Source organism: Symphalangus syndactylus, chromosome 6 (assembly GCF_028878055.3).
Source record: "Symphalangus syndactylus isolate Jambi chromosome 6, NHGRI_mSymSyn1-v2.1_pri, whole genome shotgun sequence".
Lineage (NCBI taxonomy): Eukaryota > Metazoa > Chordata > Mammalia > Primates > Hylobatidae > Symphalangus > Symphalangus syndactylus.
The window spans coordinates 79,838,035-80,126,392 of NC_072428.2; the positions used below are offsets into that span (position 1 = coordinate 79,838,035).

The 288,358-nt window shown below is 41.3% G+C and overlaps 5 protein-coding genes, 11 non-coding genes and 2 pseudogenes across 37 annotated transcripts; 7 read left to right on the plus strand and 11 right to left on the minus strand.

Moving 5' to 3' along the window:
• The first annotated feature begins 9,787 nt into the window (after positions 1-9,787).
• On the plus strand, positions 9,788-79,361 carry CEP295 (centrosomal protein 295). 7 transcript variants are annotated; one of them, XM_055283263.2, is made up of 30 exons: positions 9,788-10,035; positions 14,958-15,088; positions 15,870-16,070; positions 17,182-17,306; positions 18,051-18,144; positions 24,236-24,331; positions 28,384-28,524; positions 32,354-32,537; positions 32,759-32,926; positions 36,319-36,540; positions 40,353-40,445; positions 40,596-40,699; positions 44,135-44,311; positions 44,953-45,050; positions 45,315-48,810; positions 51,104-51,281; positions 51,420-51,563; positions 54,865-55,017; positions 70,027-70,121; positions 70,674-70,770; positions 71,764-72,012; positions 72,938-73,077; positions 74,343-74,520; positions 75,625-76,295; positions 77,351-77,491; positions 78,425-78,521; positions 78,606-78,773; positions 78,865-78,964; positions 79,039-79,138; positions 79,223-79,361. In XM_055283263.2, exons 1-30 carry the CDS (start codon positions 9,900-9,902, stop codon positions 79,259-79,261), a joined length of 8,016 nt encoding a protein of 2,671 aa, XP_055139238.2. In that variant the 5' UTR covers positions 9,788-9,899; the 3' UTR covers positions 79,262-79,361. The 7 variants fall into 7 exon arrangements, with proteins under 7 accessions (XP_055139238.2, XP_055139239.2, XP_055139240.2 ...); XM_055283264.2 differs by having other exon boundaries at positions 44,135-44,272; XM_055283265.2 differs by having other exon boundaries at positions 44,135-44,272; positions 72,956-73,077.
• LOC129485587 (small nucleolar RNA U2-19) lies at positions 70,250-70,329 on the plus strand. Its single transcript, XR_008658725.1, has one exon. It is a non-coding gene; the product is annotated as a small nucleolar RNA U2-19 (small nucleolar RNA).
• On the plus strand, positions 70,517-70,586 carry LOC129485586 (small nucleolar RNA U2-30). Its single transcript, XR_008658724.1, has one exon. It is a non-coding gene; the product is annotated as a small nucleolar RNA U2-30 (small nucleolar RNA).
• TAF1D (TATA-box binding protein associated factor, RNA polymerase I subunit D) lies at positions 79,192-90,109 on the minus strand. 6 transcript variants are annotated; one of them, XM_055283287.2, is made up of 14 exons: positions 89,888-90,096; positions 87,849-87,941; positions 86,691-87,081; positions 85,657-85,832; positions 85,284-85,341; positions 84,739-84,902; positions 83,229-83,264; positions 82,347-82,394; positions 82,086-82,120; positions 81,233-81,280; positions 80,735-80,781; positions 80,128-80,194; positions 79,679-79,714; positions 79,192-79,450 (listed from the first exon to the last, which is right to left on the minus strand). In XM_055283287.2, the coding sequence occupies exons 2-6, from the start codon at positions 87,914-87,916 to the stop codon at positions 84,759-84,761; spliced, it is 837 nt and encodes a 278-aa protein (XP_055139262.1). In that variant the 5' UTR covers positions 87,917-87,941; positions 89,888-90,096; the 3' UTR covers positions 79,192-79,450; positions 79,679-79,714; positions 80,128-80,194; positions 80,735-80,781; positions 81,233-81,280; positions 82,086-82,120; positions 82,347-82,394; positions 83,229-83,264; positions 84,739-84,758. The 6 variants fall into 6 exon arrangements, with proteins under 6 accessions (XP_055139262.1, XP_063498117.1, XP_063498118.1 ...); XM_063642047.1 differs by adding an exon at positions 89,103-89,178 and having other exon boundaries at positions 83,229-84,902; positions 89,888-90,067; XM_063642048.1 differs by having other exon boundaries at positions 83,229-84,902; positions 87,849-89,568; positions 89,888-90,109.
• Positions 79,516-79,648, minus strand: LOC129485576 (small nucleolar RNA SNORA25). The gene has a single exon (XR_008658714.1). It is a non-coding gene; the product is annotated as a small nucleolar RNA SNORA25 (small nucleolar RNA).
• LOC129485582 (small nucleolar RNA SNORA32) lies at positions 79,954-80,074 on the minus strand. The gene has a single exon (XR_008658720.1). It is a non-coding gene; the product is annotated as a small nucleolar RNA SNORA32 (small nucleolar RNA).
• On the minus strand, positions 80,481-80,553 carry LOC129485574 (small nucleolar RNA Z40). Its single transcript, XR_008658712.1, has one exon. It is a non-coding gene; the product is annotated as a small nucleolar RNA Z40 (small nucleolar RNA).
• LOC129485578 (small nucleolar RNA SNORA1) lies at positions 80,995-81,124 on the minus strand. The gene has a single exon (XR_008658716.1). It is a non-coding gene; the product is annotated as a small nucleolar RNA SNORA1 (small nucleolar RNA).
• LOC129485575 (small nucleolar RNA SNORA8) lies at positions 81,350-81,488 on the minus strand. Its single transcript, XR_008658713.1, has one exon. It is a non-coding gene; the product is annotated as a small nucleolar RNA SNORA8 (small nucleolar RNA).
• Positions 82,227-82,298, minus strand: LOC129485595 (small nucleolar RNA SNORD5). Its single transcript, XR_008658732.1, has one exon. It is a non-coding gene; the product is annotated as a small nucleolar RNA SNORD5 (small nucleolar RNA).
• Positions 82,496-82,627, minus strand: LOC129485584 (small nucleolar RNA SNORA18). Its single transcript, XR_008658722.1, has one exon. It is a non-coding gene; the product is annotated as a small nucleolar RNA SNORA18 (small nucleolar RNA).
• Positions 83,718-83,843, minus strand: LOC129485588 (small nucleolar RNA SNORA40). Its single transcript, XR_008658726.1, has one exon. It is a non-coding gene; the product is annotated as a small nucleolar RNA SNORA40 (small nucleolar RNA).
• Positions 90,110-90,158: 49 nt separating the features above from the next.
• On the plus strand, positions 90,159-126,679 carry C6H11orf54 (chromosome 6 C11orf54 homolog). 11 transcript variants are annotated; one of them, XM_063642039.1, is made up of 10 exons: positions 90,166-90,302; positions 95,887-96,033; positions 98,917-99,015; positions 102,567-102,640; positions 102,821-102,922; positions 104,104-104,280; positions 106,206-106,355; positions 108,618-108,734; positions 118,544-118,633; positions 126,504-126,677. In XM_063642039.1, the coding sequence occupies exons 2-10, from the start codon at positions 95,979-95,981 to the stop codon at positions 126,627-126,629; spliced, it is 990 nt and encodes a 329-aa protein (XP_063498109.1). In that variant the 5' UTR covers positions 90,166-90,302; positions 95,887-95,978; the 3' UTR covers positions 126,630-126,677. The 11 variants fall into 11 exon arrangements, with proteins under 11 accessions (XP_063498111.1, XP_063498114.1, XP_055139254.1 ...); XM_063642040.1 differs by lacking the exons at positions 90,166-90,302; positions 118,544-118,633; positions 126,504-126,677 and adding exons at positions 90,346-90,484; positions 110,693-110,903; positions 115,987-116,712 and having other exon boundaries at positions 95,882-96,033; XM_063642041.1 differs by lacking the exon at positions 95,887-96,033 and having other exon boundaries at positions 90,159-90,302; positions 126,504-126,679.
• Positions 126,680-133,743: 7,064 nt separating this feature from the next.
• On the plus strand, positions 133,744-162,623 carry MED17 (mediator complex subunit 17). The gene is made up of 12 exons (XM_055283272.2): positions 133,744-136,404; positions 139,617-139,783; positions 142,181-142,400; positions 145,639-145,775; positions 145,862-145,946; positions 146,832-146,984; positions 148,316-148,446; positions 149,446-149,630; positions 150,975-151,112; positions 156,588-156,705; positions 158,769-158,928; positions 160,867-162,623. The coding sequence occupies exons 1-12, from the start codon at positions 136,155-136,157 to the stop codon at positions 161,076-161,078; spliced, it is 1,956 nt and encodes a 651-aa protein (XP_055139247.1). The 5' UTR covers positions 133,744-136,154; the 3' UTR covers positions 161,079-162,623.
• On the plus strand, positions 146,499-146,697 carry LOC129485634 (uncharacterized; annotated as a pseudogene).
• LOC129485604 (small nucleolar RNA U13) lies at positions 149,115-149,218 on the plus strand. Its single transcript, XR_008658740.1, has one exon. It is a non-coding gene; the product is annotated as a small nucleolar RNA U13 (small nucleolar RNA).
• A 3,790-nt stretch (positions 162,624-166,413) lies between the features above and the next one.
• VSTM5 (V-set and transmembrane domain containing 5) lies at positions 166,414-199,863 on the minus strand. Its single transcript, XM_055283289.2, has 4 exons — positions 199,657-199,863; positions 170,389-170,715; positions 170,135-170,275; positions 166,414-170,004 (listed from the first exon to the last, which is right to left on the minus strand). The coding sequence occupies exons 1-4, from the start codon at positions 199,745-199,747 to the stop codon at positions 169,961-169,963; spliced, it is 603 nt and encodes a 200-aa protein (XP_055139264.1). The 5' UTR covers positions 199,748-199,863; the 3' UTR covers positions 166,414-169,960.
• Positions 199,864-217,137: 17,274 nt separating this feature from the next.
• Positions 217,138-219,488, minus strand: LOC134736954 (transcription factor NF-E4-like; annotated as a pseudogene).
• Positions 219,489-288,358: the final 68,870 nt, after the last annotated feature.

Here is a 288,358-nt window from a genome sequence, read left to right on the forward strand (position 1 = left end):
CTCTTTTCTCTCCTTACAGCCACTGCCTAAGACAGGCGGTGCTTCTCGCTGAAGCTCTGTTAGAGGCTTTGAATGGTGACTTAACATCAATCCCTTTCAAGACTTCGTCCTTAACCCATCTACCACTCCCCACAAATAGCAATACAAATCCCAACTCTGCCACGTATTAGCTGCTTGCTTTCGAGCAATGTATTTAACCTTCACGAGCCTGTTCCTTCACTGGTAAAATAATGATTTGAAAAATCTGCCTCAGAAGATTGCTGTGTGGATCAAGGAAGACAATGTAGGTAAAGTGCCTAGCACAGTGCCTGACACGTAACAGGTACTGAATACCAGGCTGTTGTTACCCGGGTGTGCTACCCTCGTGCGCTAACACATTTCGAGAGGATGACAATGGGGCACCCTGCTCTTGCCAGTAGCAATGCTGCTGCCTTTGCTTTTTCCTATTTCTGGTGATGCTGGTCTCCTCTTGTCTGATGCAGGGGAATTTGTGAGAATAGGAAAAGAAAAAATTTCTGAGTCTTCTCACTCGCCCACAAATATTCCAAAATTTGGCTAATCCGCCCCCTAGTGGCAGACATTATAATTTCTGTCACTTTTTTTCCAACTGGAATTGCAAGAAAATACCCATAAAGGATTCATCTGAGGTATTTGCCGCATCTCCTACTACCGGCCTTGTCACTACCATGTAAAGGCAGGACAGTGCCTAAACTGGCCCGTTGCTTGCTTCCTTATATTAAGGCTTTGAATGGCTTTCTTAAAACGCAAACATGCACCTAGGAAGAGTAGTCTAACTGAATCCTTCAGCCTGAACTAGCTAGCCTGAGGGATGAGACTCAGAGTAGATGAGGGTCAGGAGAGGCCATGAGAGGCTAGCCATATCATCAAGGGGGCCCGTGGCTATCTCAGGGGTGAGGAGCAGAAGGAACAGATTCCAAAAATGCTCCCCCTGCTCCCTCAGAAATCATAAATGTTTATCTAGGAGTCATACTTTAGAACAGAGGTGGATGTCATAAAACTAGAACATAGCTTTTTTTTTTTTTTGAGACAGGGTCTCAAAAACTTGGAGTGCAGTGGCATGATCACAGCTCACTGCAGCCTCTACCTACTGGGCTCCAGCGATCCTTCCGTCTCAGCCTCTTAAGTAATTGGGACCACAGGCACATGCCACCACACCCAGCTAATTCTTTTTTTATTGTTAGTAGAGATAAGGTTTCACTATGTTGCCCAGGCTGGTCTCAAACTCCTGAGCTCAAGTGATCTGCCTGCCTTGGCCTCCCAAAGTGCTGGAATTACAGATGTGAGCCACTGTGCCTGGCCTGGAACCTACTGTTCTTGAAGGAAAGGAATGCAAAATTTCCTAGCCCAAAAGGTGACTCTTTTTAACATGTTAATATGCATTTGTGCTGGCAAAAAGACCCTTAGATTTTGAGTCAAAAGACCAGGGATTGAGTGCTCCTCTTGTGGTTGACAAGATGAGTAATAACAGGCAACCTATTTAGTCTTTTTGAGCGTGAATTTTGTCATCTGTAGAATGGGCATGATGGTGATAACTCTGCTCTCAGCAAAATGTGTATGGTTTTGTTTGTTATTTAGGTCTTCCTGAGAATGGTGTGCCGTGACTAGGGTTGAAGGTGAAAGAGGGACATTTACTGAAAAGGTACACTCCTCTTCTGACCTGGGCCTGGTGGCTTGATGACATTAGATTGTGAAGTCCTTAGCTCTTTAATAAAGCTGAGGAGAGAATGTGCAGGATGCATAGATCCCTATCAGAGAGCTTGGGGAAAATCCCAAAAGTGAAATCCCAATAGCGAAGTCTTCGGAGCAAAGATAGGAGGGGAGAGAAAAAGAAAGTGGGTGAAGAGGCAGGGGCAGAATAGAAGCTTGAAACTTGGTAAGTATTACTGGAGATGAGATTTCAACTAACAGAAGTAGGATAAGGGCTTTATCTAATGGAGAAAGGTCAACATGAACCCAAATATGGAACCCACAGACATGGTGTGAGGGAGACGGAACATGCTGGAGAGGCCTCCAGGAGCTCCAGAAAAGGTGATTCTGTAACGGGTGGTGCATGACTGAAATGGTGATAAGACCATATGCAACTGATCTGACTTCAAAATTGGGTCATCAGGTGCCACTCAATAGGAACAAGTCAAGTAAAAGAGGGTACACCAGGCACAAAGTTTAATCACACCAGACATATAGTGGAAAAGGCCTCCCTACTAGCCAATGAATTAAAGCCCAGAATTATTTTTTAAGCTAGATCATACTACAATAATCAGGACATGGATCTGAAAAACAGTCTATTATTTGTGAGTACATACATTCTTTCATTTGTTCATCAGATATTTACTGAGGACTACCTATTGTTCTAGCCCCGTAGAGATGCGATTTCCTTCAAGCTAGAAGGTGTGATTAAAGTTTAGCAGAGAAAGTTCAGGATACATACAGATCACAGCTGGCTAGAAGAGAAACACATATAGCATAGACCACTGTTCACACAAGAACTCACTAAATACTTATTGAGTGATATGCTTTGGCTCTGCATCCCCACCCAAATCTCACCTCGAATTGTAATCCCCACATGTTGAGGGAGGGACCTGCAATTCCCATGTGTCAAAGGAGGGACGTGACTGGATCATGGGGGTGGTTTTTCCCATGCTGTGCTTGTGATAGTGAGTGAGTTATGGTTTTATAAATGTTTGGAAGCTCCTCCTTCGTGCTTCTCTCTCTGTTCTGCTACCCATGTAAGACTTACCTGCTTCCCCTTCCACCATGATTATAAGTTTACTGAGGCCTCCCCAGCCATGCAGACTGTGAATCAATTAAACCTCTTTTCCTTATAAATTACCCCATCTTGGGTATTTCTTTAGAGCAGTGCAAAAAAAGGAATAGTACATTGAGTGATTGGGGTGGAGTCAAATACAGCGGGGTGAGCAGAAAGGAATGGGAAGGGTATGGACTTTACTGTTAGAAATGTCTGGGTAAAAACCCCAGCTCTGTCACTTGAGCCATGTAATACCAAGCTACTTAAGGACTCAATAAAATGGTAGACATTGGAATTCATAAGACAACATTAGCCTTGAAAGATGGATAGCTTTTAGATTTGCGGCTATGAAGGGAAGGGCATTTTTATCTCACTACTTATCAGTGCATACTTAGCTTGATGCTCTCAGGAATCATTCTTTCCATAGACAAGCTCACATTATAAGCCAGCAGCACAGCAGGCATGCTAGGAAGATGTGGGCAACACTTGGAGTCACACAACAGTAATTCCACACTAATAAGAAGCAAATATTCCCACCTACTTTGCCCATGCGAAATATTATGATTTTATACTGCGAAATCCTGAGTTGGGAGTTATATGAACAAACGGAGTTGTTTCAAGTACTTCACAATCCTTGTACTAGCTTCAAGAGGAAGTGTTAGGAGTTAACTGTGTTCCTCAGGAAACCATATGTTGAAATCTCAAGCCCCAACACCTCTGCATGTGACTTTGTTTGGAAATAGGATCACTGCAGATGTAATTAAAGATGAGATTATACTAGAGTAGAGTGGGCCCCAAACCTAGTATGACTGGTGTCCTTAGAAAAAGGGGAAATTTGGACACACACACACACACACACACACACAGGGAGAACGCCATCTGAAGCTGAAGGCAGATATTGGGATGACGCATCTGCAAGTCAAGGAACTACCAGAAGCTAGGAGGTTTAGAACAGACCCTTCCCTAACATCTTCAGAGGGAATATGGCCCTGCCAACAGACACTTTGATCTCATACTTCTAGCCTCCAGATTTGTGAGATAATTAATATTTGTTGTTTAAGTTACTCAGTTTGCAGGACTTTGTTATGGCAGCCATAGCAAACTATTAAAGGAAGTCTTTACAGTTTTTAAGAAAGGAGAGAGAATGTTTGGGGTAGAAACAAGATACCCTGCCCGAGGAGGGAAAAGCAAAAACGCAAGGAGACAGCTGAAGAAAACTACCCCCAGAGATGAGTGTCTAAGGCTGGAGCAGATGTGTAGATAATACTGAGAGTGAGGAAGTTGAAGAGACAAAATTTCCTTTGAACAACAATACATCATAGTGACTCTAAGAGATAAGATCTGTACATAGGAGACTCATACTGAGGGGTCTGCTATAATGCAATGAGAAAACTAAGCTTGTGGTTAGGAAATATCACCAATTCACCTGTTGATTCCAAAATGTCCAGTATAGCATCAAGCTTATTTACCTCATATAGGGCTTTGTGTAGAACAGTGTTTCTCAAACTTTAATGTGTATACAAATTGCCTGCAGATCTAGTTAAAACACAGATTCTGGTTCAGCAGGTTTGGGGAGAAGCCTCAGAGTCTGCATTCTTAACAAGCTCCCAGGCGATGCCAACACTGCTGGTCCTTGGACCACCCTTTGGGTAGCAAGGGTGTAGGGTTACAGTTATGTTCACAGGTAAATGAAAATAATTTTGGACAAAGAGAATGCTAAGTAAACAGAACTGATTGATGTTCTTGTTCTCTGTAAGCTGGATCAGTTCAAGTGAGTCAAATGGCAGTAACAAAGAAATGGTGGTGTGGCAGTGACCCGCCCTGAGTCTGGACCAGTGGCTAAATCATAGGAGGATCTTTTATAGTTATTTATATGCTTCTATGTAAGATATTTACAAATTTCCTATTTGATCTTTACAATGCAAAATTTTAAAATGTAATCTTTACAACTGCTCTATGAGATAGGGTAGGTATTAATATTTCTGGCACACATGGTGCATAATAAATGTTTGGTATTTTTAATCCCTATTTTATAAATAGACATTGAGCTTCGGAGGTTAACTGTTGGTCAAGTAGATGTTCAAACACACATCTTCAAAACTCTTCCCCACCCTACCCAAGCCCCCTCAATGGCTATGTACTTTTTTGGGTTGTATATGATTTCCTTTTTTTTTTCTTTTTATCTAGACTTCTCTCTCTCTCTCTAAGCATGAAACTCAAACTCTACACACTTATGTCTTAACAGGTATTCATATTTTTGATACGCATCATATTAGCAATGTGCTGGGAAAGATTTAAAAGATAGAACAAAACCAGTGAATTTCCCTATTATCTCCTCTTTGTTTCTTACTGTCTTTAAGTAAGTGGCTCAATTGCTTGGCTCAACTCCTACCCTATACCTTTAAAAAATATTTACAGCTTTTAAAAGTTTTTCTCAGCCTATCCTTCCTTTCCTGCCTGGCACTCTTAATTTCACTCCTGGTAGTAGCTCTAAATTATTCTACTGAGACACTGACACTTGTTAAGCTCCTGTGGTGTGTATATTAGGGAGAAAGAGGGCAGTTAGCAGATGGTCAGATGGAAGTTCTTTGATTACTTTTGTTCTTGCAGAGATCCCCCTTTTTTCTGGCTTTTATATGTAAGAATTATTGAGGGTTCCTCCCCACTTAAGTATCATTTGCTTATATTGGATGTGGATAAAGATGAAACAGTGAAACCCTTGCCATCAGAGAAACATCTTAAACTGTTCGAATCTTAAATGGCTTCAGTTGCATTTTGAAGAGTGGCAGCATTATAAACCAGTGACACTAATGTCATTACTGCTGAGGACAATTCTTCCTCTTGATCACTGGTTACTGATGTTCATCCTCAATAGGTTAACAATACTAGAAACTAAATACACATACCTCTCCCTAGGCCTAAACTCTACAAAAAGACTGAATTAAAACTCAAACCAGGCCAGGTGTGGTGGCTCATGCCTGTAATCACAGCACTTTGGGAGGCCAAGGTGGGAGAATCACTTGAGTCCAGGAGTTGAAACCAACGTGGGCAACAAAGCAACAGCCCATCTCTACCAAAAAAAAAAAAAAAAAAAAAAAATCAAATCCAAAACACCAATAAGCACATTTAAGAGTTTGGGTTTTTTTCCCTCTCTTGTATTCTAAAATGAATGTATTAAAATAAAAGCCAAAAAAGATAACATTTATTGCACATGTTGTGCCAGACATTGTTTCAAGAGCTTTAAACCTCACAAGAACCTTTTGAGTACGTTTACTACATCTCTTTAAGAGATGAGGAAACAGACTTTTAAAGAAGTCCAGTAACTAGCTCAAAGTCACAGAGTTAGCCAGAAGTTTAAATCCAATTGGAAGAAATCTATGTAACATTTTTATTTTTCAGACAGGGTCTCACTCAGTTGCCCAAACTTTACTTACTGCAGTGGCACAATCATAGCTCACTGCAGCCTTGACCTCCTGGGCTCAAGCTATCCTCCCACCTCAGTCTCCCAAGTAGCTAGGACTACAGGTGCACACCACCATACCTGGCTAATTTTTAAATATTTTTGTAGAGATTGAGTCTCCCTATGTTTCCCAGGTTGGTCTCAAACTCCTGGGCTCAAGCAATCCTCCTGCCTCAGCCTTCTAAAGTGCTGGGATTATAGGTGTGAGCCACTGCGCTCAGCTAAGATCTTAAACATTATTCTATACTATCTCCCAAGACATCCAGATTTGTCTATGAGAATTTAAATCAAAATCTACAGCCCTTTTTAATTTGCAAAAAAATAGAAATTCCCATTCAAAGCAGCTTCAGTAAAATATTGAATGGCTACTACCAGTTTGCTGCAGAATAGGCAGGCATATTGACCTCAGGTATGGCTAGATCCAGGGACTTGAACACTATCCGAATTCTGTCTCTGCGCTCCTTGCTGTCACACTCATTCTTTCAGACCAGCTTGTGGGGGACCACCTGGGAAAGCTCCAGGTTTACATCCTAACATGAGCCCAGAGTGGAAAATATTTGTTTCTGCTGTCTCCAGTGCCAATTCCTGTGAAAGACTCTGATTGCCCCAATTAGGTCATATACCCATACCTCGGTTGGTCACAATGGCAATGGAAACAAGAACTGTGATTTGTCCAGTCTGGGTCACAGGCCTACCCCTGTGGCCTAGAGGTCTGGGTCTGTACCAGAGGAGGAGAGAAAGGTGCTGGACAGAAAAAAAAATAAAATAACTGCAAAACTACCTAGTATGTGTATACCCCTCTAGAGTATACAAAGTGCTCTCACATGATTCATGCCTTTTGAGTCTCACAACCATCCTATAGAGAGGGGAGATGAAGTATTACTAAGAAATAGTGGTGGATTAAGATGGCTACAAATTCTTTGTTACTGCCTCCATTGAGAGATGGAGTTCATTTCCCTTTCACTTGAATCTGGGCTGGCTCCATGTTACTTAACCAATAAAACGTGGTACAACTTACTACAACTCGTTCTCTGCCTCACCTTTTAAAGGACTTGCAGCTTCCACTTTCTTTCTCTGTGAATGCTCGCTCTTAAGATGCTCCCTCTCCAAACCAGCCACAATGGAGTGAGATGTCCAATCTACATGGACTGGTCATGAGTGGACACTCCAGTCAGCAGTTCCAGGTGAGCTCTCAGCTGCCAGCCAACATCAGCTGCCAGCCATAGTAAGTGACCCATATTGGACATTCCAGGGTGGTTTGGTTGGCAGCAACTGATCGAGGTCCCATGGCTAGAAAGTATCTGTAGTAATGCTAAGCCAGATGCTCTCACTCTAAGCCCACTTGGGCTTTGATTCCTCACGGTCTTCTATTAAAAACAGAACAAGCCTCGATTCAAAATCTCCAAGTGTAGAATTTCTACTCAGGATGCAGGTTGAGGAAGTGAAGCATATAATTTGTTCATTTATTCAGCTTTGTTCATTTATGACAGGCAACTGAACAAAGTGCACTCCTGGTTCTCCAGGAACTTAGAATGTAATCAATAGAGAGCCCTATAAACAGCTCATTTCAACAAGAATTCCTAAGTGCCATGGGACAGCATGTGCAGGAACCCATGTCCAGGTACTAAACCTAGCCCAAGGCATGAAATAATATGCACATGTTTTATTGGGTATGGAAGAGTATCTCTGCATCTGTATGGAGGATGCTGAAAAATGTTTAAAATGAATACAATTATTCTTCAAGATAAATGTGACAGGAAATGGGGAGACAGGCTGAGTTGAACCGTAATATTTGGGAGGGAAACGTGAATTCTAGTCCTGGTTCACCCTTGACTTCAATGTGCCCTTGGCCAAGTTGCTAAACCTCTCTGTAACTCAGTATCCTGATCTGTAAATCTGAGGTGGAATCACACTCTTTCTGTACTTGACAGTTCCTTCCTCCAACTCCATCCCTTTAAGTTTTGGTGTTCCTCGGAGTTTGGTTCTTTGCTCATTGCTCTTCTCAGTCTGCAAATTCTCCCTAAGTGATCTCATCCATTCCGCTGGCTTTTGTTATTACTCATATAACAAGGAAATCCCTTTATGCTTAGCCTAGTTCTTTCTGTGGGCTATCTACCAATGTATTCATCTGCTTATAGTACATCACTGGATGTTCTACAGGCACATGAAGTTCAATATACACAGAGCTTGGCTCATCACCTTGCCCACTTAACTCCCATCTTTGATTTCTCCCTTTACAATCAAGAATCAACACTGCTACCCAAGCTAGTGGCCTATGAAATTAACTTCACTTTCCCTTTTCTCTCAATCTCACAAGCAATTGTTTGTCAAGTACTGCTAATTTTGTGTCCTAAATTTCTGAAATGCATCCCTTTGTCTAGATATCTCATAAACAGCTCAAATTCAAAATATTCAAAGCTTAGCTCATTACTTCTACCTCCTGGTTCTCTTCCTGTGTGTTCCAGGAGAATGTTATCACTATCTACCCAAGTGTTAGGTATCTGGGACCTGGGCATCACCCTTGTTTTCTCCTCTTTTGCCTCCCATAACCAGGCAACCACCAATTCCTGATGTTTGGTTTCCTATTCAATCTACCCACTTCTCTCCATTCTCATGGCTATTATCTTTCACTTCCTGCAGTAGTATCCGGCCTTCTGTCTTCACTCTCTCTGACCTTTTCTCCACAGTGCAGCCAGATCTGATCGGGTCAGCAACTTCCCATCCCTACCCCCCATTTTTAATCCTTTGATTCCTGATATTTTTAACCCCCATGACCCAGACTGCAAAATCTAATACAGGCATCATAATCCATTCACCCTTGTCTCCCCTGCACCTAACATAATGTACTCGGCACATAACAGATACTCAATAAGTATTAACCTGTGCTCACCGCCTGACTATTGGTTATTTACAGCAGATAAATCCGTGAGGTGCTCTCCGTGCATTGGACCTCTGGAGACACAGGGTAACATACGGCTCATTGTTGTTATGAGCTGGAGGCCTTAAATGAAAGCTATAAGATATTAACTGCGCATAATAGTACCAATGAATTCCGTAGTCAGTACAGAAAAGGATGCATATCCCAAGATATGTTCATGATGGGGCCTTAAAACAAAAGTCACCCTCATGGCTCTGCAATCTTTTTTTTTTTTTTTTTTTTTTAGACAGGCTTTGGCTCTGTCGCCCAGGCTGGAGTGCAGTATTGGCGAGATCTCGGCTCACTGCAACCTCCGCCTCCTCAGTTCAAGCGATTCTCCTGCCTCAGCCTCCCGAGTAGCTGGGATTACAGGCGCCCACCACCACGCACGGCTAATTTTTGTTGTTGTTGTTGTTGTATTTTTTGTAAAGATGAGGTTTTACCATGTTTTTAAAAGGACTTGGTCTTGAACTCATAACCTCGAACTCTTGGGCTCAAGTGATCCCCCCGCCTCGGCCTCCCAAAGTGCTGGGATTACAGGCGCGAGGCTCCGAGCGCGGCCCATAAGGTTAAAGGTCAAAGCCTGACAAGGTGTGACAAATAATGGGCCCCTACGCAGGCTGGGGCTGGCGCGTGCCTGTGCGCGTGCGCGGGGCGCGGGGTTTTAACACAGCGCGGCCTTCCCGGCGGCCCCCGAGGAAGGCGGGACCGGGCCTATTCCCGCGGTTTGGTCCCGCCATTGGCGGGCGGTTTGAATGACGGAAGTGACGGCGGCTCGGCGATGGCTTTCCCGCAGGCGCAGAAACGGCTGCTGGGCAGCTGATGGGCAGGAGCTTACCAGGTCGACTTACTCTGAGCTGCGGCTACTGTGTCCAGGCTCCAGGTTCTCAGGTGAGTGATGGACGCACTGGCTTCCCAGTCGCCCCGTAGGAGCATGACTCCCCGAAGCCCAAGAGCTGAAATTGTACTCCGAAGGAAAGGGATCGTAGGAAGGCGCCTAGTTGCGAACGCAGGTACGGCCCGCGTTTCTCAGGCTCCGCAGGCCGTGGGCCCTGCCCGCGGTCGGGCCGGCGGCTGTAAGGAGTGTCCGGACCAGACCCAGACCCGGCAGCTCAGTGCGAGAGGCTTTGCGCCCTCTCCTGGGGTCGGGTCGCGCGAGCTTCCCCCGCAGCCTCCCCTGTCCCGGAGCTTCCGTGCCGGGGGAGGGGCGCTGCCCAGAGCTGCCGCGGACATGGCCTGCCACCTGGTAGCTGTTAAAAGAGCCTTACCTGGAATCGTTTCATACAAAGAGCACGCTCTCTTTTGGTGTCTGCCACCTTAATCTCACAGTTATTCAATCCTGTCACAAACTCAGCTTTTAAAGCAATGGTGAACTTTTGAGTCCTTAATACTTAAGAGTGCATTTGAAGACTTCACGCTAAGTCACATAGTCGTCAGAACAAATCTTTTGGGGTAGAGATTATTATTGCCTTTATACAGTTTAAGAAAACGAGACCAAAGTGACTTAAATGACTTGGCCAGTATCTTCCTGCTAATAAGTGGCAGTTGGGTCTTGAACCCAAATCTTCCAAGTTTAGTGTTAATTTTGTGATTACTATGTACCAGGAGCCATTTAATCCTCAGGATGAAATCTTGCAAGATAAGTAGTATCATCTCCAATACTGGATAGTAATAAAATGTAGAATTTAAAAATCCATATTACTAAGAATAAATAATTAATAAACAAATAAATGGGGCAGCAGGGAAAACTTCCTTACAGCAGGACTCCGATTGATAATTGTAGAAGGAATAATGGAAATAGAAAATACTGTTTGGTAAACACCACAGTAGTTGTTTCAGACAACAGTCATCAATGGATACTAAAGTCAATGGGCAAAAGTATGATGAAAAGCATATTTCTGTAGCCTCCACTCTGTCTTCATGAGATATTTATAAAGGAAAAGTAGTAACTATAGAGGAGAAACCTGGTGGACATCATCTTAACCAAGTGACCAAAATTCAGCATCATTTACCTCTTGATAACAATGCACTGAGAAAGGTGCCTAATCAATTCTGTGGTGTTCTTGCCAAAAATACATAACCTCAGTTTGATCACATAAGTTTAGACAAATCTAAATGGAGGGACATTCAACAAAGTACTTGGCCAGTATTTTCGAAAATGACAGGGTCTTGAAAAGACAGACTGAGAAACCGTCCCAGATTAAGGGAGACATGACAACTTTGGCATTATGAGAATGTAACTCACATATCTTAATCTGCGTTCTGAAATCTCCATTTGCACTGAGGCCATGCTTCCCATGGGCTGCTCCTAGCCACTGACAGTGGCAGGCCTGTTCCTGAGAATCTCCCCACAGGTCTTGCTGAACATTTCTTACACTGCATGGCTGTCTAAGAGGGGTCTACCCATTGTTACTTCCCTCCATTCAATGTCAGACTTACATTGAAGTCTGAGGTGCTTGTAACTTTTATCAGCTCCCTCCCATTTTCCCTCACACACGCATTTCTCCTAATAATATATTTGCAGGTTTACTCCCATCTTAGCATCTGCTTTTTAGATGACCCACAGTTACACAGCAGCAAATGCAATGTGTTATATCCTTGGATTGGCGTCTGGTCCAGAAAATAGACATTAGTGTGATAATTGACAAAAATTGAATACTGCCTGTAGATTAGTAAAAAATATTGTGCCAGTGTTAATATTCAGATTTTCATCATTGTACCGTGGTTATGCACAAGACGTTGACATTTGGAGAAGGTGGGGAAAGGGCAAATGGGAATTCTAAGCCTGAAATTTCCAAATAAAAAGTTTAAAAAATTTAAAAATTATACACAAGAAGAAACAGTTATTCTATCACATTTTAGGAGCTTAAAAATAATGTATATGTGTTTTTCGATAATCCTCTGAGATGAAGTAATAGATACTTAAAATCTGAAATATTAGATTTTTTTCCCTTAAAGATATAAGGGTTTTTTTCCCCTTAAAGTATAAGAATAAAACACAAATCTAGGTATACCATTTGAGGAGTTTTTACATATGTATACACCTGTGTAAACCATCATACAGATCAAAATACCGAATATTTTCAGTACCCCAGCAAACTTCTTTGTGCCATCTCTGAGTCAGTAACCTCCAGTAAGGTAACTTTATTTTTACCTCTCATGGATTAGTACTGCTTGTTTTTGAACTTTATATAAATCAATTTTATTGTACTCTTTTGTGTCTGGCTTTTTAAAAATTCAGTGATATTATGTCTATGAGATTCCTCAGGAATTAGTCTTAATTATTTAAATATGAGTGAATTCTTAGACCTTCAGACAAAATAATAAAGATACATTGTGAAGATTAATCTTTTTTCTTCTTTGTTAAATTCTTTTCTGTTTTTTAAATTCTCACTCTCAAAAAATAACAGCTTAAATAAAATTTTCGCCACTCCACATGTTTTTGTGTGTTGGAAAGTTAGGAGCCATTTGGAATAAGGAAACCAGATTCTTCCCTTGCCTCCGCCACTAGATGTTGTCACTCAGGGAAAGTCCTTTAACCCAAGAGGCCTTGTTTCTTCATGTATAGCATGAAAAATATAATCAGTACTTTAGTTACCCTTACCAAAGCCGTGTGAATATTAGATGAGTAGGATGCATTAAAAGATTTTTTAATGCAAGCAGTTACTCCTTTTTGGCATTAGAGTCTTATTGAAGGTAGTGATGATTGCGTATAGCTCTGTAGCACTTTACATGAATTAACTCATTGAGTCATTCATTCAGTCAACACACTTACTGAAGTAACTACCTATGAGCGAGACACTGTTTTCAGGCTATGGACATAAAATGGCGAATAAGTCCATTCTGCCCTGATGAGCTTACATTCTGATGGAGAAGTCACTGGAAAGGTATTAGTCCCTGTTAGGTAATACCACAGTCTCCTAGCCCCTATTGTGTTTACACCTGGTTGAAAACATTGTCCATCCATAGTATGTGAAATATTACCTGGTAGTTATTTACTAAATTTAATTGAATATTAAAATTTTTATTAAAAAACCCATAGCCACTGTCCTTTAATTGTTAGGAATCTAACTAGAAAGAGCAAACTGTAATTGATGAAAAACTACAGGAGGTAATACCAAGACAACATAAAATTAGTCCCCATCTGAATGTATAGGTAATAATGTATTAGAGTTGGGCAAATCAGGAGTGGGAAATTGGAACAGGAATTATCAGAGGACAGCTTCGTAGAGGAAGGAGGGCTTAAGCCAGCTTCAGAAAGATGTAAATATTCAGTAACTGAGATTGCCTGCCTGGTCATTGTGAGGGAGACCTGAGAAATGTTGACTTGTCTCAGATAAAATGGTCGCGTACTGATGTAAAGTGTCTAATCTTTTGGAAATGGCAGTAATGGGAGCCAGTTAATATCAGAATTACCTGAAGAGGGTATTTAAATTATAGAACTATAGATTCTTATATTTATTCCATTTCTTTCTGCCTCGTTCCCCCAAGTAGGAGCATGTTATAATCTAGGGAGGAGAGAGAGAATACAGTGTGAACAGTAGCAACAGAAGAATAGATCTGGGCCGGGCGTGGTGGCTCACACCTGTAATCCCAGCAATTGGAGAGGACGAGGCAGGCGGATCACTTGAGGTCAGGAGTTCGAGGCCAGTCTGGCCAACATGGTGAACCCCTGTCTCTACTAAAAATACAAAAATTAGCCGGGTGTGATGGCGAATGCGTGTAATCCCAGCTACTCAGGAGGCTGAGGCAGGAGAATCACTTGAACTCAGGAGACGGAGGTTGCGGTAAGCCGAGATCGTGTCATTGCACTCCAACCTGGGCGACAGAACGAGACTCTGTCTCAAAAAAAAAAAAAGAAGAATAGATCTGGAAACCTAAACACTTGATACAGCCGAGCAGGTCATTCATGTAAAAATTGCGTCACTATAATTATTGAAGAATTGTTTACTCTAGAGTATAGAACATGGGATTGATGTGATTTCATGAGGTAACAATGACACTTGGTGGTCAAGTTATATACAGTAGCCTGGGAGTTGAATCTAGGAACAAGGAACCCTTGAAATTACAGCAGCCTTGCTAGTTATGAACAAGTTATGAAAGTTCTAAAGTGTCAGATTATAGTTTTGAAAACATTTATGCTATTCTAACATCTTTTTAGGTCTTTGTGCTTTTTCACATTTAAGCTCAGTAAACTCTGGAAATGCTAACCAGGAATAAGTCAGGTCCAGATACTCGAGGTAGACAATCTGCTATAGATGGAAGAAAACTTTTCTGAGTAATTCTGATTCAGTCTTCATTTCCACTTTCCCACCCTTCTGAGTATCACTGATCTAAGTGTGAATTTATAATTGCTAATAAGTTGGACTTTGTTTACTCAATTTTTCCTTGCACGTATATAACCCTTTAAATATCAAAAGTATTAACACGAATTTTAAAAATTATTCTGACCAGGCGTGGTGGCTCATGCCTGTAATCCCAGCACTTTGGAAAGCTGAAGCAGGTGGATCACTTGAGGCCAGGAGTTCGAGACCAGCCTGGCCAACATGGTGAAACCCCATCTCTACTAAAAATACAAAAGTTAGCCGGGCGTGGTGGCGTGCACCTGTAATCCCAGCTACCCTGGAGGCTGAGGCATGAGAATCGCTTGAACACGGGAAGCGGAGGTTACAGTAAGCTGAGATTGCGCCACTGCACTCCAGCCTGGGTGACAGCAAGACTGTCTCAAAACAAACAAACAAAATTATTCTGATCTTTGCTGCCCTATTTTAATGTTACATTATTTTTATAGACATTTTCCTTTTTGAATTCAGAACTGTCATACATAAAGTACACAGAAATGAAAAGAAAAGTGAATGCTCACAAGCTGAGATTGAGTCCTAATGAGGAAGCCTTCATTTTGAAGGAAGATTATGAAAGAAGGCGAAAACTAAGATTGCTACAGGTATGACTTATTTGTAATAAAGTTTTAAATTCCTTTCTTCCTCAAATTACTTGTATTCTTTTACATTAGAATGTTCTAAATGTTGTATTTAAAAACCTTCTGGGTATACAAGAGCCCTGATTCTTCGGTATTAATTGGAACACTTGAAAAATAGGCTGAGATGGTAAGTAGATTGTAAAAGAGTTGGAAGATAGGTATTATTTGACTCAAATACTGAAAATAGCTCTTTATCTTTTTAAAAAATGGTCTGTAATTGGTAACAGGAAGCTTAGATGACTTTGAAGAATGCTAATTGGAAAGATTATTAGCTGCTGAAACAAATTTATCAGGAAATTGTAGATAACCTTTTTCTAGAAGTGTTTTTAAAGTAAGTCTTTGTGAAGTATGTTTCAGGCACCATTCTGTCTAGAATCAGAAATGATGTACAACAGAAATGGAGTTCTCATCTGGCTCTGTCTATACTCTGGGCTATAGATTTTGTTGCATCATATTTATTGCTTTAGCTTTTATAGGTTATAAGAGTGATAATGGCCGTCCTTTTGGGAGTGGGCGCTGAATAAAAGCTATCAGTTCGGAGACATTAGATATAGTCTTGAGATTTTTACTTTTTGTACATTCACTCAGATTTTCTGCTTTAAATAGTCCTTATCTAATAAAGATGAGTATCAGAGAGAGTTGACAGACTTAAGAGAATTCATTTGAGTTCCTGTTTCCAAATAGCTTTTCAAAAAAGTTTAAGGAAACCTCCTTTCATATAACCTGTTAAATATGCATTCTTTAGGTTCGAGAACAAGAAAGAGATATCGCCTTACAGATAAGAGAAGACATAAAACAGAGGAGGAATCAACAATTTACACGTTTGGCAGAAGAGCTAAGGGCAGAATGGGAAGAATCACAAACTCAGAAAATACAGAACTTGGAAAAACTGTATTTGGCAAGTTTAAGAAGTATGGGAGAGGGACATCGACAGGCCAAAGAAAATGTGAGTGAGATCTTACTTGACTACCCAGTTGTGGCAGTAATATTAGTAAAAAGTAAATTATAGTTGTTGAATGCTTTTCTGATAACATTTTCATGCATTGAATTTCTTTGGGGCAGCTTGAACTTTTTTATAAATTTAATGTAATTTGTGAATAATAGGCTCATTTCTTACTAAGAGTTATTTCAAGTAAAATCCATGTCAAATAAAATTGGTCTTCCTATGATATTCAAATTAGCATTATTCTCTTCCAGTACTCCTCTATCTGGGGAAATAATAATCTTCTGAATCAGAAGTTGTTGTCCATCTCAGGCATTTTAGACAGATTTGGTGTGGCGAATTCAGATTTCTCATTTCAGTGTATTTCCCTTAAACATTTGGTTTGAATGTATATACATTTGGATTTCATTTACAAATAACAAACATTTTTTGATGACTTTCAGAAAATCGTGGTAAGTCTGCCCCATTATTTTGATTTATTGTGATTTATGATGTGGAAATACTGCAGTCCCAGAATCAGTCACATACAATAAACAAGCTAGTTACAAAGCAGGTAAATCTTTGATAACAACTAGTGAGAAAGAAAATATCTTAAAGACTATGGCAATCTGTTTCATGGTCCGTGGTTTTAGTCTGTGTTTTTAGTAATAGCCGTCAGTTCTGACTCCGATTTTTGTGGTTTTATGTGTGCCACATTAACTTTGTGCCTTAATGCAATGTTTCCCAAACCTCTGTTATTTGAATACCATGTTCACAATTTTTGCCCTGACTGGGAAACTACCCATATCACTATATATTTGACATTTTAATTTAGATGGACTCTTTTATTACTTACTTTAACCATGTCCTAAGTAGTTCAATATCCTGAAGAAATATCCTATTTATATTTTTGTAATAACATGTTAATTGATTGCATTAACTTTACGTTAAAATGTTTGTGTTTATCCCACCTAATATGGCATATCATCAGTGGTGCTGTTATCATGCTCTGGGAAACACTGCTATAGTATGTAGAAAGAAGATGACAAAATTGATAAATCACTTCTGATGTCATATGAGATACATTTCTCTTATTCTTGTTTAACACGACATTTTAAGTAATGTATATTTTTAGGAACCTGATTTGGATGCTTTGGCACAGCAGGCAGCAGAAAGGAAAAGAAAAGCAGATTTGAGGCATAAGGAAGCCCTGCAAGTACAGAAAAATCAAAAAGAAATATTAATGAAACAAAAAACCTGGTAAAGTAATAATTTTTACTATAATCTCAACTGAAACTAACATGGTTGAAAGTAGAGGATACATAGGATACTGTGTAAGCAAATATTAAATAAACATCATAGTAGCATATTCATTGCATTTGTTAAACTTGATTTAAAAATAATGTTGGGGACGGAGTGATTTGCTTAGGTGAACATAGTAACTAATGAGCTTTCTTTTCTAGTTGTAGTTTGAGTTGAGTTTAGCAGCAGTTACTAAGTTTCTGAAAAAATGTATGGCTAGTTCAGAATGCATGTCAACCAATGTCTGTTTCTGATGTAAACATGAAATAAAAATTGATGTGATTAAGAACATTAAAAAGGTTGTAGACTCTGGAAGTCATTAGTATTTTTTGCATGTTGTAAAATTAAAGGGCCATTCACAGGAAACATGAGTGAAGCAAAGTAAAAAATTAAGGGCCCTGTTACTAGTTAGCAATAGCCATTTTTAACATTTCTGTTTTTTTTTTTTCCACTCTAAAAAACATTATGAGTTTCTTGGGTTGGTCCCCACCATAGAGCTTTCTGTCTTTAGACAGGCCTCTCTCAATTTGTAAACATTTTCTTAACATGTGTATAGATTCTTTACACATGTAAAGCTTACTGAGCCTGTGGAATCAGACTAGAGGATTTCTTGAGCCTATGACTTACATATTTTTAACCCTGAGAGTTGTACTGTAATATTATCACTGAGAGATTAATTAATCACATCTCTTGTTTCTTAAGGCATATAAAAGCTCGAAAGGAAGCACTGCTTGTGGAAAAAGAGAGATCAGCCAAAATCACAAGTCTGCCACCTCCTCCTCCAACTCTTTTTGAGGTGAGTTTGAGTATTAAGAGGAACTAGGTCATAATTCTTCTTTACTATTATAATTCAGTGGAGGTCAGAATGACTATCACTTAATTGTACAAGTTTTCTTGTACAATTAAAAACTGTACAGGAGTATATCTGGTGTATGTTAAAATAATTCTAGATATCATTTCACCTGTAAATACTTTAGTATGTATCTCTGATGTATAAGGACTTTTTTCTTAGTATAATACTAATATTGTTTCCAATATTATTTAATACCCAGTATTTGTTCAGCCTTCCTCAATGATGTCAAAAAAATTTTGTTGTTTGGAAAACTATAATGGTTTTGGTTTTGAAAAAACTTTTAATAATTCTGCCTTTTGAAAAAAATACCCTTTATTTATTTATTGGGGGGAAAAAAACTAAACTCTTTGTCCTTTAGACTTTCCCACACTCTGAATTTGGCTTATTTTAAGTGTCAACATTTTACAGATAAGTTTCAGTTAAGTTAATAAATTTGCATAAGATTATAAAGTATCCAAGTGTGATTTTTAAAAAGAAAAGAGGAAAAGAAATTATAAAATAATAAGAAGGATCTATTTTTCATGGGAGTAAAATGTGTGCTTTTGTGATTTGAAGCTTATTTAAAAAAAATGTAATTAAAGCAGAAATTTTTTAAAATACTTGTTCTCCACATTAGCTTGTTATAGTTATTGAAATGGCTATTTGGATGATTGTCAAAATTACCTAGTTATTTTTACCTGAAAAATGAAGTAGAAGTAAACACACAAATACATAGTTGTACATACAGGTATATTCTGCATAAGCATAAGTACCATATATTCGCTTCTTAGGCCTTTCAGTTTGTCAGCCTTCCTGCTTTTACATTGAGCCATCTACCATATAACGTTTGATCCAACAAAATTCAGATGGAAAAGTTGTATTTCAATCACTCCCTCAGTTCAAAGTGACACGATAAAAGCCAGGCAATATATTATCCATGATGCCTTTTGATTATTTTTGTCTTAATTCTTAGTATTTATAACAAGCCAAAGTCAAAAATTTATAAAAAGCAAACAAAACTCTGTAAGTGCTTTGACAAGCATGAATTATATCAGTGGGCATGAACTATTTAGTTCTTTTTTTGTTTTGAGACAGAGTCTCGCTCTGTCACCCAGGCTGGAGTGCAGTGGTGCAGTCTTGGCTCACTGCAGCCTCCACCTCCTGGGTTCCAGCGATCCTCCCACCTCAGCCTCCTAGGTAGCTGGGATTATAGGCACCTGCCACCATGCCCAGCTAATTTTTGTGTTTTTAGTAGAGACGGGGTTTCACCATGTTGGCCAGGCTGGTCTCGAACTCCTGACCTCAGATGATCCACCCACCTCTGCTTCCCAAAGTGTTAGGATTACAGATGTGAGCCACTGCACCCAGCCTAGTTCCTTTTAAGAAAACAGGATATATTCCTTGTTTTTCCCTCTGCCAGTTTTCGGAGTAAAGGGTTGGGGTAATAATGCCATTGGTGGTAAATGGGGTTTTTTTTCCTTTCTCTTTTGTTACTATCACTGTTAACTTGTGGGGGTTTTTTACTCAATATTACATAGTCAATTATAGTCATTATTCTTTTTCTTCTCACTGATGTTCGTAATATCTGAAATTTGGTCAGCAGGAGACTTGAAGTTGTTTCTTGCGTCCCCGTGACTCCATGAGCATTTCCTTGCTCTGTGGCCCAGCAAATGACCTAGGCTTATTTTACTCTGTCCTGTATCTGGTATCTCCAAAGACCCCTGATTCTTTTTAGTGGAGAAACGGTACTTATAAACTAAGATCTGGGTGATTATATATTCCTGTTTCACTAAAAGGCATTATTTTAGAAAAATACATTACCCAAGCCAATAAAGGTGTTTGGGATAAGGCAGTGTTTCTGAATGTCTTGAGACGGTTGTGAATTTATGGCATAGAAGGGAGGGACAGGATTTTGGTTTGGGAAAAGCTAGGTTGTGGGGTATTTGGGGGCCAGGGAAATGCACCATATAAGAACATTGTGTCACATAAACAGGATATAGATGCATCTGTATCACTGTTTCTCCAAGCAGATAAAAATATAAATGCTGAAAAGCCTGGGGAAATAAACCTAGACTGTTTAGTCTTCTCAAACCAAGGTCTTTCCTTAATTTAAGAAAATATTATTTTTTGAGAGAGCTGTTTACATGGTGAAGAGAATTGATACTTCTTGTGTACCTAAGATTTTAGTTATGTCAGGTTTTTTTATTCATATCTAATTTAATCACATTAGTCCCACATATTAGATATTTCCATGTAACAAATGAAGAAAATTGAAGGTCAGAGGTTAAGTAACGTAACCAAAGTCCTTTAATAGGTAAGTGCGACAACCAGAGTTTATGTCAAGGTCAAATTCTATAAAGCTCATGATCTTTTTACTGTGACACTTAGCTTCCCATGAATATACTTCTTCAGAGTTCATGCTAACTGTTCAAGTTAACTACTTATATATTAAAGTCTAGGAATGTAAACAACCATAATCTTTTCATAGGTCTGTTAAAGAATGAAGTTTGTATTGAAAACCCTGAGATGCTGTGAAGACTTCTCATGTATCTATACCAGATGCAAGAGAAAAATGAGCTTTGTTTTACTTCTTCCCTTGCTTATACCTTTTTGTTTTTTTGAGACGGGATCTCACTATGTTGCCCAGGCTAGAGTGCAGTGGCTCTTCACCAGCACCATCATAGCTCACTGCAGCCTTGACCTCTGGGGCTAAAGCAATCCTCCTGCCTCCGCTTCCTGAGTAGCTGTGACTACAGGCATGTGCCACAGTGCCTGGTGTTTTTTTTCTTCTTTTCCATTGCTGCATGAGCCAGTGTCAGGTACTCCAGAGTAGAAAGCTGGTTTTGTCCTGTACTTGGGTAAATAAGGCTAGAAATAGTTACTGTGGAGCAAAACTAAGGCTGGAAGATAGAACACAGGAAGTAAATTGAGTGATTTTAAATTATTAACAGATCATCCTAATTCTGCCAGGCTAAGGACTGATTTCACTAAAAACTTAGGTGCAATTCACTGGAAATCCTGTTATAATCAATAAGGATTCATAGTAATCGAAATCTCAAATTATCCCAATTTTGGGAGGATTCCAAATTCAATCTATACATAATTGTCTTTACTCTGGAAGTACTGGTACTTTAAAATGTGTAAGCTGAATCCCATTTGTATATCAAATTACATAATTTTAGAGACTAGTTTTCTTCAGAGTTCTTCCTTGTCAAGAAGCCTATGGTTTATTTTTTCAAGGCATTGATTTAAAGGCTACTAAGATTCTTTGTAGAGTGAAGCATTCTAATGTGTACTACCATCTGTGAATTTTTGTTTTGTGACTTCAGTTTCTTACTGAACTTTAATATTAACTAGTTAAAGCTGGGTGTGGTGGCACCTGCCTTTGATCCCAGCTACTTAGGAGGCTGAGTTGGGAGGATTCCTTGAGCCCAGGAGTTCAAGACCAGCCTGGGCAACATAGTAAGACCCTGTCTCAAATATATATATGTATATGTGTATACGTATGCTAGTTAATGTTTTCATTAGTGGTCAGTTTAATCCTTTACCTAAATGATAAGACCCTGAATAAGGTCCTCTATTGTACATATCTGGATGTATATCCAGGTATTTGCCAATTAGTTATCTTCTGACTGGTCTAGGTAATTCTCAACTTTGGCTGTACATTTATCACCTGTGCAGCTTTTTTTTATTTTTTGAGACAGATTCTTACTCTGTCGCCCAGGCTGGAGTGCAGTGGTGTGATCTCGGCTCCCTGCAACCTCTGCCTCCTGGGTTCAAGCTATTCTCCTGCTTCAGCCTCCCAAGTAGCTGGGATTACAAGTGTGTGCCACAATGCCCAGCTAATTTTTTATTTTTAGTAGAGAAGGGGTTTCTCCATGTTGGCTAGGCTGGTCTCAAACTCCTGACATCAAGTGATCTGCCTGCCTCCGCCTCCCAAAGTGCTGGGATTACAGGTGTGAGCCGTAATGCCTGGCCTCAGCTTTTTAACAATGCTAATACTGGGCTCTGTTCCATGGATTCTGATTTAATTCATTTGGTGTGGGGCCAAGACATGAGAAGTTCTTAAAAACTACTCAGATAATTCTGCTCACATCAGACTGTACATTTTTACTTGGATTTTCTTAATCCCCTCCTTCTTTTTTTTTTTTTTTTTTTTCTTTCTTGAGAGGGAGTCTCGCTCTGTCGCCCAGGCTGGAGTGTAGTGGCGCAATCTCGGCTCACTGTAAGCTCCGCCTCCCAGGTTCACGCCATTCTTCTGCCTCAGCCTTTCCGAGTAGCTGGGACTACAGGCGCCCGCCACCACGCCTGGCTAATTTTTTTGTATTTTTAGTAGAGACGGGGTTTCACCGTGGTCTCGATCTCCTGACCTCGTGATCCGCCCGCCTCCGCCTCCCAAAGTGCTGGGATTACAAGCGTGAGCCACCGCGCCCGGCCTTTTTTTTTTTCTTTTTGAGACAGAGTCTTGCTCTGTCGCCCAGGTTGGAGTGCATGGCACAATCTTGGCTCATTTTGCATCATTGCAACCTCCAACCCCTAGGTTCAAGCAGTTATCTTGCCTCAGCCTCCCTAGCAGCAGGGATTACAGGTGTGTGCTACCACACCCATCTAATTTTTGTATTTTTAGTAGAAACGGAGTTTTACCACGTTGGCTAGGCTGGTCTCAAACTCCTTACCTCAAGTGATCCACCTGCCTCGGCCTCCCAAAGTGCTGAGATTACAGGCATGAGCCACCGCGCCCAGCCCCTTCTTGTCTTTTATATCGTTTCTTTTCACTTGAGTCCTCCTCATCATTCCACACTCATATATGTTATAGCTAAAACTTTGGTTAATTCTCAACCTATTCTTATTTAAACTTTTCTCCCTCCCAACCTGTGTTGCATTCGTGATGTCATTGAATTAGCCAGGCATGGTGGTACATGCCTGTAGTCCTAGCTATGGTAGGCTGAAGCGTAAGGATCACTTGAGCTCAGGGATTGCAGTGAGCTATGGTCATGCCACTGTACTCTGGCCTTGTCAACAGGCCTTAAAAAAATTAAAAGTGCTTTTTATACATTAATTGATTCTTACAGTAATTGTCACAGTGATCATATGGTATAGCAATAGCTATAAACCCACTTTTCTTGAGAAAGCTGAGGGACAGAAAAGTTGAGGGACTTTGCTAAGTTTTCACCACTAGGATATAATACAGAAGACATCCAGCAGAAGTGTTAGCATTTCTTTGTGGATATTTTTTTCATCATGTTATCTGTAAAATGCATGGTTTATTATTTAATTTATGTGTGAATGTTAGAACTTCTAGTTAAAACTGTTACTGTGAGCTCCTTGAAGCCAGGGGCCATTATTTTATTTTACTTCTCGTTGTCGTTCACAGTGCCTTGTGTAATGTTTAACACATAGTAGGCACTTAATATTCTTTGTCAGTTTAGTTAATTAATTAAACATCTGTATGATAGGTTGTGATGGACTGAATCTGCCTTTACTACAAAATACAGGAAAGGGAAGGGGGAAAGTAGTTTACTTTCATTCTTCTGAGAGTTGTTTTGTTCTAGAATAAGTGTAATTTAAATATATTGGCAAGTGTTTCAGGACCAAAACTCAAAATACGTCATTAAACATTGAGAAAATAAGACTAATGTGAACTACAGTAGAATTTTTGTGATTAGATATGGAAGAGGACATAATGGTGCATGTTGTTTTCTTATAAATATAATGAAGTGCTTTTCATTTCATTTGATATGGCCTGTAAACCCTTCTATATTCAGGAGATTTAAAGATGAAATTTCTCTATAAATAACTTAAAAATTGAGATGAATAAAACACATTGATTAGTTAGCGACACCTTGAAGATGATTTGAAATACTGATGAATCTGGTACTTTTATTAAAATTTGAAGTAATTTAACTCTAAAAATTTGATTTCATTATGAGCAGATTTTTAGCATGTTTTGGATGCAGAGAACTCATTAAAATACAAAATTACTTTTTTTACATTGGATTCAGCTTTAACTGAAAATTAATGCTTTTAACCTATTTTTTTATGTTCTCTTTTCCAGAACATTGAAGTAAAAAGAATTTCTGCAGTCAAAACCAATAGTTCTACCTACCATCATCTTCACACTTTTGTGAACAGAGAGACAGACACAAAACAGGTGATTGACTTATTGTTTCTTCACGCCCTCGCTTTATTATTTCTGTGTGCATTGAATTGAATTATATCTTAGCTATAGATATGGTGTTCCCAGATTTCAAAACTTGGACAATTGGTAATAATAATCAAAAACCTTTTAAATGCTTTGAATTTTCATGTCAGGCATATGATGGTTTAATATGAATTAAAGAAACTAGTTGGCTATTTAAATGGTTATATTTTAAAATAGCAGATTTTAAAGCTTTTTTTATCATAAAATATTACATGCTATTTGTGAAAAATTTGGAACTATACACATAAGTGTAAACTACTGGGAAAACACCAATTCTGTCACCAAAGTGGAATATGGTTAATATTTTAATAAATTCATTATAACATTTATTTAAATATAAACATATACACACTTTTCAAAACATGATTTTTAGTGGCCACTTAATATTTCATCGTAGCATTTATTTAACCATTATTTTATTTTTTGCTTCTGTAAGTAATGTAAGCATTATCTTGCACATTTTTATCCACATCTCTGATTATATAAAATTCCTGAAAGAGAAAGTATTGGCTCCAAACTGTGTAACATTTGATACAGATCATTAAATTGCTTTTTAAAAGCATCAGCAACATAGGAGAATGGCCACCTTACCATAACCTTGTCTGCACCAAATATTATGTTTTAAAAATTATTGCCAGTCTTAAGAGTAACAAATGATATATTGTTATTATAATTACTATTTCTCTGTGTCAGTGGGGGTTTTAATTTTTTTCATGTTGAATATATTTGGCCACTAGGAAAATAAATTTTATAGCATTCCTGTGGCATTTAGAATGCAACAAATATATATTTTGGTTGACTGCCTAATAGCAGGTATTAAAAGCAATATTCAGTTAAGAACTAAAATGAATATCATCACAGAATGAACTTCTATGATGCAAGAGTAAATCTGAGATTTATTTAAAATTGTAAAGTATTATTACAATTTCGATATTATAATGTAGGAACAATAACTTCAATTTATTGCTAACTGCTTTACTGTTTACTGCATTTTTGTGATATTAAAAAGATGTTACCTTTTAAGTAAGATTGATGATGAATTTTTTTTTACCTAACTCCATCAGCATAGGGTGCTGCTGATGGTATTAAATTAATATCCATAAGCTTTCTTTTTTGATAGTTACCAGAAGGCCTACCTCCTTTTCAATTTTTGGACTTAAAAATTAGATCAGTAGTTATAATGATAAAGAGTTAGAAAAAAGTTAGGGACCACAAACAAATTTTGTTTCTAACAGTTTTATGAAAGTAGTCCCACAAACTAAAGCTTTGTGTACTGAATGAAGATACGATTTCTGAATATTTTCAGAAATGGTTTTATTACTGAACACATTTTTATTCGAATGTTTTCTTTTATTTGCTGCTTTACTCTATCACTTTAGGAAAAATCTGTCCTTAAACTTTGGATTTAAAATGTGATGACCAATGTGCTTGGCTTTCAAGATAAAATTACCTCTGAATTTTTATCTGCACTCAACTTATATCACATGCACAATAATTTTAGCATCTTCCCTGGAGGAGAACAATATGATCTTTACAGCAGGTATCATATAAAAATATTTGCACTCTTGGCATATATGTTTGGATATTTTTCTTTAGCAGCTTTCTGCAAATAAACTACTTTCATTTGTTCAGTCAGCCTTTTTAGCACATAAGAGCTGCTATTGTGTGTGTGTTTTTAATATCCTGATAAAGTAATTCCAAAATCTCTTATATGTCATAATATATATCTTTGGCTGAAGAAGATTTATGAAAGTGGCCTGCTGTAGTCCTACTTACAGCCAGTAATTTCTCTACATTTTGTTTTGCTTCATTCGCTACCTCTACACACGACTGAACAAAACATCATATGCTTGAAAGTCCTACATTACTTATTCATGGGCTTCATCATGTCTATTCTTTGTCAGTGACAGTTACGTAGCATTTTTTTCAAATGAACTTTGCATTCTGAAAATATTCAGTCAGATTAACTATATCGTTTGTGGTGGGACCCAGAAATCTCTGCAGAAAAGTGAAGCTGAATCAGTTAAATTCATCTTCAATTTTCCATGCTCTATTATATCTAAAAAGATTTCTCTCCAAATATCTCATGTACAAGATTCAGAAATGTATTTAATAATAGCATTTATCATTCATATATCTTCGATCTTCACATACTGAAAATAGAATCTAACATTATTTCAACCAGATTTGTGGTTATGTTTTTAATTGCATTGACACAAATCTGTAGGGGATTGTCTTCCTAAAGCTGTATTATAAATCTTGTTTTGAAGTATGATCAATAAGAACAAAATTCGTTTGCAGTCCCTAACTTTTTCTCTAACCCTTTATTCATATCCTTTATATGCTTTTTTATATCTGGACTGGTATTTATCCTTCATGTTGTATGCTATTTTGAAATTTTTCCTTTCTTTAAAATTTTGGTTTACCAAAATTGACATACTGCTTTTAATTTATCTTCAAGAGATGTGAAGAATTCATAAACAACTTTTTTCTTGAAAACCTCATGGCTGAAATGGATTGAAATATTGTTCTCAGAGGTTATTTTATTTAATATCATACATATTGATATACTAAATACTTCTACAGATTATAATTTTGATTTAATCTAACTTTTTTGTCTTGCCTGATGTTATTTAGTTTTGCATGAATATTTAGTGGCTCAAAGGGGATATATTTTTGATAAATTTGTTTGGCCAGTGTACTCTTTGTTAATTTAACAACCGTCAATCTCTCTACCTATTTATCTCACCATGTGAGAATTTTTAATAATCTTACACTTGAAGTTAACAGCTTTCTTGGTCATCATTAATTGTTTCAACTGGCTGGCAAAATTTCAACATACAAAAGACAGAAAAAGACTTTCACTGCTGGTTACATTTAGAATATTTACCTATACTTGAAAGTGAATGTTCAGATAATAAAAGTAAATCCAGGCTGGATATGGTAGCTTACGCCTGTAATCTCAGCACTTTGGGAGGCTGAGATGGGAGGATTGCTTGAGACCAGCCTGGTCAACATAGCAAGACCCCCATCTCTTTAAAAAAAAAAAAAAAAAAAAAAAAAGGCCGGGCGCGGTGGCTCACGCTTGTAATCCCAGCACTTTGGGAGGCCGAGGCGGGCGGATCACGAGGTCAGGAGATCGAGACCACGGTGAAACCCCGTCTCTACTAAAAATACAAAAAATTAGCCGGGCGTGGTGGCGGGCGCCTGTAGTCCCAGCTACTCGGAGGGGCTGAGGCAGGAGAATGGCGTGAACCCGGGAGGCGGAGCTTGCAGTGAGCCGAGATTGCGCCACTGCACTCCAGCCTGGGTGAAAGAGCGAGACTCCGTCTCAAAAAAAAAAAAAAAAAGTAAATCCAGACTCTGTGCCTCCCTTTTTTGTGTTATTTATGTTAATGAGATTTGTGGGTATTTACCTTTCAAAACTGTCATTTTAATGAAGTTTCCTTTTTTTTTTTATTTTTGAGATGGAGTCTTGTTCTGTCACCCAGGCTGGAGTGCAGTGGCACAGTCTTAGCTTACTGCAACCTCTGCCTCCCAGGCTCAAGCGATTTTCCTGCTTCAGCCTCCCGAGTAGCTGGGATTATAGGTGCCCGCCACCATGCCTGGCTAATTTTTATATTTTTAGTAGAGACAGAGTTTCACCGTGTTGGACAGGCTGACCTCAGGTGATCCACCCACCTCGGCCTCCCAAAGTGCTGGAATTACAGGCATGAGCCACCACGCCCAGCAAGAGATTTCTTTACTTACAAAGTGATGAAGAAATGTGTTTGGAGGAGTATAACCTCATCTGGTTTAAAATGAGTAACTCGTAAAACTTTATACTAACAATTTGATCCCTTTCATAGATACATGCTGTTGATAATTGTGAACATTTTAAAATATAACTCTTCTTATATTTTACATATGTAGAAAACATGATTTTAAGGTTGTTTTGTTTTTTAGTTACTGCTTGTCTCACACTTAAAAAATTTTGCCTAAAATTTTTGATTGACTGCTAGCCAGATGCTCGTTTGGCTGCTGAAGAGGAAGCTAAACGATTGGAAGAACTACAAAAACAGGCAGCACAAGAGAGAATGGAACGGTTTGAAAAGGCACATGTACGGGGATTCCAAGCAATGAAGAAGATCCATTTGGCTCAAGTAAGACTTATATTCTACCCGTGACCATTACTGATGAACTTACTAATAGCATTGCAGGACTGATTAGTGAATGAGCTCAAAGAAAGGTAGGAAGGGTGAGTGTTCAATATAGTCTCTGATTCATATGATTTCAAGTTTCCCAACCTTCTTCGCCCTCCCATTTCAAGTTCTGATTGGGTTAAGCTATTCTCCCAGTGTATTGCTGTTCTAAAAATTTTACTAATGAATTTATTAAAAGTTTAATATTTTAATATGTCCAAAAACAGCCTGAGAAAAAAAATCACTTTCCTGATTTAATTATTTCAATAGCATATGTGCTCTATAAATTTGAGGATTCAGTTCATGAAATATGTATTGAGCAAAGCACTTGTTGGTTTTGCAGAATGTTGTTTCAAAAATAAAGTCATGATCCTTGCTACTGGAGCTTTTAAAAAGTGACAGTCAATAGGCCAGGCATGGTGGCTCATGCCTGTAATCCCAGCACTCTGGGAGGCCAAGGCTGGCAGATCACGTAGGCCCAGGAGTTTAAGACCAGCTTGGAAAACATGGAGAAACCAAGTCTTTGCTTAAAACAGAAAAATTAGCCAGGCATGGTGGTGTGCAGCTGTAGTCCCAGCTACTCAGGAGGCCAAGGTGGGAGGATCGCCTGAGCCCGGGACAAGGAGGTTGCGTTCAGCTGAGATCACACCACACCACTGCACACCAGCCTGGGCCACAGAGCGAGACCCTGTCTCAAAAAAAAATTAAATAAAAAGTGACTGTCAAGTCCAGTCGAGGTAGCTCAGGCCTGTCATCCCAACACTTTGGGAGGCCAAAGCGAGCAGATCGCTTGAGCCCAAGAGTTCGAGAGCAGGCTGGGCAACATGGCGAAACCCTGTCTTTACCAGAAATCCAAAAATTAGCCAGGTGTAGTGGCCTGGGACTATACAGTCAGTCCCAGTTTGGGACTGTGTTATGGCCTGGGACCTCATTTCCCAAGAAGGCTGAGGTGGAGGATTGCTTGAGCCTAGGAGGTAGAAGCTGCCATGAGCTGAGATTGCACTGTTGCACTCCACCCTGGTGACAGAGTGAGATTCTGTCAGTCAGTCAATAAATAGTGACTGTCATAAATGTGTAAAATATTATAATGAAAGCTGGCTTTATAGTTTTAGCTTTACTTCTGTCATGCTTATTGTTCATTTAGTACTTAGTCTTAAAACATAGCATGAAAATGATTCATCTTACTGGAAGTCTGAGTTTATTTTCTGAATTTGACTAATGCATTTGGATGTTTTAAATACCCATCTTAGGAATGAGTTTTAAGTACTTCTTAAAAATGCATTGGAAATTAAATTTTCTTATGAAAGGTTATTTTTATAGTTTGAACTAAATCATGAGCTTCTTTTTCCCTTAAATTTTTAGCTTTTATAAACTAGGAGTGAATTATGACTAAAATAACTGAAAGTCTGAATTATTATCAGTAATTCTCCCCATCTAAAGTTTAAACCTATAGTAAAACAGACACAAAAAGCAGTCATAAATTGAACAGATTCTTCCATAAAAGCAGTAGTGTTTAGTAGTTAAGCAAGTGGGCTCCACAGTCATTGTGCCAGGATTTATCTCTCTTCACCACTCAGCTGTTTGATCTCAGGCAGATTAGTTAACCTCTGAGTTCTGTTTCATGTGTTGTTGTTGTTTTTTTTTTTTTTTTTTGAGACGGAGTCTCACTCTGTCGCCCAGGCTGGAGTGCAGTGCTGGGATCTTGGCTCACTGCAACCTCCACCTCCCGGATTCTAGCAATTCTCCTGCCTCAGCCTCCTGAGTAGCTGAGACTACAGGCTCGTGTCACCACACCACACGGGCACATACCACCACGCTTGGCTAATTTTTGTATTTTTAGTAGAGACAGGGTTTCACCATGTTAGCCAGGATAGTCTCGATTTCCTGACCTCATGATCCGCCTGCCTCAGCCTCCCAAATTGCTGGGATTATAGGCGTGAGCCACCGTGTCCAGCCCAATTTTTTTGTATCTTTAGTAGAGATGGGCTTTCACCATATTGGTCAGGCTGGAACTCCTGACCTCAAACAATCTGCCCGCCTCAGCTTCCCAAAGTGCTGCGATTACAGGTGTGGGCCTCCAAGCCTGGCTGGTTTTTGTTTTTTTTTTTTAACCTCCCCTGCCACACCTGTCCTGATCATCTGTTTTGTGAGGATTAAATGAGTTTAGTAAAGCCCTTGGAAATGTGCCTGGAATTTCATAAGCTCAGTAAATGTTAGTGGTAGTGGTCATTGTTATAAATAATCCAAAAGGAAGAATATACTAGTTTGCAGGGAGCTAGAATAGTACACTTAATCAAATAACTTTAGATAATTAGAATCTTAGTATAAATGAAATAAGTTCATTTATAATTTTATTCCTTTTCAGGCCATGGCAAAAAAAATTCATCCTTAAAAGACAAAATAGTTAAAATTTTACAAAAGAATAAGTAATGTATATATGTTATCACTTTTTAATTTATTTTTATTTATTTTTTATTTTTTGAGACAGTGTCTCACTCTGTTGCCCAGGGTAGAGTTCAATGGCGTGATCTTGGCTCACTGCAACCTTTGCCTCCTGGGTTCAAGCGATTCTCCCGCCCCAGCCTCCCTAGTAGCTGGCATTTCAGGCGCGTGCCATCACGTCCTGCTACTTTTTGTATTTTTAGTAGAGACAGGATTTCGCCATATTGGCCAGGCTGGTCTCGAACTCCTGACCTCAGGTGATCTGCCTGCCTTGACCTCCCAAAGTGCTGGGATTACAGGCATGAGCCACTGTGCCCGGCCCATTACCACTTTTTTAATGCAGGATTTCTCTACGTTATAGTAGACTTAATGTTCCTTATATAAGAAGGTTGTTAAAAAACCGTGCAATCTCACTGCTAATAGAGGATTTCATTTTTCCTGTCTGAACCTTTTTGCTGCATACTGTATTGTGGCCTGGGACCTTATTTCCTTCTAGCGTCTGTATTAACTAATATTTGACTTCCACCTGCTTCTCCAGTTTTATCTTCTTTCCCTAATCATCCTTGCCTTCCATGCCCTAGCTATAATGAACAGTGTGCTATTTTCTGAATATCCCATGCCTTCATCTCCATATGCCGTTGTGCTGCAGTTTTTTTCTTACATGTACTCATTCTCTTTCACCCACTTTTGTCTGGCTAAATCCTTATCCCAAGGAACGAGAAGTCTTGCCTTGTTCTCCCTCCTTGCCTTCTACCACCAAAATTCCATTCGATAACCTCATTAAAACACTGATTAAACTTTCATATTAGCCACACTCTTTAAGCTTAAAGAAATACAGTCAGATCTCCTTTAATAATGGAAATTCATAAGAGTGTGAAGTAACAAGAAATATTCTATGTTAAGCCACAGTCACCCTGGGTCTTGGTGCTTACCTGAGATAGGTATATGGAGAAGTGGAACAAAGTACATCACAGGAGCCATGGCAACTTATATAGACATTAACTTCATGACTTTCCTCAGAAAGGAAAACTGTAGCTGGCAGACACTTTTTGCAGCTTTATGGCCTAACCAGTACCACTCTTTCATAGTACTTACTGACATAACACTACTTATTTGTTGGTCTTAGTACTAGGATAGGGTTGAGATTCTGTCCCTAGCACTTAATGTGGTATCTGGTATTCAGCAAATAATTGTTGAATGAATAAATGTCTGTCTTTTGGCTGAACAAATAATAGAGGAGAGGAGAGAAGCTTAGACCCTGATTCTCATTTCCCCTACCTGCAACACTGTTAATATTACCATACAAAGTTTGTGACTCCGTTTTTGTTAATTCTCTTTATTCTTGAAGAATCAGAAGAAACTAATGAAAGAACTCAAACAGCTACAGCAAGAGGACCTGGCACGTAGGAGACAGACTGTAGCACAAATGCCACCACAGCTAGTTGAACTTCCATACAAACGCAGTGAAATGAGAGAAGACTGGCAGAGAGAATTGGAATTTGCCTTCGAAGATATGTACAATGCAGACAGGAGTAAGATATTTTCAGTAGGGCTTTCAATAGTGGTTTTAAACATTTTGGTGGGAAAATATGTTTGTAATGATAAAGCAGTTTTTATCTTGAAATGAGTTCTCAGTTTGAAGGAGGTCCCCCATACTTTAGATTGAGACATTACCGTGGCCTTTGCATTTTTTTGATCCAGTTATTTTTAATCATTTTGGAATGGAAACATGTCTCTATTTTTCTTTTTTAAGAGGTGAAAGGGAATCTGATTCTGCACCTTGAACCAGAGCCCTTGCCCACTGTGACTGATCAGATCCAAGATGAAGAGCTGGACCTTTCAGTGGAACAAGAAAATTCGGGTGCAGCCGAAGACCTTCCAGTGACAGAAGCTAAAATAATATGTTCTAGTGAAACAGATGGTAAAAACCCTTCTGAGCTAAATATTACAGTAGTTCACAGAAAAAAAAATGCTAACCATTAACCAGCAGTTAGGAAAATCTGGTCTGATTTAATTGCAAGCAATGAGTAATACTGATGGGAGCAGGAGCTAAAGGATACAGTGTTTTTATATTTCCATCATTGACAATCCTTTTTCATATGTGTAGGAGGAAAGTTTATTCAGACGTACAGATGATCTGAAGATTTTCAGGTTATTTGAGTTAGGTGCTCAATTCTGAATTCATTTGAAAGGTTGCATGGTAAACATACCTGATAGCAATAACTTGAGCATACCCTGAGAATGACCCTGTGTGGCATACACACCTGAATGTGTGTTCTGAGCTAGGGAATCTGGGAGTAGCCAACCTGGAGGTTCATTTCTTGTCTATGAGGAACATCTGAGCCCCTGTCCCATCCCGTGGAACATGAGCCATACAGAGGATCAAGGTGTCAAGTTTTGGGTTGAATGAAAGTTGTCAGGTGGAGATCGTTAGGAAAAGGGTACTAAGTGACAGTGCTATTTAAACTGCATGCTTTTTGCAAGCGGTTGCAGTTCTTTTGTCCAGCCTGTTGCCACTGGACTCTCCCTTATATGTATGCCCTCAGTGAAACCCCAAATCTCATTGGCTAGCTTTGGATCTCTTATTGGGCCTCTTGAACCTGGTGCCATCCCCATTTGAGTGAGTAGAGGTTCAGCACAACAAAGATCAGCATAGACTTGTCAGATCATCGGAGATCCTACTGGTATTCAGTTATTTCTAGGTACTTCATGTGTAATGATGGATAGCACAAATTTTGATCTCTCAAACATCTCTATCCAACATTCTGAACTTTTTTACTTGGCTGTCCCATAGTTAAAACTCCATGTCTAGCAATAAATTTATGATCTTCTCTTGCCTACTGAAACTATCTCTACCTATCTTTTCTATCTTAGTGAATGGTATCACAGTCTGCAGTTACCCAAGCCAGACCACTGGGAGTTACCTTTAACACTTTCCTTTTACCTGCATGTCTCCTTAAAGACCAAGTCCTCTTTATGGAATTAAGCTATTTTTGCCCTGTATCTACTGGTATTTCCTTTGTTTAAAACCATTCAGGCTTTCTTATCATCTTCACCCTACACTGTGAACGTAGCCTTTTGGGATTCCAACTTTATGTAGGCCTCCCATTAGACTCCTCAAGTGAGGGCTCTAGGCCTTATTCATGTCTCCTATGCATACATTGTTGTCCAAACAGAAGCCTAAGGTTACTACCAGCAACTGGGGAAAAAAAAGCAGCAGCAGCTAAAGGTTACTATGTTTTGACTTTGGCATAAGCTTGGCAGAAGATGGTTTCAGGACTGACTTGCTTTCCCTCCAAGCTTTCCACTTAAATTGCATTTCTGTCCTCTGCAGAACCTTTTCGTTTCATGCCAGGTCAGCAGTGTCTTTGTTTGTTTGTTTGTTTGTTTTGAGATGGAGTCTTGTTCTGTTGCCCAGGCTGGAGTGCAGTGGCACGATCTCAGCTCACCACAACCTCCGTCTCCTGGGTTCAAGCGATTCTCCTGTCTTAGCCTGCCGAGTAGCTGGGACTACAGCTACACACCACCATGCCTGGCTAATTTTTGTATTTTTAGCAGAGACGGGGTTTCACTATGTTGGCCCAGGCTGATCTCGAACTCCTGACCTCGTGATCCACCTGCCTCTGCCTCCCGAAGTGCTGGGATTACAGGCATGAGCCACCATGCCTGGCCAGCAGTCTTTAAAAAGATATTCTTATGGCCAGGCGCGGTGACTCATGCCTGTAATCTCAGCACTTTGGGAGGCTGAGGTGGGAGGATCATTTGAGTTCAGGAGTTCGAGACCACCCTGGCCAACACGGTGAAACCCTGTCTCTACCAAAAATACAAAAATTAGCCGGGTGTAGTGGCGCTCACCTGTAATCCCAACTACACGGGAGGCTGAGGCAGGAGAATCACTTGAACCTGGGAGACAGAGGCTGCAGTGAGCCAAGATCGTACCACTGCACTCCAGCCTGGGCAACAAGAGTGAAACTCCATCTTCAAAAAAAAAAAAAAAAAAAAAAAAGATATTTTTACTCTTTATGCAGCTTTTTCAGTTATTTTCATTGGGAGTATCATTCAATATCTAGTTTGTCACAGTGGAAGTCTTGCCTAATCTAAAGGGACAGTTACACTTTAGCTCCTGCTGATCTCATTTGGTCTTATTGGCTTGGTGTTGCCAAGTTGTTTGTTTGAAGCTAGGAATCTCATTGTTTTTAAAAATCCTTCGTTTTAAATATTGGCAATGAATTTACTTCTTAAAAATGAGTAGGTTGTGGACTAATGGTAAATGAAAGAAGCCAGGCAGAAAATAGTACCTAAATATATGATTCCATGTTTATATGAAGGTTTAAAAAAAATAGGCAAAACTAATCTGTGATTTTGGGGTTAAAGTAGTGGCTGTTTTTAGGGGTGTATTGACTGGGAAGGGACATGAAGGAACCTTAGTCCTGGTAATTTTCCACATAATCTGAAAGGTGCTACATCGACATATGTAAAATTCAACAAGCTATATACTTAGGTTTTTGTGCACCTTGTTCTTTGTAAATTATAACTCAATTGGAATTTTTTTTAATGTAAGTTAGACAAAACTACAATCTGCCTATTTTCAACCTCTTAAAGATATTCTTAAATTTTATTCCTTGACTAAGCCAGAGAAATATGTGCTTGCATCACATTTTTGTCCTCTTAGAGAACTGTTTGTATTATACTGAGTTTTGGCATTAAACTATCAGCCCACATGGGAAAATGTTTGAAGAAATACGCATGTTGTTTTTTTGTTTATTTTTGTTTTTAACTGAAGGGATCTCTCTATGAAGATGGGTGGGAGACATTTTTCCCAGATAGTGCCAAGAATAATTTGGGAGCAGCTGATTTGCTTTTATGGCTATGATGTTTTACTCTGTAGCTCACTAAGAAATGTAGAGCCATATTTGGGACCATTCTCTAGTGTAGACTGTAGAACCTCACAGCATATATTTTCAATACTAATCTTACCAGCAAATTAATTAGAAGTTACACATTCAGTTATCATTTAGTGAGCAAAATAAACATCTTCCTGATAAGTTTTTTAGGCTTGATATTTGTGTTGTATACGTGTTTTTGGAAAATACTTGAATTTTGGCACTTCTACTATTTTCAGTTGAAAAAATTATTTCTAGTTATAATGATTGGAGTCAGATAGCATTGTTGTATATACTGTTAAATTGTAAATATGAGGAAAATAAAATTGTGCTTTTAACCAGTGGTTATAGCAGTAACCGAATATAAGATGGAACAATTTGCCTGGCAATACAATAGATGCTAAATAAGTTTTTTCCCTTTTTCTTTTAGTTCCCTTGGTAATGAAGACCCAACAGATTCCTTCAAAAGTTCTTTTTAAAAAATTATTAAATAAGATCCGAAACCAAAAATCTCTCTGGACAATTAAATCTATGTCTGAGGATGAAAGTGAAATGATTACGACTATTAGTGAAATTGAGAGTAAAGTACCAACAGTTGAGTCAGGAACAATTGCCAGCGAAGAGAGAACGTTATCCTCTGGGCAGGAACAAGGTATTTCTCTCCAAGAGTCTCATTTTATATAAATCCTTTTAAGTTGTTCAAAAGTAGGTTCATTTCTGAAAAATCAAAGAATAGAGGTTAAAAGGAACAAAACATAATCCTGCTAATTAAAAGCAACAAAGAAACATTATAAAAGCCTTAGTGAATCTTCTTCCAGACCACTTTTAATCTAGTATAGTTATTTATATATATTAATTCCAAAGTAATCAATGAATCAAAATTAACCAGTTCCTTATTGAGATGTTCAGGCTGTTTTCTAATTTTTCTTGGCATTTTTGTGCTACAGTGGGCATCCTTTTAGTGAAGTCTTTGCCTACATCTTTATTTCCTTAGGAAGGACTCTTTAAAGAATAACTCCTGATCAAAGGATATATGAACATGTTAATGGCTTTTGAGCATGTTGTATTCCCACCAGATATTTGGTTTCTTATTTGCTAATTTTAAATAATTTTCTGATTGGAAAAATAGGCTATTAACTATATTTCCAAAAGTTATAAAGTATATTTTCACATATAATTGAAGTATCTCCTTGATTGGGATTATTTAAAAAATGTGATTGGATTTGTATAGATAGAAATGTTTTGCTTCTGTGCTTTTTGATAAGAGTGACTTGTGGTCTATATTTGGGTTTTGGATTTTATCCTGAGTCCCACAGGAAGCCTTCCTGAAGTATTTTCTTCCCTTGGCCCCTTGACAGTACCTTCCCTTGGTTTTCCTACTTTACTATTTTCTGTTGTATTTTCTTCGCTGTTTATCCACATCCCCACAATGACTAACCATTGTTAGTCATTGGTTAGTCTAGAGCTCATTCCGCAAGTCCCTTCTCTTTCTATCAAAACTCCCTAGTTGATCTCAAATGTCACACTTTACATTATCATCTATATACTGATGTCTCCCAAGTGTGCATGTCTATTTTTGGCCTCCTGTTTGAACTCACCTTACTTAACTGTTTCCTTCTCTTGTATATCTAATAATATCTTAAATTTGTTCAAAAGTGACCTGTTGATACCCCCTCCCACCACATACCTGCTTTTCCTACAGTATTCCACATTTCAGTATCTGGCAATATGTTAATTCCCTTGCTCAAGCCAAAAAGCTTATAGCCATTCTGCTTCCCTCTTTTCGTATCTTATGTATCTTACGTCCAAACTGTTAGCTGATCCAGTTGGTCCTACCCTCAAAATACATCCATAGTCCAACCATTTCTTTCCACCTACATCCTAGCTTAAGCCGTGTTCATTTTCTAGGGTAGATTCTTGTAGTAGCCTGCTATCGTCAGCCGTTGCACCTCCCTGTTGTCGTCTGTTAACATAGTGGTCCTCTTAAAAACAAGTAATCTCATGTCATTTCTTTGGATGAAGCCCTCCAGTAACTGTCAGTTTCACTCAGTAAAAACCAGAGAGTTTATAGTGGTTTCAAAGCCTTATATGACCTGCACACATACACCCCCACCACCACTACTCTCATACTCACTACCTCTCTGACTTCATTTGCCTGCCACACCTCCCTCCCCATCTTCTGCACTGTAGATGCCAGCTGGCTCGCTGTTTCTCAAACAGCAAGCATGGGACTCGTGGTCTTAGCAATTGCTAATCTTTTTGACGAGACTTCTCTTTTTCTTGGGTATTTCCTTGACTCACTCCCTCACTTCCTTCACATGTTTACTCAACTATCCCTTTCTCAGTAAGGCCTTTTCTGACTATATAAAATGGCACACTTCTACCACTCCCCACCTCTACCCCGACCTCCACACCTTTTACTTCCTATCCCCTTTACCCTGCTTTCCCCCCATAGCTCTTATGAATATCTGATGGGCCCAGTAAAGTGACTTTGGTGCTTATTTTGCTTATTGTCTTAATGCCTACCCCACCCATCCATAAGGACAGGAGCTTTGATTTTGTACATTGCTATGTCCTCAGAGTCTAGACTACTGCCTTGTACAAAACAGGTGCTCAGTTAACATTTGTTGAATTAATCGAATAATTTAAAGCAAGAGAGGTAAATTTGTAATCTAGACATATATATGATATTTAAAGCCATGGGCATAGAAAACCACTTGGAGGGGAAATAATTTAGTGAAAAGAGGGCTTGTAAGACCATCTGAGGGATTCCAACATCTAGAAGATGGCTAGAGGAAGGGCAGATAGCAAAGTCAGTAAAAGGAGTGGCCAGAGAAGTAGCAGAGAATATGGAGTTGAAATCCAAAAAAAGGGGACTCTCATAGTCAATCCATGACCAAGTTCTTTTGATAAAGGGCCTGGCCGGGCGCGGTAGCTCACACCTGTAATCCCAGCACTTTGGGAGGCCCAGGCGGGCGGATCACGAGGTCAGGAGATCGAGACCATCCTGGCTAACACGGTGAAACCCCGTCTCCACTAAAAATACAAAAAATTAGCCGTGCATGGGCTGGGTGCGGTGGCTCACGCCTGTAATCCCAGCACTTTGGGAGGCTGGGGCGGGCGGATCACGAGGTCAGGAGATTGAGACCATCCTGGCTAACATGGTGAAACCCCGTCTCTACTAAAAATACTAAAAAGTAGCTGGGCATGGTGGTTGTGGGCACCTGTAGTCCCAGCTACTTGGGATGCTGAGGCAGGAGAATGGCGTGAACCCGGCAGGTGGAGCTTGCAGTGAGCCGAGATCACGCCACTGCATTCCAGCCTGGGCGACAGAGTGAGACTCCATCTCACAAAAAAAGAAAAAAAAAAGAGCCAGGCGTGGTGGCAGGCACCTGTAGTCCCAGCTACTCGGGAGCATGAGGCAGGAGAATGGTGTAAACCGGAGGCAGAGCTTGCAGTGAGCTGAGATCGCGCCACTGCATTCCAGCGTGGGAGGCAAAATGAGACTCTGTCTCAAAAAAAAAAAAAAAACAAAACATAAAGGGCCAATATGAGCAGGCTTTCACCATTCTCGTCTTGCTTTATTCTCCCCCTTACCTGACTAAAACCATGCACACTGATCTCTCAGTTCCTTGAATGGGCCAAGGTTTGTTTCTTTATCCTCATGGGGCCTTTTATACCCGTTGGTCTGTCTGGAAAGGTCTCCTATACATCTTCACGTTGTTTACCTAGCTGGTTCTTCCTTACCTTGCAAGTGTCTGCTTAAATGTCGTTTCCTCAGAGAAATTTCATCTTGCCCAGATTTATTATACTCTATTGTATAACCATTCATTTTTCTTATATAGTACTTATTACAATTTCTAATTTTATAATTTTTTCTGGGATAATTATATGATGGTTCTGCCACCTACTCTGTAAAGCCTCCTTGAGGCATTTTCTCATTCACTGTGGTGTCCCCAGCATCTGCCACATAAGTAGGTGCCAAATGAATTAATGAGTGAATGAACAGATAGCTCCATGCAGACTATCTGGCTACCCAAATATGATCAGAACAAATTGCTTTAACTTCCTTCTCTGCTCTGGTTTCACAAATTATTTTTTAAAAACCTAGTATCCAAATATATCAAAGATACATTGACATTTTGTTAGCTTCTCTTTTTTAACTTCGATACCTTGTTGTTTCCACTCTTTTTATGCTTTTCTCCTGTGTTTGAAACCCTATCAGCGTATCTTTTAAATCAGTTCTTCACGTTTTCACAATTTCATTCTTTCATCTCTGTTGTTATTATTAGGCTTGGGTTTAATGAGAAATATATCTGATCATCAGGAAGGTGACTGGATCTTAACTAGATGTGACATTCAGATGGCCCTAGATTGAATCTGTTAATACCAGAATTTTGTTATTTCACTTTAAGTTTGACAATGATTATATATTCATAATAACAGTGGTATTATCTATTACAGTTGTTGAAAGTGATACACTAACAATTGAGTCTGGACCACTTGCTAGTGAAGATAAACCACTTTCGTGTGGTACAAACTCTGGAAAAGAACAAGGTATTTCTTTTTATCACATCCTCAAATTAAATTTGACTCCTTGCATCTTTTTTTAAATAAAATTACATGTGATATATTAAGAAAGGGCATTATAGTGGTGTCAAAATTCTAAATTATTGAAACTAATTTTTGTTTGGGGCATTCCCCTAGAAATAAATGAGACTCTGCCTATCACAACTGTAGCTCAGAGTTCAGTTCTACTTCATCCTCAAGAAGAAGCAGCCAGGATTAGAATGTCAGCAAGGCAGAAACAGGTAATTTGAAATTTTATTTTTAAAGGTTTATTTTTCCCCTAGGTACTATTATATAATTTTGTTTGGCCAATGAAATTTGTCTTAATGTCTGGCTAATTTTGATATGTTTTTGACATTGTCTTACACAAACATTCAGCTGATAAAATGCGTGTTGTCTTTGCTCATACTGCTCATTCAACCCTTGTTGTGTCTGCTTTATATTTTATATATTTGTATAGATCTTCCCTATAAAATTTATTAGCTTTTAAAAAGCAGAGACTATCTTCTTTAAAAAATTCAATTTATCCTACACAGTTTCTGATACAATGCTTTGTACATAGCAAGTATACAATAAATAGTTGTTGAATTAACAAGTCCTTGTCATAGTATTAGACACTCAGATGGGCTTTGTAATCCCACAAGGTTTTTGAAAAATAATACTTCAGAGGAAAAACTTTTAATAAACAACCCCCTTTTTTTGCTCCGTCGCCCAGGCTGGAGTACAGTGACATGATCATCGCTCACTACAGCCTTGACCTCCTCAGTTCAATCCTCTGACCTCAGCTTCCTGAGTAGCTAGGACTACAGGTATAGGCCACCATGCCCAGCTAATTTTTTTTTTTTTTCCTAGTAGAGATGAGCTCTTGCTATGTTGCCCAAGCTAAACTATAACTTCTTTAGGCCAGGCATGGTGACTTATGCCTGAAATCCCAGCACTTTGGGAGGCTGAGGTGGGCCGATCTCTTGAGTCCAGGAGTTTGAGACCAACCTGGTGAAACCCTGTCTCTACTAAAAATACAAAAATCAGCCGAGTGTGGTGACAAACATCTGTAGTCCCAGCTACCCAGGATGCTAAGGTGGGAGGATTGCTTGAACCCAGGAGGTGGAGGTTGCAGTGAGTCAAGATCACACCACTGCACTCCAACCTGGATGACAGAGTGAGACTCTATCTCAAAAAAAAAAAAAAGGCCAGGCCCAATGGCTCACGCCTGTAATCCCAGCACTTTGGGAGGCTGAGGCAGGTGGATAATGAGGTCAAGAGATTGAGACCATCGTGGCTAACACGGTGAAACCCCGTCTCTACTAAAAATACAAAAAATTAGCCGGGCGTGGTGGCGGGCACCTGTAGTCCCAGCCACACAGGAGTCTGAGGCAGGAGAATGGCATGAACCCAGGAGGCGGAGCTTGCAGTGAGCCGAGATTGCGCCACTGCACTCCAGCCTGGGCGACAGAGTGAGACTCTGTCTCAAAACAAAACAAAACAAAAAAAACTTCCTTAACTTATAACTTTGGTCTCATCTACTTTTAATAAAATATTTTTTTAACCCAACTTACCTTGAAGGAGGCTAATTATTACTAAGCAGGCCAGTTTATAGTCCTAGTTAGTTTTTTCAAAAATACGTCTGGGAAATGATAGTTCCGTGAGCCAGTATTTCTTCTCAGATAAATATATTCTCAGGCCGGGCGCAGTGGCTCATACCTGTCATCCCAGTACTTTGGGAGGCTTAGGCGGGCGGATCACCTGAGGAGTTTGAGACCAGCCTGGCCAACATGGTGAAATCCCATCTCTACTAAAAATACAAAAATTATCTGGGCGTGGTGGTGCGCACCTACAATTCCAGCTACTCAGAAAGCTGAGGCAGGAGAATCGCTTGAACTCAAGAGGCGGAGGTTGCAATCAGCCAAGATTGTGCCAATGCATTCAGCCTGGGCGACGAGCGAAACTATCTCAAAAAAAAAGAAAAATTTCTCATCAATAGTCTAGAACAGTATTGTTCAGTAGCACTTTCTGTGATGATGGAAATGTTCTATATCTATGTACAGTATGTACCTGTTAGCCACATGGGCTGTTGAATAAAATATTGTTAGCGTAACTGAGGAACTGAATTTTAAGTTTTATTTAATTAAATTTAAGTGGTCACATAAAGCCAGTAACCACTGTATGGATAGTACAGTTGTAGATGTACTACAGAAGTGTAAACAGTCTAAATTCAGGGGCTCCTATGAGTAAGGGAAAGTAAGGAAGAGGAACTGTCTGGGAACTCAGTTGAAGCCACTGTTGCCTAACTAGGAATAGGTAAAGAATCAGGTCAAAACATTTTTTATTTTGAAAACAAGATCATTGTTCATTATCTCTAGTAGAAGTGCTGCTCTTTATATAATAAAACAACGTGCATTCCTTTTTTTACTTATTCAGTAAATATTTGTCTGTCTATCAGGGACTGTAGAGTAGTCCCTGCTTATCCACAGTTTATATGTTCCAAGACCCCTCGTGGATGCTTGATAGTACCAAACTGCGGATAATATTGATTCCTGTATATACTATGGGTGAATTTACTTTTCCTACTTTATAATTCCACTGATAGAAGATTTACTTTTACCATAGATCTTAGCAATCAGCATATAATTTTTTTTCTTTCCTTATTGAGAACTTTCAGCTTTTCACTAAAAGGAAGCACTTTACAGCCTCTCTTTGACATATCAAAATTGCCAGCATTACTATTCTTATGCTGTGGAGCCATTATGAAATAAAATAAGGGTTATTTGAACACAAGCACTGTGATGCTGCAACAGGCAAGTTTTTGTAACCAAGATGGCTACTAAGTAACAAATGGCCTGGTCCAGTTTACAGCATGGATATGCTGGACAAAGGGATTATTCATGTTTTCAGCAGTACAGAGCAGGACAATGCAAGATTTCATCACACTACTTAGATTAGTGCATAATTTAAAACTTATGAATTATTTCTGGAATTTTCTATTTAAGATTTTCTGGCTGCTGTTGACCCTGAATAATTAAACCACAAAAGCTAAACTGCAGATAGGAGAGGACTAAGGTGCTGGATTTGGCAGGCTAGTTTTGTCCTCATGAAACTCACAGTTACTTGAACATGTTCATATTAGAGTGTGAGTGTGCTTGTATGGTATTAGAGTTTATGTGTTATCTTTCTGCCATTTTCTTCTGTTCCATGCCTGACAAAAAAGACATAGAATGTTGTTCATTGTTTCTAGATAACTATCCCTCTTAATGAGTATGGTTAAGAAGTCAAAGTATTTTAGGAGGCCTTGGTATGTAATTTCTTTAGTCATTATTTATACTATTAAATGTGTGAACATAGAATTTGGCTGTACGTCATTTGCTACTTCAAGGTAGTTCTTCAGTGGTGATCAGGGTTTCCCTGTGCTCTCAGAAAGTAGAAATAGTTAATGTATTTATTCTTTCTTTTCCTTCTGCCTTTTTTTACTTCTATCCCTTTTTCTCTTTTTCCCATTTCCCATCTTTTACTCCCATCCTCAGTCTGTCAGTGACAACAACAGAGATAAAGCATCACCACTTACTTCTTTGAAAATTGGTACCCTTGGTGAAGAAACCTAATTTCTTTTAAATGGAATGTGTGTTAGCTTTGCCTCTGTATGAGTTTGTTGTTAATAGATCAGTAGTATTTTTGTTACCTAGATAATGGAAATAGAAGAGCAGAAGCAAAAGCAATTGGAATTACTTGAACAAATTGAACAGCAGAAATTAAAATTAGAAACTGACTGCTTCAGGGCTCAGCTGGAAGAAGAAAAAAGAAAAAAAACTCAACCGACTGGGGTAGGATGCAGAAAATCTCATCACTACATAAATCATTTGGTGAGGGGGAGCAAGCAAATATGAACACTTGTAGCATTTAGAAAAGTAAAATGGATGGCTGGTCACGGTGGCTCATGCCTGTAATCTCAGCACTTTGGGTGGCCGAGACGGGCAGATCACTTCAGGTCAGGAGTTCGAGGCCAGCCTGGCCAATGTGGTGAAACCCCATCTCTACTAAAAATACAAAAATTAGCTGGGCGTGGTGGCACATGCCTGTAATCCCAGCTACTCCGGAGGCTGAGGCAGGAGAATCACTTGAACCTGGGAGGTGGAGGTTGCAGAGCAAGACTCCATCTCAAAAAAATAATAAGAGTAAAATGCCTTTGTAATTCTTTTTTGGTCTTTTTTTGATATAATGTATGTATATATGAATAAATTTGCATCAGTTACGGCTTTCATCTTTCAGTTTCTATAAGATACTAATAGATATGACCATGGTTTGTAGGTAATGCGTACGTTGAGCTTTTGGACCTGTGCTAAAGGAGAATGACAGATTAGTTCATTTCTTACTAATGGAAATGCCAGTCATTTTCTAAAAAATAAAGCTGTATAGAAGTTTACAATTATAGAACTGTATGTAAAAATATTTCAATACTTATTTCTAAATTTGCTTTTTAATTAGTAACTTTGTCTTTTATTAGGTTGGCATTGCTCCAGCATCATGCACTGTAATTTCTGATGAAGATAGTCATAGGCAGATGATTCGTAACTATCAACATCAGCTTTTACAACAAAACAGGTATTGGCTAGGGTATAATTTATATGTGATTGTATGTGACTACATTTTTAGGATTTATTATTTCGTTTATATGAGGATCTAATTTGGATTTCCTTAGAACTATGGCATTTAGAATTGCCATTCTTAAAGGACAATGTGGGCGTAATTTCTCTTCACCATGAGTATTGCCAACCCTAGATTGCTGTTTGTTAAATTTGATGTATAGACATGGGGCTTTTTATTTTTCATTAAAAAAGAATAATTGTTTGCTTTTGTTTTTGGTAGGTTACACAGGCAGTCTGTTGAAACAGCCAAGAAACGATTACTTGAATATCAAACTATGTTAAAAGGAAGGTGCCCATCGATGTCAGCTGTATCATTGATAACTGATTCTGTTATATCAGTGCCATCATGGAAATCTGAGAGACCAACTGCTATATCAGAGCATTGGGATCGAGGTCAGAGACTCAAGTTGAGTCCTAACAAATACCAATGCATACAACCTATACAGACCTCCAAATTAGAACAAGATCATTTTCAGGTAGCGAGACAAAATCACTTTCCACAAAGACAGGTGGAAACAACAGAAACATTAGGCGCTTCAGATATTTTAACCAATCAAGCTTTAGAATCACAAGAACATCTAAGGCAATTCTCTCAGACTGAAACACAACAGAGAGACTATAAATTGGTCCCCAAAGATTCTGAGACACTTTCAAGGGCTTTGTCACGTGACAGGCGGCTAATATCACAGGATGCTAGAAAAATATCTGAAACATTCAGGGCAACAACTTTTCAAAGTTTAGAATCCCAACAATTGTTCTCAGAGAATAGTGAAAATATATCTTCCCATCTAACTGAACCTTCTTCATTTGTACCACTGGTACCTCAGCGTTCTTTTAGTTCTCTGCCTGTTAAAGTTGAATCAGGAAAAATTCAAGAACCCTTTTCAGCCATGAGCAAAAGTACAGTTTCCACAAGCCATTCTATAATCAGCCAAATGCATGATAGGCCTTTGCTGCTGTCAGAGAATATCACAGCCCAGCAAGGTAATATGAAGGCCCTCCAAGAACAGTTAGACCTACAGAAGAAAGTTCTTCAGGCAAGACAGGAAGCTCAGGAACAGTTGCTTCTGTGCAAACAGAAAGAATTGGAACAGCAAACTGGCCTCTCGGTATTCCTTCCCTTGGTAACTCCAGATTCATCTGCTTTATTGCCTTCTGCCAAAGCAGATTTGGGGAGAATCCAGGAATCTTCACCAACCAAGAATAATACTGCAGTTTCCTCAGACCATCATGTGATCTCACAACTTCAGGATAGGTTTTTGAGCCTTTCACAGCCTATCCTATCACAGCAAAATAATTTTAAATTTCTCCAAGAGCAGTTGAATATTCAGAAGGATAGCCTTCAGGCTAGGCGAGAAGCCCAGGAAGTATTGTATGTACATAAACAGAGTGAATTGGATAGAAGAGTATGTTCTGAACAGGCTGAGCCCTCTTTTCCATTTCAGGTAGCTCAGCATACATTTACTTCACTACCATCTGCTGATACAAAATCTGGAAAAATACAGGAGCAACATTTATCTAAGAGCGAGAAAGGACTTGTTTCATGCCAATCTGACATCCCCAAATCTCAGGATGGGTCTTTGAGTTTCCTACAGCAGTTCCTACCTCTACATGATAGTTTGAAGTTGCACCAAGAACAGTTGACTAAACAGAGGGATACTCTTCAGGCTAGGCATGAAGCTCAGGTAGAATTACATAGACATAGAGATTTGGGGGACAGTAAGTCTGGGGTCGTGAGCTCTTCATCCTCACCAGTGGTTGTTCAGCGTTCAGTTGCTTCACAAGCTTCTGCTAAAGCTGAGCCTAGAATTCAGGAGCTTTATTTATCTGAGAAGGAGAATGTAGTTCCCTCCAGTCATTCGATAATCCCAACATTTCAGGATAAGTCTCTTAGTTTTCCACAGCATAGCCTGCCACAGCAAGAAAACTTGACAAGACTCCAAGAACAGTCACAAATACAAAGGGTAATACTTAGTGCTAAAGAAGGAACTCAGGAATTTGTACACACAGAAAGTGAATTGGAGAAAAGAATTTCTTCTGAACAGACTGGCACCTCCTCATCTCTTTCCCAGGTAGATGAATCTGAGAGATTCCAGGAATGTATATCAATCAAGAGTGACGGTACCATTCCCTTAAGCCATCCTAAGATCCCAAGATGTCAGGAAAGACTTTTGAGACTTTCACAACATATACTACCTCTACAAGGTAATTTGGAGGAACACCAAGCACGGCTAGACCCTGAGAAAGAAGCCTTTCATTTCAGCCAGAAAACCCAAGAAAATACATCTTCAGAACAAACTGGCTCATCTTCATTCATACCCCAGTTGGTACAGCTTTCATTTACTTCGTTAGCTTCAGCTGAGTCTGGCACAATCCTGGAACCTCTTTTTACAGAGAGTGAAAGTAAAATTTTTTCAAGCCACCTTCAGATCCCACAATTGCAGGATAGACTTTTGAGGATATCGCAACTTATCCAGCCTCAACAAGATAATTTGAAGGCACTTCAAGAACAGTTAGCTACACAGAGAGAAGCCATCATTCTAGCTAGACAAGAAGCTCGGGAAGAATTACTTTTACGTCAGAGTGAATGGGAGGGAAGAATATCTCCCGAGCAGGTTGACACCTCTTTCTTACCCCTAGTACCACAGCATTCATTCGCCTCATTAACTCTTACTGAATCTGAAAGAAACCAAGAACCATGTTCAATTAACAGTGATAATATGGTATCCTCAGGTCACTCAGAGATATCAACATTGCCTGATGGGCTATTGGGTTTATCACATCTTGTTTTACCTCAACAAGATAATTTGATTGCACTTGAAGAACACTTGCATACACAGACAGATTTCCTTCCTTCTATTGAGAAAACCCAGAAAGAATTGGTTTTGTCAAAACCATGTAAATTTGAGGAAAAGATATCTTCTGAGCATTTTATCCAGTCTCACTATGGTGATTTGCAGGCACTTCAACAGCAGTTAGATACACAGAAGAAAGCCATTCGATCTATACAGGAAGTCCAAGAAGAATTGCTTTTGCAAAGATTAAGTGAATTGGAGAAAAGGGTATCATCTGAACAAGTTAGCTCCTCTTCATTCGTATCCCAGGTGCCTGTTGCTGCCTCTGAAAGAACCCAGAAGTCTTTCCCAACCAAAAGTAATGATACTGTTCCCTCAAGTCATCGTGAGATTCCAAGATTACAGGATAGACTTTTGAGTTTATCACAGCCTATTCTGCCTCAGCAAGATAGTATGACAGCACAATTGGATGCACAAAGGGAAGTGATGTATTCTTATGAGAAACCCCAGGAAGAACTGTCTTTAAACAAAGAAAGAAAGTTGAACAAAAGTGAATCTGCTGAGCATACTATCCCCTCTTTGTTTCTACCCAAGGAAACAGAGCATTCGTTTATTCTACTACCTTTTGCAGAAGCTAAACCTAAAAGCACCTGTGAATTGTATTCATCCCAGAATGAACATGCAGCCCCCCCAGGTGATCCTGTGATCCCAGGGTTTCAAGATGGACTTTTGAGTTTTTCACAGCCTGTCTTAACTCAGCAAGATAACTTGGGACTTCAGAAGCAGTTGGATCTACAAAGAGAAGTTCTGCATTATAGCCAGAAAGCCCAAGAAAAATTGCTTGTACAGAGACAAACAGCATTGCAGCAGCAGATACAGAAACATGAAGAGACTTTGAAGGATTTCTTTAAAGACAGTCAGGTATGTTTTAAACCTGAATAATAATGAAACAATAGAAGTTTAAACGCAAATCAGTTTTTAATACTAAGATTGCAAGTTTTCAGTTATTGAGAAAAAGTAGTTTGACCTTAACTGTGCTTTGATTTTTCACCCTAAATGATGTGGAAGTTAAAACAAAAATCGATCCACCCACATGGTGTTTATGAGGTTAATAGTTACGTGAAGCCCAATTAATTTTATTTTTTAAATTTTCTTTTGTTTTCGCTTCTTTTTTTTTTTTTTTTTTTTTTAGACAAGGTCTCGCTCTGTTGTCCAGGCTGGAGTGCAGTGGCACCATGTTGGCTCACTGCAACCCCTACCTCCTGGGTTTAAGTGGTTCTTGTGTCTCAGTCTCCCAAGTAGCTGGGATTACAGACGTGTACCACCATGCCTGGCTAAATTTTGTGCTTTTTTTTAATAGAGACAGGGTTTTGCCATGTTGGCGAGGTTGGTCTCAAACCAACCTCAGCCTCCCAAAGTGCTGGGATTACAGGTGTGAGCCACTGCACCTGGCCCAAAGCTCAATTAATTTCACCTGCAAACACACCACAAAACAATGTAGATTCTTATTTTGGAGTTTTGTTTTAATGGATTTTAAGCTTACCATAAGATTAAAATTGTAAAAATAACTGGTTAGCAGAATTTCTCTTATGTAGCAACAGGCATTGTGCTCTTTGTTGACATTTATATACAAATCAAAATCAGTACCATCTTTTTTCTCAAGTGACACTATTATGGTTTGTTGTAAAACTGGCACGATTTTACGCTGATGTAGAGCTGGACCTGCTGCTTTTATCTGAATTGTTCATAAGACTCTGGCCCAGTGACTCATTCATAGTTGCCCTATCTGGGAGACAAGAGTTTGTTCTAAATTTGAATGTATCCATTTTATTTTAAAAGGCCGGTTCCGCTGGGCATGGTGACTCAGGCCTATAATCCCAACACTTTGAGAGGCCGTGGCAGGTGGATCTCCTGAGCCCAGGAGTTCAAGACCAGCCTGGGCAACATGGTGAAACCCTGTCTCTACAAAAAGTACAAAAATTAGCCAGGCATGGTAGCATGTACCTCTAGTCCTAGCAACTCTGGAGGCTTAGGTGGGAGGATGACTTGAGCCCAGGAGGTTGAGACTGCAGTGAGCTGTATTATGCCACTATACTCCAGCCAGGGCGATGAGGGAGACCCTATCTCAAAAAAAAAAATAAATGGAAGGCTACTTCCTAAATTTATTATTTAGTCTAAATAGAATTCTACAAATCCTTTGATGTCAAGAAGAAGCTTGAGTTGGGTTCAGGAAGAGTTAACGTCTAGAGATTTACTGGTCATTTAAAGGAAAAGTAATGGCAAAAGAAAAGCAGAGGGAAATACTCAAATATAATCTCTTATGGAAAGATGCAATGGAGGCTAAGTTTTTTTTGTTTGTTTTTTGTTTGTTTGTTTGTTTGTTTTTGAGACGGAGTCTTGCTCTGTCACCAGGCTGGAGTGTAGTGGCATCATCTCAGCTCACTGCAACCTCTGATTCCCTGGTTCAAGCGATTCTCCTGCTTCAGCCTTCCGGGTAGCTGGGATTACAGGCATGCACCACCATGCCCAGCTAATTTTTGTATTTTTTGTAGAGACAGGGTTTTGCCATGTTGCCTAGGCTGGTCTCAATATCCTGAAATCATGATCTGCCTGCCTTGGCCTCCCAAAGTGCTGGGATTACAGGCGTGAGCCACTGCACCTGGCTGTAGGCTAAGTTTTTAAGTCCAAGGCTGTGAATGGCTGTTTTTTTTTTTTTTCTTTGAGACGAAATCTTGCTCTATTGCCCACGCTGCAGGCTGGAGTGCAATGGCACAATCTTGGCTCACTGCAACCTCTGCCTCCCAGGTTCAAGTGATTCTCCTGCCTCAGCCTCCTAAGTGGCCGGGATTACAGGCATGCTCTACCACGCCCAGCCAATTTTTCTATTTTTAGTAGAGACGGGGTTTCAGCATGTTGGCCAGGCTGGTCTTGAACTCCTGACTTCAGGTGTCCTGCCCACCTTGGCTTCCCAAAGTGCTGGGATTACAGGCGTGAGCCACCGTGCCCGACCGAGTGGTTGTATTTTCAATGGAAACATTATCCTTTTGGCATTAGAAGCATATCTTATTTTTTATATATAGATAAAACTGTGTGATTGATGGAACTATTTATTTGGTTGACGTTCTAATTTAAGAAGGGAGATATAAGTCTAATGAATAATTCTTCACACGATCCCCCAACTTGTGTTTCTCCACCCTCATCTCGACTTTTTCAGATAAGTAAGCCCACAGTTGAAAATGATTTAAAAACCCAGAAGATGGGGCAGCTCAGAGAGTGGTTTCCTAATACACAAGACCTAGCAGGAAATGATCAAGAAAATATTAGGCATGCAGATAGGAACAACTCTGATGATAATCATTTGGCTTCAGAAGATACTAGTGCCAAGCAAAGTGGTAAGATAATTGTGTTTGATTGTAATTATTTCACTGATTATTCCTTGTTTTCCTCCCCTGTAGCTTGCTAGTTGAAGAAAAGTTAGAAGTATGTTAATAGATTTTGTATTGTATCCAACTTTGTCATTGACTTAATAGGTGAGCATCTGGAAAAAGATCTGGGGAGAAGATCCTCAAAGCCACCTGTAGCAAAAGCCAGATGTGGTTTGGACTTAAATCAGCATGAACTTAGTGCTATACCAGAAGTAGAGTCACCAGCAAGTGGCAGAACTTCTATCCCAGGTAAATAGATGCTTTGATAAAACAAGATTTTTAAATAATTTGCCAGTTTTCTTTTTCTTTTTTTTTTTTTTTTTATTATACTTTAGGTTTTAGGGTACATGTGCACAATGTGCAGGTTTGTTACATATGTATCCATGTGCCATGTTGATTTCCTGCACCCATTAACTCGTCATTTAGCATTAGGTATATCTCCTAATACTGTCCCTCCCCCCTCCCCCCACCCCACAACAGTCCCCGGAGTGTGATGTTCCCCTTCCTGTGTCCATGAGTTCTCATTGTTCAATTCCCACCTATGAGTGAGAACATGCGGTGTTTGGTTTTGTTTTGTTTTGAGACGGAGTCTTGCTCTGTTGCACAGGCTGGAGTGCAGTGGCGCAATCTCAGCTCACTGCTAGCTCCGCCTCCCAGGTTCACTCCATTCTCCTGCCTCAGCCTCCCCAGTAGCTGGGACTAGAGGTGCCCGCCTCCATGCCTGGCTAATTTTTTTGTATTTTTAGTAGAGACGGGGTTTCATCATGTTCGCCAGGATGGTCTTGATCTCCTGACCTTGTGATCTGCCGCCTCAGCCTCCCAAAGTGCTGGGATTATAGTCGTGAGCCACTGCGCCTGGCCCCATCTCTGTAATTCTTAATAGTCTTATGTGAATTTCATAATTGTTTTTAGAATTCAGATTCACTAAATAATTTTCTCAAATTTATCAAAATAAATTATTTTTAAAGGGGAAAATTAGCTTTGTCAATAGGTACTTAGAAGTTGTATCCTTCTTAGTATAGTAGTTGAAAAAAAAGCTGTAATGTTAATATTAACTGTTTTGATCTTCAGCTATAAAATAATGTACCTGTGTTTCTGAGCATTTGAAAGAATTAAGGGAGGTATGCCAGGTGCAGTGACTCACCTGTAATCCCAGCACTTTGGGAGGCTGAGATGGGAGGATGGAGACCAGCCTGGTGTGACACAGGGAAACCCCATCTGGTGGCGCTTGCCTGTAGTGTTCAGCTACTTGGGAGGCTGAGGTGGGAGGCTCACTTGAGCCCAGGGGGTTGAGACTGCAGTGGTTTCTTTTAAGTCTAGGAGTAACTCTAAATAAGTCAGGAGCCCTAGGTAGGTGAACTAAAATCCCTACCAAAACCCCTGGTAGGTGAACTACCAGGCCCTCATGATCTTTCTCTTCCTCCCTTCAAGACTTAGTAAGTATCATTTGTTTGGTAAACTTATTCAGATTTCCTTCACATGAAGTCTTGGTCTCATCATAGCCTTTACCATACTTCTTAGTGTAATACTTCTATCATCATATTACATGCAAGTAATTTAAAAAGGGAAATAGCGCTCAAAGGTATAACACAAAACAGCAGTTCTTCCTGCCCCCTACACACCCTTTAATACCACTTACCAGAGGCAGTTGCTTTTCAAGTATTTTAAGTATTTCTTCTTGTATTTACTTCCATAGTTGCAGTGGGTTTAAGCAAAAATTAAGCTAAATTATCATTATGGTGATACATAGACCTTTTTCGCTGCTAAGTCCATTAGTATGTTATTATATTTTATTTTTCTAAACTTTTTTTCGTGTAGTAAATTCTTATTTAATTTGCTTAAAGTTTTTAGAGTGTCTGTCTTTCGACTCTACTACTTCAGTTAAATACCTCTCAATATAATGTAGTTTGCACTATTTTCTCTTTTTGTGGAACACCTTTTAGTTGGAAGTTGTATGGGCCATGCAATGCATTCTTAACAAGGGTGTTTTTTCCCCCAAAGGGATAAAAATTGGTTCTTGGGGAGGTGAAAAAAAACTTTTACTATTTGTATGTACAAAGGACAAATATGCATAAACAGATATACAGTATATTTGTGGTTATTAAAACTGAATGGGGGTAGAGGCAATTTGAAAAGGAAAAGTCTAAAAAGACTCCTTAAGGGATGATAAAAATAAGGTTGAGAAATACTGATCTATATTGATCTTTCCATTTTTTCTTCTCTTTCTTTTTCTTTGGGTTTTGTTTTCTGGGCTAATTTTCTTAATTTTGTGTTCTGACTTTTCTTTTGAACTTTTGATGATCAAATTGTAGTTTCTAAAAGGTTACTCTTTTTCTCTGATTATTTTCCTTTTTTATAGCATCCTGCTTTGTTTCATGGATGCAGAATATTGTCTACTTTAAATATTTATAGTGGATTTTCTGGTTTGGGTTTTTATATTTTTGAGTTCTTTCATTTTTTCATTGTCTCTGTCCTATACTTTAGAACCTTTCCTCTAATATCTTCATATTTGAACGGGATGCTAAAAGGCCAGTTGGAGCTTCTCTCGAGGTGAGGGGCCATATGTGCTGTTGGACTTTATTGGAAAAAGTATGGCTTTGTAGTGAGGACGTTCACTGTAGTATCTGTAGTTCCATTCCTTGAGAGAAGTTTAGTTTCTTCAAAGAAATACCTTCTAAGCTTGATACAAGCCTGGCTGTTGATATTATCGAGCCAGACCTAGGAGATCTGGATTGAGGATGCAGACTTTATTTTAACACCCTCTGATTTCCTTATGGCATTCTGTCACCCCCTTCCACTCTTGCCTCCTTTCTGTGCCTGATCCCCAGGACTCCAGAGTGTATCAGATTCGGTTTCTCCAGAGAATAAACCTTTAGTTTCCTCTGGGGATGATGTTGATGGACAGGGATCTCAGGAGAGGGATATAACTCTTCCAAGTACACAGTCTTAAACGTTCTGCTTTTAGTTTCCTGCTGCATGTATTCCTTTTGTAGTGGTGCCTAGCGCCCTTAATTCCCAATTTTTGGGGGGATGCTTTATCAAAATATAACCTTCAAAGAGGTGCACAAATCATGTTTGTTTCAGTGGTTTATCACTGTAATAATCACACCCATGTAAACACCACCAGGTCAAGAAGTGGAACATTAGAGAACCCAGTAAACACTTCTCTTTTACCTTCCCAATTATCATCCCCTCTCTTCTAAACCATATATTGATTCTTATACCACAAATTAGTTGTGGTTATTTTTGAACTTTATATATAAATTATGAATGCATGTTATAATGGCTGGTAAATTCTCCATGAATTTTCTTTGTGATTAGTCAATACTGAGACATAATCTGATGTGGTGAGGTAGCAGCATCATTAAAAGCTTAGTAAAATTAAATACAAATAACAGAAAAGCTTGACTGTGAAAGATAAGGAATTATTTTCTTGCTATATACAATAAGTCTTTAAGAGTTTAGATTTCTACCCATAATCTAAATTGGCACTTTAGTTCTAGCTATTAATAGTTCCAGAAACTGAAGTGGAAATATTTTTTTCCCCCAGGTAAACCAGGTATTTATCAAGACAGAGACCCCCTGAGAGTCTCAGTAAGCCGAGAACAAAGTTTCTTTGGGAGCCCACTGGCCCGTGATCCGTTTAGTTGTCTTCAGCCAGTTGGCCAAGAGAATGTCTGTGGTGATAACTCTGATGAAGCAGGTGAGAAATAAATGGAAAGTGGAATTGTGTGCACAAGGATATGTGGACAAAAGATATTTATTATTTTGTTATTTGTAATGGTGAAAAATGGTAAATAACGTTAGTTACTGCTGTTAATGGAATCGTTATGAGGCACTCTTACTATATTGTTCTATGCAGTTGTTAAATGAGTAATTTTGCTTTTAAATTGTTTTATTAAATACCAGTAAGAAGTTTATCAAGGTATGAGTTTTATACAGTTGGCAGCATCCATAAATTTTATGTTTAAGCCTATTTGTAACAATCCATATCTAATTGAATACCATTAATTATTTTAAAAATTCTATCTGTGGACATTCTAAATAAGCCATTTTATGTTTATTTTTAAATATTTGGAAAATAAAGATAATTACAAGGAAAAATATTTAAATCACTTAATCCTAAAACCCAAAGACAGCCAATGTTAATCTTCTCACTTCTGAATTTATATATGTATATATAGCACAGGATATTTTATGTATAATTTGTGTACTGATCCTACAAAGCATAGTTGTAGTACTATTTTATTAGTTGTAAGGCATCTTTTTTTTTTTTTTTTTTTTTTTTTTTGAGGCGGAGTCTCGCTCTGCCGCCCAGGCTGGAGTGCAGTGGCACAATCTCGGCTCACTGCAAGCTCCGCCTCCCGGGTTCATGCCATTCTCCTGCCTCAGCCTCTCCGAGTAGCTGGGACTACAGGCGCCCGCCACCACGCCCAGCTGATTTTTTTTTTTATATTTTTAGTAGAGACAGAGTTTCACCGTGGTCTCGATCTCCTGACCTCGTGATCCGCCCGTCTCGGCCTCCCAAAGTGCTGGGATTACAAGCGTGAGCCACCGCGCCCGGCCAAGGCATCTTTTAAGAAGTTACATTTTGGCTGGGTGTGGTGGCTCACACCTGTAATCCCAGCACTTTGGGAGGCCAAGGCTGGTGGATCATGAGGTCAGGAGATTGAGACCATCCTGGCTAATACCATGAAACCCTGTCTCTACTAAAAATACAAAAAATTGGCCGGGTGTAGTGGTGGGCGCGTGTAGTCCCAGCAAGGCAGGAGAATGGCGTGAACCCGGGAGGTAGAGCTTGCAGTGAGCCGAGATCGAGCCACTGCACTCCAGCCTGGGCGACAGAGCAAGACTCCGTCTCAAAAAAAAAAAAAAAGTTACAGTTTTTAGCCAGATTTATTTTTATTTTAGCTGTACATCTACTAAGATAATTGATTTTAGTTGAGTAGAATGAGAGATGAAGGAAAGGGATATTCTTTTGAGGGTTTATAAAAAATTTGACTTTAACATCTCCTCTTTAAGTTGTGGATTAAAATAACTATAAAGGATATAATTTTCAGTGAACTATAATTTTTGACATTTTAAAAAATTATTTTTTTAATTTTTAATTTTTATGGCTACATAGTAGGTGTATCTGTGGGGTATATGGGATAGTTTGATACTGGTATACAACGTGTAATATTCACATCATGGTAAATGGGGTATCCATTACTTCAAGCATTTATACTTTATTACAAACAATTCAATTATAGTTTTAGTTATTGCAAAATGTACAATGAAATTATTCACTATAGTCACCCTGTTTTGCTATCAAATACTAGATTTTATTCTATCTAACTGCTTATTTGTGCCCATTAACCATCCCCACTCCCCCAACGACCCCCAACTACGCTTCCCAGCCTCCAATAACCATTGTTCTACTCTCTGTCTCCGTGAGTTCAGTTGTCTTAATTTTGAGTTCCCACAAATAAGTGAGAACATGTGAAGTTTGTCTTTCTGTGCCTGGCTTATTTCACTTAACATAATAACCTCCAGTTCCATCCATGTTATTGCAAATGACATGATCTTGTTCCTTTTTTATGGCTGAATTGTACTCCATTGTGATAATGTGCCACATTTTTTTTATCCATTTGTTTGTTGATGGACACTTAGGTTGCTTCCAAATCTTGGCTATTGTGAACAGTGCTGCAGTCAATACTGATTTCCTTTCTTTTGGGTATATACCTAGCAGCAGGATTGCCAAATCATATGGTAGCAATATTTTTAGTTTTTTGAGGAACCTCCAAACTGCTCTTCATAGTGGTTGTACTGATTTACATTCCCACCAATGGTGTTCCCTTCTCACCACATCTTTGCAAAACATTCATTATTACCTGTCTTAGATAAAAGCCATTTTAACTGGACTGGGAGGATGTGTCAAAGTAGTTTTGATTAGCATTTCTCTAGTGATCATTGGTGTTGATTGAGCACCTTTTCATATGCCCGTTTGCCATTTGTATTTCTTCTGAGAAATGTCTGTTCAGATTTTTTGCCCATTTTTTAATCAGGTAATTAGATTTTTTCCTACAGAGTTGTTTGAGCTCCTTATATATTCTGGTTATGAATCCCTTGTCAGATGGGTAATTACAAACATTTTCTCCCATCCTATTGGTCGTCTCTTCACTTTATTGATTGTTTCATTTGCTGTGCAAAAGCTTTTTAATTTGATGTGATTCCATTTGTCCATTTTTGCTTTGGTTTCCTGTGCTTGTGGGGTATTGCTCAAGAAATCCTTTGCCCAGACCAGTGACCTGGAGGGTTTCCCCAATGTTTTCTTTTAGTAGTTTCAAATTTGAGGTCTTAGATTTAAATCTTTAATCCATTTTGGTTTGATTTTTTATATGGTGAGGGATAGGGGTCTAGTTTTATTCTTCCATATGTGGATATCCAGTTTTCCCCGCACCATTTACTGAAGAGACTCTCATTCCCCCATGTATGTTCTTGGCACCTTTCTCAAAACTGAGTACACAGTAAATGTATGAAATTGTTCCTGGGTTCTCTATTCTGTTCCATTGATCTGTGTGTGTCTATTTTTAGGCTAGTACCATGCTGTTTTGATTACTGTTGCTCTGTAGTATAATTTGAAGTTAGGTATATTCCTCCAGTTTTGTTCTTTTTTGTGCAGGATAGCTTTGGCTATTCTGGGTCTTTTGTGGTTCTGTATAAATTTTTAAGATTTTTTTTCTATTTCTATGAAGAATGTCATTGGTATTTTGATAGGGATTGCATTGAATCTGCAGATTGCTTTGGGTAGTATGGACATTTTAATAATATTGAGATTCTTCCAATCCAGGAACATGGAATATCTTTCCATTTTTTGTGTGTCCTCTTTAATTTCTTCCATCAATCTTTTACAGTTTTCATTGTAGAAATCTTTGACTTCTTTGCTTAATTCCTAGGTATTTAATTTTCTTTGTAGCTGTTGTAAATGGGATTACTTTCTTGATTTCTTTTTCAGGTGATTTGCTTTTGGCATATAGAAATGCTAGTGGTTTTTGTATGTTGATTTTGTATCCTGAAACTGTACTGAATTTATCGTGTATAGTAGTTTTCTTGTGGAGTCTTTAGGTTTTTTCCAGATATAAGCTCGTATCATCTGCAAACAAGAATAATTTGACTTCTTCCTTTCCAACTTGGATGCTCTTTATTTCCTTGTCTTATGTGATTGCTCTAGCTAGGACTTCCAGTACCATTAATATTTTGAGTAACAGTGGTGAAAGTGGGCATCCTTGTGTTTCAGATCTTAGAGGAAAGGCTTTCAGGTTTTTCCCCATTTGGTATGATACTAGCTGTGGGTCTGTCATATATGGCTTTTATTGTGTTATGTTCCTTCTGTACCCAGTTTTTTAAGGTTTTTATCATGAAGGAATGTTGAATTTTATCAAATGCTTTTCCAGCATCAATTGAAATGATCATGTCGTTTTTGTCCTTCATTCTGTTGATAGGATGTATCACATTGTTTGTTTTGCATACATTGAACCATCCTTGCATCCCTGGGATAAATTCTACTTGGTCATAATGAATGATCTTTTTAATGTGTTGTTGAATTCGATTTGCTAGTATTTTATTGAGGATTTTTGCATTGGTATTCATCAGAGATACTGACTTGTAAATTTTATTTTATTGCATCTTTGGTTTTGGGATTAGGGCAATACTGGCCTTGTGAAATGAGTTTGGAAGTATTTCTTCCTCTTCTGTTTTTCAGAATAGTTTGAGTGGGATTGGTATTAGTTTGCCTTTAAGTGTTCGGTAAAATTCAGCAGTGAAGCGATAGTGTCCTGAGCTTTTGTTTGCTGGGAGACTTTATTTCAGCTTTGATCTCATTACTTGTTATTGGTCTACTTAGGTTTTGGATTTCTTCATGGTTCAACCTTAATAGATTGTGTGTGTCTAGGAATTTATTCATTTCTTCTGGTTTTCCAATTTTGGCCTATAGTTGCTAATGGTAGTCTCTAATGATCCTTTAAATTTCTGCAGTATCTGTTGTAATGTCTCCTTTTTCATTTCTGATTTTATTTGTTTGGATCTTTTTTTTGTAATTAGTCTGGCTAAAGATTTGTCAATTTTTAAAATCTTTTTCGTAAAACCAATTTTTGGTTTCTTGATCTTTTGCATTATTTTATTCATTTCCCTTTCATTTATTTCTCCTCTGATCTTTATTATTTCTTTTCTTCCACCAACCATAGGTTTGATTTGCTCTTGCTTTCTTAGTTTTTTAAGATGCATTTTTAGGTTGTTCATTTGAAGTTTTTCTTCTTTTTTTATGTAGATACTTAAATAGCTATAAACTTCCCTCTTAGTACGGCTTTTGCTGTATTTCATAAGTTTAGGTATGTTGTGTCTCCATTATTTGTTTCAAGAAATTTTCAGTTTCTTTATTAGTCTTTTCACTGACCCACTGGTCATTCAGAAGCATACTGTTTAACTTCCATGTGTTTGTATAGTTTCCAAAATTTATCTTGTTACTGATTTCTAGTTTTATTCCACTGTGGTCAGAGAAGATAAGTGTTATTATTTCAGTTTTGTTTTTGTTTTGAGACAGAGTCTAGCTCTGTCATCCAGGCTGGAGTGCAGTGGCACGATCTTGGCCCACTGCAGCCTCCACCTCCTGGGCTCAAGCAGTTCTTCTGCCTCAGCCTCCCGAATAGCTGGACTGCAGGCATGTGCCACCATGCTTAGCTAATTTTTGTATTTTTAGTATAGATGGAATTTCACCATATTGGCCAGGCTGGTCTCAAACTCCTGACTGCCCAGGAACAAGTGATCCACCCACCTCAGCCTCCCAAAGTGCTGGGATTACAGGTGTGAGCCACCACCCCTGGGCTATTTGAGTCTTTTTTTTAATGTTTTAAGCCTTGTTTTGTGACCTAACATGTGGTCTGTCTCTGACAATGATCCATGTGCTGAGGAGAAGAATATGTATTCTGTAGCCATTAGATGAAATGTTCTGTAAGTATCTATTAGGTCCATTTGGTCTATGGTGAAGATTAAGTCCAATGTTTCTTTGTTGATTTTCTGTCTGGAAGATCTGTCCAATGCTGAAAGTGGGATGTTGAGGTCTCCAGCCATTATTTTATTGGGGTCTAGCTATCTCTTTTGCTGTAATAATACTTGCCTTATATATCTGGATGCTCCAGTGTTGGGTGCATATATGTTTATAATTTTTTTTTTTTGAGACGGAGTCTTGCTCTGTTGCCCAGGCTGGAGTGCAGTGGCGCAGTCTCGGCTCACTGCAAGCTCCGCCTCCCAGGTTCACGCCATTCTCCTGCCTCAGCCTCTCCGAGTAGCTGGGACTACAGGCACCCGCCACCACGCCCAGCTAATTTTTTTTTTTTTTTTGTATTTTTAGTAGAGACGGAGTTTCACTGTAGTCTCGATCTCCTGACCTCGTGATCCACCCGCCTCGGCCTCCCAAAGTGCTGGGATTACAAGCGTGAGCCACCGCGCCCGGCCTATAATTGTTATATCCTCTTGCTGAATTAACCCCTTATCATTATATAATGATCTGCTTTTTCTCTTTCCATAGTTTTTGTCTTGAAATCTGTTTTGTTTTGTTTTGTTTTGTTTTGTTTTAAGACAGTGTCACTCTGTCACCTAGGCTGGAGTTTAGAGTACGGTGGTGGGATCTTGGCTCACTGCAGCCTCCGCCTCCTGGGTTCAAGCGATTCTCCTGCTTCAGCCTCCCAAGTAGCTTGGATTACAGGCATGCGCCCCCATACCTGGCTAATTTTTGTATTTTTAGTAGAGACGGGGTTTCACCATGTTGGCCAGGCTGGCCTCGAACTCCTGACCTCAGGTGATCCACCTACCTAGACCTCTCAAAATGCTAGGATTACAGGCGTAAGCCACCACACCTGGCCAAAGTCTATTTTTTCTGATATAAGTGTAGCTACTCTTGCTGTTTTTTGGTTTCCATTTGCATCTTTTTCCATGTTTTTGTTTTCAGTCTGTGTTTCTTTATAGGTGAAGTGTATTTCTTGTAGGTAACAGATCATTGGATCTTGTTTTTTTTTATCCATTCAGCCACACTATGTCTTTTGCTTGGAGAGTTTAGTCCATTTACATTGAATGTTATTATTGATAAGTAATGATTTACTCTTGTCATTTTGTTATTTGTTTTCTGGTTATTTTGTGGTCTTCTCTTCCTACTTTTCTTTCTTGTGTTTTTTGTTGTTGTTGTTGTTGTTGTTGTTATTTTAATGAAGGTGATTTTCTCTGGTGGTATGTTTTGATTTCTTGCTTTTTATTTTTTGTGTATCTGTTGTATGTTTTTAAATTTGAGGTTACCCTGAAGCTTGCAGATATCTTATAACCCATTATTTAAAACTGATGACAACTTAACAATGATTGCATAAACAAGCAAAGAGAAAACTAATAAAAGCCCTGTACTTCAACTTTGTGTCCCTGCTGTTCAACTTTTTGTTGTTTCTATTTATGTCTTATTGTACTGTCTATGTCTTGAAAAGTTGTACTATTATTTTTGATCTGTTCATCTTTTTGTCTTTCTGTTCTAAGTATGAGTAGTTTACACAAAAGAAAGTTTTATAATATTCTGTGTATTTCTGTGTACTTACTATTACCAGTGATTTTTGTACCTTCAGATCATTTTTTATTGTTTACTAATGTTGTTTTCTTTCCAGCTGAAGAACTCCCTTGATTATCCCTTGTAGGACAGGTCTGGTTTTGATTAAATCCCTCAGCTTTTGTCTAGGAAAGTCTTTGTTTCTCCTTTACTTTTAAAGGATATTTTTGCCAGATAAACTATTCTAGGGTAAAAGTTTTTTTCCTTCCACACTTGTAATGTGTCATGCCACTCTCCTGGCCTGTGAGATTTCCACTGAAAAGTCTGCTGCCAGATGTATTGGAGCTCCATTGTATATTATTTGTTTATTTTTTCTTGCTGCTTTTAGGAGTCTTTCTTTATCCTTCACCTTTTGGAATTTGATTATGAAATGCCTTGAGGTAGTCTTCTTTGGGTTAAATCTGCTTGGTGTTCTCTATTCCTCTTGTACTTGAATATTGATATTTTTCGCTAGGTTTGGGAAGTTCTCTGTTATTATCCCTTTGAACAAACTCTATTCCTGTCTCTCTGCTTTCTCTTTAAGGCCAATAACTCGTAGATTTACCCTTTTAAAGCTATTTTCTAGATCTTGTAGGCGTGCTTCATTCTTTATAATTATCTTATTTTTTGTCTCCTCTGCATTTTCAAATAACCTGTCTTCGAGTTCACTAATTCATTCTTGTGCTTGATCAGTTCTACTATTAAGAGAGTGATCCATTCTTCAGTATGTCGATTGCATTTTTCAGCTTCAGAATTTCTGCTCGATTCTTTGTAACTATTTCACTGTCTTCATTTTATTTATCTGATAGGATTCTGAATTCCTTCTCTGTGTTATCTTGAGTTTCTTTGTTTCCTCAAAACAGCTACCTTTGAATTCTCTGTCTGAAATGTCACATATCTGTGTCTCAGGGATTGGCCCCTGGTCCCTTACTTAGTTTGATGAAGTCATGTTTTCCTGTATGGTCTTGATGCTTGTGGATGTTCATTGGTACCAGGGCATTAAAGAGTTAGGTATTTTTTTTCTTTTTTTCAGACGGAGTCTTGTTCTGTTGCCAGGCTGGAGTGCAGTGGCATGATCTCAGCTCACTGCAACTTCTGCCTCCTAGGTTCAGGTGATTCTCCTGCCTCAGCCACCCAGATAGCTGGGACTACAGGCGCGTGCCACCTCTCCCAGATAATTTTTGTATTTTTAGTAGAGACGGGGTTTCACCATGTTGGCCAGGATGGTTTCGATCTCTTGACCTCATGTTCCCCCCGCCTTGGCCTCCCAAAGTGCTGGGATTGCAGGCATGACCCACCATGCCCTGCCAAGAGTTAGGTATTTCTTACAGTCTTTGCAGTCTGGGTTTGCTTGTACCCATCCTTTTTGGGACAGCTTTCTGAGTATTCCAAGGGACTTCAGTGTTGTGATCTAAGTTTTTGGTCACTGCAGCCATGTCTTCATTAGGGGATACCCCAAGCTCAGTAACACTGTAGTTCTTGCAGACTCATAGAGGTACTGACTTGGTGGTCTTGGATAACATCCAGAAGAATTCTCTGGACTACCCAGCAGAGACTCTTATTCTTTACCTTCCTGTCTCCCAAACAAATACAGTCTGTCTCTCTCTCTCTCTCTCTCTCTCTCTCTCTGTGCTGAGCTGCCTGGAGCTAGGGGAAGGGATGACACAAGCACCCCTGTGGCCATCACCTCTGGGACTGTGCTGTGTCAGACCTGAGCCAGCACAGTACTGGGTCTTGCCCCAGGCCCACTGTAACCACTACCTGCCTACCATCTTTGTTCATTCAAGGCCCTAGGGCTCTACAGTCAGCAGGTGGTTAAGCCAGCTAGTCTTATGTCCTTCCCTTCAGGGTGGCAAGTGGCCCTGGGCAAATCCAGAGATGTTGTCCGGGAGCCAGTGCCTGGAATCGGAATCTTTAGAACTCTACCGGGTACTCTACTGTGGCTAAGCAGGCACCAAAATCACAAACAGTCCTTTCCACTCTTCCCTCCCCTTCCCTAGGCAAAGAAGTCTCTCGTCTTGTCCGCCACCACCACAGGCCTATGGAGAGTACTGTCATGGTACCACTGATAATCACTTAAGGCCCAGTGGCTCTTCAGTTAGCTTGTTGTGAATGCTGCCAGGCATGGGACTTCCTTCAGGGCAGTGGGCTTCCTCCTTTCTGACCCAGGGTAGGTTCAGAGATGCCATCCAAGAGCCAAGGCCTGGAATCCCCAAGATCCCACTTGGTGCTATTTCCCACTGTGGCCAAGCTGGTACCTAAGCTGCAAGGCAAAGTCCCCTTTATTCTTCCTCTGCTTTTCTCAAGCAGAAGAGGTCTCTTCTCATAGCCATCACAGCTATGAATATGCTGGGTCACACATGAAGCCATCATGTCTCAGAGTCTCACCTAAGGCTCATGGCATATACTACCTGGCTACCACTGCTAGGACCCAAGGGCTCTTTAGTCAGCAGGTGACAAATCCTGCCAGGACTGGGTCCTTCCCTTCAAGGCAGCAGGTTCTCTTCTAGCCCACGATGTGTCCATAAATGTCATCCAACAGCTAGGTCCTAGTATGGGGACCTCATAAATCCACCCAGTGCCTTATTCTTCTGTGACTGAGTGGCTATTCAATTTGCAAAACAAAGTCCTCTTTATTCTTCCCCTTCTCTCCTCAAGCAGAAGGAAGGGGTCTCTTTTGGAGCTGTGAGCTGTGCTGCCTGGGATTAGGGGAGGGATGGCACAAGCACTCCCTTCACCACCCTATCTGGTTTTCACTAGGTCGTGTGACCCCTCCAAGTCTACAGGCTCTGAGCCCAGCACAGCACTAGGACTTGCCGTCTTTGTGGCCTAAACAGCCTTTCAAGTTTATTTAGGACTCCAGAGCACTAAATTTAGCCCGCAGTGACAAGACTTGCCAAAACTCAACTTCCAACTGCTAGAGTGGGTACTTCCCCTCTGGCTAGGGCTGGTCTCAATGCTCCCATCATGGGCATTGGGTGAGTTCTACCTGGTGCTGGCCGCACTGAGTTCCAATGCAAAGTCCCAGAATGGCTGAGCTCTCCTTCCCCCAAGTATACAGATTCTCTCTCCGCACCATGTGGCCACTGCCTGGAGATGAGGGAAGGGTGGTGTTGGCATTTCAAGACTGTCTTTGCTATCCTCTTCAGTGCCTCTGTCAGTGATACGAAGTTAAAACCAGGTACTGTGATTGCTCCCCTGATTTTTGGTTCGTATGAAGGTACTTTTTTATATAGTTGCTGTTGTGGAATCAGGAGGACCAGAGAGAGACCTTGGGGTGTATACAGGAGGATATCTTTATTATTGAGTGCACTGAGACCCAGCAGACTCAACATTCAAAGACTGGGCGCAGAACAAAGACAGTACTTGGCTTTTATACACACTTCACAAAAGGGGGTGGGCTAGCTTGAAGCAAGCTTACAGTGGTGTGAAAGCAGGGATACAGAGGCAGGACAAAGACAGTTAATCAAATTGTAACAAGTTCATAACTCAGGATTGCACAAGACCATCGCTATGCAACCCAGATGTCCATTATCTAGATTTTGCTCTAAAGAGCCTTGCACTGGTTTATCTCATAACCTTTGCTGTGGTGCCTAGACAGCTGTAGTTCAGGCCTGCTTAGGCTTCTCATGACCTTCGTTGTACTTCTTAGATAAAACAGAATACTTGAAGTTACTAGTTACGGAGAACAAGAATCTGTAAACTCATACCACAAAACAAAGGAAAATTTGTTTTTCTTCTCCCTATGTTGAGGGAGTGCTGGGAGTGTCTACAGAGCACATTAGATAGTATTATTAAGACTTTTCCTGGGTCTGGGCTGTGCCTGTTGCTGCCTCTGGGACAAGTCAGCCTAATACAGGAAAGCTTATTTCTCTTTCTTTTTAATTTTATTTTTCTTTAATCTCCCGCCTCAGTTGCCAACTTTGAAGTTCCTGTGGTGAGGACAGTTGGTGGAAGTTTCTATTCATCTCTCTTGCTTCACCCCTCCCCGCTGCATCACTCTTTTTTATTTACACAGTGGATATTTGCATTTTCTTTTTATTCTATTTGTTGATATCCTCTAGCTAAAGACTACGAGGAACACACCTATAGTTGAACAAAGCTGAGTGTCTGACCTGTTGCAATGAGGGGGAATGCGTACCACAGGCAACCACGAGGCATCTCAGTAAATGGCTACTTAGAAAGGACTTACAGGATTTGGGCTTGTTTTAGGGGATTAGGAGAAGGGTTCAAGGAAACAGGGCTTTTTGGTTATTAGTATTGGATGTTGTCAGGAAGCAGGAGTAATTCTGTTTCAGTACCTGAAAAGTTTTTATCTAGGAGGTGGTATGAATGGAAGTGAAGCTAAAGTTGTAACTGGTAAAACAGCAGCAGTTACTCCTATTAGCCAGGATGAGAGAATGCTTGGTCATTCTTGTGGTTTAGATAATATTCATGGTTTTGTCTGTATTCAGATGTGGTTACAAGGGGCCTCATTTTTTTTTTCTTTATCATGGTCACAGAGTGGCCATTTCTGAGCTTGGCATTCCATGGAATTGTTGATGTATAACAGAACACCAGGGCCTACCTCAGTGCCGGGTCAGCTCCTGGATACCAGAGACGGCTTTTCTCTTTCTCAGAATCATTCCCAGATTCAGATTGTTTCAATTTTATTTTATTCTATTTTGAGACGGGGTCTTGCTCTGTCACCTAGGCTAGAGTGCAGTGGCGCAACCACAGCTCATTGCTGCCTTGACCTCCTAGGCTCAGTTGATCCTCCCACCTCAACCTCCCAAGTAGCTAGGACTACAGGCATGCACCACCCCACCCGGCTAATTTTGTAATTTTTTGTAGAGACAAGGTCTCACTGTGTTGTCCAGACTGGTCTTGAACTCCTAGGCTTGATCAGTCCTCTCACCTTGGCCTCCCAAAGTGTTGGGATTATAGGCGTGAGCCACCACGCCTGGCCCAGATTGTTTCTATTTTAGAAAGGTCTGTCTTGTTACTACTATTCCATTGTTTCCGCCCCACACCTTGATTTAATAGATTTTTAAGATGGAGCCACTAACTGCAAGCTTTGTACTGTCTGCCTTTGTAGGAAAACAGGAAATGGTGCCTTCCTGCATGGCATAAAAAGGTAGCAGTAAGGTGTTCCTTTCATTATGTCACTTCTCCTTTTTAGGAACTATTATCAGTGAACCACATCCCAAATGATGACAGTTATTTCGCTTCCAGCTTTCAGGGACCTATCCACTGAATCTTTGAACATCTTCAGTGGCTCTGATCTTGCTCCTTTCTCTCACTTTTATTTTTCACTTCTTACTACTACGCAAATGCTGCCTTATTTATTCATACCTCCACTGAGGGAGTCTTCTAGGTATATTACAGATAACAGTAAATAATTGTAATTATTATTATTGAATTGAACAACCCAGATTAACTTCTCATTTCCCAATTAGCTTTTAAAATGAGCTGCTTAAGAATAGAAGAAAAAATAAAAACTCACTATAAAATTTCACTAGCCAACTGGCCGACAGAGCAAGACCCTGTCATCCAAAAAATTATTGTATTTAAAGACAAATGTCAGCCAGGCGCGGTGGTTCATGCCTGTAATCCCAGCACTTAGGGAGGCCGAGGTGGGCGGATCACAAGGTCAGGAGTTCGAGACCAGCCTGGCCAATATGGTGAAACCCCGTCTCTACTAAAAATACAAAAATTAGCCAGGCTTGGTGGTGCGCACCTGTAGTCCCAGCTACTCGGGAGGCTGAGGCAGAAGAATCTCTTGAACCCGGGAGGCGGAGGTTGCAGTGAGCCAAGATCGTCCCTCTGCATTCCAGCCTGGGTGACAGAATGAGACTCTGTCTCAAAAAAAAAAAGACAAAGATTTGCTATTAGCTTTGTTTCTACTTCATTAACCATAATATATATTATTTTATGAATAAATATCTGTACTTACATATAGATAGATGGATACGTGTGTGGGGGGGGGGTTTTATTTTTATTTTATTTTTATTTTTTCCTGTTTTGTTTTGTTTTGTTTTGTTTTGTTTTGTTTTGTTTCAAGGCACGGTTGTTCACACTGTTGCCCAGGCTGGAGTGTGGTGGTGCTATTTTAGCTCATTCAAAATCCAAAATCCTGGGCTCAAACCATCCACCTGCCTCAGCCTCCGAGGTAGGTAGGACTACAGGAGCATGCCACCATGCCCAGCTAATTTTTTATTTTTTTGTAGAGATGAGGTCTCGCTAGGTTGCACAGACTGGTCTGAAACTACCAGCCTTAAGCAATCCTCCCACCTCAACCTCCTGAGTTGCTGAGACTAGAGGGGTGAGCCATCATGCCTGCCTGTTTGTTTACTAGGTCTACATTTGAAAAATAATTCTCCTGGTCCGAATATAATGAGTTGTCTCAATTGATTATTTACAGACAGTTACAGATCGAACTCTTTGTTCTGTTCTTTTCCCTTTTCTCACTACTACACTTGACTAGTCTTAAAAATAATAATAAAATTAATAATTAATAATTCTTACATAAACATTTAAGAAATATACCTTTAATGTGCATACCTTCTAATATCATTGAGATTATGAAGCAGAATTTTGTTTATATTCAGTAAAGCAGTTCTAATTGTATTTTTCAGAGCCATAGACTACAATATGTCTTGGTGAGCTTTCTCACAAGTGTCGGTTGGTCACTTGGAATAAGAAGGAAAATAAGCTCAGAATACATGAGTTGTTAATATGAGACAGAAAGTATAATTTTAATGTTTTAATATATCAAATATAATTAGGAATGATAATTCATCATAAAAGTAATATATGCTCATTGTGAATTTAGAAAGCTGTAAAAAAAAGGCTGGGCATAGTGGCTCATGCCTATAATCCCAGCTACTCAGGAGGCTAAGGCAGGAGGATCACTTCAGGCTAACAGTTCAAGACCAGCCTGGGAAACATAACAAGACTCTGTCTCGCCAGGCATGGTGGCTCACACCTGTAATCCCAGCACTTTGGGAGGCCGAGGCGGGCAGATCACCTGAGGTCAGGAGTTCGAGACCAGCATGGTGGCCAACATGGTGAAACTCCGTCTCAACTAAAAATAGAAAAATTAGCCAGGCATGGTGGTGTGTGCCTGTAATCCCAGCTACTCGGGAGGCTGAGGCAGGGAGAATTGCTTGAACCTGGGAGGTGGAGATTGCACTGAGCCGAGATTGCGCCACTGCACTCCAGCCTGGGTAACAGAGTGAGAGTCTGCCCCCCGAAAAAAAAAAAAAGCCTTTTTTTTTTTACAGCTTTCAAAAAAAAAAAAGACTGTCTCTAAAAAAATGAAATAAAATAATAGAAGGCAGTAAAAGATACAGTACAAGTAAAAATTACTCCTTGTGCTACCATTCATAAACAACCACTGACTACATTTTGGTGTGGTTTTTTGAGACAGGGTCTGGCTCTGTTGCAGAGGCTGGAGTGCAGTGGCACATTCTCAGTTCATTACAACCTCCACCTCCCAGGCTCAAGCAAGCCACCCTCCCACCCCAGTCTCCTGAGTAGCTGGGACTACAGGTGCCTGCCACCGCGCCAGGCTCACTTTTGTAACTTTTGTAATTTTTGTAGAGACGCGGTTTCACTGTTGCCTAGGCTGGTCTCGAACTCCTGCACTCAAGCGATCCACCAGCCTCAGCCTCCCAAAGTGCTGGGATTACAGGTGTAAGCCACCACACCTGACCCTGGTGTTTTCTTTATTGTCTCTTTTATATGCATGTTTTCCCATCTTTAGGACCATACTGTGTTTATGATTTAATATTCTTGCTTTTCCACTTAAAATAGTGACAAAAGCATTTCTCATCACACTGGTTCTTTTCTAGCTTTTAGACCTAATATTCAAATTTCTTAAAGCATTTTATTCATAAAATAACAATAGCTACAGTTTTCCAGGAAAAAGTATATTGTGCTGACTAGTGAATGTTTTTAACAAATAAAGTGAATTGTTTCTTTGATCTAAGACAAGACAATTTTAAGAAGCAAAATGAGAAAGTAGATTGTAGGAAAGCAGGGAATGGTGTCCTGTGGTGCTAAGAATTTGATTTGTCTTATCCCAACTATGTTTTTCTCCCATCTTGAGTTCCAAAATCAATTTTTCAGTTAAGGTAAAGGAATCTGTTGCTGAAAATCATGCAGTGTTAAGTTATGCTGTGGAGGAAGAACATACATATTTGGCTGTGAAGCCAGATGATAAGGTTAGTAATGTCTTAATGTTCACTCAATTTTTAGAGCTGTTTGGCTTCATATTCTCTTTTGTTTAGTTTACAGAAGCTGTGTTATAACATTGAAGTCAGTGTCTCTGAGATCTGCTTTTACTGAAGTGGATCAATGATGAAACTGGCCAAATCTGAGCATCAGAAGGCTTTCCAGTCTACCTGATGCATGATCTCTATAGTTCTGAGAAGCAAAACTATAAAACAATGTAAAACCATAAGGGCATATGTCTGGGGTGTGTGTGTGTGTGTGTATGTGGGTTTGTGTGTGCGTGTGTGTGTGTGTGTGTGTGTGTATAAAGATAACAGCTGTAGGAATGAATGAGATTGAGGGTCAGGGGGTGCGTATGTATGTCTATGAAAGCCTAATCATTTCTGGGCAATGATGAAAAGGTTTTACTACCGATCTTTGTAACTATGAAGGTTTCTACACTTGACCTGAGCTCAGAAATGACAACTGCTGGGGTTGGTGATTTGGGGTTTTCTTACATACTACTTGCTACATTGTGGTCTGATATTCCCCTTAATTTCTAGGCTAAAACACTTTCTCATGAGCCATTATCTTCAGTAACCGTTTCCACTGGGAGCCTTTTAAGTTATGAAAACACAGATTTGAGCCTTACAGATCCAGGTAATAAGGTCAAAATGTTATAAGTTGAAAGACCAGCACCGGTTGAGTTGCAATACAGTGATGGAAGGAAGCATTGGTTTTTCATAATACACCATGGGGAACTGTTTCTCTAAATCTCAAAAGTAAAGTATGGCCTGGCGTGGTGCCTCACTCCTGTAATCCCAGCAGCACTTTGAGGTGGGAGGATCGCTTGAGCCCAGAAGTTTGAGACCATCCTGGGCAACATGGTAGAACCCCATCGCTACAAAAAATACAAAAGTTAGCCAGGTGTGGTGGTATGTGCCTGAAGTCCCAGCTACTCAGGAGGCTGAGGTGAGAGGATCGCTTGAGCCTGGGAGGTCAAGGCTGCAATGAGCCACAATCATGCCACTGTACTCCAGCCTGAGCAACATAGTGAAACCGTCTCAAAAATAAAAAGTAAAATATTCACACCCAGCAAAACATTGGAGCCTGTGGTGTTCTAAACATTACTGGAAGTAACAAGGATGCTCTGTGGATCCCCAGCAACAATTTTGAGAAGCAGTTGCTAATACATTTTTCCATTCAGTGGAAACCTATCCAAGCAAATTTCATGGTTGCACTGATCTCTTAGCAATATGTATTACCATGCCTCTCCACTAAAATATGTCTGTAAGGAAGTACCCAGTACAGTATGTCTGTAAGGAATATTCCATTAAAAGGAATATAGTGTCACTGTCATTACATTTTTTTTCTTTTGAGACGGAGTCTTGCTCTGTCGCCAGGCTGGAGTGCAATGGTGCGATCTCGGCTCTCCTACCTCAGCCTCCCGAGTAGCTGGGACTACAGGTGTGTGCCACCACCCCAGCTGATTTTTGTATTTTTAGTAGAGATGGGGTTTCACCATGTTGGTGAGACGGTCTGCATCTCTTGACCTCGTGATCCACCCACCTCAGCCTCCCAAAGTGCTGGTATTACAGGAGTGAGCCATCACGCCCGGCCTATTTACATATTTTCATTAAACTCAATTTTCAGAGTCGTTTTCAGAGCACATGGATGATGGCAAGCAAGATTCTACCACTGGTAAAGAAGAGGAAACAAATATTATAAGTTCCATAGTTCCTTCAACAGAAGATATTTATCAGCGGCAGAACTCTTCAGACTTTCATAAATCTCTGTTGCCTATAGTGGATGAAACTACATGTGGTCACACACACTTTCAGCAAATGATAGACAAGTACATTAATGAAGCAAATTTGATACCTGAAAAAACAGATTTGCAGGGTAAAATTATTTTAGAGCAATATTTTTATGTAAATTAAGTTTTAAATTTTCACCTTTCATCATTTTTAATTTTATGCAGTGATTGTTTGAGTTTCATGTTCTTATGGCCTGCTACAACACCATTATACCACAGAAAATATTGAGGGCATTTAGTGAGAAAGGGGACCTGGAACCAATTAGACTCACTGAGGCACATGTACAGGAGATTAATTAGCAAATCTTCCTTTACCATTGCAGAGTTAGCTATTACGGCTGAGGCAGTATTACTGATAAATAAGAGCAGGAGCTCAGAAATCAGACAGTTCTGGATTTGAGTCATAGCCTGACCATTTCCTAGCTGTAAAACCATGGGCAAGTTACTTTTTCACCTTTTATAAAAGAGGAATGTTAGAGATTAAAGGAGATAGTGCACATAAAGCACAATGTCTGGCCCATAGTAACACTGAATACAGTGAGCCTTTTTCCTTTTTTAAGCGTATACTGAAGCAGTGGTTACATATGTCCTATTGATCCTAATTAGCCTCAAAAGGCTGTAGAAATGGAAATTTGTATTTGTCAAAAGTTTGTTCATACCTGTAACCGTAGCATTTTGGGAGGCCAAGGCAGGAGGACTGTTTGAGCCCAAGATTTCAAGACCAGCCTGGGACACACTGAGACCCCATGTCTATTTAAAAAAAAAATTAAATTTCTCTAAAAATAAAACTTAAGTTTTGGTCACTGAGAGGATCCATATTTTGGACCTTTGAAATAATCATGATAGGACTTAACTTTAAAGCATCTGCTGATCATGGGGGAAGAACTGAAGTTTTTGTTACACTGGAGTTACCTGAAAATAAGCGTTTATGAATATGTTCTTAATACTCCTTTTCTGGTGTTTACCTTAAAAATAAATTTATGGTTTTTTTTCCCTCAAAAATTCCAACAGTTGACCTTGACTTTCCAGAATTGGAACACATTTTTCCTAATTTGCATCATCAGCTGTTTAAACCCTTAGAACCACATCCAGATTTTGACTTATCATCATCATCCTGTGGGATTTCTCCAGACAACAGAGACTTTTACCAGGTATATTAAAGTAGATGTCCCATTGCAGTGAATATCTAAAAATAGTTTTAAGCCATTTCTTCTACTGGAACAAAAGTTCTTCTAAACCTTAACCTAGAATCACATGGAAAGCCAGGCACAGTGGCTCACACCTGTAATCCCAGCACTTTTGAGAGCCCAAGGCGGGCAGATCACTTGAGGCCAAGAGTTTGAGACTAGCCTGGCCAACATGGCAAAACCCTGTCTCTACTAAAAATACAAAAATTAGCCAGGTGTGGTGGTGCATACCTGTAGTCCCAGCTACTCAGGAGGCTGAGGTGGGAGGACTGCTTGAGCCCAGGATGTGGAGGCTGCAGTGAGCTGAGATCATGCCACTACACTCCAGTCTGGGTGACAGAACTAGACCCTGTCTTTAAAAAAAGAAACAAAAAAATAATCACATGGAAAACTTAAATAAAAAATAAAAATAAATCCTATTGCCCAGACTACACCCTAGACCAATTAAAGCAGAGTCTCTGGGAGTGCTCAGATAGTGCTAATTATTATTATTATTTTTTTTTAAGCTCCTCAAGTGATTCTAATGTGGAACCAAGTTTGAAAACAGCTGCATTGGGCCGGGTGCAGTGGCTCACGCCTGTAATCCCAGCACTTTGGGAGTCTGAGGCGGGTGGATTGCTTGAGGCCAGGAGTTTGAGATCAGCCTGGCCAACATGGTGAAACCCCGTCTCTACTAAAAAACACAAAAGTTAGCTGGGTGTTATGGCATGCCTGTAGTCCCAGGTACTCGGGAGGCTGAGAACCGCTTGAACCTGGGAGGCAGAGGTTGCAGTGAGCCGAGATCGCACCACTGCACTTCAGCCTGGACAACATAGTAAGACCCCGTCTCAAAAAAAAAAAAAAAAAAAGAAAACAGCTGCATTAAAATTTTGTTTGTCCCATCCATCTATCTCCACCTAGGGAGTATGATGCCATAAAAGGCTTGATAACAACTTTTAATTGTGGAACATATTTAAACAGTAAGGTAAATACAATTTTGCAAAATTTAAAGTATGTTCCTACACAGTCAAAGGAGCTGAGATTTAAACCTGAGTCTTTTTGCTTCCACTTCCTGATAGCCTGACATTTTAAAGTCTCTTTCATATTGATTGAAAAGAACTGGATTTGAAAAAGCAAATCATCACTGTCATAGTAAAGTGGTAATTAAGGAAGAGTAATACTAAAGGAACACAGTGATTACTGGTAATACCTAATCAGTATTTCAGCCTTTCCCTTTTGTTTCCTGCCAGAGATCAGATTCTTCATCTGAAAGCCACCGTGCTACTGGATCATCCAAAAGTACAGTTTATTTCACAGCACTGAGGAGGACCAGCATGCATTCTTCTCTTAACACAAGCCCAAATCAACAACCTGACACTAACTTGGCTCATGTTGGAGCTCAGAGTTTTGCTACAGAAAATATTGGGGGTATGTATGACTAAGTTAGAAAAAGTTAATTTTTTCATGATTTTTTACATCCATTTCCTTAGAAATTAAGCCTAGCACCTCTTGGTTTATCTTTACCCCTGTTCTCACCCCTATCCTGGGTGTTAAAAAATATTTGAATTACAGAAGTAATATATGCATTTTTTTAAACAATACTGAATGTTATCAAATAAAAGGAAAAGTGTTGCCTCTTGTTTCTCAATTTCCCTACCTCAATCATTATATGACAGTTAACAGTTTAAGTATTCTTTTTTTTTTTTTGGAGACTGAGTTTCATTCTTGTTGCCCAGGCTGGAGTGCAATGGCGTGATCTTGGCTCACTGCCACCTCCACCTCTAGGTTCAAGCAATTCTCCTGCCTCAGCCCTCCAAGTAGCTGGAATTACAGGCATGCACCACCACACTCAGCTAATTTTCTATTTTTAGTAGAGACAGGGTTTCACTATGTTGGTCAGGCTGGGCTAGAACTCCCAACCTCAGATGATCCACTCGTCTTGGCCTCCCAAAGTGCTGGGATTACAGGCGTGAGCCACCACGCCCAGCCGGTTTAAGCATTCTTCTTAGGCCAAGTATAGTGGCTCACGCCTGTAATCCTAGCACTTTGGGAGGCTGAGGCAGGAGGATCCCTGGAACCCAGGAGTTCAAGACCAGCCTGGACAACATAGAAAACAAGTATTCTTCTTGAGCCTTTTGTACAAATTATTATATATACACACATACATACATAATTGAGATACACAAGGATGTACAAATTATATATACACATAGATAATTGAGATACACATGGATGCTTTATTCTTTATTAAAATCATATTCAGTTCTTATAGATGAAAAACATCCTCAGTTTATAGCCATATTGTCCTTATTAAATATTAATAGAAAAAGAAAAAATACTTGGTGTGAGCTGTAGAGTAGTTTGAGAAATCACTGTGACCATCCTTATCTTTGTATTCATGTTTATATACATCAACTTTTATGCCTAAAATTGTAGGTTACTTGCAATTGGATGATAAACTATTAGAGACTCAGTATCCAAGTTTTACAACATGTGACAATGATTAACTGATTTTTAAATTTCTTAATGCAGGATCTGAACAATGTTTTGAACAGCTTCAATGTTTTGAACAGCCAGAATATTCTTCACAGGAGAGCCAGCATGCTGATCTACCAAGTATTTTTAGCATTGAAGCAAGAGATTCTTCCCAAGGCATGAAAAATCAGAACTATCCCTCTGAAGAACATACTGAAATATTACAAAACCAGAAAAAAAGTGTTCATTTCCAGCTTTCTGTGGGAAACTTAAGTTCAGTCTACAGTTCATCTGATGAAGCTAATGTATTTGATCAGTTAAATGTACAACATAGCACTCCATGTGGTTCTAACTCTAGTGAGTGCTCAATAAAATACCAACTAGAAAGCAGAAAGGAAAGGATGGGCTTTGAAGAACTATCAAAAAGAGGGGTTGTTACAATGCCACAAAGTCAAGGACTCACTGAAGATAATAAAAATGAAACCTGTAGGGTTTTAGACATACATCCACAGGTAGAGGAAATTGACTCTCACTTATGTTTAAGAACAGTGGAGATGGGAACTTCAGTGCAGGCACCATATTCCTTAACTACTCAAAATAAAAAATATTTTGAGAATTCAGCTGAAACAGACATTCCAAAAATCACCAAAAAACTACCTCAACTAGGACAATCAGAGCTTTTTGCAAGTTCTGGATCATTTTCATTACAGAGCTCTATACCAGTCTGGGTAAGTGAAATCAGTGTTGTATAATTAACATTTAAGTTCCTTTTTGGGAAAAAATTTTTTTCTTTTAATATTAGAGATGAAGATCTCACTGTGTTACCCAGGCTGAACTCAAACTCCTAGGATCAAGGGATCCTCCTGCCTCAACTTCCCAAGTAGCTTGGACACACCACAATGCCTGGCAGGAAAAACTTGAAACAAAATACAAGCAAAACTGCTTGTTAATATTCCTATTAAGCTTGTGATCACTGGAAATATCCAGCATAATGAAGAAACTTAAAAATTTGAAAACTGTCTTCTGAGAGTATTTTACAAAAGATCTTTTTTCTCCCAATTCAGATATCCTTTCTCCACCTTCCCTGAAAAATGGTGGTTCTGCCTGTGCTTCAGCACTTTCAGTGTTGAGCCTCATTGCAGTGCACCGAATTCATCCATTATTGGAATAAGTATTGGAACCCTGCTACTCATACTAAGCAACTTATAATCTGCATGCTTTCACCACCAGTCAACTGGTGACTGGTTTTCATCTAGCAGTATGTGCAGTTTATCCTTCCACACATAAACATAACAGATTGAAAATAAGAATTACAACTAAACCACGTTTTATTTGGCTACTTTTGTTCTTGTTGTGTTTAGATACTTCTTTTGAAACATTTATAATCTGTTAGCAGTCAGTGGCCCACATTTGGTAGCCCAGTCAACCCCTGCTCCCTTTAGAGAGGATACAATTCTGCACAGCCCCAGCCAAACTGCATTTATATTTTTTGCCCAACACTACAAGCATCTAGATTTGTAATCATTGTGGTAGATACTTTCAGTTCATTGTCACACTATGTCATCCCCTCCCCAAAGTGGACTCCAGTATTTCTACAACTGAATGCTGGAGTTACAGAAGCCTAAGGAAATCTGATCTGTTGGTCTTTCCCAATTATTGCTTTTCTTCCTCCATTTTCACATTTATATACACTTGCAAAAAATGTGCATTATATACAAAATGTTTTTTTTTTTCAAGTGTTTTAGGGCTATTTTGACATGTTCCTTTTAATTGTGGTTCACAGGAAACAGAAACTGGCCATGGTATAATGGAAGAACCAGAACTTACTTTAGTAAGCACCAGTGATAACAGTATTGCTGAAATGGATTTTGCAAATTTAACCCTAGAAGAGAAGAGCGAGAATGAAGCAAAAAGCTGCTTTCAGGTGAATTTAAGCATGCCTTCTATTTTATTCCATTACGAGCAAACTAGCTGATTGTCTCTTACAACTTATCAGAAGGTACTCATTGGAGGGAATTATGCTATGGATTTAACTAACCCGACACCCCCACCAGCTCTCAATTTGTCTTAAACCTTCACAATTTTGTCAACCACTGTGCATTTTCTTTTAATCCCCACTTCAATTTATGCCCGTCTCCAAGACTCTGGTAGAACTAATCTTATTATACAGCTAGTGTTAGGGGTGCCAAGTTGAAAGTTTTACCTAAACTTATTCCAGATATTGAAAAATGACTTCAGAACAACTGGTAATTTTACTACGGTAGTAGGGAGGCAGTAAGAATAAAACTATCTGAACAGAGGCCTAGAGGTGTGAGGGCAGTGGAGCCTGAGTCCAGAAGTTCAAGACCAGCCTGGGCAACAAGGCAAAACCCAATCCCTACAAGACACAAAAATTAGGCATGGTGGCGGGTCTCTAGACCCAGCTAAGATTGAGGCTGCAGTGAGCTGTGATCATGCTGCTGCACTCTGACAACAGAGCAAGACCCCTTCTTAAAAAAAAAAAAAAAATTTTTTTTTTTTTTTGAGTTGGAGTCTCGCTCTTTCACCCAGGCTGGAGTGCAGTGGCGTGATCTCGGCTCACTGCAGGCTCCGCCCCCCGGGGTTCACGCCATCCTCCTGCCTCAGCCTCCCGCGTAGCTGGGACTACAGGCGCCCACCACCTCGCCCAGCTAATTTTTTGTATTTTTAGTAGAGACGGGGTTTCACCATGTTAGCCAGGATGGTCTCGATCTCCTGACCTCGTGATCCGCCCACCTCGGCCTCCCAAAGTGCTGGGATTACAGGCGTGAGCCACCGCGCCCGGCCTAAAAAAAAAAATTTTTAAGGTGAATAAAACATGCAACTTTCTTGCCATTAGGTGAGTGAGTTTCTGCCTCTTGTATCAGGAACAGAAGCCTCAGATTATCCAGCTGTATCAGAACTTTCCATAGAAAAACCAAGGACAGCATCTACAGGTAAGCCTTGGATGGCCTCCACACTTCTAATGGAAAGTAGATACTTTGCCTATTTCTGTCATAAATTTATTTTCCCCCCAACAGAAACCCCTCGATGGTTTACACCTATACCAGGGAGCTTACAAGAAGCATTTATAAAGAGAAAAAAATCATTTATGGAGAGATCCCACCAGAGGCAGAAAGAAATAAGGAATAAAATTCGTGTCTCTGAAAATTCTAAAATCAAAACAGTTAAAGAGAAACCATCTCTAAGTATGTTGAATTTTTAAAATCTTCACCAACCAACTCCCTTAAATGTTTAAAGCCTTGTGATTATAACTTGATTTCACTTTTCTTTCCTCAGGTTCATCTGTGAGTCGTCTAAAGGGTGTGATTAAAGTCAGAGCATCTTTTCCTGAAGACAGACAGACTACACAGGCTCTAAGGCACCAAAGGGGTCTAAGGTAGGGTTTTGTTTTTTTCTTAGTGATTTACTTTTTACAATGTTTATCTCTAATTCTATATAAATTCTTTACAGGTTATACAATCAACTAGCTGAAGTGAAACAACAAAAGGAAGAAAAAGCAAAACAAGAAGCTTATGCCCAAAACAGAGCAAGGGCAAAAGAATTCCATAAGGTGAGTGTAACTGAGGGGGAAGGACCTAATTTTTCAAGCATGAAGTACACAACTGAAATTGCTAAATTTTTATTCCTTCCACAGAAAACACTAGAGAAACTTCGAGCCAAAAATACATGCTGACTTTCCAGAAACAGTGTAAAGAAAGAGGTTTTTTTTTTTAATTGTGTTTATGTAGCATTAGACAAAATTATTTAAAGTCAATAAATTTTTATTCAAAGAATTCCATGTTGTGATTTCTTCCACTGTCCATCAAGGTCACTTTTGATCCTCTAAAGAGCTGGAGTCAAAAGATGTATCTTCAAGTTTGCCCTGAAAAAGAGAAATTTTAATTAACCTTTAAAACTCTCACATGGCAACAATCATGGATTATTAAGTTTTATATCTCCTCGGGAAAACATAGCACCAAACATAGGAGTGCTATGGCATCCTATAGAGAACTTCCATCTTTGGTCACAGCGTTAAGAGCTCTGGGTTTCACAGCCTCATGAGCCCTCTTTGAAATGACCTATACAAATGTCTTTTCTAATGCATACATACCTTTTCAATGAAACTGATCCAGCTGTCCTGTCAGCCCTACATAACAATAATATAAAAGTAAATTTTACATTTCCAGAGATGATTGTACAGTTAGTAAACATGAATGAGTCCTAGAACGAGCCTGAGTTAACTCTACTTCAAACTGCTTGGTTATTAGCAACCCACAAGGGTTACAATACAAAGGCAAAGCACATTTGCATGATTCAAGAGATCTACAAGAATTTTAAAATCTCATTGATTTTAAAGAAAAATAATATGTGGTTCACATTATAATCAACTGTTCCCAATAAGCTGATTGCTAGCAAAGTAGCAGAGAGAAAACCTACTGGGAAATTTTTTTATGGTCATGTCCACAGCAAATGAGAAACTGCATTCTAAAAGCCTTGGTAATGACCATTATTATACCCTTGAGCAAATAACTTATGGTTAAGATAAAAACCATTACTTGCCATAATTACTTTGGCTTCTGTCATCTCCTTTTAATATGGATATACTGATGAAGACTTCAAAATTCACCTATGGAAAAATGTGTATTTCAAATTTATATTTACTATTAAGTACAGAAATCAATCTTTCAGAATGAGGTTGCTTTGGTTCCAAATTATCCTAAAACCCGGCACCCCAACTAAGGTATTGAAAATTCCATGCTTAAAATAGCTATTTAAACTAATAGGTATTTTTAAAAAAATCAATGATCCCATGCCCATTCACATCTGAATTTGCTCTATGATCAGGTTTCTGGTAACTTTTACCTTTGAGCTTTTATAATCTTCTGAAATACAATGAAATATTTAATGTAAATGGATGTTCAGAAAGGCCATTTTCATTCAGCCGATTCAGAGCAGTTGAACATTTCGCCCATCATCATAACATCATTAATAATGAAGTTTAAACACATAATAACATAAGTCTAGTCTTTTTTTACTCCTAAGTGGTGATAAATGTTGCAATAGCATTACTAGATAAATAAATGTAATAACCTAAAATAACATTTGGAGAAAAGCTAGTATTCAGCAAAACAACCTGCATGGCCTTTTAAGTAATGAATTAACTTACCAAGAATTTTTGGGATCTAATTTCTTCAACCAATTTACTTTAGGGTCCTAGAAGATGAATTGTACAAAGTACACTTATATTTTGACACCTGATCCAAGACACAGTCATGTACCACATTACAATGTTTCAGTCAATATATAGCATACAAAAACAACAGTGGTCCTATAAGAGCTGAAAATTCCTTATTACTTAAATGTTATTGTTTCTAATATTGAAAAGTCAACATTTTTCTCCTACATATTTTACTCATAAGCATGGCAAAATGTTACAGGTCTCATTGTCACCACTGCAATATGCATACTGTGATGGAAGCATAACCTGTCTCAATTTAGCCACATTAACTATTTTTGGACACCATGATCAACAGTGCCCATTCTCTAGAATGAGGCATTGTAAGTCTTTAAAGCTTAGTAGTGTATTTGTACAAAGTTCTTGTTATGCTGGCAATGCCACCAATAGAGGGAAACAAGCAGAATCAGTAGAAACAGAGAATCTTACCTTTTTACTGTAGGTGGTGGGGATCTGCCTGGTTCTCAATTTGACACCCTGGAAAAAGAAAAGCATTGCTTACTATTTTAGAGTATATCAAACTGAACACTGAGAAACCTACACAAATACTGTATCAATAGAAATACCAGGTTTAACAAGCACAAAGCCAAGAAAACCAACGATGCCAGATACTGAATTTCTATAGCACTGACCTTTGAACACCCTAGCAGGTATAAACTGCTGAGTGCAGATACCATGCAGTGCAATTATGACTGAACTGTACAACTCGTATTCCCAAATTTGCAATATTGCTGAGAAATGCTTTCACAAACCTCTCAAATTCAAGTTCCTTTAACAAGTACAATAATTTGACCTTTTTTCCTAATTGTCACTGTAATAAGGAAGCTACATTAACTGCATTTTAAGCTGCAACTCTAGTCTTTGCCTAATCTTTGCCCAGTCTCTCTATAAAACTTACAGATGGTATACATGTAACTTAACAGATCAAGCAGACTACAAACGTCAAGCTCATTGTTGCTCAAACTGCCAGTTACGCAAAATTCTTTTAATGTAATTCATATCCCTATTGATTCAACATATCTACACAGGTTTACATGACTTTAGGATGAAATATGTGTAACTGCCAGTTGAATAACGATGCAAAGAATATAGGTGGTTTCATTTGGTAGGTATAGACATGCAGTCTCTTCATTTTCCTTCTCTATACGAATATATATATTGTAATATTTTTGCCAGTATCATACTAATTCTGTGTTATACCTGAAATACTGGGATGGTGTACTTAATTTCTATTTCTCATCTTTTGAGTCCTTGATTATTGTAAGTTAAATATTTTACTTACCTCTCAACACGAATGAGTTCAAATCACATTCATTCCTACAGAAAGTACCAATTAAAGATTTAGAAAGGATACATTTCCAGTTATTAAAACTAAAACCCAAGTATAAATTTAAGATCCAGTTTATTATATAGCCATATCCAGCTCTGTCAGAATTAAGTTTTAGTTCATGCCCGTATCACTCAGCAGTTGAACAGTTAAATTCATCATCTGAACTGTAATCCTATTTCCCAAAAAATTATACTGTCACCAATTAAAACTTACCTAAGCAATCACTCAAGAATGGTACAGATGTGTGGAGTATGCCAATACCTAAGGTAAAATAGATTATCTGGTTTTTCATAACGTTTAGTAACTGTCTTTTTTCAAACTTAGCAACTATCTTAGTAACTGTCTTTTTTCAAACTTTTAGCAACTGTCTTGTAGTTCCTGCCCACAGATCTAACAATAGTCCTGTGAGTAAGGTAAAACCACAGAGTTACTCTATGAGGCGTTTCCAACGATGTGCAGGCTACAGGAAAAGCCCCATCGGGATAGACCTCAACCACTATTTACAAGGTTTTGATTTTTTTTTAAGACACAGGATCTGCTGTGTCTTTTAAAAATCGTGTGATTCTTGCTGAATCGCTTGAGCCCAGGGGTTTGAGACTAATTTTAATTCTTGGCTCAAAATTAGTTGTCATCCATGATAAAATACAGGAATATAATGTGCCTGTAAGTTATGACTTTGGCATTATATAACTTTTAATCAAACTCTACATCATTCAAATTTATGAATTCTTACAACCTGTGTAATCATTTCTTTTATTATACTCTATCTTGCATTAAACCATAAAATCCTCTACCTCATTTTAGATTGTGCATTAATCCAAAATAATGCCGTAGGCTTCAAGTAGGAAATCCAAAGTTCTGATTATTGCTACAAACTAACAAATTCGGGACCCTCTAATGCTTGCAACTAAAATGAATCTGACACACCACTATAAAATGTGTGAATCTAGGATTCTTCTTTTCAGAAATCAGTATAAGTGGGAATTAAAAGCATGGCAGAAATGTCTCTGAATAAAATGAAACTTGCTTGCTCTGACAACATACTATTTCCTACACATGAACAAATATGATGTGAAAACTCATATTGAGACATACCTTTAACTCCAGACACCATGTTCTCAAGATAAAAGCCTTCAAAACAAAAAGCCATTGTATATATTGTCAACATGAAATTGGAATACAAAATACTGCTGAGGATTTCCCTCATATCCCATGCTGTTTATCTATTCTAGTTCTAGAATCAACCTTTTTTTCTTGAGACAGGGTCTGTCTTTGTTACTCAGGCTGTAGTACAGTGGTGCCATCAAAGCTCAGTGCAGCCTCCAACTCTTGGGCTCAATCCTTTTGCCTCAGCCTCCCCTTTCTGAGTAAACTCCAACGACGGGCACATGCCCCAGTACCCAGCTACTTTTTGTGGAGATGAGGTGTTTCTTTCTTTCTTGCCCAAGCTGGTCTTGAACTCCTGGTTTCAAGCAATACTCCCAACCTTGGTGTGGGGATTGTAGGCTTGACCCATTGCACCTGGCCTGGAACCAACCTTTATGGCTATCAATACTCCCATCAATCAACTGTCTCAGGTATCATAATATCCCTTCTTATATGTATCAAAACTCATACTGAACAATGAGTTCTGGGTTGCAAAAGAGGATTTATTTTTTGCACCTATCCATAAGTCTTTGTCCACGTTAAACAAAAACATACATAAGTGCAGTCCCAAAATGCACTACATAGCAGAGTAGTCAGCTCTATTGTGATCAAAATAATGAACATCGGGGTAATCACTGGTTCCCCATGTGTACATGTTAAATAAATGTGTATGCCTTTCCTTGAACTAAAAAAAAAGTGAAAATGGTAGTTAAAAGTATTATTAGGCCGGGTGCCATGGCTCAACACCTATAATCCCAGCACTTTGGGAGGCCAAGGCAGGCGGATCGCCTGAGGTCAGGAGTTCGAGACCATGGTGAAAGCCTATCTCTATTAAAAATATAAAAACTAGCTGGGTGTGCTGGCTAACGCCTGTAATCCCAGCTACTAGGGAGGCTGAGGCAGAATCGCTTGAACCCGGGAGATGGAGGTTGCAGTAAGCCAAGATTGCACCATTGCACTACAACCTGGGTGACAGATCGAGACTCTGTCTAAAAAAGAATAGTATTAAAGATACTCAAAATTTGGGAAGGGAAATGAGGTTATTACAATACTAAGCATCTGACAGGTCACCTTTGTCATGGCTGAACTAAGCTGAGATAAAATTAGAGCATTTCAAATACCCTCTTCAAGATGGTTGGGTGTCAAGTTACTTAATCTTTAAGATTTTCTTTTCAAAATTAAAATCACTACACTTCATTGTTTCAATACTCACAGGACACCTGTAAGCTCTTATTCAGAAATCAAATGACAATTTCTCAAATTTTTCTATGTATTTTCTCTGGTGTTTTAATGGTTTTTTTCTAATTATTACTACTTCACAAACTTCTTCACAGGGTTAAAATTTTTTTTTCTTGTTATAAAGTCCTGGGTTTCAGAATTTCTTCATCACCAGACTGGTACATATATCCACATTTATCTTCATTCATTTCTATGAAGTCGTTTTTTCTATATGCTTCACCTTTGACATTCATGATCCTGTCACATTTTCAGGCCTCTCTGTCCAGTATTTTTGGGTTTTGTAGCTCTCTTTTTAGACAAAGCAGCTTCTTCAGTAATATCCTCTTCTTCTAAGTATACACTCAGTCTTACAGGGAATTCAGAACTTACTATGAAACTATCCCCCTGCATAAAACAAACAAAAATCATGGATTAAGCAATAACTCAAATGGTTTAGTAATTACATATAGCTGAATGCCCTGGATTACTTCAGATAACCTGGAGACTACACGTAGATGTTAAAAATCCAAATTAACATCTGCTTATTTTTTCATTTGATAACCTAACTAGCAATAATACGTATCAGAATGCTATTTATTATAGTACTGAAAACCCCATGTTATCAAGTCTCTAAAAAATTATTTTCCTTCTTGCATTTCCTGCAGTAAACTTATAGAGCTTTTCAAAAGTTAAATGAAGTGTAAGAGAAAAACTAAATACAATTCCTTCTGTAGCAACCAACTCCAGCCTTCCCAAAATGGAACAGGAAAAAAATAAGTCGCTTACTGCCAATTTGATATCACATTCGTTATCTTCAAGATGTGTTGCATCCTCATCCTCTGCTCTGTAATATTAAAATTTATCATCACTGAGATGACAGAATCTTCTATGACCTAATTAGTTGTATATTCCACTCTGAAATATAACTGTAACTGCAATGCTAGTCAAAGCAAACACAAAATTTGAGAATTTTGTGTTCTAGAGAATTCTAGATGTATTGTGTGCCAAGCTTGGCTCAACTGTAATAATCCCAATTGTCATACTCTGTATCTTTGTTCATTATTTAAGTATAACTATATTAAAGGCAAAATATGAAGCAATTAACATAAAAATTTAATTTATAACCTATTACCAAAGTATTCCATATGATTCCACTTACGCTGACTCCTCAATAGGAGAAATGGATCCATCATCATCCAAAAATTTATATCTACGACTGTCAAAATCTTCATTTTCTAAATCTTCACCAACATTCATTTGTTTCAATGATTCTTTCAGGTGGTGTTCATACTTCAGTTTTTCAATATAGTTAAAAAATCCTCTTGCAACAGCTTGCTATATATTAAAAACACCGTAAGTATGTCAAGATTTTTCTTTCACGACCCAGCAGGTGCTTGTGTTCAAAAAGGGCAATGCCCCCCCTTAACAAAGACTCTGAATTTGCTATCTTAACTACTCCCCACTTGTGGACGTATCAAATACTGATTATTAAAATTCACATTACAATTATAAATTTACCTAAGCTGGTACCAAGGAAAAGTGAAGTACATATCTTGTCATTTCTGGGACTTACTAAAGGCATTTTAAAATGTAAAAACAGGAATAAGATTTCTAATGTTTACTATAATCACCTTAAAGAGATTAACTGAAGAGATTAACATGTATTAATCCTCCCAAATAAAATTTCAGGTTTTGGCAAGGGATCATAAATTCTGCATTCATTCAACATACGACTCTCAAATATTTAAAAAAGTCTACTCCTAAGTATTAGTGTATTTTTCAGATAATTGGCTTAGAAACATCCAGGCCTTAAGAATATATCCACTGAACATAAGGCATGTGTGGTTTTCGTTTAGGTTACTGCAAAAGTAATTTCAAGTTATGTGAGCTTTTATTATCCCCACTGAGTTTTAGGGTTGTGTTTAAAGACCTGAGATGGGATGAGATCAAAGGATTTTATACAAAGAGCGTTGGAGCACTATCTTTTAAATCTGGCAAAAGTGTAGTTATGTAAGAGATACAAGTCAAGATTCAGTTGAAGGATAGGGTGGACTTTAGGGGTAAGTCAGTATAGAAAAGTATCAAAATTGCAGACAGTCTGTTCCCAGTATATCTGAGACAATTCTAAATTGGCCAACAAATCATTTTGGCATCTCAGTTATGTGTAGCCATGTATGTAAAATGCTGACTCACCTCAAACGTTAAAATTTTTCTCCAAGGCGGGTTTTTTTCATTCTCTGATTCTAAAAATGGGAAGCCAGATCCTCTGCTTCTAAATTGTTTCTTCTTATCTATTAGTGAGTATATAGGATTTCTCCTTCCTTCTGGTCTTCCCCTTGGTCTTCCTGTTGGCTGGTACCTCCTCTTTTTCTTTTTTTTATATCTCTTTTTCCTGTTCTTGAATCTTTCAAAAATAGCTTTTATAGTCAATGGTATTGGTTCAAAAGATGAGTCACTTGATGAATCACTTGCGTGAACACTTTCAGGTGTACGAACAAATTTTCGAATGGGGTTTCTTTTCTCCCGTTTAGGTGAGTAAGGGATACACTGAGTTTTAAATAAGCTGCTATCAGAAGAGTTATCACTAGAAAAATGGGAAAAAAAATTAATTTCATCTTCCTTTCTTACTGCTTATTACCATTAATACCCAGTCCCAAATGTACATTTCTTCCAAAACCAACTCAGAAAACATGCCCAGAATTAAAAATTTTTTAAAGGATGGGCTCGGAACCAGCCAGCCTTTCTGCTGACCATCCTATTTAAATAGCCCATAAAGCTACAGCTCTTATTAAAGAGTTTTGTAGACATCATCTTGCTGTCACCCAGACTGGAGTGCAGTGTTGCAATCACAGCTCACTGCAATCTCAAACTCCTGGAAACTCCAGGGATGCTCCTGCCTCAGCCTCCCAAGTAGCTAGCTAGGACTAATAGCATGCACCACTATGCTCAACTTACAAAAAAAACTATGTATCTTTCAAGACAATGTATGAGCTCCAAAAGGCTGTATGGTTCGGTTCACTGCTAAGAGCGTCTGAGTAAAACAAACACAGCCTACCGAACCGGAGGATGTAGTCTGGAAAAGATGCTAATATGACCCAAAGAATACATTTTTTCTCGAAGAATGTGTCCCTTTATAATATATTCACATTTTCAATTTAAAGTATTTGCAATGCTATTATATCAATCTATATAACTAGATAAACTTGGAAGGTCAGTGAAATCTAGTTTTCCTTCTTTCCCAATTCCTGAAAATTATCTTTACTGTCACTCATTATATACAATAGTTTCTCGTAATTCAGATACAATAAACATGATTGAATCCACTCAGTTCTCCAGTAAAAACCCACTCACCTTCGATTTGCAAGTTCCACAGCATCAGATGTCACATGGTCAAGAGAATCTATTCCTGATTTATCCATCAATTGCTTTGTTTTAAACAGTTTTCTGAAATTATGAAATTTAGCAAATATGACAAAGCTTCCCTAAATATTGACACATTATCTACTACAGTGTTGAACATGGTCAGACTATGCCAATGATTTTAGGCAAAATCATTTACCAAGGTTAAGCTTCTTATCCATTTCAGATCAGTTTCTTTAAAAAGAAATCCAGAAATTTTATTCACAGGTTCTTTCAGTTTTTACCCTCTAAATGTATCCAATGCAACAAGATTCCAAAAAAGTACTGTCACTTCCAACAAAAGCATCTTTCAATATAAGTAAAAAATGTAGTTTTATCATTAGCCACATATTTTAACGTACAATTACCAATACAGTATTAATGTACAATTAAAAGCCATTTTCCAAGATCAAAGGGGGAATTCCTAAGGCAAAGTGTGCCCTATATAAACCAGGAAAAGGATCTCCAATCAATAAACCATTTTAAACTCCTAATCACCTCTCCATTATAATTCCTAGATTCTTCATTCCTAGATTCATTTAAGTAACTGAACTTTGTCATACTGCATCTTTGCCATTATTGGTGGAAACTGACAAGTTCTGAATTCTCAACCTTTTTCAATAACTATCATAATTCTTGTGTCTTCATCCCCATGGTAGAGAGTATACAACATACCAAAAAAAAGAAAAAGATTCCTTCTTCTGAGCTAAAAGAAAAAAGAAAGGTTGGTCTAGGTGGCTCAGGCCTGTGTAACACAAAACTTTGGGAGGTCCAGGCGGGCGGATCGCTTGAGCCCAGGAGCTCAAGACCAACCTGGGCAACGTGGTGAAACGCCGTCTCTACAAAAAATACAGAAATTAGCCAGAATAGTGGCGCACGCCTGTTGTCAGGAGGCTGAGGTAGGTGGAATACCTGAGCCTGGGAGGTGGAGGTTGTATGTAGTGAGCCTCAGCAACACAAGGAGATCCTTGTCTCCACAAAAAATTCTTAAAATCCTGGCTAGGTGTGGTGGCCCGTGCCTTTGCTCCCAGCCACTCGGGAGGATCGCATGAGCCGCGGTGGAGGTTGCTGTGAGCCGAGATTGCACCACTACACTCCAGCCTGGACGACAGAGCAAGACCCTGTCTCAGAAAAAAAAAAAAAAAAAAAAAAATAGCCATGGCAACAAAAATTAAAGATAACTACTTATTTCACTATTGTACTTGCCTTAGTCAATCTCTTGTCTCATTCTGTAGCTTCTTGGGAACTGACATGAGTCATTACATATAAATCCTAGGATGAACTAGCAAAATATTTAAATGTAAATACTTAAAATATAAAACGATAAGGTCACCAAGAGCTCAGATTTGTTAAATGCCCCCTGTGGTAATTTCCTGGTAGAACGTCTTACTAGCTTTTTTAAGTACAAGATTCTACAAAGTCATTAAATATCGAACGCTCAAAAACGGAACTCAACAAAAATTCGCCCCCATGCTTTAATGGTTATACCTGTGGTTAAGTAGGGATTATCAAAATAAAGCTAGCTCAATAATCACTTTTTCGAAGTGTTTACTTGGGTGTCGATGCCTCCGCCGGGATTCTGCAATTCTTAGAGGCCACGTGGGCAGAGAGCGGCGCTTTACCCGGAGCTAACGCTGTGACCACCAGCGCCTCTCACCCGGCAGCGCCTAACCTGCAGAAAACCGGCGCTAGTAATGGGTACCTCACATATGAAGGTTAAATCACGTAATAAAGTTAAACTTGTCCGCAACACATTTTAACACCTCCATCGCAAGATATAATGAAGCCCGTCCACACTACAACCACGTTTGTGTGGGACTCATACCAGCCGCGTGGCGCGGACTGGCCTGCAGCCGTGATCCCTTCACCCTCTCGGCCCGACTTCGGAGGCTCGATCCTCCGGACCAAGGCAGGGTCCCCGGGAAACCCCAGATATGCAACGCCTCCCCCACCCGCCAGGCCCGGATGGCCTCGCCCTCTTAGCAACCTACCTAAAACGGCCTCACAGTGGGTGCAACCGCGCACTTGCTGCTCGTAACCCAGGCCTCCTCGGCCCAAAACCCGCGACTGGCGTGGTGCGTCAGTCCTACAGATCTGCACACACCACCCTCCCGACCTCAGCCCTCCAACTCCCGATAACCAGCCGACCTCCTCCAACCGTGCGGAAGAAAAGGATGGACTATTTCCGCGGCCCAAGTAATAGTCAGGCCGAAATCTCGCGATACAACTTAGCTTCCGGGAAGAAGGCGAGCGGTGGGAGGAGACGCGACGCGCGGGCGCCATTTTTCTCGCCGCGCAGGGAGTACCGACTGACGTGGGCGGAGCTCTAGCTCGTGTATTCTGAGGAGGCGGGGTCGGCCTACGCGAAGATCCGGACTCCGGTGTTTTGCTTCCGTGAGCAATTAGGTGAGTGGAATAGCCAAGAACATTTCGGCATATAACAAAAACAAAACGTGCGGTCACTTGTGAGTGGATGAGAACTGTGAGGAAACAGCCTCTCAGCCCGGTTCGTTTCCGGTGGTCTCGCGTTTGCTGAGCTGTCGCCTGGCTTTCTAAACCTGGTCCCGGGTGTGTGGCGAGGGTGACAGGTGGGATGTGTGCCTGAGTGTTTTGTCATCCTTTGTCTACTTCTGCCTTCAAAAACCCTTGTGTGTTAAAATATTGGGGAAGGCTCATCCTTTGACCATGACTCGAAGTGTGTATGTAACCTTTGTGCTGGACGCCAGTGTTATTCCGTAGCACGCCCAGGTCTCCTCCCCACTTTTGCACCTGTTTCGTAAGCTCACCCTTTCTGCCTCCCAGGAGTTGGCTAACATGTCACAAGTGAAACCTGTGGAGGATTTCTTTTTCCTAAGTTTCCTCCTACATCCCCCCTGCCCCACACCATTAGTTCCTTGACCGGTTCCTGAGTTAAGATTAAACAATGTAAACTAGTTTAGTTTTGGTGGGGTTTTTTTCTCCCAAAGTAATTTTTTTTTTATTTTTTGAGACCGAGTTTCGCTCGTTTCCCAGGCTGGAGTGCAATGGTGCGATCTTGGCTCACCGCAACATCTGCTTCCCGGGTTCAAGTGATTCTCCTGCCTCAGCCTCCCCAGTAGCTGAGATTACAGGCGTGCGCCACCATGCCCGGCTAATTTTTGTATTTTTAGTAGAGGCGGGGTTTCTCCATGTTGGTCAGGCTGGTCTGGAACTCCCGACCTCAGGTGATCCGCCCGCCTCGGCCTCCCAAAGGGCTGGGATTACAGGCGTGAGCCACCGCGCCCAGCCTCCCAAAGTAATTTTAAAAAGGAATGAACTGGTTTGATTTTTCCGCTTTCAGAATTCTGTTTTCATATGATAAACCACAAAAAACCAGTAAAGCTGTGTAGTCTTATTTTATAGTTCACATCATTTTAGGATTGAACAGGCCTTAAAAGTAATCTGGTCTCTTTACCTGCTTTGCTCCATAGATTAGACAATTCCGGGGATAAAGAGTCTGATCCTTTAGGCAGCCCACTGCATTTGATCCACAGGGTCTGGGCAATGACTAAGCTCCAGGACTGGTATGGCATGTCCCCCACTGCCATATTCAGCAGCAAGCCTAGCCGTGTCATTTGTGAGGCTCAATGCAAAATGAAAATGCAGCATCCCTTGTTCAAAAAGAAGGGGAAAAGTGCTATTAAAGGGAAGGAACATTTTAACTCCTAATGCAGAATCACTGAAATTTCACATTTCATTTTGTATTTTTTCTTTCTTTTTTATTTTTAGAGACAGAGTCTCACTCTGTCGCCCAGGCTGGAGTGCAGCGTGGCCCGATCTCAGCTCCACCTCCCGGGCTCAAGAAATCCACTCACCTCAGCTTCCCAAGTAGCTGGGACTGCACGTGCCCGCCACCACACCCAGCTAATTTTTGTACTTTTAGTAGAGACCAGGTTTCACCATGTTGGCCAGGCAGGTCTCGAACTCCTGACCTCAAGTGATCCACCTGCCTCGGCTTCCCAAAGTGCTGGGAGTACAGGCGTGAATGACCGCGCCCGGCCACATTTGGTGTTTGTTTGTTTTGTAGAGACAGGGTCTTGCTCTGCCACCCAGGCTGGAGTGCAGTTGAAGCAGGATATTTCTCTGACCCCTTCGCGAGTCTTGCGGGCTGCTGTGCCTCACTCAGCCCGCAGCTCCCAACTCCTCGCGGGAGGGGGCGCGCGAGTGAATGAGGCGGGATCTAGAGTGCCAGAAGCCACGAACTCCACTCACCCAGGCCTGCTGCGTTCCACCCTTTATGGGAGGGTGCGTGGGGGTGAGCAGATGCTGGAGCCGGAGCGAGCGCTTTTGGTCGCCGGCAGGAGCGAACTCCATGCAGGCTCTGCGGCTGTGTCTGGGGGATGCCCGCGACCCCTGAAGATCCACAACCTGTCTTACAACCTGTCATGGTTGTGAAAAGTTTTCAGAGAATGTCTGCACAGTGTCTAACGGTGTCTGGTACATAGTGTGCACTCAAATGGTAACCAGTTTAGTTGCGATAGTTGGTCTACCCCTTCAGGTGTTAACCTCTGCAGCTCCGTTTCCCTTCCACACTCTATTTCTGGGCCATCAACTCCCACCAATTAGGCAGGAAAATATTGTTTGCCTCCATCTGGCCCAAGGCTGTATTCCTGGAGTTTATGTAAGAACCTAACTCCTTTCTCAGCTCCAACTCTAACCCTCTGCCCACCTCCAACACACAAACACTCACATACACATGCTACCACACTGCCTGCTTTGCCATCAGCCTGCCTGAAGTTCACATCATTTTAGGATTGAACGGGCCTTCATAATTTAGATTTTATTATGAAAAAGTGATAGTCTAAGGAACTCATTTAATTTTTTGTCTAAATGTCAAATATAGAGTAGAAAGCACAAGTATCTGTTATAGAAATACTTGAGAGTCTTATATGCACTGTTATCCACAACCATTTAAACACTTACCCACTAATCCCTAATAAGTACCCCTAATAAGTACATTTCTAAACCAGTTATTCAAGCTACATCCTCCCAAGATTGAACTTTGTTTCTACTTTGGTAGGGACATAAATAAACGGAAACAACTGACCTAACTTTTTACTAAAGAGATAGTAAAGGGAATAAAATTAAGATTACATTTGGATTTTAACTTGTGTTCTTATTCCCACTGCCACCAAAAATATCTAAAGTGCTTTTATTATCATTATAAATGAATATACTATTCATTGTGCAGATTTTGACATGTTCATAAATAAGTTAGTACCCAATGTTTGCTTAATAAAGAATGTGATAAAATGTTAACATTTGGGAAATCTGGGTGAAGAATATGCAGGAATTATTTGTATGTAATATCTGTCAATCTGAAATTATTTGAAAGAAAAAGTTAAACTGTCTCATTCCTGAACAATTATAAATTATTCAACCCAAAACTGAAGGGGGCCTGCCCCTCCACACCTGTGGTATTTCTCGTCAGGTGGGAAGAGAGACTGAGAAAAGAAGTAAGACACAAAGTATAGAGAAAGAACAGTGGGCCCAGAGGACGGGCACACTCAGTATGCGAGGACCTGCACCGGCACTGGTCTCTGAGTTTCCTCAGTATTTATTGATTACTATTTTCACTATCTCGGCAAGGGGAGTGCAGCGGGAGAACAGGGTGATGGTGGGGAGAAGGTCAGCAGGAAAACGTGAGTAAAGGAATCTGTGTCATAAATAAGTTCAAGGGAAGGTACTGTGCCCGGATGTGTAAGTAGGCTAGATTTATGTTTCTCTTTACCCAAACATCTCAGTGTGGCAAAGAGTAACAGAGCAGTATTGCTGCCAGCGTATCTCCCCTCCAGCCACAGGGTGGTTTTCTCCTATCTCGGAATAGAACTAATAGCTTTACACGGAGACATTCTGTTCCCAGGGATATGCGAGAAACAGAGGCCTTCCTCTTACACTAATCCTCCTCAGCACAGACCCTTTATGGGTGTCTAGCTGGGGGACGGTTAGGTCTTTCCCTTCCCATGAGGCCATATCTCAGGCTGTCTCAGTGGGGGGAATCTTGGACAATACCCACGCTTTCTCGGGCAGAGGTCCCTGCAGCTTTCCGCAGTGCATTGTGTCCCTGGTTAATAGAGAATGGAGAATGGCGATGACTTTTACCAAGCATACTGTCTGCAAACATATTGTTAACAAGGCACATCCTGCACAGCCCTAAATCCCTTAAACCTTGATTCAATACGTGTTTCTGTGAGCACAGGGTTGGGGCTAAAGTTACAGATTAACAGCATCTCAAAGCAAAACAATTTTTCTTTGTACAGATCAAAATGGAGTTTGTTTTGTCTTCCTTTTCCACATAGACACAGTAACAGTCTGATCTTTCTTTTCCCCACACAAAACTATGTTTAAAATAATTTGAGTGTGATTACATAAGATTTGGGGGCCAGGTGCAGTGGCTCACGCCTGTAATCCAAGCACTTTGGGAGGCCGAGGCAAGTGGATTGCTTGAGCTCAGGAGTTTGAGACCAACCTGGGCAACATGGTGAAACCCCGTCTCTACTAAAATACAAAAAATTAGCCGAGCGTGATGGCACATGCCTGTAATCCTAGCTACTAGGGAGGCTGAGACAGGAGAATTGCTTGAACCTGGGAGGCAGAGGTTGCAGTGAGCTGAGATCGTGCACTCCAGCCTGGGTGACAGAGCGAGACTCCGTCTCAAAAAAAAAAAAAAAAAAAGATTTGGGACCCCTAATAAACAGTTATATATATTTGGGAGATTAGATTACATGTATTAAATCAAGAACAATAAAAGCTGGTATTTGATAAAGTACTAAAGTAAATGTAACATCCTAAATGTTTGCAATAGAATGGTTATAGAGGATATGTTGTCGGAAAGTACCAGAACTAGAAACCCAGTTTCTAAGCAACCTATGAATCTTCGGAAAATTAGAAAAAAAAATTTGGAAGAATATTTCAAATGGCTGAGGATCACCTCCACTTGCTAAATAGGCATGTTAAGGGCAGAGGCCACTCAGATTAATGAGGTGTTCTATTAACAATTTTAACGAGAACTCCTGCAGTACTCTTAGAAACACCCTTGAGAGTCTTGTCTGTGTTCCCTGTTGTGATTGGCCTGGAGTAGGATACCTGTCTACCTCATATTACTTATATTTTTCCCTGCCTTCATTTTATCTCCCTCTGGTTGCATACTTCATCACTGAACACTTAAGGTAAGATACTAATCTCTGTGTATGTGCACTTATTTGTTACAAAGTATTTGGCATATATTTTATTTTTTAGTTGCAATGATGGAAAAGCATATATTTAAATATCAAATTATAATTGGATAGATTATCATAATTGAAGTATGTTTATTTGTAAATGAAAATAAAAATTTGAATTTCAAAGGCTAATCATTCCATAAAAGTTTCCATTTCTATTTGTAATTTAAATTTTATTTTGAAAAAGTGATAGTCTAAGGAACTCATTTAATTTTTGACCTAAATGTGAAATATGGAATAGAAAACACACATATCTATTACAGAAATACTTGAGATCCTATATGTACTATACAAATCCTATATGTACTGTTATCTACAACCATTTAAACACTTATTCATAAACTCCTAATAAGTACCTTTTGCTTCAAGACCTATATTCCTTAGACCAACCATTAGAAAATTGGATGTTCACTCCAGCTATATGATATTTTTTAAAAAAATGAATCGGCTGGGAGCAGTGACTCACACTTGTAATCCCAGCATTTTGGGTGGCAGAGGTGGGAGGATCGCTTGAGGCCAGGAATTCAAGACCAGACTGGGCAACATAGTAACACCTTGTTTCTATTAAAAAAGTAGTTTAAAATTTTAAATTACAATAAAATAAAGTGTAAGTATTAAAAGGCCACTTGTCTATTTCTCACTTGGAACATTAAATGCTGGAAGCTGTGTTTGCCTTTTTATGAAGATAGAAACCTGAATGCCCTTTTGTTCTGTTTATATGTTTGAATGCTAAATGTTCATTTCCAGAACAGAAGCTGTTCATACTTGGTGCACTGTGGACTCTTGTGATAATTAACCAAGAGTAGCTCTATTTGTCCAACCTCACGCCTAAAGAAGAAAGAAAATGGCTTGTGCTGAGTTTTCTTTTCATGTACCAAGTCTTGAAGAGCTTGCTGGAGGTAAAAACAATATTAACTTTGGATTTTTAAAAATTATCCCAAGAGAAAATTCTTTTAAAAATATTCTAAGATCTATCTATAGCTTACTACTTATCTATATCTATATCTTACTTATCAAAATAGTACTTTTGGTACAGAATTCATTTTCCATTTCAGTATCTGTTCTGTCCCATTTTTATTGAGAAAGTCCAAATTCTGTCCGTCCAAAAAAACTAAAATTATAATTTATAAATTCTTTTTTCTTTCACTTATAGATTATTGATGATACCAACTTTACAGGATGTAAATGATTAGTAATCCAAGACTTAAGCATGTGTGATGCCCAAAGAGTTGCACAATTTTGCTTTAACTTTTTTCACTTACATTATTCTTTAAATGTATACTCTACTGTTGTATGTTAATCATATCCCAATATAATTCCCCCCCACCACTGATAATAACAGACTGCCAGTGAACTTGCTTTGATTTAAGGCAGTTTCCCAGGATAAATTAGGAGGGAAGATAGTCAAAAAAAGGAAAACAAAAACGAGTACAAAAATGAAGCCAGGAATAGTTGTTATCCAAAACTGTAAAGTCTGTCAGAATACTAACCTTTATTTGACAACCTCTAGGTTCTGTTCTAATGGTAACGATAGAACCTTCGCTTGTTTCTCAAAATGCAGTGTTCGGGTAGTTCATTTGTCATCCTGATAAGATTGAAGTTAAGAAATAGACTCATTTTTGCTTTGTTGTAACTTTCCTCTTACAATCTTTTTTTTTTTTGCCTAATTGAATGGTAGCTAGTAAACAATCTGTATTGTTTGGCCTGTATTTCTTTTTCATCAGTCTGTCTTCCCTAATATGACAGGGCAATTAGGAATTTTTTCTTTTTCTTTTTTCTTTTTGTAGACATAGGATCTTGCTCTATTGCCTAGGATGCTCTTGAACTCCTGGCCTCACTTGATCCTCCTGCCTCGGCCACCCAAAGTGTTGGGATTACAGGCATGAGCCACCATGCTTGGCCAGATTTTTTCTTTGATTGCTTTTCTAGAACCTGTTTTCACTTTTGTGTTTGTTTCTATTTTCCTTCTATATGTGCAGGGTATATTCAGAAAAAGTAGAAATTTTATGGCCTGGCACAGTGGCTCATGCCTGTAATCTCAATACTTTAGGAGGCCAAGGTGGATAGATCACTTGAGGTCAGGAGTTCAAGACCAGCCTGGCCAACATGGCAAAACCCCATCTCTACTAAAAATACAAAAATTAGCTGAGTGTGGTGGTGTGTGCCAGTAATTCCTGCTATTCGGGAGTCTGAGCCACAAGAATCACTTGAACCTGGGAGGCAGAAGTTACGTTGAGCCAAATTCGCGCCACTGCACTTCGACCTAGGCAACAACGCGAGACTCAGCCTCAAAAAAAAAAAAAAAAGAAAAGAAATTGGCCAGGTGCGGTGGCTCATGCATAATCCTAGCACTTTGAGAGGCTGAGGCGGGCGGATCACAAGGTCAGGAGTTCAAGACCAGCCTGGCCAACATGGTGAAACCCCGTCTCTACTAAAAATAGAAAAAATAGCTGGGTGTGGTGGCGGGCGCCAGTAACCCCAGCTACTCGGGAGGCTGAGGCAGGAGAATGGCGTGAACCTGGGAAGCGGAGGTTGCAGTAAGCCGAGATCGCACCATTGCACTCCAGCCTGGGTGACAGGGTGAGACTCCATCTCAAAAAAAAAAAAAAAGAAATTTTGTAAGAACTTTTGATCCTTAAAAGTACATAGGCTGATGCAGTGGCTCATGCCTATAATTCCAGCATTTTGGGAGGCCAAGGTGAGCAGATCTCTTAAGTCCAGGGGTTTGAGAGCCACCTGGGCAACAAGCCAAAACCCCATTTTCACAAAAAATACAAAAATTAGCCAAGCATGTTGGCACCCACCTGTAGTCCCAGCTACTGGGGAGTTTGAGGTGGGAGGATTACTTGAGCCTGGAGATCAAGGCTGAGTGAGCCAAGATCATGCTTCACACCACTGCACTCCAGTCTGGGCTACAGGGTAAGGCTATCAGAGTGAGACTCTGTCTCAAAACAACAACAACAACAACAAAACCGTTGAGGCTAGGTGTGATGGCTCATTGTAATCCCAGCACTTTGGGGGACCCAAGGCAGGAAGATCGCATGAGCCCAGGAGTTCAAGACCAGCCTGGGCAATATAGCAAGACCTGGTCTCTACATTTAAAAGAGAGAAAAAGAGAGGGAAATACATTGGTCTTACATTAATAACTTTGAGACACCTGTGCTTTTATACATTGTTATTGAGGTATAACTATCTACAGTAAAGTACACTAATCTTGAGTGTACAGCTTGATGAATGTTAACAATAGTTACACCTATGTAACTGCTATCCAGATCAAAATGTAAAATATTTCCAACATCCCAGAAGGCTCCTTCGCACACCTTCCTAGTCAGCCTTGATCCATTGCCTGTTTCTGAGATGCATAAGGTGAAGTAATATTGTATGTAGTCTTTTGTATCTGGCTGCTTTGTTCAACATATTGTCTGTTACCTTCACTGAAGTTGTTACGTGTGATTGCTTACTTTTTAAAAAGTTTAAATGTTTGCATTTCAGTTGGTTTTTGGAATCTTCTCTCAAAAAAGAAGGTAATCCTCACCCTCACACAAGTGCAGGCTGTTTATCTTCAACAGTTGAAAATCACTGTAGAGGAAGTATTTATATATCTTAGTCTACATTGTACCTTGTGATTATGTCTAATGTCTAATTATATTCATTAATAAGACCATTTCCGCCTTCTTTTTTATTATACAAGTTGAGATTGGGAGTGTGTTGAGGGCACTTTTGATATCTGATAGCCAAGCTTTTACCTAATGTTAAATAATCTTATTCCTTGTCTTTATTAGTTATGCAGAAGGGGTTAAAAGATAACTTTGCTGATGTCCAGGTCTCTGTAGTTGATTGCCCTGATTTGACTAAGGAACCCTTTACCTTTCCTGTAAAAGGTAAGCAATTTTTGCAATTAGCTTTTGTTTTTTAGTCATAATCTTTTTTTGAAACTAGAATTATTTTTAAGGACATCTTAAATTATCTACAAATAAAGGATATTGTCACAACATTTAGGCTAAATTGTGCCAAATTTCTGTGCTCACTCTTCTGATATTGGTTAAATTTCGTTTCATACTCTTGTGGAAGAGGATTGTGTTTTATTCACTTATGTAACCTTCAGAGTTTATAGAATAGATATCCAATAGGTTAGAATTCTTTGTATCACACGAGAGTTTTGCTTTTAATTGCTTAGACTGTTATGGAAACTGATTTTAATTTTTATGATTTTATTTATTCAAGACCAGAAGAGATCCTAAAAGCCTTGTATTTGAATGATCTATTAAAACTAATCTTTCAACAAATTTGCCAAGTGAGCATCCACTGTTTGAAGTGAGAAGGAAGGGAAATTAGTATTAGAAGAATAAAATAATTTGTCAGTGTGATAGATACTTATTTGATGTTTCAGTTTTTCAATAACACCACAGGGTAAGTAGTAGCCCTTGTTTATAGATGAGAAAACGGAAAACGAGAGAGGCTAGATAAGCTCAGTGTAAATCATAACCAGGATTCAAATGCAAGTCTGTTTCCAAAGTCTAATCCCCTCCCGTTATACCCTATTATGATGAGGAATTTGAGGATAAACACTCAAAGTGTTCTTTTTATTATGTAATTAACATCTTTGCTAAAAAGGAGTTTGCCATAGAAATTCTGGACTCTAGTTCTGTCTTAAAACAAACTTGACTTTGAGATAACATTAGCATGGGGGGATTTGAATTGAATGTTCTTTGGGGGCCTTTCCAGCTTAAACAATCTTTGATTTTAAGTAGACCTGTAAATTCTAGAAGGCTTGTGTACCATATGGCAATTTCTTTTAGCTTCTTCAAAGCATTTAGCATACTTTTTTATAGTTGTTTTTTTTTTTTTTTTTTTTTTTTGTGAGATGGAGTCTCACTCTGTCACCAGGCTGGAGTTCAGTGGCACGATCTCAGCTCACTGCAACCTCTGCCTCCCAGGTTCAAGCGATTCTCCTGCCTCAGCCTCCCGAGTAGCTGAGACTACAGGCACGTGCCACTACGCCTGGCTAATTTTTTGTATTTTTAGTAGAGACGAGGTTTCACCGTGTTAGCCAGGATGGTCTCGATCTCCTGACCTCGTGATCCGCCCACCTCAGCCTTCCAAAGTGCTGAGATTACAGGCGTGAGCCACCACGCCCGGCATTGATTTTTTTAAAAATATGAGTGTAATATGTTTCCCCTGCTAATTAAGTAATTAACTAAAATTAAATAAAAGTCAGGAAACAGAAGAGTATAAGAAACAAGGAAAAATGGTTAATCTTTTTTTTTTTTTTTTTGTGTGTGTGTGTGTGTGTGTGTGTGTGTGTGTGTGTGTGTGTGATGGAATCTCACTCTGTCGCCCAGGCACAATCTCGGCTCACTGCAATCTCTGCCTCCCGGGTTCAAGCGATTCTCATACCTCACCCTCCCAAGTAGCTAGGATTACAGGTGTGCACCACTGACACCTGGCTAATTTTTGTATTTTTAGTAGAGACGGGGTTTCATCATGTTGGCCAGGCTGGTCTCAAACTCCCAATCTCAAGCAATCTGCCCGCCTTGGCCTCCCAAAGTGCTGGGATTACAGGTGTGAGCCACCATGCCCGGCCAAAATAGTTAGTCTTAATTTTGTCATGCAGAGTTATACTTGGAAGAAGTGTTTTCTGGTCAGTAATTTGTGAGTCTTTAAATTGCAATACTAGGAGCCAGATATGCGTCTAATATGTGTATGTATGATCTTTCATAAACATAGGAGTTTAAGACCAAACTAGCCAACATGGTGAAACCCAATCTCTACTAAAAATACAAAAATTAGCTGGGTGCAGTGGCGTGTTAGACATTTTCTACATGAACTGGTCTTGCTAAGATCACCAATGACCTTAAAATGTTTGCTAGTACTATTTAACTTCTCCACATATTTCATACTGCTTGGCCATTGCTGCCTGACATTCTCCCCTGGGTTCTATCTCCTCTGTCCTTGTTTCACCTGTTCTTCCTTGGTGCCTTTCCTTCCTTTTCCACATTTTCCTGGTTCCTTTTTCTAATAGTCTCTTAAATATTGATCTTTTCCAGAATTCTTTCCTTAGCCTCTTCTTATTTCTAGTAATATATCTGGGTATTTTTTTAATCCACTCTTATGGTTTTAATTACTACCTGAATATAACTTTGAAATTTGTACATCTCACCTAGATCTCTCTGGGTTGTTTTTTTTTTTTTTTTTTTTTTTTTTTTTTTTTTTTTTTTTTGAGACGGAGTCTTGCTCTGTCGCCCAGGCTGGAGTGCAGTGGCGTGATCTCGGCTCACTGCAAGCTCCACCTGCCGGGTTCACCCCATTCTCTTGCCTCAGCCTCCGGAGTAGCTGGGACTACAGGTGCCCACCACCACGCCTGGCTAATTTTTTGTATTTTTGGTAGAGATGGGGTTTCACCGTGTTAGCCAGGATGGTCGCGATCTCCTGACCTCGTGATGTTTTGTTTTTTGAGACAGAGTCTTGCTCTGTTGCCCAGGCTGGAGTACAATGGCACAATCTTGGCTCACTGTAACCTCTGCCCCCACTGGGTTCAAGCAGTCCTCCTGCCCCAGCTGCTTTAGTAGCTGGGATTATAGGCTCCTGCCACCATGCCCAGCTAATTTTTCTATTTTTAGTAGAGATTGACCATGTTGCCCAGGCTGGTCTCAAACTCCTGACTTCAGGTAATCCACCCACCTCAGCCTCCCAAAGTGCTGGGATTACAGGTGTGAGCCACCATGCCCAGCTTGTTTTGTTTTTTAAGATGGGATCTCACTCTGTTGCTCAGGCTGGAGTATAGTGGTTTGATCTTGGCCCACTGCCACCTCCACTTCCCAGGTTCAAGCGATTCTCCTGCCTCAGCCTCCCAGGTAGCTAGGACTACAGGTGCACACCACTACACCCAACTAATTTTTTATTTTTAGGAGAGACGGGATTTCGTCATGTTGGCTAGGCTGGTCTCAAACTCCTGACCTTAAGTGATCCACCCGCCTCAGCCTCCCAAAGTGCTGGGATTGCAGGCATGAGCCACCATCTAAGAATTTACATTGTATCAGAGCAAAATATTTTAAATTAAAAAACAAAAAACAATTTTAGCCAAAAAAAAGGAAAACCACCCCAAAATAGATTTTTTTTAAAGAAATAAGGTGTTAAAGACATTCTAGAAACCTTACCCAATCCAAACTTTGGCCCCAGTTCTAACCCTTGCCCTTGCCTTGTATTGCCTTTATGCCACCAACTATATAAGCCATACTTGGTTATGATGATATTAGAGACACAGGTACTTAAAATAGGACAGGGGTTCTAGCTACTTATGTCTTCCAATCCCTGTTATTTGTAAAACTTTATGAGAATGGAGAAGTTATATACTGTTGGCATTTTATTATTAAATTAGATGTTTGCCTATTTTTAAGACGGCTTGTGTTTTCGTTTTTTGGTTTTTTCTTAGGCATCTGTGGGAAAACTAGAATTGCAGAAGTAGGAGGTGTGCCTTACTTATTGCCTCTTGTAAACCAAAAAAAAGTAAGTACTTTTACTCTGCGTATTCACATGAAGATTGTAGAAGTTGGGTTGATTACTGTGTTTATTATTAGAAGACCTGTTGATCAATTGGCAAGGAAGTGCTAATGGATCAGTAATAAAAGGTAAACCAGGGATTTTGTACAAGTTGTGACTTAAATAATATTTTTTCCTCTTCTGTAGGTTTATGATCTGAATAAAATTGCAAAAGAAATCAAGCTGCCTGGAGCTTTTATTCTTGGAGCAGGAGCAGGTCCATTTCAGACTCTCGGGTTCAATTCTGAGGTCAGCATATATAAGAAAATTATTTTACTTTATTGATTTGACATTTGGTTTGTCTTTTTGCTTTTAGTGCCAAAAATCCTACTTTCTGAGTGAATTGTAAATCTCTCTGCAGGTTTGATACTACTTGATATAGATTTCTGCTATAGCACACACTCCAACTGGACTAACTGTAATGGAGTACTAACTTACAGTTTTAGATTTTCTTAGGTTATAGGTTCAGCCTTAGATAAATGCAGGGTTCTATGGTATTCTGTTGAAGGTTCTAGATTATAAAATATTTATATTCTTACAGGATTCCTAGCTTCTCTATAAATCTTTGCTTTGAGTGTGCAGGCAGCTTTGGATTAGAAGATGAATGGAATATTAGTGATCTAGTCAACTCCTTCTTCCAGACCAAATAGTAGGAAACTATCACAATAGTATGATGGTTATTTATAAAAGTTAATAGTTATTACTAGTATATATTATTACCATACGAAAATATTACTGTTTCTTTGAATCTCATGAATACAAGACTTCAGTCTGCTCATTCTCTCATAACCTTTTCAGATATGACTAATAGTAGTCATACAAGTTCTTTGCAGAAACATTAATACAATTTGCCTAGTGTTCAAGTTAGGAAAAAAAAGTTTAAAATTTAAAATAAGATATTTAACGCAAGTTATAGATATACTGTAAAAAATACAATATCTTCTTTTTTTTTTTTTTTTTTTTTGAGACGGAGCCTCGCCCTATCACCATGCTGGAGTGCAGTGACGCGATCTTGGCTCACTGCAACCTCCACCTCCCAGGTTCAAGCAATTCTTTTGCCTCAGCCTCCTGAGTAGCTGGGACTACAGGTGTGTGCCACCACACCCATCTAATTTTTGTAATTTTTGTAATTTTAGTAGAGACGGGGTTTCACCATGTTGGCCAGGATGGTCTTGATCTCTTTTCTTGACCTCGTGATCCGCCCCGCTTGGCCTCCCAAAGTGTTGGGATTACAGGCATGAACCACAGCGCCCGGCCTATAAAAGTTTTCCAAGTTTTTTATGTCTAAAATTAAATATTATGTATTTTATGTTCTCTTATTAGGACTTGAACTAAAATGTCTTAAAAGGATTAAATGTTTTGTAACATTATTCAAGATATTATCTTTGCAGAGATACAAAGATTGACTAATTGCCTCACTTTCTTTTCAGTTTATGCCAGTTATTCAGACAGAAAGTGAACACAAGCCTCCTGTGAATGGAAGTTACTTTGCGCATGTGAACCCTGCAGATGGAGGGTGCCTGCTGGAGAAATACAGTGAGAAACGTCATGATTTTGAGTGTGCATTACTGGCTAATCTTTTTGCCAGTGAGGGCCAACCTGGCAAGGTGATTGTGTCCATAAAAATACAATATTCCCTAAATGTTCTCAGAAAGCTAAAAATGTGAACTTTTACTGCCACAAATATGGTTTTGCTAAGAAAATTAGTTTCCCATTTTGGGAGGCCAAGCTGGGTGGATAACTTGAGGTCAACTTGAGGTCAGGAGTTCAAGACCAGCCTGGTCAACACGGTGAAACCCCATCTGTACCAAAAAATGCAAAAATTAGCAGGGTGTGGTGGTGTGTGCCTGTAGTCCCAGCTACTCGGGGGGCTGAGGTGAGAGAATCACTCAGACTCGGAAGGCAGAGGTTGCAGTGAGCCAAGATCATGCTACTACATTCCAGTCTGGGCCACTGAGTGAGACTGTGTCTCAAAAAAAAAAAAAAATTAGAGCTTCCTAAGTCAAAGCTCTTTAAATAACCCAGTAATGAAAGGTTTAGAGAGTATGACAGGCAGAGCAAAAGTCATCTTTAAGGTTAAGAATAATATGACTGGAGGCCAGACGCAGTGGCTCATGCCTGTAATCCCAGCATTTTGGGAGGCAAGGCGGGTAGATCACCTGAGGTCAAGCGTTTGAAACCAGTCTGGCCAACATGGCAAAACCTCGTCTCTACTAAAAATAAAAAAATTAGACAGGGAAGGTGGCACATGCCCGTAGTCCCAGCTACTTGGGAGGCTGAGGCAGGAGAATTGCTTGAACCTGGGAGACAGAGGTTGCAGTGAGCCAAGATCGCACCATTGCACTCCAGCCTGGGCAACAAAGCAAGACTCTGTCTCCAAAAAAAAAAAAAAAAAAAAAGAATAGTACAGCTGGCACAATGGCTCATGCCTATAATTCCAGTCCTTTGAGAGGCCAAAGCTGGAGGATCACTTAAGGCTGGCAGTTTCAGACCAGCCTGGGCAACATGGCAAGACCCTGTCTAAAAAAAAAAAAAAAAAAATTTTTTTAATTAGCCAGGTGTGGTGGTACATGCCTATAGTCCTAGCTACTCAGGAGGCTGATGCAGGAGGATCCCTTGTGCCCAGGTGTTTGAGGCTGCAACGAGCTATGATCACACCACTGCACTCCTACCTGGGTGACAGCAAGATCTGTCTTAAAAAAAAAAAAAAAAAAAAGACTATTTAGTAAGCAAGACGTTTTTCTGAGAACTAAAAGGTAATAGAATATTAATTTGGGGAGTGAGTTTGTCATCTACATGAACCATACAGCTAAAATAAATAATGCCTACTTACAGGTAGTAAATAGGTTATTTGCTCATTTCTGATGAATCATACATTGCTCTAGATAGAAATGGTGGTAGCAAAAACTTACAGCAAGAAGAAAGTAAGGAAAACTAATGCCTTACTTCATATTTACTTCCTATTGGTATGCAAAAAGATGATTTCAGTGTTAGCTTTTGTGAAGACTCTCCAGTTTTGGAAGTAGAGATAGCCTCTTCAGCTATTTTGAGATAAGAGATTGAGAAGTGAAAATACTTAACGTCCAAGTTGTGGAGATAATATAGTACAGAATTTTAAGGGAAGTGAGAAAATGTAATCATTTTCTCCTCATCCACACTTACCAAAGGTTAATTCCTTTAACCAAAGAATTACCAAAGGTAATTCTCAATCTTTTGACTGCCTCGACACGTATGTTAAGAGTCTCTAGACTGTCTACACTGAGAAACTTGTCTTTCTCAGTTTCGCAGTTCAAGAAAGCATGCTTAAGACTTATTAGCAAATTACATACAATTGATATGTGTGTGTGTGTGTGTGTGTATACATATATATATGATTGATCAAGATTCACGGGATTGCAACGTCTCAACTCAGATCTGGGGGCTCCAAGCAAAGAACAGAATATTTGCTTGATAGAATTAAATTATATAATGTTTTACTTCGGTAGTTATTTTGCAGCATAGTCAATGGTATGCATCTTTATGTCCTCTATAGGTAATTGAGGTGAAAGCCAAAAGAAGAACTGGACCACTTAACTTTGTGACTTGTATGAGACAGACCCTGGAAAAACATTATGGAAATAAGCCCATAGGAATGGGAGGTACTTTCATAATTCAGAAGGGAAAAGTGAAGTCTCACATTATGGTAAGAGCCCGTGTGTGCATACATGCATGAAGGAGTTTGTGTGTGTGCACATACTTAAGATCTTAGGATTTTTTTTTTTTTTTAAACGGATCCTTGCTCTGTTGCCCATGCTGGAGTGTAGTGGCACGATCTTGGTTCACTGCAACCTCCACCTCCCGGATTCAAGGGATTCTCCTGCCTCAGCCTACTGAGTAGCTGGGATTATAGGCATGCAGCATCACAACCGGCTCATTTTGTAGTTTTAGTAGAGACAAGGTTTTGCCACATTGGCCAGACTGGTGTCGAACTCCTGACCTCAGCTGATCCACCTACCTCTGCCTCCCAAAGTGCTGAGATTATAGACGTGAGACACTGCACCGTGCCAGATCTTAGGATTGTAAAGTATGTGTTGGGAATTCTACATCTGAAGACACTCTAAACAAATCCTTTTTACTATGATTGTATTACTTTAAAATTTAAATGATAATATTGTAAATCAGATTGTAAGATAATGTCTTTGTCCATGTTAATATATTAGAACTTTACTTTGGATATATTTATTTTTAAGATCAAGATAAATTCAAGGCCTGCAGAGTGACTCATGCCTGTAATCCCAGCACTTTGGGAGGCCCAGGTGGGAGGACCACTGGAGGCCAGGAATTCAAAACCAGCCTGGTCAACATAGTGATGATGGCAGCGGCAGGCTCTCCGGAGCGGCTGCAGCAGGGAGACACGGCTGAGACTACACACTCTATGGAGCGGGTGGGAGCTGAAGACAGGTGGGAGTCCCACCCCTTCGAGTTGGCACTGGAGCTCCATTGGTGCCGCTGCAGTCGCCCAAGCCATGGCTGTGGTCCCTGGCATCCCTGTGCTCTCCCAGCCGGAACAGGTGAGAGTCCCAACTTCCCAGGCGCAGCTGCAGCAGCTCAAACCCGTGGCTGCAGACCTGGATCTCCCGCTCCACGGAGCAGGCAGGAGCCCTGCCTTCTCCACACAGCTGCAGCTGCCCAAACCGTGGCTGCGGACCCAGGCATTCCTGCATTCTTGGGGGGTCTGGGAAGGCCCCCACTGCTCTTGCAGGCTTGGAAATGCCTGCTCCCACTGCCTGGCTTCTCCATGTTAGCGCCTGCTCCGATCCAGGAGCAAAGTCAAGCAGAGCCCGGTCGCTGTCACAGCCCAACCAGGTGTGCACACGCTCAGGGCACTGCTGACACACCAGCCGCCTGCCACCCCGGCCCCTTCTGGATTTTGGGCGCTGACACGAGCATAGAGGGGAAGCTGAGTGGGGGCTGAGAGCAGCTCTGCACTGGCCTTCAGGCACCCCTTGGCACCTACAGCCTGGAATACACGATTGGCAGCAGGAGGCAGACAGGTTCCGGGGCAGAAGGGGGCAGGTTTCCGGTGAGGCCCCACTTTCAGGCCAGGGAGGGCCTGAAGGCTGGGGGCCCAGCTGCCAGTCCCACACACCAGAGTGGAAACTTGTGGTGCCTTTTCCAGGCCTACCGTGATCATCCCACTGCACTCCAGCCTGGGTGACAGAGCCAGACTCTGTCAGGGAACAACAGATGCTGGAGAGGTTGTGGAAAAATAGGAACACTTTTGCACTGTTGGTGGGAGGGGAAATTAGTTCAATCATTGTGGAAGTCAGTGTGGTGATTCCTCAAGGATCTAGAACTGGAAATACCATTTGACCCAGCAATCCCATTACTGGGCATATACCCAAAGGATTATAAATCATTCTATGATAAAGACACACACACACATATGTTTATTGCAGCACTATTCACAATAGCAAAGACTTGGAACCAACCCAAATGACTGGATTAAGAAAATGTGGTACATATACACCATGGAATACTATGCAGCCATAAAAAAGGATGAGCTTATGTCCTTTGCAGGGACATGGATGAAGCTGGAAACCATCATTCTCAGCAAACTATCACAAGATCAGAAAACCAAATACCTGATGTTCTCACTCATAAGTGGGAGTTGAACAATGGGAACACATGGACACAGGGAGGGGAACATCACACATCGGGGCCTGTCGGGGAGTGGGGGACTAGGGGAGGGATAGTATTAGGAGAAGTACCTAATGTAGGTGATAGGTTGATGGGTGCAGCAAACCACCAGGGCATGTGTAACAAATCTGCATGTTCTGCACATGTAACCCAGAACTTAAAGTATAATTAAAAAATAATAATAAGTAAATAAAATATATTTTAAAATTTTTTAATTCTTAGTAATATTCAGTATGTTTACCTATGTAATTATCTTTTGTTGTAGCCTGCAGAATTTTCTTCCTGCCCCTTGAACTCTGATGAAGAAGTGAATAAATGGTTGCATTTTTATGAGATGAAAGCTCCTTTGGTTTGTCTACCAGTTTTTGTCTCCAGAGACCCAGTAAGTCTGTGTCTGTTTTTTATATTATACTGCAATGATAATGCTTGATTTTTAGGATAATCTTTAAGAACTAGGCACTTTTTGTGTTTGTTGTTGTTGTTTTGAGACAGTTTCACTCTTGTTGCCCAGGCTAGAGTGCAATGGCACGATCTCAGCTTACTGCAACCTCCGCCTCCTGGGTTCAAGCGATTCTCCTGCCTCAGCCTCCTGGGTAGCTGGGATTATAGGCATGCGCCACCATGCCTGGCTAATTTTTGTATTTTTAGTAGACAGGGTTTCACTGCATTGGTCAGGCTGGTCTCAAACCCCTGACCTCAGGTGATCTACCCACCTCTGCCTCCCAAAGTGTTGGGATTACAAGCGTGAGCTACCATGCCCGGCCATGTGTTGTTGTTATTTAAGAATTAGGGTAGCCTGTAGAATTATTTTGGAAGATAAGGGAGCTCTTCACCATCCTATGAGTTAGGCAGAGCAGATTTTACCTTTGAGAAAATGAAGGCACAAGCATTTTAAATAACACCCAAAATTATTTTATTACATAGCAGGTGTAGCTGGGCATGGTTGCATGCCCCAGTATTCTTAGCTACAGAGGAGGCTGACTTAAGCCCAGAAGTTTGAGACCAGCCTGGGTAACAGTATAACCCCCATCTCAAAAAAAACAAATAGTAGCGTCACAACTAGGATTCAGGTCTCCTGTCATCTTGTTTGGTGTTCATTATATTATAATACTAGACACTAGAAAAAATATTACAGACCAATTCAGAGCAAATACCTACTAAAATATTGGTCATATCTTTTCTTTTTTTTATTTTTTGTGACAGAGTCTCGCTCTGTTGCCCAGGCTGGAGTGCAGTGATGCAGTCGTGGCTCACTGCAACCTCTGCCTCCTGGGTTTATGTGATTCTCCTGCCTCACCCTCCTGAGTAGCTGGGATTACCAGTGCTCACCACCACACCCGGCTAATTTTTGTATTTTCGGTAGAGACAGGGTTTCGCCATGTTGACCAGGCTGGTCTCGAGCTCCTGACCTCAAGTGATCCGCCCACCTCAGCTTCCCAAAGTGGTGGGATTACAGGCATGATCTACTGCGCCTAGCCTGGTCATATCTTTTGATCCAGTGATTACATGTCTAGGATTTTATACTTAAATATGTGCATAATTGTGTAAAATTACTAGTTAAAAGGTTATTCATTACAGTATTGTTGTAGTAGCAAAAGAATTAGAAATAATGCAAGTGTCAGTTGAGAAGTTACATACACAATAGAATACCACGTAGGTATAAAAGAATGAGGAAGCTCTTTTATGATTTCATATACAAAGATCTCAAAACTATATTGTTACATGAAAAAAAGTTACATGCAGAAAAGTGTGTACAAAATACTACATTTGAGTAAAAATAAAAGTAAGTATTTATGGAAGGATATACAAGAAGCTGCTTACATTGGTTACCTGCTAGGAAGGGGAGCGAGTGGTGAGGGCAAAAGAGAAGAAGATACATTTTACTGAATATATCATTTTGCCCCCTTTGAATTTAGAACATGTGAATGTAGCCGGGCGCGGTGGCTCACGCTTGTAATCCCAGCACTTTGGGAGGCCGAGGCAGGCGGATCACGAGGTCAGGAGATTGAGACCACGGTGAAACCCCGTCTCTACTAAAAATACAAAAAATTAGCCGGGTGAGGTGGCGGGTGCCTGTAGTCCCAGCTACTCGGTGAGGCTGAGGCAGGAGAATGGCGTGAACCCAGGAGGCAGAGCTTGCAGTGAGCCGAGATCGTGCCACTGCACTCCAGCCTGGGTGACAGAGCGAGACTCCGTCTCAAAAAAAAACAAAAAAAAAAAAAAGTGAATGTATTACCTATTTAAAAAACAAAAACTATTGCAACATAAAAAGTTATCCCTCCCCCCTTAAACTCTAATCAATAATTTGAGTACTAACATATTGTTTGTCTGTTATCTTAGGGGTTTGATTTGCGACTGGAGCACACTCATTTTTTTAGTCATCATGGAGAAGGTGGACACTACCATTATGACACTACTCCAGATATAGTGGAATATCTTGGATACTTCTTACCTGCAGAGTTTCTCTATCGCATTGATCAACCAAAAGAGACTCATTCAATTGGGCGAGATTAAATCAGCTGATACTTATTTAGAAAAAGAAATAATTAAGGTTAATTAATTGACTCATTAATTGATACTGATATAAAACCAAATAGAAATGATCCCACAGGCCAGGCACAATGGCTCATGCCTATAATCCCAGCACTTTGGGAGGCTGAGGCAGGAGGCACACTGGAGCCCAGAAGTTTGAGACCAGCTTGGGCAACATAGCAAGACCCTGTCTATTTTTTTAAAAAAGTAAAAAGTAGAAATTATCTCACTACTTAAACCCCATTTTTTTTCACTTCATATGAAAGAATATATTGATAGTATATTGTATATTATTTCATAGATCTGGTCTGAAAGAGATTGGGAACAAAATTATCTAATTGAGATATTCTTTAATTTTTTACATAGCAGCTTTTTTTTTTATTCTATAGTATCAGCAAAATCAGTCATGTTTATACCTTGAATATAAATATCAGGAATCATGCAATTATTTCTACTATGTATTTAGTAGTATCTTATATTTGTATAACATTGTTACATTTTGCAAATTAGTATCACAACTGCTAAGTAGATGTTTCTGAGTAAGAAAAATCAGTGTTATTACCTGCAGGACATTAAAAAACATTTGAAAAAGAGAAAAAGAAAAATCAGTATTTAGAAATGTTGATAGTTATTGAATCTTTGAATTGAATTTTAAAAATCCATTCCAGTAATCAGAGTATACGTTTTTTATAGAACTAGGTGGCAGGTGGGGAGCCCTTTACTCTTCTGGTGAAGTTAAACCGTAGAAGTTTACAATTTGCCTTTCACAAACATTAGCAGTCCGGCCATGGTGGTTGAAGCCTGTGATCCTAGCATGTTGGGAGGCCAAGTGGGAGGATTGCCTGAGCCTAGGAGTTTAAGACCAGCCTGGGTACCATGGTGAGACCCCATCTCTATTATTTAAAATGTTTCTTAAATAAAAAATAAAAACACAAACATCAGCAACTAATTGGCTAGCCATAATTCCTCCCTTGTTTCGATTGCTGGTTAGAAGCAATTTTTATTTCACTGGTTATTTGCAAGAGAAGGGGTAAAAAAACAGCATCAAAGTGCAACACTGAAGTGAGCTTACTTCAATTTGTAAGTGAAGCTGTTGCTGAACATGACCACTATCTTTGCTGAAATATAAAATTATACTCACTGATTGTAATGGTTGAAATTTTCGTGAATGTTCTTTGAATAATCATTAGCCAAAGATCAACTCTCTAATGGTGCTAAATGGCAATCTTGCTAATGTGCAAATTTAGGAAGTCTTTAGTACTAAGTACATAATTTTCAAATAATATTTTTTAATTGTCTACTTTGGATGTTAGCTATGTCTTGTGAGTATAAATTCCTATTTTAAGCACTATTTTGATGCAAAAAAATGAATAAAAAATTTAATTTATGATATATTATGTTTGCAGTATCTTATCTCCAGACAAAATAATATTAATAGTCTTTCATTTAACAAATATGTATTGAACACCTACCCTTCTCTCTGGAGTATACACTTCATGTGGGCAAGGGCCTTGTTCACGACTGTAGCACTAGTGCCTTTAACAGTGCTAGCAAAGTAGCCACTTGGATGATTATACCAAACACTTTACTAAAGCTGGGGATCTGTCTAGTGGGGAAGACAATAAATATATAATATGTCAGGTGGTATTAAGTGCTATGAAAAGAAAGTAGATGGACTGTAAAGGAGGATGCTATTTTTTTGTGGCCATCCCACACTGAGACAGGATGCATTCCACACTCAAAATTTGGTTCGGATGTCCAGACTGATAGCCAGGTTCAGTAGCTCACACCTGTAATCCTAGTACTTAGGGAGGCCAAGGTAGGAGGATCACTTGAGTCCAGGAGTTCAAGGCCAGCCTGGGCAACATAGAGAGACCCCCATCTCTGCAAAAAAATAAAAAAATTTTTTTAATTATCTGGGCATGGTTGTGCACACCTGTTGTCCCAGCTGCTCAGGAGGCTGAGGCACGAGAATCACTTGAGCCCAGAAGTTGGAGGCTACAGTGAGCTATGATTGTACCATTGCACTGTAGCCTGGGCAACACAGTGAGACCCTGTCTCAAAAAAAAAAAAAAAAATGACTGATGAAGCCACACACACACCAACAGAGTATGAAAGGGTTGTTACTCACATAATGAAGCTTTCTGGGGAAAGCAGGGCAGCTCCTAAGCAGGATTTGACAACAGGGAAGGAGATTGGCTTGGAGTTTTTTGGTGGTTAGGGAGTAGGGCCAGAGTGATGTTTCTTGCATGTGGTTTGAATTTCCCACCGGTATCAAAGAAGGAAACACCCAGGCTTGCTTGCTTTATTTTTTTAAAGAGATGGTGTCTCACTATGTTGCCCAGGCTGGGCTCAAGTCATCTTCCTGCCTCAGCCTCCCAAAGTGCTGGGATTACAGGCATGGGCCACCGTGTCTGGCGAGCACCCAGGCTTTCTTAGCTTGCCAGAGGTGTAGTGCATAAGAGGATGAGGGGTGGGATAAGGCTTAAAAGCCACCAGCAGTCAAACATAAATTAAGTCAGATTCTTAATTACAGATTTCAGATCTGATTTCAAATCAGAGCTTATTTCAGGTCAGATTCCAGGTGTAGAGATCATCTGAAGCAGTCTTGGGCCTCTTCACACTACAGATATAAACACTGCCTTTACTCTTCCATTAGTGTCCTCCAAAATGGGGTGCATGGACAGCAGGTACACATGACCTTCCAAGGGGTGTGGGAATATTAGAACATCTATTTATATATTTTATTTCGTCCTTTTAAGTTTCTGTAGTTTTGTGTACATTTCTTATGTTAGGGATTTCAGTTCAAAATTGTATTGCTGAGAGACACAATTCAAAAAGCTTGGAGACCAGGTACATTCACACCGTCTAATAGAGGTGGGGGAAAAAATCAAAATGCTTTTCTTTTTAAATTTTTTCTTAGTTTTCTTTCTTTATACAGACAGGGTTTCGCCATGTTAGCCAGGCTGTTCTCGAACTCCTGGCCTCAAGTGATCTGCCCGTCTCAGCCTCTCAGATTGCTGGGATTACAGGCAGGGAGGCACTGCACCTTGCCCAAAGTGCTCTTACTCTTACTCACTCAGTATAATCCAGAAAGCTTCTGTGACCAGATGCATGGGGTTTTTTCCCACACACCAAGCAATTCTCCAGCAGACATCAGCTGGGGATCCTATAATTTAATTCAATTTGAACACTATTTGCTTGGAGATAGCATCAGATCCCACAGTTTAATGGTTCAGTCCTCCAAGACTGCCTCCCACTTCCGATGCCAATCACAATCTTCAGGTTGTGACCTGTACTTCTGACCAACCCACTGTAAATCGGGGTCTCTATGCCTACCTCTTCAGGTTTGATTTGCTTAGAGCAGATCACTGAACTCAGGGAAACACTTTACTTATATTTTCCAGTTTATTGATAAAGGATATAATAAAGTATACAGATGAACAGCCAGATGGAAGAGATGCATATGGAAAGGCCAGCAGAAGTCCAGAGCTTCCAGACCGTTTCTGGGTGCCCCACCTTCTAGGTATCTCCACATGTTCAGCAATTTGGAAGCTATCCAAACCCTTTTCTTTTGGATTTTGGCTTGTTTTTGTTTTTGAGACAGGTTCTCACTGTCACCCAGGCTAGAGTGCAGTGGCATGATCTCTGCTCACTGAAACCTCTGCCTCCCAGGCTCACGCAATCCTCCTCTCTCCGCCTCCTGAGTAACTGGGACTAACAGGTATGCGCCACGACGCCCAGCCAATTTTTGTATTTTTTGTAGAAATGGGGTCTCATCATATTACCCGGGCTTGTCTTGAACTCCTGAGCTCAAGTGATCCACCCACCTCTGCCTTTCTTTTGGGATTTTATAGAGGCTTCCTTATGTAGGCAGAATTGATTAAATTATTGGTCATTGGTGATAAATAAGTTCAACCTTCAGTCTCTCCTCTCCTTCAAGGTTGGGGTTGGGGCTGAAAGCCATAATTCTTTAATCACGTGGTTAGTTCCTGGGCAAGGAGCCCCTATCCTGAAGCTATCCAGGAGCTTCTGGCATGCAGAAACCCACTTATCACTGTCATTTCATTAGCATACAAAAAACCATTTGTCACTTTGGAGATTCCCAGGGTTTTAGGAGCTGTGTGCCAGAATACTGGGACTAAGACTATCTATACATACTGCATATCTTATTATACATCACAGTGTCATACCATCTTTCCAAACCTAAAATAAGAACACAGATAAACCTAAAGAATTGTCATCCAACCAGGTGCAATGGCTCATGCCTGTAATCCCAGCATTTTGGAAGGCTGAGGTGGGAGGATCGCTTGTGCCCAGGAGTTTGAGACCAGCCTGGGCAACATAGTGAGACCCTGTCTCTACAAAAGCTAAAAAATTAGCTGGGCATGGTGGCACACACCTGTAGTCCCAGCTACTTGGGAGGCTGAGGCAGGAGGATCACTTGAGACCTGGAGGCTGAAGCTATAGTGAATCCAGATGGCACCACCTCAGTCCCACCTCGGCAACAGAGTCACACCATGTTCCTTTAAAGAAGAAGAATATGTCATCCAAAAGACCACCAGGATGGCTAAATAGTAGAAAGGAGAGCTATATTGGTGATTTCAGTTTGCACAGCAGGAAGAGACAGTCTCCAGTTTAGGCCAAAGATGCTCTCTTCCCAGAGGGAAAAGGGCAGGTTGGTTTTTATGCCTCACAGGGCCTGTATCACACAATAGAGTAAAACATATTCAGCAGGTTTGGGAGAAAAGTTATACATATCTATGAGGGAAGGTGAACATGTGCAATGGATAAACATATGCAACACACATCCCATGTTCACTTTGGGGTAAGGTTTTAACATTAAAATAAGGTGGAACTTGGCTCTTCAGGTCAAAAGGTGAACTATTGGACACAAAGTTTGCATGCAGTCTCTATAAACTGGCTGAAACTGGCTCGAGGTCTTCAGTTGCTTATCAGGAAAGAATTTTTGTAAGGCTGGTCCTTTGTCCAATCAGAGCTATAGTGGTTTGGATTGTAAATCAGGTTTGGTAAGGTTCTGACAATTTTCCCAATAGCTCCTATTTTTAGCGAATTTAGCAAGATTGTGTTTTTTCTTGTAGCCTTAGGAATTTGCAGAGTTCCCATGCCAACCAAGCCCGGAACCCTCCACCCATAGGTAACTTTCATTTTCTTAACTTTAGGGTTCTTCTTAGTTGATAAAGGAGCATCCATTTTGGTCTTCCAGATAACAGAACACAATCTGACAGGGCAATTATGTGACTAAAATAATGAAATATTAAAAACTGAATTTTCCACAGAAAATCTGGTATATTCATTGGCTAAATCTATGATTACTCTTCCTAGAACTCCTACCTTTAGCCTCATTTCTCTGATACGCTCTGTTTTTCTGACTCATATTAACCACAACGAGGATTAACTTCTTCAAATTTAGACTAACACTTGATATTATTTGCACTGGCAACCTAATATTTGTCACTACAGTAAATACCTGATATGGTTTGGCTCTGTGTCCCCACCTAAGTCTCAGGTTGAACTGTAATCCCCAGGCTCGGGGGTGGGGCTTTGTGGGAGGTGATTGGATCACCAGTGTGGTTTCTAATGGTTTAGCACCATCCCCTGGTGCTATCTTGTGATAGAGTTCTCCCAAGGTCTGCTTGTTTGAAAGCGCCTCTCCCTTCACCCTCTCTTTGTCTCCTGCTGGCCATGTGAATATGTGCCTGCCTCCCCTTTGCAGTGGCTCATGCCTGGAATCCCAGCACTTTGGGAGGCCGAGGCGGGTGGATCACAAGGTTAGGAGATCGAGACCATCCTGGCTAACATGGTGAAACCCCATCTCTACTAAAACTACAAAAAATTAGCCAGGCGTCGTGGTGGGCGCCTGTAGTCCCAGCTACTTGGGAGGCTGAGGCAGGAGAATGGTGTGAACCTGGGAGGCAGAGCTTGCAGTGAGCCCAGATCGTGCCACTGCACTCCAGCCTGGGCGACAGAGTGAGACTCCGTCTCAAAAAAAAACAAAAAATTTTTTTTCTTTTTTTTTTTTTTTTTTTTTTTTTTGAGACAGAGTATGGCTCTGTTACCCAGGCTAGAGTGCAATGGCATGATCTCAGCTCACTGCAACCTCTGCCTCCCAGGCTCAAACCATCCTCCCACCTTACCCTCCAGAGTAGCTGGGACTACAGGCACATGCCACACCCAGCTAATTTTTATTTTATTTTATTTTATTTTTTTATTTTAGAGGCAGTGTTTCATCACATTGCCCAGCCTAGTCTCGAACTCCTGGACTCAAGTGCTCCTCCCACTTCAGCCTCCCAAAATTCTGGGTACAGACATGAGCCACTGTTCCCAGCCTGCCTGCTTCCCTTTGCCTTTGCCCTATGATTGTAAATTTCCTGAGGCCCCCCCAGAAGCAGAAGCCTGTATAACCTACAGAACCATGAGCCCATTAAACCTCTCTTTTTTATAAATTACCCTGTCTCAGGTATGTCTTTACAGCATGCGAGAACAGACTAATACAACACCTAAATGCAGATTTCCGTTTGCTTTTGGTTTTAAAGCTCAGCTTCCTTTTAGTTTACCTGTAAAGCCTCTGTGTGGCCTAATCTTTCATTCAGTAGCAGTTTACTATTACATACTATACTAGGTGCTCTGGTACATTCTGTAGTGGTATTAGTATATACTAGTATGTACTCTACTGGTATATATGGTACATATTGTACTGGTACATACTGTGCCAGGTACTAGGAATACAAAGATGAATAAGACATAGTCCCTGACCTGGAAGAGCTCGGTCTAGTGGGGACACTGACATGCATAGAAGAGAAGATCAAGCTTCCCTTTCACTCTTTCTGAAGGCTCATTGAAAATAAACTGACAAAAAGCAGACTAACAAGAAAAAACGGCATACAAACTTCATTTAATGTGCATAAGCATGAGGGAACCTCAGGAGAATGATTACTCAATAATCCAATGAGGTCCAGATGTTTATATGCCCCTCTTCATAGAGGAAGGGGAGATGGTGGGCACGGGGGTACAGGAGTAAAAGATTTTTAGGGAAAATGAATGAGCTCCAAGAACAATGGCCTGGAAGAAAGTTATTTTGAACTCTGGGGGAGGTGGCAGGAAGATGAGGGGCAGAACTTTACTGTGAGCAAAGGTTATCTTATATAGATAATGTCTCCCAGGTAATCCTCTTGGAGCTGCACTCAGAAGAATAAATGAAAAGCCAGATCAGGCATGGTGGCTCATGCCTGTAATTCCAGCACTTTGGGAGGCCGAGGCGGGTGGATCACCTGAGGTCAGGAGTTTGAGACCAGCCTGGCCAACATGGAGAAACCCCATCTCTACTAAAAATACAAAAATTAACCAGGCATGGTGGCAGGCACCTGTAATTTCAGTTACTCTGGAGGCTGAGGCAGGAGAATCACTTGAATGTGGGAGGCAGAAGTTGTGGTGAGCTGAGATCATGCCACTGCACTCCAGCCTGGGTGACAGAGTGAGACTCTGTCTCAAAAAAAAAAAAAGAGAAAAGCCTGCCTGGACATGGTGATAACTCCCAGTGTCATCTTTTTGTGGTTAACCTTTTCTAGTTATTTGATGAGATTCCTAGAGAGGGGATTCACTGAATTGTTTTTTTTTTTTTTTTTTTTTTTTGGAAAGAAGCTTCCCTGCTCACAAAAAGAAGTTCCAGAGTCCTTCCAGATGCTTCAGGAAAGGAAGAAGATCAGAGAGATGGGGAAGCTGAGGAAGGTCAGAGAGATCCCTCGGTTCTGAGGCTTATTTCTGAGACCTTTTAATATTCCTTAATTCAAAACACTCAGCATGCCAAAGTGCCATATTTTACAATTTCGTTTTCTAAGCCCCAACTCAGGTGAAAAAATAATTGAAATAAAATAGAATAAATCCTATCAGTATTGCCCTATATTGCTTTTTGTTTTTTTTGTTTGTTTGTTTTTTTGAGATGGAGTCTCACTCCGTTGCCCAGGCTGGAGTGCAATGGCGCAATCTTGGCTCACTGCAATCTCCGCCTCCCAGGTTCAAGTGATCCTCCTGTCTTGGCCTCTGGAGTAGCTGGGACTACAGGCACACACCACCAGGCCCAGCTAATTTTTGTATTTTTAGTGGAGACAGGGTTTTGCCATGTTGGCCAGGCTGGTCTCGAACTCCTGACCTCAGGTAATCCACCTGCCTCAGCCTCCCAAAGTGCGTGGATTACAGAAGTGAGCCATTGCACCTGGCCAGTATTGCCCTATATTGTACTGTACACTGTTAAATTAAGTTTAGCCTAAAGCTGCCTCCTTACATATTTTAAGTTTGGCTTAGAGGTTTCTCCATACCTAGTGAAATGTAATCTAACTGGATGTGTAAATGGACTTGTGAAAGGAAAATAAATCTTGGAACCCCAAAATCACTAAGCCAAAAGAAAAGTCAAGCTGAGAACTATGTCAGACACCTGCCTCCCATTTTATTCCTAAATAAGACAGCTACAAAGATAAGAAGCTATATACCTCCCTCACAATTGTCCACAATACCTTGTGGACAAAGGACAGACAGAACTCAAAGTCATCCCTCTGAGGCTCACCCGAGACAAATGCATATCTGATTGCTTTCTCTGCCCTATTGTTTATGTAAAAACAATATGCACAGTCACTGAGCCAGACTAAATTGTGTATTCAGTGGAAGGCTGATCAAGGACTCAAAATAATGCAACCTTTTCCTTTTATCTCTTATCTACTTCTAACCTGGAAGTCCCCATATAGAGTTGTCCCGCCTTATCTGATGGAACCAATGTATATCTTACACAGATTAATTGATGTCTCATGTCTCCCTAAAATGTATAAAACCAACGTGTGCTCTGACCATCCTGGGCACATGTTGTGAGGACCTCTTGAGGCTGTGTCACAGTGCATCCTTAACCTTGGCAAATTAAACTTTCTAAATTGACTGAGACCTGTCTCAGATATTTTGGTTTCACAGACTGTTACTCTTGTAACAAGTAGCCAAGTCTCAACCAATCACAGCAGCCATACTCCAACGGTTCGAACACTCCAACAGGTGGCCAACTGTTCGAACCACCTTCAAATAAGGCAAATGCTGAGCTGTAACCAATCCAGCTGTTCCTGTACCTCCCTTCCATTTTGTGTAGGCCACTTTCCTTTTTCTGTCCTTAAATCCTCTACAACCATCTGGCAGCACTGGAGTCACTTCTGGACCTATTCTGTTGTGGGGGTTGCCCAATTCAAGAATTGTTCTTTGTTCAATTAAACTCCGTTTAATTTGTCTAAAATTTTTCTTTTAACAACACGTTAAAGGAAACTGAATATCATAACAAGAGAAATTTACTAAAGAACACATGGGCCAGGCACAGTGGCTCACACCTGTAATCCCAGCACTCTCGGAGGCTGAGGTGGGCAGATCTGTTGAACCCAGGAGTTCAAGATCAGCCTGGGCAACATGGAGAAACTCTGTCTCTACCGAAAACACAAAAAAATAGCCAGATGTGGTAGTGCATGCCTGTAGTCCCAGCTACTTAGAAGGCTGAGGCTGGAGGATTGCTTGAGCCCAGGAGGCAAAGGCTGCAACAAGCTGAGATCCTGCCATTGCACTCCAGTCTGGGTGACCAGAGTGAGACCTTGTGTGATGGTTGATATTGTCAACTTGATTGGATTGAAAGATGCAAAGTATTGTTCCTCAATGTGTCTGTGAGGATGTTGCCAAAGGAGATTAACATTTGAGTCAGTGGCCTGGGAGAGGCAGACTCACCCTCAATGTGGGTGGGCACCATCCAATCAACTGCCAGTGCAGCTAGAAAAAAAGCAGGCAAAAGAAGGTGGGAGAAGCTGACTTGCTGAGTCTTCCACACTTTATCTTTCTCCCGTGATGGGTGCTTCCTGCCCTCAAACATCAGACTCCAAATTCTTCAGCTTTTGGACTCTTGGACTTACACCAGTGGTTTTCCAGGGGCTCTTGGGCCTTTGGTCACAGGCTGATGGATGCACTGTCAGCTTCCCTACTTTTGAGGTTTTGGGAGTCAGACTGACTTCATTGCTCCTCAGCTTGCAGATGGCCTATTATAAGACTTCACCTTGTGATTGTGTGAGTCAATACTCCCTTATAAACTCCCCTTCATATATACATCTCTCCTGTCTCTCTAGAGAACTCTGACTAATGCACCTCATCTTTAAAAATAATAATAATAAATGAACAAAACAAACAAAAAAACATGAATTTGAACTTCTGGTGCTGGCCAAGATGGAATAAGCCTTGGCCAGCACCAAGACTTAGCACAACAACCTGTTTCCCACACAATTACAAAATATAGAACTTTGCATGAAAAACAAAAAGCATCCCTTTCAGAACAGTTGAAAATTAAACAATGAGCTGGGCATGGTGGCTCATGCCAGTAGGCCCAGGACTTTGGAAGGGCCCAGGTGGGAGGATTGCTTAAGCCCAGGAGTTTTGTTACAGGATCTTTGGGGTGTCACTTTTCTGGCTGGAAACCTGTGGCTGGTAGTGCCTTTGCTAGAGCTTTGCTCAGGCAAGCTGGACTCATTCCACCCATTCAGCCTGGCAGGCTGTGCTCAGCTCATGCTACTGGCTAGGATCCCATGCCTCCAAGAAAGACTGTGAGTCAGGCATGGAGACATGAAGGGTATCTGAGCAAGCATGGGATCCAGCCACTGCACAGTCAGACATGCTGGCTGGACCAGGTGCACCACAAGCTGCTTCCCCAGCTGGCATTGGAGAGCGCGGTGGTGTCCGGAAGCTTGGAGACATCAGAAACTGCAGGACCTCAAACAGGGAGTCACAGCCCTGGCTCAGGGAGTTACCAGGTCTGGCCTTCCCAAAGGGCTGCAGCTCTTCTCTCCACCCACAATGTGGTGAGCAAGGGGCATGTTTCAGCCGTTTGTGTTAAAGCTCTTTTAGTCTTGCCTTTCAGCGAGTCCCAAGTTCTTGTACTGCAACCAGGAAGAATGAGGTATGCAGACAAGTGAAAGGTGAGCAAGATGAAAAGGAGCTTCAATGAGCATTAGAACAGCTCAAAGAAGACCTGCAGTGGGCAGCTCCTTTCTATAGACAGGGTGTCCTGATGAGTGTTCAGCTCCTAGCAGAGAGGGTAGCTCCTCTGTCCTCTGCTTTGCTCTGGCTGAGCCTGGGGCTTTTATGGGCCTCAGAGGGGAAGAAGTGTGCACTGATTGATCCAAGGGCGGCCATGGATAGGCCAAGAAAAGGCACCACAAGTCTTCACTCTGGTTCTTGGGACTGGCAGTTTAGCCCCCAGCATTCAGGCCCTCCCTGACCTGAAGGTGGGGCCTCACTGGGGACCCACCCTTTTCTGCCCAGAAGCCTGTCTGCCTCCTGCCACTGTCCATGGTGCCCAGGCTGCTCAAGTCAAGGGTCACCTGTAGGCCAGTGCTGAGCCTATTGATTTTTTTGTTTGTTTTGTTTTGAGACAGGGTCTCACTCTGTTGCCCTGACTGGAGTGCAGCACCCCCCTCGGCTTCCCCACTATGCTTGTTGGTACCCAAAGTCTGGAGGGGCCAAGGCAGAAGGGGGCCGGTATGTCAGCACTGCCCCAAGTGTGTGCACACCTGGCTGGGCTGTGACAGTACCCCAGCTTGGCCCCATGTTGCTCCAAGATCAGAGCAGGTGCCAACAGCAGGGAGAAGCCAGGCAGTAGGAGCAGTCACTTTTGAGACCATGGGGTTGGGGGACTTCCCAGGCCTCCAAGAGTGCAGAGAGGCCCAGGTTTGGAGGTGTGGGGCATGCAGGGTGCCTGCCTGCTCTGGCCCCCAATAACACAGGAAGGCCTGAGTCCACAGCCCCAACTTGGGCAGCTGCAGTTGCACCTGGGGTGGGGGGGAAGGGCGCTGCTGCCTGCTCCCAGCTCCCACCAGTTCTGTGGAGCATGCAGCCCCAACCAGGTCCCTTGCAGTCTGCGGCAGGAGCTCCAGGTCCTTGCTGGACCCAGGCCAGCGTTGGGGCAGGGGTGATATTGCTGTGAGCTCCCCACATGGCCCTGGCACTCAGGGGTGAGCTGGGGCTCCCCTCTGCCTAGCTCATGGCGCTTCTCTGGTTGGGGGGCTTCTGGGACCAGATCACAGGTGCAGGCCAGGGCCAGCCATCAGGAGTGTCAGGTTCAGCAGTCACCCTGATGCGGGGCAGACCTTGGGGATGTGGCTCCAGGGAGCCCTGCACAGAGCCTCCTCCTGAGGTGCAGGAACCCACAGCCATCAGCGGGGTGGGAACGGTGGCCAATGGCCAGGTCCCTGAAGCAGGTGCCACTCCCACTTCCCACCCCAGGCCCCCAAAGCACGGCCCCAACTCTGTGCCCTGGGCCCGGGCCCTGTGCTTCATTTGCAAGCACAGCACTGCCTGGAGCCCAGCTCCACCTCAGGGCACCACTCTGTCCTACTGTGGTTTTCCCCCACTTGTGGGCAACCAGGCCTGGCCCCATTGTGGTAGCCCCCAGGGCAGCAGGCTGCAGGAGGGCTGACCACCTCCTCCCCATGCCCTCCCCATAGCCAGAGCTCAATGGCAGTGGCCACTCTGGATGGCCTGCCAGTGCCATCAGTTTGAGACCAGCTTGGACAAGATAGTGAGATCCTGTCTCTACAAAAATTAACAATTAACTAGGTGTGGTGGTGCACACCTGTAGTCCCAGCTACTAGGGAGGCTGAGATGTGAGGATCATTTGAGCCCAGGAGGTCACAGCTGCAGTGAGCCATGATCAGGTGACTGCACTCCAGTCAGGGCAACAGAGTGAGACTCGTCTCAAACAAAACAAAACAAACAAAAAACCAATAGGCAAATTGAGAAGGGAAGTCAAAACTGAAAGAATGAACAATATGATAATGAGTTTCCTCTTTTTCCTCTCCTCTTTTATCTTCTGGATTTGACCCAAGGCAGCTTGCATTGGAGCAACTACGCAACCAGCACGGAGAACAAAAGCTCCCAATAGACAGTCCCTCTTTCTCACCAGAGAACCAGGAAAAGGAGCCCCATGTAACCATATGCAGAAAAGTCTCCCTTTTGGCTGGGTGTGGTGGCTCATGCCTGTAATCCCAGCGCTTTTGGAAGCCAAGGCAGGCAGATCACCTGAGGTCAGGAGTTTGAGACCAGCCTGACCAACATGGAGAAACCCCATCTCCACTAAAAATACAAAATTAGCTGGGCGTGGTGGCACATGCCTGTAATCCCTGCTACTTGGGAGGCTGAGGCAGGAAAACTGCTTGAACCCGGGAGGCAGAGGCTGTGGTGAGCCGAGATCACGCCATTTCACTCCAGCCTGGACAACAAGAGCAAAATTCGATCTCAAAATAAAATAAAATAAAATAAAAGTCTCCCTTTTTTTTCCCTTATGTTTTCTGTTCCCTCCTGGCCCTCTTCTGTTCTCTCCATGCACCTGTTAGTCCCATATTTGAGAGGCTGAGGTGGGAGGATCCCTTGACTAGCCCCATTGCAGGCAAAGCTGTTCTGCTGCATCAGTGGCAGCAGGTAAGCTGTTACCTAAAAGTCCCAGAGAAAAACACATCTCTTGGCCCAGAGGAATCAGGAAATGAGCCTCTTGTGATCCTATTTTCTCTCTCTTTTACTACTGTATATGGAGGGTGGTCCCAGTAATACAGAACTGCATGACAGGGGGCGCTAAAACTAAGATACACTGGCTAGAGGAAGTGGGGAAAAGGGGTGTGATTCATAGTATTCTTTTATTAACACTTTAATTCTTGTAATGACTTGGAACATGAATCCCAAATTATCTTACACTCTGTTCTGTTCTTTTTGTGCTTTGGTTTAGATTTTTCCATTGACTAGCCTTTGAGTTCATTAATCCTGTTCTCTACTGTATCAAATCTTTTATTAAACCTATCCAATGACAAAATTCAAATGTCAAAATCCTAACCCCTAAGGTGATGGTATTAGGGGGTGGGGCCTGTTGGGAAGTGATTAGGCCATGAAGCCAGAGCCCTCATGAAGGAGATTGGTACCCTTACAAAAGAGACCTGAGGGAGCTTGTTTATCTTTTCCAAGTGAGAACTCAGCAAGAAGGTGTTGTGTATAAATCAGGAAATGGGTCTTCACCAGATACGAAATCTATTAGCACCTTGATCTTGAACTTCCCAGCCTCCAGAACTGTGAGAAATAACTTTCTGTTGTTTATTTAAAAAAAAAAAAAAAAAAAAAAAACAGGTCAGGCATGGTCACTCACACCTGTAATCCCAGTACTTTGGGAGGCTGAGGCAGGAGGATCACCTGAGACCAGGAATTCAAGATCAGCCTGGGCAAGATAGTGAAACCTTATCTCTACAAAATAATTGTTTTTAATTATCTGGGCATGGTGGCATGCACCTGTTAGTCCCAGCTATTCGGGAGGCTGAGGTGGGAGGATCCCTTGAGCCCGGGAGTTCCAGGCTGCAGTGAGCTCTGATCACACCACTGCACCCCAGTCTGGGCAACAGAGCGAGACTCTGTCTCTAAAAACAAACAATCTATCCAATTGGTTCCTGATTTTAACTTTTTTTTTTTTTTTTTCCAAGAGACAGGGTCATGCTCTGTTACCCTGGAGTAGAGTGGCACAGTTACAGCTCACTGCAGCCTCAACCTCTGGGGCTCAGGTGATCCTCCACCCCAGCGCCCCAAGTAGCTGGGACTACAGGCGCACACCACCACACCCAGCTAATTTTTGTATTTTTTTTTTTGTAAAGACGGGATTTCACCATGTTGCCCAGGCTGCTCTGGAATTCTTGGGCTCAAGGGATCCACCTGCCTTGGCCTCCCAAAGTGCTGGGATTACATGCATGAGCCACTGCACCTGGCTGCCCAGTTAATTTTTTTAAAAAATTTTGTGTAGAGATGGAATCTTGCAATGTTGCCCAGGGTGGTCTCAAACTCCTGGCCTCAAGGGATACTCCCATCTAGGCCTCCTAAAGTTCTGAGATTAGAAGCATAAGCCACCACACCTAGCATATGTATTCTTTAAAACAAAACAAGCCAGACACCCTGCAATGGACTAAACAAAATCAGTTAACATTGAAAGGGATTAAAAAGGGCCTTAAGAGATGCCCCAGGGTGGGACCCCCAAGTTATAATATTCCATTTCATTGTTTGTTTTTGAAAATCAGGGAAACGCCTTAGACATTCTGACATAAAAACAGGGAGCCCAAAACAGACCTACAGGCTACTATAGTCGGTAACTAGACCCTTTGGCTAAAGCATTGCCCCCTTGCATGAGGGCAATAACTTCCACTGCTTTGTTAGTAAGAGCCACCACAGAAATAGTGATGGGAATTTCCTGTCAATTAGTTCCACATTTTGTGAAAGCACTTCAAAATTGGCACCACACTCAACATTATTCGGTCATCAGACTTCTTATGAAGTTATTTTTTCTGTACCTCACATTACAATCTCTAGGTGCAATAATCTAAACTCTGCCATTCTTCTGCCTTGAGAGATGTTACACAATTGCATAATCTTTATTTTTATTTTTTTCAAGGCAGAGTCTTGCTCTGTCACCCAGGCTGGAGTGCTGTGGCCCAAGCACAGCTCACCAGCTCACTGTAGGCTTGACCTGCTGGCCTGGAGCAATCCTTCCACCTAACTTTTTGAATTTTTTTTTTAGAGGCAAGGTCTCACTATGTTGCAAAGGCTGGTCTCGAACTCCTGGCCACATGTGATCTTCCCACCTCGGCCTCCCAAAGTGTTGGATTACACGCATGAGCCACTGTGCCCGGCCGTAAGTGCATAATCTTAACCGACTAGTTTCTCTCTCCTATAACAGACCTGCAAGAGATTCTCCTTATTAAGGCTGATGTTTGGCTTAGAAATAGATTCCCCTTATTAACGCTGATGTTGTGTGGCTTACAGATGGATCTTACCTAAAGAATAAACCTGGGACTTATTGCACAGATTACACTATAGTATCTTTCTTTTTTTTTCTTTATTGAGACAGAGTCTTGCTCTGTCACCCAGGCTGGAGTGCAGAGGCGTGATCTTGGCTCACTGCAACCTCCGCCTCCGGGGTTCAAGCAATTCTCCTGCCTCAGCCTCCCCAGTAGCTGGGATTACAGGCAGGTGCCCACCACCACACCTGGCTAATTTTTGTATTTTTTGTAGAGACGGGGTCTCACCATATTACCCAGGCTGGTCTCAAACTCCTGAGCTCAGGCAATCCACCCACCTCAGCCTCCCACAGTGCTGGGAATGCGGGCATGAGCCACCACGCCCGACCAGGTTACTCTTTAGTATCTTTATATATATATATATATATTTGTATTATTAAACTTTAAGTTCTAGGGTTCATGTGCACAACGTGCAGGTTTGTTACATATGTATACATGTGCCATGTTGGTGTGCTGCACCCACTAACTCGTCATTTACATTAGGTGTATATCCTAATGCTATCCCTCCCCCCTCCCCCCCACCCCACAGCAGGCCCCGGTGTGTGATGTTCCCCTTCCTGTGTCCAAGTGTTCTCATTGTTCAATTCCCACCTATAAGTGAGAACACGCAGTGTTTGGTTTTTTGTCTTCACGATAGTTTGCTGAGAATGATGGTTTCCAGCTTCATCCATGTCCCTACAAAGGACATGAACTCATCATTTTTTATGGCTGCATAGTATTCCATGGTGTATATGTGCCACATTTTCTTAATCCAGTCTATCATTGATGGACATTTGGGTTGGTTCCAAGTCTTTCCTATTGTGAGTAGTGCCGCAATAAACATATGTGTGCATGTGTCTTTATAGCAGCATGATTTATATTCCTTTGGGTATATACCCAGTAATGGGATGCTGGGTCAAACGGTATTTCTAGTTCTAGATCCCGGAGGAATTGCCACACTGTCTTCCACAATGGTTGAACTAGTTTACAGTCCCACCAACAGTGTAAAAGTGTTCCTATTTCTCCACATCCTCTCCAGCACCTGTTGTTTCCTGACTTTTTAATGATCACCATTCTAACTGGTGTGAGATGATATCTCATTGTGGTTTTGATTTGCATTTCTCTGATGGCCAGTGATGATGAGCATTTTTTCATGTGTCTGTTGGCTGCATAAATGTCTCCTTTTGAGAAGTGTCTGTTCATATCCTTCACCCACTTGTTGATGGGGTTGTTTTTTTCTTGTAAATTTGTTTGAGTTCATTGTAGATTCTGGATATTAGCCCTTTGTCAGATGGGCAGATGCAAAAATTTTCTCCCATTCTGTCGGTTGCCTGTTTACTCTGATGGTAGTTTCTTTTGCTGTGCAGAAGCTCTTTAATTAGATCCCATTTGTCAATTCTGGCTTTTGTTGCCATTGCTTTTGGTGTTTTAGACATGAAGTCCCTGCCCATGCCTATGTCCTGAATGGTACTGCCTAGGTTTTCTTCTAGGGTTTTTATGGTTTGAGGTCTAACATTTAAGTCTTTAATCCATCTTGAATTAATTTTTGTATAAGGTGTAAGGAAGGGATCCAGTTTCAGCTTTCTACATATGGCTAGCCAGTTTTCCCAGCACCATTTATTAAATAGGGAATCCTTTCCCCATTTCTTGTTTTTGTCAGGTTTGTCAAAGATCAGATAGTTGTAGATGTGTGATATTATTTCTGAGGGCTCTGTTCTGTTCCATTGGTCTATATCTCTGTTTTGGTACCAGTACCATGCTGTTCTGGTTACTTTAGCCTTGTAGTATAGTTTGAAGTCAGGTAGCGTGATGCCTCCAGCTTTGTTCTTTTGGCTTAGGATTGACTTGGCAATGCTGGCTCTTTTTTGGTTCCATATGAAATTTAAAGTAGTTTTTTCCAACTCTGTGAAGAAAGTCATTGGTAGCTTGATGGGGATGGCATTGAATCTATAAATTACCTTGGGCAGTATGGCCATTTTCACGATATTGATTCTTCCTATCCATGAGCATGGAATGTTCTTCCATTTGTTTGTGTCCTCCTTTATTTCATTGAGCAGTGGTTTGTAGTTCTCCTTGAAGAGGTCCTTCACATCCCTTGTAAGTTGGATTGCTAGGTATTTTATTGTCTTTGAAGCAATTGTGAATGGGAGTTCACTCATGATCTGGCTGTCTGTCTGTTATTAGTGTATAAGAATGCTTGTGATTTTTGCACATTGATTTTGTATCCTGAGACTTTGCTGAAGTTGCTTATCAGCTTAAGGAGATTTTGGGCTGAGACGATGGGGTTTTCTAGATGTACAATCATGTCATCTGCAAACAGGGACAATTTGACTTCCTCTTTTCCTAATTGAATACCCTTTATTTCTTTCTCCTGACTGATTGCCCTGGCCAGAACTTCCAACACTATGTTGAATAGGAGTGGTGACAGAGGGCATCCCTGTCTTGTGCCAGTTTTCAAAGGGAATGCTTCCAGTTTTTGCCCATTCAGTATGACATTGGCTGTGGGTTTGTCATAAATAGTTCTTATTATTTTGAGATACGTCCCATCAATACTTAATTTATTGAGAGTTTTTAGCATGAAGGGCTGCTGAATTTTGTCAAAGGCCTTTTCTGCATCTGTTGAGATAATCATGTGGTTTTTGTCTTTGGTTCTGTTTACATGCTGGATTATGTTTATTGATTTTCGTATGTTGAACCAGCCTTGCATCCCAGGGATAAGGCCCACTTGATCATGGTGGATAAGCTTTTTGATGTGCTGCTGGATTCAGTTTGCGAGTATTTTATTGAGGATTTTTGCATTGATGTTCAACTCTATAGTATCTTTAACTGAACAAATAAAAAATGCTTACCTTCCAAAAGCCACCTCAGCTTCTGTCAATTGGTGAAAGAAATAACTACAATATTCATGCAGACAGCAGATTTGCTTTTGGAGTAACTCATGGTTTCGAAATGTTAATGGAAACAAGATTTTTTTAACTACTTCTGGTCAGTTCATATAAAATGGACACCTTAATTCACAATTGCTAACAGCCATATTATTACCAAAAATCACTGGCCATTATTAAAATCACAGGTCATTCTAAATCATATACTCCAGAGAGCAAAGGAAGTCAGCTAGCTGATAAGGTAACAAAAAGAACTGTTCGAAATACATCTAAGCAAGAAAAGCAATCTACATTAACTTTTCAAGGAGCATCTAAACTTGACATAAAATTAATTCAATCCAGCCAGGCACAGTGTCTCACGACTGTAATCTCAGCACTTCTGGAGGCTGAGGGAGGTGGATCATGAGGTCAGGAGTTCGAGAGCAGCCTGACCAACATGGTGAAACCCCGTCTCTACTAAAAATACAAAAATTAGCCAGGCGTGGTGGCACACACCTGTAATCCCAGCTACTCGGGAGGCTGAGGCAGGAGAATCATTTGAACCTGGGAGGCGGAGGTTGCAGTGAGCCAAGATCGCACTACTGTACTCCAGCCTGGGCGACAGAGTGAGACTACATCTTAAAATAAATAAAGAAAGAAAGAAAGAAAGAAAGAAAGAAAGAAAGAAAGAAAGAAAGATAGAAAGAAAGTCAATCCAGAGCTCCAAAATTCAAATTGGAAAACTGGAAAACAAAGTGGGGGAACATACTCTATCAAAGGTGAGGTATGATATGGGCCAAACAACTTGTCTATACTATCTGTTGAATTACAGTAATCATTCTTTTTTTTTTTTTTTGGAGACAGAGTCTCGCTCTGCCACCCTGGTTGGAGTGCAGTGGTGCGTTCTCAGCTCACTGCAAACTCCGCCTCCTGGACTCATGTCATCCTCTCACCTCAGCCTCCTGCATAGCTGGGACCACAGGTGCATGCCACCATGCCCAGCTAATTCCTGTATTTTTTGTAGAGATGAGGTTTCACCATGTTGCCCAGGCTGGTCTTGAACTCCTGGGCTCAAGTGATCCATCCACCTTAGCCTCCAAAAGTGCTGGGATTACAGGCAGGAGCCATCACACCTGGCCTCACAGTAATCATTTTTAACCTATGTACATGATCTAATTCTTTGGAGCCCTGATAAAATGGTTGCTTGGGGAAAACAATATTTTTGGAACCCTTTTTTGACTATAACTCATAAGGTATACAATTTCTGCCCTATCTGCCCAAAATGTAATCCAGGGAAACCTTTTACACAGTTCTCAAGGATATTTTCCTTTACCTGAAGACCCCTTGGAAGTATAGCAATTAGATTTTGTTCAGCTGACACAGTCACAAGGATACAAGTATGTTTTAGTGATTTGCACATTTTCTCATTGAGTAGAAGCATTTCCATGCCAAAGAGTGACTGCCTTAGCAGTAAGTAAAAGTCTTATAGAAAAGATTATTCCAACTCGGGGAGTTCCTCTAGAACTCTACAGAGACTGAGGTACTCATTTTGTTGCACAGAATTCAATCAGTATGTAAAATTCGGCCCATCCTCCAACACTTTAATTGTGTGTATCATTCCCAATCATCTGGATTGGTGGGGCATACCCATGGAATAATTAAGACACAGCTGGGCTGGGCGCAGTGGCTCACATCTGTAATCCCAGCACTTTGGGAGGCCGAGGTAGGAAGATGGCTTGAGCCCAGGAGCTCCAGACCTTAAGCCTGGGAGCTCCAGACCAGCCTGGGCAACATAGTGAGATCCTGTCCTTACAAAAAGAAAACACTCAATTGAGAAAAAATAACACTTTTTTTTTTTGAGACGGAGTCTCTCTCTGTTGCCCAGGCTGGAGTGCAGTGGCACGATCTTGGCTCACTGCAACCTCTGCCTCCTGGGTTCAAGCGATTCTCCTGCCTCAGCCTCCCGAGTAGCTGGGACTACAGGTGCTCACTACCACGCCCGGCTAATTTTTGTATTTTTAGTAGAGAAGGGGTTTCACCATATTGGCCAGGCTGGTCTTGAACTCCTGACCTTGTGATCCGCCCACCTCGGCCTCCCAAAGTGCTGGGATTACAGTCGTGAGCCACTGTGCCCGGCCAATAACACAAATTTTTAAGATCCCATGGCCAAAGGCTTCTATTGTCTTTGCTTAACCCAAGATCAACCCCTTTGGAAAATATCAGTTGTACCCATTTGAAATAATAACTCACATACCTATGAATCTGTCCCAGGAAATGGTAACTCCTTAACTGTAAGGGGAGATATATTCCTTTGTTGTTCTAACCTTATGAGACGATTAACTAAAAATTATTACCTAGTGAAAGATTATTTCCTAATGGGCTCTTGGGATATGAAAAATTCAAGACCCACAGTTTTCATCCAGGAGATTGTATCTACTGGAAACAACATCCTCTAAAGGACTCTCTCCAACCAAGTGGAATGGCTCTTACCAAGTGCTTCTTAGTAACCCTTTTGCTATTATATTAGAAGGAATAGACTCCTGGCTGGGTGTGGTGGCTCATGACTGTAATCCCAGCACTTTGAGAGGCCAAGGCGGATGGATCACCTGAGCTCAGGAGTTCACCAGCCTGGGCAACATGGCGCAACTCCATCTCTACTAAAAATACAAAAATTAGCCAGGTGTGGTGGTGGGCACCTGCCTGTAATCCCAGCTACTGGGGATGCTGAGGCAGGAGAATCACTTGAACCCGGGAGACACAGGTTGCGGTGAGCTGAGATTGCATCACTGCACTCCAGCCTGGGTGACAGAATGAACTCCATCTCAAAAAAACAAAAAACAAAAACTGGAATAGACTCCTGGATCCATGTCTGGATCTGAAGAGGGCTCCATCTCCTGAGGGACTGTTTCCCCAGAAGGTGATCTCTGTTTCAAAATAAGTCAATGACAGGTTTATAACAAGATAACATCTGATGTAGGTGGCTAAAACCCAAGACTCTAAACCAGACCTGTATCTAAACAAATGCTTAATATTAGCAAATGTTAATACATGGGGAAGACTTTCCTTTACAAGCTCCCATTAACCTTCTTTCTTTTTGTCCTTAGTTTTCATGTCTTGGCACTACTATCAATAACTGTTGCCCATAAAGCCAACCTCTTTTTGCAATGGGTTTAGGACTATGCTAATAGATTATAAAAAAAAAATGCTTGTTGAACATGTGGTCTCATGCCCCTTTCCAGTAGCTGTGGGTATCTTCTCTCCAAGGTAAAGAAATATATTGCTCCAAGGAGAGAAGATATTGCATAGAATATCAGAAATATATTTGTATTTCAAAAACAGTCATGGTGCTTGACACTAGTATGATGAAGGATAAAGTACATCACTAGCCTATTAATAATACTTTAAAGGCTGGGCACAGTAGCTTACACCTGTAATCCCTGCACTTAGGGAAGCCAAGGCGGGCAGATCGACTGAGCTCAGGAGTTTGAGACCAGCCTGGCCAGCAAAGTAAGACCCTGTCTCAACTAAAAATACAAAAATTAATCAGTCATGGTGATGTGCACCTGTAGTCCCAGCTACTCGGGAGGCTAAGGCAGAAGAATCACTTGAACCTAGGAGGCGGAGGTTGCAGTGAGCCAAGATCACACCACTGCACTCCAGCCTGGGTGACAGAGCAAAACTCCATCTCAAAAAACAAAACAAAACCTTTACAGAGTAAAAGGCATGGAAGGAGCTTCTTAGTAAAAGAAACTAGTTTGTTAACTTTAATGCTGGCACTGTCCCAACTAAGTAATGAAACAATGACACTGTCCCAATTAAGAGATAAGACACCTTGATTTCAGAACGGTATAGCACAAATTAGGGATGGTTTTATCTGGCTTACCCCTCCTTCTGTCAGCTCAGCCACCTTGTCCTTGCCACTCCGAGTTTTTGTTTGTTTGTTTTTGTTTTTGAGACAGTCTCACTCTGTTGCCCAGGCTGGAGTGCAGTGGTGAGATCTTGGCTCACTGTAATCTCTGCCTCCTGGGTTCAAGTGATTCTCCTGCCTCAGCCTTCTGAGTACCTGGGATTACAGGCATGCATCACCATGCCCAGCTAGTTTTTGTATTTTTAGTAGTGACGAGGTTTCGTCGTGTTGGCCAGGCTAGTCTCGAACTCCTGACCTCAGGTGATCCACCCACCTCATTCTCCCAAAGTGGAGGATTACAGGCGTGAGCCACCGTGCCCGGCCACTTTGCCCCTTTATATTGGGAACAAAGAAATCATACCAAAGATATCTGGCCCAAAAGCACTGGAGATATGGGATGGATACCCAAAGAACTGTGTATTCACACCATTATATTACAAAGTACTGACTGGCATGCCATTTAATGTATTTATTGATTAGCTCCAAATGCAACATTTTGGCTATGTGGCACTAACCTATGACCATGGTTACTTCCAGGATAGTCAGGATGATGTTCTTCGCGTTATGCTTAATCATATGGTTGAGCAGTTTGTACTTTGCCAAAGACTGCAAATTTTCCTTAGTTATGATCTCATTGGGTTCATTCTGTGTTCCACTGGTATGATCACTTAGCTTCCATCTTCATACCACAATTGAGGGTTGAAGATGTTATTTGGCATATAGAGGTCCTAACCAATTATACCAAAAAGATAGCAACATAAGTATTCCATTATTAAACAATAAAGTCACTCTTATGGAAAAGGCCATATTACAAAACCATATGGCTTTTGACATACTCACCGAAGCCCAGGGAGGAACTTGCATTATCATAAAAACTGTGTGTTATGTCTGTATCCCAGATGAATCAGATAGTATCACTAAGTTAATGGATAATATGAAAACCTCAGCAACTAACCTTTCAGATCCAACACATCTTTAAACAACTGGCTAAGCAGCTAGTTTTGATCTTGAAGACTTGGTGGCAAAAGCTGTTACTTATTCTAGGAATCATAATCATTTGTTGTTGTCTTGTTTTTGTCTGCACTGCTATTAGACTGCCACTGCGCCTGGCTATTAATCAGATTTTAAAATAAAGTTAAAAAAATTTTTTTTTTACAAATTCACACGAAAAGCAAGTACAGTGGTTCTCAAACATGATTGGGCGACAGACTGTGCAGCTTGCCAGAAATAGGTTTCTCTCATGAAAATTCAACCCCCTCCACACACGGCCATCTACTTTCTTCTTCAGCAGGGACTGCCACCAGGGCAACCGTATTTTCCTAAATACCTTAGGAAAGTAGTTCAAAACCTACATATATCTTGGTCAGAACAAAACCTGGCGAACACTCATGATAAACGGTATATATAATTCCTTAAACGAAATACAGACGTTTGTAATATAAGATAATCCATCTTTGTCTGTGGAATTCCTACTAATGAAATACGTTCTTGGAGACCCAAAGACTTAAGTTATTCCACTTTTTCTTAATCTTTTAAATATTATTTGTAGGCCAGGCATGGTGACACACTCTAGTCCCAGCTACTCAAGAGGCTAAGGCAGGAGCATTGTTGGAGCCCAGGAGCTCCAGGCTGTAGTGTGCTGATAGCATTTGTGAATAACCTCTGCACTCAGCTTGGACAACATAGCGGGACCCCATCACTAATAAAAAAGTGAGATCAACATTATTTATTCTGTTACTCGGGCATAAAATAAATATTAAGCACTTACTACATGCCAGAGTCTATTATGTCTGCTGCAGATATTGGCTATCATATAGAGTTATAACTAACAGGAAACCAAATAATTACGTAGTATAATTTTACGTGGTGATAAGCACGATTGTTTCCCCCAAGCCATGCCCTTAATTTCTAACTCTTCAGATAGTGTTTCTTTAAAAAATTTCTTGCTAATTTAAAAAAACGTTTGTTTTGAGGCAGGATCCCACTCTGTTGCCTAAGCTAGACTGCAGCGGTGAGATCTCGGCTCACTGCAGCCGCCATCTCCAGGGCTCAAGCGATCCTCCCGCCTCAGCCACCCGCGCAGCTGGGACCACAGGCGCGCGCCACCAGATCTCAGTTTTCTCAACAAGACTCTCATTACTAACATCCAAGGATCCATTAATTTTCTTTTCCTTGACTCTTCTCGCCTCTGCAGCTTTCCTTCCTCATCCACTTTTTAAACAAACGCAGGCTTAAAAAGCAGGGAGCACACCCACCACGCTCTCGGTCCCAAACCGCTCTTTCCCTCCCGCTGCCGGCCACGCCTCTTATAGGCCCGGAAGTTTACCCCACCCTGCATCGTGATTCACCGGAAGCGCTCTAGGGAGCCCCGGAGCTTCCGCGCCTGCCCAGTTTTGCTCCGAAAGACTTGCGGAGGAGGGAGCTTGCGGTGCGTTCTGGGAAAGTTGCTGGGCCAGCTCTTTTGTTTCCAGCCTGAGCGTTGCGTTAGGTCTCCCGAGGGTCTTCTGAGGCACCACGGCTCCGGGGTTCTGGGTTCCCGGCTCTCCGCAGGGAAGCCTCCTCTTCGTACCTCGTTTTTTGGCTCGTGGGGGGTCCTCCCACCGCTGGCCGACGCAGCCAGCATGTCCGGGGTGCGCGCAGTAAGGATCAGCATCGAATCGGCCTGCGAGAAGCAGGTCCATGAGGTGGGCCTGGATGGCACCGAGACGTACCTGCCGCCGCTGTCCATGTCGCAGAATCTGGCGCGTCTGGCCCAGCGGATAGACTTCAGCCAGGGTTCGGGCTCCGAGGAGGAGGAGGCGGCGGGGACCGAGGGCGACGCGCAGGACTGGCCGGGCGCTGGCTCCAGCGCAGACCAGGACGACGAGGAAGGTAAAGTCTGCATCCGCTGCCCTACTCTGCCGGTCTGGGTCCCAGTACCCGCGCGGGCCTCGGCCTCTCCCGCGATGGGGGTGATCTTGTGCGTGCGAGAACTTTTGAGTGTCCCTCTAGCGGAAGCGTAAGGATACTTGGTCGTCATCTTTTTGTTGCTGCCGGACAAGGTAGGACACGACTTTACGCAATACTCCTGCGGGTCTCCTTGAATGGCAGCGTTTGAGACACTGTCAAACCGTGAAATGTTTAAATGAATGCTTCTCTGTAGAGCGCCTTTAATGTGGCACACTTAGTGGCTAAGAGCCCTAGATCGGGGCTGTACCCCTTGCCGGCTGTGTGACCTTGGGCGAGTTACTTTGCATCTTTGTGCAGTGTGAATGATGATAGTAGCACCTACAGAAAAGACGTCTGTTTTGACTGAAATGTGTGACGAGGTCCAAGAGGTAGGCGGGTCCATATCGTGTAGAGCCCAGTAGGCCAGGATAAGCGTTTGACTAGTGTTAAGACCACTGAAAGCTTTTGCAGGATAAGTAGAGACATGATTTTGTTAAAGGTTACTCTAGATGCTTTCCAGTAAATGAATTATAGGGAAAGCAAAACTGGAAGGGAGGAGACTAGTTAGGAGGGAAGTGAAGAAACAATGAGTGGGTTTCGGATTCTTACTATTGTCAAGGATTTTTGAAAAAAAAATCAATTCTTAATTTAGTTGTGCAGCAGACCTAGTGTAAATGGGAATTTAAAGATGTCATTTCAGGGCAGTGCTGTTAGGATTATTAGGGGTCCATTTGCGAAAAAAGATAAATACTACTTTATACCTCACGTAAAAATTATTTCCACAATAATTTTTGAGGATTGAGGTGCCAAATGAAGAAAGTAAAACAAAGTGTTAGAAGAAATAGTGAAAGAATAATTGCATTATTCTGGGAGTAGGATAGATCTTAATTTAGGAAATAACAGGACAGGCATGGTGGCTTACACCTGTAGTCCCAACATTTTGGGAGGCCAAAGTGGAAGGATCGCTTGAGCCCAGATTTCAAGACCAGCCTGAGCAACATAGGGAGCTCCTGTCTCTACAAATTAAAAAAATTAGCTGGGCGTGGTGGTGCACGTCTGTGGTCCCAGCTACTGGGGAGGCTGAGGGAGGAGGATGGATTGAGCCAGTGAGATCAAGGCTGCAGTGAGCTATGATTGTGCCACCGCACTGCAGCCTGGGTAACAGAACAAGACCCTAACATCCACACACACAACCACACACTCACCCACCTACCTTACAAAGTATAGATATATTACTTACATAAAATTTAAAAATAATGGGAAAAGATGCCATAAGCAAAGTAAAAAGATAAAATGACAGACTGGGAGAAGTTCTACACATACAACACAAATTTAGTTGATATCTTCTATATTCAAAAAGTCCCTTGAGACTGAAAAGAAAATGATGACACTTTGGAAAAATAGGCCAAAGGTATAAACAGCTCATAGAGGAGAGACTTCAGATACCAATAAACAGAACATAGACTCAATCTCATTACTAGGGACTGGGAAATTAAAACATGATTAAGATACTCTTTCCATGCACAAAATTGACAGAAATTGAAAAGATTGTTAATATTCAGGGTTAGGAATGTGAACTGGTAATGATTTTGAAAGACAATTTGGCAGTTTAATATGTGCCAAAATTTAATTTTAACTTTTTTTGATTTGTTTTGTTTTGTTTACAGAGTCTTGCTCTGTCGCCCAGGCTGGAGTGTAGTGGTGCAATCTCGGCTCACTGCAACCCCTGCCTCCTGGCAGATTCAAAACGATTCTCCCACTTCAGCTTCCCTAGTATGTGGGACCATGCCTGGCTAATTTTTGTATTTTTAGTAGAGATAGGGTTTGACCATGTTGGCCAGGCTGGTCTTTAATACCCGATCTCAGGTGATCCACCCTGCCTCGGCCTCCCAAAGTCCTGGGATTACAGGCCTGAGCCACTGCTCCCAGCCGAAACTTTTAAATGTATATCTCCTTTGATTCACTATTACCACGACTAAAAATTTAACCTGCAGAAAAAGGTGCACATATACAGAGTATATATTCAAGGTGTTTACCACTGCTAGCATTGTTGGAAGCAGTTTACTTGTTGGAAGCAATCTACATGTCCATTAAATACAAGTGGTTAAACATACCGTACATCCATGTTCCAGAATATCATACAGTGTTAAAAGAATTAAGTAGACTCATAAGTGCTAACATGGAAATGTCTCTAGGAAATATTAAGTGGGGGCGGGGAAAAAGCAAGTAATAGAAAATTGGAAATATATGTAAGTGCATAGAAAAACCTTTGAAAGGGTGCACTCATCGGGGCCGGGCACAGTGGCCCACGCCTGTAATCCCAGCACTTTCAGAGGCCGGGATGGGCGGATCACGAGGTCAGGAGATGGAGACCATCCTTGGCTAACATGGTGAAACCCCGTCTCTACTAAAAATACAAAAAATTAGCTGGGCGTAGTGGCGGGCACCTGTAGTCCCAGCTACTGGGGAGGCTGAGGCAGGAGAATGGCATGAACCCGGGAGGTGGAGCTTGCAGTGAGCCGAGATCGCGCCACTGCACTCCAGCTTAGGTGGGTGACAGAGCAAGACTTTGTCTCAAAAAAAAAAGAAAAGGAAGGGTACACTCCATCTGTTAATAGTGGTTACCTCTCAGGAGGGGAGAGAATCGGTTGGGGAATGAAGGAAAACTTTCACTTTTTACCCTCTAATTCTTTATCATGTGAACTCTATATAGTGAATGTTCATGTATTTAATCACAATACTTTTTTTAATGGTTAAAAGGAAGATATGCTAATAGTGGCTGGTTTACAGGTCATTTTCGTTTTGTACTTTTCTGTATTTTGGAAATGTGCAATTGTAAATTCAAGTTCTAAAAACTGTAAGAAGATTATTAAAAAGGTTTACATAAATTTGAAAAGATATTTGAGTCTATAATGTTGTAATGATAAATTTAACCTGTGGAAATAGATGTCATATTCATTTTGCGATTGTAGGAATGATAATGTGAATGTTAACAAAGATTTAAGAAACGGTAGAGGAGATGGCATAAATAAGAGAACAATTTGAAATTAAATTAATTATTTCTCCTTTTAGTACTTTTTAAACCTAAGTGAGCTGTCTGCCATTCAATGTAACGAATACTTCTGTATTTCTTTTTTTTCTCTGTCTCTTTTTAGGAGTGGTAAAATTTCAGCCTTCCCTTTGGCCTTGGGACTCAGTGAGGAACAATTTGAGAAGTGCCCTGACAGAGATGTGTGTTCTCTATGACGTTCTCAGTATTGTTAGGGATAAAAAATTTATGACTCTTGATCCTGTCTCTCAGGATGCACTTCCTCCAAAACAGGTATTTGTGGACTTTAATTGAATAATAAAATTTTATTTATTAAATCCCAGGACACTTTTTTGGCTTTGTGCCTGTTTTTCCATTTTCCTTTCTTGAAAAATTAAGTCCAGATGAAGATTTAAAGACTAGTCTAAAAGCCATACAACTGCATTTCCTTTATTTTTTTGTTATATACCTATGATCCTTGGAAGAGTTAAGTTTCATTAAGAATGTAATACTTTTAAGGCCAGGCATGGTGGCTCACGCCTGTAATCCCAGCACTTTGGGAGGCCAAGGTGGGCAGATCACGAGGTCAGGAGATCGAGACCATCCTGGCTAATGCTGTGAAACCCTGTCTCTATTAAAAACAAAAATTAGCCAGGCGTGGTGGTGGGCACCTGTAGTCCCAGCTACTCAGGAGGCTGAGGCAGGAGAATTGCTTGAGCCTGGGAGGCGGGGGTTGCAGTGAGCTGAGATTGCGCCACTGCACTCCAGCCTGGGTGACAGAGCGAGACTCCATTCCAAAAAAAAAAAGAATGTAATACTTTAAAGGTTACCAAATCTTAACAAATTGTTATAGCCTGGGTCCTTGGTCTGTGATATATTACACAAAAATGTGATGATATAATAGCTTTGGAATCAGGTAGACCTGGATTCAAATCCTGCCTCTGCCTTCATTAACTGTGTGACCTTAAATTAAGCAAGTTATTTTCTCCTAAGTCCCTGTTTTTCCATCTAATCCTTCCTTCCCTTTTTTTTAGGGGATGGATTAGAAAAGTTAGGCCAAATTATGGAGCATATTGAGAGCTGGGTAGAATTGCTGCTATTTCATAAACAGTATATTCACTTTTTGAACATTTGAAGATGAAAGAGAAGCAGCAGGAAGATGAGTTGGTGAATAGTCTGAAATCATTGAGGCTACTTGGGTCCTTAAGGAAAACAAGTGTCAAGACCATAACCAAGTTAGTCATGGAGAGGAAGTAGTGACTGTTAGAACCCATTTGTAAATAAAGTTAATTGAATAGAATTACTCACATAGTAATAGTTTCAGAATCTAGAAACATTGTGCTGGGGGACTAATAGAGTTCCCTAAATCTGCATTCTTCATTTTACAGAGAGAAAACTAAAGCTTAAAGAGATTTGTAATATGTTCAAGTTGTTGTCAAGCCAGTAGTTAGAGAGCCAAGACTAGAACTCCAGCACCTAACTCATAGCCCCACTGCCTTTTCTACTATTCTGTGCTTTTCCCAGAAGGGAGTCTCCAGGAATTTCTTAATATCTCCAGGAACTCTTTTATTTACATTCCCTAATACGATCAAAAGATTATTTTGATATGTTTATGAAGCTTTTTATGTGATTTTTGACTCTCATACAGCCAGAAAACTGTATTAAACTGGTTAGTAAAATATACACATTATGGTGATTGTGGGTATTTATCTATGTATTTATGATACATACATAGTGATTTCTGATCAGTTTTCCAAAACATTAGGATTCAGTGAAATACATTTAATATTAACAATGGCAGGGCGCGGTGGCTGATGCCTGTAATTCCAACACTTTGGGGAGCCAAAGCAGGAAGCCAGGAGTTTGAGACTATCCCAGGCAACATAGCAAGGCCCTGTCGCTACCAAAAAAAAAAAAAAAAAAAAAGCCAGGCTTAGTGTTGCACATCTGGAGTCCCAGCTTTTCAGGAAGCTGAAGCGGGAGGATCGCTTGAGCCAGTAGGTCAAGGCTATGGTGAGCCAAGATGGTGCTACTGCATTCTAGCCTGGGTGACAGAACAAGACTCCATCTCAAAAGAAAAAAAGTTAATGCTGTGTGATTTTAGTCCTAATTCCAAAAGCACTTTAATAGCTTATGGTAAGATACAAAATATGGTAAGATACAAAATACAAGATAATTTTACAGTTATACCTATTGCAGTCATTCATTCATTCTTTCATTAAATCAAATATTATGTGCCAGGCATTGTTCTAGGGTTTGTGGATATAGCGGTTTCTGCCATCATGCAGGTTACCATTGAAGCAGAGATTATAGATGTTAATCAGAAGTATAATGAGTACCAGAAAGGTTATATATAACTATATGTGTGTGTGTACAAGATAGAGGGCAGGCAATATATAAGGAGAAGAATGGCAGTACATTAAGAGGGGACCCTAACAGGCTGGACAGAGTTGATGCAATGGTAAGTTCTGACTAGAGGCCATTGTAGTGTTTTTGGTTTAACATAAGTAAAGCTTTGAGTGAGTTGGACAAAGAAATAGGTTAAGGTTATTATTTTATTAAAAACACTATTATGTGTACTTGCCCCTCCTTTTTGCTTTTCGTTCACTTCATTTTATTATTGATAAATTGTGCAATTTTAGAGTCATTTAAAAATCTTGCAGAACTGCGTGTTTGGGTTGTTTTTGATAGAATCCTCAGACGTTGCAATTGATATCCAAAAAGAAGTCACTTGCTGGAGCAGCACAAATCCTATTGAAGGGGGCAGAAAGACTGACTAAATCAGTTACCGAAAACCAAGAAAACAAGCTACAAAGAGACTTCAATTCTGAGCTTTTGCGATTACGGCAACACTGGAAACTTCGAAAAGTTGGAGATAAAATTCTCGGAGATCTGAGCTACAGAAGTGCAGGTATGAATAATTATTAAAAACTATACTTTCTGGCCAGGCGCAGTGACTCATGCATGTAATCCTAGCACTTTGGAAGGCCAAGGCGGGTGGATCACTTGAGGCCAGGAGTTCAAGATGAGCCCAGGCAACATGGCCAAACCCCGTCTCTACCAAAAATGCAAAAACTTAGCCAGGCGTGGTAACATGCACCTGTAATCCTAGCTACTTGGGAGGCTGAGGCATGAGAATTGCTTGAACCCAGGAGGTGGAGGTTGCAGTGAACCAAGATCGCACCATTGCACTCCAGCCTGGGGGACAGAGCGAGACTCTGTCTCAAAAACAAACAAAAACCATGCTTTCCGTGTAAGGATAATGTTAAACATCCTTCTATAATATATTTTTTCTGGCCGGGCACGGTGGCTGAAGCCTGTAATCCCAGCACTTTGGGAGGCCAAGGCGGATGGATCACGAGGTCAGGAGATCGAGACCATCCTGGCTAACATGGTGAAACCTCGTCTCTCCTAAATATACAAAAAATTAGCTGGACGTTGTGGTGGGCGCCTGTAGTCCCAGCTACTCCGGAGGCTGAGGCAGGAGAATGGCGTGAACCCAGGGGGCGGAACTTGCAGTGAGCGGAGATTGCGCCATTGCACTCCAGCCTGGGGGACAGAGCGAGACTCCATCTCAAAAAATATATATATATATATATTATTTCTCAGCTATGTGTTATGTTTCAAAATTTTAATTTCTGTTCATATAAGCCAAAACCACTCTTATCAGAGCCTTATAATAAATAGCCTAGTTTCTATTTCAAAACCTTTTAGGTACACTTAACAGAAAGTTCAAAGATGGGGTTTATGTGCTGGCACACCTTGAAGCATAATTGACTTTTTAGTTAGAAATGAAGTAGAACTACACTCCTCAATCAAGGCCTTACCTGTAACCCTTAAAAACTGAACATGGCCGGGTGCAGTGGCTCACACCTGTAATCCTAGCACTTTGGGAGGCTGAGGTGGGCAGATTGCTTGAGCTTAGGAATTCGATACCAGCCTGGGCAACATGGCAAAACTTCATCTCTACAAAAAATACAAAAATTAGCTGGGCGTGGTGTTGCATGCCTGTTAGTCCCAGCTACTCAGGAGGCTGAGGCAGGATGATCCCTTGAGCCCAGGAGGTCAAGGCTGCAGAGAGCTGAGATTGCACCACTGCATTCCAGCCTGACCTTGTCTCAAAAAAAAAAACCCAAAAAAACAAACAAACGAAAACTGGACATGATGGAAGTGTTCTTCTGAGAATTAAAAAAAAAAATGGACATGAAAGGAGGAAAGAAACTTTCTATTCTTTACCCTTTCTTTTCCCATTAATCTGCTCAGCTGTTTTTATGTCCTGAGTGAAGAGAAAGGGTGGCAAAAAGGTTTGCTCTCCTTTTTCCCACCAAACTAGGGCTACAACACTAACTTAGGGAATGCAACTTTTGGGGGCATACTAAAGTTTGATGATGTTGACTTCATATTTTTTGATATAAATTTTTAGTTGTTGAGCTATAATAAATAGTAGGTTTTACAAGGTAATAATGACAATGTTTTATAAGCTGCTGAGGCAATCAGAGGGGCTGGGTGTATGGAAAAACTTCATAGCTCAATGGGGTAAAAGCTGTGAATATCAGGGGAGGAGGCAAGAAGTCTTGGCTTTGATAGTTGAGATAATAGTAGAGTGATATCTGAAAGATTATTTGCCAGAGTAAGCTATCATTATCCTAAAATTAAAAAAAGGTTAAGGTGGTTAAGTCAAATACTGGAGGACTGACATGCTTCAGCATTAATATTAATTGGGGTAGTTTGAATCCCAAAGGTTAAATCTCATTATAAAGATGAATTAAAGATGACAAGACCGTTTAAAAATTTTAATAGGTGGTCTATAGAAGCAGTGCTTTCTGGTTTGGGGTATTTTCTTTTCCACAAATAATTCGTGTGCAGGAACTTTAATTCTTTCTTTGGGGTAGTCACTCATGATTATGAAAGGATTTGATCACATTGTTTTTAATTGCAAGAAAATCTTTAACATCTTCCCTTGTTATAAAACCAGTTACATTGAACCACCTATTTCTTATGTAATTCAATGGCCCAGAACAACTTACCCAAACTTCTGAACTACACAAAAACACATCACATAAAATCTAGGAACTGGGCTGGGCATGGGAGCTCACACCTGTAATCTCAGCACTTTGGGAGGCCAAGGTGGGAGGATTGCTTGAGCCCAGGAGTTCAAGACCAGACTGGACAACATAGACCCTATCTCTAAAAAAAAAAAAAACTTAAAAATTAGCTGGGTGTGATGGCATGTACCTGTAGTCCTAGTTACTTGGGAGGCTGAAGTGGGAGGATTGTTAAATCCTAGGAGTTTGAGGCTGCAGTGAGCTATGATTACACCACCACACTGCAGCCTGGAAGACAGAGGGAGACCTTGTCTCTAAAAAGATAATAAAAAATAAAAAATCTAGGAAACTGGTTGAAAAAAAGATGTTACGTGCGCTATCCTCTGTCTTCCTGTTGTTGGATGCAGAGCACTTAATTGAAGTAGAGAGGCTAAGCTCCAGAAATATTTCATCCCCAAGGTTTCATTTCTAGGAGTACATTTCTTTTTTTTTTTTTTTTTTTTTGAGACAGGTTTTGCTCTTGTTGCCCAGGCTGGAGGGCAATGGCGCAATCTCGGCTCACCACAACCTCCATCTCCTGGGTTCAAGCAATTCTCCTGCCTTAGCCTCCCGAGTAGCTGGGATTACGGGCATGCACCACCACGCCCAGCTAATTTTGTATTTTTAGTAGAGATGGGGATTTCTCCATGTTGGTCATGGCTGGTCTTGAACTCCTGACCTCAGGTGATCCACCCGCCTCATCCTCCCAAAGTGCTGGGATTACAGGCATGAGCCACCACGCCCACCCTGTGAGTACACCCATTTTTATCAATACTCCATCGGAATAAAACACTTTGGATTTTCTGTGGAATTCTTATTATAATGATGTCATTAGACTAAGAAGTGTTTTTTTTTTTTTTTAAGGTAAATAACTACCCCCACCCCCACCATTATCTTTCTTTCCTTTGTTCACCACTCCTCACCCTTTCCCCTCAAAACATATGTTTTTTAGTGGGGACTTATTTGTGGATTCAGTGATGTGGATGTGAAGTATTATATACTTAATAATGTATGTCAGAATAATATGTTAACTTTTTTATTTTCCTATTTTTAATACAACATTAGGATCTCTCTTTCCTCATCATGGTACATTTGAAGTAATAAAGAATACAGATCTTGATCTGGATAAAAAGATACCTGAAGATTACTGTCCTCTTGATGTCCAAATTCCTAGTGATTTAGAGGGGTCTGCATATATCAAGGTATTTGTCAAAATATTTTTCAAGTAATTTCTTATGAATAGCCTGAAGTTAATTTGTTAACTTTTTTTGTTTTTGTTGTCATATAGGTTTCAATACAAAAACAGGCTCCAGATATAGGTGACCTCGGCACAGTTAACCTCTTCAAACGACCTTTGCCCAAATCCAAACCAGGTATGGTTATGTTCTGTCCTCTAATTTCTGGTCTTATTTGAGCTGACATTTTAAAATAAACTGAAGATAAATATGGGTAGGAAAAACAGATATTTTGAAGTAAGAACAATTCAAAATATACTTCTAAAATTTGTCAATAAACCATTAGTGAATAGCTGTGCAATTTTTTTTTTTTTTTTCTGAGACCAAGTTTCTCTCTTGTTGCCCAGGCTAGAGTGCAATGGCGCAATCTCGGCTCACCACAACCTCCGCCTCCCAGGTTCAAGCGATTCTCCTGCCTCAGCCTTCTGAGTAGCTGGGATTACAGGCATGTGCCACCATTCCCGGCTAATTTTGTATTTTTAGTAGAGATGGGGTTTCTCCATGTTGGTCAGGCTGATCTCCAACACCCAACCTCAGGTGATCCACCCACCTCAGGTGATCCACCCGCCTCAGCCTCCCAAAGTGCTAGGATTGCAGGCATGAGCCACCAGCAACTTATTTTTAAGACTGAATTTATTTACTGGTTTTCTCTGTTAAAGAAGTGAGATTTTTATATTTTGGAAAGAATATAGCTTTGCACAGTGGCAGTATCATACCCAATGAGGTTTATCTGTGGCATGATTATTGCTAATTGATACTTCCCTCTTCAGGAATTTGAACTTTCCTCTTCAGGAATGAAAGATTGGGGTGGCGGGGAACTTCTCAATACCCTGCCAGCATGATTTGTAACACAGTTGGCATTGGCAATTTTTGACAGTCTCTATAGAGACTGAATAGGAAAAAAAGAATATACTGTAATGTAGTGTTTTCCTAAACTTTTGTCATATGTATTCAGATCACCATTTAAACTAGTTAATGCATAATATGGTTAGATAATTGATACATATATTTCTTGTCTTTCAGGTTCCCCACATTGGCAGACAAAATTAGAAGCGGCACAGAATGTTCTCTTATGTAAAGAAATTTTTGCACAGCTCTCTCGGGAAGCTGTTCAAATTAAATCACAAATCCCTCACATTGTGGTGAAAAACCAGATTATCTCTCAGCCCTTTCCGAGTAAGAGCAGCCCTTTTTCGACTTTATGAACAGGACTTTGTGTTTTGGGGAACAGGACAGAGAAGGTAGCTCTTAGGGTGTATTGGGAGAATAATGAGAGCAAAGAAATAGTGTGCTATCCATAGTGACAGCCAGTGAAGCATGTAACACAAACTACACTGTGGAATCTGTTCTGTCCTAAATAGTGTGACCCTTGGATTTTTAAGCTACATATTAAAAATTTGCACTTTGTAGTCATTATTGTGGTCAAGAGAAAGGAAAATTTGCACTAGCATAGCTAGTTATTTAGCGACAGTTGCTAAAGGAGATTTTTTCAGGGATCCTGCCTTATTTTCTAAATGAGAGGTCAGTTTAAAAATGTTTACTCTTACGCCTGTCATCCCAGCACTATGGGAGGCCGAGGCGGGCATACCACCTGGGGTCAGGAGTTTGAAACCAGCCTGACCAACGTGTTGAAATCCCATCTCTACTAAAACAAACAAAAAAATTTTTTAAAAAAAGAGTTTACTCGTAATAGTCTCAAATTTATAGAAACTGGATTTTAATTATATTATTCAAAAACAGGTAGACTTGCCCTGGAGATCAGTTTGTATTTAGCTTTGCACTTGTTTTTTTACGTAAATTCTAAGGACTGTCATCTTAGAGGGAAGTAGGTTTTAGTGGTGAGAAATTCCATCCTACTTCTCATGGGAGCAGGGAAGACTAACTGTCTTTTACGCAGTAAGACTGGCTGCCTACTCTTATTTTAAAAGAAAAAACAAATTAATATATAGCTTTTTCACCAGTCTTTAGGCAGTTCAAGGGCAGCAGCCATATTATATGTCAACAGAATTTGAATTGTTAGAATACATGGTAGCTTATTATATTCATGAATTTTTTTTTTTTTTTTTGAGATGAAGTTTCCATTTTGTTGTCCAGGCTGGAGTGCAATGGCATGATCTTGGCTCACGGCAACCTGTCCACCTCCCGGGTTCAGGCAATTCTGCCTCAGCCTCCCAAGCAGCTGGGACTACAGGCACACGCCACCATGCCCAGCTGATTTTTTTGTGTTTTTAGTAGAGACAGGGTTTCACCATGTTGGCCAGGATGGTCTCAATCCCCTGACCTTATGATTCACCCGCCTTGGCCTCCCAACATGCTGGGATTACAGGTGTGAGCCACGGTAGCCAGCCGAATAGTAATCTTGATATACAGATGTTAATCATGAGGTCTGATCTTCAAGTTTAGAATATATCTTTTGAAAATGAACTATGATTATACTTTATGAAGACAGTTTGTACCTTTCCATATTTCAGGTTATTTACATCTGTCCTCCTTCTTTTTATAAATAGGCTTGCAGTTATCTATTTCTTTGTGCCATTCCTCAAATGATAAGAAATCCCAAAAATTTGCTACTGAGAAGCAATGTCCAGAGGACCACCTTTATGTCCTAGAGCATAATTTGCATCTACTGATTAGAGAGGTAAGGAAATAAATGGTTTTCTTTGCACTCTGGTGAGCATGTCCAGGGCAGTGAGTATGCACAAAGTCCCCCTCGTCTGCTGAGTCTTGATTATTCACGTAGCAACAGCATTCACTGTCTGATGTGAAAGATCCTTGCTGTGTGCTAGGGGAGTACAGAGATAATCACAATACTGTCCCTGTTCCCAAACATACCTTCTAGTGGTAGAGATACACAGGTTTTAAAGTACAGGTGTAAGAAACATGATGCTAAAGTGCAGAGGGAAGGGCGATTCTGACTAGGGGAGATAAGGGAAAATGTCTTGCCAGAGTCTGTGAACAGACTAGTTTTATTTTAGGACTTGTTCTACTTACAGATCATCTACAACTGTTTCCAGGGAGCTGGTTCACAGGCCAGGGTAATTTCAAAAGAATATCCTGTGAAATTTCATAGAATTATATATTACAGCCTCCCCCGCCCCACCCCAAAACCTGGTTCAGTTGATTGTGATGATGCAAGAGTTGTTTTTAAAAAGCTCCTCAGGAGGTTCAGATAGGCAGCCGGGTTTGGGAACCTCTAATCTAGGGTATAGTGAAAGAACTATTTACTGATTGCATATGTTCTATTTATGAGACTCAATGAAGAGGATTGTTGTACATTTTAAAACTTGTAAAATAAAAAAGCTTGAGATCCTTTTGTGGTTCAAAAGCATGATTGGGCTTTCATGCTCATGCGTGAGTTGTGACTCCCTCAAACCACCTTATTAGGATGTGGGCACATTACCCATCCGACATGAGAAAAGGAAAAAAGTTACAGCTTGAGAGGGACCCTTCTCTTTACAGTCTTGCATTATGTGTGACCTAGTAGATGCTAGCATTTTTCTCCAAGGTTGGATTGTTTTCATATGTGGTTCAAATCCATTCCTTTCAGTGTTTCTAAGATGTCAACCATGTTTTGATTAAATATTATGTAGCATTTACTATGTGGATATTGGTTATTTAAAATGGCTGTTTTTGTTAGTTTCATAAACAGACCTTGAGTTCCATCATGATGCCTCATCCAGCAAGTGCACCTTTTGGCCACAAGAGAATGAGACTTTCGGGTCCTCATGCTTTTGATAAAAATGAAATTAATTCATTACAGTCCAGTGAAGGGCTTCTGGAAAAAATAATTAAACAAGCAAAGCATATTTTTCTAAGGAGTAGGTAAGATTGAAAAAAGTTGCTGTTTTCTGTTTTTTCTTTGAAATTGCAGTGTGTTTTCTTCTATTTCATACACTTTTTTGGGATGCTTTAACTTTTTTATTTTAGGGAGAGGAAGTGGTAAGAGTTTATTTACGCTCATAGACTGGGTCCTGTCAAGTCTGGGGAAGACTTAGATCCACTTCTGAGCTAACAGTGTATTCTTTCTAACACTGTCACTTTTTTGCAAAGACAACTGACTAGGAATGTGCCTTACAACACCATACTTTCTTCAGTAACCCAGCTGTGAGATACTTATTTGTGAACTGATTTAAAGCTTTTTCTTGAGGGTTTCTGTATATTTTGTTTCTTGCCCATTTTAGAGTTTGGAGGACACTTTCCTTATGTTAACTTATTTAATCCTTATTCTTTGCGGCGGGTAGTATTAACCCTGTTTTTACTGATAAGATTGAGGCTTAAAGAAGTTATGCACCTAAAAATCAGATAATTAGAAACTGAGGGTTTGGTTAATTTAAATGATTTATGCTTTGGTTCTAAGTGTTGGCTGTTGATTAGTGTGTATAAGATTACTGGCTTTGGAGTTAGATTCCCAGGTTTTTAGCTCTGGATTTAGACTCCCAGGTTTTGTATCCCAGTTTATAGCTATATGACCTTGGGCAAATTGCTTAACATTGCTAAACTTTTTTCTGTTTAAAAAATGAAAATAATAGTGCCTACCTAATAAGGTTAAGATTAAATGATATGTTAGTAAGATTAAATGATATAATTCATGAAAGCTCTTATTATAATGCTTGCTGTATAATGAACACTTGATAAATCTTGTTTCTCATTTGTATTGCTATTTTTCTTTTTTTGGAGTATAAGGATTTGATTGTGCAAAAAATCTCTAGCTTCTCTTGAATATGATTATAATTTCATTACAGTAATGCGTCTAGATGTGGGTGTGTCCCAAGTCATTTGTTACCAGGGATCAAGTACTGACATTTATGAATGATTTATATTAGGTTTATACCATAGAATATCGAATATCCTTCTCACTCATTTCCTGATAAGCTTTTCTGAGTGGAAGAAAATAAATAGAGTTAAAGGGAATAAACCCATCATGAATCGTCATAATCGGGTGTGTGATGAGAGTGTATTGTAATGTCAAGCCAAGAACCTACACATTCAAGCAGTATGAAAGGGTTCTTAGAGCTACCTCTGCCTTTATTTAAAGTCTGCCTTACACATAGTGGTAGTTTTAAAAAGTAGTTAGTTTTAAAATTTTCATAAAATTGATGAATCATTTATATTCCTGTCATTTTGTATGGTGACTTTAAAAGTTTTTTAACCTCTTGTGTTTAAAAGAGCTGCTGCAACCATTGACAGCTTAGCAAGCCGAATTGAGGATCCTCAGATACAGGCTCATTGGTCAAATATCAATGATGTTTATGAATCTAGTGTGAAAGTTTTAATCACATCACAAGGCTATGAACAAATATGCAAGTAAGTGGCCAAAATAAAAGTTTTGTATTTAATATGTTAATTTGCTATTGATGTTTGCTGAGTAATTATATTAAGCATTTGGTTTTTATTTGCTAGGGTGGCATAACGTTTCTGTAAATTATATAAGCTGTAGAGTGTTTTTTTTTTTTTTTAGTAGGTGGAGTCTCACTCTTTTACCCAGGTTAGAGTGCAGTGATAATCATAGCTGACTACAGCCTCGAGCTCCTGGGTTCAAGGAATTCTTCTGCCTCAACCTCCTGAGTGGCTGGGACTATAGGCGTGTGCCCCCATGCCCAGCTAATTAAAAAAAAAATTTTTAAGAAACAGGTCCATGTTGCCCATGCTGGTCTTGAACTCCTGGACTCCAGCAATCCTGCTGTCTTGACCTCCCAAAGTGCTGGGATTACAGGCATGAGCCACCACTCCCGGCCCCTGTTTTTTTGTTTTTTTGATGGCAATTAGTTCTTAGGAGAAAATTCATAAAGTCTGTTTTTAAACATTGTAAGAATGAGAGGTAAGAATGTCTGAAAACTAGTCTTTATTAAGTAAATGTCACATATTTGAGCTGGGGTAAACAATGAACCCCGGCACTGAGCAGAAGGCTGCCTTACCTCTTGAGACTCTAGGTCTGCCTCAGTTCTTGCCTGATGGTTATGGCAGGTCTAGTATATTTGAAGTGAATAGGGCCATTTGCATTCTAGCCTGTACACTCCATGTTATGCCTAAAACAACCTAAGTTTTATAGCTCTCATGACCTGGTGTTGATCCTGGGTCTAATCGAGTTCATGATTATGCCCTAAAAACTGGGTTGATAACTGTGTGTCTGTGAAGGAGGTAAGATGGTTTTTGTCCCCAGGCTTCATAGGAATGCAGTCTACTTGATTTACATTCACAAATCACAGGTTAATACAATTGGACAGTAGCCATTAAGGACTTTTTAGCCTACTTTTTGAGCCTCTTTGAAATTTAACACCTGACATTTGTCAGGGTCTGTGACTACGTTTTATTTTTAAAGTGTTAGTTGCTTTATTTACTTTTTGTCTCAGTTTGTGTTTTTGAGATGGCGTCTCACAATGCTGTTGCCCAGGCTGATCTCAAACTCTGGGGCTCAAGCAGTCCTCCTGCCTCAGCCTCCTGTGTAGCTGGGACTACAGGTGTGCACTACCATACCCTTCTTAGTTGCTTTATTTCAGACAGACGTAACTAGCCACAGTAAAGCAAAGCATACTGTGAAACACAAAATAACGACCCTTAGGAGTAGGGGCAGAAAATACATTTATAATGCTATTGTTTTCTTTCTTTTTGATTTTTCCTATGTACAGTCATTCCCAATATAATGCTATTTTTAATGCAGAGGTTTTAATTCACTTAAAAAATGAAAACGTAGTAGATAAGTGTGAGAGCAGATGTAGAGTGTGAAAGAATACACAATGGGAAGGAAACTAGTCCTGAAACTTCCAGAGAAAGATGATGGAATAAAGTAGAGTCATAGAGTTTTCTTCCCCTCTATCTAAAGAAATAATAAAATAATTGGGGTGATTTGAGGGTGGGGTGGGAGAAAGTAGGTGTTGAGCATAGATGAAACAAGTTTGGATTGCATTTTTAACTTAAGACTGGGTGATGGGATTATAGGCTATCATTATATTATACTTCTGTTGGTGTTTATTATTTATTTGCCAGTAAGCCTTTTGCCCTCCTACTGTTTGTGTTTAAAATTTTCCATAGTAAAAAGTTAAGAGAGACTGAGTGCAATGGAAAGGAAAAGAGAAAATTATCATCATTGAATTGTTTATACTTAGAACTAAGACTAAAACTGTGGGATTATGGTTACAGGTCCCAATGTAAACGTTGTAAACTTCCATGAAGAAAGGTTAGTGAAGATGTAGCCTTGACAGAATCAAGAGTGAAAGAGAAGTAGAAGGCAGTAGTAGAATGCCCTTTTCCTCATCTTCTATAGCTGGTGTATTAGGGTTCTCTAGAGGGACAAAACTAATGGAATGTATATATATATATATATATATATATATATACACATACACATAAAGGGGAGTTTATTAAGTATTAACTCACAGGATCAGAAGGTCCCACAATAGGCCATCTGCCGGCTGAGGAGCAAGGAGAGTCAGTCCAAGTTCCAAAACTAAAGAACTTGGAGTCTGTTGTTCAAGGGCAAGAAGCATCCAGCACGGGAGAAAGATGTAGGCTGGGAGGCTAGGCCAGTCTCTCACATTTTTCTGCCTGTTTATATTCTAGCCCCACTGGCAGCTGATTAGATGGTGCCCACCCAGATTAAGGGTGGGTCTGCCTTTCCCAGCCCACTGACTTAAATGTTAATCTCGTTTGCACCCTCACAGACACACGTAGGACCAATACTCTGTATCCTTCAATCCAATCAAGTTGACAGTATTAACCATCACAGCTGGGCTCAACTTAGGCTATTGAAAGTTGAAAATAATTATCAGAATTCCTTTGGATCAATCATTTAAAACAGTTTCTTACAACTCTTTCTAGGAAAGTCTATGTATTTACAAGCATATATATCCTACCTGTTCTTGTAACTGACCTCTCTTTAAAAAAAATTTTTTTTTACATATGCATGTAAAAAGACATGTAACCCTACCTCTCTTACACAGTTTTGTATGCTTTCTAAAAACATAATACACATAACAAAATTCACCATTTTAAAGTGGACACAGTTCAGTGGTCTTTAGTATATTCCCTATGTTGTATAACCATCATCATCTAATTATTGAACATTTCCATCACCCCAAAAAGAAACTCTACATATTAGCAGTCGTTTGTAATTTACGTGATTTTTAAACTCAGTAGTGTTTTAGTTCAACTTACTCAGGTAGGCTTAATGATCAGAATACAATGGGATCAATTAGGAAGAACTGTATACAGGAAATGCTTTACAGAGTAGTAGACTCTTTTTATGTCGACTATTTTAACAAGGTTTAAAATATGTGGATTATTCTGCATTCTTCTGAGTTAAAATTATTCATGTGGCCATAAGGTCCAGAAATGCAGACAAGACACATAATAAATAATTTATTGCTCAGTAGTCATATATGAGTGAGTAAACATTATTTTGTTAGCACATAGATCTACCTCATTTTCTTCTTACAGCCTTTTTGTATTTCATTAATATGTCCCAAACTTCTAATCGGTCTTCTGTTGTTGAACATTTTTGTTGAGTACCAGCAAAATAATTTGTACATACACAGGCATATCAATTTATAGGGTAAAGTCCTACAAGTATAATTGCTGGGTTAAAAGAGAAGGACATTTGGCTGGGCACAGTGGCTCATGCCTGTTTCCCCAGCATTTTGGGCAGAGCACTTGAGGCCAGGAGTTCGAGCCTAGCCTGGCCAACATGATGAAACCCTGGCCCTGCTAAAAACAGAAAAATTAGCTGGGTGTGGTGGTACATGCCTGTAGTCCCAGCTACTTGGGAGGCTGAAGTGGGAGAATCATTTGAACTCAGGAGACAGAGGTTGCAGTGAGCTGAGATTGCGACACTGCCCTTCAGCCTGGGTAATAGAGTGAGATCCTGTCTCCAAAAAATAAAATTTTTACTTAGTACTACCAAATTGTTCTTCAAAGTGGTTGCCACAAGTATGCATTCACCAATAGTGAGTCATAAGAAACCCTGTTCCTTCACACCTTGTTTTAAGAATTCTAAAATGTTGGTTAGATTAATATATCTTTAAGCCTTTTGAGTTGTGTTTTTCTTTGAGAAAACAATGTAAACTTTAGTTCATCAAAATTACAACTTAAGCCAGGCATGGTTGCACACACCTGAAGTCCCAGCTTCTCAGGAGGCTGAGTGGGGAGGATCACTCAACATCAGGATTTCAAGGATGCAGTGCGCTATGATGGCACCTTGGATAAAACCACTGCATTCCAGCCTGGGCAACATAGCAAGACCCTGTCTCTTTTTTTTTTTGAGATGGAGTTTTGCCCTGTCACCAGATTGGAGTGCAGTAGTGTGATCTTGGCTCACTGCAACCTCTGCCTCCCAGGTTCAAGCAATTCTCCTGCCTCAGCCTCCCAAATAGCTGGGACTACAGATGTGTGCCACCATGCCCACCTGATTTTTGTATTTTTAGTAGGGGTTTCACCATGTTGGCCAAGATAGTCTGGATCTCTTGACCTTGTGATCGCCCGCCTCAGCCTCCCAAAGTGCTGGGATTACAGACGTGAGCCACTGCGCCCAGCCTTTATTTTTTTTAATTACAATTTTATGTAGACAATCACCAAAATGCTTTATTCTCAAATATTTGCTTTAAAACAAAGTTAGAAACGAGCTATTATCAAATGTGAGAGGACATAAAGCTGCTTTTTCCCGCATTTTGTTCATCTAGGTTATTAGGGGATTTCAAGTTTCTTGGACATATTACATGCTGAAATTTTAGAAGTTGCTTTGGAAGAGTGCAGTGATCTGCTTGTTATTTACTGGGTATTGTATGAGTTTCTTTATTTGACCTAAGCCAAATTAATGGAGTTTATATATTCTGACTTGTTTGCCGATTATTTCAGTAAGAGAAGGTAAAGAGTTAACAAAACCGTTTCTCTTTCTGTATGAGAATTTGCTCTTTGGTTAACGCTGGCTCTAATCCCTTGGAAACCTGATAAGGAAAGATGTCATCTGTATTACTAGTCAACAATTGCTTATAGTAAAAATGATCTCAAATTGGTAAAATGCATCTGAACCAGGAGAAATTTTAAATAACTGATGGGAATGCCTTTGGATTTTCCTGGATAGTGGTGACTTTTAAAACTGCGCTTGGCTTGTGGAAACCATGCCTATGGAGTTGTTACAAAAGCTTATGGCTCCTGTTAGGGCAGGTCCCACATATACCCAATGTGGATCTCATCTCCTTGCAACAAAGGTATTCTGCTGCTATATAGACAGTTGCATGATCTGCTGGCAAGCTGTGGTCTCTTCAAATGCTTCTGGGTAGACTGGTACTCAGTGTGGTCTATGGTATTCTGGGGTGAGTCTGTTTAGTTGAACCTAAGAAGACCCCTGCATCTCCTCCATGGATGTTGGTGTGAGTAATTAAAACTTGTTTTTTTTTTTTTTTGGCCGGGTGCAGTGGCTCAGGCCTGTAATCCCAGCACTTTGGGAGGCTGAGGCAGGTAGATCACTTCAGATCAGGAGTTCAAGACCAGCCTGGCCAACATGGTGAAATTCCGTCTCTACTAAAAATAACAAAAATTAGCCTGACGTGGTGGCGGGTGCCTGTAATCCCAGCTACTTTGGAGGCTGAGGCAGGAGACTCTCTTGAACTCAGGAGGCAGAGGTTGCAGTGAGCTGAGATCATGCCACTGCACTCCAGCCTGGGCAACAGGCTTTGAGACTTTGTCTAAAAAATAATAATTTCTAATTTGATGTAAATGTTTATTATTTATGAAATTGTATAAGATAATTTTGAACATCTCTGATTTTTAGTATGTGTGTCTATAAAGGTCCATTCAACTGCAATTGAACATTGGAGTTGAGCAGATTCGAGTTGTACATAGAGATGGAAGAGTAATTACACTGTCTTATCAGGAGCAGGAGCTACAGGATTTTCTTCTGTCTCAGGTAACAGTTGCAGATTTTGTCTTAAGCCCCCTTCTTCGCATAGCTACTTAAAGAATAAATTGGTTAAAAAGTAGTTAAAATGTAATAAATTGTGTAAGAAGAAAAAAATTTTTTTCCAGTAGAAATTAAATTCTGTTTAATTTCTAATGCACATTTTACAACCTGTTGGTTAACTGGAAGTACTGATAAGCTGTCCTAGGTTTTCACATAGTTTATGTTAAGATGAAGGACCAGTTCTGAGACTAGCAAGTTTTTTTTCCCACATGTCATGTTTGTGAAGGTTTACAAAATCTCTAGGGTTTACAACATCTCCAGAGTTGTTGTAGAAACTGAAGAAAACTAGAGAAAGGGAGATCAGATAAAAGACTATAATGACCCTTATCCATAATAAATGAAGTAGTTGAATCTCAAGTCCAAGGTGCAGTATAGAAAGTGATGGGTCTGAGGCTGGGTATGGTGGTTTGCGCCTATAATCCCAGCACTTTGGGAGGCTAAAGCGAGAGTATCACTTCAGGTCAGGAGTTCAATACCAGACTAGGCAACATAGCAAGACCCCTGTCTCCACAAAAATAGAAAATTAGGTGGGTGTGTTGGTATGTACCTATAGTCATAGCTATTAGGGAGGCTGAGGCAGGAGGGTTGCCTGAGCCCGGGTGTTCAAGGTTACAGTGAGCTATAATTGGTCCCACTGTACTTCAGCCCAGGGTGGCAGAGCAAGATACCATCTCTTTAAAAAAAAAAAAAAAAAAAAGTGATGTGTTCTAGTCCCAGCTTTACGACAAACTTGCTTTGTGACATCAGACAAATTTCTAGCCCTTTCTTTTCATATCTAACAGTATTTTTCCTAATTTCTTCATGGAGTTTTTAATGACCCAGTGAAATACTGAATTGTGAGATAAAGGATAGGTTTTTGAAATGCTAATGCAAGATACTATTTTTTTTCACATTAAAAAAAAATAGTAACAGTTTCCACCTCAGAAGCAATAATCTTATATACTGATTTGCTTCTTTGGTGCCAAGTAAATAAAATTCATTTGTTAGGTATGGCAGCTCTTGGCTGATTACATCCAAATTGGCTTTGGTCACCTTAAGCACACACACAAAAATATATTAGAACACTATTGAGTAGGTCCCAGAATCAATGGGAGGTCTAGAGAACAAGGCTTGCAGATGGATAGGGATCAAAGCTAGATATGAGAACCATGGCCAGGGGAATGGCACTCATGCTGTCCCAGCACTACTGCCTTCAGCACTGGTGACAAAATGCATTCTAAATTGCCCCCATTGTATCAGTCAGAGTCTTAACAAGAAATAGGTGGCAGACTCAGGAGGATCTAAAGATCTATTTACAAAGATGTGGGTGTAGGTGAGCCACCAGGAATAGTGTGGTAACCTGCTGCTAGTAGTAGTAACCAGGTAACCAGGCCCCAGGGACTTAGTGGTCACCATTCCTAGGCCAAAGTTAAGAGGAAGGACAGATTACAAGAACCCTAAGCAGGAGAGTCATGTAGAACAGTCCATCTTGAGAAGCCTAGCAACCAGTCAAGAGATACAACCACCCTAGACAACCTCACAGGGAGGGTGCCAGGGGAATAAATACCCTGACCTCCCTCTTCCTTGCCATCCTGCTGGCTCCCATTGGATGGCTCCCATTACCTGAATCCAGCCCAAAGCCAGAGGATTTAAGAAGGTATTAATGTAACCACGTGTGTCAGCCTCCCAGGGCAGAAAATAAGGTAGACAGTGGATTTGAAAGGGCAAATGTTACACAATATTCAGTGATCTAGATGGTAGTCTTCAGTTGGCCAAATTTATGTCATATGTCTTTGCTTAAGCTGCCGGTGGGCAGGAGAAGCAATTATCAGGCAACTTTAGCTTTTGCAGTGGAAGGTGAGTCCTATTCCCTCCCCCTAAGTTACACACAGGAAGATTCCTCAGACCTAAGATAGGGTTGCTGTACTAGACAATGAGTACCCCAACAGAAGTTTACTTTATGGTCATGATGTTAAGTCACTGCAAATATCTCTGCTGATTGTCAGTCAAGTGTCCTTTTTCATTCACAGATGTCACAGCACCAGGTACATGCGGTTCAGCAACTCGCCAAGGTTATGGGCTGGCAAGTACTGAGCTTCAGTAATCATGTGGGACTTGGACCTATAGAGAGCATTGGTAATGCGTCTGCCATCACGGTGGCCTCCCCGAGTGGTGACTATGCTATTTCAGGTACTTTCTGCTGCTTTGAATGAGAAGGGACCATTGGGAGTTTGGCTTTAACATTTAGTTTTAATAATTAAATATGGGTAAGAGTAATTTATCTCTGCAATAAATAAGTTAATGTTGTATTTACACTGAATGTTTATTTGATCATAGCTATTATTCAGAGCAAGAGATTATTATTTCTCTTTCTAGTAATTATAATAAATGTTTAGATTGGCAGCACATTTTCCTGAGATAGTCTGAAAAGTATCATCAGCACTATTACTCCTGCAGTCCCAAAGTTTAATGGATAAAAACTTTAAAAGAATATACTGCTGTAAACACGGGAAGAAAAATATCTGATCCTAAAAATAGTAAAGGGATGGAACAGAGAGGAGTATCTAATGCAAGATACTATTTTTTTCACATTAAAAAATAGTAACAGTTTTTAAAATATTTTAAAATAAATAATTAAAAAATAATTTAAAGTGTTCTGTTTTATTTTATTTTATTTTATTTTTATTTATTTATTTTTGAGACGGAGTCTTGCTCTTTTGCTCAGGCTGGAGTGCAGTGGTGTGATATCAGCTCACTGCAACCTCTGCCTCCCAGTTTCAAGCGATTCTCCTGCCTCAGCCTCCCGAGTATCTGGGACTACAGGTGCCCATCATCACACTCGACTAATTTTGTATTTTTAGTAGAGACAGGGTTTTGCCATGTTGGCCAGGCTGGTCTCAAACTCCTAACCTTAGATGATCTGCCTGCCTTAGCCTCCCAAAATGCTGGGATTACAGGCGTGAGCCACTGCATCTGGCCGAGAAGTATTTTATTAAGCACCTTCTACGAGTGGGCACTTTAATAGGCACTTGCATGAGTATTACATAGCTGAAATTTACATTTGAAGCACTTACGGTTTTAGTGTGATCTTTGTAATATCTGCTCTGACTACTTTAAAAATACAGTCATGTGTTGCATAACGACAGGGACAGGTTCTGAGAAATGTGTTGTTAGAGGATTTCATCGTATGATAATAGAGTGCACTTACACAGCCCTAGATGGTACAGCTTACTACATGCACATCTAGGCTTCATGGCATAGCCTGTTGCTCCTAGGCTACAAACCTGTACAGCATGTTACTGTACTGAATACTACAGGCAGTTGTAATGCAACAAAAGCAGTTGACTGAAATGTTATGCAGCTCATGACTGTATTTGAAAGAGTGGGTAGGTAGAAATGTTTCCCCACAGGATCACACCTTGTGAATCTGCAAGCTTGGTCATTGCTGGATCTTGATTGCTAGGAATTTCAAAATACCCTCTTCTTCTTTCCTAAATAATAGTTAAAACCTCATTAAAACCTTAAATTCTTAATTCAGAATAATCTTTCCTTCCTCCCTTTCAGTCCTGATTTTAAGTGGTTGAGGTTTCATTACATATTAGGCATGTATTAACAATTCATTGAATGATTGCATTATCAAATGAATGTATTGAAAAAAAATAGGTAAATGTACTCACGCCTGTAATCCCAGCACTTTGTGAGGCTGAGGTGGGAGGATTACTTGAGCCCAGGAGTTTGAGACCAGCCCTGGCAACATAGTGAGACCTTGTCTTTAACCACCTCCCTAAAAAAGCTTTCTATGTTTTTCAGTGCTGCATGTGGAAACAAACAAACAAAAAGATGATTTCCTGAAATTATAGAGGACATTTGACATTTCTAGGTCAAAACTCATCTTGCTTAATCTTTGTGGTACAAATAATAATTCGTGAATATTTATACCATCCTCTTACATAAAAGTTAGAATTTTTTTTCTTGCATGTTGAAACTGAAAAAGCACTTTTTAGCAAGAATATTTAAGTCGGTAGACAAAGTTTTTGTATTCACAGTAGAATGAAGTTGTGGGATTTATCCTTGTTATTTCTAGTTTGGTAAACTAGAGTGTATTGATATTTTGGTTTTTCTCCACAGTTCGTAATGGACCTGAAAGTGGCAGCAAGATTATGGTTCAATTTCCTCGTAACCAATGTAAAGACCTTCCAAAAAGTGATGTTTTACAAGATAACAAATGGAGTCATCTTCGTGGGCCATTCAAAGAAGTTCAGTGGAATAAAATGGAAGGTCGAAACTTTGTTTATAAAATGGAGCTGCTTATGTCTGCACTTAGCCCTTGTCTACTATGATTTTTTCCAGATGTTTCCTAAAGAAGTTTCCAGAAACTTTGACTTGAAATATTTGCAGATTAACTATAAGCACAAAGAAGAGATAACTTCCAAAAGAGTGCTGTTTTTGAAAATAATAATTAGGAAATGTTTATTTAGCACTTTGAAACTTTTCACTTTATAAATGACAAGTGCTTTGAAATGCAGAAGTTTATGTACAGTTGTATATACAGTATGACAAGATGTAAAATAATACGTTTTTCATGCAGTTTGAAATATTACTAACTTAAGGGTTTCTATTTGCTTTTTAAAATATTCCTTCTTTGATGTTGACATCAAATAAAGTGTGTGGTTTAAAAAAATCTCCAAATACTTTTTCCCCCAAAATACTTTCTAAACTTTTTTTTTTTTTTTTTTTTGAGATGGTGTCTCACTCTGTAGCCCAGTCTGGAGTGCAGTGGTGTGATCATGGCTCACTGCAGTCTTCACCTCCCAGGCTTAGGTGATCCTTCTGTCTCAGCCTTCCGAGTAACTGGGACCACCGGCATGCACTACCACACCTGGATAATTTTTGTATTTTTTATAAAGACAGGGTTTTTCCATGTTGCCCAGGCTGGTTTCGAACTCGGCTCAAGTGATCTACCTGCCTCTGCCCCCCAAAGTGCTAGGATTACAGGCGTGAGCCACCATGCCCAGCCTACTCTCTAAACTCTTGAAAACCTCTTCTTGTAGTTGTCTCCTTTAAGCTTTCCTGAGACTAACCTACATAGGTAATTTAAGAGCATCCTCAGAAAGGACAGCTGAAGGCATAGGAGGCAGATTATCTCTTTAGGGCGTCCTCAAGTTTTTTTGGTCTGTTCTCCCACTTTTTTTTTTTTTTTTTTTTTTGAGACGGAGTCTTGCTCTGTCTCCCAGGCGGGAGTGCAATGGCGCGATCTCGGCTCACTGCAAGCTCCGCCTCCCGGGTTCATGCCATTCTCCTGCCTCAGCCTCCCGAGTAGCTGGGACTACAGGCGCCTGCCAACACGTCCGGCTAATTTTTTGTATTTTTAGTAGAGATGGGGTTTCACTGTGTTAGCCAGGATGGTCTCGATCTCCTGACCTCGTGATCCGCCCACCTCGGCCTCCCAAAGTGCTGGGATTACAGGCTTGAGCCACCGTGCCCGGCCTGTTCTCCCACTTGAATGACCTCACCAGTTGAGACACCTAGTGCATGGCTCATGCCCAGCCTTCCACCTGGGATTCTCCAACCTCCACCCAGCAGCCTTGGATTGCTTTCTCCAATTAAGGCCTTTCCATTAGCTCTCTGCTTTTTCAAAGGGAAAAAACTAATAGATTAGTGGATTATCTTTTCCAAGGAACAGGTTTGCACTTCTTGGAAATAGTGCCTAAAGTGTGCCCATTAATATGAGGATAGATTTAGGCTTATAAGCCTTTCGGTACCACTGAAAGTAATATCATACAGGTGAGCTCTCCTTATAAGTAAGGCTTTCAATTTTTAAAACAGACATCCTTCTTTAACAGTTTGTAAGATGACTGTGCAGTAATAAAAGTCCTTTGTATTTCTCCACCGTGTTTTCATTAAAGAAAAAATGGAGCTTGTGGGCCATGATAGAACAACTTTGTGCTTTTTTCCCCTTCTGATCAAGATCTTGCATCTTTCTATCCATTGAAATTAAAATAATTGGTATGAATTTGCAGTTATTTAAAAACCTTGAGTGCTTCAAAAATTATTGTTGCCTGCAAAATTTGCCTTGGCCAATAGGCTAATCTGTACAGTTTCACTCACATGAGGAGTCTTGTGTGTGATTTTGAAGGCTCAGGCTAGAAGAATGAGTCTGAGACTTTTGCTGAATGACCAGTTTTTGTTTATATAAACTTCTACTATTGCAGATTGAGACTTTGGTAAACTAATAAAAATGAATTCCTAAAATGAAATTTTGAAAAGATACAAAATAAAAGCCCCATTTATTTGATTATAACTTGATTAAATTGCATCAAATATTAGAATTTATAGACAGAGTCTCACTCTGTTGCCCAGGCTGGAGTGCAGCGGCACTGTTTTTGCAGAGGTCACTGCAACCTCTGCCTCCTGGGTTCAAATGATTCTCATGCGTCAGCCTCCCGAGTAACTGGGATTACAGGTGTGTGCCACCACGACTGTCTAGTTTTTGTAATTTTGATAGAGACAGCGTTTTGCCGTGTTGGCCAGGCTGGTCTTGAACTCCTGGCCTCAATTGATCCTCCCACCTCGGCCTCCCAAAGTGGTAGGATTACAGGCATGAGCCACAGCGCCCAGCCCCCACAAATGTAAACATTTCTGAATGCTTTATTTTTTATTTCTCTGCTTGTCATGAATCAGTAACAATTCACGGACCAGGACCACACCTTGAGTAGAATGGCTGAGAATACATGTGCAGATACTACCGTCTGTTCTTTTAAACCCCATCTGAGTAGAGTGGGATGATTGAAGACTTTACGTTCTTCATGTCTTACTTTCCCTGTTTGGTTATGTCGCTGTAGTGAGTAGCCAGTACCGACCTAAAGAATTGTAGAAACTAAAGCAAATGTGTGGGAAAATGGTAGCTTAGTTGCTGTGGTAGCAATTCTTGTGCCTTGTGTTTATTTACATTTTCTAGTTTAATGTTTTAACCTGAATTTCCTGGAGTTTGAAGGATGTGCTATGGAAACTTGGGAGACAGTTTGAAGAAAACCAATTAGCCCCTCAACAAGTATTAACAGGTTGGCAAAGAGCTGTGTTTGAATCTTGGCTCTACTACTGGCTTGCTGTATGAACTTGGCAAGGTTTCTCTGTGAACGTGTTTCCTTACATATAAATGAAGATAGAGATGCCTCCTCTACTAACCTCAGTGGTGATTGAGAAGTTTCAGTAAGGTTGGTAATGTTAAATTCTAAAGTACTACGTAAATATAAAGCATTAAGCAAGTGTGCTTCTAAGAGTCAAGCCAATTAGAAAAAATGGTTGAGACACCAGCTGTATTTATTAGGAGAAAGCATTTCAGAATGTCCTGTATTCATATTTGCGTGATGTGTTATATATGGTGAAGATATTGAGTGTTTTAATCAGATTTCTTTGCTGGAACACCATCAAATCAAAGGGATAACCTGATTATCTCATGTTGCTCAGGAATTGTAATTGGCCCTTAAATGCTGGGATTACAGGTATGAGCCACCACGCCTGGCCTCCTTAGGTATTGCTGATGAATAAAAACAGGGGCAACTAGATTATTTAGTAAGTTCACTTTGTTTAGTTGGAAAAAAATCCTTTCAGAACATGAGGTACCCAAGAAAAAAATATTTTTACAGACAGAACTACCTGGACAAGCACTAGCCTGTAACATCAAAGGAATTTAACCTACATATGTGTGTGAGATGGAGCAGGGACCCCTTCTTAAAGGCCTGTGGGTGCCCTGAGCCTGAAAATAAAGGAAAATCTTGAATTCCTTCGAGGGAATTTCCAGGGTAGTCCTGAGACGTAAATAAGCAACTTGATAAGCAAGAAGGTAATTGTAGTTTAAAACAATTGCCCAGGAAGTTAAGAGTCCAGATGCTTGGTTCCCTATAGAAACTAAAGATAACATCTTAAAATATGTCCCTGAGTTGTTTTCAGAATCTCAGATCCCCACCAAGTGGATTTGCTGGCATGTAGACCTCAGATAAGCAAGGACAACTAGGACTGCCGTTCTTTGTTCTGAATTTCTTCCTGAGGGGCCTGGAGAAGGTCATGCCTGTGAGCTGGAGCTAACATTCTTTTCTGTTGACCCAAATTTTAGACAAAGCTTGTCCTTAGCCAATTGCAAATCAGAAAATCTCTGAATCCACCTATGATTTGTTGGCCCCTGCTTCATTGTCCCACCTTTTACGTCAAACCAATATATAGCCTCCATGTATTGATTTATGACTTTGCCTGTAACCTCTGCCTCTCCACCTTTGTGGGTTTTTTGGGGTTTTCTTGATTTTGTTTTTTGAGACAGGGTCTTGCTCTGTTACCCAAGCTAGAGTGCAGTAGTGCAATCAGCTGCTATTGCATCCTCAACCTCCTGGGTTCAAGTAATCCTCCTGCCTCAGCCTCTTGAGCAGCTGGAAATACAGGTATACACCAACACATCTGTCTAATTTTTTAAAAATGTTTATAGAGTCAGGGTCTCACTATGTTGGCCAGGCTGGTCTCAAACCAGCTCAAGGGATACTCTCACCTTGGCCTCCCAAAGTGCTAGGATTACAGGTGTGAACTATTGTACCCAGCCTTGCCTCTCCACCATTAAAACCCTTACCTGTAAGCCATTGAGGAGTTGGAGTTCTTGCTTGGTGCCCTACAATAAATGCCTCACTTCCTCTTGCTGCAGTCCCAACGTCAGTGCTTGGCTTTGCTGTGCCAGATGAGCAGACCCCAGTTTGGTTTGATAATGTATACTTTATAAAACCAAATCTAACACTAAAACTTTAGATTTATTTTACATTATCAGTACCCTTTCTTCCACCAATACTCAATCTCCGGTGAATTTTATGTAAAAAACCCACCGAAATCGTGGAATATTGAATTCCCTAAAAGACTAAGAGATTCACAGGAGGTAGAGTTGAATGCATTACTTACCAGGAGGAAACCATCTTGGTTGAAGGAACTAGCCTGATACATAGAAACTTTGCCTAAGATGATTTTTGTATATATCATTTGAAATAAAAAGTAATTTTTCAGTGAACAAACAATTACAGTGTATTCAAAAAAAACCCAGCCGGCGCGGTGGCTCATGCCTGTAATCCCAGCACTTTGGGAGGCTGAGGCAGGCTGATTACCTGAGGTCAGGAGTTCGAGGCAGGCTGATTACCTGAGGTCAGGAGTTCGAGACTGGCCTGACCAACACGGTGAAACTCTGTCTTTACTAAAATATAAAAATCAGCCAGGCATGGTGGTACACACCTGTAATCCCAGCTACTTGGGAGGCTGAGGCAGGAGAATCGCTTGAACCTGGGAGGCGGAGGTTGCAGTGAGCTGAGATGGCGCCACTGCACTCCAGCCTTAGTGACAAGAGCAAAACTCTGTAAAACAAAAAACAATTAATAGTGTATTCATACTATAGACTGCATTGTGCAGGCAAGAAGAACGAAGTTTTGGTATAGGTAGACATGAAATAATTCCCGACACATTAAGGAAAGACTGGTGAGTTGTAGGGTAATGTATATGATAGAATCCCATTTGACTAGAAAGAAAATAGGATAAATATGTATATTTGGCATATATATACACAGATATATTCATATATGCATAAGCAAGTCTAGAAGGATACACACCAAATTTGACTATTGTTTCCTCTGGATTGAGGGAAGGAGAGAGATTTTTGCTTTATTTAGTTTTTGTTAATTAACTCTAGCCAAAGATACTTTTACTTTAATATATATAGACTTTAGTGCCATTTGAATTTTAAAGAAGGATTTATCACCTCTGTAATTAAGCCAAACCAAAAGTACCCACTTAATTTTTAAAGGGCAGTGGAAATGTTCTCAAGAATTGGAAAAGCTGACAGCCAGGTTGGGTGGATTCAGGGGTTCAGAGAGATGCAACCTCTGGCAACTCACACCATCAGTGGAAATTGAGTTGGGGATAGATGTGCTAACAGTGATCACAAGGATTTGCTCTGCTTTTAGTAAACTATGGATGTGTCTGATGCTTCCCTGGAAACTGGGCAGAAGAAACCTATGCTGGATATGTAAAAGCTGATGCCGGTGAGACGGTTTCCACTTCCCTCAGTATCCTCCCCAGTGTTGTCAAGGAGGCAGCACGTGAGTCACGTCCCTGGGGATTCACTCTATCATATTTGGCTCCTTGGTCCTGGTTACATCTCCAGCATTCTATTCTGCCATCTCTTCTAAATCCCTTGTTACACTTACCCAGCTTTTCGGGATTGTAGGGTTTGTCTCTGCATTCTTGCCTGGGGCAAGATATCCTGATAACCTCTCTCACTGCCTTTGCTTCTCACCTTTGTGAGGTATTGCTTCAAATCAGAGTAAGCACGAAGTGCTCTCAGGTATTTACCATCTTATGTGGCCTTCAGAGGACATGAGCTCTCCTTGCATACCCGGAACACCATGAAATGAGAAAGTACAATATATACCTTTTGGGGTTCTAAGACCATAACCTCTGAAAGGACATTCTGTTGACAAAGCATGTGTGTTCTGTAGGGCATCTTATCCACTGCTGCACAAGTGGTACAATTGTCACATCCTACTTTTGGCCCATTCCAGAAGCAGGAAGAACGCTATTGAATTACAGTTAATATTCTGAAAGCATAAATTTCAAATTGGTCTTCTGGCTACAATTGGGGGGAGAATGGTGGTGCTGATAAGGTGTAGTTTTTCTGAATTGCTAAATAATGTTTACTGTTAGAACCAGTGTAATTAGTTGCATTGTCGCTTAAAATATGTGCCAGACCTGACTGCGATTAAGGGTTTTGTTTATGCTCAGCTTGACCAGGACACAGCACCTAGAGCCTCTTGATTTCTTGGCAGGAGCAGGCACACACACAAAGGACCAGGGCTTTATTTTCAGGTTTTATTTCATTCATTCTTTAAAACACTTTTTTTTTTTCACAGTTTGAAACATAATTTGTAGCTTAACATTTGCACTAGCTAATCTCTATGATTTTTATTTTTCTGAAAAACAAAAACCTCAGGCTCTGCATTTTAAACCTTTCCACAGGAATGTTCAGGATGGCAGAGCTTTAAAAATTCAAAAGAAACCTTTTTTTCAAAGAAATGGAAAGCCAAGGAAAGAAGCTTTTTAAAAAAAAAAAAAAAAATTGTAACTTTCCACACTACTGATGTGAATAAACTGTCATGAGATTTTGGGGGGGCAATTTAATTGACATTTGCCATGGAGGCCTCTTAGTGGGTATTCTTTTCCAACTCCCCTTTGATTATGAAGATTGCCAGCCCTGACTTCGGACAAGCGGAAGAGCAGAGTTCTGAAAGGCAGGTAGTGTGGAAGAGGACACGCTGGCCCCAGCAGCTACCCAACTCCTACTTCTTTCCTGCTGGTGGCCTCTCTGTGTGAAAGACGAGAAAGAAATTAGCAGATTATCCTTGAGCCCCTTGGATACTCCTCACCTCGTTTCTTCACAGCACTGGAAACTGTCCTGGCCCAGGGCCTGGTTCCTCCGACTGCTGCATGGGGAAAGGGCACAGTGTGTGAGTTTACGCATGTGTCTACAGGAGGCGCCTTGAGAGTATCTTCTACCTGTCAGGTGCTAGAGCTACACATCCGTTGTGTAGACCAACTGCTGTCACCTTTTGAATCAAGCAGTGCCTTGGGAGTCCTGCTCTGGATACTGAGAGTTCCTGTCTGAATATTCTGAGATATCCCTTCCCAAAACTCTGGATTCAATATTGAGGGAAAGGGCTGTAACTTATCCAAGCAACTCCTCTGCCACATAGGAAATAGAGAAGATATGGACATTGGAGGCCTGAAAGGAGGGAGAAGAGAAAGGAATGTTCTAGCACTTCTTAACCTTTGCATGGGTGAATTTGCAGCTGAGGACTAGGAACACATCATCATCGGATGGTACCTTTGGTCTGTAGCTATGAATATTGGAGAGATAAGAGAATGGAAAATAAATCCATGCCTGCTTTTAGAGCTTGTCAAATGGAAGTTGGGATGGAGAAACTTACAGGTGAACATGGTGACCAACAACCTAAGGGAATAATGACCAAGGCCAGCTGTGGTCCAGTCCCCAATCTCACCTGGAGCCCCAAGACCTCAGAGGATTTTATCAATTTCTAATACTCAGATAGAATAGCATTTTCCAGTATAGCTTTCCAGATCCTTGAAGAAGCCTCATGCTTTTCGTAAGTTGCTCAGAGAACTCTGTGCATACTGTGGGCTTCTCTTGATACCCTGACTGTGAGGTAGGCAAGGGCCAAGCGTTCCTCAGCCCAGGTAGGAGAGGGCAAGGGCCTGACTTGAGACGTGAAGTGTTAGTGACTGAGGGGGACAGATCCAAAGCCCGAGATGACTGATTTTCCAGCTGCATCACCCACTGAGCAAGCTCAGCTTTCACACAGGTGGCATCCAGTGCGTCAGGAGGCCAGGTGCTGCCCATAGTGGAGATGAGCTGTTGTTTTACTTACAATGGCCTAAGTTTGAGCCATGGGAGGGAAAATCCAATTAACATTGGAGTGAGGGAGGAAGAGAAAGATAATTTTCTCTCTATTCCTTGTATCCAAAGATGGCCTCTCAGGAGTCCCTTGAGCTCCTCTCCCATAAAACTCCCAGCCACTGGGCCTCACTAATGAGCAACTCATTGCAGCACAACAGCACCAACCCCCACCCCCAGTCTGTTTCCACCTCTGCTCTGAGGCAGCAGATTGTCTAAAAGCCTCAGGTTTTCCCAGAATAGCTCCCACAGTAGTGCTTGCTTGTGGGATACCAGATAGGGGGCTGGTAGGCACAGCAGTTGCAGAGCAGGCAGGAGCACAGAAAGCATGTTCTAATGCTGGCTGCACATCCATCTGGAAATCCTCTGGCCTCTGATACAGGGACTCTGACAACAGGCCATCCTGCATGCCAGAGCGAGTGTTGTGAGCAAGCAGCCAATGCCTGCACTCACCCATTGGTTATGGGTCAGCACGGCCCTGATGTTGCAGCCAAGTGAAGCTCCTGGTTCAAAGCCTCAATCACTCTTCTCCTTGAACTTAGCGCAAGTCCTAAAACTAGCTTTGTCCCATCCACAGTCCTCAACTCCATGCAGTCAATGTTGTTAATCTCCCACTGTCCTGTTAGGAGCAGGCTGCAACGGGACCACACACAATGAGAATAATAGCTGTGCTTGCTCTTTTTGTTGGAGAATGGTTTCCTCTTGAGGTAGGAATGCAGTCAGGCCCAGCCTTGGCTAACACTCAACATCTTCCAGCTCAATCTCCTCAGTTGTGCTTTCTGTAAAGCAAAGACAAGTCAGTGAGTTGGAAATCAAGCCACATCGTGCTTTCTTGGTGAGAACAAGATAACACATGCCACCTCTGGCCTCAAAACCACTCATGGATTATCACAAGGCCCAGGGGGTTACCTTTGAGTTTGTGTCCTCTCTTCCTCTGAAACTTATACGCACACTTATTACAAACCCACATGAGGCTGATTAATACTGCGGCCACAGCAGCGAGGAAAGCAAGGATGACAGCGACAAAGTGCAGGTCTTCATAGAGGATCTCTATGGAGTGAGGGTGAGGGGAGGGGGAAGACAACATTTCTTTAAATATCGTGAAATTGGCCTCCCACACGCTCACAGTTCAGAGGGGTGCCCGGGGCCCGGGGATGTCTTACCAGAGACGTGCAACACAATGGTGCCAAACTGGCTGCTCCCCAGGCGCTCCGTCACGGTGATGACATAGTAGCCGGAATCCCTCACTCCCACACTGAAGAGCTGGATGGAGCCGTTGTCAAAGGTGCAGACTCTGTCCTTGTGGCTTTGGGAGATGTTGGCCTGAGTCCCTGGTTTCCACTCCACGATCTTCTGCGTTCCCCAGTTGGACGAATATGTCCATTCGATGGTGGGCACTCCATGACAGGAGTACTCAACTGAGAGCAGGATGTCTTCTTTGACGGTGGCATTGATGGTGGCCTGAGGAATGTACAGGGACACGCCCTGACCTGCAGGATGATATGCTGGATGTTGGGCACATATATATGGCTTTATACTGAAGTGAACTTATATAATTTGTTAATCTATTTTACAAATATTTATTGTCTGCCTATTATATGCCAGGAACTGTTCTAGGTTCTGGTGCTTAAGCGATAATGCTGAACAAGATGCAAGGCTCCCTGGAGATAGAGAGCTCTCTACACACAGAGCAACCTTTTTCCGTTTTGAAGACTCTATTTAGAATGCTCCCTTTTACTTCAACCTGAAATCTGACACCTTTGTAGCAAGGTGGACTACAGAGGTTCTCTCCCAGTATATGGGAGCCCTTCTGATGCCCAAGGACTGTTCTCATGACTCTCTGGATCACTCCTTCTCACTCAAGCCCTCAGTGTGTGACATAGTTATTCTTTAACACAGAACAAAGTGCAGAGTTTAAGACGACTGGAATAAAGAAGAAAACAGAGGTCAAATTCCAGGCCAGACCTTGGAGGGTGGGAATCATGTTTTCTTTATCCCTATGGTCCCTGAACCCAGTACAATGCCTGGCAAATAGTGGTTGGTCAATAAATGTTTGCTGAGTAAATGAATAAGTGAATGACCAAATATTTACAGCAACAAGAACATGAGCCTTTTCCTAATAGAAATGTTGATGCTTGGGTGGTTTGAAAAATTAGGTACATCTAAAAGCTAACATACACATAGGGAAGAGAACTATATTTAAGACTTTCTGTGCCAGTTACTATGTTATCTACTTTATAATTATCTTTTATTTTATTTTATTTATTTTTTGAGATGGGGTCTTGCTGTCTCCCAGGCTGGAGTGCAATGGCTCGATCTCGGTTCACTGCAACCTCCAACTCCTGGGTTGAAGAGATTCTCCAGCCTCAGCCTCCCAAGTAGCTGGGATTACAGGCACCCACCACCACACCTGGCTAATTTTTTGTATTTTTAGTAGAAACGGGGTTTCACTGTGTTAGCCAGGCTGGTCTCAAACTCCCGACCTCATCATCTGCCTGCCTTGGCCTCCCCAAAGTGCTGGGATTACAGGCATGAGCCACTGCGCCCAGCCATCTCCTTTATTTTTTACATAGGCACACCAACATGCCCACATAATGGAAGAGGAGGGATTTCAGCACAGCTCTGATTCTAATCCTCGATCTCTACTTTGTTTTCTGTTTTGTTTTGTTTTTGAGACAGTCTTGCTCTGTCGCCCAGGCTGGAGTGCTGAGTCATGATCTCGGCTCACTCAACCTCCGCCTCCTGGGTTCCAGTGATTCTTGTGTCTCAGCTACCTGAGCTGGGATTACAGGCATGTGCCACCATGCCAGGCTAAATTGTTTTTTGCATTAATAGTTTTAGTAGAAATGGGGTTTTGTCGTGTTGGCCAGGCTGGTCTTGAACTCCTGGCCTCAAGTGATCTGCCTTCTCAGCCTCCCAAAATGTTTGGATGACAGGCATGAGCCACCATGCCCAGCCCGTATCTCTACTTTGTGGCTATCTATCAATCATGTATCTACATTTCCTGATTTTTCTGACCTCAAATATGAGCAGTTGCACTAGTGATTATTGCTGTAAGATTTAGAGAACTATATTTAGAACTAATAACTTCTGTGCATTTCATGTACATTCTGTTAACTATGTTGGTCAAGGTTACTAACAGGTTAATATCCTGGGAGACTACCAGCCCTTTTCACACCCTCATGGAACTTCGCTTTGAGCATATCAGTTACTTTGGCCCAAGAAACTGCAAAACTAAAAAATAAATAAAAATAACCACTCCAAGTTTCTCAGATGCTGATACAACTGGAAACTGGCTGACCAGTTCTTGCTGGTTTTTGTATTTCTCTGGACCAGAGAAACCTCTTTTTCCTTTTTTTTCTCCTTTTTTTTTTTTTTGGTAGAGATGAGGTCTTTCTGTGTTGCTAGGACTGGTCTTGGACTCCTGGCCTCAACCTCCCAGAATGTTGGGATTACAAGTGTGAGCCACTGTGTCTGGCCTAGAAAAGCTTCTTTAAAAATTTTTTTTAAAATTTAGTTGACAAATAACGATTGTATACATTCGAGATATACAGCCTGATGATATATCTCTATGTTGTGTAATGATGATCACAATTAATATATCCGTCACCACTCACGCTGAACATTCAGTCCCCAGAATTTGCTCATCTTATAACTCAAAAGTTGGAACCTTTTGATCTACGTCTCCCTCTTCCCCACTGGCCCCAGCCTCTGGCAACAACAGTTCTAATCTATTTCTATGAGTTCAATTTTTTTAGATTCCACATATAAGTGAGATCATACAGTATTTGTCTTCCTATGTCTGGCTTATTTCATTTAGCAGCTTAGCATAATGTCTTTCAGGTTCATCCATGTTGTCACAAATGGCAGGATTTTCTTCTTCATATGGCTGAATAATATTCACATATATATTTATTTATGTATTCATCTGTCGATGGACACTTAGGTAGTTTCCATGTCTTGGCTATTGAGAATATGGTGCAGTGAACAAGAGCATGCAGATATCTCTTTGATACATTGATTTCAATTGTTTTTGATATATACCCGGTAGGATTGGTGGATTGTATGGCACTTTTCTTTTTTCATTTTTTTTTTTTTTTTTTGAGACAGAGTCTCACTGTGTCACCCAGGCTGGAGTGCAGTGGCGCAATCTCGGCTCACTGCAACCTCTGCCTCCCAGGTTCAAGCGATTCTCCTGTCTCAGCCTCCCGAGTAGCTGGGATTACAGGTGCCCGCCACCATGCCTGGCTCATTTTTGTCTTTTTAGTAGAGATAGGGTTTCACCATGTTGGTCAGGCTGGCCTCGAACTCCCGACATCAGGTGATCCACCCGCCTCTGTCTCCCAAAGTACTGGGATTACAGACATGAGCCACCATGCCCGGCTGGTACTTCTATTTTTAATTTTTTTTGAGGAATCTCCATACTTTTTTCATAATAGCTATATCAATTTACATTCCCACTGACATTGTGCAAGGGTTCCCTTTCTCCATATCTTGACCAACATTTGTCATCTTGTCTTTTTGATAATAGCCAGCCTAACAGGAGTTAGGTGATATCTCATTGTGGTTTTGATTTGCACTTCCCCGATTAGTTCAGCACCTATTTATATACGTGTTGGCCACTTGTATTATTTTCTTTGGAGAAATCACTATTCAGGTCCTTGTGCCCATCTTTAAATCATTGTTTCTTTTTTGTTGTTTGTTTTTTGCTTTTGAGTTATATGAGTTCCATGTATATGGAAAACTTTCCAGGTTTGAAGTTATTTTCCTGAATTCTATAGATTGCCTTTCCATTTTGTTGATTGTTTCCTTTGCTGTACAGAAGGTTTTTAGTTTGATGTTGTCCCACTTACTCATTTTTGGTTTTGTTACTTGTGTTTTGGGTGTCGTCCAAAAAGTTATTGCCAAGACCAATGTCAAGAAGTTTTTCTGCTATTTTCCCTTCTAGGAGTTTTATGGTTTCAGGTCTTACACTTAAATATCTAATCCATTTCAAGTTAATTTTTGTGAATAATGTAAGATAAGGGTTCAATTTCACTCTTTGACATGTGAATATTCAGTTTTGCCAACACCTTTATGAAGAGACTCCTTTCTTCATTGTGTATTCTTGGCACTTTAGTCAAATATTAGTTGACCATATATAAGTGCCTTTGTTTCTGGGCTATTTTGTTTCATTGATCTATGTGCCTGTTTTTATGCCAGTGCCATACCATTTCAATTTACTATAGCTTTGTAATTTACTTTGAAATCAGGAGACATGATGCCTTCAGCTTTGTTCTTCTTTCTCAAGATTGCTTTGGCTATTCAGGATCTTTTGTGCTTCTATATGAATTTGATGTTTTTTTTTGAGACAGGGTCTCCCTCTGCCACCTAGGCTGGAGTGCAGTGGCACAATCATGGTTCCCTGTATCCTTGACCTCCCTGGGGTTAAGGTGATCCTCCCACCTCAGCCTCCCAAGTAGCTGGGACTATAGGTGTGCGCCACCACATCCAGGTAACTTTTGTATTTTTTGTAGACACAGGTTTTCACCATGTTGTGCAAGCTGGTCTCAAACTCTTGGGCTCAAGGGATCCACCTGCCTCAGCCTCCCAAAGTGCTAGGATTACAGGCGTGAGCCACTGCATCTGGCCTGCTTTTTTGATTTCTGTGAAGAATGCTGTTGAAATTGTGATACGGATTGCATTAACACTGCAGATCGCTTTGGGTAATATGGACGTTTTAACGATATTAATTCTTCCCATCCATGAACATAGGGTATCTTTCCATTTATTTGTGTCTTCAGTTTCCTTTGTCACTGTCTTATAGTTTTCAGCGTATAGGCTTCTTGTCTTCTTTCTAAATTTATTCCTAAATATTTTATTATTTTTGATTTTATTGTAAATAGGACAGTTTTTTTTTTCTTCGTTTTCTTTCCTTTTTTTTTTTTTTTGTTGTTATTGTTGAGATATGGTCTTGCTTTGTCACCCAGGCTGGAGTGCAGTGGTGCAGTCTTGGCTCGCTGCAGCCTTGACCACCTGGTCAAGGTCAGAAATAAATGAAATAGAGACTAGAAAAATAATAGAAAAGATGTACAAAACTAAGAGTTGATTTTTTTTAAAAAAGAAATAAGGGCCAGGCTTAGTGGCTCACGTCTGTAATCCCAGCACTTCGAGAGGCCAGTGTGGGAGAGGATCATTTGAGGCCAGGAGTTCAAGACCAGCCTGGGTATAATTTAGTGAAACCCTATCTCTACAGGAAGCAAAAAATTAGCCAGGTGTGGTGGTGCACACCTGTAGTTCTAGCTACTTGGAAGGCTGAAGCAGGCGGATCACCTGAGCCCAGGAGTTCCAGGCTGCAGTGAGCGATGATCATGCCATTACACTCCAGCCTGGGCAACACAGCCAGATCCTGTCTCTAAAAAAATTAAAAATAAATAAAAATTCAAAAACAAATAAAATTGACAAACATTTAGTTTTCTGACCTGATCTTTATTATTTATTTTCTTCTGCTCTTCTTTTTCTATTAGTTTTCTAATACTTCCTTGAAGTGTAAAGTTAGGTTGATTATTCGACATCTTTTTTCTTTTTTCTTTTTTTTTGAGATGGAGTCTCGCTCTGTTGCCCAGGCTGGAGTGCAATGGCGCGATCTCAGCTCACTGCAAGCTCCGCCTCCTGGGTTCATGCCATTCTCCTGCCTCAGCCACCCGAGTAGCTGGGACTACAGGCGCCCGTCACAACGCCCGGCTAATTTTTTTTGTATTTTTAGTAGAGACGGGGTTTTACCGTGTTAGCCAGGATGGTCTCGATCTCCTGACCTTGTGATCCGCCTGCCTCAGCCTCCCAAAGCTCTGGGATTACAGGAGTGAGCCACCGCGCCTGGCCCGACATCTTTTTTCTTAACGTAAGCATTTATAGTTATAAACTTTCCCCTTAAAACTGCTTTTGCTGCACCCTATAAATTATGGTATACTATAATTCCATTTTTGTTTCAAGATTTTTTTCTTTGATACATTGGTTCTTTAGGAGTCTGTTGTTTAATTTCTATGTATGTGAGAATTTTCCAATTTTACTCCTACTGTTGATTTCTAGTTTCATATTACTGTGGTCAGCAAAGACATTTGATATAATTTAAATCTTCTTGAATTTGTTAAGACTTGAGAAAAACCTCCTCTTAATTAGGCAGACTAACCGGGCATTTAACTAGGTGTTAGGAACAAAGCGGTTTCTCCTTCCGTCAATCTATCACATATAATTAGGAATAAATAATCTATAACAGGCCGGGCGCAGTGGCTCATGCCTGTAATCCCAGCACTTTGGGAGGCCGAAGCGGGCGGATCACCTGAGTTCGGGAGTTCGAGACCAGCCTGACCAACATGGAGAAACCCCATCTCTACTAAAAATACAAAATTAGCCAGGCGTGGTGGTGCATGCCTGTAATCCCAGCTACTTGGGAGGCTGAGGCAGGAGAATCGCATGAACCCAGGAGGCGGACATTGCAGTGAGCCGAGATCATGCCACTGCACTCCAGCCTGGCAACAAGAGCAAAACTCCATCTCGTAATAATAATAATAATCTATAACAAAGATGAAAAATTAACAGTTTCATGGTTTTAAAGCAAACTGCTTGTCAATTATTTAAAAAGTTGAATTAATGAGTAACCACCTCTGCATCTCATGCTAAAATTAATCTAGAGTGAGTCCAGAGAAACTTAGTGGCTGGGCCAATATTCAGGCCTGGTTCAAGTGCTCTGTTCAAGGAGGTTGGTTCATTACATCAGCTTTCACTTATAAAATGGATGGGCTGGTCTGAAGGTAATGAGTTATCTCAACTGATTGTTCATAGTCAGTTACAGATTAAACCCCTTATTCTGCTCTTTCTCCCCTTCTCACTACTGCTCTTGAGTAGTCTTTAAAAAAAAAAAAAAAAAAGGACAGCAGGCAGCCATTAACAAGAATGAGCTTTGTATGGGCAAGGAAAGATATCTGTGATGTTACTAAGTTAAAAAAAACACATAAAACAGCATACCTAATGTGATCTAATTTATATTTGTGCAAATATGTGCTAGTATATACATATTATGTATGGAAAAATGAAAAAGTGTTGGAGTAATATATGCTAAACTATTAATAGGAATTGCCCCTCAGAGATCAAATGGCAGGAGAATTTTATTTTCCATGTAAGCCATTTATATAATTTTGAATTTTTCAGTTATTTATTAATAATTTTTTAAAATGTACTTTGAAAAGTCTTTTTAAGTTCTCCTGATTAGACTATGCAATCTTGGCCAGCAAAATTTAAAGTTTAAAAGTTTACCTTTGCATCTTCACTTGAATTATTTGTGAAAAGCAGAGAGGAACTACATTTCTAGGCATTTCCAAGATAGATGGGGATGCCTCTCTTAAAGAACAAGTCACAGAGCAGAAGATTTTAGCAGGACAGAAGTCACTGGAACCTGAACCAAAGGGCTTCCCAATTTCCTGGAGATGGTGAGACCCTCTGGTAACTAATCAGAAAGCTGTCAAGAGGAAATAGTAAAAGTACTAGGAAGCTGAAACCACCTACCGAGCAATGGGCTAGAATATAACACCCAGAAGGGTTACTTACTACTTTTCTTACAAATAAATTACAAAGGTTGTACTTTTCGGTTTTTTTAAACTTGATTATTCAGAAGGGGGATATATTTCTTGAAATCACAACAAAGGTCAATACTGTTGAGATGACAAGAATATCAACTAATGATAGGACAGGTATCTTGCCAACATAGTCTCTGCATTTAAGGAGTTATAGGGATACATCTTAATTACTCATTTTCACCTCATTTATCTGGAAAACAACTTATTCAGCAAATGTGATTGTCAGATGCAGCTGAGAAATAGAAACTAAGCATCATTGTCATCCTTATCAAGGCTTTAGTTAAGCAGCTAGCATATAGGTCTCACAGCCTAAGGTTCAGGAGTCCTAATTCAGAAAACAAGTGGCAGGGAGGTGTAGTGGAGACACCTGATGTGGGCAGGACACACCCAGGCTCTACCCTGAGACCTCCTCCTCGCTGGGAGATCTGGAGAAAGTCCTTAATTATGAGAGCCTCGGCTCTTCTGCGAGGATGAGGGTCGATGACACACGTAAGGCCCAGCAACAGGCCGGGCAATGACACAGAACTTTGTGTTCATCCAGGAGCCGCAGCCCCCACCACTTACCCTTCTCTGATCAGGTCTCTGTCACCTGCCTCAGGGTGACTGACCAACTGCCCCAGTTTGTCCAGGACTGAGAGATTTCCCAGGATGTGGCAGTTTCACAGCTAAAATCAGGACCGTCATGGGCAAACCAACAGAGTTGATTACTCGTGGTGGCTCACGCCTGTAATCCCGGCATTTTGGGAGGCCGAGGCGAGCAGATCACCTGAGGTCAGGAGTTTGAGAACAGCCCGGCCAACATGATGAAACCCTGTCTCTACTGAAAATACAAAGTTAGCCAGGCGTGGTGGCTGGTACCTGTAATCCCAGCTACTTGGGAGGCTGAGGCACAAGAATCACTTGAACCTGGGAGGCACAGGTTGGCAGTGAGCTGAGATAGCACCACTGCATTCCAGCCTGGGCAACAGAGTGAGACTCAGTCTCAATAAAAAAGAAAAACAGAAATATTGAAGAGCAGAGAGAAAACTCCAAGATATACCACTGTGTATTTCTGAGGTATTCAAAGGGGCTCAGTAGGGGAGCTGTGGAGGCAGCCAGCCCTGACAGGCTGAGGGAGAAGGAAAGCCAGTCTTCCCTAATGCTCTGGCTCCCTAATGCATCTCCAGGGTTCAGCATCCCATGCACCCCCATTTCAGTTGGGACCTCACTCCTGTCCCTGAGCTCACCACTGCACTTGCCACAGCTTCCTCAACAGCTGGGGACAGGCTCATTGGGTGCTGGCCTGCAGTTCCCTGAGGTTAGGTAATTTGCCCAATGTCACAGTAAGTGGCTGCGCAGAGATTCAAAACCTGAGTACTTTTCACTGTCCTAGTAATGAGCCAGGAAAGTTTGCAGGAGGCGGGGAAGGGAAAAGACACCCATTTAAGGTGGGGCATAAATTACAAGCTTTTAAAAGTGTGGGAAAGGGAGGAAGCCCAATCTCAGCTGACAGAAAAGTAGGACGACCCAGGAAGGCAGGAGAGATCCAAGACTCCTCAGATTTGGGACTTGGTGATTAAGAAGTGCAGGGTGGCCATGGGATAAGGAAGCTGACAGAGTGTGGGGCAGGGTGGGGGCAGGGCAGAGGCAGAACAGGACCCAGGAGGGTGTTCAAATAGGGCCATGACATGATCTGAACTGGGCTTCTGGAAGGACAATCTGGCAGAATTCATAATCTTACCATTTACATACATCACATGTACTGCCCTGGGCCCCCAACAGGTACTTGTTCTTTGGGAGAAACTAAGGCTGGAGCCTAAACAGCTGGGAACAGCTAGTGGTGCCCTGCATCCCCTGGCCACCCTGTGCCAGCCTCTGAGAGAAGGAGTAGTAAGAAGTGGGCATGCGTAGGGCAGGTCTGCCCAAGACCACGAGATCTTTGTAGAGAGAATTGTTGTCCTATTCATCTCAGAACCCCCAGTGCCCAGGACAGAGCCTGACACTTTGTAGATACTCAAAATATACTTGCATGAATGAACAAATGGTGACATGTGTGCCCTGCCTGTCAAACTGTTGCCAACCGGGAGAGAGCAGGAAATGAGTATCTCCGCTGAGCTGAGGGTTACTGGATCTAGCTGGGGAAGGTGCTGGAGGGACCCCTTTCCCAGCCCCAAGTCTGCTGAGAGTCAAACAGCTAGCAGGAGTAACAGCACAGGTTTGTTGTTTGGTTGGTTCTTTTTTGTTTGTTTGTTTGTTTGAGATAAGGTCTCACCGCTGAGGCTGGAGTGCAGTGGATGGGATCTTGGCTCACTGAAACCTCTGCTTCCTGGGCTTAAGCTATCCTCTAGCCTCACCTCCCGAGTAACTGGGACCACAGGCATATTGGCCAGGCCCGGCTATTTTTTTATTTTTATTTTTTTTGTAGAGATGGGGTTTTGCCATGTTGCCCAAGCTGGTCTTGAACTCCTGAGCTCAAAGCAATCCACCCACCCCAGCCTCCCAAAGTGCTGAGATTACAGGTGTGTGCCATCGCGCCTGGTAGTTTTTTGTTTTTTGTTTTGAGACACAGTCTTGCTCTGTGGCCCAGGCTAGAGTACGGTGGCGCAATCATGGCTCACAGCAGCCTCCACCTCCTGAGTTCAAGCAATCCTCCCACCTCAGCCTCCTTAGTAGCTGGGACAAAAGGTGTGCACTACAGACAGTGTTTCACCATGGTGTTCAGGCTGGTCTCGAACTCCTGGGCTCAAGCGAACCTCCCACCTCAACCTCCCCAAGTGCTGGGATTACAGGCGGCACAGTTTTAAGCCACAACTAAAATATCCATGTTGCTGTCCAACTCGCCATTCTTGAAACACCTGCCTGCCAGTAATTTGGGAAACACAGCTTTGTGTATGAGGTCAATACAGCATCCCCAAGTGATAGCTTTCCTGTTTAGTGGTGAAGAACAGTGCTGATGGCTGCCCTGGGCACACAGTTCACAGGTACCCATACCTCCTGTGAGCTCAGGTGGTAATTCCCCCTCTCAGTGCCTGATTGCTCAGAAACCAAAGCTCAGCTCATCTTGGAGAGGGCTCCCCATGATCTTTCTGTTTAATGGCCTTGGGAAGTCACCCAGATGTCAGCCAAACTCAAACAATGTAAACAGATGCAGGTTTAGGTGGAGGCTACCAGGCTGTTCCCCTTCATCAGGTTTCAGAATTTGTACCCAAACCAGGAAAATCACTCGAAAATGGCAAGTCACCATTCCTGTCAGTTAACACCTGTTAGATATCAGATGTTATACACCATTATCACAGCCCAGTGAAACCAATGCTGGGAAAGTTGACTGACCTGGCCATTATCAGACTGGCAAAGATGAAGAAGTTTGATAACATTATGTTGTCAGGAGTGCATGGAAGTTACTCTCAAACATTACTGTGGTGATTGTCAGTGGGTGGAACCTGCTTGGAGGGCATATGATGCAATCTGTAAAAATACTTAAATAGCACATACCTTTTGACCCAGAAATTCCACTTCTAATAATTTATCCTACAGATAAGATGGGCACATAGATGCAGAGAGATGTGTGTCAGTGTTGTCATGAAGCACAGTATAGTCAATTGTAGCAGCAAAAGACTGGAGATGCACCTGTGTGTTCACTGGTAAGGAACCAGTTAAATAAAATATCAGTATTCATGTTTTGGGATATTACAAAAATGTTCAAAAGAATGAGGCAAATCTATATGTGTTGACGTTAGATGATCTCAAAAATAATGAAAAAAGTAGAGGGCAGAACAGTGTATAGAGAATGATTCCACTTGAATAAAGTAATTATATGTGTATATACACACACTCACACATACACAGATAGACAAACAGTTATCCATATAAATGCATAGAACATCTCTAAGTTATTCTAAAAACTAGGAGCTGTGGTTGTCTTTGGGGAGGAGAATGAGTGTCTGGAATGGGAGAAGACTTTACATTTCACTTTATACTCTTTGGAACAATAGTAACATTTTAGCAAGTTTGTGAATTACTTAATAAATACACTGTGACTGTAAAAATACAAATACTGCATGCCAAGACTGAGTCTGAGCCTTAGAATCTTCACATTTGAAAATGTTTTTCACATATACACAATGAATAACCCCATGAGCATTATTTCAGTCTATGAAGGCAGGCAGGAGGCTTGGACTAAGGCACTATGCTTTTCCCTTCCTGGGCACTTGCTTATTTGATCACTACTTTACAGATGAGAAAACTGAGGGTCAGAGACGTAAGTGTCCAAGTCTTTGCTAAGTAAAAATTCAGAGCTGAGACTGGAACCCAAGTCTCTTTTCATGGTCCCACAGCTGCCCCTAATAAGATAAGGCACTTGAGTATAGAGGTGGAGTTTTACATTTCTTTAATGTTTCCCAAAATAGCACACGGCTCAGTGCTGGCGAAGACTTGGGAGACAGATATGACAAAAAGCAAAAGTCTAGACCTGGGCTGCCAATATGGTAGCTGCTAGCCACATGTAGCTGTTGAGTACTTGAAACTGACTAGTCCACACTGAGATGTACTCTAAGTAAAATGCACACCAGAATTTGAAGACTTAGTACTTAGTATGTTATACAGAATATAAAACATCTAATTAATAACTTGTTTTCCATTGATTACATGTTGAGATGATAATGTTTCTGGATATATCAGGTTAAACCAAATATATATTCAAAGTCAATTTTACATGTTTCTTTCTATATTTTTAATATGGCCACTAGAACATTTAGAATTACATACATGGCTGGGCATGGTGGCTCATGCCTGTAATCCCAGCACTTTGGGAGGCCGAGGCGGGTGGATCGCCTGAGCCTAGGAGTTCAAGACCAGCCTAGACAACATGGCGAAACCCCATCTCTGCAAAAAATACAAAAATTAGCTGGGCATGGTGGCATGCACCTGTGGTCCTAGCTACTTGGGTGGCTGAGGGTGGGAGGATAGCTTCAGCTCAGGAGGCAGAGGTTGCAGTGAGCTGCATTTCAGTCTGGGTGACACAGTGAGACCCTGTCTCAAAAATAAAATAGTATTACATATGTGGCTTGCATGTGAGCCTTGCATTATATTTCTATTGGAAAATGTTGGTATAAACGATCACTTCTCCAACTCTTGCCAAGAAAACAAAACTTGTTCCCTTGAGATTGTTCCACACTCTCCCCTCTCAACAATGTGAGCTCTCTGTCCCCAGTCCTTTCTCTTCATTGTTTAAACATGTTGGCGCCTTTTACTGCAAGTTACAGCATCATCCTGTGTCCCTCCAGCATACCCGTGGACAGCCCATCAGTGATCTCATCTACAGGAACATCCTCCATCTAGTCAACCTCAACCTCCACACCTTCTCTCCTTGTTTACTGTTCAATTCCTCCCCTTGGCCTCATCAGTCCTTCCACTCTGACTCCCTCTACTTTTCCCAATCCATCCTCCTCACTTCCCTCCCTACCCAGCCTCAGTTCCATCGCCCATCAGGACCTAAGCACTCCTGTCAATCTTTTCAACACCAGTACTTTCTGCCTTTTCATCATATCTACCTGGTAAGGCCCTAGTCCTCGGAGTAACAATGTTCTACTCTTTCTCTGCCTGTACATGAGTAGCCAACCCTGCAGGAGAATGTCACCTGGCAGACACTCTTCAGCACAACAAAGCACACTGTTTCTAGGATATACTCAAGATCACCAAACTCAACAGGGCCCCATCCTGCCAGACAATCTACTACATAAATTGACACTTCCTTTTCCCACAGTTACTATACAGGCTCCCTCCTCTTCCTGGGATGCTGCTGACACTTCCTTCTGATTTGGCGATAGCTCTGGCCCACCACACTCACCAGCTGTTTTTCCCATCTCTCTGGTAGCTGCTTCTCAGTATCTTTTGAGGGCTCATCCTCTTTGCTATGGTTTAAATGTCTGTCCCTGCAGAACTCATGTTGAAACTTAAGCCCCTGGGCATGTGTGGTGGCTCATGCCTGTAATCCCAGTACTTTGGGAGGTTGGGGCAGACGGATTGTTTGAGGCCGGGAATTCGAGACTAACTTGGCCAACATGGCAAAACTCCGGGTCTACAAAAAAATACAAAAATTAGCCGGATGTGATGATGTGCACCTGTAGTCCCAGCTACTTGGGAGGCTGAGGCAGGAGAATTGCTTGAAGCCAGGAGGTAGAGGTTGCAGTGAGCTGAGATCGTGCCACTGGGTGACAGAGCAAGACTCTGTCTTAAAAATAAATTTAAAAATAAAATAAGAAATTTAATCCCTAGTGTAATAGTATAAAGAGGTGGGGCCTTTAAGAGGTGATTGGGTCATGAAGGCTTTGCCTTCATGAATGAATGAACTCATTCATGGATTAATAGATTAGTGAGTTAATAGATTAGTGGGTTATCATGAGAGTGGGTCTGTTATAAAAGCCAGTCTGTTATAAAAGCCTCCTCACCACATGATGGCCTTTGCTGACTCAGAACTGTATAGAGAGGTCTCACCAGCAAAAAGGTCGTCACCAGATGTGGCCTTCAATCTTGGACTTCGCATCTTCTAGAACTGTAAGAAATAAATTCTTATGGCCAGGTGCAGGGGCTCATGCTTGTAATCCCAGCACTTTTGAAGGCTAAGGCAGGAGGAATGCTTGAGGCCAGGAGTTTGAGAGCAGCCTGGGCAGAAAAACAAGAACATATCTCTTAAAAAAAAAAAAAAAAATTAGCCAGGTGTGGTGGTGTACACCTGTAGTCGCAGCTACTCAGGAGACTGAAGGGGGAAGATCACTTGAGTCCAAGAGTTTCAGGCTTCAGTGAGCTATGATTGCATCACAGCTCTGAAGTCTGGGCAACAGAACAAAATCCTGTCTCTAAAAAATTTTTAAAAAAATTAAAAAGAAATTTCTTTATAAACTATGCAGTCTTTGGTATTTAGTTATAGCAACCAAAAATAGGCTAAGATACTCTGATCTGCCATTAAATCACAGAATTCCTTGAACTTGATCCTAGGCCCTGTCCTTTATTCTCTCCCTAGGTAATCCCATCTATGCATGCAGCTCTGAGTCCAGTTACTTCCAAATTCACATCACCAACACAACTGCACCTTTGAGTATCAGACTCATTAATCCAACTGTCTGCTTTACCTCTGCACCTGACAGTTGACAGGTACTTCAAAATCTACATCTTCAAAGATAAATTAAATGCACACAGAATTGAGTCTACAGCCATGACTATCTGGAAAGATACGGAAGAACTTGGTAACACCTATTGGCTCCAGGGGGTAAGGAGGAGGAACTCGGTGGCTGGAGGACAAGACAGGGAGGCTTTTACAGATACATATTTTGAATTTTGGACTGTGTGCAAATACTACCTATTCAAACATAAGCAAAAACTAAAGAAGCAAATTAATTTTAAAATAAAATAATAAATGTATAATCCTGTCTCCCAAATTTGGTTGTCTGGTGTCCCCAACCTCAGTGAAAGGCTCTCCCAGCCAGTCAGCTCCACAGGACACCATCCCGACACCTTCTCCTTCCTCATCCACTACATCCCATCTGTCACAAGGTCCTGTCAATTTTACCTCCAACATGTAACTTAAATCTGATTTGTGTGCTCTTTCTTCTACCATCACCCTAGTCCAAGCCACCAATTCATGAATGGTGGCAATGGTCTTTCAATGTGCCTCACCATGCCTGCTTAATCCCCGCTAACTTACTGTCTACACAGCATCCTGAGTGATATTTTCAAAACTTCATTGTATTTTGTCACCCTCCTGTTTAAAACCCTTGTCTGGCTCTCCATTGCTCTAGGAATGAAGTCAAACCCCTTCAAAGGCTTGACTGGCCAGGTGTCGTTTGGCTCCTGCCCATCACTTAGGCCTCAGCATCCTCAGCTTGCCCTCATATCCTGAGCTGCAGGCACACTGCCCTTTCTTCAGCCCCTTGGATTCATCTCGTTCTCTCACACTGCAGGGACTTAGTATAGGCTACTCCCCCTGCCTGCTCCCTCCCTTGTTTGCCGTTAACCTTTATTCATCCTTCAGATCTCAATCATCACCTCTTCTGGGAAGTCTATCCCAACTCCAGGCTAGGTCAGGTCTCTTCTTGTATGTTTTCATAGCACTTTTCCATCATAGTAACTATCACAGTTTGTAAGTATACACTTGTGTGGGTATTTGACATCTGTTCTCCCTTTAGACTGTAAGTTCCATGAGGGCTGGAGTTACCTGTTTGTTTCCCTGTTGCAGCCCCAGAACTCTGCAGAGTGCCTGGAACATGGATGGGAATTTCTGCTCAGTGACTCCCCTTATAGGGTTGTACATCTGATCTGGGGGTGGGGGGTACAGAACCCAGAACTATGCCAAGCTGAGCACAGGATCAGAACTTTGGACTCCACAGCCAGTTCTTGTGTGACCCTTGGGACCCAATTTGCCTCCTTCTTTTTGTCTGAAAAAAAAAATACATATACACACACACAAACAACACACACACATATATTTTGAGATGGAGTCTTGCTCTGTTGCCCAGGCTGGAGTGTAGTGTCACGATCTCGGCTCACTGCAACCTCCACCTCCCGGGTTCAAGCGATTCTCCTGCCTCAGCCTCCTGAGTAGCTGGGATTACAGATGTGTGCCACCACGCCTGGCTAATTTCTGTATTTTTAGTGGAGCTAGGGTTTCACCATGTTGGCCAGGCTGGTCTCGAACTCCTGACCTCGGGTGATCTGCCCACCTTGGTCTCCCAAAGTGCTGGGATTATAGGTGTGAGCCACCTTGCCCAGCCTGAAATATATTTTTGATCCTTCTGTGTAAACATGCCTGTATCACACACATGCATGTGCATGCACCCATGCTTCTACGTATGCCCTCATGCACACAGAGCCCAGTTTCTGAGTTCCTGGCAACTGGGGCCACATAGGGAAGGAATCCCAGGAAATGTCAGGGAAGCAAGGGCTTCAGAGGAAATCAGTCAAACAGAAGTGGGTTCCAGTATCAATCTGCCCTTTGTTAATATCATGACTTTGGCCAAATTAGCTCAAAGTCACTGACTCTCCATTCCTCATGTGTAAAACAAGGATGTCCATAGATATCTCACAGATCGGATATGTTAGAAAGAATGAAAGTGAATGCAGTATGCCGAATGCCTAGCACAGTGCCCTCACCCCACAAATAATAAATTGTAGGCACGGGTATACCAGGGCTATATGCCAGCCACACCCAGAAGAATCTTAGGACTAATCAGAAGATAATTCATGGTGTGCCTCAGGTTGTTGCAAACACACCCATAAAAAAAGGAATTTTTAAAATAAAACAGGCAAACTGCTTCTCTGACTCTTAAGAGGAAACTCAGCCAACTGCGTGGCACAACTGATTGAGAGCAACGGGGGCCGAGAGATCTGCCGGCGGGTGCAGAGGGTGGCAGAAGAGGGCAAGATGCAGGGGGGTGGGGGTGGGAGTGTGCAGGGAAAGCCAGAAAAGGCCCCTCCCAATCCCTGCTGGGGAGAGCACATACAGTGGAGCCGAAAGACCCAGGTTCTATCTGGGCTGCACACGCTATAGCTGGGCGACTCTGCACAAACCCCTTCCCCTTTCTGAGCCACTTCGTGGCTTTTCTGTTAATGATTCAATTTTAAAAACAAAGTCAGGCATGGTGGCTCAGGCCTGTAATCCCAGCACTTTGGGAGGCCAAGGCGGGTGGATCACTTGAGTCCAGAAGTTCGAGACCAGCCTGGCCAATGTGGAGAAACCCCGTCTCTACTAAAAATACAAAAATCAGCCAGGCGTGGTGGGGGCAACTGTAGACATAGCTACTCAGGAGGCTGAGGCAGGAGAATCGCTTGAACCCGGAAGGCAGAGGTTGCAGTGAGCCAAGATCAGGCCACTGCACTCCAGCCTGGGCGACAGAGCCAGACTCCATCGTAAAAAAACCCACAAAAAACAAAAACAAAAAAGCAACCAGGCCGAGCACAGTGGCTCACACCTGCAATCCTAGCACTTTGGGAGGCCGAGGTGGGCAGATCACTTGAGCCTAGGAGTTCAAGACCAGTCTTGCCAATATGGTGAAATCCTGTCTCTAAAAAAAAAAAAGAAAAAAAAAGCCGGGTGTCGTGGCGCTGGCGCCTGTGTTCCCAGCTACTGGGGAGGCTTAGGTGAGGAGGATAACTTGAGCCTGGGAGGTAAAGGCTACAGTGAGCTGAGATCGCACCACTGCTCTCCAGCCTGGGTGACAGAGCGAGACCCTGTCTCAAAAAAATAAAATGAATAAACAAACAAAACCATACAGGTAAGAAAGCTTGACAGCCAGGAACAATTCCAGGGGCACAAGCCCTGATTCCAGACCAAGAGAATTCAGTCTCCTTCCACTCAAGAAGCATTTGGGGAAGGACAGGGTTGGGGACCAACATTTAAGGAGCTCCTGCTCTTGGGCCCACACTCCAGCTCCACTCCGGAGTCCCTAATGAGTGAATTCAGCTGCCCAGGCAGCAGCGCCAGGCTCTTCTTACAGCCCAGCCCCTGCAGAAAGGGCCTTGAGATTGGCCCAAGGCTGATACCTGATCTGAACTGGGCCAATCAGATTCTCTGTCCCACGAGTGTGAACTTAGGATGCGGGGCCTCTTGGGCCCTATGGTGGCCCCAAGAGACAGGCTGCTTCCTGGAGGCCACAGTAAGTGGAATAGAGAAAGCTGGTCCTGGCAAGAGGCTGCCGGGCAGCAGGAGAGACTGGGCTCCTGTGGCCCAGGGACTGCTGGGGAAAGGAGCTGCTGCCGTGGACACATATGGCTTCTGGGGTCCTGGTTCCAGGTCTAGGGAGAGGCCTGGCACTTCTGCCCATGGCAAGTACCTCTGCTTCCCTCTGAATGCACTTTCCCTTGGGTGTCTCCTGCTCCTTACAAGTTATTTGGCCTCCCTGAATCTGTTTCTTCAGGCGTAAAGTGGAAATAGCAACGCCTGCTTTGCATGGTTGTGAAAACTCAGAGTATGACACGCAGTAAGCACTCTCTATGAGGTGCATTAAAAAGAAATATTATCATAGTCCACCAGTGTCAGCTTGAGGAAGTGGGGCAGTGGCGTGATCAGGCCTGGTAGGGCATGGGTGGGAACTGCAGGCTATAGGTAAGGATGGAATCTAGGTAGTGGTTGGTTCCATTCAGACCTGTGCTCTACCCAAAGCTCCTGCCCTTTTTGCCTGTTGTGGTTTGAATTGTGTGTCCCCAAAAAGATATGTTGGCGTCCTAACCAGAACTCAGAATGTGACCTTATTTGGAGACGGGGTTGTTACAGAGGTAATCAAGTTAAAATGAGGTCATTACGGTGAGCCCTAATCTAATATGATCCTTCTAAAAAGGGGACATTTGGATATAGAGACATCATGTGCATGGAGAGAATGCTGTGTGAAGATGAACGCAGAGATCAGGGGATGCATCTGCAAGCCAGGGAATGCCAGATTGCCAGCAAACCACCTGAAGCCAGGGAGCAACATGGAACAGTCCCTCTCACAGGCCTCAGAACTAACCAGCCCTGCTGACACCTTGATCCCAGACTTCTAGCCTGTAGAACTTGGAGACAATGAATTTCTGTTGTTTAAGCCACCCTAGCAAATGCCCTTCTGTGGCTTTTATTTCCAGAAATAATTGTCCTCAGTTTTCTGATTGGAAAGGACTGAATCAGCTAATCTGTTGTTTTCAAAACTTGATTGTGCATTAGATCATCTGGGGAAGGTTTTACAACACTCTCCTGGATCAATTAACTCAGCATCTGAGGGTGTGACCAAGGCCTCTGTGATTTTTTAAAACTTCCCATGTGTTTCCAGCATGCATCAAGATTGATAATCACTGAGCTAATCCACACTGAGGTGTTAGCAGCTGAAGACCATTTATTAGAATTCCTTTACAGCAGGCACAAAGCCTGAAGCCAAAGAACTATGTGAAAGAGCAATGTTGGAGACACTAGGGACAGCTCTTTCAGGAAGATAGTTGGGGTAAGTGGACTATTTCTGGCATCACTCAAATTTTACTGTATCTGGCTAGTCCTATTTCTAGGGATGCTCTGGGGGCTTAGGAGGAAGAACAGGCAGGCAAAGTCATTCCATTTGCTCCCTCCACCCCCTTCAAAACTCTTAACACAGTGGTTCTCAGCATTTGGCTCCATTAGAATCACCTGGAGGTGATCACTGAACCAGATTGCAGGGCCCGATCCCCAGTTTCTCATTCAGTAGGGTGAGGTGAGTCCTAAAAGTGCATTTCTAACAAGTGCTTCTGAGGCAGGAGAATAGGGTCTGCAGGCAGGGAACTTAGGGCCCATTCGTGCTGACTTCCTAAAGCTGAATCAAGAGACAACACCAAGGTCTGGGGCAGGGAATCTGAGGCCAATTCATGATAATTTCCTAAAGTTAAATAAAAGGGAAAACACCTGGGTCTCGGGGCAAGGCACCTAAGGCCAATTAACGAAAACGTCCTAAAGCTAAACCAAAAGGAAAAACCCCACCTTCGCAGGCCCAAAGGCTACTCTCTCTACGCCTCTCCCTCTCCTCCAGATCTCAGAGGGAAAGGGAGAGTGCCTTGGATTGGCCTCTGGCCAAGCATGGGCCATCTCTTTATCTGCATAGGCCACCAATTCACTTCAGCCTGTAATTAGCCACGAACCTAATCCTTCATCCAGGTAAGAGGTAACCAACAGGGACTTCAAAAGGAGTACTTATAACCCAGAAAACATTGTAAACTCTGGCTCAGGCTGCCCCCACCTTGCGGAGTGCCTTCTTGCTGTAACAAATCCCTGCTTTTGCTGCTTCATTCCTGTGTTTCATTCCTTTGTTACTTCATGTGTTTTGTTGAATTCTTTGTTCAAAACACCAAGGACATGGACAACTCACTCAAGGCTTTCCTTCTGGTAACACCTAGGTGATGCTTCCTCCACCCTCTTCAAAACTCTGACAGTGGTTCTCAGCATTCAGCTCCATTAGAACCACCTGGAGGTGATCACTGAACCAGATTGCAGGGCCTGGTCCCCAGTTTCTCATTCAGTAGGGTGACACTGCTGGTGGTCCCGGAACTGTACTTTTAGAACTTTGGCTGAAAGGATTCTGTAAGACCTCAGGGCGAAGAGGACACCAAGGATGCCCTCAGGGTCCCAGGAGGCCAGGCCCTCCTCTCCTCTGACACTGCTCTGCTAACACTGTACCTACCAGGCAGGGCCTAGTCTGTGATGCAGCAGTTCTTATCTTGGTTCCTGGGAAGTTTTGGGACACGCAGTCATTAACAGAACCAGGGTCAATGGATCAAGAGTGAAAGGACACAGGTTCTGGTGAACAGAATTGAGGCAGTGAGTGTAGAACAGTTGCATTCATGGATTCTAGAGTCAGACTAACTGGTGTTCAAAATTTAGCTGTGCCAGTAACAACTGTGTGAACTGGGGTAAATGAATTATCTTCTTTCAGCCTCTGTTATGGTACCTAGGAAATAAGGATAATATAATAGTGCTGGGCCCACCTCCTGCAGCAGAATAAAGTTTAAATGAGACAATATATGTAAAGAGCTTATCAGTCTCTAACACTTGGTGATAGCTCAATAAATAGTAGCTATTATTAATGAGAATTCTTTGAAGATGCACAGGCTTTTTTGGTAAGGTAATGATCTCCCCATCCTTGGGGGTATGTAAGCAGAAGCTGGAGTTGTAACAGGGATTAAAGCAGAAGATCTGAGACCTGGAGTGTTGGAGGAGGAGGCTGGTTCTTCTGCTCCAGATCACATAATAGAACTGGAATAAGCATTTGTAAACCTACGATTCACTTCTGAAGTGTGGCAAGACTGGGTGACCTGAAATTCTTCCCTGTGGAATTCCTTCTAGAATCTTCCTACCACACCTTTTCCAGGCACCAAGAGCCACCTTGCTGGAAAGCTGGACTCTTTTTCTGAAAGACCACAGGGTATGTAAAAGCCACTGCCATGATTCTAATCCCATGCCAAGGAAGCAAGGCATGACAGCAGCCACTGCCTCACCCTGCACCAGCGTGCGAGGGGTTTGGGAGCTGGCTGGGTTTGCCCTCTGCAAAGCTGGGTGGCAAGACTGAGTCAGGCCTGGGCCAGCGGCCAGCCTGGGGAACTAGAAGGTGCGGTCAGTAAATGTGTGTTGAACAGGAAGATAAGGGAGGAAATGAGGTGTTGTTATCTCCCAACAATTCTTTTGGGGGGACTTTATAAGATGCCTGAAGGCACTTGGAAGAGGGGTATAGAGCGATCAAAATATCATTCAGGGCCAGGGACAGTGGCTCATGCCTGTAATCCCAGCACTTTGGGAGGCCAAGGCAGGTGGATCACGTGAGGTCAGGAGTTCGAGACCAGCCTGGCCAGCATGGCGAAACCAAAAATATAAAAATTAGCTGGGTGTGGTGGTGCACACCTGTAATCTCAGCTACTCAGGAGGCAGAGGCAGGAGAATCACTTGATCCTGGGAGGCGGAGGTTGCAGTGAGCTGAGATCACGCCACTGCACTCCAGCCTGGGCGACAGAGTGACACTCTGTCTCAAAAAAAAAAAAAAAAAAAAAAAGAGAGAGAATTCAGGCACATGCATAACTGGATACCACAGGTTAAATTCTCCTCCAGAAAAACAGAAAAACTATTAGGCCAATTCTTCTTTATCCTTTAAAGTTTCTGTTTAAACATCATTTCCTCCAGGAAGCCTTCCCCAATCCCTAGCACCAGGTTAAGGGTCCCATTTCTGTGTTCCCGTTGTTCCCTGTTTCTCTCCAGCAACACACTTATCCCCCTCTGTTGCAATTCCTCTTGATGAATGGTTCATCCTCCTCGATCTGCCGTCAGCTATGTGAACACAGGGGTTGGTCTGTCTTGGTGACCATTGAATCCCCAGGGCCTAGCACAGTGCCTGGCACTGTGGACTTCTCATATGTACCTGAATGAATGAATGAATGTCTTTAGGCAAGTCCCTCAACTTCTCTGAGCCTCAGTGTCTGCACCTATAAAATAAGGACTAATGGCATCTCGTTGCAGGCTAACTCTGAAGATGAATCAAAGGCAGCTGTTACAGTGCCTGTCATGAAGTGCTTGGTAAGCAGTCACAGTTATTATTGTCTTGTAATTGTTATTTATTAAGTTATTAAAAACTGAGGAGATACTGGCTTTTCATCTCTTCGGTTGGCTGAAGGCTATTATCAGTGATCTTTCTAAACCACACATCTAGCTGTCTTCCCTGGCTCTGACAGACCTCAGTAATCTGGTCTCAACTTTCTTTTCCATCTACATCTCCCATGACTCCTCACCGCCAATTCCAGTTGTACCAAACTACGGACCATCCCCCACTGGGTCTTTATTCACTCAGCCTCAGCTCAGCTCACCGCTTTCCCATTCTCAGGTTCCTGCTCATTCTTCAAGGCCCATCTTTAATGTCATCTCCTCTGCCAGGCCCCACTAGGCTCCCACAGCACAGCTCATGCCAGCCTTCCACTCACGTTAGATGACTGACTGCCCGTCTCCCCTGTTAGAAGGTGTGGCAGGTATCACATTGTGCTTATGTCCGAATCACCAGCACACAGCAGTATATGATGTGACTCATACAAGCACAGGCTGTCGAATTGAATAGACCTGACATAAAGGAGCAAGTTCTGGTTCAAGAACCTCTGAAATCCCATCCCGAAGTGCGTGGAAGGCTTGGTGGTTGGGGAGAGGAGAGAGGAGCTCTGGTGTTCTGCTTTGAGGCATTGGCTTTCAAAAAGAATGTGATCCAGTCCCGGAGTGAGTCTGGGGCAGGAATCTTGTATGAGTACAGAAGGGCAAACTGTCAGAGGAGCTTGACATTAGGTCCCCTTACCCGTGCCTAGTGCCGAAGGACCCACATCTCCCTTCTCCTCTGGCACTAGTGTAGGGGTCTACTGGAGGAATTATTCCAGCACCTTCCACCCAAGATGCAAAGCCTTCCCAAGCTCCAAGACCTTCCCAAGCTCCATTCCCTTAACCATCAGACAACTAGTTAGACTGAATACAACGAAATTAACACGAGTCGAAAAGCCTGATTAAAGTAAAGAATGATCACTCCTTCTACTGGCCCACAAAGAGAAAGTGATTGTCCTCACAATTCGCCAGTGCTAAGAACTCTCTCTCTCTCTCTCTCCTTACCTGACTACCTCCTACCTTGCCATCAAGACCTCCTCTTCAAGAAGCTCCTCCCATTCCAAACCGAGCTAGCTGCCTTTCTCAGTGCCCCCAGGGCATCTGACAGTGAATCAGCTGCTTAGGTTTTGACTTAGGATCCCTCAGTGCAGGGCCCCGCTGCTACCCCAGCTCTTGGCAAGCTGTTCTAGGCACAGTGCATGCTCAGAAACCATTTACTGAGCCGAACCAAACATCCCAGCAAAGTAGCCTTGTCTTCTGCCCTCAGCCTGGTGGGAAAGTATTTTCAGGCTTGTCAGGATAAAACCACAAAGACACAGGTGAGACTCTAAGACACAACGTTGGGTGTTCTGAGAACAGCAGGAGGGAGATGTGGTGAACCAGCTGTTTCCATAGGATCAGACTAATGGAGGGGAATGGTCTAGTCTAGTGCAGTAGTTCTCTGGCCACACTTTGGAACCACTGAGGAACTTAAAAGCAAAACAAAACAGTGTCTAGGTCCTGCCCTCAGAGATAGTGATCTAATTGGTCTACAGCAGGATATGGGCATCTTACAAGGTCCGTGTACACTCAGAGTAAGATGACCCCACATACGGGGCTTACACACACCACTGGGATTGGCATGGGCGCTGTCAGCTGAGGATTCTCTGCAGCAGGGCTCCTCTGGGGTCAGCATGGCATGGGCCTGAGCTGCCCCAGGGTGTGCCTCAGCAGAGAGAAAGGCTAGTATGCTCCCTTGACCAGCTGGACACATGGACAAAAAATGTCCTGTGCTCCTTTTACTGTCCAGTGTGTCATTTTTCCTTTTCCTAAAGGGATAACGGGTGCCTTCCCAGCCCAGCAAAGCAGTTATAGGAGGGGAGAGTCATTTCCAGCTTGAAACTTGTCAATCCCCACCCCTCCCACTCTCATTCCTGCTGGATAAGTAATTACTTTCCAACCCCAAGCCCATTTTCCAGGGAAAATCCAGGTGCAGAGAAACCAGCATCTTGAGTGCACAATAGGGCTTCAGCATCAGTGGGGTCTCTGAGTGGGGCAGTGGCTAAGTTCCCATAGGTGCATGCTAGGGCAACTTCCACTCCCTCTTCCCTTGTCAGGTCCCCAGAGGCATTGTGCACCTATTTTTTGAGCACCTGTTATATGCCTCCAATTCTCTTCTCCACCCTGTCCTGCTGTACACACTTACTCATCTTTCAAGAGTCAACCTCACCTGCTTCATAAAGTGTTTTCTGACTTGCCAGGCAGGATGTCTCCCATGACTGGCAGAAGCAACACACATTCTCTTTGGAAGAACTCAGCTTCAATCCAGGCTGACAAAAATTGTAGTAAAGCCTTTTTGTGAGTTTGTTTTAGAGACAGGGTCTCACTATGTTGCCCAGGCTGGTCTCAAACTCCTGAGCTCAAGTGATCAAGTGATCCTCCCACCTCAGCCTCCCGTGTAGCTGGGACTGCAGGTGTGTGCCACTGTGCCCAGCTCCAAAGCTATTGATTTATAACATGAATTCTGACTTTAGATATAGTAAAAGTTGTTTTTTTTTTTTTCCCCCAAAGAGTCTTACATCAGATAAGGGATATAGCTGTCCTTAGGTCCTGGGGATAATGGAGAGGACAGCCTCCTGGCCCTTGCCCCGCTCCCAGACCAGTAGGGAGCATACTCAGGAAGGCTCTTGGAGATCAGGAAGTAAGACATTTGTGTGACTTTCCGGTTGACTCCACCCCCCACCCCACCAACAGCTTCAATTTTGTCTTTCAGGCATTTTCTGAGATGTGGAGGAGGTGTGTGTGCAGGGGTGCCCATCAGCCAGGGAGCTGACACTTCTTCCATACGATGTGCGCATCACTAGCACTGCACACATCACTCTGTATGAGGAATTTCTCTCCCCTGAGTGAGGGCTAAAAGCTGAAAGCTTAGTTGTCCATCGGTGGGGCCTGGCTAAGTAAAAAGCAGCATATTTATATGATGACATATGTAGAGAAGTTGAAAGGAATGCACTTCCTTTATCAACATGGATAGAGCTAAAAAACATTGGCGTAAAACTAAGTTGCTGAATAAACAGTACAGAATGATTGCATTTAAAAAAAATTTTTTTTAATTTTTTTTTTTTTTTTTTTGAGATGGAGTCTCACTCTGTCACCAGGCTGGAGTGCAGTGGCGTGATCTCAGCTCACTGCAACCTCTGCCTCCCGGGTTCAAGCGATTCTCCTGCCTCAGCCTCCCAAGTAGCTGAGACTACAGGCGCCTGCCACCACGCCCGGCTAATTTTTGTATTTTTAGTAAAGACGGGGTTTCACCGTGTTGGCCAGGATGGTCTCAATCTCTTGACCTTGTGATCCGCCCGGCTCGGCCTCCCAAAGTGCTGGGATTACAGGCATGAGCCACCATACCTGGCTCCATGATTGCGTTTTTTAAAAGTACATTGGAAACTCACTTTTTTTCCAGGGGGTACATTTGTATGTATGCAAAAAATATTTTTTATAAATCTGAAAAGACAGTGCAGAGTGAGACCACACCTCCTTTGTCTCTGTTTGATCAGGGATCAGCGCACGGCCCACGGCAACATAGTAGGTGCTTCTAAGATGTTTGCCACATGGATGGCAGCATTGGGCAGCTGCTGAGGACTTATGGAGTGATGGACCCAGAGTCTCATAAAGGGCCTCGAGAGGATTCCTCCTATACTGGCTCCCTCCTCATCCCATCCGCCCCCACCTTCCACTAAGCCCAGAACCCACAGCTCCATTCTGGCTGTGGCATCCCTGGGTCTGTCCACTCCCTCCTCAGCTTCAGATTCAGCCCTAGCCGTGTTCCTCTATTTTCCTGAGGACTGGCCCCGCTGTGTATATGTGTGTGTGTTGGGGGAGCTGACTGTTACTTAGCAACTGGGATTGGAACAAAGCAGGTTGATTCTGGCCCAGACCATTAACTAAACTATCCTACTATAGTCTTGGATCAAGTAATTCCAAATGAGAGGGAGCACTGGGTGGGTACTCGTGAGCCTGATGGCTAATGTACTGGGAAAGGACATGAACAAATGTTCTAGAAAGGTGCCTGGCCTGGTGGGGAAGCCTGCCAGCTTTCCGAGCCCATAAGTCCTTGTCCTAGTCAGCTTGGGCTGCCGTAACAGATGACCATAGACTAATGTGGCTTAAATCATAGTTATTTCTCACAGTTCTGGAGAGGCTGGGAAGCTCAAGATCAAGGTGCCGGTTTTTGGTGAGGGCCTTCTTCCTGGCTTGCTAATATCCATTTTCTTGCTGTGTCCTCACACAGCTGGGAGGGAGAGCTCTGGTCTCTCTTCCTCTTCTTATAAGGACACTAATCCCATTATGGGATCCCACCTCATGACCTCATCTAAACCAAATCACCTCCCTGAATCCCCTCCTCCAAATACCATCACACTGGAGGTTAGGGCTTGAATATATGAATCTTGGGAGGACCCAGACATTTGTAGGGGAAAGGTTTCAAAAGCAGGGTGTTTGGCATTCTTTAACTCAGACTTCAGGGTAAATAGTGAATATCAGAGGTTCTGGATGAAGCTTTTGACACAGGCAGAAGAGGTAGAGCATGCAGGGAACTGGTAGGAAGGAGGAGGCCTACTCTTCATCATTATGGCTGGCTCCAAAGCACAGGCTTCATTCAGGCAGGCACACATTCATTTAATGTCTTTTAAGGGTACAGGCCCTGGCTAGCACTGGGCAAGTGCTAGGGTCCCAGAGTTGAAACAGAGTGCTTGCCCTCCTGGAGCTTACTGCTGTGCATGAGACAGGTCTCAATGGAAAACTGCAAACTTTTACCTGGCCTCCAGGTTTTGCATGTGCTGTTTTGTCTGGTACACCCTGCATTCCCTTCGTCCCGTCCCCCCAGCTGCTCCTACCCATCTGGCAGGTATGGGCGAGTGGGGCTGTTTTGGGGAAGTTTGCTCAAGTCTGGATTCTGAGACACTAGGGCTCCCAGAACATGGCACCTCTTGCCTCTCAAGGCTTGCCATTGCAAGGCTGCCCCTCTTGTTTGCTTGTCTGTCTTCCCCATGACACCTGAGCTTCCTGAGAACAAAACTGTGAACCACCATATCCTAGGTACCCACTGCGGCCTGCTTCCTGCAGGGAGAGGGTACAGTCAATGAGTGAATGAATGAATGAATTATACACTATCACGAATAGCTCGTCCCTGAGCATGAGGGGTATCTGAACAGATGTGTAAGTATGGTGATTAGAAACAAGTGCTAAAGGTTTGAGAAATAATAGAAAAAGCCACTGCAATGACAAACACACCCATCCACCTGCTCGAGACTAACAACCAACTGTTTCTTGATCCACAGCTGCCAGAGGAACATGCCTCTGTCTTACTGGGTTTCTGAGATTTGCAACCTCTGAAGCTGGGTTCTAGCCAGAGAGGTGTAAAGGTCAATTGTTAGATCGTTCAGTCACCTTGAATAAGTAACATAATATTTTTTTTTTCTCTCTCTCTCTCTTTTTTTCTTTTTCTTTCGCTTTGGAGAAGGTCTCATTCTGTTGCCCAGGCTAGAGTGCAGTGACACGATCAGGGCTCACTGAAGCCTCAATCTCCTGGGCTCAAGTGATCCTCTCACCTCAGCTGCCCCACCGCGCACCCCAGTAGCTGGGCCTACAGGCACAGGCCACCACACCCAGCTAATTTTTTCATACAGAGTTTTGCCATGTTGTCCAGGCTGGTCTTGAACTCCTGGACTCAAGGGATCCACTGGCCTCGGCCTCCCAAAATGCTGGGAATACAGGCATAAGTCACTGCGATCGGCTTATAACATTTCTGTGCCTCAGTTTCCTCACTTGTGAAACAGGAATAAGAGTAGTTTATTAGGGTTGCCGTAAGGACTAAATGAGAGGGGTCTTGTAAAGTCTGAGGGATGGTGAATGCATAAATGCTTAATAAGTGCTGGCTCTTACTACAGGGCCTCTCACCTCCAGCGGCCCTGCTCTGTCATTCTCTAAACCTCAGTTGGCCCATGTGTAAGATGGGAGTGCAAATGGTAATGATTAAATGAGAAAATAAAACTGTGCTAGGATCTGTTGTTTGTGTCCAAGAGAGCCTGTGGGACTACGCTTCACATTCAGGCTTACCAGGCTGGGGATTCCGGTCCGGCCATCCAAAGCGAATCTGCTCAGTGCGCTGGTCGCGAGGACCACCTCCAGCCTGGGGACTTCAGGCCACAACGCCCAACCCAAACCCCAGAACCGTTTTTCTCACGGGAGCAGGCTGCTGTGGGTTCGTCTGACTGATCAAGGAGGCCTGATTATTCTCCTAGGAGATGACCCGGGAAGGCCATAGAGGGGTCCCCACAGTAGGGGGCGGCGCACGGACTGCAATCTGGTTATTCCAGGAAAAAGAAATAAAAAACGTTGCAGAGGCGGTGACCACAGGGCTGGGAGCCGGTTATCTCTGGGCCACCTTCCAGCTCTGATAACTGCAGGCTGGGCTCGCCGGGTGGGGCGGGCGCCCCGAAGTGGGCCGGGGTGCCGCGGCCGGTAGCCTCTGCTTTGCCCAGCCCCTCCCGCCCCTCCCGCCACGGTTGGCGCCGGGTCTCCAGGCCGCGCCCAACCCCACGGGGAAGCGGCGCGGTGCCTGCCAGCCCGAGCTCACCGCGCGCCCTCAGTCGGACAAGGTGGGCGAGGGCCAGGGGGGCCGCTGCTAGACCCCGGGACCCGCCCGCGACCCCCTACCCATTCCCGCTCCCCCAGCACCCGGGGCGTCCCCCGGAGCTTACTCTGCAGACAGCGGGCTGTGGCCAGGCAGAGGGCGAAGAGTCCTAGGGAGATGCCTCGGGTCTTCCTCCTCCCGCTGGGCAGAGGCCTCATGGGCGAGCCCGGGGCCTCGCGGGCCGGGGTGTGTGCTCGCCGCACCGCGCTGCAGCTCCTATGCAGCCTTCTCTATTCCTCCGCCTCTGGCTCCCTCAGGTTCTTTAGGGCCAGATGCAGATGAGCTGGTTGTACTCTGGTTGAACCAGTTCCCAAGGATAGAGAGCGGGGCGGGGGGGGGGGGGGGGGGGGGGGTGTTGCGGGGGAGAGAATTAATATGGGAAGGGATGGGAATGCACAGACTCAGAGGTAAATAATGGCAAATAATGAGCAGCCTCCTTCCGTTCACACCCATTTTACTGGTATTGATTCAAGGTTAGGCTGGATGCTAGGTGGCAGGAAGGAGGGAAAGTACTAGCTATTGCTTCAGGACAGAGCTAGTCATTGGCATCATGGGCAAAGGGAAGGCTTTTAGGAAAGTGAAATGACAGCCTGGAGTGACAGGGATGAGGGGAGGGGGTGGGGAGACAGGCTGCCCTGATGGGAACCACTGCACAGTGATGATATTCATCCATCTATCCACCCATCTGTCCATCCATCCATCCCTCCATCCATCCAAGAAATGTTCACCAATCGCCTGCTTTATTTGCACAGAGCCTCGCACATGGCAGTCACTCAAATAAACCGGTGGAATGAAGCTAGGAACTGTGCTAAGTGCTGGGGATACAAGGATGTGGGCACCTGTTTAGAAATCCTAGCAAGGGGTGGGGGCTGCAAAAAATGAGCAACCGCTAGGCAGAGGAGGGCGGATCATGAGATCAGGAGATTGAGACCATCCTGGCTAACACAGTGAAACCCCGTCTCTACTAAAAATACAAAAAAAAAAATTAGCCGGGCGTGGTGGCGGATGCGTGTAGTCCCAGCTACTCGGGAGGCTGAGGCAGGAGAATGGCGTGAACCCAGGAGGCGGAGCTTGCAGTGAGCCGAGATTGCGCCACTGCACTGCAGCCTGGGCGACAGAGGGAGACTCCGCCTCAAAAAAAAAAAAAAAAAAGAGCAACCGCTGTACAGTGCATATGTCGCTAGGATCAGAGAGGCCCAGCGTGCTCTGGGGGCTCAGAGCAAGTGTAATTAGTCTCCAGGAAAGGTCGATGGAGGGGTGGGGCAACAGTTTTGGTCCAAACTAGTCATGAAATTCTATTTCACTTTGTCAAAACTAGTCTAGCCTCACTTGCCACAAGGGGTAGCAGTGTGATCCACTGCTGGCCAGTGATATTTAAGGGGAAGTCTTTTTGAGATGTTTCTGGAAAAGTTTTTGCTTTCCTCATAAAAAGGACAGCTAAGGCTGGGACTTCCCCTGCCCCTTTCTTTCTGCCTTGAAAACATTTATTCAGTTCAGATCTGTGGCATGTGTCTTGCATCCATTAAGTTACATAAATGAATGCAAAAACCATCATGCTAAGTAAGGATGGTGGAGCAGGAAGATAGAAAGACCTAGAAGGGCCAGGCGTGATGGCTCACACCTGTGATCCCAGCACTTTGGGAGGCTGAGGCAGGTGGATTGCATGAGCCCAGGAGTTTGAGGCCAGCCTGGACAACATACTGAGACCCCATCTCTACAAAAAATACAAAAATTAGCCTGGGCATGGTGGCCTACGTCTGTAGTACTAGCTACTTGGGAGGCTGAGGCAGGAAGATCAATTGAGCCCGGGAGGCAGAGGTTGTAGTGAGCCATGAATGTACCACTGCACTCCAGCCTGGGTGACAGAATGAGACCCTGTTTAAATAAAAAAGATAGGAAGGAAGACATAGAAGACTATCATAATCCATTGTACTTTCCCATCTCTTTCTGGTTTCTAAAGGAGATTTCTTGACAATTCCGATGTGTTCCTGGTGAGGCTGATAATAGTGGTACCCTGCTGACTGGCTTGGGGTGGGCTTGTCAACCATGCTGTCCATTTGAAGTACCCTCTCTGCCAACCAAAGTATTTGGTTCAAGGATGAGCAGACAGGGCCATCAGAGTCTTCCCTGGAAATGTATGGCCACTGCTGGGATGCTAAAAATGGGATATGAACCTGGGGGTACTGGTGGACCATCTTGTCTGTCATGTGGAGAGACCCTGCATTAAGAATGAAACCAAGATGAGACAAACTGAGCAGGGAACTGAGGAAAGGGATAAAGGCCTAACTACACGGGTTGAGCTCTGGGATTCTGCACGGTTGGGTTTGCCATCTATCTGCAAATAAATCCCCTCTTTTGCCTCAGCAAATTTAAGTTGGATTTTTATGATATAAAATTGAGAATGCCCTGCTAAAGCAAGTGGTCTTCTTGACATTTTTCTGTTTTCTTTATTAGATGTAAAGGGTTTCAGGAATTACTTGCATTCATTTGTTTATCCATCAAACATTTATCAAATCTGCCCCCATATCAGGCAATGTACTAGGCACTGCAGCTCCAAAGATGAATAATAACTCATGACTCCTAGTCTCAAAATACTCACAAACTAGTGGGGACAAAATGATTCAAGTTGAGAAAGGCTTCCAGACACAGAGGTTTCTCCTGCTAAGGCTAAGTTGAGAGGAAACTGGCTGTTGTGCTTACTGCTGTGAAACCTGGAAATCTGAGACAGGTCTCAATTTAGAAAGTATATTTTGTCAAGATTGAGGATGTGTGTCTGTGACACAGCCTCAGGAGGTCCTGAACACATGTGCCCAAGGTGGTCAGAGCACAGCTTGGTTTTAAACATTTTAGGGAGACATGAGACATCAATCAACATATGCAAGATGAACATTGGTTCTGTCTGGAGAGGCAGGTCAACTTGAAGCAAAGGTGGGAAGACTCGATGGAGGAAGGGGTGTTCCAGATCATAGATGGCTAAGAGACAAATGGTTGCATTCTCTTGAGTTTCTGATTAGCCTCTCCAAAGGAGGTAATCAGATATGCATTTATCTCAGTGAGCAGAGAGATGAATTTGAATAGAATGGGAGGCAGGTTTGCCCTAAGCAGTTCCCAGTTTGACTTTTTCCTTTAATTTAGTGATTTGGGGGCCCCAAGAATTTTTTTCCTTTCACATTTCCCCCCTTTTCTTTTTAAAAATTTTTTTGAGAAAGCACTTTAGAAGAAACTGAGTCTCTGGGCTTCGGTTTCATTGGATCTCTGATGGCTTAGAACCGTTTATTCCTAGACCGGTAGGTGCCGAGTTATTAGGAAAGCTCATTATTAGCAGGTTGTGAAGTCTCATGTCCTATGAAGAGAAAATAGGGCGAGGAAGGGAGAAAAACAGCAAACTAAAGAATAATTCTGAAAAATTGATATAGGCCACATTATACTGTGTAGACAAGGATGAGGCCAGTTTTCCCAAGGGCTTTCATTGGCTCCATCAGTCAAGTTTGATTCCTTAAAGGAAAGCACACCCACCATTCCAGTCAAAGCCTTGGCAAAATAACCAGTTTCTCCAATTTTGTCCTGTTACAAATGAAAACAGATTCTTACTGCACTTATGCAAATAAGTGTATTGTCATGAGTTAATAATGTTCACAAATAGTTTCCAAATTCTGTAGAAATCAAGTAGAGAGAAAACAAATATACTCCACATTTTGTTCATAGGAGTATATTTTACTCAATTGTTAAAAGTTGTAAATAGCTTAAAAGTTTTCTTGACTCTGAAAAACAAAAGAAAGGATCAGCAATGTTTTAGTTAAAAAGATTACTTTAGACTTCTATTAGCTTAGTCCATGTAGATAATTTTTGTTATGTTTGGTATTCATGAACATTTCAGCTCTCTATGAGTCCTGAAAGTTTTCCTCTATTCTGATGTCACAATCTTCAAAGTTATCAGAAACCTGTATTCAAGAGCACCCGTTAGAGTCATACAGCCGATAATAAAACCACCTTCTAAGAGGACCAACAAAAGACAACAATTGTCTGTGGATGACAAAATGTTTTAGGGCAGCCATAGTCAAAGACACAACTGACAAGTAAATTTGTTACCTCTGTGGCACACAATAATTTAACATAACAGTTATAATTATTACTGATAATGTACACTAAGTCATATCAGAATTATAGGAGTTTTCCATGATTTTGTAACACATAACAATAATATATTTAAACAAATACAGCCCAAAGAAAACCAAACACCATTTCATATTTGACAATGCTTCCTGTAGCATTTATATGCCAAATAAATAAGCCAAATATGTCATTTTTTGGACTTTAGGGTACCTATTAATAATATCTTACAGGATTAATTAGGTCAGAAAAAGACAGTTTATAATTTGATTTTGGAAAGTTTGTCAAATATCAAAGGTTTAAAACACTTGATAGCACAAAATAGGATTACAGGTCTTGTAAAATAAGTCATTCATTTAACCAAAGTGATAACTCAAGGATTTTTTAAAAAAGGCAAAAACCTTCCTTTGAGATAAGACTTAATTTTCCAAATGATAAGCCCCAATGAAAACAGCATGAGGCCAATGAATTTTTTTCAAAATTTTATAAACAATTATAAAATGTTAGCCTTGATCATAAGATGTAGCTTCCATAAGCCTTTTATAACCTTTATTAAGGAGTTGGTTAATGCTTCAAGAAAACCTTGTTAATCTGACACAGGGGCCCATATGCTAGTCTTGCATCAGTGTGTCTTTAACATTAACGGTTAATTTATAGAGAAACTGAATTTATTTTATCTCTTAAAAATCGGCCCTTAGGCCGGGCGCGGTGGCTCACGCTTGTAATCCCAGCACTTTGGGAGGCCGAGGCGGGCGGATCACGAGGTCAGGAGATCGAGACCACGGTGAAACCCCGTCTCTACTAAAAATACAAAAAAATTAGCCGGGCGTGGTGGCGGGCGCCTGTAGTCCCAGCTACTCGGAGAGGCTGAGGCAGGAGAATGGCGTGAACCCAGGAGGCAGAGCTTGCAGTGAGCCGAGATAGCGCCACTGCACTCCAGCCTGGGCAACAGAGTGAGACTCCGTCTCAAAAAAAAAAAAAAAAAAAAAAAAAAAAAATCGGCCCTTATAATTTCACACTCTCACCTCTTCTGCAATAGACCCTGGGCCTTGAGGAGTTGAATGGCTTTAATTTCTGGTCCCGTGTGTCTCCGGAATGCAGTTTATTTTTATTGGGATCTTTTGGTTTTTTTTAGATGGAATCCCCCTCTTTTGCCCAGGCTGGAGTGCAGTGGTGCAATCTTGGCTCACTGTAACCTCCGCCTCCCAGGTTCAAGTAATTCTCCTGCCTCAGCCTGCTGAGTAGCTGAGATTACAGGTGCCTGCCACCACGCCCAGCTAATTTTTGTATTTGTAGTAGAGACCGGGTTTCGCCATGTTGGCCAGGCTGGTCTTGAACTCCTGATCCACCTTCCTCAGCCTCCCAAAGTGCTGGGATTACAGGTATGAACCACCACACCAGCCTTGATTGACATCTTCTATGGGGCCCGAAAATGAGGCTTTAATTGCAGTCAGTGTTTAAGATTTAGAAGGACTTTGTGTCCTTTTTAGACCCAGGAGTCAAAGTCCTGTAACTTAATGTCACAAGTACCTTAAAAGCACACACAGAAAAGTAAACAGATGTAATAACCTTAGTTAAAAAATTTTTTTAATCTCAGTTTTTCCCTAAGCAAACCAAAACTCAATAATAATGGCACAGGAATTATTTTGATAAAAAAAAAAACATAAAATCTGTTAGGCCAGTTACCAAATGGCAAAAGAAAAGACCTTCTGTAGTGTACAGAATATTATGTTAGAAGGAAACATTTTCTTTAGATGCTTAAGAAAATATTGTTAGTATCAACGCACAACAAACAGAACTTGAGGAAAAAAACGTACATGAGTTGAAAATGAGTTGAAGGAGAGCATTACTATTTTGAGCCTTTTAAAAGAAAGAAAAAGGTGGCCTTGTTATGTAAATAAAGTCCCTTTAGTAGTCAACGTAAAGAATCTTTGCTTTTTTTTTTTCCTTTTTGCTGGCCAAATACGGCCACCACCACACCAACTTTGTGTGTGTGTGTGTGTGTGTGTGTGTGTGAAGGGGGGGCAGAATTTAGCCACTTTAGAGGCCTTTTTCCCCATAATTTGAAATTTTCCTTCAGATTTGATCAAGTCAGATAGAGTTAATCAAAACCAGTGGGAAAAAGACCAAAACAACAAGAAAAACAGAAAACAACAATAACAAAACAGTTAAGTAAAACAAGTGATGGCATAACATATATGATAACTGAGCACTCTTATGGTAAGGAGAAATTATGACAAACTTGTTGTTAATCTTAACTTTAGCCAAGACAAATTCTAATTCAATTACTTACCTAGGGATTGGTCTCAGACAGAAGACTGCTCTCTACCATTCTAGGAGCAGGAAAAAATACTAATCTTTCATGTTGGAAGCAAGCTCAAACTCCATAAAGGAGTAACCTGCCTTCCATAATCATGGAAACAGGAAATCTTGTCTTCCTTATTGGAAGCAAATAAAACTCCAAGAAAGAGGAGTTGTACAGCAAAATAAACTTTAGATCTCTATCAAGTTTTGAGAGATGAGGGATTCTCTGGATACACTCTCAGACCTCAGGAAATTGTCCTCTTGGTTTGAGCCATAAAGTTAGCTTGTGCTGGTACCAAGCACCGATAGATTTGTCAAAGGTCAGGGCATCTTCATGCAGAATCCCTTCATGGTTACCAAAACGTGAATCCTGGAAATCTGAGACAGGTTTTAGTTAATTTAGAAAGTTCATTTTGCGAAGGTTGAGGATGAATGCCTATGACACAGCCTCAGGAGGTCCTGACGACATGTGCCCAAGGTGGTCAGAGCACAGTTTGGGTTTATACATTCTAGGGAGACATGAGACGTCAATCAACATATGCAAGATGTACATTGGTTTGGCCTGGAAAGGTGGAACAACTTGAAGCAAAGGCAGGAAGACTCAAAGTGGGGAGGGGGCTTCCTGGTCATAGGTAGATAAGAGACAAATAGTTGCATTCTTTTAAGTTTTTGACTAGCCTCTCCAAAGGAGGCAATCAGATGTGCATTCGTCTCAGTAAGCAGAGGGGTGACTGAATAGAGTGGGAGGCAAGTTTGCCCTAAGCAGTTCCCAGCTTGACTCTTCTCTTGAACTTAGTGATTTAAGGGCCCCAAGATTTATTTTTCTTTCACGCTGTCATATACCTGGCACCTGGCATCTGGCACATGGTAGATGCTTAATAACAATTTGTTAAGTGGATATAAGAATGATAAAAATGGAAGTCAGAAATGTAAGTTAGTGAGAAGGAAGAAGCTCATGAGATAAAGAGCTGACATGTTGGAGTGACTCAGTGATGCTGTGATTTTGTGTCTTGCCTCTGCCTTCTCCAAACTCTCTGGCTATGGAGAAGTGACATCAAGTCTCTGCACCTTTGAAGTGGTTGGGCTGTACCAGAAATTGTCTGTCCTGGCTGCACATTAGAAAAAACAAACCAACACACCATGGCTTGGGCCTTGCTCCAGTTCAATTGAATCAGATTTTCTGAGGGTGGGGCTGAGGCATGAGTGTTTTTAGAAAGCTCCCTGAATGATTTTGATGTGCAGCCAGGGTAGAAAACCACTGCTCTAGATTGGAGAATTCTCACAGTCATGTGTGATGCCTTTTTAGGTCCAAGTTTATTATATCTTTTCTGTAGTATAGGATTTCATAGAGGGGAGGAAGGAGATCACATGGGTCCATTTAAGACATGATTGTATTTACCATTTTATTCATTCAACAAATATTAATTAAGCGCATACAAGATCTCAGGCATGACATTAGCTGGTGGAGTCAGCGGGGGTGAAGGCAGGGAAGAGAGGTGTGAAAAGCAGATTGGGTCTGTATGCTGACTCCTCACAATGCTTGTGTTTTGCTGAAAGGATATAACTCAAGATTCACAATTAGTAGGAAATGTTGGCTTTTCCATTGCAATCTTTGGCACACACTGTAGCCCTCAGGTATTTTTAACTCTTCTCAATAGTCAGCCACTCTGGAAAAAAAACAACACCCACGAGTGTTTGTTTTCTCAAAATCCTAGGATATATTTCTCACTTCTAAGAGAAGTAAATGGTGTCTCTTTATAGTGACCTAGCTTTATGACAGCTGCACATCCCCATGCATTTCTCCTTTTTGAGAACAGTCCTAATTAAAATATACTATTCTGTTGTTCCTGTAAGTACATTTGAATTTGTGAAAATATGCAAAATGGATCACCATATTCAGATGGCTCGTAAGTTCTTAGTGCTTTCATCTTTCTTGAAAATATGTTTGTTGTTTATTATGGGATGTGTGTTATGGTGGTTATGGTGCCAAGCAGGTGGCTGAACTTCAAGGGGAACTTGCGTTGAATGCTACTGTATAGAAGACATACATGCAGTAAGGAAGTTTATACAAACCTTTGTTGAAGTTGTTCCTTTGGGCTTTTATGGTGCCATATAGCGTGCTAAGTCTCCAAACTGAGCTGATTTGTATTCCTGACGTCACCCTGGAACCACGTGGAGGCCAAGCCTAGTAAAAGGAAAATGTGTACTAGGTGGCCACTAGTTCCTTCTTTGAACTCTGATGGTACAAAGTGCCTGAACCATGCAGCAGCCCGTGTTTAAGTGTCTATAACCAGAAATCATGGTGATTGACGCATGCAAACCTTAGTTCCCCTATAAGGCTGTGAAAGCAAAATATCTTGGTGCCCCCAAATCACTAAGCTAAAGAGAAAAGTCAAGCTGGGAACTGTTTAGGGCAAACCTGCCTCCAATTCTATTCAAAGTCACCCCTCTGCTCACTGAGATAAATGCATATCTTATTGCCTCCTTTGGAGAGGCAAAACAAGCAAACACATAACTTACATGATTACTGAGCACTCTAATGGTAAGAAGAAAGTAAGACCAGCTGGTTGTTCATTTTAACTATAGCCAAGACAAACCCCAATTCAGCTACTTACTTAGGGATGGGTCTCAGGCTGAAGACTGCTCTCTACCATGAGGAACAGGAAAGAAAAAATTCATCTTCTCTGTTGAAAATGAGCTCAAACTCCATAAAGATGGAAGTTTGCTTACCTTTCAACATCACGGAAGTAAGAAAAACTTGTCTTCCTTGTGTTGGAAGCAAGTAAAACTCCCCCCAAAAAGGGAATTGTACCACAAAATTAACTTTAGATCTTGACCAAATTTTGGGAAATCAGGGATTCTCTGGAGGGGGTGCTTCCAGGCCTCAGCAAATTGTCCTATTGGTTTGAGCCATAAAGATAGCTCAAACTAGCACCAAGCACTGATATATTTGTCAAAGATCAGGGACACCTCCACTCAGAATCCCTTTGTGGTTACCAAAATGTGAACACCCCAAATCTGAGACAGGTTTTGGTAAATTTGGAAAGTTTATTTTGCCAAGGTTAAGGATGTGTGCCCATGACACAGCCTCAGGGGGTCCTGATGACATGTGCTAAAAGCTAACATCCAAGATGCGTGTGCGTTTGTATTTAAAAGGCCTTTGTGTTTTTATTTTTTTTCTCTCCTAAGACCTTGATCTTTTTTTTTTTTTTAAGCAAAAGTTAGTTTCTTCTCAGTTGGCTGCATTCTGTTTTCTTCATTTACTTCTGCTCTCTCTCCTTTCTCTTGCACCCTCTGCTGCATGATGGACCTAAACTAGTTTATAAAAGACTGGGGTTTCTTAAAGAAAGTGGAGAAGGTGCCAAACTCCCTTTGGGAAAGAAACCTGTTTTTCCTTATGGAACCCAAAGAGTGTAAACAGACAAGTGTGTCTCAGCTTCTAAACTGTTTCCTTTTGTATTGGTTACCTGATCTACTGACTAAAATAGTTATTGCAACAGAGGCTACTCTTGGGTTCTTAAAGAAGAGTGCAGTTTAGACACTTAGAAATGTCTTTGTTTTAAGAAAGGTTTTTTCTAAGTCCACTGTAAAAACATCACAAGGTCTAGCTTCATAATAATTCTTCCTTTTTGGAAACCCAGGATTGAGTGTGGGCTCTCCCCAGAGCTCAGAGATCCAGTTAAAAGACAGGTAGTCCCTATCTAAATAAAAATAGTTTCCTTATACAATCCTCTGATAGATATTTATAGTTTTATGTTTGATTTGGCATCCATCTTTAATCTCCCACTAGCACACCAGACTTTTTCTCTCCATACCTTATGATGTAAATTTTGCTATTTGATTTTCACCAGGGTTGTTTTCTTTAGTATACAAATTTAAAGCTATTTAGCTGACACTTGCCTAGGGTTATGAAATAGGTTATCAAGAATCTGAAAGTCTAAGATAGGAGAAAAAAAGGTTTTTATAAATCTTTAAGATGTACTTCTATCAGCATATCTAATATGTCTGTGTATTTATGTGTGGTGCACACAATGTGTCACTACTGAAAATATATAAAAGAGCTCTAATTAATTGGCTTAAAGAAAAATAAAAGCACTTAATTCAAATACTTTATCAGAAAAATGAAAGACTAGCCAAATGCTTTGTCAAGTTTACATGACTTAAGTAAAATCTTTAATAAATAAGCTAGCTTTAAAATTATTGGTAAAGTAATATTAGAAATACCTTAAGAATTACCAGCATACATTTCTGTTTGCATTTATTGATCAAGCAATTTCATACTTATCCCTGCCAAATACTATAAGGTGTCAAGATTCGGCATAGAGGTTACAAAATCCAAAAGACTTTAAACAGAAAAGGGGGGAAATGTGAAATGAAAATATCTTGGGGTCCCCAAATCACTAAGTTAAAGGGAAAAATCAAGCCGGGAACTTCTTAGAGCAGACCTGCCTCCCATTCTATTCAAAATCACCCCTCTGCTCACTGAGATAAATACACATCTGATTGCCTCCTTTGGAGAGGCTAATCTGAAACTCAAAAGAATGCAACCATTTGATTCTTAACTACCTATGACCTGGAAGTCCCCTCCCCACTTCAAATTATCCTGCCTTTTCCAGACTGAACCAATATTAATTTTACATATGTTGACTGATGTTTTGTCTTTCCAAAATGTATGAAACCAAGCTGTGCTCTGACCACCTTAGGCACATGTCATCAGGACCTCCTGAAGCTCTGTCACAGGTGTGCGTCCTCAGCCTTGGCAAAATAAACTTTCTAAATTAACTGAGACCTGCCACATTTCTGTATTTTGATATTGGGGGTAGTTTCATGGGTATACATTATGTAAATAAGTAATTCAAAATCTAAGCTGTTGGAATTCTAAACTATTTTGAGCCTTAAAGGAATGTGAATTTCAGGGCCTGAGTCGCATGACAGGCAGCTATAACCTAGGAAGTTGTAAACCTTAGTATCTCTGACTATACAGAATCTTTTTCCTTACCAGCATTGTTTTGTAAAATGCTGCAAATGTCAAAGGGCACCAGGGAAGACCCCTTCCCTCTCCACTGTTGATTTTTATTATAGATTAACCTCTCTCTTACCTTACACACAAAGATTTCATGATTGTCACATTGCCTTAAAATGGAATATTATTCAACTTCTGGGTGATGAGTTCAATCAATTATACTTCAAATCTAGGCATCATGCAATATACTTTTGTAACAAACCTGCACATGTAACTCCTTAATCTAAAATAAAAGTTAAAAAAAGAGGCATACCTGCAAAATCATTCATTAAAACTTGGGGGAAAAGATGGAATGTGAAATGAACTTTTCTTCATTGGAAAGTGCAAGGCTCTTGTATTGGTTCAGACCCTGAGAATGCGCCAACAAACAACACAAGGCGGTGTGGAGCAACATGCTGTTTTAACGAGCACCTGGGTGCAGACAGGCTGAGGCCTAAAATGGCATCAGCCCCAAAAGTGAGGACGGGGCAGGGGTTTTATAGTCTCCTGTAAATAGGAAGTGTCCTAATCTGACGTAACTGCTACGTGGTACCCGGATGGCGTCTCTCTCTTGATCTCCAGAGGGTACGTTTCTTCCCACCAGCTCTCTTCCTGCTTCTGCTACCTTGCTGATGCACACTGCTGGCACAAGGCCACTTGGGACTAGGCCCGAGGAGGGAGGAGTTATTCAGCCTCCCAAGCTTTCAGGCACCCGGGAGAATCTTTCATTCCTGTCTGTTTGGTTATAGAAAAGGGAAAAGGGATGACTTTCTCAATGGCACCTCGGAAAAAAGAAAAACTTAACTTTTGGGGTATTCTTGAGAGACGGGTTGGTATCTATCGTGTCGTTGTACCAGGAGCATCGTCTGTATTGTCTGGCGGTTAACTGTAGTTTCAACAAGAGTTTTAATGGCTTTTATTATCAGTGGGATAATACAGGGGAGAAACAGGAGAAACCCAATGATGAAGATTCCTGTCCCTACCAGAGTTTTAAATCCTCCTCAATTAGAGAGCCACCCCCTGGAAGTTTCGTCGGGTCTCATCCCTTCCAGATTTGGACTGGTACGTGGGTTACTTTTCTGATGTTTGAAGTGATCTCTAGAACTGCTTTTCTGTTATTGTCTATGTTAAGACAACAATTAGAGATATTCAACTTACCACAGACCCCACCCTCTTCTGCTAATAAGTAGTCTGGTGCTAGCCTGTTTTCATAAATTGCCGCACTCATTTGGTTTTGTTGTTGCGCGAGCATTTCCAGAGCTGAGGCTGTTTGGTTAGTGATTATCTCTAGAACATCCTATAGTCTAATTATTCTATTTAGCATATGTATAGGAGTGCAATAACCCCATGAACCATCCTCAGCCCAAGTGGCAGGGCTGTAATAATTTGATGATCCATTGTGGAAGCCATTTGTCCTCTTGCCATCTTTGGCTTCCTCCTACCTTTAAGGATCGTTTTTCTCTGTTTAGGTTATCATATACATGGACTCCAAGGGTGTTGCCCACCTGCTTTGGAAGTAAAAAGAATCCAGCTTTAATTGTGCCTAGAAAACAAGTACTTTTCCAGTGATAAGGTAGTCATGAGTAAGCCTGGGTTCCACACATCCAAAAAGATGCGTGGAATCAGGGGCAAAAGAATCCATCGGGGCAATCCATTGTAGGCTGGTGTTCATAGGATTGTCCCATAGTGCACTTAGGTGGGGGTATGTGGCATAAGGGTTAGTGGTGTTTGTACAGTACCAAGCCTTTTTGGACAAGACACAATTGAGGTAGCTTAAGTTAGAAGGAGACCAGGCTCCATGGGGTAACCTTGGCCACCACTGTGCTGTGGAGGCATTGACTGTTAGGGTTTGGTGACAGGGGCTTTCACCTATGGCATGATGGGTTTCATCAGTCCACTTGTGGGATATGCACACTGTCCCTCTTACTGGGTTGGCAAATGTCCAGGACTGCAGGCGTTCCTGAGGAGTGAAAGTTAGGCTGGGGTTTTGGGATGTTAGTAAGTAAGGGGGAATGTCTATCTCATACCACGGCCACTGTTAACTCATATGAGCTCCCCCACATACCCAGCAATTGAACACATTCATGGTAAGCACGATGCGTTCTCCTAGATCTACAAACAGGTTTTTCCTGGCTTGGGAGGGGAAATACCATGGGTGATTTTGGGGGAAGGAGTTGTTGGTTTTGGCTTTTGCTTTGGCTGTAATCTGTTCTCTTTATGTCCTCTAGCACTTGATTGTTTACTCCCTATTGTCCAATTTTGGTGAAGCAAAGGCACTGCTTACCTTTTGGACATATAGCCCCATCATGACTGCCAGATACTTCTAGATTTTTTACTTTATAATAACTTTTCCCTGATTCAACACATTCCTCGATTAAGGTTCCATAACAGGATTTTTCTATATGAGTATGGTAAATAAAGGACTGTTGCATTTTTCCTCCATAGTGGAAAGACTGATAACACTCATGGCAGCTCAGAGGGGCTGCTGTGGACAGCAGGGCAGCTACTGACAATATCAGCATTGTGGTGAGGGATATTCCTGTATTAAGACTTTTGGTTGTAAGTGAGGTACGCCAGGCAGTTGGGTAGATACAGGCCATTTCTAAAAGCAGGTTATTAGTCTTCCTTGTGTTTTGGTTCTAAGAAAAAATTTTTTTGGTTAATTTAAGCTTGGTAGAAGAAATTGGCCTAGACAAACACTTATCTGTTAATGTTTTAGAGGAAGAAGTAACCTTGGGGGTGAGTTTGACCCTGGTGCGATGGATCAAGTGGGGGAGTCCTTGGACTCTCACTGCAGTTGGCATGCTGAGTATCACAGTGTAGGGGCCTGTCCACTTTGGCTGTAGTTTTTTGTGAGGATCGGGTTGGCAGATAAACACGTCTGTGCCTGCAAGACAGTTGAGAGGACAAGGAGGTGTCAACAGGGAGAGGCATGGTCTGATTTGCTGCTTCACGAATGAAAGACCCTGTCTGGATTAAGGACGGGAGGTAATTCCTGAGTGGCTCAGAATCTGGTAAGGGTGGAGGCCCTAAGACAAAAGTCCAGCCATACATCATTTCAAAGAGACTATAAAAAGAGGGTGACTTTGTTGTTGCGTGGAGTCTCATGAGGGCGGAAGGGAGATTTTTTTGTCCAGGACTGGTGGGTTTCTACAGCCAGCTTGGTGAGTTGGGCTTTAAGGACAGAGCTGACTTTTTCAACTTTGCCTGAAGATTGAGGCTTGTAGGGTGTGTGGAGAACCCATTTTATTCCCAAGGATGTAGAGATGCCTTGGGTAATTTGGCTGTTAAAGGCAGGCCTGTTATCAGACTGGATGGATGGATGTTGGGAGTCCAAAACAGGGAATTATATACATGATGAGAGTTTGTGTGATGACATTTGCAGCTTCTGAAGTTGTTGGGAACACTTCTACCCACTCAGACAAAAACTAGAAGATAGGGGAGCCATTTATCAGGCGGCATGTGAGTGAAGTCTACTTGCCAATCTTGCCCAGGTACCTGGCCTTGGGTTTGGTGGGTAGGAAAAGGCAGTGGCTGGAGGGAACCCTGGGGTGACATTGAGTGGCAGATAGAGTAGGACTGGGTAATTTCTCGAACATGGCTGGAAAGGTGAGGACAAGTGAAAATAGGGCGGAGAAGTTGCAAGAGAGGTTTGTAATCAACATGGAAAGAGTTGTGGAGGCTTTGGAGGATAGGGATTGTTTGAGAATGAGGGAGAACGAAGCACCCTTCCTTGACATACCATGGTCCTTGCTTTTGAAGGTTTTGGGCTTGAAGTCCTCCTTTTCTTCTGAGGAGTAAAGAGGAGAGAACAAGGACAGGGACAGAAACTGGCCTTGCACAGGTTGCAGGGCTACTCGTTTGGCTACCTGATCTGATAGAGCATTTCCAGCTGATATAGGATTGTCTGGGGCTTGGTGGCCCCTGCAATGAATGATGGCAACTTTCTGTGGGAGTCTGGCAGCTTGAAGGAGCTTGCTGATGAGAGAGCCATTTATGACAGGGGTGTTTTTTGCAGTTAGGAAACCCTGTTCTTTCCAGGTGGATGAGTGTGAGTGCACTATGTGGAACGCATAATGAGAATCTATGTTAATTTGTTGTCCAGGTGCTAGAGTGAGTGCTCAAGTGAGGGTGATGAGTTCAGCTTTTTGGAAGGTGGTTCCTAGGGGGAGTGGATTGGCTTCAATAGTGTGTGTGTGGGGTGACACTATAGCATAGCCAGCATGTCAGCGTCCTTGATGTAGGAAGGAGCTGCCATCCACAAACCAAGTGAAGGAGGCATTTGGAAGGGGTTGGTCTGTTAGGTTTGGAAAAGGTATAAGAAAGGTTTGAACAGTGTCTACATAGAAGTGTGCAGGGTCTTGGGAGGTAGTAGCTTCAAGTAAGAGCATGGCTGGATTTAAACAGGAGCTGGTTAGCATGGTGATTTGGGGAGTTTCTATGAATAAAGCATACAGTTGGAGGAGCTGTGAGGCAGAGATGAGACTTAGTGCACTGCAGTGAGCTAGCATGTCTTTGATGTTATGGGTTGAATACACTGTTAGGTTGGCATGAAGAGATAGTTTTAGGCTTTCAAGGGTGAAGACAGCCGCTGCCACCAGTGCTTGGAGGCAGGCAGGCCATCTGAGAACTGGGGTTTCAAGCTGTTTGGAAAGGTAGGCAATATCCTGGAGGGTGGGTCTCTTAGACTGGGTTAGAACACCTAGTGCAACTCCATGCTGTTTGTCAGTATAGAGGGAGAAAGTTTTGGTGAGGTCTGGGAGGGTGAGGATGGAGGCTGAGATGAGAGCCTTTTGGAGTAGACAGAAAGGTTGGGTAATAGGCTGTGCTGGTTTTAAAGGCTCATGGAGAAGGCCTTTAGCAGCTTGGTATAACGGTTTGGCAAGTAGAGCAAAGGAGGGAACCCAGAGCCTAAAATATCCCACTAATCCTAGAAAAGAGACAATTTCTTGCTTAGTTTGTGGAGGTGGGAGGGACTGGAGGAGGGATATGTGGTCGGTTGTGAGCCCTCAGGTTTGCAGGGTAAGGGCTAGGCCTAGGTAGGTGACTGAGGGGGTGCATATTTGTGCTTTTTAAGGGGAGTTCTGATGCCCCTGCTCTGCCAGAAAGTTTTAAAGAGAGATAGTATGGGCATTGCAGTCTTTTTGAGAGGGGCTACACAGGAGCAGATCATCAACATCGTGAAGGAGAATGGACGGTTTTAGGGACAAGGTACAGAGGTTGCAAGCAAGGGCCTGTCCAAAAAGGTGGGGTTGTCTCTAAAACCTTGAGGTAGTACATACCAGGTGAGCTGATGCAAAAGGTGAGTGTTGGGGTCTTCCCATGTAAAGGCAAAGAGGTGTTGAGAATCAGGGTGCAGAGGAATAGTGAAAAAAGCATCCTTTAGGTCTAGGACAGAAAAATGGGTGGTATTGGAGGGAATTGCAGAAAGTAAAGTGTATGGGTTAGGAACTACTGGACATACTGGGAGTACAGCTTGGTTAATGAGCCTGAGGTCCTAGACTAAGTGACAAGTTCCATCTGGCTTAACAGGTAGAATTGGTGTGTTAAAAGAGGAGTTTGTTGGACGGGGTAGGTGACTGGTGAGGAGGCAAGAAATGATAGGCTTTAGGCCTACAAGAGTTGCTTGGGGGACTGGATACTTCTTCTGTGATAGGAACTGGGGTGGGGTTTTTAAGGGTAATGTGGATGTGGGTGTGGTGTTTCATGACTGAGAGTGTGGAAGTATCCCAAACAGCAGGGTTAGCTATGGATGGGGGATTAGGAAAGGTTGCATGTTTTAGGGTAGGAGGTTGGAGGAGTAGAAGAAAGCTAGACGCACTGGAGGGGTCTGGGTGGAGGTGTTGGGTACCATGGGGAACATGGATGTGGAGAGTAGTGTGGAGTTTTGAAAGGATGTCTATGCCTAGGAGCAGAGTTGGGCATGAGGGCAGGACTAAGAAAGAATGAGTGAAGGAAAAGGTGTGAAGGGAGCAGAAGAATGGAGGGGTGGCTCAGGGTTTGGAGACTTGTCCATCAATTCCCACAACAGAGACTTGGGAAGACTAGGTGGGTCCTGAAAATTAGGTAAAGCAGAGTAGGTTGCCTCGGTATCAATTAAAAAACATACTGATCTACTTGCCACCATCAGGGTTACCCTTGGCTCAGATGAAGAGATAGTAGTTGCCAGGGTGTCCGATCCAGGGCACCATCAGTATTCAGCAGCAAGGCCAATGAGATCCAAGTAGGAGGTTTTGGCTGGCTCAGGAAGGGATGAGGGTTGTCCTTCCAGAGGCCACTCACAGTCTGACTTCCAGTGGGGTCCTCTGCAGAAGGGGCATTGCCTGATGTGCTTACCTGTGTTTGGGCATTGTCTGGACCAGTGGCCTTCATTGCTACACTTGAAACAGGTGCGAGGTGGAGGTGGATTACTAGGAGGCTTCCGTGTGGAGCTGTGGCCCTGTGGGTGTGCAGGGCCCTGATTGCGGAGGCAAGCATTTGAAATTCTGCCTGTTTTTGCCTTTTATCTTCCTCATCACGATTGTTAAAGACTTTGAAGGCTAAATTAAGAAGGTCTTATTGTGGGGTTTGAGGGCCGTCGTCAAGCTTCTGAAGCCTGTGCTGGATATCAGGGGTGGATTGAGAGATGAACCGAAGGTTTAAAATAGTGGTTCCTTCTGGGCTAGCTGGGTCTAGGTTGGTATGTTTTCTCATGGCTTCAGTTAAATGAGAGAGGAAAAGAGCTGGGCTTTCGTCAGGACCTTAGGTGATTTCTGTAAGTTTTTCATAGTTTACCACTTTATGGGCACCCTTTTTGAGTCCTGCAAGGAGACACAAAATCATGTGGTCTCAATGGTGGTGCCCAGGGGCCCCATCTTGATAATCCCAATGGGGGTCCTGGTTGGGGACTGCCTCTATGCCAGTAGGCTGGGTAGGTGCCTGGTGATGAATTGTATCAGCATGCACCTGAGCTAGGGTCCAGGTATGGTCCTGGTCTTCTGGGGTGAGGGTGGAAGAGAGGATAATGTAGAAGTCATGCCAAATTAGTTCGTAAGAGTGGGTGAGGTACTGAAACTCTAATGTAAGAGGTAGGGTCTTCTGGAAATGAACTGAGTCTTTTGTTAATTTGAGAGAGATCAGTGAGGGAGAATGGAACATGAACTCTAACAATACCTTCAGTTCCTGCTACTTCCTGAAGGGGGCACTCTAGCACAGGTGCTGAAGTAAGGGTGGGGCATGGGCCAAAGATGGCACCTGAGCGAGTATGGGCGGGAGAAAAGGAAGAACCTGGAAGTGGTTCCTGTTGAGGGTTTGAAGGGGGAAGGGAGGTTGAGTTAATAGGCAGTGGAGGATAGATAGGGGCATAAGGTGGTGGCATGCATTTAAAGGCCTCAGGAGAGGGTGGTGGGGGAAGAGAATGGGTACAGGCAGTGCTAGAATTGTCCTGAGCAGAGGATGGTGTTGGAAGAGAAGTGGATACTCCTTGAGGGGGTGCTGGCTGGGAAGATGGTGGCTGATAAGATGGCGGCAAGGAAGATGGCGGCTGGGAAGATGGCAGCTGGGAAGACAGAGGAGTCTTGGGGGTTAAAGAAGATGGTTGAGAGGGACAGGTAGGGGCTGGGAGGGGTGGACAGCAGTCTGTTGGATCGAACAAGGAAAAAGGGGTAGGGTCAGGAGGAGAAGGCAATCAGGATGGTGAGAATGGAGGAGGAGGATTTGAACAGGTGTTGCAGAGGTTGGGTTGTGATCTGAGTGTGAAAAAGGCCTGGACATAAGGAATTTCTCCCCATTTTTCCAGTCGTCGGCAATAATTGCTTAAGTCAGTTAAGACTGTAAAGTCGAATGTTCCATTTGCAGGCCATTTGGACCCATTATCCAATTTGTACTGTGGCCAGACTCAATTGCAAAAAAAAAAAAAGACAAGGTGCTTAGGGTGGATATGTTGCCTGAGGCCTAAAGATTGCAGGTTTTTTTATGAGGCATCCTAGCGGGCTATCCTTTGGAATGGAAGACAGGGAATTTCCCATAACGGAGGGTAGGCTTGGGAGAACAGGGAAAAGGAGACTGTCCTGGATGGCCAGAGGGAGATGATAAAAGGAGCGATCATCACCGCTGCCTTTTTTGTTCCCAGAATGTGATCAAATGGCTTAGGGGTGACCCCCTAAGACCAGATTATCAGCGAGTGCCTGGCACATGCTGGAGCCTTCTTGCACCAACGTTGGATTTTTGTACCGGAGAAACCAAGAGAGGCTGTGCAGATTTCTGTTAACCAGGCTCCCAGGAAACTTACCAGTAGGCAATATCAGTGACCGATGTGCATGCACAGAGAGGTGACTGGAGGCTGAGGACCTTCCTTTGTCCAACTGCTGTGCCCTGCTCTCCAGCGGGGAGGAGTAGGTCCACAGGTGATGTGGACTGGAGCCCATCCCAGGTTTTGGCACCAAATGCAAAGCTCTTGTATTGGTTTGAACCCCAAGAACATGCCAACAAACAACAATAGGCATTGTGGAGCAACACGCTGTTTTAATGAGCACCTTGGTGCAGATGGGCTGAGGCCTAAAATGGTGTCAGCCCCAAGTGATGATGGGGCAGGAGTTTTATAGTCTCCTGTAAACAGGAAGTGTCCCAGTCTGATGTAACTGCTATGTGGTACCCGGACAGCCTCTCTCTCTTGATCTCCAGGGGATCCATGCCTTCTGGCCATCTCTCTTCCTGCTTCTGCTATCTTTCTGATGAATGCTGCTGGTGCAAGTGGCCTTGTGCCTTGGGACTGGGCCTGAGGAGGGAGGAATTATTCATCCCCCAGACTTTCAGGACCCAGGGAGAATCTTTCAGAAAGGAAATGAAAACCAGCTATACAGAAAACAATTGATTATAACTCATAAACGAGCCTTGTGTAGAAAATGCTATAATCTTGTTAAATTTATTTGCTTTCTGCCTATATAAGCAAGAATTTGGCTTTTAGCTTTGGAGCACTGACCCATTTCTCTGGAATTTCTGCATCCCAGAATGGCTATTCCCAGCTTTTTGCTTGAATAAACACTAATAAAACTGGATTCTGACCCTTTTGATTATTCCAGGTTGACAATGTATATAACAAAACTCATCAAATTGTACACTCTAAATGGGTGCAGCTCACTTCACATAAAGGAAACTTCAGTAAAGTTGATTTTAAAACCTGGGATAATAACTGTTAATGTGAGTGGGACAGGGCTACTTTAATCCTCTCGAACAGGATGAAATTTGTGCGGAGAACTAAATGATGAAAAGAATGTTCAAGTTGTAAGAAACAAAACAGTTCTAGCCCAAGAGCACGCATATATTTTCAATTCATGGAGAACAATGGGCAGGAAGCATCTGGCCCCTGATACAGTCAATGAGGAGGTGCAATGCCTAAGGAGGACTTAACTTCAAGAATAGACACCCCTAAAAGCTGTTATCATCACCTTGCACTGGCAGTGCTAGACAGTGTCAGTGATAAAATACTCTTCCCTGTTGGAGCAGAGATATTTTATACCAATGTTTCCAGTCATGGTCCACAGCATCAGAAATTTTTGCACAGCACATGGGCCATATTAATTTTTCTTGAGTACAGTGGTGAGTTACAGTTTTTGAATGTGACTTACAAGATTTTATCACCCCTATTTTTCTTGGGCAGTACTCCTTCATAACTTTTTTGTTAACTTTTATTGAAATTAGTCTTGAACAGCTCAATTCCCATCTTGTGCATGAAATTCCCAGCTCATCTGGGGCCTGATGGTAATGCCAGGCCCTGGTGTCCAACTAGCTCACAGTGCCAGATAAATCAGGAAAACTGTCTTTCTCATTTTTATGTTTGACTGAGAAATCTCTTGCTGACCATATTCTCAGGCGCATGACATTGGCCCCAGACCACATATCCAATACCTATCTCTAATTTCTGCCAATAAAGAAACAGACCTAGAGACAGAAAACCTGTCCATATGGAAAAACTATGATCAAAATTTAGGTTAGACATTTGGATTCCCCCACAGTGGACCTACTATGTAACCTTCTATATAGCACAAGAAGATACAGCCCATAAAAGATCTAAAAGATATGGTCTCTGCTTTTGAGAGTTATGCAGTTTTAGAGGCTAAGACTAAAAAGCATGAATAATACTAGGGAAATTTATTCAACGGTTACCAAGCACCTATTATGACAGGCACTGAGCTGGACACTGAGATAATAACTGAGGTGGATCAAGGGTTTACCATACAACCATCCCACTTCACACCTGTGTCTTATCTAACCCTTACAAAAGTGCTATTAACTGGTAATATTAGAATCCCATTTTGCAGATAAGAGAACTGCTGCTAAAGAAATGTTAATAGCTTGCCAAAGGTCACACAACTAGCAAGTGGAAGACCTAGGTTTTTCCTGGGTCTGTCTGACTGCAAAGCCAGAGAAAGACAGACCCAGAGTCTTAATGAATGTGCTCCCCAGCCTCTTCATTATCAAGTAGAGGGGATACAAAGAGAGTAAACCTTGTGAATCCCCCAAATCTGAGACAGGTCTCAGTTAATTTAGAAAGTTTATTTTGCCAAGGTTGAGGATGTGCACCCATGACACAGCCTCAGGAGGTCCTGGTAACTTGTCCAAAGTGGTAAGAGCACAGTTTAGTTTTATACATTTTAGGGAGACATGAGACATCAGTCAGCATGTGTAAGATGAACATTGGTTCAGTCTGGAAAGCAAGACATCTCAAAGTGAGGAGGGCACTTCCATGTCATAGATAGATAAGAGACAATGGTTGCATTCTTCTGGGTTCCTGATTAGCTTCTCCAAACGAGGCAAGCAAAGATGCATTTATCTCAGTGATCAGAGAGGTGACTTTGAATAAAATGAGAGGCAGGTCTGCCCTAAGCAGTTCCCAGCTTGATTTTTCCCTTTAGCTTAGTGATTTGGGGCCCCAAGATATTTTCCTTTCATATTTCCTCTCTTTTCTTTTAAAAAATATTTTGGAGAAAGGATTTTAGAAGAAAATGAGTCTTTGGTCTCAGGTTTTATCTGATCTCTCATAGCTAGGATGGTTTATTCCTAGATAGGTGGATCTCAAATTATTAGGAAAGTTCATCATTAGCAGGTTGTGAAGTCTCATGTCCTGTGAAGAAACAATAGGGGGAGGAGAGGAGAAAAACAGCAACAAACAAAAACAAAAAAAATCCTGGGAAAACCACATAGGCTACATTACTCTGAAGTCCATATATCAGTAGGTGGGTATGAAAGTGGCTTATGTATGTAAATAGGTTGTTGTTATTTTCTTCTGAAATTTAAGTTGTCTAGCTTCAGTTCTCAGGACTTTAGGAAAGCATGACGTAGTTTTCAGTGACTCCAAATTTGGAAATATGGGGAAAAAAAGAAGAAAAAAATTGAAAACATTATTTTGAAGACTTGTAGCCAAGAAAAATTAGAATTCAGTCCAAATTGTAGAAAATAATAAAAATAGAAAAACATTAGGAAAGAATAGAATCTAACAACAGGTATACTATAGTTTCTGAGACACAATTTTTCTCTCTCCAGTTTCCCATTTTTACTAAAGACAAATCATGGTAGGACTGGTTTGCTTTATTATCCTTGGCCTGGTTATTTGTATATAGTACAGCAAGGATAATTATTTTTTACATAGGCTTTTAAATTGGCTTTGATGGAACTTTGTTCTGTGGAAGGAATCTCAGATAAGACTTTTTTAAAGCTGAGCCCAGCCATGGATTTGTACCATCAAATACATATCAGTTGGGTGAGCCTCTCCTCTTGAAGTTCCAAGATAAAATGTGGGTCTCCTAGGCCTGTCAGAAAGTGACATTCCTTACTTACCACAGGTCAGAACCCTGTACAGGGACTGTGTAGACCAGTATGAGGCCAGTTTTCCCAGGGGTTTTTATTGGCTCCACAAGTCAGGTTTAATTTCTTAAAGGAAAGCACACCATTCCAGTCAAAGCATTGGTAAAATAACCAGTTTCTCTGATTGTGTATTGTTATAAATGAATACAGATTCTTATTACATTTATGTAAATAACTGTATTGTCATAAGTGAGATACAAGTAGTTTCCAAATTCTCTAGAAATCAGGTAGAGAGAAAGCAAATATGCTCCAAATTTTGTTCATAGGAATATACTTTACTCAATTGTTAAAATCTGTAAATAGCTTAAAAGAAAAGTTTTCTTGACTCTGAAAAACAAAACAAAGGATCAGCAATGTTTTAAGCAAAAAGTTAAAAAAATTACTTCAGACTTCTATTAGTTTGGTCCATGCAGTTAATTCCTGTTATGCTTGATATTAATGAACATTTCAGGTCTCCATGAGTCCTGAAAGTTTTCCTCTACTCTGATGTCACAATCTCCAAAATTATCGGAAACTTGCATTCAAGAGTACCTGTTAAAGTCTTGTAGCTGATTATAAAACCACTTTCTAAAGAGGTCAAAAACAAGACAGCAATTGTCTGGGGATGACAAAAAGTTTCAGGGCAGCCATAGTCAAAGACACAATTGACAAGGAAATTTGTTACCTGTGTGGCACACAATAATTTAACATATCAATTATACACTAAGTCATATCAGAATTATGGGAGTTTCCCATAATCTTGTAACACATACCAATAATGTATTTAGACAAATACAGCCCAAAGAGAACCAAACACCATTTCATATTTGACCATGTTTTCTGTAAAATTTTTATGGTAAATAAGCCAAACTATGTCATTTTTGGACTTTAGGGAGACTAATATCTTAAAAGATTAATTAGGTCAGAAAAAGACATCATTTATAATTTGATCTTGGAAAGTTTGTCAAATATCAAAGGTTTAAAACACTTGATATCACAAAATAGGATCATTCACTTAACCAAAGTGATAACTCAAGGATTTCAAAAAATAGGAAAAAACCTTCATTCTTTGAGAGAGGAGGCTTAATTTTCCAAATAATAAGCCCTAATAAAAACAGCATGATGCCAATTAAGTTTTCAAAATTTTATAAAGTCTATAAAAGTTTAATCTTGACCATAAGATATAACTTGCAAGACTTTTATAACCTTTATTAAGGAATCAGTTAATGCTTCAAGAAAACCTTGTTAATCTGACCTAGCGGCCCATATGCTGGTCTTAATAGCAGTGTGCCTTTGACATTAATGATTAATTTATAGAGAAATGTATCTTATTTTATCATTCAAAATCAGCCCTTACAATCTCATGAGTACATCTGTTCCATGATAGTCCACAGGCTTTGAGTCAAATAGCTTTCATTTCTGGCCCTGTGTCTCTGGAATGCAGTTTATTTTTATTGGTGTCTTCTATTGGGACTGAAGATGAGGCTTTAATTGCTGTCTGTGTTTAAGATTTGGTGTTCTTTTAAGATCCAGGAGTCAAAGCCCTGTAACTCAATGTCACAAGGACTTTAAAAGCATGTACAGAAAGATACAGAGATGTTGTAACCTTAATTAAAAAAAATTTTCTCTTTACATAGAGATCAATCTCTAGAAAGACCATTATAATTTTTCTTTAATTATAGACAACTTGATCTAAAAGTTTTTATTTGATATAAAAGTTTTTATTTGTTTGTTTAATAAATCTAAATTCTCTTTTTTTTTTTTGTTTTGTTTTTTTTTTTATTAATTTTTTTTGCATATAAAAACAATAAACATTTTCTAAAAATACATACAAACAAAAAGATGCGTATCAAACATATTAGGAAGGTTGCACATGGGAAGTCGGGGAATAGAAATGGGGGTGGGAGTTAAAATAAATGAGAGAGGGACTTTATATGGATCAGTGATAATAACTCAATCCTCTATTTGACAAAGAAGAGGGAGAAGGAAGAGGAAGAAAAAGAAAGTGGGATAAAGGATCAGAAAGGGAGGAAAATAGAAAAAATTAGAGTATGACTCCAGGGTAGACCTGTTTTGTTGTCATTGAGTTGGTTGGTTGGTTTGTCTGTTGTATTCTTCATGTTTCGCCAAGTTGGCCAGACTGGTCTCGAACTCCTAGCCCGAAGTGATCAACCCGCCTCGCCCCCCAGAGTGCCGGGACCACAGGCGTGAGCCACCACGTCCAGCCCCCACATTGCTTCTGGCCTCCGTGGTAGACCTCCCAGACGGAGCGGCCAGGCAGAGGAGCTCCTCACTTCTACCCAGACACGGGGCGGCCGGGCAGAGGGGCTCCTCACTTCCCAGACGGGGCGGCCAGGCAGAGACGCTCCTCATTTCTTCCCAGACGATAGGTGGCTGGGCAGAGGCGCTCCTCACTTCCCAGACGATGGGTGGTCGGGCAGAGGCGCTCCCCACTTCCCAGACGATGGGTGGCCGGGCAGAGGCGCTCCTCACCTCCCAGACGATGGGTGGCCGGGCAGAGGCACTCCTCACTTCCCAGATGGGGCAGCCGGGCAGAGGCGCTCCTCACTTTCCAGACGATGGGTGGCCGGGCAGAGGCGCTCCTCACCTCCCAGACGATGGGTGGCCGGGCAGAGGCGCTCCTCACCTCCCAGACGATGGGTGGCCGGGCAGAGGCGCTCCTCACCTCCCAGACGGGGCGGCCGGGCAGAGGTGCTCCTCACTTCCCAGACGATGGGTGGCCGGGCAGAGGCGCTCCTCACTTCCCAGACGGGGCGGCCGGGCAGAGGTGCTCCTCACTTCCCAGACGATGGGTGGCCGGGCAGAGGCGCTCCTCACTTCCCAGACGGGGTGGCCGGGCAGAGGCGCTCCTCACTTCCCAGACGGGGCGGCCGGGCAGAGGCGCTCCTCACTTCCCAGACGGTGGGTGGCCGGGCAGAGGCGCTCCTCACTTCCCAGACGGTGGGTGGCGGGGCAGAGGCACTCCTCACTTCCCAGACGGTGGATGGCCGGGCAGAGGCGCTCCTCACTTCCCAGACGGTGGGTGGCCGGGGAGAGGCGCTCCTCACTTCCCAGACGGTGGGTGGCCGGGCAGAGGCGCTCCTCACTTCCCAGACGGTGGGTGGCCGGGCAGAGGCGCTCCTCACTTCCCAGACGGGGCGGCCGGGCAGAGGCGCTCCTCACTTCCCAGACGGTGGGCGGCCGGGCAGAGGCACTCCTCACTTCCCAGACAATGGGTGGCCGGGCAGAGGTGCTCCTCACTTCTTCCCGGATGGGGCGGCCGGGCAGAGGCACTCCTCACTTCTTCCCGGATGGGGCGCCCGGGCAGAGGTGATCCTCATTTCTTCCCGGACGGGGCGGCCGGGCAGAGGCGCTGCTCACTTCCCAGACGGGGCGGCCGGGCAGAGGCACTCCTCACTTCCCAGACGGGGCGGCCGGGCAGAGGCGCTCCTCACTTCCCAGACGGGGCGGCTGGGCAGAGGCGCTCCTCACTTCCCAGACGGTGGGTGGCCGGGCAGAGGCGCTCCTCACTTCCCAGACGATGGGTGGCCGGGCAGAGGCGCTCCTCACTTCTTCCCGGATGGGGCGGCCGGGCAGAGGCGCTCCTCACTTCTTCCCGGATGGGGCGCCCGGGCAGAGGCGCTCCTCACTTCTTCCCGGACGGGGTGGCCGGGCAGAGGCGCTGCTCACTTCCCAGACGGGGCGGCCGGGCAGAGGCACTCCTCACTTCCCAGACGGGGCGGCCGGGCAGAGGCGCTCCTCACTTCCCAGACGGGGCGGCCGGGCAGAGGCGCTCCTCACTTCCCAGACGGTGGGTGGCCGGGCAGAGGCGCTCCTCACTTCCCAGACGATGGGTGGCCGGGCAGAGGCGCTCCTCACTTCTTCCCGGATGGGGCGCCCGGGCAGAGGCGCTCCTCATTTCTTCCCGGACGGGGCGGCCGGGCAGAGGCGCTCCTCACTTCCCAGACGGGGCGGCCGGGCAGAGGCACTCCTCACTTCTTCCCAGACGGGGCGGCCGGGCAGAGGCGCTCCTCACTTCTTCCCGGACGGGGCGGCCGGGCAGAGGCGCTCCTCACTTCTTCCCGGACGGGGCGGCCGGGCAGAGGCGCTCTTCACTTCTTCCCGGATGGGGCGGCCGGGCAGAGGCGCTCCTCACTTCCTCCCGGACGGGGCGGCCGGGCAGAGGCGCTCCTCACCTCCCAGACGATGGGAGGCCGGGCAGAGGCGCTCCTCACTTCCCAGACGGGGCAGCCAGGCAGAGGTGCTCCTCACCTCCCAGACGGGGCGGCTGGGCAGAGGCGCTCCCCACCTTCCAGATGGGGCGGCGGCCGGGCAGGGGCTGCAATCCCAGCACCCTGGCAGGCCAAGGCAGGCGGCCGGGGGGTAGAGGCTGCCGCGAGGCCAGACCACGCCACCGCACTCCAGCCCGGACAACACCGAGCACTGGGTGAGCGAGACTCCGTCTGTAGTCCCAGTACCTCGGGAGGCTGAGGCGGGCAGAGCACTCGGCGTCAGGAGCTGGCGACCAGCGTGGCCAAGATGGCGAACGCGTGCCTGCATCCAAAGGAGAAAAGGCAGGCAGCGGTGGTGCGCGCCGGCAGTCCCAGGCAGTCCGCGGAGCGGGCAGCAGCAAGCCGAGTAGATTGTAGCCTGGGCCAGAGAGGGAAAGAAAGAAAGAAAAGAAAGAAAAGAAAGAAAGAAAGAAAGAAAGAAAGAAAGAAAGAAAGAAAGAAAGAAAGAAAGAAAGAAAGAAAAAATCTAAATTCTCTTATTGTGAATTACATAGACCATTCATGAAATGCTTGGACTTTCTGGTTTGTCCTGAATATCCTTTTGTCTTAAACAACCAGTCATTCTACTCTAGGACTAAATTTACCATACAGGATTCTTTCTCATATGAAATTATTTCCCTTTAGGCTTTCTTACTAAAAACAAACAAAAAACAAACAAAAAAACCCGTCTTTATTTCTACAACTTTCTTTACATCTCTCTTATTTCCTGGTTCCTTTTGCCTTGTTTTATACATGACCTTTAAATAAGCTTTGAATTAGACAAAAATTGTTCACCTTTTTAAAAGGACACACTTTCTTTTTAAGAAAGAATGTTTTCCTATGGATATATTTTTATTGGTAAATAAATAATGAAATTTCTACTATTTTATATAATGTTAGTTTCTAAATTATGAGTTTGTCTACGAGTATTTATCTCATTACATTTACCTAATTATTTTAATAACTTACCTGGATTATTAATGAAAACTGCAATAGTCATCATTTAAATTTGTGAAACTTTAATTGCAACATTATAACTGAGACAGTGAAGATCTACCCTAACTGACTCCATCTTGCTTCTAACCTCCAAGCTGTTCTTGCTCATTCCTGGGCACAGGTCAAACTAACTTTGGAAGGAACTTATTTTATAGTTTAATTTTGAAACAAAAATGATAACTGTCCTTTCCCAAAGCAAACCTCCTTACTTCCTGTGGACTAGACCACCTAAAATAACAGGCTTAGAAGTTATGGTAATCTTTCTAAATTCTAGATGTAGCTATTTTCATTAAACTAATATCAATGCTTATTTATTAAAAATTACACAAGTGAAGAACGTTGTGTTTTGGGCTAGGTTTATAGTTTTGTAACCCCAATGCCAAATTTTGACATCTTGTGGTATTTGGCCAGGATAAATATAAAATTTCTTGATCAATAAATGCAAACCAAAATGTATGCTGGCAATTCTTAAGACATTTCTGTTATTATTTCAAGAATAATTTTAAAGCTAGCTTATTTATTAAAGATTTTACTTAAGTCACATAAACTTGAAAAAGCATTTGACTAGCCTTTTTTTTCTGATAAAGTATTTGATTTAAGCACTTTTATTTTTCTTTAAGCCAACTAATTAGAGCTCTTTTATGTATTTTCAGTAGTGGAACATTGTGTGCACCACACATAAATATATACACATATTAGGCATGCTGATAGAAGTACATCTTATAGATTCATAAAACTCTCCCTTTTTTCCCTTATCTTAGACTTTCAGATTCTTGATAACCTGTTTTATAACCCTAGGCAGGTGTCAGCTAAATAGCCTTATATTTGCATATTAAAGGAAACAACTGTGGTGAAAATCAAGTAGCAAAATTTACATCATAAGGTATGGAGAGGAAAAGTCTGGTATGCTAGTGGGAGATTAAAGATGGATGCCAAATCAAACATAGAATTATGAAAATCTATCAGAGGATTGTATAAGGAGACCAGTTTTATTTATATAGGGACTTCTTATCTTTTAACTGGATCTCTGAGCTCTGGGGAGAGTCCACACTGAATCCTGGGTTTCTAAAAAGGAAGAATTATTATGAGATCAGACCACATAATGTTTTTATAGTGCACTTAAAATTTTTTTTAAAAAACAAAGACATTTCTAAGTGTCTAAACTATACTCTTCTTTAAAAGCCCAAGAATATTGGCCAGGCACGGTGGCTCATGCCTGTAATCCCAGCACTTTGGGAGGCCAAGGCAGGCAGATCATTTGAGGTTAAGAGTTCGAGGCCACCCTGGCCAACATGGTGAAACCCATCTCTACTAAAAATACAAAAATTAGCCAGGCATGGTGGTGGGTGCCTGTAATCACAGCTACTCAGGAGGCTGAAGCAGGAGAATCACTTGAACCAAGGAGACAGAGGTTGCAGTAAGCCAAGATCATGCCACTGCACTCCAGCCTGGGTGGCAGGTTGAGACTCTGTCAAAAAACAACAAACAAAAAAACAAACAAAAAAACCCAAGAATAACCTCTGTTGCAATAACGATTTTAGTCAATAGATCAGGTCACTGCATTCCAGCCTGGGTGACAGATTGAGACTCTGTCAAAAAACCAAAAAACAAACTAAAAACAAGAATATCTTATGTTGCAATAAAGATTTTATTCAATAAATCAGGCCAAAAGGAAGCAGTTTAAAAGCTGAGATGAACTTGTCTGTTTATACTCTTGGGGTTCCATAAAGAAAAACAGGTTTCTCCCCTAAAGGGAGCCTGGCATCTTCTCCATTTTCTTTAAGAAATCCCAGGTTATTATAAACGAGTTTAGGTCCTTCATGCAGCAGAAGTTGCAAGAGAAAGGAGAGACAGCAGAAGTAAATGAAGAAAATAGAATTCAGTCAACTGAGAAGAAAATAACTTTTGCTCAAAAAAAGAGACAAGATCCTAGGAGAGAAAAAACAAAAACATGATCTTTTAAATACACACACATACACACACACACACACATCTTGGATGTTAGCTTTTTGTTAAGCTGACTTTAACCACTGAGCTTAAAAAAAAATCTTTTAAAATCTCATTACCATATTTCAGCTAGGACAAATAGGCACTATTTCAGAAGTACCAAGTATCAAACCAGAAAGGTCTTGATTTAAGAACCAAACCCAACCTGTCATGGTGGAAAAAATAATGCAGAACCTTAGCTATTGAACTGACCTGCAGTGTGGGGCAACAGCCATTGCTTTCAGTTTAGCCTGGCTCACAAAATGTTGGCCTTGTTATATAAATAAAATCCCTTTAGTAGTCAAAATCAAAATAATAAATCTTTCCTCTTTTTTTTTTCTTTTTCTGGCCATTTCTCTTCCCCACCACACCACCTTTTTTTGGTATGTGTTGGGGGAAATTTAACCATTTCAGAGGCCTTGTTCCCCATAATTTGCAACTTTCCTTTGGATTTGAGTGAGTCAGATAGTGTTGGTAAAACCCAATGGGAAAAAAATTAAAAGAGCCACAAAATCGGAAATGTACAACAACATTAACAACAAAATTGTTAAGGAAAACAAACAATCACAAAACTTATATGATTACTGAGCACTCTTATGGTAAGGAGAAATTAAAACCAGCTGGTTGTTAACTTTAGCCAAGACAAAACCCCAATTCAGCTACTTACTTAGGGATGGGTCTCAGGCTGAAGACTGCTCTCCACCATCCTAGAAGCAGGAAAAAAACCCATCTTCCTTGTTGGAAGCCAGCTCAAACTGCATAAAGGAGTTACCTGCCTTCCCTCATCATCGAAGCAGGAAAACTTGCCTTCGTTGTTGGAAGCAAATAAAACTCCCAAAAAAGGGAGTTGTATAGCAAAACAAACTTTAGATCTTGACCAAATTTTGGGAGATCAGGTCCTTTCTGGAGGGGGTGCTCCCAGACCTCAGCAAATTGTGCTATTGGTTTGACCATAAAGTTAGCTCATGCTGGTACTAAGCACTGATAAGAGATTTGTCAAAAGTCAGGGGCATCTCCACTCAGAATCCCTCCGTGGTTACTGGAATGTGAGACCTGAAAATCTGAGACAGGTCTCAGTTTATTTTTCCAAGGTTGAGGATGCATACCTGTGACACAGCCTCAGGAGGTCCTGATGGTATGTGCCCAAGGTGGTCAGAGCACAGCTTGGTTTTATACATTTTAGGGAGACATGAGACATCAATCAACATATGTGAAATGAATGTAGGTTCAGTCCAGAAAAGATGGAACAGCTTGAAGCAAAAGTGGGACAACTCAAAGTGGGAGGGGCTTCCAGGTCGTAGGTATTACAGGTGTGATACAAATGACACAAATGGCTACATTCTTTTGAATTTCTTTTTTTTTTTTTTTTTTTTTTTTGAGACGGAGTCTCGCTCTGTCGCCCAGGCTGGAGAGCAGTGGCGCAATCTCGGCTGACTGCAAGCTCCGCCTCCTGGGTTCACGCCATTCTCCTGCCTCAGCCTCTCCGAGTAGCTGGGACTACAGGCGCCCGCCACCACGCCCGGCTAATTTTTTGTAGTTTTAGTAGAGACGGGGTTTCACCGTGGTCTCGATCACTTGACCTCGTGATCCGCCCGCCTCGGCCTCCCAAAGTGCTGGGATTACAAGCGTGAGCCACCGCGCCCGGCCTCATTCTTTTGAATTTCTGATTAGCCTCTCCAAAGGAGGCAATCAGATACACATTTATCTCAGTGAGCAGAGGGGTGACTTTGAATAGAATGGGAGGCAGGTTTGTCCTAAGCAGTTCCCAGCTTGACTTTTCCCTTTAGCTTAGTGATTTGGGGGCCTGAAGATTTATTTTTCTTTCACAGAACATTTCCATCACCCCCAAAAGTTTACTCTGTGCAGTCTATTCTTTCCTCTGCCCTCAGCCCTAGGCAACCACTGAATTGTTTTATGTTAAGATAGATTCATTTGCATTTTCTGGAATGTTATTGTCAGGCCTCTGAGCCCAAGCTAAGCCATCATATCCCCTGTGACCTGCACATATACATCCAGATGGCCTGAAGCAACTGAAGATCCACAAAAGAAGTCAAAATAGCCTTAACTGATGACATTCCACGATTGTGATTTGTTCCCGCCTCACCTTAACTGATACAATATATTCTCCCCCACCCTTAAGAAGTTACTTTGTAATATTCTCCCTTGCCCTTAAGAAGGTAATTTGTAATATTCCCCCCCTCCACTTAAGAAGGTACTTTGTAATATTCTCCCCACGCCTGAGAATGTACTTTGTATGCCTATCCCAAGCCTATAAGAACTAATGATAATCCCACCATCTTTTGCTGACTCCTTTTTTGGACTCAGCCCACCTGCACCCAGGTGAAATAAACAGCCTTGTTGCTCACACAAGGCCTGTTGGTGGTCTCGTCACATGGACACACATGACAGTTATATACATAGAATCATACAGCATTTAGTTTTTGTGTCTGGTTTTCTCCTGCCATCGTGATTTCGAGATTCATCCACTATGTTGTGTGTATCAATATTGTATTCCTTGCTATTCCATTTTATGGATATATTAGAGTCAGTGTATTCATTCATCTTTAATCAACATTTGTGTTAATTTTAGTTTTTGCTTATTGACATCAGTCTGTTTTATCATCTTCACTGCATTATTACTATCTGAAATTACTTTATTCATCTATTTGTTTATATTTGACTTTCTTCTTTTCCCCAACTAAGCCAACAGGATCTTATTTTCTTGTTCTTCACTTTATCTGCAGTGCCTGTGCATGATAGGAGGTCATGTGTGAACTAATTCCAGGAATTTCATTCCTGGGCTATACTTGAAGCATTCCTGAATTCATATACTAGCTATGGCATTATTGGCTTTGTGACCCTGAGCAAATTGCTTCACCTCTCTGAACTATGGTTACTTAATCTTTTAATTGAGTATTATACTATCTCACCAGTTTGTTGTGAAGATAAAGGTGAATTTCTGACACTAGAAAGCCAGTGCTGTCCTAACTGCCTTACCTGTAATGACTCATTTAGTCCTTTAATCAGTTAATCAACCCCACGAATAAAGTACTATTATTTATTTTTCTTTTTTTTTTTTTTTTTTTTTTTGAGACTGAGTCATGCTCTGTCGCCCAGGCTGGAGTGCAGTGGCATGATCTCGGCTCACTGCAACCTCTGTCTCCTGGGCCATGCAATTCTCCTGCCTCAGCCTCCTGAGTAGTTGGGATTACAGACATGGGCCACTGCGCCCAACTAATTTTTGTATTTTTAATAGAGATGGGGTTTCACCATATTGCCAGGCTGGTCTTGAACTCCTGACCACAAGTGATCCACCTGCCTCTGCCTCCCAAAATGCTGGGATTGCAGGCATGAGCCACCACACCTGGCCTTTTAATTTTTTAAGACAGGATTTCACTGAGTTGCCCCAGCTGGAGTGCAGTGGCATGACCTTGGCCTGCTGCAACCTCTGCCTCCTGGGCTCAAGAGATTCTTGCGCCTCAGCCTCCCAGGTAGTTGGGATTACAGGCACATCCCACCATACCTGGCTAATTTTTGTATTTTCAGTTGAGATAGGGTTTTGCCATATTGGCCAGGCTGGTCTTGAACTCCTAGTCCTAAGTGATCTGCCCACCTCAGCCTCCCAAAGTGCTGGAATTATGGGAATGAGCCACTGCACCTGGCTAAAAAAGTACTATTATTTTCATTCTATCTATTTTATAAATTGCAAAGCTGAGGCACAGAGTTAATAAGTGGCAGAACTTCACTTAAGCCCAGGCTGTTTAGCTTATAAAACTCTTCTCCCATCATTCTATTATTCTGCTTCTCTATGCTATTAAATGAGATAGTATATGAAGTGCCTAGCACAGTATCCAACACGTACTACTTTCACAATAAATATCGTTTTTTTTCTTAGGTATAAAGTCACAGAGTGAGATGCCAAACATCTCACCATTTACCTACACTTTTGGGATCATATATGAAAGATTGTAGCAAGGAAAATTCAGTAGAATTTTGTAGATTGTGTTATACAGTATTATTTTCATCATCTTGACATTTTAATTTCTTGGGTTTGAGACGTGATTATAAGTATGGGAAGTGTGATATGTTTGTCAAATAAATCAGTTTGACTTTATATTTTTTAGTAAATTGGTTGTGAACAGTTGTTCATACTAATGTCCCAGAAAGGGTCTCCCAAGCCCATTCTTGGGTCTCACCTGAGAGTGAGGTCTAATCCTGAGAGTGGTCAGCCTAGCTTTGCAACTCACCAAGAACCACAGGGGACCAGTAAATGTCAAAGGTATCAGTGTGGGACAGGTACCAGCCCTAAGGGATGGATCAGCTATTTTTGAAATCCCCATTGCAAAATTATAACTGAGACAGTGAAAGAAATCTGACCTACGCAACTCCATCTTGCTTCTAACCTCCAGGCTGTCTTTGTTTATTCCTGGGAGTAGGCTAAACTAACTTTGGGAGGAATTTGGTTTATAGTTTAAAACAAAGACAGTAACAGCACTTTCCCAAAACAAACCACCTTCTTACCTGGGGACTAGACTGTCTTTGTAGGATTAACAAATTAGCCATAAGATTAGAAATTATGGTTTAGGAGTCATGCAGCTGGAGGCTACAAGATTCTTACCCTCCCTAAACTGCTCCTAAGATCAGTGCTTGAGATATTTTGCAGACCCTGAGTTTGATGGATCAGCTGGCACCACCCAGATCCATAAACTAGCTCATCTGATTTTGTGGCCCCCACCCAGGAACTAACTCAGCACAAGAAGAGAGCTTCAACTTCCTATGACTTAATCTCCAACCCAATCAATCAGCAGTCTTGACTCACTGGCCTTTCCCCACCCCCCAAATTATCCTTAAAAACTCTAATCCCCAAATGCTCAGGGAAACTGATTTGAGTAATAATAAAACTCCTGCCTCCCACACAGCTGGCTCTGGGTGAATTACTCCTTCTCTATTGCAGTTCCCCTGTATTGATAAATTGGCTTCTTCTAGGCAGTGGACAACGTGAACTCATTGGGCAGTTACATTTTCCAATTTGAACCACACAGCACTCTGCTAAAAATAACTATTTGAGAATATTCTTAAAGCTACAGGCTGTGAACTCTGTTTATAGCCTGTTACCTGGTGGCCAACTAGGGAGAGGCATTTGGATCTGGGGTGGAGCTAGAATGAAGGAAAAATGGGCTGACTTTGCTTCCAGCAGTCTGACCTTGGGGGAACTAGTATAAGCTACACCCTATCTTCTCTGAGATGGGTGGGGGGAAAAGCAAAAGAATCACTCCTTTGGCCCTCTGGCAGCTTCCAGTCTCACTAGCAAGGTACAGCAGCTAACCAGGACAGACCTCAGTTATAGAATAATATGTGAGAGAGTCCCAGGCACACATGGCATCTCCAGGGCAGAGGGTAGGGAGAGGGCATGACAGGCATGAAAAATATTTTCCTGGAGTAGTTAAGTCTTGATTTTGACTGATCTGTCCCAGGGCTGACTACATGGCAGTATGGCCTGAGCAATAGCACAAGTTTCATGCTCAGAGGGCCTCACATGCTTGAACTAATGCTCTGTTGTTGCCATCTTGAAATTCTCAATAATTTTTTAGCAAGGGGCCCTGCATTTTTATTTTGTATTGGGCACCACAATTTATGTCCTGATCATCCTTAATAGGTTACTTCCAGCATGTATTACTTTTCCTCTGAGCATTTATTATTTTTCTTCCCAAACAAACTTCTCTTTTAGTCCTCATCTCAGCTACAAATTCTTAGTTCCTCCCTGTTCTTTGGACTTAAAACCTCAAGGCAGCTGTCACACATGCCCCACCCTAGCCTTTGACACACAAATGATTCAAGACCTGAGGCTTATTCCTTTAAATAACTCACTTACTCCTGATTCTCACCATTTCCAGAGCCATACATCTAACTCAGGCCTACCTTGTCTTTTGTCTAGTCTCTAGATCCTTGCTTCCTGGTGTACTCTAGGGACCTTGAGCATCAGCATAACTTGAGAGCTTGTTAGAAATACAAAACTTTGGGTCCCACCCTAGATCTGCATTTTGACAAAATCTTTAGGTGATTCTCATTCACTGGAAGTTTGATAAGTCCGGTCAGTGGCTCTGGACTTTGGATTTATATTAAGATCACCTGGGGAGATTTTTAAACTACAAATGATTGGGTCCCATCCTTAAAGATTCTGATTTAATTAGTTTGCATCAGTTTTTTTTAAAGCCCTTCCTTTTTACTTGTTTTAATCATCTATTTCCATGTAACAAATTACCCCAAAACATGTTTATAAGCTCACATTTTCTGTAGTTTAGGAATCCAGAGACAACTTACTGGGTCCCTTGCTTCAGGATTTCTCACAAAGTGGTAGTCAAAGTGTTGTTGGCTCAGGGGCTCTCACATGGCTGCAGTCTAGGTTCCACAGGGCAGGATTTGCATCCAAGCTCACTCAGTGGCTGCTGGCAGGACACAGGTCCCCACAGGGTGTTCACTTGAGGATATCTGTTCCTTGTTGACTGTTGACTGTTGGCTGATAAATCACCTTCAGTCCTTTGCACCAGGGGCCTCTCCAACCTGGAAGCTTGCCTCATAAGTCAGCAAGAGAGTCTGCTAGCAAGATGGAAGCCATGATCTTTTATAACTCACTTATGAAAATGATATTTATTACTTTTGGCATATTCTATTCATTAGAAGCAAGCTGCTAGGTCCAGCCCATACTCTAAATGAAGGGGCTGGCTGGGTATGGAGGCTTATGCCTGTAATCCCAGCACTTTAGGAGGTGGAGGCAGGAGGATTGTTTGAACCCAGGAGTTAAGAGATCAGCCTGTGCAACACAGTGAGACCTTATCTCTACAAAAAAAAAAAAAAAAAAAAAAAAAAAAAAAAAAAAAAAAAAAAACAAAAAAACGAGAGGCTCGCACAAGAGTGTGACTGCTAAGAGGTAGGGATGCCAGGGAACATTGTGGGAATTTGCCTATCCCACAACCCGGATGGTTCTGTTACCAGTTGAAGGTGTTCAGGTTCTTGGTTTCCTGAACAAAGAATTGGACAAAATGCACAAACAAAACAATAAAAGAATGAAGCAACAAAAGCTGAGATTTATTGAAAACAAAAGTACACTCCATAGGTGTACAGGCCTGAGCAGTGGGGCTCAAGGGCTCCATTACAGAATTTTCTGGGGTTTAAATACCTTCTAGAGGTTTCCATTGGTCTCTTGGTGTATGCCCTATGTAAATGAAGAGGACGAAGTAAAGTTACGAAGTCATTTACTTGGTATATGCCTTATGTAAATGAAGAGGATATTTTCTGTAGTAGCTGAAGTGTTTCCATTTGATTTAGTTCTAGGAAGTCAGTGTGAATTGGCCTTATGTTCCCTGCCTCCAGACCTATCCTCCAGCCTCAGTTCTAGTGTGTACCAGGGCTGAGAATCACTGCTCTAGAACAGGGATGTGAAGAAGCCCATCCCTTACCTTAACTCAAACTGAGTAGTAATGGAAGCTTGGAGTGATGAATGGGATTGTGAGGTTATATATGGGTTCTATGAGAAAAGTGCAGTAATTGAATCATTATATCTGCCAAGGTTAAGGGATGTGGCAAATGTGGGATATGTCATCCCCATCCCAAGTCTGGATTCTGCTAACCCAAATATAGGCTTTTAGAGTTGTCTAATAACTCTCTCCAGTCTCTCCTTGTCCTTCAATAATAATACTTAAAAAAACTTGCTTGCAACATCAATTGTTCTAAACCTCATTTTATGTCCTTCCTTAAATAATATTACAAATAATAGCTAATACCTTTTAAGGGCTTACTAAATGCTAGGCACTGTTCTGAGTGCTTTACGTTTATTAAACCATGTAACCTTACAAAAATTTTATGAGGTAAGTTACTATTAATATCTCCATTTCCATAAGCCAAGAACAGAAAGATGAATGCTGCATGTTCTCACTCATATGTGGATTCTAAAAATGTGGATCTCAGACGTAGAGTAGAATAGTAGTTATGAGAGCTGGGGAAGGGTAGGGGGATGGGTGCAATACCCAGAAGTTGGTTAATGGATACAAATTTACTGCTAGATATGAGGAATAAGTTCTAGCTTGCTTTCTTTCTCTTTTTCTTTCTTTCTTTCTTTCTTTCTTTCTTTCTTTCTTTCTTTCTTTCTTTCTTTCTCTCTCTCTCTCTCTTTCTTTCTTTCTTTTTATTTTTTTTGTTGTTGTTGAGACGGAGTCTTGCTCTGTCGCCCAGGCTGGAGTGCAGTGGTGCGATCTTGGCTCACTGCAACCTCCGCCTCCTGGGTTCAAGTGATTATCCTGCCTCAGCCTCCTGAGTAGCTGGGATTACAGGCACGTGCCACCATGCCTGGCTAATTTTTGTATTTTTAATAGAGACGGAGTTTCACCATGTTGGTTAGGCTGGTCTTGAACTCCTGACCTCGTGATCTGCCCGCCTCAGTCTCCCAAGGTGCTGGGGTTACAGGCGTGAGCCACCGCCCCCAGCCAGTTCTAGCTTTCTATAGCACTGTAGGGTGACTATAATTAAGAACAATTTGTTGTATGTTTCAAATAACAAGAAGAGCAGATTTTAAATGTTACCAGCACAAAGAAATAATAAATGTTTGAGGTGATAGATATGCTAATTACCCTGATTTGATCATTATACCTTATATACATGTGTGAAAATATCACACTGTATCTCATAAATATGTACAATTATGAAGTGTCAATTAAAATAATAATAAAAGCAACCCCCCCATTTCTTTTTTTTTACAGTTAACTATATTTTATAAGTAGAAGGAGTACATTATAAAATTATGATAAAAAAGTATAATATGGTAAACACATGAACCAGTAACATAATTGTTCATTAGCATTATCAAGCATTATGTACTGTGCAGAACTTTTTAAGACTGGCAGCTTAGTAAGTTCATTCACACCAGTGACAATGACTAATGCGCTGTGCTATAGCACATTATGACAGCTACAATATTACTAGGTGATAGGTGATAGGAATTTTTCAACACCATTATAATCTTGTCAGACCACCCTCATATATGTGGTCTGTTGTTGCTTAATTTACCTTGCCACCAAAAATGTGCAAAGTTTGCCTTTTATTCACATCCTTTGCAACACTTATTATTCTTTTTATTTATTTATTTATTTATTTTTATTTATTTATTTTTTAATTATACTTTAGGTTTTAGGGTACATGTGCACAATGTGCAGGTTTGTTACATATGTGTCCATGTGCCATGTTGTTTTGCTGCACCCATTAACTCGTCATTTAGCATTAGGTATATCTCCTAATGCTGTCCCTCCCCCCTCCCCCCACCCCACAACAGTCCCTGGAGTGTGATGTTCCCCTTCCTGTGTCCATGAGTTCTCATTGTTCAATTCCCACCTATGAGTGAGAACATGCGGTGTTTGGTTTTTTGTCCCTGCGATAGTTTACTGAGAATGATGTTTTCCAATTTCATCTATGTCCCTACAAAGGACACAAACTCATCATTTTTTATGGCTGCATAGTATTCCATGGTGTATATGTGCCACATTTTCTTAATCCAGTCTATTGTTGTTGGACATTTGTGTTGGTTCCAAGTCTTTGCTATTGTGAATAGTGCCGCAATAAACATACGTGTGCATGTGTCCTTATAGCAGCATGATTTATAGTCCTTTGGGTATATACCCAGTAATGGGATGGTTGGGTCAAGTGGTATTTCTAGTTCTAGATCCCTGAGGAATTGCCACACTGACTTCCACAATGGTTGAACTAGTTTACAGTCCCACCAACAGTGTAAAAGTGTTCCTATTTCTCCACATCCTCTCCAGCACCTGTTGTTTCCTGATTTTTTAATGATGGCCATTCTAACTGGTGTGAGATGGTATCTCACTGTGGTTTTGATTTGCATTTCTCTGATGGCCAGTGATGATCAGCATTTCTTCATGTGTTTTCTGGCTGCATAAATGTCTTCTTTTGAGAAGTGTCTGTTCATGTCCTTTGCCCACTTTTTGATGGGGTTGTTTGTTTTTTTCTTGTACATTTGTTGGAGTTCATTGTAGATTCTGTATATTAGCCCTTTGTCAGATGAATAGGTTGCAAAAATTTTCTCCCATTCTGTAGGTTGCCTGTTCACTCTGATGGTAGTTTCTTTTGCTGTGCAGAAGCTCTTTAGTTTAATTAGATCCCATTTGTCAATTTTGGCTTTTGTTGCCATTGCTTTTGGTGTTGCAACCCCCCCATTTCTAATGAGGAAATTGAAGCCATGACAGTTTAATCATTTACCAAGATTACACAACTAGTTAGTGGCAGAACTGAGATTCAAACCTATGTGGTCTGGCTCCAGAGCCCGTGCTCTGAAATCACTAACTGAATGTAAAAAACCTTCCATTTCTACACACTTCCATTTATGTCTGTTTTGGCATTACCAAGTCTAGTAGGGAAAAATTAGAAACACTATACTTTCCAACAATAGGGAGATGGTTAGGTAAATTGTGATATAGCTTTATGATGATATATAATACCCACTAAAAGGGATACTTTTCAAAGAATTTTAAAGACAGGGAAATGCACAAAATGATGTTAAGAGAAAAAGAAGTGGAATTAGACAAAGATTAAAAAAATAGAGAGATAGGGAAAGGAGGTGGGCACAGGATAAAGGAGTAGAGGGACAATGAGAAAGAAAGAAAAAGGGGGAAAAGATAAAGAATTAGGGTTAAGAAGAGGTGTGTGTGTTGGGGGATACAAAAAAGATAGTGAAGTAGGGATAGTGAAGGGGAAGAATAGAGATGGAAGATGAAGACAGAAAGGAGACAAAAGAGAGGGAGAGAGGCCAAATCCTTCCTATGCCACCATCCATTAGGCAGCCTTTGAATGGCTCAGGACTGGAGCAAAATGCAATTGCAGGATCCGTCTATGCTCCTGATGGACTGATGCCCAGGAAGTAGAGCCAAGCTGTGCTGAGAGTGTTCCTCACTAATATCAGAGGCTCCAGCCAGCCCTAATGGTCCCTGAGCTGTGTGGGCTGCAAAGGGACTGGAGAGCTAACATGTGAGTTGGGCAGACATGAGGCTGTGCTCACAGAGATGGTGTCTCCTGGGGCCAACCTGAGGTTTGATGCCTGGCCAGGGCCTGGAGGCTGCTGAGTGATCTGGAGGGCATGGAGGAGTTCTTCTGAGGTGATTGATGAAAACATGGTCAGTCCATGTCCTCCTGGTCCCAGCTATTTGGGAGGCTTGGGAGGGAGGATTGCTTGAGCCCATGAGATCAGGGCTGCAGTGAGCTGTGTTTGCTCCACTGCACTCCAACCCGAGCAATAGAGCAAGACCTTGTCTCAAACAAAACAAAACAAAAAAGAATTGGTCAGTTCTTCATGTTCTTTTGGTCAGTAACAGACACTGACCCTTGCCTGAATCCCACCTGTCCTCAAAAAGCTCGCAATCCATTTAATGGGAGGTGACAATCAAGTAAGTTATGAATAAGACTAAAATATGTCCTTAGAGAGATAAATACTGCAGCTTCTTCCAAATGTCAGAGATTCAATAAAGATTTATTGAGTAAATGCATGAATGAATGAATGAATAAATGTTCATCTTATGTATCCAATAGGATTATTTATGAACAAATTCTTTGCATACATTGGCAGCTACCCAATACGGTTTTTCTTTTTTTTTTTTTGAAGATGCTAAAAAGGTAGAGTCTGTTTGCCACAGATACATAAAATTTTTCTGTGTAACTTTGATTATTTGTGAAATGAAAAAGACTCTTTGATAAAACCTCTGCATTTACCTCACCTTCCTCTCATTTACCTGGGTCAGTGATGGCTCACCAGCAAGACAGAGGCATGTTTTTCCTTGATGGAGGGTACCCTTCTATGGACTAATAACAGCAATAACCAAAACTTGATCAGCACTTTATTTTTACAAATTCTTTTCCATATTTCATTTCAATAGCATGATCAGCAGTTTAAAAAGTGTTTCCCTTTCCTGTATATCATGTGGGCAGAAAAAAAGGAAAATTTCCTACATTAGTATCTTATTTAATCCTTATAACTATCTTGAAAATAGACATTTTAATTTCCATCTTACTAGTAAGGAAACAGAGTTTCAGGGAGCTAAACGGGCTTGCTCATTCCATCAATGGATGAACAGATAAAGAAAATTTGGTATATATACACAATGAAATACTATTGTGCCTGCCTTGAAAAAGAAGAAAATTCTGCTATTTGAGAAAACATGGATGGACCTGGAGGACATTATGCTAAGTGAACTAAGGCACAGAAAGACAAATACTGCGGATCTTACTTATATGTGGAATCTAAAACAATCAAACACACAGAAGCAGAGAGTAGAATGGGGATTACCAGCAACTTGGGGGTAGGGAATGGGGAGATGTTGGTCAAAGAGTACAAAAGTTTAGTTAGACAGACGGAACAAGTGTTTGGATATCTATGGCACAGTGTTGTGACTATCATTAGTAATAATGTATTCCATATTTCATACTTGTTATGAGAGTGAATTTCAAATGTTCTCACCACAAAACATGGTAAGTATTTGAGGTCATAGATATGTTAATTAGCTTGATTTAATTATTCCACACTGTATACATATATCAAAACATCACTTTGTACTCCATGAATATAAACTACTGTAATTTGTTGATTTACAGTAAAAAAAAAAAAAAAAAGACTTGCTCAAGTGTGCATGGCTTTATTTAGCTCCAGTTCAGAACTATTGACTTCAGTCTGTCCTCTTTCCCCGACCCACATTTGCCTCCCCACCTGGCACCTTTGAAGGTGCGGGGTTTTGTAGTGCTTTGTGCAGTGTTTTGTAGTGCCTAATCAGGTTAACATTTGGGGAGTTAGAAAGTAGACCTAGAAGAAAACCAGTTTACAGGGACTAGATTTTTTTCTATTTTCTACTTAACAGGATACTTGTCTTTTTAGGGGAAACATAATTCAGTCAACAGATCTCAGTTCCCATTAAATTTGCTTTCAATACAGGCTTTCCGTTTAGAAATGAGTGCCAGTCCTAATGAACAATGACATTTTTTTCTTATTAGACCAGAAGAAACTTGAGGGCATGTATTTATAGTCATGGTGCCTGTTACAATGTTTTGGCAATAAGTATTTGCTGAACGAGTGCATTTTTCTCCTACGTTTACAATCTAGAAGCTTGTCTTCCAAGAGCTAACTATTTAATACCTTGAAGACTCAACAGGGGGTGCTCCAAGACTGCCTAGTGTAGCTCACACTTGCTGAAAAAGAATGCTGTTCACCTGCCAAGGAGCTGAAATCTGTGCATTTTGGTTTAAAACAGGAACAAGAAGGAGAAGGGGGAGGGAGAAGAGAAAAACTTTGGTCTTGGCATTCTTTTCTTCACAGTTGAGCCATAGTATGAGATCCTCTGTGGTTTTACTTAGGCATTTATGATTCCCTCAGATTTGAGGAGCATTTTCTAGCTCCTCTAGGGCAGAGCTCTCCAATTTTCTTTGTACTCCATACAAGAATTGATAAATTCTGGTTAATCTGAGACTGCTAACTATATCTGGCAGCCTGACCCCCAAAAACTCTTCCCTGAATTAAGTTTCCTCCTCCTCCATTCCCTTTCTTGGTTGATGGTGTCTGCCAACCCCAGCATTAGAGTTAAAACTTCAGAGCCACCCTGCTGCTCAGCAATTTCTCCATGAGTCCAGTTGGCATCCAGTCCCATTAGCTGCAGTAGTTGTTTTAAACCTTTACTTCTCAATCCTCCCTCCTCCCTCTTTGCTCATCCCACCCTGCTGTTTCAGGAGGTGACTCTCTACTATCTGAGCCCCAATTCACAGTTCAAGCGGAAAGTTCCTTGTGGAGTCTCCCTCAGCTTTCTAAGTGCACCTTTGGACCACTCCATACTCCCATTTGTCCTCTGTTTCCCTCCCCGCGATCCTGGAAGAGGTGTTTTAGATGGTAGTTAACATGAATCCTACCCCTGTCTAGTCTTCCATTTATTTGTTCATTTATTCACCCATTCTTCAAACATTTATTAATCAGTGCTATGTGATAGGTTCTGGGAATACGATGGTGAGTACAACTAACAAGGTCTACCAGGAGAGAGAACTGTTAATTGAAGAACCAACCTACTGGATGAAGTGGGGTCAATGTTCTCACGCTGTGCTAAGGTGTACTGAGATGACAAAGCTTTTTCTTTTTGTTGTTGTTGTTGTTTTTGAGATGGAGTCCCACTCTGTTGTTCAGGCTGGAGTGCAGTGGCGCAATCTTGGCTTACTGCAACTTCTGCCTCTGGGGTTCAAGGGATTCTCTTGCCTTGGCCTCCTGAGTAGCTAGGATTATAGGCACACATCACCATGCCCAACTAATTTTTTTTTGTATTTTTAGTAGAGACGGGGTTTTGCCATGTTGGCCAGGCTGGTCTCGAACTGCTGACCTCAGGTGATCCGCCTGCCTCGGCCTCCCAGTTGCTGGGATTACAGGCATGAGCCACCGCGCCTGGCCAACACGGCTTTTTAGTTCTTATAACTGATATCTCTTCCTCACAAGCCAGTCTTCCTCACAAGCCAGTTAATAGTATCTCAGGCTCAGAGTAAGGATTCAGACTAAACACACCTGGGGAGGCAATCCCTCTGATAAACTACCGTGTACCTGCTGGGAAGGGGCTCTGCTTGACCCCTAAAGAAGAGCTTTGCAGGGCACAGTGGCAGGAGGGCTTACCAACAGGCTGGCAGTTCTGATTTCTCGTGTTACACCATCCCTGTGTCTGTGTGTCAGAGCCCCCCGTGGCCTGTGTGGGGGGAGCAGAGCGTACCTGGGTGGGTCAGGGTTGTGGAAGTGCAGTACCTACAGAAGGGCATGGAGAGGATTCTGGGAACAAGAGGAGGCAGGACCTGGTGGGTTCTGGGACAGGTCCATGCCCAGGGTTATTAAGTCCTAGGTTCTATGATATGAAAATCAGGTTAAGATGAAAGCTAAATGGGTCAACACTGAGGGAACTTTAGGTGTGAGGAGTTTCTGAGCAGATGCTGGGAAGGTGAGGCCTGGGTGAAGGGTCTGAGCTGGAAGAATAAGAATCTGCTGGCTGGACGTGGTGGCTCATGCCTGTAATCCCAGTGCTTTCGGAGGTGAGGCAGGTGGATCACTTGAGGTCAGGAGTTTGAGACCAGCCTGGCCAACATGGTGAAAACCCATCTCTACTAAAATAGAAAAATTAGCCGGGTATAGTGGCAGGTGCCTGTAATCCCAGCTACCTGGGAGGCCGAGGCAGGAGAATCACTTGAGCCTGGGAGGCAGAAGTTGCAGTGAGCCGAGATCGCGCCACTGCACTTCAGTCTGGGTGACAAGAGTGAAACTTCGTCTCAAAAAAAAAAAAAAAGAATCTGTTTCATAGCTCTTCAGTCACCTGTCACTCACTCATATCTGAAATTTCACCATTAGCTCACTCTTCTGACTCAAGGTTTCAGCCTATATCAAAAGGGAAATAGTGTCTCAGGGAAGGGACAAGGAGCTCCTCTCGCCTCTTCTATCCCTACCATCAGATTCAAAGAGCAGCTGCTGGTAGTTTGTATTTCTCTGGGATCAGTGGTGATATTCCCTTTATAGTTTTCTATTGTGTCTATTTGATTCTTCTCTCTTTTCTTCTTTATTAGTCTTGCTAGTGGTCTATTTTGTTAATCTTTACAAAAAACCACCTCCTGCATTCATTGATTATTTGAAGGGGTTTTCGTGTCTCTATCTCCTTCAGTTCTGCTCTGATCTTAGTTATTTCTTGTCTTCTGCTAGCTTTTGAATTTGTTTGCTCTTGCTTCTCTAGTTCTTTTAATTGTGATGTTAAGGTGTCGATTTTAGATCTTTCTTGCTTTCTCCAATGGGCATTTAGTGCTATAGATTTCCCTCTACACACTGCTTTAGCTGTGTCCCAGAGATTCTGGTACATTGTGCCTTTGTTCTCATTGGTTTCAAATAACTTATTTATTTGTGCCTTAATTTCATTATTTACCCAGTAGTTATTCAGGAGCAGGTTGTTCAGTTTCCATGTAGTTGTGCAATTTTGAGTGAGTTTGTTAATCCTGAATTCTAATTTGATTGCACTGTTGTCTGAGAGACTGTTTGTTATGATTTCTGTTCTTTTGCATCTGCTGAGGAGTGTTTTACTTCCAATTACGTGGTCAATTTTAGAATAAGTGCGACGTGGTGCTGAGAAGAATGTATATTCTGTTGATTTGGAGTGGAGACTTCTGTATATGTCTATTAGGTCTGCTTGGTCCAGAGCTGAGTTCAAGTCCTGAATATACTTGTTAATTTTCTGTCTCGTTGATCTGCCTAATATGGACAGTGGGGTGTTAAAGTCTCCTATTATTATTGTGTGGGAGTCTAAGTCTCTTTGTGGTTCTCTAAGAACTTGCTTTATGAATCTGAGTGTTCCTGTATTGGGTGCATATATATTTAGGATAGTTAGCTCTTCTTGTTGCATTGATCCCTTTATCATTATGTATTACCCTTTGTCTTTTTTGATCTTTGTTGGTTTAACATCTGTTTTATCAGAGAATACTATAGACACCTCTCCACAAATAAACTAGAAAATCTAGAAGACATGGATAAATTCCTAGACACATATACCCTCCCAAGACTAAACCAGGAAGAAGTCAAATCCCTGAATAGACCAGTAACAAGTTCTGAAATTGAGGCAGTAATTAATAGCCTACCAACCAAAAAAAAAAAAAAGCCCAGGATCAGACAGATTCACAGCCAAATTCTACCAGAGGTACAAACAAGAGCTGGTACCATTCCTTCTGAAACCATTCCAAACAATCGAAAAAGAGAGACTCCTTCCTAACTCATTTTATGAGGCCAGCATCATCCTGATACCAAAATCTAGCAGAGACACAACAACAACAACAAAATTTTCAGGCCAATATCCCTGATGAACATCAATGTGGAATTCCTCAATAAAATATTGGCAAACTGAATCCAGCAGCACATCAAAAAGCTTATGCCCCATGATCAAGTCAGCTTCATCCCTGGGATGCAAGGCTGGTTCAGCATACACAAATCAATAAGCGTAATCCATCACACAAGCAGAACCAATGAGAAAAACCACATGATTATCTCAATAGATGCAGAAAAGGCCTTCAATAAAATTCAACACCCCTTCATGCTAAAAACTCTCAATAAACTAGGTATTGATGGAACATATCTGAAAATAACAAGAGCTATTTATGACAAACCCACAGCCAATATCATACCGAATGGGCAAAAGCTGGAAGCATTCCCTTTGAAAATCACCATTAAGACAAGGATGCCCTCTCTCACCACTCCTATTCAACATTGTATTGGAAGTTCTGGCCAGGGCAATCAGGCAAGAGAAAGAAATAAAAGGTATTCAAATAGGAAGAGAGAAAGTCAAATTGTCTCTGTTTGCAGATGACATGATTGTATATTTAGAAAACGCCATTGTCTCAGCCCAGAATCTCCTTAAACTCATAAGCAACTTCAGCAAAGTCTCAGAATACAAAATCGATGTGCAAAAATCACAAGCATTCCTATACACTAATAATAGACAAACAGCCAAATCATGAGTGAACTCCCATTCACAACTGTTACACAGAGAATAAAATACCTAGAAATCCAACTTACAAGGGATGTGAAGGACCTCTTCAAGGAGAATTACAAACCACTGCTCAAGGAAATAAGAGAGGACACAAACAAATTGTAAAACATTCCATGCTCATGGATAGGAAGAATCAATATCATGAAAATGGCCATACTTCCCAAAGTAATTTATAGATTCAATGCTATCCTCATCAAGCTACCATTGACTTTCTTCACCGAATTAGAAAAAAACTACTTTAAATTTCATATGGAACTAAAAAAGAGCCCATATAGCAAAGACAATTCTAAGCAAAAAGAACAAAGCTGGAGGCATCATGCTACCTTACTTCAAACTATACTACAAGGCTACAGTAACCAAAACAGCATGGTACTGGTTCCAAAACAGAGATATAGACCAATGGAACAGAACAGAGGCCTCAGAAATAATACCACACATCTACAACCATCTGATCTTTGACAGACCTGACAAAAACAAGCAATAGGGAAAGGATTCCCTATTTAATAAATAGTGTTGGGAAAACTGGCTAGCCATATGCAGAAAACTGAAACTGGACCCCTTCCTAACACCTTATACAAAAATTAACTCAAGATGGATTAAAGACTTAAACAAAAGACCTAAAACCATAAAAACTCTAGAGGAAAACCTAGGCAATACCATTCAGGATGTAGGCATGGGCAAAGACTTCATGACTAAAACACCAAAAGCAATGGCAACAAAAGCCAAAATTGACAAATGGGATCTGATTAAACTAAAGAGCTTCTGCATAGCAAAAGAAACTAGCATCAGAGTGAACAGGCAACCTTCGGAATGGGAGAAAATTTTTGCAATCTATCTATCTGCCAAAGGGCTAATATCCAGAATCTACAAAGAACTTAAGCAAATTTACAAGAAAAAAATAAACAGCCCCAACAAAAAGTGGGCAAAGGATATGAACAGACACTTCTCAAAGGAAGACATTTATGCGGCCAACAAACATATGGAAAAAGCTCATCATCACTGGTCATCAGAGAAATGCAAATCAATACCACAATGAGATACCATCTCATGCCAGTTAGAATGGCGATCATTAAAAAGTCAGGAAACAACAGATGCTGGAGAGGATATGGAGAAATAGGAATGATTTTACACCATTGGTGGGACTGTATATTAGCTCAACCTTTGTGGAAGACGGTGTGGTGATTTCTCAAGGGTCTAGAACCAGAAATACCATTCGAACCAGCAATCCCATTACTGGGTATATACCCACATGATTATAAATCATTCCACTGTAAAGACACATGCACATGTATGTTTATTGCAGCACCGTTCAGAATAGCAAAGACTTGGAACCAACCCAAATGCCCATCAATGATAGACTGGATAAAGAAAATGTGGCACATATATACCATGGAATGCTATGCAGCCATAAAAAAGGATGAGTTCATGTCCTTTGTAGGAACATGGATGAAGCTGGAAACCATCATTCTCAGGAAATTATCGCAGGAACAGAAAACCAAACACCACATGTTCTCACTCATAAGTGGGAGCTGAACAATGAGAACACATGGACACAGGGAGGGGAACATCACATACTGGGGCCTGTCGGGGGATGGGGGGGCTAGGGGACGGATAGCATTAGGAGAAATATCTAATGTAGATGATGGGTTGATGGGTGCAGCAAACCACCATGTCGTGTATATCTATGTAACAAACCTATACATTCTGCACATGTATTCCAGAACTTAAAGTATAATATAAAAAAGAAAAAAAGTTAAAAATAGAACCACTGTGTAATCCAACAATTCCACACTGGACATATACCAGCCCCCCAAAATTGGAAGCAGGGTCTTGAAGATATATTTGTGTATCTTTGTTCATTGCAGTATTATTCACAATAGCCGAAAGGTGGAAGCAACCCAAGTGTTCATCAATGATTGAATGGATAAACAAAAATGTGGTATGTATATATAAATATATGTAAATACACACATTTGCACACACACATTTGCACACACCCACATGCACACACAATGGAATTAATAAGCATTGAAAGACAATAAGGTATTATTCAGCCTTAAAAAGGAAGGAAATATGACACATGCTACAACATGGATAAAACTTGAGGGCATTTTGCTAAGTGAACTAGGCTAGAAACAAAAAGACAAATACTGTATGATTCCACTTACATGAATTACCTAGAGTAGTCAAATGCATAGAGGCAGAAAGTAGAATGGCAGCTGCCAGGGGCTGTGGAGATGAAGGAATGAGTTGTTGTTTAATGGGTACAGAGTTTCAGTTTTGCCAGATGAAAAGAGTTCTGGAGATGGCACAGCAGGGTGAATGTACTTAACACTACTGAACACAGGCTTTACACTTAAAACTGGCTGAAATGATAAGCATAGTTTTATATGTGTTTTACCACAATTGAAGAAAAGAATTTCAAACTAAAGATAATTTGAAAAAATAGTATAATGGACATTTATATGCCCTTCCACTGGATTCATCAATTATTTTGCTTTATCCACTCCCAAATATTTGTATATTTTGCTAAAACATTGGAATGCAAGTTGTAAATATCATGACACTTTCCCTTTAAGTACTACAGCTGGTATCTCCCCCAAACAGGGATATTCTGCATAACCTACATCACATTCAAGACATTTAATACTGGCGTGTGTGTAATAACAGTAGTATTATCTAATCTATAATCCATGTTTAGAATTTCCCAGTTTTTCCAATAATAATCTTTATACTTTTTCTGTTGGATCAATTTTAGTTAAGTGATTTTTTTGACAAGTATTTATTGAGTACCTTATGTGTACTAGGCACTGTTCTATTTTTCACTGTTTACCAGTGAATAAGATTGGTAAAAATCCCTGCCTTCATGTCTAGCTTATATTCTAGAGCTATAGAGAGAGACAGAGAGTGGCTCAGGAGACAGTAGAGAGTAGAGGAAGACAGCAAACAAAATACATGAGGAAATGGTATGTGGGACTAAATACATGAAGTACCATGGTGAGAGAGAAGAACATGGCTGGCAAAGGGATTGGGGTACGTGAAGAGGCAGGAGGAGGCTGCGGTTTTAAATAGGTGGTCATGTGCCAGGCAAGATGCCTGAGCATAGGCATGGAGAGGCCAGGGAGCAACCAGTGTCTATTGGGGCAAGAATTTGCAGACAGAGGAAACAGAAGGACGAATGCCCTGAGGCGGCAGCAGAGCTTGCTTTGAGTAAGACTGGCAAAAAGGCTGATATGGGGAAGAGTGGGAGGGAAGGTCAGAATGCAGGGGCCAGGCTTAGAGGTGAGTGGGGCTCTGGTTTTCACTCCTAGTGAAATGGAAGCCTTTGGAGGGTTCCCAGCAGAAGAGGAAAATGGTCCAACATACACACCAAAAATAAATATATATATATATTTATTTTATATCTATTTATATATTATATATTTTTATTTCATATATTTATTATATATACAATATTATACATTTTATAATATAGATTATAATTCTCTACTTTGGACTAATATATATTTATATAATATTTGTATGTAATATAAATATATATTTATACTTTATATAATATAAACAAATATGTTATATATAAACATATATTTATATTATATAAATATAAGAGAGAGAGAGAGAGTCTTGTTCTGTTGCCCAGGCTGGAGTGCAGTGGGGTGATCTCGGCTCACTGCAACCTCCGTCTCCCGGGTTCAAGCAATTCTCCTGTCCAGCTGAGTAGCTGGGACTACAGGTGCATGCCACCAAGCCCAGCTATCAATCTCCATCTGTATTCCAGATTCTGACTTTTGGGCTCCAGTACCCAAAGTCCAGTGGACATCTTCACCTGGGTGCTCTGCAGGCACCTCAAAGTGAACAGTGCCAACTGAATCAGCATCTCTGCTGCACCCCGCACCTGCACCTCCTCCTGGGCTTCCTATTCTGAAAATACAGACATAATTGCATATTTCCACAGCTCACCACGCTCCACCGATGCACCTGTATAAAATTCCTTGTCTTGGCTCTTGCCACTCACTCCTCCTCATGCATGCTAGTGTCAACTGTAAAGGACTCGGTGGAGTTCCTCCCGCCCAGGCTCTCTCTCACCTCTGGAAAGCTGGACCTTTGCCCATTGTTACCTCAGATACAATGTTTTCTTTCCCCATGAAGAGCCTGACCTACTCATGCTTTTCTCCCGAAGCCTCCAAGACAAGCTTAGTGCCACTGCTAGGTGCTCCTGTGGTGTGAGTGATGGGAACAGAAGGCAAGAGCAAAGGGGGAGCCACAGAGAGATGTGCACGCTTGTCACAGGGAAGAGCTGCTGTGCAGGGTATCTATTTGCTCAGACTAACTTTGAGAATCATCTCAGTGACTCTCCTGACATGAACAGCTTGGAGAGACCCAGGCAGCTGGGTCATACCCTAAGATGGGTCTGAAACATCCTGTTGATCACTGGCCACATGTATCCTTAGGGGCAATGCCCAAATAATGAGAATATCCTGCCTTCATGCTCTCTATCAACAGGCCACTTTCTGTTTTTAAGAGCCTGGGCTAAGAGTGATCAATTCCATTAGCCCTTAGAGGTGGCATCACAAAAGCATCTTTGGTTCTCTCTCAAAGCCCGATCCTTCAGAGAGGAGGGCACCCGAGAATAGGGTAGCCTCCGTCCTGACCCGGGACAGGAACTGCTTCCTCTGCCACTGGTTTATGTGTGACCCCAAATAATTCACTCCTACTCGCCCTGTAGGCCTTTATTCACTTGTAAAATGGGTATAATAATTTTTACCTACCTCAGAGGTGTACTGGGAGGTGTAATTAATGGTGGTTAAAGCACTTTGAGAGGCATAGATGAAAGGCCTTATATAAGCACACATCATTATTATGATTAATGGTATTTTTCTTCTTCGAACACACTGGGAGGCAGCCGTTTTGGCTTAGGTCCTTTAACTGCCTCTCAGCTCCTCAATCACACAAGAGATATTACAGCCTCCAGGCTGGCCACACAGTAAACCTTTAAAGCCCTGAAAATGTACAGCCATCCTGAAAGTGATTTTAATCTCTGTCTTACCCCTCTCTTTTGACATTCTCCCAAAATGATCTGACTTGAAAAGTGGCAGTTTTTATATATTATGAGTAATCTGTTTAATTCAAAGCATTTCACCAGTTTCGAAGGGAGGGGAGAAAACTGCTCATCATCATTAATTAATATGTACTGACTGTCCCCAGCACCAACTCTTGCTTTTCTCAGACCACAGAGAAAACTCAGACATCTGTGTACCAGTGAGGGACTGATTTCCCAAGGTAGAACCAAAGTGACTCATTATGGGGCAATGCTAAGACCTGACTGGGTCCTGGGGTTCCTGAGAGAACCTGAGAAGGGACCTGATTTGTGGATCCCACTCAGACCCCTCCAGCTCATCTCACAGAGTGCAGTGTTTAGTGCAGGCTTTGATTATGAGTGATGACCCACATGGCTTCCCAGGTGGAGCCTGCCAGAGGGACGCGTCAGCCTGGGCTGCCCTCCTGGAGGCTCATTCCCACCTGCTTCTTATCTATGTGGCCTTGGGCAGGTTACACAACCACTCTGTGCTCCCTGAGGACACACATGTCCCTTATAAAGTGGCAAAAGAGTAAAAAGAGAGAACGTGTGAAATTCCATCGTGCCTGGCACGTGATAGGTCCTCTACACATTTTCCCTCCCTTTCCCCACAGAGGGCCTGAAGAAAGCTGTATCCACTTTTATAAAGCTGCTGGAAAATGTCCAGCTTGCCTGACCACAAGACAGGATTCCCAGGGAGGATGCGTCCTGTTGCTGCCTCATCCGTCCAAGGGCATGACTATATATTGTGAAGTGGGGCAGATGTACCTCCCAACCCAGTAATCCAGTAATCCAGTACTCAAGTTGGGAGGACCTGGGGCAGCTCCTGCAGTGGCCCTCCAACCCTCTGATTCCAGAATTTTCCAACCACTGTTGCAGTGTTCATGACACTAATAGAAATGGAAGGCATAAAAATTAGCCAGGAGGTGGTGGTGCATGCTCATAGTCCCAGCTACTCGGGAGACTGAGCAGGGAGGATCACTTGAGCCCAGCAGTTTGAGGCTGCAGTGAGCTATGATCATGCTACTGCACTCCAGTCTGAGCTGGAGCAAGACCCCATCTCCAAAAAAATAAAAAAGAAAGAAAGAAGAAAGCATAAAAGAGCTTAGGAATAGTGGGAATCAGCAATGTATTGTGTAAATATCTGGAGTTTATTTATATGCATGTACTCAGAAATGGACTTCACATCTGTATCCACAAAGATATATCAGGTGGCATCAGATACATCTGTATCCCAATTCATTATTGGGGGGATTGCTTTGTTCTTTTTCTTGCTCAGAACATCCCTTGGAGTATGGAGGTCAGTTCTGGATACCACACTTTGAGAGGGATATAGACAAAACTGGAGAGAGTTGGAGCTGATGCTCAACTGGTGAAAGGAATCACAGAGCTGAGAGCTCATGGGAAGACTTGGGGAAGACAGGAACACTGTCTTCAAGTATTTGAAGGTAACTGGAAGATGGATTAGACCCAGGGGTCAAACTAAGAGGCTGCAGAGAGAAAGATCTTGGCTCATTGGAAGGAAGACATTTTTAACTCTCTGGGCTGCCCAATGTGGAATGGACAGCCTTGGGGATGGATTCCCACGAAGTAATGACAGATAAACAAGACAGGGATGGTGACTGGGGGATATAGACACTGAGAAGATATGTTGACTTAAATCCTAACATCTCTTTCAACTCTCCAAAATGTATGCTTTAGGATTCTGGAATCTGTCTAAATTAACAAGGCATGTATAGAACATATGGCAGCTTTCTATTAATCAGAATGTTTGCTTAATGAAACAGTCCTTGGCATTGCTTGTAATGAAGGGTTTTTTGTACCTTTTAAAGTTCTGAGTACATAAACTTCTGCTTGTACTAAATACTGCTAAACATGTGAACTTGAGCTTTTGTATTCAGCTATTCTCCCAGGTCCTACAGAGTTGGTAAGCGGGCCATGTTGCAAACTCTTTTTAGCAATCTCACACTCCCCTTGACTACCTTGGTCACTGTAGGCAGGAGCTGCTGAAAGAGTTTGAACAAATTACATGATTTAATGATGCAGGCAACACACCTTGGAGGGAATTCACAGACCCTTGGGGAAATGCTCTAGAAGCAGGTACACCCAGCAAGCCACAAGCTAGCGGAGGCCCAAGGTTAGATGTGGGTGACATTGGATGGAAGCTATCTTGTCCACTGTAAGGTCTAACTAGCCTTCAAGGCTAAGGTACACACACCTCAGAAGTGAAGAGAGGGGTCCCATGCAAGAGAGTATGGTAAGAGATGTTATTCTGGAACCAGATTCCTTGGCAAATGACTTAACTTCTTTGTCTGTCAGTTTCCTGATCGGTGAAATAAAGACGATAATATTAGTACTTGGCTTATGGGATTTTTGTGAGGATTAAGGAACTGATAGAGATGTTCCAATGTCTTAGTGTAGTTTTAAGCCATATGCCCTTCAGAAGGATAAACACCCAAACTTAGAAAAAACATCATTTTAAATGAAATCAATTGAATGTAATTAAAGCACTTTAGAAAAGAGCCTAGTCCATCGTGTGATTCACGCTTTAGGAAACTCTTGTGTGCTGAGAAGCTAGTCCTGAAATCTCGCAAAGGGAAGGTGTTCACTAGATAGTGTCAAGATAGTAGAAAGGAGAAAGATAGAGAAAGGGTACAGAAAGGAGAAAAGAAAGACAGAGAAAGGAAATAGGAAAACTAGGTTCCTGCTGGGCGCGGTGGCTCACGCCTGTAATCCCAGCACTTTGGGAGGCCAAGGCGGGCGAATCACCTGAGGTCAGGAGTTTGAGACCAGCCTGGCCAACATGGTGAAACCTCATCTCTAATAAAAAATACAAAAAATTAGCCGGAAGTGCTTGCTGGAACCCAGCAGGTGGAGGTTAGTGAGCCAAGATTGTGCCACTGCACTCCAGCCAGGGTGACAGAATGAGACTCTGAAAAAAAAAAAAAAAAAAGAAAGAAAGAACAAAAGAAAGAACAAAAGAAAGAAAGAAAAAAGAAAGAAAGAAAACTAGGTTCCCAAGAGTTGCTTTCAGGCAGCATTTGTTGTACTTCTTTTAAGCCAGTGGTCCTCAAACTCGAGTGTGTATCAGTCTCTTGGAGGGCTTATTAAAACCAGACTGTGAGGTCCGACTCCAGCGTGTCTGACTCAGTAGGGCTGGGGGGAGGCCCCTGAATTTGTCTTTCTAACAAGTTCCCAGGTGAAGTGGTTGCTGATGTACTGGGGACTACATTTTGAGACCAACTGTTTTTGGGGAACAAATGGAGAAAGCTGGTCTGGTCTTCCACTCACCCTATCTTCTCTGGGGAGGGAGAAGATCAGGATGCTGAGCCAGAGCAGCTCTTCTCCACACACAGGCAGGCTGTGGGTAGGTGATAACATAGGGCAAGAAACTCCCGAAGGCATGAGGCATCAATGTGGGTGGCCAGTGGGAGCAAGCAACCCAGGGCCCCAGAGGTGGACCTAGCAGCAAAGACGGTGACCCTCCAAGGCAGGTTCTGGCAACACGTCTGAGAACATGCAGTTGTGATGGTTGATTTTGTGGTCTAGCGAGGCCATGATACCTAGATCTTTGGTCAAACATTATTTTAGATGTTTCAGTGAAGGTCTTTTTTGTTGCTGTTGAGATGAGACTACCATTTGAATCAGTAGATTGCATAACGCAGATTACCTTGCATGATGTGGGTAGGCCTCATGCAATCAGTGGAAGGCCTTCAGAGAAGAAGACATGTCCCCAGAAGAAGAGGGAATTCTGCCAGCGAACTGCCTTTGAACTTGAACCACAACTCTTCTCAGAGTCTCCAGCCTGCTGGCCTATATCATCAGATTGTGGACTCGCTGTACCTCCACAATTGCATGAGCCAGTTCCTTAAAACAAATCTTTCTGTCCATATATAGCATCCTGTTCATTCTGCTTCTCTGGGGAACCCTGACTAATGCTATACTCCTTGGGATGTGGCCACTGGCATCTTAGGAATGCACATGCAATCTCTGATTATTGTCAAAATCCTGAAAGAATATTTTATCAACACAGTTGTTAGAAATGTTTGTTTTCTCCCCGTGTTGGAGGTGGGTGTTAGGTGGAGGTGTGCCATTTATCGTGTTATTTAAACTGATCTCACTTGGCGTGGGTCAAAGAAAAGAACCTGGTGTTGTGGGGGCCACATCTCTAGTGACAAAGGGACAGGCACCAGTTTGGTGTTTTTCTAACGAGTGATGCACTTTTTTATTTTCTATTTTGGGATACTTACTCAGCACTTTCAGCTTCAAAGTGCCCTGCAAGAAGTAATTAAAATATCCTTACAACAGAGCAAGGAGACAGTAGGTGTTATTACCATTTTATGTCTGGTAAGACTGAGGTGGTAAATTTGTGACACCTTTGAAGATGTGGATGGAGACCAAACCCTGGACTCCCTGACACCTAAGTCTGTGTCTCCTATCAGGCCTTGCTTCTTCTGAAGAAAGTTGCAGCATCAAAATTCTTCTTCTTCTTCTTCTTCTTTTTTTTTTTGAGACAGGGTCTCACTCTGCTGCCCAGTCTGGAGTGCAGTGGCACAGTCACAGCTCACTACAACCTCAACCTCCCCAGGTTCAGATGATCCTTCCACTTCAGCCTCCTAAGTAGCTGGGACTACAAGGATGAGCCACCACACCCGACTAATTTTTGTATTTTTGGTAGAGATGGGGTTTTGCCGTATTGCCCAGGCTGGTCTCGAATTCCTGGGCTCAAGTGACCTCCCAAAATGCTGGGATTACAGGAGTGAGCCACCACACCTGGCCAGGTGTTATTGGAAATACTCTGCATATATTACCTCATTCAGTTCTTCCAACAACCCCATGTAGCAGATGAGATTATCAGTCACACTTCATAGACAACAAACTAAAACTCAAGAGGTTAAAACATTTTTTCAATGTAGTACAGCTGGGAAGAGAGTGCTGGGGTTTGAACTCAGGTCTTTTTTGCTCTAAATCCCATACCTGCACCACCACACTCTAATGCTTTAGATGAATACTGAGAATCCACTGGGGAGCTTCATGGCCAGTGATTTGGAGGATTAGAGATTTTGAGTGCTCTTGGATTGTAATCAACACAAGGGCAAGGACCTGAGCTGGCTTGCTCACTACTGCAGCACCAGTGCTTAGCACAGAGTCTAATGCCCACAGGCACTCGGTAAATATTTATTACATAAATGAATGAATGGAAAACTGCTTTGGGAACTTCCTGGTAAAATGCATCGAAAATAAATAAGGCAGGTTTTTCTAATTTTTAAAAAAGTTGCAAATATTTTGGTGCTCCAAGAATGAGGGAAGCCCCAAAGACATCCATGCAGTTCTACTGTAAAAATTCACACAGCCCATTTCAGTCCTCCTCTGGCCCATCTGCAAGTTTCAACCCAAATGATCTCTTCCTAAACTGGATACCAGTTTTAAAAGGATAAAAAGGGCGTTTATTGGGTTATCAACAAAGGAGAAATTGGCCAGCTTCTGTTTGCCCACCCTGGTCCTTGGGTAGATGGCTGTTATGGGATTTTTCATGCTTCCCTTTGCATTGCATGTGGTTTATGGGGGACTTGGTGTTAGTGGATTTTCCTGGAGAGTATTTTGGTTGGATAGGTTAGCATATTTTATCTCCCAGGAAAACTGGAGAAAGAGTATTGAGATTTAATTTGTCATGCTAACAGGATGGAATGATATGTACTGTGATAGCACAGTCTATGACAAGGACCTGAACTCTTTTTATAGTGTTTCTCCCCAATTTCTGTTCATCAAAGCAGAATCACCTCTGCCCTCACCCACTTCCCCAGCTTGTAACCTGCTAATCCAGAGGCTTCTAAGAGCCAGGTAGCCTACCTGTTACTCATTCAGCTACCTTCTCTCACTAGGTGGGGCTGACTTGAATAAAATTATTTTTGATTAATAGTGTATTTTAATTAAAGATACATTTTACTTCTATTTTAATTTTCAAATTTTTTTCTTTTTTCTTTTCTTCTTTTTTTTTGAGATGGAGTCTCACTCTGTCACCCAGGCTGGACTGCAGTGGCGCGATCTCAGCTCACTGCAAGCTCCTTCTCCTAATTTTTAATTTTTTTAAATTTTTTGAGACGGAGTGCAGTGGCATGATCTTGGCTCACTGCAACTTCTGCCTACTGGGTTCAAGTGATTCTCGTGCCTCAGCCTCCCTTGTAGCTGGGATTACAGGCGCATGCCACAAAGCCTGGCTAATTTTTGAATTTTTAGTAGAAACAGGGTTTCACCATGTTGGCCAGGCTGGTCTGGTACTTCTGACCTCAAGTGATCCTCCTGCCTCGGCCTCCCAAAGTGCTGGGATTACAGACGTGAGCCACTGTGCCTGGCCTAAACACACATTTTAAACTAATGAATATTTATTGTGGTAAAATATACATAAAATTTACCATTTTAACTATTTTAATTATACAATTCAGTAACATGAATTACATTCACATTGTTGTGCAAACATTGCCACCATCTATCTCCCCAAATTTTTCATCATCCCAAACTGAAACTCTGTACCTATTAAACAGTAAGTCCCCATTGCCTTCCTTCCCCAGGCCTTGGTAATAACTAGTCTACTTTATGTCTCTATGAATTTGTCTTTTAGTTAATTTTTTCTCTCTCTTATCTTTTAGTTTTGAATGGCTACTAGTAAGTGCCAAGCCTGGGTGAATGGTTATAAAGATCATCCATGCTCTGGGGAGATGGGACGCCTTTTTCTGTTATCCAGGAGGGAAGACTGGGTTCAGATGACAGAAGATGGAACAGAGAAAATAACATGCACTGAGTAACCTCTCTGAGTTAGGCCTGGGCACATGCTCTCCTACAAAGGAGCTAGTGTCGTATATAAGGGGCTGAGGAGGGACTTAGAATGGCAGTGTGACTTGCCCAAGGTTGGAAGTACAGAGCTAGGATTTGAACTCGGGTCTGACTCCTAGTCCAGTGCTTTTCCTTTCCTCCCCCCACCCCCCACAATAACACTTTTATTTCATAGCAGAAAATGCGTTCTTTAAAATACACAGTGCAGAGCTGAGCTTTGTGGTTTGTGCCTGTGATCCCAGCAATTCAGGAGGCTGAGGCAGGAGGATCACTTGAGCCTTAGAATTCAAAGCTGTGGTGAGCTATGATTGGGCTACTGCACTCCAACAACAGAGCAAGACCCTGTCTCTAAACAAAGTGAAAATAAAAAAGGATACAATTCAGTAGTTTTTAGTATATGAATAATGTTATGCAACTATTATCACTAACTTTAGAATATTTTCATCACCCTAAAAAAAACCCCATACTTGTTAGCAATCAATGTCCATCCCCCGAGCATCTGGCAATCTCTTTCTCTCTTTCTTTCTTTCTCTTTCTTTCTTTCTTTCTTTTTCTTTCTTTCTTTCTTTCTTTCTTTCTTTCTTTCTTTCTTTCTTTCTTTCTTTCTTCCTTCCTTCCTTCCTTCCTTCCTTCCTTCCTTCCTTCCTTTCTTTCTTTCTTTCTTTCTTTCTTTCTTTCTTTCTTTCTTTCTTCCTTTCTTTGTTTCTTTCTTCCTTCCTTCCTTCCTTCCTTCCTTCCTTCCTTCCTTCCTTCCTTCCTTCCTTCCTTCTTTCTTTCTCTTTCTTTCTTTCTTTCTTTCTTTCTTTCTTTCTTTCTTTCTTTCTTTCTTTCTTTCTCTTTTTTTCTTTCTTTCTTCTTTTTCTTTCTTTTCTTTCTCTCTCTTTCGAGTGCTTTATTCCCTTTTATTGCTGAATAATATCTTATTGTATGAATATATCACATTTTAAAAATGTATCCATCAATTGATGAACATTTGAGTTGTTTCTGCTTTTTGGCTATTAAGAATAATGCTTCTATGAACATTTGTGTACAAGTTCCTGTGTAAACATATGTTTTTATTTATCTTGCACATATACCTAGGAGTGGAATTGCCACTTTTATTTTGAGAAACTTCCAAACTATTTTTCAAAGTTTTCCACCAGCAGTGTGTGAAAGTCCCGATTTCTCTGAATTCTTGCTAACATTTGTCATTGTCTGTCATTTTGATTTTAGCCATCCTGGAAGATATGAAGTATTATCTCATTGCAGTTGTGATTTGCATTTCCCTAATGGTTGATGATGTTGAGCATCTTTTAATACGCTAACTGGCCACTTGTATATCTTTTTTTTTTTTTTTTTAGAGAGAAATGTCTATTTTCTTTGCACATTTAAAAATTGGATTATTTGTCTTTTTATTGTTGTAAGAGTTAAAGAACTGTATTTGGTTTCTGGTTACAAATTCCTTATCAGATATATGATTTGCAAATATTTTCTCCCATTCTGTGGGTTGTCCTTTCACTTTCTTGACAGTGTCCTTGGAAGCACAAAAGTGTTTAATTTTGATGAAGTATAATTTATTTACTTTTTCTTTTGTTGCTTGTGCCTTTGGTCCCTTATGTAGGAGACCATTGCCTAATCCAAGGTTACAAATATTTGCTTCTATGCTTTCGTCTAAAACTTCCTAGTTTTAGCTCTTACATTGAGATCTATAATTCCTTTTGAATTAATTTTTGTGTATTGTGTGAGGTAGGGTTCCAGCTTCATTTTTTCTCTTGGAGTCATCTAGTTGTTCCAGCACCTTTCATTGAAAAATATATTCTTTTCTCATTGAATTGTCTTGGCACCCTTGTCAAAATTAATTCACTGTACAGTATAAGAGTTTATTTCGGAGTTGTCAATTCTATTCCATTAATCTCTGTGTGTATCCTTATGCCAAATTATTATAATTTTGTAGTAAATTTTGAAATTAGAAAGTGTGAGTCGTCCAAGTTTGTTTTTCTTTTTCAAGATTGTTCGAGGTATTCTGGGTTCCTTGTATTTTCATGCTAATTTTAGGACCAGCCTGATAATTTCTGCGAAAAAGACAGCTGAGATTTTGATAGGGATTGTGTGGAATCTGTTAATTGACTTGGGTAGCATTATCATTTTAACATTATTAAGTCTTCCAATCCATGAGCATGGGATATCTTTCCATTTATTTAGGCCTTTAATTATTATTTTTTGCTCAGGATGGTTTGGCTACTCTGGGTCTTTTGTGGTTCACATACATTTTAGGATTATTTTTTCTATTTCTTTGAAGTATGTCATTAGTATTTTCACAGGCATTGCATTGAATCTATTGATTGCTTTGGGTAGTATCAACATTTTAACAATTTCGATTTTTCAAATCCGTGAACACAGAATATCTTTCTATTTGTGTCTTCTTCAATTTGTTGCATCAATGCTTTCTAGTTTTCTTTGTGGAAATCTTTCACTTTTTAATATCATTTGTGGCTATTGTAAATGGGATTATTTTCTTTTTCAGATTGTTTGCTATTGGCATATAGAAATTATTCTGGCTTTTGTATGTTGATTTTGTATCCTGCAAATTTACTGAATTTGTTTATCAGTTCTAATGGTTTTTTGGTGGAATCTTTAGGATTTTCCAGATATAAGGTAATATTGTCTGCAAACAAGGATAATTTACCTCTTCCTTTCTGATTTGGGTGCTTTTTGTTTCTTTCTCTTGCCTAATTGCTCTAGCTAGGACTTCCAGTATTATGTTGCATAACTGTGTTGAAAGTGGACATCCTTGTCTTGTTCCATATCTTAGAGGAAAAGCTTTCAGTTTTTCCCCGTTTTGTATACTAGCTGTGGGTCTGTTGTATATGGCTTTTTTTTTTTTTTTTTTTGAGAGGGAGTGTCGCTCTGTCACCCAGGCTGGAGTGCAGTGGAGCAATCTCGGCTCACTGCAAGCTCCGCCTCCCGGGTTCACGCCATTCTCCTGCCTCAGCCACTCCGAGTAGCTGGGACTACAGGCGCCCGCCACCACGCCTGGCTAATTTTTTTGTATTTTTAGTAGAGACGGGGTTTCACCGTGGTCTCGATCTCCTGACCTCATGATCCGCCCGCCTCGGCCTCCCAAAGTGCTGGGATTACAAGCGTGAGCCACTGCACCCGGCCGTATATGGCTTTTATTGTGTTGAGGTATGTTTCTTCTATACACAGTTTTTTTGAGGGTTTTTATCATGAAGCAATGTTGAATTTTATCAAATGCTTTTCCAGCCTCAATTGAAGCGATCACGTTTTTCGTCCTTCATTTTGTTGATATAATGTATCAAATTAATTGATTTACATGTGTTGAACCACTCTTGCATTCCTGGAATAAATCCTACTTGGTCATGATGAATGATCTTTTTAATGTGTTGCTGAATTTGGTTTGCTAGTATTTCGTTGAGAATTTTTGCATCAATATTCATCAGGGATATTGGCCCATAGGTTTTCTTTTTTTTTTTTTTTGATGTGTCTTTGTCTGGTTTTGGTATCAGGGTAATACTGGCCTCGTAGAATGAGCTTGGAAGTGTTCTGTTCTCTTCTCTATTTTTCAGGACAATTTGAGTAGAATTCGTATTAGTTCTTCTTTAAATGTTTGGTAAAATTCAGCATTGAAGTTATTAGGTCCTGGGCTTTTCTTTGCTGGGAGACTTTTTATTATGGCTTTGATTTCATTACTTGTTATTAGTTTATTCAGGTTTTGGATTTCTTCATGGTTCAATCTTTGTAGGATATGAGCATCTAGAAATTTATCTATTTCTTCTTTGTTTTCCAATTTATTGGCACACAGTTGCTCACATTTTTTCTGATTATGTCTTTAATGATTCTTTGAATTTTGCAGTATTGGTTGTAATGTCTTCTTTTTTCATCTGTAATTTTATTTATTTGGGACTTCTCTCTTTTTTCTTGGTCTGACTAAAGTTTATTGATTTTATTTATCTTTTCAAAAAACAACATCTTGTTCTGTGGACCTTTTGTGTGTATGTTTTTTTTTGTTTCACTTTTATTTATTTCAGCTCTGATTTTTATTATTTCTTTTCTTCTACTAATTTTGGGTTTAGTTTGTTCTTGCTTTTCTAGTTCTTTAAGATGCATCATTAGGTTGTTGTTTTGAAGTTTTTCTATGCTTTTTTAAAGTAGATGCTTATTGCTATGAACTTTCCTCTTAGTACGACTTTAGCTGTAACCCATAGGTTTTGGTATGTTGTGTTTCCATTTTCATTTGTTTCAAGAAATTTTTTGATTTTCTTCTTAATTTCTTCATTGACCCACTGGTCATTCAGGAGCATATTGTTTAATTACTATGTATTTGTATAGTTTCCAACGTTCCTCTTGTTACTGATGTCTAATATTATTCCACTGTGGTCAGAGAAGATACATGATGTGATTTCAATTTTTAAAAAATTTCTTAAGGCTTGTTTTGTGGCCTAACATAGGGTTTATCCTTGAGAATTATCCATATGCTGAGGAGAAGAATGTGTATTCTGTAGCTGTTGGATGAAATGTTCTGCAAATATCTATTAGGTCCCTTTGGTTTATAGTGATGATTAAGCCCAATGTGTCTTTGTTGATTTTCTGTCTGGAAGAGCTCTACAATGCTGAAAGTGGGATGATGGGGTCTCCAGCTCTTATGTATTGGGGTCTATCTTTCTCTTTAGCTGTAATAATATTTGTTTTATAGATCTGGCTGCTCCAGTGTTGGGTGCATATATATCTATAGTTGTTATATCCTCTTGCTGAATTGACCACTTTGTCATTATATAATAATCAACTTTTTCTCTTTTTATAGTTTTTGTCTTGAAATCTAATTTTTCTGATATAAGTATAGCTACTTCTGCTATATTTTGGTTTTCATTTGCATGGAATATCTTTTTTCCATCCCTTTATTTTCAGCCTATGTGTTTCTTTATAGGTGAAGTGTATTTCTTAGACAACATATCATTAGGTCTTGTTTTTTTTTTTAATCTGTTTAGCCTCTCTGTCTTTTGATTGAAAAGTTTTGTCTATTTGCATTCAGTATTATTATTGATAAATAAAGACTACTGCTGCCATTTTATTTTTTGTTTTCTGGTTATTTTGTGGTCTTCTCTTTCTTCTGTGGGCCTATAATTTTTTAAACAATATTTTGTAGTTTTTCAGTGTATGATTCTTGTACTTCTTTTGTTAAATTTATCCCTAAGTGTTTCATCCTTTAGAATACTATTATAAATGAAATTGCTTTCTTAATTTTATTTTTGATTACCCATTGCTAGAGTATAGAAATACAATTTTAAAATATATTATCTCGTATCCTACAATCTTGCTGAATTCACTTAATAGTTTTAACAGTTTATTAAGGGATTACTTGGAATTTTCTTTCAACAAGATAATGTCAGCTGCAAATAAAGATAATTTTACTTCTTCCTTTCTAATCTGGACGACTTTATTTCTGTTGCTTGCCTAATTGCCTTGGTTAGAACCACTTGTACAATGTTGAATAGAAGTGGTGAAAATGGCTATCCTTGTCCTCTTCCTGACCTTAGGGGGATAGCATTCAGTCTTTCACCATTAAGCAAGTTGTTAACCATGGGTTTTTTGTAGATGCCCTTTGTCAAGTTGAGGAAGTTCCCTTTTATTTCTAGTTTGTCGAATATTTTTTATAATAGAAGGATATTGGATTTTGTCAGATGCCTTTTCTCTATCCATTGAGATGATCATGTGTTTCTTCTTTTTTCCATTAATATGGTATATTACAGTGATTGATTTCTGGATGTTAAACCAACCCTTCATTCCTGGGATAAGTTCTATTTGGTTACGGTATATAATCCTTCTTATACAGTTGTAGACTTGGCCAGTGTTTTTTCACCAGCCACAGCTACATCTCATAGACTCTTTCCCAAAGCAAATCTCCTGTGGTGGTACTAGATCATATCTCTGATCTAAAAACTGCTAAGTGGCAAATGATAACCAAAAACTGAACACTATTCAGCTGGATTCCTCAGGAGGCCCCCAAAAGCTTGATGAGACCAGCCACAAAGGTGGCTCAGGGGAAGCACTGAGATGCTGCTGCTATTTCTCTTCCAGTGTGTAAGAGAGCCATGTTCATGAATTGCATTTGAGTTTAGTGAGCCAATGTTCCAAGTCTCCTATGTCAATTCTATTTTCAAATTTCCGTAGTCTGACATCAGACTACGTGCCCTGATTTTCAGCCTAGAAAACATGTCCTCTGTTTGTCATTGTAGTCAGGCCCTCTAGACCTCAAGCCCAAATAACAGCAACATTCTGTAATGTGGATCACTATCCATGCTATGACTTGGGGAAGGGTCTAGCTTAAAGCAGATTCCCCCACTTCAGACTCTCAATTTTTCAACCTGGTTCTGCTTATTTGTTTTGTTTGCCTTTTAAACAACAAAAATAATTCAAGAGAAAAGACTCAGAAACCCAAGGGATAAAAATTTATTATAGCCAATTTCTGCTAGCATATTAATGACTCTAATTATAGCACACAGCCAAAAATACATCTGCAGTAAAGGGGAAAAAGTCAGGAAATCATCTTGGAGCAAAATAATAGATAAAATCACAGCTGAAATATGGTTTTAGGTTTGGAATTTAGTCAGTCGACTTCTCTGAGTTCATGGCTTTCCGCAGTAAATACCATCATTATGTATTAGTCTTATTTGCTAGATAAAAGAAGGAGGATAAAAATCCTGAGTTCTCTGTAAAAATTTACAGGTTTGGGGGCTGTCATATCAGTCCTGACACCTTATCTCTCCTCTTCAAGTGTCCAAGAGGCTGGTGTTATGTGGCAGGTTTTATCTATCTTTCTAATGAGTTTGATGACAGCTTCACATCTGGGCACAAAACGGTGGTTTGAGTCTACTTTTCCCAACAGTCTGAGATGCTCCTGCACCAGTTCTAGAGGAAAACCTCCAAATGGCTAAGGATGTCCAGAACCTGCTATGCTCAGGAATAAAAGGTGCTCTCCCCAAGGCTTCCCCAGAGTTAGTGCAATGTGGGAGGGAGGGCAGGCAAAGGTGGAGTTTCAAGTTTCCAGTCTCTTACGAGGTGGTCCCCTGGGGAGACTTACTTTAACTGGAGACTGGACCTCTGTTTCCTTCTCTCTAAAATTGAATTTACCTCCTGGGTTGTTGTGATGATTAAGTTAATATCTGTGAGGCATTTATCAAGCATGTGGGCACATAGGAGGTGCTCAATACATGCTGATTTTATTCCTTTTTTCCTTCAGTTGAGTCAAAAACACACTCTGCAGCCACTGATCCAGAAAGAGGCAACAGTGAGTGGTGGCTGTGGGGTTGTAGCCATGAAACCAAGCAGGGCTATGTGAAGAGGTTCAGAGCATGGACTCTGACACCAGAAAGCCTGAGTTTTAATCCTGGCTCTACTACTTACTAGCTATGTGGCTTAGTGAAGGTCAGCTTACCTCTCTGAGCCTCAATTTTCTCATTTTAATGAAAGGAATGACAATAGTATTTCAGAGTCAGGTGTGTCTGTGCTTGCTGTCTCTCTGGTACTTACATATGAAGGTTCCAGCTTCCTGCTCATGATGACCGAGCCTTCCAATCTTTTGCCTTCCCCACCTCTGCGATGCGCTCTTTGCACTCCTCTCCTGAGATGACTGGACTGTGGCCAGGTTGAGATGGTGACCACGAGCTCCCTTCACTGTGGCACAGTTACCCATCCTGTACATTCTGTGGTGGTTGTCAGCATGGGATCTGGGTCAGTTACACCTCCAAGAAGTCTAGGCTATCATTTACAGCTGGTGACCTTGGTAGATGATATTATCTCTAAATCCTCATTTTCTCATCTATAAAAAGGGAATAATAATATGTAATACTTGCTTCATGGGCTTGTGGTGAGCTTTAATATTGGAAAATATTTATTGAGCATTTAATCTGTGCTTGGCATTATGTTATGTGCTTTACGGGAATTTCTTCATTGGATTCTCACACCAACTCTATGAGATTGATACTAATATTATGATTTTCATTATACAGATGAGGAAACTGATGCTCCAAAGTCACAGAGTTATTATATGACACCCACATCTTTCTGGCTCCAGAGGTAGCCTCTTAGCCCTGTAATGAGAAGATACATGCAAGCACTAAGAACAAAGTAAACACTCATGATAAGCTATTACCTATGATAAATATAATACATGGAGTGTGGTAGGATTGATACTTCTTCAGCTTTGGGGGATAACCAAATGCCCTGAGGATGGAAGCCAGAGACTGCCTCAGTCCCTCCCACTCTCTCTTGCTGAATATGCTCTCCTAGTGATCATCCTACACTCCTCGGATAGTCACCAAGGAAGAAGGCCACCCTGCAGCCATATAGCTGCTTTTTCGTCAGGAACATACCTGGCTAGCTCCCTGAGGGCTAAATAAAGGAAGCAAATGAGTAAAGCAAAATGGTCAGTTAATTGGGCTCTATTCAAGAGAGGTAATTGTATGAGGATGAACTGGAAGAGATAGAGATAGAGACCAGTTTATGGCCAATGTTGGATTTTCTACCCACTGACTGTGGAATGGGTTGAGCCTAATGAGTGTTTGCAAAGATTCTTTGAAATCCCTGAGACAAAAGGCTGTGCTCTATTTCTTAAGGAGTTTTACTAGTTCTCATTGATCTGTTTGTCTGCTATTGGAGATGGAGGGCAATTAAATAATTTGTGCACATCAGACATGCAATACACCTCTTTGTATCCTCACTGCCTAATTCAGTGTTCCCTCTGTATAACGGAGCCCTATAAATGTCTGTTTTCATCAGTGAAGGTGAGGAGGGCTCTGATCTGGTTTTCCTTATTGGCTCTGATGTTCTTCATTCAGACAATCCCTTCTTCTAACTACTGGATATGTAATTATGAAGTGCCGTGCATGTTTACGTGGGGAGTGGTGGGGGGATGGAGGTGGTGAAATGGAGAGGAATGAAGTACTCTTCTTTTACTTCTTTTGCATGTCAGTCAGAGTGTATAAGGGTCAATGTGTAGGAGCTCCTAGCATTAAGGATATGAGTGTATGTATTGGTGAAAGTGTAATGAATACCAAATGTAGAGCAACAACAAAATGTCCACCTCTAAGAAAATCAGAATTTATTGCTACAGTGAAAGTTATCCGGGAGGGCCAGTGAATTTTAGCTAGGCGATTGGGCCAGAGTTTTATTCTCAAGAAACCACGTCTGGGAATGGTTACTGCACCTCTGAGGCAATGCCTAGAGGCTTGTATGCGTCTCTCAGAAGTCATGGTGCTTGCTCACCCAAGACTTGCCTCAGGTTAGACCAATTATAATATTTTTTTTCTGTTTCCACTGGCCGAGAAATGTCATTGTTGATAGAAAAACCCCTGTATGTTCCAGGCCATCATTTCTGGCAGTTCTCGGGTTTTCTTGGTGAAAGAGTCATGAACATGGTGAATCTCTCCATTGTCCTTAGTTTGCGCATTGAGTTGCCAGACTGCCCCAGCATTTCCTCCTTGGAGCATTTCAGATAAGGGGCTATCTGTGTTCCCTCAGCTGAGGTGGCAAGATGGTTTGATGTAATGATGTGGGGCTACAGGTGATCTGTCTGCCTGCTTGGGGAGAGTATGAAATAGTTTCTGAATTTTTCCCAGAAGGTCTATAGCACAAGCCATTTTGATAAGCTAATTCATACAAGGTCAGCCCAGTGTGATGGGTAGAGCCTTGGATTTTGAATCGGAAGATTTGGATTTGAGTGCTTGCTTATATGTGATTACATACAAAACTGTGAATTGACTGACAACCTCTCTGAGTCTTGCCTTTTTTGCTTAGTGACATGAGTACATTGATATCTCACTATTTCTACATGAGTTGTTTTGGGGATCAGTTGGATAATGAATGTGAATGGTAGGGGGCCATATGGAGGAAGGGATTTATAAAAAGTGCTGGCAGAGAGTTAGAGGTCTAACCAACATGCCAGGTAATGTCTGCATTTTAATTAAGCTTTCTGAAGACCATACTCTTCCTTTATTGTCATGCTCAGATGAAACTCCATTTCAGGTCACTCTCAAATAACATAGCTAAGAATTCAGGGCCTAAAATAACATGTGGCATAGAATAAGCACTCGAACATTGGTTGACTGGATGACAGAATGATTGGGTGTGTAATGGAATGCGATAAGTATATACCTACTGGATATTGTGGGGAGGATTTATTTACTGGGCATAAAAAGGATACCGATAGATACAGAATTTGGATGCCATAAAGAATAAACAAAGAAGCTCTAGGTTGCTCAATAGAGAATTTTTTAAAAATGCTGCATTGCATATTACAGATTATAAAGTCAGTATTGTCTCTAGTAATTTCAAAATAATTGAGTGTGTCAATTATTAAACTCTTGGTTCCCAGCTTCAATGATTAAACTCTTGGTTCCCAGCTTTCTTTCTTTCTTTCTTTTCTTTTCTTTTTTTTTTTTTTTTTTTTTGAGAAGAGTCTCGCTCTGTTGCTCAGGCTGGAGTGCAGTGGCGCAATCTCGGCTCACTGCAACCTCCGCCTCCTGGGTTCAAGCGATTCTCATGCCTCAGCCTCCTGAGTAGCTGGGACTACAGGCATGTGCCACCACGCCTGGCTAATTTTTTGTATTTTTAGTAGAGACGGGGTTTCACTGTGTTAGCCAGGATGGTCTCGATTTCCTGATCTCGTGATCCACCCGCCTCAGCCTCCCAAAGTGCTGGGTTCTCAGCTTTCTATACTTGGGCTTTGGGGCTGGGACGCTGCAAATCACCTTTTTCCTTTACCAACTGCTCACTCGTTGACTCTGCCAGTAGAGGGTGCTAGAGGAAGGCTGGAGGAAGAGAAAGAAACATGGCTCTTCTTATTGGCTTATTGTGCCTCTCAGATACCCCAGCAATGCTTCTTCACCTTGGCAGGGCCAGTTTGTTTCAGTGGCATCAGCTGAATCCGGTTAGTGGTTTCCCCAACAATTGCAGAATCAGCCTCACAGCAATGTTGCTGTCTGCCTAACCTGGGCCACCAGCTCCAGTGGCCAGTGCCTCTTTTTCAGAGGTGCCCTTCCTCAGAAGGGTCCTAGGCCCCACAAAATCTCTCCTCTGAGGTTCTGGGTTTCAATAATTCCAGCCTCTTCCCTTTGTTTCCCCAGTCTTAGGGATGGGAATTACATCCTGCACTTGTTACCTTTGTAATAAATCTCAGTGTTCTCCTTTTGCTGTTTCAGTTCCTCCAAATCTACTAACCATTCTTTATATGAAATTCTGTCTGTTAAAATAGCTGGCGTGGAGACTTATGATTTCTGGTTTGGCATGTTAGAATCCTAGAAGTCACACTCCATCCTAACAAGTAAAAAGCTGAGCAAACTAAAAAAAATTAACTCTTCTTAGATCCACAAGAGAAGTGAGGTCACTGGGAAAATTGTGCTTCCCAAACTGGAGACAGACAGGCAAATACACAGAATCACAACTTATAGGAGCAGAAACCCACTAGCAGAAACCTCTGTGGAACCACTGCCAATGTAGGAAAACTTGAATCATAATTGACCAATTGCTGGAGGCTTAGTGTGGACAAGCCTGATAGATAAAAACTCCAGGGACCAAGTTAGCAGGGTCCCTCAGGCTTTTTTGAGTTTTGCTTCTTGGAGCTCTACCAGGTCCTCTCAGTGAATATGGGAGAAAAATCCCCTTTGGCTTCTAGCAGGGAGAGGAAAAAAAGAATCATTTGAAATATACCAGAGCTTTCCATTCTTCTTAACAAGGTCTGCTTTCAGGAGAAACTATTTAATCAGGTAAAATATTTACCTGCTGTTTTTGTTGTTGTTGTTGTTGTTTGTTTTTTGTTTTTTGTTTTTTCAGCACCTTACTGACCTGGGGAAGGGAAACATCCAACTCTAACTGCTTCTGGCCTTCCACATGGGAGAAGGGAAATATCCAACTCCAGTTCACTCTAGCCATCCTGTTCCACATAAAGGGGAGAGAGGAATGCAGAAGCATGTGTGAAGTTCATAGTCCAGAGGCACAGGCTCACTAAATGACTGAACCTAGTCACAGGACTATAGCATGCTTCCCTTTCGCCCACACGATACTACCACATTGCTAAAGGCCTATTTACAGCAGTTCCTTTTACTCAGAATGTCATGTCTGCCTACCAAGAAAAAATTACAAGGCAAACAACACAGTTTAAAGAGACAGAGCAAGCATCAAAACCAGACTCGGATATGGCAGGGATGTCAGAGTTATCAGACCAGAATTTAAAAACTATGGTTAATATGCTAAAAGCGCTAATGGATAAAGTAGACACCATGCAAGAACAGATGGGCAATGTAAGCAGAGAGATGGAAATGTCAAGGCAGAACCAAAGAGAAATGCTAGAGATGAAAAACATTGTAACAGAAATGAAGAATGTTTTTGATAGGCTTATTAGTATACTGTACACAACTAAGGAAAGAATCTCTGAGCTTGGAGATCAAAGAGATCTAAACTCAAACTCAAACTAGAAATCAAAGGGAAAGAAGACAAAAAAAATCCCCAGTATATCCAATAACTGTGGGAAAATTACAAAAGGTGTGACATACATGTAATGAAAATACCAGAAGGAAAATAGAGAAAGGAATAGAAAGAAATATTTGGAATGGTGATGATTGAGAATTTTTCCAAAATTAATGCCAGACACCAAACTACAGATCTAGGAAGCTTAGAGAACACAGAGCAGAATAAGTGCAAAACAAAACAAAAATAAAAATCCTCAAACAATTAAACAACAACAACAACAACAAAAACCCCCCAAAACTATGCCTAGGCATATCAAACTACAAAAAATCAAAGATAAAGAAAGAATCCTGAAAGAAGCCAGAGGCAAAAAAAAAAAAACTTACCTATAAAGGAACAAAGATAAGAATTACATACAACTTCTCCTCAGAAACCATGCAAGCAAGAAGAGAGTAAAGTGAAATATTTAAAGTTTTGAGAGAGAACTCCCCGCCAACCTGTAATTCTGTACTCTGTAAAATTATACTTCAAAGGTGAAGGAGAAATAAATAATTTTTCAGACAAAAAAAATTGAGGGCATTTGTTTCTAGTAGACTTGCCTTATAAGAAATGTTAAAGAAGTTCATTAGAGGGAAGGAAAACGATATGGGTCAAAAACTCAGATATACATAAAGAAAGGAGTCACATCAGAGAAAAAAACTAAAGTAAAAGCTTTTTTTTTTATTCTTAGCGGTTCTAACAGATAATAGTTCATTCAAAGTAATAATAGCAAAAATATATTCAATTATAAATACCTACTTATCTTTCTTTTTTTGAGACAGAGTCTCTCTCTGTCTCCCAGGCTGGAGTGCAGTGGTGCAATCTCAGCTTGCTACAACCTGTGCCTTCCAGGCTCAAGTGATTCTTGTGCCTCAGCCTCCTGAGTAGTTGAGATTACAGGCATGCACCACCACACCCAGCTAATTTTTGTATTTTTTGGTAAAAATGAGGTTTCACCATGTTGGCCAGGCTGGTCTTGAACTCCTGGCCTCAAGTGATCTACTCGTCTTGGCCTCCCAAAGTGCTGGGATTACAGGAGTGAGCCACTGTGCCCAGCCCCTATCTCTCATCTATAAAGAGAGTATATTCTTATGAAGGCTTATGTATAAATGAAATGAATGACACCAATAATACTAAGCACAGGAGGAAGGAATTAGGATTACTTTGTTATTATAAGATATTCACATTACCCGTGAAGTAGTATTGTGTTATTTGAAAGTGGGACTTGTATTAGTTGAAAATGTATATTGTATTTGTTGAAATGTATATTGTAAATTTAGGGCCACCACTAAAAAAAAAGTATAACTGATATATTAGGAAAGGACATAAAATGGAATAATAAAATACCCAACTAAAACTACTGAAGGTTTGGACAAAAAGTCGTGGTTAAAAAAAATAAAAACAAAAACCACGAAAGGCAGAAAAAGCATGAAAGGAAAAAATAAGAACAAGAAACAAGGGCAACAACATGGAAAATAGTATAAATATGGTAGATATTAATTCAATGATATCAATAATCACTTTGAACATTAATGGTCCAAATGTACCAATTAAAGACAGAGGTTTTCAGAGTGGATCAAAAAGCAAGACTCAACTGTACTGTTGTATACAAAAAACCCCAAACCCACTTTGAATATAAAGAAACATATAGATTAAAAGTAAATGGCATGAAAGAAATATAGCATGAAAGATCATGCTAACACTAATCAAAAGAAAGTAGGAGTAAATATATTAATTTCAGACAGAGCAGACTTCAGAGCAGGAAAATTATCAAATATAAAGGGGGCACTGCATAATGATAAAGGAATCAATTCTCCAAGACAACTTAACAGTCTTTAAAATGTATGTACCTAACAACAGAATGTCAACATACATGAGGCAAAACTGATAGAACTGCAAGGAGAAACATGATTCCACTATTATAATTGAAGACTTTGACACTCCTCTATTAGAAATGAACAGATTCAGTAGGCAGCAAATCAGTGAATACATAGCTGACCTCAATGACATCATCAATCGACTAGATATAAATAAAATCTTCAGACTACTTCATCCAATAACAGCAGAATACACATTCTTTTCAAGTTCGCATGTAATATTCACCAAAATAGACCACATTCTGGGCCATAAAACACACCTTGACAAATATAAAAGTATAGCAGTTGTACAATATTTGGTCTCAGAACACAATGGAATTAAACCAGAAATCAATAACAGAAAGATAGCTGGAAAAATCTCAAAATACTTGGGAGATTAAACAACACACTTTTAAATAACACATGGGCCAGAGAAAAAAAATCTCAAGATAAATTTAAAAACATTTTGAACTAAATGAAAATGAAAATTCAACTTATCAAAATTTGTAAGATGCAGTAAAAGCAGTCCTTAGAGGAAAATTTATAGTATTGAATACATATATTAGAAAATAAGAAAGATCTAAAATCAATCATTTAAGCTTCCACCATAGGAAAAGAGAAAAACAAGAGCAAATTAAATCCAAAAATTAAAAACAAAATAGCAATAAATAAAATAAATGAAACCAAAAGTTGGTTCTTTGAAAATATCAATAAAATTGATAAGCCTCTAGCTAGAATGAATGAGAGAGGTGAGTGACAGAGAGAGACAGAGATGCTAATTACTAATAACAGAAATGAAAGAGAGAAAATTGCTACAGATCCCATGAATGTTAAAAGACCCAAATGTCCAACGATGATAGACTGGATTAAGAAAATGTGGCACATATACATCATGGAATACTATGCAGCCATAAAAAATGATGAGTTCATGTCCTTTGTAGGGACATGGATGAACCTGGAAACCATCATTCTCAGCAAACTATCACAGGGACAAAAAACCAAACACTGCATGTTCTCACTCATAGGTGGGAATTGAACAATGCGAACACATGGACACAGGAAGGGGAACATCACACACTGGGGCCTGTTGTGGGCTGGGGAGAGGGGAGAGGGATAGCATTAGGAGATATACGTAATGTAAATGACAAGTTAATGGGTGGAGCACACCAACGTGGCACATGTATACATATGTAACAAACCTGCACGTTGTGCCCATGTTCCCAAGAACTTAAAGTATAATAAAAATATATATAAACAAACAAAAAAGAATAATCAGGCTGGGCACTGTGGCTCACACCTGTAATCCTAGCACTTTGGGAGGCCGAGACAGGCAGATCACTTGAGGCCAGGAGTCTGAAACCAGCCTGGCCAACATGGTGAAACTCCATCTCTACCAAAAATACAAAAATTAGCCAGGCATGGTGGTGCACACCTGTAATCCCATCTACTCAGGAGGCTGAGGCACGAGAATCACTTGAACCCAGGAGATGGAGGTTGCAGTGAGCCGATATTGCACCCCTGCACTCCACCCTGAGTGATAGAGAGAGACTCTGTCTCAAAAATATAAAAAAAAAAAATTAGTGAATCCTATCAACAGCTCTGTGGCCACAAATTTGATAACCTAGATGAAATAGACCAATTCCTTGAAAGATACAACCTGCCAAAACTGATAAAAGAAGAAACAGACAACTCAAATTGGTCTTTATCTATTAAAAAATTGAATAAATAATTAATAACCTTCTCAAACAGAAAGCACCAGGCGCAGATGGGTTCACTGGTGAATTCTACCAAAAATTTAAGTAAGAAATTATGCCAATTCTCTATCATCTCTTTCAGAAGATAGAAAAAGAGAAAATACTTCCTCACTCATTCTGTGAAGCTAGCATTTCTATGATATGAAAACAGTCAAGGATATTACAAGAACAGAAAACTACAGACCAATATCTCTCATAAGTCTGGGTGCAAAAATCCTCAACATAATATTAGCAAATCAAATCCATCAATATATAAAAAGAGTTATATATCGCCACCAAATGGGATTTATCCTACTTATGCAAGGCTGGTTCAAAATATCAAAATTAATTGATATAATTTATCATATCAACAGGCTAAAGAAGAAGAATTGCATGATCATATCCATAGATGCAGAAGAAGTCCTGGACAAAATCCAACACTCATTTATAATAAAAATTCTCAGTAAACTAGTAATTGAGGGGAACTTCCTCAACTTGATAAATAATATCTAAGAAAAGCCCTACAGCTAATATCATCCTTAATGGTAACAACCTACTAAAAACTTTCCCACTAAGTTCAGGAGCAGGCAAGGATATCCCCTCTCACTACTTCTTTTCAACATCATACTGGAAGTCCTAGCTAATGCAGTAAGACAAGAAAAGAAAAGTTACACTGAATAAGATGGAAGAAATAAAAGTATCTTTTTTTGCAAATGACATAATCCTCTGTGTAAGTAATCATAAAGAACTGACATAACAAAAACAAAAAACAACTTCTGAAACTAGTAAATTATTATAGCATGGCTGCAGAATACAAGGTTAACATATAAGAGTCAATTGGTTTCCTACATACAGCAAGGCTGCAGGATACATGATTAATATGCAAAGTCAATTGCTTTCATATATACTGGCAATGAAAAAGTAAAATTTGAAATTAGAAACACAATGCCTTTAAATTAGCTCACACACAAATGAAATACTTAGGCATAAATCTAACAAAATATGAATAATATCTATATAAGGACAACTACAAAATTATGATGAAAGATATCAAAGAACTAAATAAATGGAGAGATATTCCAGTCCATGGATAGGAAGACCCAATTTTGACAAGATGTCAGTTCTTTCCAACTTGACCTATTATGATTTTTTTTCTTTCTCTTCTTTAATTTTTTTTACTTTAATAGCTTTTGGGATACAAGTGTTTTTTTGTTACATGGATGAATTATATAGCAGTGAATTCTGAGATTTTAGTGCACCCGTCAGCAAAGTGTGTGTTGTACCCAATATTTAGTTTTTTATTTTATATCCCCCTTCTGCTGTCCCCCTTCTGAGTCTCCAAAGTTATATCACTCTGTATGCCTCTGCATACTCATAGCTTAGCTCCCATTTATAAGTGAGAATATATGGTATTTGGTTTTTCATTCCTGAATTACTTCACTTAGAATAATGGCCCCCAGCTCTATCCAGTTGCTGCAAAAGACATTATTTTATTGCTTTTTATGGTGAGTAGTATTCCACGTTGTATATATACCAAGTTTTCTTTATCCAGTCATTGGTCGATGGACACTTAGGTTGGTTTCATATTTTTTGTAATTGTGAATTGTGCTGCAATAAATTTACATGTGCATGTGTCTTTTTCATATAGTGACTGCTTTTCCTTTGAGTAGATATCCAGTTAGTAAGATTGCTAGATCAAATGGTAGACCTACTTTTAGTTCTTTAAGGAATCTCCATACTGTTTTTTTTAGTAGAGGTTGTACTAATTTACATTCCCACCAGCAGTGTATAAACCTTTCCCTTTTACCACATTCATTTCAACATCTATTGTTCTTTGACTTTTTAATAATGGCCATTCTTGCAGGAGTAAGGTGATATCTCATTGTGATTTTAGTTTGCATTTTCCTGATGATTAGCAATGTTGAGCATTTTTTCATATGCTTGTGGGCCATTTGTATATCTTCTTTTGAGAAATGTGTATTCATGTCACTTGCCTACTTTTTGATGGGATTATTATTTTTTTCTTGCTGATTTATTTGAGTTCCTTGTAGCTTCTGGATAATAGTCTTTTGTCACAAGCATAGTTTGCAAATGTTTTATCCTATTCTGTGGGTTGTTTGGTTACTCTGATGATTATTTCTTTTGCTCTGCAGAAGCATTTTAGTTTTATTAGGTCCCATTTATTTATTTTTGTTTTAGTTGCATTTGCTTTTGGGGTCCTAGTCATGAGTTATTTGCCTAAGCCAATGTCCAGAAATGTTTTCCCAAGGTATTCTTCTAGAATTTTTTATGGTTTCAAGCCTCAGATTTAAGTCTTTGATCCATCTTGATTTGATTTTTGTATAAGGTGAGAGATAGGGATCCAATTTCATTCTTCTGCATGTGGCTAGCTGGTTTTCCCAACACCATTTATTAAGTAGGATGTCCTTTCCCCAATTTATGTTTTTGTATGCTTTGTTGAAGATCAGTTGGTTGTACGTATCTGGCTTTATTTCTGTGTTTTGTATTCTGTTCCATTGGTCTATGTGCCTGCTTTTATACCAGTACCATGGTGTTCTGGTAACTATAGCCTTGTGGCATAACTTGAGGTCCAGTAATATGATGTCTCCAGATTTGTTCTTTTTGCTTAGGATTGCTTTGTCTATTCAGGCTCTTTTTTGTTTTGTATTAACTTTAGGAATTTTTTCCAATTCTGTGAAAAATGTTGTTGGTATTTTTATGTGAATTGCATTGAATCTGTAGAGTGCTTTAGGCAATTAGGTAATTTTTACAATATCGATTCTGCTAATCAATGAGCTTGGAGTGTGTTTCCATTTGTGTCATCTATGATTTCTTTCAGCACCAACTTTAGCTATTTTAGATTCAATCACAACACAATTCTATTGCATCTATTGATGAAATCCTAATCAAAATGCCAGATTTTGTGGATATTGACAAACCAATTCTAAAGTTTATACGTAAATGCAAAAAAACCCCGAATAGCCAACTCAATACTGAAGGAGAGAAACAAATTTGGAAGATTGACAATACCTGACTTTAAGACTACTATAAAGCTACAGTGGTCAAGACAGTGTGATACTGTCAAAAGAATAGACAAATAGTTCAGTGGAACAAAATAGAGAGCCCAGAAATAGATCCACATAAATACAGTAAGCTATAACTCTCTGACAAACAAGCAAAGGCAATAAAAGGGAGCAAAGATAGCTCATTCAACAAATGGGGCTGGAACAACATCCACATAACAAAAAAGTAAATCTAGACACAGATCTTATACCCTTTATGGAAATTAACTAAAAACGGATCACAGACCTAGATGTAAAGTGCAAAATCATAAAACTCACAGAAAATGGCATAGGAGAAAATCTAGATGACATTGGTTATAGCAATGACTTTTAGATAAAACACCAAAGGCGGCCGGGCGCTGTGGCTCACACCTGTAATCCCAGCACTTTGGGAGGCCGAGGCGGACGGATCACGAGGTCAGGAGATCGAGACCATCTTGGCTAACACGGTGAAACCCCATCTCTACTAGAAATAAAAAAAAAAAAAATTAGCCAGGCGTGGTGGTGGGCGCCTGTAGTCCCAGCTACTTGGGAGGCTGAGGCAGGAGAATGGCGTGAGCCCAGGAGGCGGAGCTTGCAGTGAGCCGAGATCATGCCACTGCACTCCAGCCTGGGCGACGGAGCGAGACTCCGTCTCAAAAATTAAAATAAAAAATAAAAAAATAAAAAAATAAAAAAAAAACACCAAAGGCATGATCCTTGAAAGAAAGAATTGATAAGCTAGGCTTCATTAAAACTAACAACTTCTGCTCTGTGAAAGACAATGTCAGAAGAATGAGAAGACAAGCTACAGGGCAGGAAAAAATATTTACAAAAGATATATCTGATAAAATACTGTTATTTAAAGTATACAAGAAATTCTTAAAGCTCAATAATAAGAAAACAACCAATTAAAAAATGGGCCAAAGATGTAACATATACCTCATCAAAGAAGAGGTATAGATAGCAATAAGCATATGAAAAGATGCTCCACATCATGTCATCAGAGAAATACAAGTTAAAAAACAACGAGATACCACTACACACCCTATTTAAGTGGCCAAAATCCAGAATACTTACAAGACCAAATGCAGGCAAGTACGTGGAGAAATAGGAATTCTCATTCATTGTTGTTGGGAATGCAAAATGGTACAGTCAATTTGGAAGACATGTTTGGCAGTTTTTTTACAAAACTAAATATATCCCTACCAAAGAATCCAGCAATTATACTCCTTGGGATTTACACAAAGCGTTAAAAACTATGTCCAAATAAAAACCTGCACATGGATGTTTATCATAGCTTTGTTAATAATTGCCCAAACTTGGAAGAAACCAAGATGTTTTTCAGTGTTAATGGATAAATAAACTGTGATATATCCAGATGGTGGAATATTTTTCAGTGCTAAAAAGGAATGAGCTGGGCTGGGCGCGGTGGCTCACGCCTGTAATCCCAGCACTTTGGGAGGCCGAGGCGGGCAGATCACGAGGTCAGGAGATCGAGACCATCCTGGCTAACACGATGAAACCTTGTCTCTACTAAAAATACAAAAAATTAGCCGGGTGAGGTGGCGGGCACCTGTAGTCCCAGCTACTCTGGAGGCTGAGGCAGGAGAATGGTGTGAACTCGGGAGGCAGAGCTTGCAGTGAGCTGAGATCGTGCCACTGCACTCCAGCCTGGGCGACAGAGTGAGACTCTGTCTCAAAAAAAAAAAAAAAGAAATGATCTACCAAGCCACAAAAAGACATGCAGGAAATGTAAATGCACATTAATAAATGAAGGAAGCCAATTTGAAAAGTCTACATACATACTGTATGATTCTAATTGTATGGCATTCTAGAAAAGGCAAAACTATGGAAACAGGAAAATAATCAGTGGTTGCAAGGGGTTTAATAGGTGGAGCACAGGGGACTTTCAGGGCAATGAAGCTATTCTGTGTGGTACTATAATGAATACATGTCCTAATGCATTTGTTTAAATTCATAGAATGTACAACACCAAGAGTGAACCCTAATGTAAACTATGGGCTTTGGATGATAATTATGTGTCATTAATTGTAACAAATGTGGCACTCTGGCAGGGGAAGTTGATAATGGGGGAGGCTGGATATATATAGGGGCAGGGGGAATATAGGAAATCTCTGTATCTTCTGCTTTATTTTGCTGTGAATGTAAATGTGTATTAAGGATAATGTCTATTAAAAAAACCCTGATGTGGTAGTTGGTGTGGCATAGATGATTGCACTCTGACTGATACCCTGAGTCTTAGAAAATCCTGAGAGCTCTAATAACAAGTTACTCCCTTTTTAGAAGCTGGTGGCTCCTCTCTAGGTGTCCACATTTCTGGAAGGAAGACACAGGTTGCATGGAGCAGATAGATATTTGAAGAGGCACTGCTTGTTCTAGAATATTTGGAGAGATTTCATAGGTAAATTAGGGGGAAGAGCTTTCAGTGGAGGATGGAATTAGAAAATATCTCTTTTCTAATCTTTCGAATGGTTTCTCCAGGGTTTTTAGGATAAAAAACTGGAAGAAACTTCAAAGCCCATTTCATTCAATCTCTTCATTTTACAAGGGAAAAAACCAAAGTTCAGGGAGGTCAGTGTTTGCTTGAGCTCAAACAGTTAGTTGAAGTCATTATCTGGACTGGAACTCACGTCCCTTGATGCTTGTTTCTGTGCATTTGTCACCTCAACACACTGTACTTTAGTTGTAAATTCACCTTGGCTCTGCATGGGTTGTTTTCAAATCAGATCTCAGACACAATCTTATCTTCAGGCGACACTGGCCATGAGGGGGTGGTTGTACTTTCTGGGTTTACTAAGCATAGGATATGGCTCTTCAGGGCTGGATTGTGATGTGTATCTTGTATTTTTTCCCAGAAACCTCACGTCTTAGATGCTGCTGAGAAATGATGTTATGATTCTGTGGAGAATATATAAATTTGCTTTGCTTGGCTTCTTGCCTTCTGATATGGTTTGGCTGTATCCCCACCCAAATCTTATCTTGAATTGTAGCTCCCACAGTTCCCACATGTTGTGGGAGAGACCCAGTGGGAGGTAATTGAATCATGGGAATGGGTCTTTCTCATGCTATTCTCATGATAGTGAGTAAGTCTCATGAGATCTGATGGTTTTATTAACAGGAGTTTCCCTGCACAAGTTCTTTTCTTGTCTCTGCTGCCATGTCAGACGTGCCTTTCACCTTCCACCATAATTGTGAGGCCTCCCCAGCCATGTGGAACTTTGAGTCCATTAAACCTCTTTCTTTTGTAAATTGCCCAGTCTCGGGTATGTCTTTATCAACAGCGTGAAAATGGACGAATACACCTTCTAAATGTTGAAGTCACCCAAGCCTTAGGCCTTGAACATTTTCTGTCCATTTACAGTCACTCACCAGGTGATCTCATCTAGTTCTGACTTTAAATTTATTCCATAATCCAGATTTACATTTCCAACTCCAACCTTTCCCCTACTTTCCAGAAACACATAGCCAACTGCCTATGTATCATTTCTCCACAGATGGAATAGGATCTCAGACTTGACATTCCTGAAACCCAACTTTTCATCACTCTCCCAATCCCTAAGCCTGCTTCTCCTCCACAATCCTCCATCTCTTTAAATGATGCCACAATTCGTCTAGATGCCCATGTCAAAAAGCCTCGGAATCATCCTTGACCTTCACCTCTCACATCTAAATCATCTGTAAACCCTATGGGTTCTACCTTCAAAGTATATCCAGAACCTAACGTCTTCTCACCTCCTCCATTGCTCCACCCTACCTTACCTGGATTACTTTAGTAGTGTCCTAACTGGTCTTGTGTTTCCACTCTTGGCATCCTTCATTCTATTCTCCACAGAACAGCCAGACTGGGCTTTTAAAACTATAAATCAGAGAAGTAGAAACAAACATAGTGAACCCTATGGTTACCCCTATTGCTGCCTGGGAGCACTTTCTGAACTATAGCGTGGGAAGGGAGAATCCAAGCAGTCTTGCTGAACTGAGGAGAGATTGAAGTTTGAAGAGGCTGAAGCAGCTACAATTTGCAAGGCAGACTAATGAGGAGGAGAATTAAGCCACACAGAGCAAGAAATTGCATAGTGGTCTCCTTGAGTCTGTTGCTGAATACCAAACTATGCCCTCACAGAGTATAATTCCAAGAGGCCAGGCGAAGAATGACTGGAGTCCTGGAATTTGAATAATTTCCAGAGCTTACATAGGGCTAGAAGATGGTTGTGTTCTAATCAGCCAGGGGCAAGTACTATTGAATTCCTGGTGCATTCAGTGAAGACTTCAAAAGGGCAATGCCTTAGTTGTGGGGCTATCCCAGCCCTAGAGTATAAGTTCCTTTCAACCCCCCTAAAAAAACTTAACAACAAGACTCAAAAGGATCAGGCTGGACTTCAAGTGACTTGCCTACCTGCCAGGAAAATAATGACTCTTTTTATAGAGCAAAATTCAACACTCAACAATCCAGCTTCCAGATGAAAATTACTAGATATGCCAAAAATAGGAAAACGTGAACCAGAGCTCTTTTAGGGCCTTTGTATTTGCTCTTCTCTCAGCTGAGAACTCTCTTCCCTCAGATGTTTGTCTGTACAACACCTCATTTCATTTAAGTATCTGTTCAAATATTTTCCTCAGAGAAGCCTTCTCTGATATATAAAATTATCACCATCTGTGAATCTTAATTCCCTCCTGCAATTTTTTCTTATTCATAGTATTTAGTCATTAGATTGTAAATCTTTTTGATATGTATTTGTTTGACATGTACTGTATGTGATGTGCACTCAGAAACACTTATTGCATGGTTGAATGAATATAAAACAATATTTAGTTTTCTTTGGGTAAGGCTAAACATTTACATTACCTAAATTTCGAGTAAATGCCACCAGAATTGTGTGTGTGTGTGTGTGTGTGTAGTAGCCTGGCTTTACCTAGTTATCACATTAAATTTATACAACCTTATGAAGTTGGTATTATTATCTTCACTTATAGATTCCATTTATTTATTCAGGAGACATTTATTAACACCTACTATATGATATATATAAAGGTAGATATAAATAGCCTCTGTCAGCAAAATATGCACAGTGTGGCAAGCCAACCTTGCCTTTGTGTAAGTAAATGGCTTGTTTAACTGTGGTGTTGCAAGATATTATGAACCCAACATCCAGGCATTAGAACCAGTGATGGGATCTTATACAACTCTTAGCCTGGTCCTCAAATTGTATGAAAGGCAGAAAGCCCACACTTCTGGGTTTTCTAGACCTGGCAAGTTCCTTCCTCCCTGCAGTCTGCTGAGACCCCTGAACTTTGGAACTTTGGGCATTCTCTGTGGGAACCAGGGAGGGCACTGTCCAATTGCATTATTATGTACCCTTGATTTTGTGTGTGTGTGTGTGTGTGTGTGTTTTAAAACTGAATTTATTTCCTTCTCCTAGACTTCTACTCTTTCCGGGTTACCTGTATTAGTAGCATCTCCAGCCAACTCCTTCTTTATCTTGCTTTCCAGTCAGCCATCACCCTTGCCAGTTCTGCTTCTGTAAGATCTCTCAATCTCTCCAAAACCAACCACTTTACTTCCCTACTTACAACTATTGCCTCTTCACAATGAAGTCTGACATCCTTAACATCACAAGCATAGGATGGCATGGCTTTGCATGTATTCTGTGTATTGCTAGCTGGCTGAGGTGATGGAAAAACAGAATAAAGGCATCCCATCGACTGTGGGTTGTCATTCTCTCTTGCCCTTTGGCCTCACTCTTATGGCTAAACTGAACATTATATAAAGGAAGAAATCCAGGCTAACAATGACAGTACAATGTACTAAGTGCCACCATAAAGTCAATACTGAATGTTCCACAGGAAGCAAAGAAAAAGATGCTTGACTATGATTGGCAGGGAGAGGTTGGAGGAAATGATGCTCAAGGCAAATCTGAAGGGATGAGCAGGAGCTTAGCAGGTGGTCAAGGTGAGAAACTGGCATTCCGGGCTGAACAAACAGCATAGTGCAGGTATACAGAGGTGTCAGATGACAAAGGGTTTTATATACCCTGCAGGTGAATCTAGATATATTCTGAGGGCAGTGAGGAATCACTGCAGGATTTTGGAATCAGACTTATGTGCTTAAAGAATACTTTCGCAACAATTTTTTGGATGGCTTTGGTGGGGAGACTGGAGGTAGAAAACCATTAGGAGACCACTGCAATAGTCCAGGCAAGAAACAAAGGGCAGAAATAATACCACTAGCTAACACTGATTTTGAGCTATGTGTCAGGCACATAGTAGGCTCTCATTTTGTTTAATTTCATTTTACCCTAACCTTCCTATGTGGTGGAGAAACTGAGCAGTTTGCCCACAGTCACACAGTGAGTGGTGAAGCTGAGTCAGAAATTCAGGTAATGACCCCAGAGCTTGTGGTCCAAACAGCATAGAGGATGGATTTTAGAGTGTTTAGGGACATTAAGTAATTAAGGGATAAGATCTCATTTCCCTCCCAGAACAGTCCAGCTCAGAGTCCTTAGTTTGGCTTGTAGGAGATTCATTAGGGGCCAACCCACCTTCCCTGGGGATAGAGCACATGGGTCAGGCCATGAGGGCTGTGGCTGGGCTGGTTTGAGTTTCCTCTGAGCTCTGCTTGCTTTGCTCTGCCTTGTCACACAACGTGGCTGGATTTGAATTATGAGAGTGACTGGCAGGCTGATGCCAGCATGATACATGAAAAACTCTCCAAATTGGAAAGAATTTTCCTTCTGGGCTAAGCTGAGAGCACATGTTGCTCATTGGCAGATCCTGAAAATCCCAGCATTCAGAGATTTACCAGCATTCTCTGTAAAGCAAAGCAGATGCCTCTGTGTCTGTCCTGTGAAGGGCTACATGAGAGGAAAATGAGTTCCCATGCCTTACCTGCTCACCAACAACGTAGGTTTTGAAAGCCAAAGGAACAAAAAGAGTTCAAGTTTGTATCTCCCAGATCATTTCTACCTAATAGAAATGTGAGTTAATTGTAAGCTTTAAACTCAGACACACTCATTGCCTATTAGGGGTGACTATTTTATTACACATTGTTTGTCAAAAGAGATGCATTTCTATTCCTTTTGCAGTTGAATGAGGCAGGAGCAAGGCAAGCAGGTAACCTTGCTCTTTGAGGATTCCTGCAACTGTATGAGACAGCGTTGGCAGCTCTGGTGTGCACGCGACTGACATGCAGGTCTCTTGAATGTGATGACATTCTTGGGACCTACCTTCTAGAACCTACTGGACTTGCTGTGTCTTGCAGCATAAGTTCACTGCCTTTCTAACTAAATAAACTAACGTTAAATAAATAGTTAAAATTTAAAACTTGACAGGGTGCAGTGGCTCATGCCTGTAATCCCAGCACTTTGGGAGGCTGAGATGGGAGGATTGCTTGAGCTTAGGAGTTTGAGACCAGCCTGGGCAACACAGAGAGACCCCATCTCTACAAAAAGTAAAAAGAAAAAAAATTAGCTGGGCATGATGGTGTGCATCTGTGGTCCCAGCTACTTGGGAAGCTGAGGTGGGAGAATCACTTGAGATCGAGAGGTGGAGGTTGCAGTGAGCCAATATCGTGCCACTGCACTCTAGCCTGGGTAAGAGTGAGACCCTGTCTCAAAAAATAAAAGAATAACAAATTAAAATAAAAATTAAAAAAATTAAAACTCACAAAAAGTTTCATTGATGGCATTTTCATCGTGTTTAAACTTCCGGATCTCAAAGAACTTAGGTATCTGATCAAAGCCACCTTATTTGAGAGGTCTTCCTGACCACTGAACACAAGCACCAATATTCCTTGGGCCTTCCCACACAAGTACTCTTTAACTCAGTTGTCCTGATTGATTTTTCTTCAGGACACATATCAGTACCTGAAAAATATGTTGTTTGTCATCCAATTCTCCTTATAAATAAAAACTCCATGGGGGCAGGGACTTGATTTTGTTCACTGCTCTATGCTCAGTATCTAGAATGGTTCTTGGCACATAGTAGATGCTCAACAAATATTTATGGAATTATTGAATAAGTAAACTCCTAGCCTATTTCTAACAATAGTCTAATGTGTATTTAGAGTTCATGCTGATCCTCAAGTTGCATACTCAAAATCTTTGCATTTTACGCATCTCTTTCTCATATCTAGCTGACTGCTATACATTGCAGTTATAGCACTCCTCACATGTGGCAGAATTTTCTTTGATTTTGAGAATCATTTGTATTGTCAAATGCCTCAGACATTAGGATGTATAGTATTTGTTCTTTCCTTATCACTTTCAACCTCATTTTTAATGGCTACTTTTGTTTCCATTGTAAGGATGCTCTTCTTCTTAATCATTGTAGTAGCATTTTGGGAGGCCGAGGCAGAGGATCACTTGAGCCCAGGAGTTCGAGACCAGCCTGGGCAACATAGTCAGACCTCATCTCTGCTAAAAATTAAAAAAATTAGCAGGTCATGGTGGTGCCTTTCTGTAGTCCCAGTTACTAGGTGGCTGAGGCAGGAGGAGCGCTTGAGTCTGGGAGGTCAAGGCTACAGTGAGCCATGGTTGTGCCGCTGCACTCCAGCCTGGGCAACAGAGCAAGACCCTGTCTCAAGGAAAAAAAATAGTTATGGTAAATCCTTACAACCATCCTAGCATAGGGAATGTGCCCTTACAATATGGCAGAGGGCAAAAGGATGCTCATACCATGTTTGGGTCAAGGGCACTTTGGCACCAGGGTTCAGCTTCGCTTTGTGTGAGTGTCCATCCATTGAAATCCACAGGTAGAAGGGCTTCTCTACTCCCAGGTCTGCCTGTGTTACCCCACTGTCCCAGTCACTGGCCCCCTTAGGGTGCCTCTCAGAGGCCTTGCCAGCTCCTGCTTCCTCCCTTTGCCTCTGCTGTTCCTTCTTCCTGGACAACCTCTCTTTCCCACTTATCCAGCTCAAGTCCCTGTTGTCCAAAGCCCTCCACTTACTGCTCCAACCACATCACGGTACCCTCGAGTTCCTTTCTCTGTACTGGTCTTTCTCTCTTCATCTAGGTGATGAGGAGTGAAATTCCATAGAAGAAACCTTTGACTTGGAGTCAAAAGTTCAGATTTGAGCCTCATATCTGCCTCATATCAGACAGCCATCTCTGAGCCTCAATTTCCTCCTCAGTAAATTCTGATAACTATTTGTACTTGGAAGACATGACAAGGCTGTTTCAGGGTCAGGTATGATCATGTAGGAAATAAGCTTTGGAGATGATTCAGCATATGCAAATATCCCAGACATAATCATTATAGGATTTTTTATGCTTCATCTAGAACAGCGTGGCCCTTACTAAGAACATATAAATCCCAGTGATGCTGGCGGTAAGTGACAGAGTACATTTTAACTACAGTTGCAAAATGAAATCCTGCTCAGAACTGGCTTTGTTCCCTTTTGGGATTTCCACATTTGGGAAAGGGTGATCAAAGAGAGGAAGAGAAAAAGAAGGAAGCTGACGTTTTACAGAGCTGTGCATTCAGTTTGTGTAAGCTACTTTGGATAATCACATTTCCTGATTGCCTTTGCAGGTTTGGAACATTCAGTCATTTGTTCTTACGTTTAGTCATCCACTGAACATTTATTGAGAGCTTATTATGCCCTGGGTACTGTGGATACAGAGATGAATAAGGCACATGCTTGCAAC

Coding starts and splice junctions, on each gene's coding strand:
- C6H11orf54 (XM_063642039.1), top strand. CDS start 95,979: ATGGCTTGTGCTGAGTTTTCTTTTCATGTACCAAGTCTTGAAGAGCTT. Junction 96,034..98,916: donor TCTTGAAGAGCTTGCTGGAG/GTAAAAACAATA, acceptor TGTCTTTATTAG/TTATGCAGAAGGGGTTAAAA. Junction 106,356..108,617: donor AAGTGAAGTCTCACATTATG/GTAAGAGCCCGT, acceptor CTTTTGTTGTAG/CCTGCAGAATTTTCTTCCTG.
- CEP295 (XM_055283263.2), top strand. CDS start 9,900: ATGACGGAAGTGACGGCGGCTCGGCGATGGCTTTCCCGCAGGCGCAGA. Junction 40,446..40,595: donor AAACTCTGGAAAAGAACAAG/GTATTTCTTTTT, acceptor GCATTCCCCTAG/AAATAAATGAGACTCTGCCT. Junction 70,122..70,673: donor CTGTGAAGCCAGATGATAAG/GTTAGTAATGTC, acceptor CTTAATTTCTAG/GCTAAAACACTTTCTCATGA.
- MED17 (XM_055283272.2), top strand. CDS start 136,155: ATGTCCGGGGTGCGCGCAGTAAGGATCAGCATCGAATCGGCCTGCGAG. Junction 136,405..139,616: donor AGACCAGGACGACGAGGAAG/GTAAAGTCTGCA, acceptor GTCTCTTTTTAG/GAGTGGTAAAATTTCAGCCT. Junction 151,113..156,587: donor GGCTATGAACAAATATGCAA/GTAAGTGGCCAA, acceptor GTGTCTATAAAG/GTCCATTCAACTGCAATTGA.
- TAF1D (XM_063642048.1), bottom strand. CDS start 87,916: ATGGATAAATCAGGAATAGATTCTCTTGACCATGTGACATCTGATGCT. Junction 85,833..86,690: donor GAAAAATTTTAACGTTTGAG/GTGAGTCAGCAT, acceptor TTTAATATATAG/CAAGCTGTTGCAAGAGGATT. Junction 84,903..85,283: donor AATGTGATATCAAATTGGCA/GTAAGCGACTTA, acceptor TGTTTTATGCAG/GGGGATAGTTTCATAGTAAG.
- VSTM5 (XM_055283289.2), bottom strand. CDS start 199,747: ATGAGGCCTCTGCCCAGCGGGAGGAGGAAGACCCGAGGCATCTCCCTA. Junction 170,716..199,656: donor CACAGCCCGCTGTCTGCAGA/GTAAGCTCCGGG, acceptor ATCATCCTGCAG/GTCAGGGCGTGTCCCTGTAC. Junction 170,005..170,134: donor GAGAGGACACAAACTCAAAG/GTAACCCCCTGG, acceptor TTTGCTTTACAG/AAAGCACAACTGAGGAGATT.